The following is a 288,358-nucleotide window of genomic DNA, read 5'->3' on the forward strand; positions in this document are numbered from 1 at the left end:
GATCCCTCTGGAAACATTTGAGATTTTATTAATATGTTCATCAGAAATAAATAAATTAAAATATGAACGTCGAGTAACCCCTTTTGTTTAGAGTCTTATGCCACCTGAGTTTGTTGCTAAGTAGAAGTTAGTTTTCATTCATCCAGTTAATTTCAAATGAACAAATTTATAAGACATACATTTACGTAGGCATTCACAAATGGTTTTAAGTTTGATAAAACATGACGTATTTAAATGCCTATTCAGATCGCCATTTAAAAAAAACGTTTCTCTACTAAATGGTGGTCTTACACCAGGGCGATACTGAAAGTATCTATCACTCTGGAACGTGGCGCAAGTATGCTATACATTATTTTAAGATAATACGCTGTGAAATAACACAAATGAATAAAAAAAAAACATTTTTAATTTTTTTAAATGAACGGCTTTGATTTGAACCCGCGACTTTCGGCTAGCTAGTCGAGAGCCTTACCACTTGACCACGGAGGCCGTAAAATTTATCTGCATACAAAGGGACCAAACTATACTATCAGGTACATTGAAAAGCCACCTGCAGGGCCTAGCAGCAAAAAACCGTGGCAGCGGGTTTTTATCTGCTAATCATATAATTATCGTAATAATCCGCCGCTAAATTGGCGAACATTTCCTATAAAGCCTCATTCCTCGCTTATCCTTTTAACAGATAGTGTCAGAGATCGAAAAGTCTGCCAATCGAACCTTCTTCGTTCAATCATTCTGTGAATTGTGTATAAAGTTTTTGGTAAGACCAAACCAACCTATATTTAATATGGAGTCTATAATTCATTGAAATTAATACAATATTTTAATATTTTTCATTTAACAATAATTTATTTATTTATTGATAATATATGTATTACAAAACAGTAACAATACTATTTATAATATATCATTCCCAGTGAGTTTAAAAAAAAACTAATTTCGGGAAATTCAACATTCATTACCATTAATAAAGTAAAGAAACTTATTTTAACATGAGAATAATAAACAATGTCGTTCTAAAATCGATAATTCATATATTATCAGTTCATAATACGATAAATTCATGTGGCAGTTCTTAAAATACTTGGTGGTATAATAGTTAGCAAAGTTGCCTTACAACTAGTTGATCTGCGTTATATTTTTAGTCGCGGTATTTAAAAAAAATAATTATGTAATATTTAAGAAAAATCATTTAAAATTTTTCCCGTGATTATGATATGCTTTGTAAGTAGTACGTATATATTTTTTAATAATACTCACTTCCATGTTTTTTATGAAAATCGTATTTTGACGTCTAGGTAGGGGAATACTGTAATCTTAATAATATTCGGATGATTTGTATTTTTGTGTAACGCCGTTTAAATAAAAAAATGCCCTTTGTTAGGGTTGTTAGGTGTCAGGTTTTATCAGCGCCTTGGCAACATGGCGCCTGGAGCGAACTGCTCCAATTTCACCCACATAGGGCCAGCCCTTATTATACTATTATCGTTTGTCTAAAATCAATAAAAAAACTAAAAAATATTTATTAAATTTCAAGAATGCAATAAATAGCAATAGTATAAGAATTTTCTTACATACTGTGCACCATTTGGAAACTGGTATTTTTCTTTAATCTTTATTTACTTACACTTATGTTGAACTGTGAATCCAATTATATTTTACAAAATTTACAATTCATAACATAACATTAATCTTTTTAGACCTGAATTACATCTGGCAATGGTAGAAAATATGCTTGATAACAATTGGTAGAGTTATTTGAATATTTTTGATTTTTTTTTTCAATCATTCAAAGTAATTGGTAATTTCATTTGAAAGAAGATTACATCTCAGATGGCGTTTTTCACTTAAAATGAAAAATCGTATACTGTGTACTAAAAATGTAACATTTAATTCAATTTTAAAAGCAGAATATGGTCGGGTTTGGACATATAAATCACATTTAAAAATATAAACATTGCTACCGCCTAAACTAGTGGTTAAAATCCAATAAAAGAATTTTACCAGCAATTGTATTGCCAATTTTTATTCGCTCTAGATAGGGAGGAAAAAAATCGTATATATATATTTTTTCAAATATTAATACTATGCTAGGTTAATTACATCTTGTGTTAAAAAAAATTTCTACCTCAGAAGAAAGTGGTTTAAGAGTGTAGTCATTCCCAAAGATGATCATTTTTAGGTTATTCTTACCTCTTCTCTAATTTCTAAATAGTATAAAATAAATTTAAAAAGTCGCTGTTCGTGTCGGTCTGTTTGAGCGCTTAGTTCTTCTAAACTATGCAATGGATTTTGATATGATTATCACTATCATTTAGAGATTTTTTTCCGAAAGATTTATATGTATAATACATGCATATTGTATTTATAAAAAGTGGAGAAAAGTCGATGTTTTATGTAATCAAGTCGTAAAATATATTTTCGGGCGTTTACATTGCTTATGCTGGCTAAACCTTATGAGATACATCAAAATAATGTACTACGGAATTGTATATCTTTAAAAGGCCTACAGAAAAGTCATTCACGGTATACGTCTATCGCCTAAGGATAACCCCTAGCAACGCCGGGTGCACGTCAACTTGAGAAAAATAAAAAAATATCATGTTACCTTGCTTTGTTGAAGTTATTGGGGACATAAAGCGTAATACGTCCCGGAACATCAGAAAATCAAAATGTGCGATTATTGCAATAGCAACAATTATTATATAATACCGAATTCATCATGTGTTTCCTCAGCTTATATACTAAAGAACATTGTTCCTTTATTTCCGATGTGTATTAAAGAGTGTATTTTTTGTAAAATATAAATGTGTTGTGTATTACATATATGGAAATATATACCAATATTTTGATTAGAACACACAACGTAATGTTTTTACCGCTCTCATTTTGGACCGGAGTGGTTTCGTCCTAAATTATGTAATAAATACCATTACTCCTCATAATTTAAATATGTGTCAATCTGAAAATGTCCATAGCTCAAAACATAATTCGGTTATTCTTTTTGCAGCTGAAAAGCTTTTTATTTCTAAAATAGTTTCACTGAACTATAATATTTAAATTATTGAAGACAATATTAGTGATTACTAAACCAAAATTTGAAACAGAAAAAGATAATAAAGTCGCATCTAGGACTCGAACCCAGAACCCTTACCTTGCCGGGAAATAAAGCCTTAAAACCTTGCCTTAAAATTAAAATAAGATATATTTATCTAAAGACGCTTTCTAGATTGCATTCAGTTCTGGTTGAATCTTGCGATAATACATAAAAATGTGCGGTGAGAAAAAAATGAAGACATGTTGGTAGTTCTTTTTCGAAGTATGATACAGTTAAATATGACTGAAGGAAATAGGGTCCCATTTGGTAGAGCGGTGCCCAGGCAAGCCAAGGGTCCTGGGTTCGAGTCCTAGATGTAACCGTATCTTTTCTGATTTTTCTCTTTCAAATTTTCGTTTAGGAATCGCTAATTTTGCCTTCATTAATTAAATATTACAATTTGAGGTTTTACTCATTAAATATATATTCCAAAAAAATAAAATATAATATTTAAATTCTTGATCGCAGAAACAAAATTTTCGCCGTGCGCCAGCTGATTCTATTTTAGTAATAACTTAACTGTTTTTTTCCAAAATTATATTTTTGTAAATTGTACCGTCTTAGAAGATAATGTTTTTATATATTTATAAAAGTATATAATCTAACATAGTTAGACACACGTTTAACTTAGTAGTTTCTCCAGAAAATCTTTAGATATATATGATTTTTTTTAAATATCCTTGAGGATATGTTAGCAGATATGATATGTTAGGTCAAACAAAAAATATCTCTTTACTATAGAACCACTAAGATATAATAAAATCTCAGAGCTCTTTTCCGTTGGCACCGAAATATAAATATTTACGGACTTGCCGCAAAGGAAAAACTTAAAAGACACCACCAAAACCAATCCCAAATTTCTTTTTATGCAAGACAGTGGTTGCGCAAGAATACCTACCACGGTCAAGAGATGGAAGTGATCAATTTACACTCCCCCAATACATATTAAATTTAATATTTGATTGAATAATAACACCTACTTGCATGTTTTGCAGCTTGTTCTTATCTACATTTTGCAAGTCATTTCTTGTTGGTCGCAGCACGGAGTAGTCCAGTCAATCACCTATTTATCCATGGTTAGCAGTGTTTTTTATAAAAATAATTACAGTGCATTAATAATTCCATTATCACCGCATCGTTTTAAAATCGTAATTATTATGTCGTTCTGGAATAAAAAAAAAATGCTTGTCGATTTCTACATTTTACATTAATTTATTGATATCCGGTTCATCCAAACGTTTCACAGAGAATAAATAAATTTGTGATCGGCCTTCAAAGAAATTTAAAGGTTGTAAGAAAAAGTAATATATAAGTGTTATAAATTTCTAATAAATGCCCAACAACACTCAAGTATTTGCAATCAAAACCTCTAAATTAAAGTTAGTTATATTAACGTAAGTAAGTACCTTGAACTTTGAGGTCATGTAAATGTCACTTACCTCAGTTTTTAACTTTAATTATCTATCACATTCCCAATTCTCTACATATTAGCATTTCGTAAATATACAATGTTATTTTTGCAATAATAATAAAAAACTCGTTATTTTAAATTCTAGATCGACAATTATGTCAAGAACATAAATTTATTTGGCGATTGCATAGTTCCAAAAGAATCCAAATAAAAAGGCATTAAAATTGGGTTTATTTATTAAAATTATGATTTTAAAAATGTAAAATCTACTTGAAGGCTTAAGGCCCCGTAGTAAGCGTTCAAAGATGGTTTGAAAGGGAGATATTTAAATACGAGTGTTATGACGATAAGAATTACGGCGATGCACTACGTCGTGTAATATTTTTAACTGAGCCGCTATCAAAAACAACCCTTACGTAGATAGCGATAAGGTTTAAATTCCCGCTTAATACCATCCGCCTGTTTTGATTTATGCAAGAAAAAAACATGGCCAAAAAGTGCCTTTTATTTTATTTTGTGGATGTTCATGCATAAATATTTAATTTTTTTTAGATCATTTTATAAATAACTTAATTTGCCACATTATACAATAAAATCATAACCGAAAATGGGTTCGTAAATAGGAGATTTTAAACTTTAAAGCAGTTTTCATAGGCCTTATACATTATTTTTTTTCTGGGCTTATAAAAAGACTTATATAAAAAATACTCGATTATTTCAAAGTCCAAAATGTATTCTACTCGCAGTATTTAATTAAAGCATCTGAAACATTTCTAGGCGACTAAATTTTCAAACCAAAAACACATAATTTTGCATTACTACGTATGGCATCGCCTGGTACCAAGATTTTTTTAGTATATAAACTGCTGTAATTTTTTACAATGTCATCCCATATCATAAAAATTTGTGTGTGCGCGCATTTGTATTCGTATGCGTTAGTTTCTAAGTCCAAAATTCCATTTTAATATTTATTTAATTTATTAATTCTAATTTAACATTGCTAATATCTTTCTAAGAGTTCTTCCATCATTCACTACTGTATATCACAATGTTACTGTTAAAAATCTACATTACATCGACTTAATTCGACTCCGATTCTTATTACGGTACGGAGATATATTCCTCGGGCTTCCCCGATCTCTTCTACCATTGAAACATCTCTAAACACTCCTAGCACTAATAATAACAAACTTTGAATATTTTAGCGATATCTGTCAACTACTTTACGATATCGGTCAACTACTTTACGATATCGGTCAACTACTTTACGATATCGGTCAACTACTTTACGATATCGGTGAACTACTTTACGATATCGGTCAACTACTTTACGATATCAGTCAACTACTTTACGATATCGGCCAACTACTTTAAGATATCGGTCAACTACTTTACGATATCGGTCAACTACTTGACGATATCGGTCAACTACTTTACGATATCGTTCAACTACTTTACGACTTTTGCGAGCACAAATATAAGCAAGCTGAATTTTTGTATGTTAAGATTGGAAACCAGTGGGAATTTAACTCAACCATTTGGAATGCATTTGATAATATAAGACGTTGTCATACCACAGACCACCTTTTATGAAGGGAAGTTAAAATTTGTGTTCTTTGAATTTCTGGATGACATATTTCTGATCTCTACAACAGCGCCACCTATCGGGACCAAAACTATCCTATATTTTAAGCTGGAACCAACCATACAAGTTCACACAATTTCATTGAAATCGGTTATGTGGTTTCGGAGATTAGCGTGTACGTACAGTGTCACCTCATTTAATTATATTAAGAAGATATTTGACTAAACTTCAATCACTTTGCAAAGCAATTGGGCCCAACGCCTAAAAATAAACATTTATCGATTTTATGTCCGGCTTAAATCTTCCCCATAGGAAAAACTAATCCCTTCCACACACTTTTCCACAAATGATTATCTAGTAAATCAACATTATGCAAGTGCATTATATAAGCATAATAAATACAAAACAGTACTCCAGATATTTTCATATCAGAGGGTTCGGCTCGGTAGAACTCCTAACAGGGCCTATAAATCCTACTGATCCCTCAACATAAATATTTAAAAAATCTTTCGTTATCCTACATGTATTTAAAATGACTGATTTTTGCATTTTTATAAATACATTTTTTGATAGATCTAATACACCGAAATTTTTAATGAGAGATCTAGGTATAATGTAATATAAGTATTTATCATTTTTTTATTATTAAATTGTTAAATGTACTTTATGCAATTATAACATATGATAAATTAGTGTAATAAAAGAAAACATTGTCACAGAAGTAGCTGAAAATATCCCACCTAAACCGTAAAGTTGAACTATAGAAATCGCTAAAAACTAATTCGCCTAAAAAAAGAAAGGAGGAGAAAGAAAATGTAGTATATTTCTTATATCTTACGCATCTTAACATTATGTTTTCAGCAATTAATAAAAAAATAAACTTAACTAACTAACAAACTAACAGAGTAGCCAGAGAGGACGGACTGTCAAACATCTAGGTTTTGGCACACACTCCTTGCCTCATTCACATTCATACGTCGTCTCATACACACTCTTATTATTCTAACTCCTGACAAAGCCCGATTCAAGTATCTGATTCTCTTGACCGTGCCATATCTTCGTCGGGCGTTCCAGGATTCTTCTACCATTCACATTTACGTTATACATTCTGTCAATCCTTTTTTCGTTCATTCGCTCTACATGCCCAAACCATCTTAGTGTCCCTTTCTTTTTTTCTTTTTTTTGGTTTTAGGCATTTCACCCTGAAAAGAGTGCTTTGTGTGTCCCTTTCTTAATCTTGCTCATTACGCTTAGAGCCTTGCATTCTTTGCGGATGTCCACATTCCTCTCACCATCATACATGGCACACTTACGCCTCAGGGATCTCACTTATACAGCATTCAGTCAACTTTCATCCTACCTCTTCCATTGCTATGCGTCACTACAATACATCAGGGTAGGTACCAGTACTCAATTGTGGTCAGCTAGCTTCGCTTCCTTGGACAATTTTTTGCTAGCGCCAACATTTTTTGGTTTTTGCTATGCTGAAGTGATCTTAATAATTTATTTATTTTTTTATTTATTTATTTGAGGAACATAAACAGTCTTAGTAATACAATATGCATAAGAGGATAACAAAAAAACAGACCAATTATTAATGTTCACAGATAGATATTCAGAAACGTAAAACTAACCTGTAAACTAGAATATTTAATAAAAATAGAAAAAAAAAACAGAATAAAGCAGCAAATAAGAAAAATAATAATACGAATGTAAATTCAACAAACGATAAACCTATAATATGCCTACCATAAACAGCAATAAATAATAGTGATTATAACTGTACTTAAATACACTTGGGTTGGAACGGGAAAGGGGGGGAGAGGGATAAGGAAAAGTTGCCACGCAAGTAATATCGAAATATTAGGTACAATCAATTTAACAGTCGTGAATATGAGTTAGAATGTGATACAATGAAATTCTGTAGTGATAGTAACTAGCAGTGAATATGTCAGCACGGATATAGAATATTTGCAAATTTATTATTATAGTAGTTACATGTCCTTTGCATAAATTCATTTTGATTGGAATTGGTATTGCATCTATCAATGTAGAAAAGGGTATTTTGTCTGCGGTATCGAATTGGCGCATGGAAATTTATTTTGTTCAGCAACTCCGGGCAAATTTTATACAAGAGCATCTGATCAGCGACAATCCTCCTGTTGAGTAGTTTTGTGATTCGAAAATGTTTCTCGATTTCGTCGTAATAGTTGTATATGTTAAATGATTTAAAATTGAGGAATTTGAGAAATCGTTCCTGAACTCTTTCTAACCTGTTAACATAAACAATATAGCGCGGGTTCCAAACCGGTGAACAAGTACTCCAGGTGAGGACGAACATGTGAATTGTAGAGAGTCAGATATGTCGTAGTATTTTTGAAAAATTTGCATGTTCTCAGTACAAAACGTAGACTTTTTTATGCTTTGGTGACAATGTTATCAACGTTTTTATCAAAGGTAAGTTTAGAGTCCAAGAAAACCCCGAGATCACGTACATAGTCTTTATTTGTTAAAATCGATCCAGAAATGGTGTAATCATGCAGTATTTTCACACGGTTACGTGTAAATAATATATAACTATAAGCTTGATAATGTAAACCTTTGAAGTGTATTTTATACTACTATCACACGGACACCTATTAGCCAATATAAATATTTAAGACCAGAAAATTTTGCAAAGCATCGCTTACATTTACGGTATGAATAAAGTGTAGTGTGACCTATATTCAGCGTCTTGTTCAAACACTTTTGAAGTGTAAAAGGTATGAAAACACTTCAATCTTAAGTAGGCACTTCATATTGTACATACCTACTGATAAGTGATACACTTTAGAAAATTTCCTTTCGTTTATTGTAATGATTCAATCATAAACGTTTTCTTTAATAATTAACAAACTTATGCCGGCAATCAAACTTTCTATTGATTTTAAGATTGCCTTATCAATCTGAAAAACACTCGATTACGGTGTCACTGGTAAAATTCCAAAGCGTTTACATTACATGAGTACATAATACGTTTTGTAGGTTATTCGTTTTAAAATAATAATAATGCGTACGCGAAGGTTAGTTACGAGTATTATCAATAATTCTTAATCTTATGCACGTATGTCGACTTAATCGACTTAATCGACCCCGCATTCCGAATTTTCTATCGATTTATAAAATATTTCTCTTTAACAAATATGTGATGTTTTTGAAGATTAAAAAATTCCCTCAAGAAAAAGAATTGCGAAATAAACTCCGAAAATAAATATTTTGTTCTGTTATTCAATATGTAAGAACAATTCACAGTGTATCTTTAAATGCAACATAAGAATTTGTCAAGAGATTTTTGCTCTTTTTCAAACGAGACGTATTTTATAAAATATTTTTACCGTTTTCGCTTAAGGCGATGCCATACGTAGTAAGGCAAAATCATGTTTTTATGGTTTGAAAATTTGGTCGCCTAGAAATGTTTCAGATGCTTTAATTAAATACTGCGAGTAGAATACATCTCGGCCTTTGAAATAATCGAGTATTTTTTAGATAAGTCTTTTTATAAGACCAGAAAAAAATTATGTATAAGGCCTATGAAAACTGCTTTAAAGTTCAAAATCTCCTACTTACGAACCCATTTTCGGTTATAATTTTATTGTATAATGTGGAAAATTAATTTATTTGAAAAATGATCGAAAAAAAATTAAATATTTATGCATGAACATCCACAAAATAAAATAAAAGGCACTTTTTGGCGATGTTTTTTTCATGCATAAATCAAAACAGGCGGATGGTGTTAAGCGGGAATTTAAACCTTATCGTCATCTACGTAAGGGTTGTTATTAGCGCGGTTTACTCATTTTAGTCAATCGGTGGGGAGGAAGGTAAAACAAAAAAATAATAATTTAAAACATTATCAAAAATTCAAATCCCAGAATGTTCTTACAGATTGCTTTAAAATTTTGGAACAGCGTTGAATTTGAATACACGTGTATTTTTATATACCCTTATTACATAGATGTCACCTGTAACAGGTGAAAACATATTTTTTTAACAGCGCCATTTGTTGGACGTAAAAGCAACACGCGCTATTATTCATCTATCTGCACATAAAGACTGAGCCACTGCAAACGCATCGCAGGGTGCAGCTAGTCAATTAGTAAAAAAACTTATTAACTTATTATATAACTTATTTTTAACAATTTTTTTTTAAATTTCAGTTACCTGAGAATGCTGAAAAATAATGTCGTAGACTTCAAGATAGCACCGAGTGCTTGCCAGCTGACGTTCAACAACCACAAAGTCACCACTAGAAAAACTCTCTCCTCCGAAGAAGTCATCCAGAGGGAGGAAAAGTATGGGGCCCACAATTATGACCCTGTGCCAGTGGCCATCTGCAAGGGGAAAGGTAACCTACTTTTTATGTAAAACCGCATAAGAGTCCCAAACTGCTCCCAACCGTCAGGATCCAGTGAGACTATGGCATCCGCAACTGGATGAAAAGGAAAGAGATTTGGAAGAGGAAGGTGGGGAAATACCTGGCTATTCAGATCTGGTCATCAAACACGGTCAAAGCCATTTCAAGTAACGTTTCAATTCTGAATCGTGGTCTTACACCAGAGCGATACTGAGAGTATCTTCCACTCTAGAACGTGCAGCAAATAACTATACATTGTTTTAAATGTGTAATTGTGAAATAACACAAATTATTTTTACTTGCGCACGACCGGATTCGAACCCACGACCCACAGTGGGCTGAAAATCGCCTTTCACAGACATAGAGACTTGAATTTTCAAGGGTATTTTTTTGGCTAGAAAAATAAAATGTAAACTAGACAAAGCATACTCATATGTAAAGCATTTAAGCATTAAAATGAATCAGCAACATAAAATTTTTTTTTTTTTCAACTTTGAGGATTTAAAAAAAAATCGCATGTTGCGCCACAATAGGAATATGTCAAAAAATACAAATAAATAGTAGTATATCTGTGTGTAAGAATATAATGGCCAACCTTATGATTCCAGAGATAGCCTCATTTTTAATGTCAGTGCCATACAAATTTTTCTTTAAAAAAATGATAACTCCTTCATTTGTACACGCAATTGCTTCATACGAAATTTTATAAGCATAGCAATGATCAGCAGGATCCATTTCCAGCCAAAAAAATACCCTTGAAAATTCAAGTCTCTATGTCTATAAAAGGCGATTTTCAGCCCACTGCGCGACCTCCGGCTTGCTAGTCGAGATCCCGTCGATATAAATACTGCGCACCAACCATCTTCATTACTGAACGTTTTTGCTAATAATTATGCATGATCTAATATAAAAATAAATAAATACGACAATATCCTCGTACGTCTTGATTTTTTGGATATCATTTTTTTCCGAGAAACAAACAAAAGAACACCTCGATCTTACTTGAAAATAGAACATCCTGGATGACGTCATTATTATTACGGATGTGTTTTTTTTACTGCAACAGTGAATCCAGCGCAACTCCCGAGTAACTACTTGGGTAGGTACTCACTCACGACTTGAGTTTTTTAAACCAAACTGAACTTTTTTAAATGCTGCAACCCACAAACAGATGTTGTTTATCTAAGGAAGTGGATTCGTAATTCGTGAGCCGCGTGGGAATTGTAACTATTACACAGTTTTAAGTTGTTAAATGCACTGAACAATGTACATATTAACAAAGAGAGCTTTAAAAAAGTTTTTTTTAACGTAATTCCAGTATTATGTTTTCTTATAATGGCTGAAATTAGGTAAAAAAATATGTGATGTAGTATATTGAGTTTGAAATATAATAAAACACTAAGAAAATATCATACTTTTTTGGCTATTAATGGATTTTCATGAGCGTTTTTGGAAATGTAAAGATCGATATTTTTGGATGCATAGATATTTATGGATGAATAGATATTTATGGATGTTTATTAATGTATAGATATTTATGGATGTATAGATATTTATGGATGCATAGATATTTATGGATGTATAGATGTTTATGGATGTATAGATATTTATGGATGTATAGATATTTAAGGATGTTTATTAATGTATAGATATTTATGGATACATAGATATTTATGGATGTATAGATGTTTATGGATGTATAGATATTTATGGATGTATAGATATTTAAGGATGTTTATTAATGTATAGATATTTATGGATACATAGATATTTATTTATATAAATTATTGGATGTATGTATATGTGAGAAAATATTTTTTTATATTAACCCCACACAAGAAACTCTGAGAAAAATAATTTACTTAAGGGCCTGTGTCATCTTTGGGGATGCTGTGTGTAGGCTCTTTTTCAAGGAAAGGAAAGAGAGGAAGTTCTGGGAAAGAAAAAGATATAAGGGATGGGTGGAAATCTAGGAATTAATGGGTCAAGAGAGACCAGTTAGAGAGGTCAAAGGGTCTCCTCAAACCTGCCTCTACCGATCCGGCACGCCACACGGCTGGTGGAAAGACGCATCCTGAACACATCTCACCCGATGAACCCGGGCACCCCTACTAAATCACCAAACATAGCGAACCATTTAAGGGTGACCTAAGGCTGAGGTGTTGGTTATCCAATAAATCAGTTGCGCAAAAAGTGTAAGCATTAAAACATATATGATTTTGAAACACACTTAAAGCTAGGAATGCAAATATTTTAAGGGGAGAAACTGTGCCCGGATTCGGGATTGAAACCATGGAAGGAGTACAAGCAGGACAAGCAGGGCAAATCCTCCAGTCTGAAACGACGCCTGGCGCTAGTAAAAACCTCATGAGCTAGCTAATAAAGAGATTAGTACGTTAGGTTTGCTAGGTTAAAAAAAAACACTGTGTATTGTAACTTGGCGGAATATCCATTTTTTAAAGATTTAGTATAAAATTTTTGAAAAATATTTCGTTATTATCCGTAACAAAGTTGACAACATGAATAGAAAGTACATTTCGCGATCTTTTCAACAATCCCAAAGACCTGTAAATTTTCCAGTTATTGAAAAAATAATACTACTAAAGTGTGTACTTGTCTGGCTTCAAAATAACATGGTACATTTCTAGCGGAGAAGCTACAATTTCATGTTTTAATTATGTTTCGACTGAGGACAACGTGACATTGTTTTATATAAATTTTTTTATTTAACTGCCCAAATACCTTTTTTAAAACATTAATCTTAAAGATATTAATGCTTGCACTTAGGAAGCATCAGTAATCCGTATTTGAACTTACATACATACCATACTTGTATGTAACTGTACAATTTTTATATATTTTATCATACTTCTTCTTTCTAAAACATTATCAGGTGCCATTTTTTGTCAACTTAAAAACATCACTGAAAACGTTACATTTTACATATGTTATTAATTATATATTTGTTATCTTCAACGAAAATGTACTAAACACAGAATTATGCTTCATACTCGAACTATATAAATTTTATAATCTACCACAATACCCACGCACCAGCTTTGTCTTTGTGCGACGTACTACAATGCATTTTTATTTGTATGAGTATCCCAATGCTGAACAAAACTTTCAATAAAAAAAAATTAAAAAAGAAAATAGGTCATCCAGTCCGCTTCACAAAAATAAAGACAATATACCTACCTATACACAAAAAAAAATGATGACAGCATGCGAACTTACTGATAAAATTTTAGGCATTCAGAATATATCAAGAACACGTGTCCTTTTCATAATACATACCATGACGGAATGTGAGAATATCAGTAGGTCAATATCAATATCAGTATTTATATAAACACGTGTTATGCCGTCCTCATAAAACATTCATTCTTTATGGGCCTTTAGTCCCATTTTAACAGGAAATAATTTGAAGAGATTTTTAATTAATGAACATTATTTCATATCAGTAAGTTTTTTCCTTGTATATTATATCGAAGTGTGTATTATTTAATTTCCCCAGGAGTATATGTGTGGGATATGGAAGGGAAGCGCTACTTCGACTTCCTGGCCGGATATTCGGCCACCAACCAAGGTCACTGCCACCCGCGCCTTATCGAAGCGATGAAGGATCAGCTGGACGTGTTGTACCACACGTCAAGGGCTTTCCACACTGACCTGCTGGGGCAGTTCGCCGAGAAGATTTGCAAACTGCTCGGTTACGATAAGATGCTGCCGATGAATACGGGTAAATATATATTATACATCAATTTGTGGTTATCGTGGTGTATAAATGAAAGATCTCCCCAACTCAGGTATAGCGTTTATTGATAAGTTGAAAGCTGATTTTACAATCGCAATATTTCACGTTTATTATGCACAATACTATGGAATGCTCGCGAAACTGGGTCGTAGTACGGTAGGTAGTAGTAGCCGACGATAGTAAATACTGAATACTAATAATGCTGCTCGCTGCGTCGGTCTTATTTATACTGTTCGGCCGGTGGCAACAGCAGGTAGTGAATTGCAACTAAATTCGAGGCACTCGCTCAGTCTGAGCCTTTCGTGAAATTTCGGCGGCGCGGCAATTATGCCTAGGCGGTAGACTCGAACCTTCTGGCGAGTTCTCTTAATGTGAAAGACGGACTGCGACGTGTTGTCGCCGGTAGGCAAGTAGGTGCTTGTGGCAAGTAGGTTGTTTTGTTTTGATTTCGATCCCGGCTGCGTAGCTCGGGAGTAGGTACTAAGTAGGTCGAGCGGTTTATTATTAATTATTCAAACTGAATTCTTCTCGACGCTACAAATTGATGAAACTTAACACACTTCACCTTCAAAACAGGAGTAAGGTTATGAGGGTAGATTTTTAAATACTACCCACACTGGATTAAAATTGATAAAATTTTGTACACTCAACATTCAAAATAAGTGGAAAATTTCTGTCTACAACTTATTTATTAAAACTCTTTTTAAAGCCCGTGCAACTCCGGGAATCTCAGATAGTCCATTATAGTCCACACAATAACGTTTTCACAATAATATTCCCAAACAAATTTCGCGTTTAAAACTAATCAAAGAATTTTTTACCAATGTTAATTCTACCATTTAAGATTTCACAAATCAAAACTAGGTTAGAAAAAAGGTGAAAGAAACATTTTTATTATCTCCATAATCTATAGTTGCTTGTAAATAATTATGTTTTAGTTTCTTTTTACAAAGTTTATTTAATAAGAATTAAATACAAATAATAACATATTTTAAAAGTTCAAGGTTCGTGGTTTACTTTTTGATCAAGTGGTTCGCTACATTTGGCGACTTAGCAGGGGTGCCCGGGTTCATGGGGTGAGATTTTGAAGTTTTGGCAGCGCATTCGTCTGCCCAACAACTGCAGCGCAGTGGAAGGGGTGTCATCATATTTATGATCATCACACCTGGACACACTGACCCCCAGATACCTACCCACCCCTCGAACTTACCTTTTTCCTTCTCATCATCGCCTTCCTTTCCTTACAAATACACTCCACGCACCATCCCTAAAAATGATGTAGGCCCTGACTGATAATATTTTTTGCATGGAAATAATTTAAAGCAATACATTTTAATTTTTGCTCACCATTATTTGCAATATTTTCTATGTAAAATTATTAATTTCTGCAATGTGGAAAGTGTAATCAAAATTATTGTATCGTATATGTACCTACGTACTGTGATGTTTGGATACTCACATAAAATAAACGAGACAAACATACTCCAAAAAATTTTTTGTTTAGAATATGAGAAGATTTATTGACAGGCGGCCCTTGAAGAAACACATTCACACGGAACAGGGCGCAGGGACGGACAGTCGAGTTTGGAACTTGGGTGGATTGACAGCCCCGAGAAAGGGATACAAATCAGAAGTGTTGTTTGAAATTGCAGTTAATTATTGAATTCAAATGGTATTAGAGAATATTGCGGAATATTGAATTAAAGTGAAAGATTATTGATCCGGTGTTTGTGTGAAGTGAAAGTGATTCGACTCAGTGAGAAAACAATTAATAATAATGACAATAAGGAACAATCGGATAATTTGTAGAGCGCCGTTTTGTAAAAACCCACCTCAGGGGCGCCCGGTGTTGTGCAATCGCGATTGTGTTATAAAGTTGTGTTGATTTAAATGTGTAGTTCAAACTAAATTACTTGTCTTAAAAACATGAAAATAATAAAAATAATGATCGCGTTTTTAAAACAAAGTGAACATATAAAGGCAGGAAGTGTTTAATCGGGCTAAGTTATTGATTTGGCGAGATGGCATTCTATCCACGGAGACCGAAACCCAGAGAATCAAATAGATTATTAACTGTGGGTTCGAATCCTAACAGATTAGGGAGGTACAATTTTATTTACAGGAATATTTAATTACCCTTTTATAAGCGTAGGGAGGAGGTCGAAAATTAAAGTGATTTAGCTATATAGTGTAACCAGGTAAGCTTCACGCTGAGAATGAGAGGTGCCTAACTGGGTGAGTTTTTTATATTATTTATTAAATTCCAGAGGACCCCCTTTAAAAGACGGATACAACTAAGTTTACGACACCTGCCGTCCAAATAATGTTATCATTAAAAGGAATACCCTAGACGGATTGTCAATCAGCTGTGAGTGAGAGACAGGCCAATGACTTTTCATATATAGGCCGAGAGGCGCGGAGTACAGTCAGTCAAAGGGGAAGTTTTGCTAGCGTATGCCGTCCCAAATTGAAAGCGTTCGGATGCAACCAGACGGAACAAAATGAAAACTTTTCTTCTGTTATTTGACTTTTCTAATTTAATACTTTTCATCTATTGTTTGACTTTCTAAGTTACGAATTGGGATGCACGAAAACAAATCTAAAGTCGAAAGAGGGAGATGGTAATCTCCGAAATAAAACTACCAACCGAACAACTTTTCTCAACAGGTATCTTTCGAGAGGTAGGCAGCCTCTTTAAATTAAATGCAAAACATCAAACCAATTATCCGTTTATACCTTACCTGAGAGGATAGGTATTCAGTAGGAGTTACCCATACCTAATACACGAGGATGCTAGTAACCTCATAAAATAAATACTGGAACCAAATATTAAAATACAGACAGTCCTCATCCCAAATTTGGCATATCGAGTAGACCTTACATATATCTCACATGATAATTGGCTGAATGGGTAGGCACACAACCTATCGTTAATAAGCGGGCAAAATGTCGACAAGATCGTCGTGTGTTATATATGTATTGACCTAGAAAGGGATGTAAATCCCCGACGACGTGGGAGTTACAATGTTTTCTAGAGGTGGCTCGTAACTTAGGACCTTACGTGTCACACTTTCGCGACTAGATTCGTGACAAGGGATGTCATGGCTTTCCCCTTCTACACTCAGTAAAGTAGGTTATCCTGGAGGTGTTTGAGATTGGGGCAATTCTGAAATTGGTGATGAGACCTGGTTTTCTTTATTCTGGCGTGAAGGTTGCCGATTTGGAACAAGGGGAGACCCGGCCGGTTGTGATATCCAGACACGCAGATATCGATCGCCTTGCTCAAATTATCATCCATCAGTTTTGTTTGGTAAGAGGAGGAGTCAATCTTAGCTTGAAAAAAATTCATTTCCTTTCCTCTCCTTCCCCTCCCAAAAAATATACATGGATGGCGCCGACAACTAACACCATAAACTTATCGTATGTATATCACATATATAAAATCTAACACTTTATTATATTCACATTACCCTACGATAGGTAGAATCGAGTAGCTAGTGGGGGGAGAGCAGGCGACTTAGAAGATAAGGTTTATGAAATGGTTTTAAAACACAGCAGTAATGAATTCAACTCACTCTATCTCAAAAGAACCAAGGGATACCACACATATATAGATAACTAGGTTTCTAAACCGAGAAACAAAAACCCAACACAACGTTCGGTGAAGCCTTTGTATACTGAACCGTCACGTGAAATGAGTACGTTCAAGGTCGTACGTCGCGTAGACAAACTAGGATGTACACACTTGAAGGGGTGTGTAATAAAGAAAAGACGGCAGGGAGGACCTTCCTACCCCGGATATATATATAACCAAAGCCTTATGGAAAAGTTACCTACGGGACTTAAGGAAAATGTATCGTAGAAAGAAGAGAAGGAAAAGTTTGAAGTAGAAAGGGCAGATCATTACAGTACCCAGTCATTATAAATTCTGTTTACCATTCCGGAAAATATATTTTTGCTGTATCGTTCTGCGAATCTCGTGATGTTCTTAGCGCCTGTGTATAGGCAATTCGCATAGCATCTTGGAGATTTTAGCATTAATTTTATAAAAAATATTACGACCTTATAAAATGTTTATATCATAGTATACTCAAGGGTTATTGTACCTAGCTAGATTGAATATTCCTACAATCACAATATGACAAATCATTTTTGAAAAAATCCGACAGATTAAAATCGACGCCATCACGGAGAAAATGGATCAAATTGGATCCGTTCTAATAGGTGAAAAAAAAATTGTATAATGAATGTTGAAATACAACACACTATTGTAATATCAGAACACATTATAATCCTGAAATATTGATAATATCGACACGAACTGATTACTATTCTGAAGGAATCGTTTTATAGTGTTGGTTTATTCAAAGAGAAGAGAATGATTTTCGTAAATTAATCTATTAAAAATGCACCAGCATTCGCGTCGGTAATACAGTAAGTTACTAAGCCCTATAGTAGAAATCTGTATTTTGGTGAAACCGTTAAATGGTTTGAGACTTTGCTAATCATTATCTAAGACGCTATGCCTAAAATGATCAGTTCGGTCTATGACAATGATAAATATATAATTTAATATGCAAATTATTTGTCTAATAATATTTTGTGCAGGAACCGAGGGAGGAGACACTGCTTGCAAACTGGCCAGAAAGTGGGGTTATGACGTAAAAGGGATCCCCACCAACCAGGCCAAGATTATATTCGCAGAGGGCAATTACTGGGGCCGGTCCATCGCGGCCATCTCCACGTCCAACGATCTGGAGAGCGTAGAGGGGTATGGTCCCTTCATGCCGGGTTTCGAAACCATCCCCTATGACGATACTGCGGCTCTTGAGGTAATAAACTGTATTAATTTTAGTAATTATATTACGTGGTATTGTTTTCGCCATCATCTGTTGATATGATAAATTAAATATATAGTAGTTTTTCTTAGAAAAGTCTCAAATTTACGTAGTGGCGAAGCTATAACATTCACATGAGGGTTCGACCCTAAATTGAAAATTATAATTCTGAAGTCTTCCCTAAAATACAGTGATTTCGATTAATATTGGCTTACGTTGTGATAGAGCGATTTTTTATAATTCGTATAGAGAAGTATTATTATCAGGCCCGTAATATTCTGCTGGTTTTCATATTTATGAAAGCTTTTTCCTATTTTTTTATTGATAAATGTAACAACTATTTATTTTTTACGTTTAAAAATAAAACAAATAGGAAACAAAACTATATAGTTCTTCATTTTCTGCTCGGAAACCATTTAAAATAAGGCAAATAGAACGGGTTTTGCTGTTTTTTGAGTAATCGCTCGTAGGTGGTCGATGTTCCAAATCAATTTCCAATAGTTCATTCATTTTAATAAAAGCTTTGTATTGTTTGAATTTCATTCGTTTAACAGCTTTGTGTTGTTTGAATTTCATTCATTTTAATAACAGCTTTGTATTGTTTGAATTTCATTCGTTTTAATAGCAGCTTTGTATTGTTTGAATTTCATTCGTTTTAATAACAGCTTTGAATTGTTTGAATTTCATTCGTTTTAATAACAGCTTTGTATTTTTTAAATTTCATTCGTTTTAATAACAGTTTTGTACTGTTTGAACTTTTTGTTTCTTACTGTTTGGTATTGTTTAAACTTCATTCGTTTTAATAAAAGCTTTGCATGATTTGAACTATGTATTGTTTGAACTTATTTCGTTTTGATAATAGCTTTGTATTGTTTCAGGAAGCCCTTAAGGACCCCAACGTATGCGCCTTCATGGTGGAACCCATTCAGGGCGAGGCTGGCATCATAGTGCCGAGCGATGGCTACCTCACCAAGGTCAGGGAACTGTGCACTAAATACAATGTGCTCTGGATCGCTGATGAGGTAATTCTATAAGTCTATAGTATATGGATACTGAAGTCATTTAGATACTGGCTTGTACCTAATTGCACGCAATTGGCAATACTTTCGCAGAAATAATAGATGTGTTCAACAGCACGGAATATAGTTAGAAGAAGGCTATAATAAAATACCTCTTATAATTTTTTTTTTTTTTTAAAGAAAGACAAACATTCCCAGGTTACGAATAACCCAACAATGTTTGAAAATCTCCTACTACCACCACAGAAAGCCGAAAATGTTGCTTGTGTTGTGATGGAGGACTTAGCCAGCCGAGGAATCGAACACGCGACGCTCGGGTGAGACCCAAGCGCTATGCCCACTCAACCACTGACCGGTCAATGCTAATTATTCTTCTGTATCACTCATGGTTTTACATAATTACATTAGCTATTTTTACTCCATGATTACTACACTATTTTGAAAAATAATAAAAAAATTAATTGATTATGAAATTAATGATTGGATAAATTAATTAATTAATTAATTAAAGATGGAATAGATAAATTAATTGAATATTGAATAATTGAGTTAATGAGTGATTGAATAACTGATGAGTGAAAAATAAATTAATGACTTAATTAAAGAATAAATTAATTGTTTCATGAATGAGTGAATTAATAAATAAAACGAAATGCGTATAAATGCACCCATTACCACATTTTTGGGGTAGCTATCTGTAATCAATTGGGGCGAGAACTTTATTAGTAGATTGAAGTTGCTCCATTTTTACTGCATCTACGTAATAATAATATGTACATGTTAAGTTCTAAGGCTGGAAATAGTGCCAAGCGTACCGTCGGTCGGCTGACGACGTAGCGCTGACGATCTGGACCGATGGTCGTCGTAAGCAGTGCGTGGCACTACAGCTCTTCATTAATTCCCCTAAATACTGCCGTGAGCGACCGACTCACGGAGTTCTATTTCCAGGCTAGAAAAATAATACAATCAATACGCAACAAACGCGCTGCTATAGTCCAAAAATGATTTAACAATGAATTAATTCAGAAGTTATTTGGAAAATATTTATAAATGTGTATTATTTGATAGTTTATTTCATTTTTGAAAATCAGGTCCAGACCGGATTGGGCCGTACTGGGAAGTTGCTGTGCGTCCATCACGAGAATGCCCGCCCAGATATTGTGGTTCTCGGAAAAGCTATTTCCGGTGGACTGTATCCGGTGTCCTGCGTCCTGGCCGATGATCCCGTCATGCTTGTGATGAAACCAGGTAAAGCAATACTTTTATAACGTGCTGGTGATGAAACCAGGTAAAGCAATACTTTTATAACGTGCTGGTGATGAAACCAGGCAAAACAATACTTTTATAACGTGCTGGAGATGAAACCAGGTAAAAAAAACTTTTATAACGTGCTGGTGATGAAACCAGGTAAAACAATACTTGTATAACGTGCTGGTGATCAAACCAGGTATGAAGTTAGATGAATAACAGTGGGAAAATATTATCACAATTCAGATATGAAACTTTGTTTGAAATGGTTTGAAATCATAGGATCTGACGTCCTTTCTCAACTCTATTATTCTCTTATATACTTCCCGTACCCCATTTTCATTCGCCTCTCAATATTTCCAAACATGAGTTGTCATAGGCTCCAAGCTTCCTGATGGCAGTCCCCTTCTGTGATGTTATAAGGTTATATGTTTTAATGATGATTTACCAGAGTAGGTAGCTTTAAATTTAATAAACTACAACTAATAATAAAAATAACTCTTATTTTACAAATTCCTATTTTCTATTATAACACACGTTTTCTAACACCATAGTATTATAAACAACATGCAATCTGTTTCTGTTTCGTTAAAATGAATTTCGAACTATGGCGTATTCAAATTTGCACAGCTTAAGGGTAGAGTGGTTAATTAAGTGGCACAATTAATTAATTAAAAATAATATACCTGCAGTATACTTGCGGCATATATCTGATACAAGACCATCATTCAGAATCTAAATGTTGCATGATATGGCAATATCCGTGTTTGTTTACCAGATCTGAACAGCCAGGTGCATTTCCAGATTCATTCACCTCATCTCCTTCCCCTCCTCCTTCAGCCTCACAAAATATCCCAATCGGGGATGACATAGCCCCACTGGTTCCAGACAGTTGGGAATCTTGTGCGGTAGTCACAAAAAACTAAACTATATACTCATTGAAGTAATAAACTTAATCCCGTTAATCAGGCACCCACGGATCAACCTTCGGAGGAAACCCTCTGGGTTGTCGTGTCGCCATCGAAGCTTTGGATATAGTGCTGGACGAGAGGCTGTCAGAGAACGCTGCAAAACTGGGACTGGTCATGAGGAAGAGGCTTGATCGTCTCAACAAGAAGGTGGTCAAGGAGGTGCGGGGCAAGGGGCTGCTTCATGCCATTGAGATTAACACTGGTAAGATACAAAACAATCATAGGGCATTGATGTATTATATTTAGATGAGACATGAAGCGAAAAAAATGAGTTCCGCTTTTTTACCTCTAACTTGTCCTCCAACTCAATTCTTTAACTAAAATTACCGAATCCGGTCCACGCGTACTGCTTATCGTTTTCTAATAGGTGAATAAGTTTCGATGAGATATTAGGGCCGTAGAGACATGAGAAAAGAGCGAAAAAAACAAAAATATTTATCACTTTTTCGTTTTCTCGCTGTGCTCTCAAAATTCTCGTAACTTCACGGTATCTTGGTACCAAACATGGATAGGTGACCCCATATACTACCGACATCTGTCGGATAACTCTATAACCTCTATGATCTATCTACACTAGAGACAACTATGTCTCGTAGCTCGAACTATCACAAATATCATTACTATTAATAATTGATTTCAAAATCAGTGTACCTTTTACACTTTTGGGTGAACACTGACCCGTGCATAACTTTAATTTTGTGAAAAACAAACTTATATCGACACCAAAATTTCCTCTCTCCCCCTTTGGCTGCAGAACAAGATTACATAATATCAATTTTCTGCGAAATGACCAACCAAAAACTTGATCTAAAAACGAGATTTTTCTTCCTCATCCTCCTTTTAAGGTTATGGAACCATTTAAATAATAAGATACTTACCTCAATACATTGACCTAACTCGATTGCTTTTGCAGTCCTCATTTCTCCCTAATCACCCACGTAAGTACCTCTTTATTTGATTAACCTAAGAATATAATGTTGTACAAATAAATATTTCAGATTACATCAGTGCCTGGGACGTTTGCCTGAAGCTGATGGATGCTGGACTCCTGACTAAGATGACTCACGAGAAGAACCTTCGGCTGTCTCCAGCGCTGGTCATCACGGAGACTCAGCTCCATGAAGCCATGGATATTCTGGAGACCACGCTGAATAAACTGTGATAAATTCATAAATAACTACAGGAAAAATACGGTGGCGGGATTAGGGAATAGATAAACTGCTCCGGGAATATCTTCGTAATGGAAGCCAGCCTCAGTCCAGCATTCAGCATCCATAATCGACGCATACTGGACCCCCACAATCTAATTAATGCCACAGCTTCCTAAAAACTTTTCTTTGCAAATGTCAATTATTTATTACTTATTTCTACTTTTTCACATGTTTGTCTCCAAATATAATCCAATGTAAGTAGCTATTCTCGCTAACATTCCTACATACCGGAATAAATACTTATTATTATTATTTAAATAAGAATTTTTTGGAATTCTACCTTAGATAAATATTTTTAATGTACTGGTGTTTTTGGTTTGTAGTTTTTTTGTGTTAATGAATAGGAAGAGGAAGAGAAAGGGTAACGTATTTAATATGTACATATTATGCTTACATAAATTAAATATAATATTGTGCATATACATAAATCTACTTAGCAAGTAAATTATTCGTACTATATTTTACAAAAATAAACCAATTTAATTCATAATATTGTTTGTATTATTGATTATTTTTATTCCTACCACATGAACCTTCCCTTCATAAAAATAATGAATACTCTGCAAAATCAACGAAACGTACGAGTATAAAGACACTGTTGTTTTATAAGTTTTACGAAACATTATTACAAAATGTACACGAACTAAAGTTGATAGGCATGATTCTTGCAAATACCTACTACGAATAGTCCAAGCAATAGCCGCAGAATAACTTAACCAATAAGTTACCTCAACCAAATGAGGTCTGTACAGCAATTGAAATTAAAGGGGGTGACAGATTACGCCATAAGTTCAAAGCGTTTTATATAACTCTATATTGCTCACTATACATTCCCATACAGACCTGTCACACCTAAAAAGACGATGTGTTAAGTCCAGACTTCGTTTATTCCCAAAAGACTACAAAACTGCAGACGTTATCCTTATCCCAAAACCTGGTAAAGACCCCCTTCAGGCCATAAACCACCGTCCGATTAGCCTGCTTCCCAGTGCAGGTGAAATTCTTGAAAAGCTAATCCTCGCTAGACTAAAAAAAATAGTCGACGATTTAAAAATCATCCCCGACTTTCAACACGGCTTTCGATCGGGCCACTCAACTCTCCACCAACTTCTGCGGGTGGTCGAACAAATTACAAACGGATTCAACTCTCGCCAACACACTGTAGTCCTCTCCCTAGACGTCTGAAAAGCATTCGATAAAGTCTGGCACAGAGGTCTCATTTATAAAATGTACCTCCTCGGTATCCCCCTTTCAATGCTTCAACTCATAGCTAATTTTATTAAAGACCGTAAATTTAGAATCAAATTAGATGGAATTTTTTCCACAGTGAGATCGCTAAGAGCAGGTGTCCCTCAAGGCTCTATTCTCTCGCCAGCTCTTTTTAATATATACCTAAGCGATATCCCCCGCCCCAGCATCTATAACTTTCGCACCAAAAAAACCAAAATAGGCAAATTTGCAGACGACACTGAAGTCATGTCGACTTCAGTAAGCGAAATGACCGCTACACGACGCGTCCAAGACCACGCGTCGAAACTAGAATCATTTTTTAAACAATGGCGAATTAGCATCAATCCCTCTAAAAGCGCCGCTTGTGTTTTCTCCCGTAGACGCCCTAAACGACCCCCTAACATCCACTTGTTCGGCGAAAACGTACCTTGGAAAAAAAACATTAAATACCTCGGAATAACTCTAGACAGCAAATTAACTTGGAAAAAGCATATAACCGAAACTTTAAATTCAGCCAATAGAACTCTTGCAGCCCTTTATCCCATGATATCCAAAAATAACAAAAAAATATCTCCAAGGAATAAACTACTAATATATAAATCCACTATAAGACCTAAACTCACTTACGCTAGCCCTATCTGGGCCCACGCTTCAGAGCCTCAGTTAAAAAGACTACAAACATTTCAAAACAAAGCCATACGCATTGCCCTGGGAGCTCCTAGATGGATGAGGGTTGCTCAACTACACCGAGACTCTGAAGTTCCCCCTCCTTAAAGATCACATCTTAAGTCTCGCGGAATCTTTTTATGCGGGCCTCCCCACCCATGAAAACGCGTCCATCAACTGCCTCGCACAGTACGATGTAAATGAAATAACTACCTTTAAAAAACCCAAACAAATCCTCCGTAAACCTTAAATCCCCCATATTGCAGCCATGTTTCCTTGCAAAAATATTTTAAAAACACAACCAAAATTAAACTAAAATTTATCCTACAACCAATATTTAAAATCATGATGAAAGAGAAAGGGGGCTTTTTGGCCCGGAGCTCTGTATGCCAATATTTCATAAGTCATAAGTCATGTGTTAAGTCCGGGCATGTCGAAGAAATGCGCTGTGATCTGCTAGCCAGGCTACATTTGAAAATTATACGACCCCCTCTCCTACCTACGGCAGGAAAAAGGGTCATAACAATTTACGGAGCGCCGTAATTACGCGGCTGTCAAAGTGACAGATCCTATACAAATAAATGATATTCGGTGGCAGTTCCGCAATTGATCTGACCCTTTCTTCTGAGGAAGATTATAGCGTAGTGTATAACATATAATACGTATATGCCACGCCCAAATTATGCGCGACGCGTTCCGCCATAATTCTATTCAGGAGGAATTTTGGAAATGGACCATTTCCGGTGTCATTTTTGGGAACAAAATAACCAGTGCTGCACTAAACTAAAACAACAATAAAAGTTGACTATATGGTTAACATTAGTAGATCTAAAAGGTCACCTCCAGAGGCCATAAAATAACGCATCCATTACCCGAACTTCATATTTTGGGTAAAAAATCCCTGTTTATGAATAGGTACAGCGTTCTGCCAACCTAATATCGAGGAGAACCCTGTGACAGACGCGATTAATCGAGCAAAAAATGCCTTTCTTGTAGTGACACCTTTACCAGTTGAATAATAATATGAAAGTTGCGTTTTATTGTTATAATATTTAACAAAATATTACAAGTAGGTATATTGATTTTTGAGGACATGAAAACCAAATAAATTATATTTTAAACACCGCACCGATTGACATACCTAGCTACAAAATAATGATCACAAATACACCACTCACAACATGACTATCATAAATAAACCAATCACATGACTATGTTTTATATATCAGTATCTATATTACGAAGTACGAATAATATTGAATAAGGTGGCTATGATCGCACCTATTATTCTTGTTAATGCATTATATTTTATGTAAGATCGTCATCCCATGTTCCGGTAAGGAAGCGACATAAACATAATTGAGTGTTGTAGGACCCTATTGGGCAGAAAAGACTCAATGGTGTGGACTGCGCTGTGGACAGTCATCTTGCTTTAGCAAACTTTTCTGCGAAGGGTCTTAGGGTGCGTTGAAACCTGATATAAGAGCAGAGCCATGAATTGTTTGAATGTTTCGCGCTGTTTGCGATTGCTTCACTCGTTGTTTTATGTTGTTTCCTTACCGACGGCCTAAGTTATGATGTACAAAAAACTATTGATTACCTTATTAAGCTATTTTTATAATCTAACTGTTTTGAAACAAATTTTATTAAACTTGTCGAATTCCGCTGCAAGATTAATACGGAAAAATATAAACAGAAGATGATTTCAACCTAATTACCTACTACAAGAATAACTATTTATGTGGTAGGAGTAGGTAAAAAATGCATTAAAATTCGATTTTTTCTCGATGAAAATTAAGTTTGAAGGATAGGAAATATATAAAAATTATTAAAATAATCCAAACTAAACCATAAAAACCTATTTTGTGCATGTTTACTTAAACCCCCGACTTAATAGTTATGTCCAGTACTTAAATTGAAATCAATTGTTGTTTTTTTTTATGCAGCGGAATTCGACAAGTTAACCAAGTATTGCACACTTGATGTATTGTAGAGTTAATAAGGAGAGTTATGTTTAAAGTCAAAAGCTTTTAGTTTGGCTATTTTTCAATACATAAATCGGTAAACAATACATTCCCAATCCATAAATCTGTGCCATATCTGTGCACAATGAAAATTTCTTTGTTCCCAAACCTAAAAATTCGAAATCGGGAGATTTTTCACCAAAAGAAATCGGGAGATGACTAGAATTAATTTAATGAAAATCCTCGCCTTTTTAATAATCTGAATACCGTTTCTATTTCTAAAAAAACCATTGACAAAAAAAATAATAAATAGCACCGTTAAAACCATTATAATTATCGTTTTAACGGGCAACATCTACAATTATTGTAAATGTTGCCAGTGAAATAATGCGATTCAGTCACTTTGTAAGACTTCGTACGACTGAACGGCATACTGTTTTTATTATTTATTGAATTAATTAGCTCTAAAAAAGAATTCCTTCCGTAAAAGCAGCTAATTCACTTTAGGGTTCAGTAATAATTCTTCGATTATTTTTTTTTAACTTACACTTTCCATGAAAAGAACTGAGTCAATTTCAACATTATTTATTGTAAAGCAACGTATACACCGTTTTGTAAAAATTACTTCAGCAAATATTAATAAATTTGCAAAGACAATAAATTATTTGACTTATTGACACACTACGCACACCATCTCACATCCGATTTTCCTTTATTATTCGCTATTCAGGGTTTTTACGTGTGGGAAGGGATCGAAGCTTGTAAAAGGCTGTAAGATAGCCGAGCCTTTCAAAGCGGTGACTTCAAGATAATGGTAGTTCGAGAGATAAAGTGAAAAATCGGGATATCTCCCGAAAGATCGTGAGCTTCATGAACACTGGAAAAATCACATGCCATTAGTGTTGCCAGGTGCTTGGTTTTTACCATGTTTTCATATTAATATCATCATTTAATTTAACAGGGTTCTACGAATTAAACTTGATAAAAATAAAAGATAACATTTTTTTATTTGCGTGGTGTTTTTATTTAACAAAAACAACATTTTTCTATTATAATTAAATTATCGTTTGGTAAAACATTACAAGATAATTGAAAAATTAAGTACGGTTGTTTCATTATTTAAAATCTCAATAGACATAGGTGTAAAACTTGTTTTTTTACCCCTGAAACAGATTTTTCATTTTTGGGATATGGCATCACTGCACACAATAGCCGTCAGAAAAAAAATCTCAGCTGTTTACTGAAACGTCATAATAGTGTTGCGAATTGCTCGGATTCTCAAAATGAGTCCATAAAACAATGGTTAAAATGTTATACTGTTAGTAAATATATAAAATCGTTTAAATAACTATACAGTTTTTCATATTTAGGTAAGTTTTAAACTACATTTTCGTTGATCTTCGGTGCATTGGGATCATTGTGATAAACCTTGACAGTAGTAGGTGTAGGTACTGTTATTGAGATCAATTTTCCCCCGTTGAAACCGCAATAAAACCACACATTTTATGTTCATAAAAGATAACAGACAATAAAACAATGATTATTAAGTTTGCAACCATTTCTTCGAATAAAAATAATAATTTGTTTTCACCTAGATGCTTACGCGTTCGTTTATGTGTTAATTATTATTAGGGACAATCTGCGTCCCATGTGACATAAATGATGCTGGTACCGCGGCCCTCTTTGGTCGTTCTGGATAAAAACTGCTCAAATTGGTGGATTGATCATAATGTGGAAAACATAAACGTTTTAATTATTGCTTACCTACATAGACAATCAGATGAATTATTTCTCCTTAAATTGATTCTCAGGTCTGTGCTTACCTACATGTTTTTGGAAAATTTTTATTTGTGCATCTCAAAAACCTCTAATCTGAAAAATATGACCACGAGAAAATGAAATTAATACATAGCACTCTTTATGCGGGCTTTTTCCGCATTGACGGCAACATTTAGCAGGAACAAGGTGTGAAAAAAAGATTTTCCGCTATACCACTAGATGTCCAAAAATAATACATAAAATATTTGATTCAATGACATTACAATACATCTAGACCCGTTGTCAACTCACAAAATTAAACAAAATGTGGCAAGTAAGACACCCTTGTGTTTCCAGAAAATTCTGAATTCAACCATTGTTCGTGTATAGGTAGACATTCAAAGAATATGTGTGCATGAATGAAACAGATATAGATCGGGCAGCGTTTATGTACTTTGAAGTTGCAGCGAATACCATATTCTACATCACAGGTGTGACTGAGATGACAAGATACCTTTACTCACTTACACTAAGACAAATACGGAATGATGTATGAGATGACGTAATGCCAAGTAGGTTGACCTTCTTATATGTATGTGTTGCTACAATCACGATCTACAATCGACTATCTCACTTTCTCTAATGGCGCTTAAAGCCTTCAGGATAAAATCTAAATCATTGCATTATCTATAATAATAAATAATTTGCGTGAATTGAATAATAATTTATTATGAATAAAATGTTATTCCTCAGCTTTGATGCAATTTGGTTAGAAAAAGCACACAACCTTACACGACGTATGTCAGTTTAGTTCTAAAACCATTAAATCGAAAATACAACAATTACCGTGTCTTTCGCTTGTCACTTTTGAGATTTCTATAACGTGTCTATAGTTTATAATGTCATTGGTAATACAATACCACTATATATTTTTAAATAATGCATAATATTATATTATGAATGAAATTTTTACTTAGCTATCACCACAAAAAAAATATATATTATCTAAAATTAAAGCATACCAACTCTGTAGCACTTGCGGGTAAGCGCTAAGGAGCCTTGGAGCGACGTACTTCCTAAATTTCGGTCTATCTAAAAATATTTATTTTAGGTAATAATAATAATACCACCAAAAATCAAAGCAAATAACAGTAATAAATGTGCTTCTATAAAAGTATTAAGTTAAATTCAACCGGCTCGATTTTCATTCTTTGCATCATGTGTCATAACTCACGTGTTGTGAGCGAATTCCATATCGCTCATCGAGAAATGTCATTAGGCATCTATTATCTATACACGCAGAGCATGGATTCTTGACTATACTATTGAAATTTCTCCGAAACATGAATGGCGCTCACCCATGCATCAGAACTTTTCGACAAGGCAGATATAACCGAAGACACAATATAATTATTTGTCACGCCGAGATGGCGTCATTTCAGTTTGCAGTTTGCGTACCGATAATTCCAGCAGGTCCTGACCTTGCGTGGACGATAGACTGACAATATTTATATTTATTGAGTACAAGCCGCCACTGCTCTGTAGTACGATTCAATAAACTTAAGTAAGGTTTGGTTTTTTTATTAATATTATTTTTGTTTATCAGAAAGCGTGGAGTAGAATAAATATGTTCTTGTTTTCATCACCCTTAAAGAAAAGTATTGTGACCTGATGAGTTATCTGCCATTAATGAACCTCGATTAAAAATAGTTAATTATGCACATTTTATTTAATTTATATGAATAATTTATTGAAATAAATTACTAGTGTAGGGAAAACCTGATTTTATTAGTTTCATTGCAGAGTGATTTTCATTATTTATTTAGTAGTTAATTAATTGGACTAACGTTAGAGTATACTCTAGCATCTTCCAATATTGGTGCTTACTGAAACTGGTAATTTTAAAGAATTTAATATTTTCTTTCACGTTACGCATTTATATTATCTAAAATAATTTTACTACGCTGTTTCAATGATAGCCAATCTCTTTGTAAGGGTCCGAACTATATGTATTTAAAAAATGAGGAAAAAGTCTTCAACTTCTTGTCTTTTGTGTGGAAGAATATTTTATCAAAAATAAACTATATGAAACTTGAAGAACGGGTAATACATCCTTGCACTTATCGCACTGGGGATGCGGAAGTTTTAGTTTTTTTTTTCGTAATGATTAAAAAAATTATAAACATTTTTTTATAATGTTATAAAATATGTAAATTTTTTACACATAAAACATTGCTAAATGGCCCAACACTGACTTTAACTTCAGTTTATGGAGTCGTATTACAAAAGTAGGCTTTAATTTCAACAATCATTTTATAGTTGGGGTGTGGTGAACAGTGTAAAATTTTTTAATTATCCTGTTGTTTGCCTAAAGCTCATGTACACGCTCTAAATAGCCGTGCTCACAAGGCCGGCCATAAAAAATTTGTGTTCTATATGACGATTTATACAATACCCAAATACCTTTCGGCATAGAAAATGTATGCATTATTTTCAAAGATATAGCTGATTAAAATAAATTTGCAGTAGTATGGGTGAACAATGTTAGCGATACTTTTGTGCACACGGTTTGATAGTAAAAATGGTTCATGTCCCATCTTCCTTGTTTATATTATTTATAGGTCGGTAACCCTGCGGGAGTGTAACCAACTTAATCCATTTTCAATACAAGTTATACTTAGTGAAAACTCTAATGTACATCTTAGGGTTTGTAGTTTCTTCTAAGACCTACCGGTGACCGTAAATAGTACGAGTGCAGTTTTGCAGAATTGTTGCGAGCTGCATCCTGCGGGGTGAATGTTCCTCTGAGGAAATACAATTATACAGTAGAGCCTTGATAATCAGACCTAATAAAAAACGACACCTGTTCGGACTCGCAAAGCTTTCGGATTATAGGAAGTTACATAGAAAAATTAAATGACTAACAGCTGTTTGCTTAGGAAAATTATAATTAATGAACTTTTAAATCACATTACATTTACTTAGTGATAAAACTGATCTATTTTAGTCTGTCAGGTTATATTTAGTGATCAAGAAAAAGTTTCCATAATTGCAGACTTTTGCAATATGGTTAAAGTTTTATGTTTTCATTTTAGTGTAGGACCCATGTTTATAACCGCAGCACAGAGTATCGTGGACTCTGCTCTTAGTAACTTCTACTCTACTCAGCTCTTATGTAACTTAGAGAAAAACATAGTATTAGCGGTCGCGGTATGAGAAGAGATGGTTTGTTTAGATGTTTGGATTACAGCTGTACACAGTAGTACATAACTGCTAACCCTGTACAAATCGCAAGTGCGCCCCACTGTTGAATTTGCCAGCCACTTCTGGTCTGGAGCTCCAAAATAACTGAAAAAACCCTTTACTCTGTGCAGAAACGGTCTGTTTGACAGATTTCCCTATCTTAACAAACGGATTGCAATCTTTAGAGCCCATGCGTCATGTAGGTATGCTGTCCCTGTTCTACCGATATTTCAACGGAAGATGCTCCAAGGAACTAGCTTCATTGATACCTTCGGCACCGGTACATAGTCGGGAAACATGCCAAACGCGCGCCCAACATATGTATACGGTTGATCTACAATTCATTCTTGAGGTCAACAACTGGGCTGTGGAACGATTTTCTGGCTTCTGTGTTTCCTCCCTCCTTTCTACAACATGGGTATCTTCAAAACCCATGTTCACTCTTTCTTCTCCTCAAAAATACCCTCCACATAGGTACACACACCCTCACACAGGAAAATTATTTTCCTCTTTCAGAAAAGTACGGATTAGCCTGGGTACGAATTATCGAGGCTATACTGTTTATGCTCATATATTACGTATATAATATAAATAAGTATTTTATTTATTTCAGGAATAAGCTCCAACAAGCATCATGGCCTGGCCGCTGAGAGACCATGAGATAAACCGCATCACCTCCTTCTTCCACTTGGCCGTGTTCCTGCTGACCTGCACGGCCATGGCGCAGTCGGGCTGGTTCCGGATCCGCGGGCTCCAGTGCGCCCCCCACCTCGGCCTGACCCCCTTCTTCGGCTTCGGGGACTTCAGCGGCGCTCAGCCCAACTCCCCGCCACCCATCCACCAGAGGAACGGAGACATCGATGTGGAGATGCCAGCGCCCGTCACGCTGGCATATCTCTACCCTCAACATGAACGTAACCACTTTATATTACTATACAATATTTGACCATGTAACCCACATAACCGAATAGCCGCGAAAACTGTAAAATGGGGGCCCATCGACCAAGTATTTTCTAGACAGGGTATGTGAATTTACATGGATTTTAAGAACAGAATACACCTAGTGAGCTATCGAAAATTATACAAAAAAAATTACACAAAATTTAAAGCATTGTGGGACTACTTTATTTCCTCCCACATGTGGCAATACTAACGCGAATTAATCCGCCGCTAGACGCAAGCGAGCACGAGAAGAGAAATCTCCATTCCTGTTTCAACCTTCGATCCTACTGCCACTCTCTCTACTCTTTCTGCCACCGTCTCCGCGTTCTGTAAAATTGTAATATTCGTCCTCACGAATAAATTTAATTAATTGTGCAGACACTCATTTCAATCTCCCATCTCCTGAACACAATTTAAAGTTCGGGCAGCCGCCGTAAATTACAAATAAGTATAACTCTCATACACACATACACCCGCTGCCACAGCATGATATAACAGTAAACTGATAAACTGAATATAAAACAATATTAGTAAAACATGTAACAGTAACATAAAATAACATAGTAACTAATATAGAAAAGTAGCTGACGTGTACCCGGCGTTACTGGGGGTTATCCTTAGGAGATAGACATATATCACTGCAGACTTTTCTGTAGGCCGTTTTAAGACACACAATTCTGTAGTACATTATTTTGATATATCTCATGTGGTTTAGCCAGCATTAGCAATGTAGTAATGAAAATATATTTTTACGTCTTGATTATAAAACATTGATTTTTCTGTACTTTATATACATGCGTGTTTCATATATGTAAACCTTCCGGAAGAAATTCTCTAAGTCAGAGGTTCCCAAACTTTTTGATCCCATAGACCACTTGCCAAATTTTTTTTTTTTTCCGTAGACCCCTTTGCCTGCCGAATATTGAATTTTTCTAAAACTATTAACGTCCCATGTGATAATCATTTATTTTTTTAGCAAAAAGATTCCCTTCCCTTGCCTGCCCAACAACCGGGTGGCGGTATAGTTGCTCTGTCTTTACATTGTGCAGACAGGGGCACCCTTGTGAGGTATTACACTAAATGAAAATGAAGCAGGATAAGCAACGGGAATTTCTTTCTGTAGCTAGCCCTACAGAACTGCCCCTTAAGTTCTTTGTCAGTGCTTATTCCGGTCATTTCTTCTTGTCACATGTTTTCCGATTCTTCAACATTCCATTTCGATAGTCAAATTGTCCTTAAACTTAGCTTTGAAGTCTATGTAAAGAACGTCATTATTACCCTGGACGTTTTTCAAAAACATGTTGGGAACTAGGAAAATTGGCCGCTTCTAATGTGCAATGTTTTGCTTGAATATATTAATTCTGAGGAGAAAAGGAATGTAGACTCTATTTATATACCTCAATTAACAAGTTTACGAAATATAAAAATGCAAATATCAAATGGATAATTTCTCAGTCTATTATATTTGTGTTAGGTCCATTGTGTCATTTACGGAACTCCTAAATGTTGAGTTGAGGTAAATCGGGGTCCGCTCGTATGTACCCCCATTCGAATCTCGTGGACCCCCAAATTTTTTTCTCGCTGACATAGACCCCCAGCAAGCCGATATCGACCCTTGGGGGTCCATATAGACCACTTTGGGAACCTCTGCTCTAAATGATACTGAAAACCCTATCAAAATCCGTTGTGCAGTTTAGACGAACTAAGCGCACAAACAGACAGACGCGGATAGCGATTTTATTTTATACTATTTAGAGATATACAAAAAATTGCAAGGCTGCTGGGAAATTCTTCAATGGGATGATCTAGACTACAGTTATTTGTTGATTTTATTTGTGTACTCGGTGTAAAATTGACCTGTTTTTTTTCATCTACTAATCAACCCCTATCATAAGAAACCATTTCCATTGATGTACAAAAATTAAATATAGTAGTTTCATCTGTGTACTCGATGATGTAGGGTTTGTTGTATCGGGATCCTAGACTAGAAGTGATGTTATTTATTTGAACTGCTGAAAGCAAAAAAGGAAATAAAATTCAATAAAATAATAAGTTTTCTATTATACATTCGCCAAATGTTATTTTTTTTAAGTAGGTTTGTAGTGAGGTTCAGGTTAAACACATCAATGTTTGTGCATAATCTATTAAAGGTACTACAGCTTCTTCTTATAAAAGAGTCGTCGACTTGCAAAATCCGCTCACAAATTTTTCGGAAATCTGTACCTGTTATGATTTAAGATTTTCACGGAGTACATGTTATAAAAACTACTTGGAACACTTTGAGTATAAAAATTATTCACATTTTGTGCCAAATATCAACATAATTATGCATTATTATTTTGATAAATGTTAATTATTTATTTATTTTCTTTTTTTTTTAGCATTTTTGTGAATGTATCAAAAACCAGCATAAATTTCCAAAGTTGGGTTTGCAAGTTGACAACTCAAATACACTTTCAATAATTTTATCAATGCATAACCCCTGGGTATCATGTTGGGATAAATGTAATGATGTTGAAAAAATTATGCAAATGCCTACAACATTTCGATTCTGAATGCTGGTTTTTTGACCAGGGCGATACTGAGAGTATCAACTGCTCTCGAATGTGCCGCAAATAATGTGTACCAAGTGGGACTGCATAGTCTCAATAGGATAAATTTTTACGTTTACTTCTTCTTTACCTGAAAGTGTTACAAAATGTAACGAAACTAATCATTATTTGTATTTTTTAATAAGAACAGATTTATTTTAATGCAGGAACATTGTTTACAAAGAATATTATCAAAACCATAATTTTTATAGTGGTTAGTGTAAATGGTTAACCACAATGATCATATTTTTTGGGAATTCTTTATAAAATTATGTATCTTTATTATTTATTAACTGGCGAAAACAAGGGTCCCATTCGAGAAGTGGGTCAGTGGGAGCTAGTGGGACATAAATTATTTACATAAAATTATTGTTTGAAATTAAACCCAATTTTGTAATACTTTTGTAAACAACAAAACAAACGTTGTGGCAAATTCACAAATTTCTCATTCAACTCTCCACATATTTTTGACTCCCTGCCGGCATTTAAGAAAAATATTACTGGTAACTTAATCAATGCGCACACACACGCAGGTACATATACAAGTTCGTATACACACACACACATAATCATATTCACCACATATTTTTATCGTTAATCTACTAACTCCGTACTAATAAAATTACTCACCATAAAGATATGTCATTGGCACCTATCCTTGTAATCATTTCTAAAACATTGTAAACTGTTTACCACTGATTTTACCTACATATACAAGTTCTTATACACACACACACACACACACACATAATCATATTCACCACATTTTTTATCGTTAATCTACTAACTCCGTACTAATAAAATTACTCACCATAAAGATATGTCATTGGCACCTATCCTTGTAATCATTTCTAAAACATTGTAAACTGTTTACCACTGATTTTACCTATCTATATAATAAATAAATAAAAATTATCCCAAAATTGGTGAACCAATATGGAGAGAAAATGTTCCTTACTTGTTTAGGTACTTTATTTATTAAATCTTTTTTTATAGCACTGGCCTGTATTTCTCCAAGACTGGTCAACCTGATGAGGATAATCCTCCTACTCTGCTTCATGGTAGTCCTGTTCTCGTTGCTCGGCATATTCCTTAACGTGTCCAACTTGAAGAACGAGAATGTGCGCATAATCCAGAAGAACGGGGTCCTGAGCGTGTTCTGCGTGCTGTGGGTGATCGCCATCGTTGGCGTGTGTTACATTGTCACTCTCGTCATAGAGGAAGAAACCAGTTTGGGATCCTTCAAGACTGTTGGCGTCAACTTTGAATATGGGTTTTTCACCATTACGGCAGCTGGTAAGACACCATTAAGAAATTTATTTTAATTTACATAAAAATTCACAAATCAACATATGAAAAATTATCCAAGGTTCTAGGATCTTGGATGATTGCTTTGCATAATACACAAGTCGCACAATTATAGTTGAGGTAACCAATACGTATATGTATTGACCCAGCATTCCGAATTTATACTGAAATATAACATACTTTAAGTTGAACACTTTAAGTTTTAAAATCTCCTAGAAAAATCTGTTATTTTTTTAAATAATATCTATGCGTTTGTCGAGTTGAAAAAGTAATTACAGTGGAACCTCTATCTATCGTCTTTGAAAGGACCTATTGAAAAAAAACAATGAATGATGGAAAACAATTAAGAGAGACAGAGCGCGTATGCTAAATGGGTTAGAACCTATACTACAGTGGCTTTCTTTCAAAACAACATGGAAGGCACTTTTAGCTTGTTTTTATTAATTCCGTGTTATTTCTTATTATGCTTAATTACTTTTTGTATCTATTGTAATATGGCAGATTGGGAATTGCTCCATCCACCCAGTCCTGTTCGAATAAAAACAATACATAGACAACTATTTCCACAATTCAATTTCAGGCGTGATATCGATCTTGGGAGCCGCTACAAACTTGCTGAGCGCCACCGTGTCAGATCAGAGCATCCAGCGTCGCCACCTGATAGAGGACTGGGATGGCCTGGAGAGCTTCAATATCGGCCCGTCCCATCGCCGAATCATCCGCTCCAACTCGGAATCCGGCCCCTTCGTTCCGGCCCCACCCAGGAGAAGCAGGACAATCCAGAACATCTGCGACAACAGGATAGAACCCCCTAACGTTCTGGTGGACGGAGACCTGGCCATGTTGCCACCACCTCCCCCATACACGCCCTGAAACTCCATGTAATTTGAACTCACCAAGAATTCAAATTGCATTTGAAAAACGCACTTACCAAATTTAACAATCAATAAGTTAGTAGGGTACTGTTAGTGAATTCACTTATTGATTTTCAACCTTCAATACTGCTGTTACCATTACATATGGGATATAATTAATGAGATGATCCGATGCTCTGTAGGGAACCCGCTTGCACATCACGGGTGCAAACAGTGCGCCCTAAAGTTTATGTTTAGACTTACGAAATTCAATCGTTCATTTGTGTGAAAGCACTATGAAACAATACATATTATACCCATATAGATTATAATATAATATGATCTTAGCTGTTCGAATACAAACCTAAATTAAAGTTTAAAATGTAATGAACAAACTTAACCTAGCCTTTGATGGCTGAAAAAAAGTATGTACATATCTGTATATTTAACAAGTACCTACTGTTAGTTGTAGGGTAGTTTGTATATGTAATTGAGGTGGTTGATAATATGTATTTGTAATGTAACAGAATTTCAGTCTACCAAAAGTAGTATTGGATTGATTGCCTTAACAGGCAATAAAGTATGTATCTCTATTCTACAGTGTTTTGGATATTTTAGTATGACAGTTTAATGTTTTTATCGCATTAAACACGTGTAAGAGTTTCCGTGAAACTATTTGCACCAGACATATCTGCTCGATAGCTTTGCGTAAAATAATATGACTCTTGTTAAAAAAAAAATTATTCTTATCGCAAAAACTCTCTTCTTTGTAGGTGTGGATGAAAGCAGAATTTTTCTCACCAATCCTGGTGAAGTTTTGTATGTTTTTTGAAATGTTAAAATTTTGAACGCAAACATAAAAAATAAATTAAAATTACTCACTTTACGTTTTTTTTTAAACTAAAATTACTGATAATGAATTAAAAAAACACACTATTAGACAGATGAATTACAAACCTTATTGTTACCTAACTTTTTTTTGTTTCATGTAAAAATAATAAAATTCACAAACTTTTTTTTTTCAAATTGCGATCGGAACCTTTGGTTTCATAAACGTGCACATTTTAATTCTTCTGTGGTTAACTTCTAGATTTGAATATAAAGTGTGGTGTTTTCTCTTTCTAACCCTGATTAGATAATATTTATCACCATGGCGGTAAGGGAGACAACAATTTCAAAGAAACCATGTGAATAAATAAATTACCCTGAATGGAAGAGTTAAGAAATAATACTTATATCCTGCTTTGCTTACGCTTTTTGGTAAATAATTGTAGTACAATTTGATCCGCAGTTTTAGGAATTTATGTCTGCCTGAAGGTGTTATGCTGTTATAGTTTACCCAAAATTTAAATTTTTCTTGTCATTTTGGGATATATTTAAACATATTTGCCGTTTTATAGGGGTTTAAAATCACAACAGAAGTGAAGTCCTCTAACTTAGCATAGATCTGCTGGTCGGACAAGATAGGTTAGTTCTCTTTATGTTCAATATCAATAATATACTATAAAATTGCTCCGTTTCACTTGGAGATCTTCTAGTTAAGAACAAGGAAGATATCTCAGAAATTCTTATAAAAATAAAAATAAATATTCTAGACTGTAAAAAATATGCACAAAATAAGATCCAATATTGGAGAAAATCTTGAGATAATGCTATTGTAAGGAAATAATCTTTGTATGTATGTACATAATAATATATAAAATAAATTTGTACCATATCGTCCCCTCCTATTGTGTCTTCAAAATCCTGATTGTTGAGGAAAGCAGTTTAAAGTTTTTTTTTGGTCATACAGCACAAAGGAGTAACGACAAATGACAGTGTAAAAAAAACTGTTTACATATTTTTATAATTTTTTTTTTGTTAATTCCCACGAAAATTCTGTACACCATCCAAACTAGGTACATCAAAAACTCAAAATATCCATTTTGTAGGTAACGATAGTATAAATAGGAGGGGTCGATATGTAGTTATCTTAATGTGATAGGCATAGAGTCTCACAAGTACTTATTACAATTCAATATATTAATATAGAAGATTACTTCTTATTTTATTTATTAAAGTACAGAATATAATCATATTTTGGAAACAATTCCAGTTGGAAACCAAATATTTAGAGACTTTTAAGAAGTATTTTAATTGTAAACTGCATCGCGTAAAGTATATATTCTTTTAAAATTGAAATGAGTAAAGTGTATATTCCTTTAACATTGAAATGCGTAAAGTGTATATTCCTTTAACATTGAAATGAACAAAGTGTATATTCCTTTAACATTGAAAATCACTGTGAAAATCTAAACATTCCAGTACCGTTTAAAAAAAAAACTACAATTTGAAAGTCTACGTAAATTTTAAGCAATACTAGAAAATATTATATAACTTTGTAGACTTATATGCCATTTAAATGCAAAAATATAATAAAAGATGTTTGATATATGTATGAATTGTTTCACTGCTAATGTTTTCTGTGCTTATGTTGCCACTTTACAATGTTTCAAATTACGATAACCATTTGCCATTTTTTACAATAACAGCCATTACATTTTCCTAAACCTCTCAGTAATCTTTTTCCTATTTGATAGCAAAAATTGTTTTCTATTTCAAAATTGTTTCCAACATTTTTGCAATATCCCGGCTTTTGGGGCTGCGAATTAGTGACAGATATAATGAGTATATGTAATATATTATTTATATAATTATATACATATATCACAGGCGTAGCCAAGTTCTGGTTATGAGGACAGTTCAAGAAAATAAAACGAGGGGGGTTAAGCTGAATACAAGCTCGGTGATCTTTACGTTTTTATAATACATCGATATTTATCCATAAGAGAAGTGGTAATATTTACAAAATAAATGGTTTTGGATTCGGCACCACTCATTCAAAAAATCATACCTCCGAATATTAATATGGAAACATATAAACTTCTTACTGTGGTTTAAAGCCAATGAATCCACCTACATTTCAACGTTTATCTCATATTTGTAAGTTTTGTAATCGCGCTATTTGTGAAAATTTAAAAATAAATTCTAAAAAATCGTCCACCTAAATTTAGGCAGCCATCGCTTTATCATCTCATTGTTCTATCGCATCGGCCTAGAGCAATGAGACCTAAATGTGGGTAGTCATCATTCGACTGTTTATATTATTGACAATACATGATTTTTAGTTCATGTAAATCTGTGATGTAGTATGCTCATTAATTTGATATAATATTTTTTATTTTTCAATGTGGGTTTGAACCTCCAAACCCCACACCCTCCCTCGGCTATGCCTGTGATTATATCTATCTCTAACTGATAAAAAAATATATTCATGTGCTTACAAAAAATATATGTACATGTGTATAACCAATAGATACAGAATTGTTCTAACAAAACAAAATGGCGTCTCAGAATATAGATAAGAGATTATATTATTCCATATTGATGTTCTTGAAGTAATAGAGTTTAAGAAGATAAAATTTAATAATAATAAATTTATATCCATTGTATGTTTGTAGGAAAGTGCAATTTGCACATTTGGTGTAGTTTCAATAGAATCTATTTTTATAATAAAATAATATTTTATTACGATTTGTCGAATCGGAGCATTACGATTGTTATTACTTTATTTACTCTCTAAATTACTTAAGATTATTGCTGTATATCCTAGGACACATCTCCTGTTATAATAAATAAATAACACATTTACCTATATTTACCACTGCTTGCCGGCTGCTATTTTGTTGGCTCTCAATCTCAGGGTTCGCGAGTTCAGGCCGTCTTTTAAGGAATCGTCTCGATTGAAAACACTATTTACCGATCACTGCTTGCCGGCTGCTATTTTGTTGGCTCTCAATCTCAGGGTTCGCGAGTTCAGGCCGTCTTTTAAGGAATCGTCTCGATTGAAAACACTATTTACCGATATTTCTGATGTATTATTTATTGGCAACAAAGTTATGCATATTATTACGAAATTATCTTAAACCTATTGCATGGAATAATTGTACGCTGGAATTTACTGGCTCCGTATAATAATTTTTGTTAAAGGTACCATACATTTAAAGCGCTTACGGGGGTGAATCGATGTGGGACATTCTGGTTACTCGTCAGGTTTTCATAGCATGTTTCTATCTCTCCGGAGGTAACGTAAACCTGCATTTGGCCTCGCCGCTACGTATGGGTGATCAGCGGCTCGTCTCCCGACTCCACCCTCCTGTCTCTCGGGCTCTCCGAACTGAAGTGCAGTCCCGCCGCCCAGCGTCTTCCCGAATCCCCTCCTTTTTGTCTCCCCCCTCCTTTTTGTCTCCCCCCTCCTATTTCTCTCTCGACTGTAGTTTTTCATTCCTTTTATGGGCATGATTTTTGCGTGAACGCTTATCCCCTCTACATCGTCGTTCGCACCATTTAAGGTAATCTTTCTATTTGCACGTGACCAAGGCATGTTTTACACTATATTGCTACGCGATCGATGTGGTGGTGTGTCCTCTATGATTTGTGGTCATGGGGATGCTTGACTAACGGAGGATATGGGCAACTCATAACACTCCCTAAAATTTTCCCCAGATAAATTAAGCAAATACATTTTATATTACTATGTAAAAACAAAGATATACATTTATGTATTACAAGAAAGTAACTATGTATAACTTGACACTTATATTAAAAGTAGGTATAATGAATTACGTTTTTGGTTTGGTGCTAAGTAAAGGACTAAACATTTAATGCAACGCACTATGGTCCCCTTTGAGGAAACTAGCTAGACAAAAAGATTTCAACGATGTTTTTATTTATGTACAAAAATATTCTCACAACATTGAAAAATGTCAATAGTATTATGTTCACATCGATAAAAAAATTAAAACAATATGCGCGATACGTGGCAACGTTGTAAACACGACACTTCGGATGTGCCAATCGTTCGCCCAGCGGTCGGATGCTTTCGGGTGTGCACGCTGTTCGATAGGTAGTGTTGTTATTTGAAATCGGAGAGAAATTACGAAAATAAAAAAATTAAATTCTATGGTATATTCTTTCAAATTAATTTAATTATTTTATAATTTGCCTATTCAACATTACTACAATTATTAATTAAAAATCGTGAAAAAAGTATCAATATTTAAAATTATTTGCCAAAGTTTAATTAAACTTTCAAAATCGTGTACCGATTTGTACCACCAAACGAAACTAGTTTCATATAAAACCATTCTTTATGTATAATATCTTATAAAATTTGTTTGCTCAAACTTGCTCTTTTGTCTTTTACAGAGCCTCTACCTACAATCTATTGTTTGGATATTTTGGAGATTCTAGAAGTAAAGGGCACGTTAAAGTTGAATTGTGCTGCAATACGGCAGTGTGTTTATGAACATATAAAATATTTATTGAAGAAAAACAGTTTTAAAAGTCTCGAAGATAGTTTACATAGGAAAAAAATTGCTTCGTTTCTATTAATATTTCATAGAAAATGGTTTGTCGTTTAAGTCGGAAGAATTACGTTAAAATTTATGTTTAAGCACGTAAAATGGCTTAACACAGTTTTTATTCTTCCTATAGTGACGCGTGATAAAGGACTACATGGTAAACCAGAAAAAGAATTTGGTTTATGCTCGTCAAAAAGCAAAACAAGAAAAAATAAATTTCTTCCGAACTCTCGAAGTCCACAAGAACTATCTCATGCTACTCAAATCAGCTTGAAGTCACATGGAAAACGCGATGCTGCCAAAATATCAACAAAATATTCCGAATCGTTAATAAACTTCAGTTCCAGCGAAGAAAATACAGAAGTCTATTAACAAAGCCACTGTTGGAACATTAGCATTTAATGAGAGTGACGATAGCGACTCGGCCAGTACTTCATTAACAAAAAATGTCATTCGGTTTTATTCTTATATTATGTTAAAAAAATATTTTAACTAATAACTTTAAATAAGTACTTTGTTATGACTTAACTGAACCATTTTACTATACGCATTTTATTAGTAATTAATTTTGTATTAAAAATTCCGTAACAAAGGCTAAAATAAATGTATATTTTTTAAAGTATTTTTTTTATTACATTGTGACCCTTTTGCGTCAAATGCCATGAAAAAATATTTTTGTCTAGCTAGATCGGGATTTGGGACCACCGTGCAACGGCCTCGCCTGCACATCACCCCATTTCAAAACTCAAATAGGTACCTTCTATCTGTCACTGCAATATACAGGGTGTCCGTGGTAAAGCTATTTATCTTTTTTGCTTGTACAGTACTATCTCGGTGATCCGCAGCTGGATTATCGCTCGGTTGAAAGCACAAAATCAAGCTCTGTATTTCGCAAGTCAAATTCAGTAGACTGCTGCGTGCTTGCACTGACGCAATGAGTTAGGTTATCTTACTGTCACACAATCAGTTATTATACCTACCACATCGTCTAGCTTGCCCTCGCTGAACATTTTACCAGTCAATAATAAACCCTCATTATTGTTATTTTAAGCATTAATTTCGGTTAGTCCTCTGTATATTCTAGCGAATGACAAAGTTTTACCTTACAATAAAAGTTATATTATGTACTTAGTTTTATTTAAAACCTAGGCAAGGGCTGCCTGATGAGATCTAATGAAGCATGAAATTATAGCGTCCCTACTACTAGCGCCGCCTGACGGATGCATTTGGGACTGCCAGGTAACATTGGCGGGAGATTTAAACTAAGAATTACACACAAAATTGTTAAGAAACGTCGATTTGGCTGCAAAATGGTAATGTTTATCTCACTTTATAGGTTTTAAATAAATCTAAGTACATAATATAAGTTTTATTGTAAAGTAAAACTTTTTCATTATTGTTCTTTAGCATTAATTTCGGTTAGTCCTCTGTATATTCTAGCGACTGTCACAAGTGTTTCTGCCACTTTTTTGTTTCAATAAGTTTACAATTGTTTACAAAATGGAGTAAGAGTAAACAAAGTGCCACTGACTTAGTACCTTTTGGCTCTAGACCATTTTGCATGCGGTCTGTCTCACTTACACTTAGCTGAAATTGAATTTCGAATCATGGTGAAACACAGTTTTGTATGGAAATATAGGCTGAAATTGGGCTTATATTTGGATCATGAAACACACCCACAAAGTACTTCTTGTGTTATTCTTTATTCTATGATGACATCTTAACAACCTCTTGAATGCAAGCGTATCCTTAAGGATACTATTAAAAATCTTTTCTCTGAACATAAATAGCTACTCTGGGGAAACTACATATGTTAGAATATATGTACTATGTTTATAAACATATGAACACATTATCTGGTGAAAAGGTACAATTTACAAATACATCATTTTGCAATAAAGAAATTAATGCGAAAATAGAATCAGCTGGTGCGTGGTGAAAATTTAGCATGGTCCATTGAGAAGTTAAACCAAAATTTTAAACTTCACGAATGATCGATTTCGGCGTTTGTTTGTTTTTTCAAAATACATACTGTTTTAATTTTAAACATAAATATTTAGTTTGTACGCACTATAATCCGCCGCTTTCACTAATTGGACATTTGCCCGGTTCTCGGGGTGGCGTATTAGTGAGATAGTACTGTACTATCATGTAGAATCACCCCTGTTATTGCACTTTACCGTTGGACATCTTGCAGATAAAGATGTTCTTCAAGCACTTGAACCAGTTCTCTGCTGTATTGAACTTGAATCACATTGCTTCGAGGCACTTAGGACCGGTTGTTTCGGAGAATTTGAACAATTCATCAAATTTCAACGTTAATTTGCGAGTTCTGTGAAAGTCCTATTCAAGTTCTGATATTATATCATTATAGGCTAGTTGCTTGACAGAACTGAAATAATAACAGAAATAGAAAATATCTTTCACAGAACTCGCAAATTAACGTTGAAATTTGAAGAATTGTTCAAATTCTCCGAAACAACCCGTCCTAAGTCTTCTATGGACTTGAACTACATTATGTTGCAGAAAATTTATTTTATTGTCTTTTAAAAATGGAGATTTATTTGTAAAGATTTTATTAATTAAAAAATAAATGTGTAAAAACTGTTATTTTTGTACTATTTCTCAACCTTAAATAAATTTTCAACTAACCCATTGTATGCAGATCACACAGCAAGTTGGTTTGCGAGCGACCGTGCCCCATATGTAGGCATCACAAAACTTGAGTTGGAAAGTTTTGATGTTGATAAAGTTGGAACCCTGTTGTCTAAATTTGTAAAATCTTCATATTTTCATTATGCTAGTGACATCTACAAGATTTTAAAAATAATATTCTGTTTATGTTCTCAAATTGTAATTATCCCTGGATATTGATCCCTTTCTTGTAAACTTCCCGCCAATCTCCATGTGACTCGAGTGCCTCCTAAGTTGATCCACTAACTTCTTACACAGTGGTTAGAGTGTCGAATATGTGAATGTAGGTGAAATAATGGTTAATCGACGCAGAGTCCACACTCGCTCAAGGCAAAACGAGTCACCTGGCCTTTGGGATGATGGATGGTCGAAATGTAAAGAAATAAGAGAATTAGAACTCCATACAAATTTGATTGGAAACAAATGTTCCATTTAACATGCGCTCTGTCACACTTACATGACATCGTAGATCTCCATTTGAATTTCGTCTATCATTTTGTAACACAAGTGAAAAAATACCAATGAAAAAGTGGCGCTTGCAGGGGTACATAGCATTGAAATATCAATGCTAGGTACCCCTGCATATATAATAGCTTAAGAAGTTAAAGAAACTCACTCTCTTTAAACCCTAATAAAGGAAAAGGAAAAATTCAGGAATAAATGTAATAAGTAGTTTTTTTTTATTATGAGAATGCTGCAGGGCCGGCCTTGAGAAAGACGCCAGTAAAAACCTCAAGGGTGCTGTGATGTGTGTTAAGTATTATCAGCGCTTTGATCCTTGGCAAGTTGACACCCTGAGCGGACTGCTCTAATTGCGTCCGCATAGGACAGCCCTGGAATACTGCACGAGAGTGCTAACTATCCGTAACAAGTCAACATTGCATCCCAAATTGGGGTATGATTAAGGCGAAAGAGAGCGGGGAAAAGGAAGGTTGGGAAGTACCTGGCTATTCATGTCACCAAACAAGGCTAAAGCTAATTCAAGCAACGTTTCCATTCTGAATGGAATATTTTTCACCGGGGCGATACTGAGAGTATCTACAATACAGAATATTCGAGTTGTGTTTCAAAATAAAAAATTATGTAAAAATGTCCTATATAAAGTAATCTGAAATTTTGTATGTTGTGATCCTGATGAATTGATAACTGACCTGCAGGGGTCGGCAAGAATATTCAATAAATAAAACACATTTTTGCTAACGCCAACATGAAGACAATACCATACTTGATAAAGTGATAACGTAAGAGTTTTGAGCAATAATGCAAAATCATGTGTTTTTGGTTTGAAAATTTGGTCACCTAGAAATGTTTCAGATACTTTAATTAAATACTGCGAGTAGAATACATCTTGGCCTTTAAAATAATTGAGTATTTTTTAGATAAGTCTTTTTATAAGCCCAGAAAAAAATAATGTATAAGGCCTATGAAAACTGCTTTAAAGTTCAAAATCTCCTACTTACGAACCCATTTTCGTTTATGATTTTATTGTATAATGTGGCAAATTAAGTTATTTATAAAATGATCGGAAAAAATTTAAATATTTATGCCTGAACATCCACAAAATAAAATAAAAGGCACTTTTTGGCCATGTTTTTTCTTGCATAAATCAAAACAGGCGGATGGTGTTAAGCGGGAATTTAAACCTTATCGCCATCTACGTAAGGGGTGTTATTGATAGCGGCTTGATTTAAAATACTACACGACGTAGTGCATCGCCTTAACACTCCCAGTAGAATTAATATCCAAAGGCAAAATCAATGCATAAGGTCGACGCTGCAATTGCAGGCCTCCAGCTCCTAAAGGTTAAGAATATGTATAATTCATTTTACTACTGTAGTTGACAAATAGCCATGTTGAAATAATTAAACAATATTTTTAATCATTTGTATACTTTATTTTACAATTGTATTGAATAAAATTTCAAGAAAGCATATAAATAATAATTCAGTTAATAAAATGGTAAAGTAACATAAATAAATATTTTTTAATCCTACTAGAGTTGAATATTGTGAGGGTTTATAATAATTATATTATTTGAATGAACTTTACATTTGAAAAAAATATTATTTAATATGCATTTGTATAAATTATAATCTCACCATATGAGCACCTTCCTATAAGATGACTAAGAAAAGTACCTTCAAAAGGTATTGAATTTCATTGAAAGTTGTAACAATAACATGACGAAATTATTAGTGATTTATTTTTGTTGCGCTAACTCCTTATTTAGCCAACGTTTCAAACAGATTACAGTGTCCATCATCAGGGCAGATGTGTAAACGGAAGTTATGGTGTAGTGTGTGCTTATGTATGTAGACGCGATACCGTTACAGTTACAGAATAATTTAGGCCCTGCAGGTGGATTGTTGATGAGCTTCGTCCAATTAAATAGAGTTCCCTGATAATAGAGATTGGCCCTTTGCAAGCAGCAATTATAAGAAATTGTGAAAAAATTTACTTATCACATAGGTACCTCCTATTCATTTTTCTATCCAAATAAAAACCCTTTGTGTCCTATAACTTTGTTCATTTGAAATTAACTGGTTGAAAATTTCTAGTAAGTAAAAAACTCCCGATAGGCATTAAAATCGCTTGACAAACGGAGTCTAGTATTGTTCGATTTCAAGCAAAAAACTGGTTTTTGTTTTTTTTGTAAATAATTTTATAAGAAAGCAAAAAAGTTAACCAAGTGAAACTGTCACAGATAATCTTAGCTATAACACTGTATTTTTTTTAAGTTGTTTCCTTTATGCGTTCATACATTTCTATTGAAAAAAAAATTTTTTTAGTAGTTTGCATTTATATTTTTTATTGAGTAATTTATTTTTTTATTTTTATTCTACTCAAGCGAAGCGATAGGAAAACCTTCAATTTAAGTAAAGCATATTTTTTGGTATTCATAATGTACACCAATTCGTTATAAAGATTAATCAAAATAGTGATTTGGCATTAAGCTTCGCCTTAACTAAGAAATGAACTGTCAATCGAACTCAATAAATTAAAGAACGCGGCCGAGTAATTTAACATAAGATTCGAGTTCCTACCCCCTAACCTTTCCTATAGCAATTTTTAACCAAATCGGTTTCAGAGCTCTAAAATTTCGAGATTACCATTTACATATATAATATATCATTTTAGATAAATTTTTTCGTTCATAGGCACAGCCCAAATTTTCAAATTTTATAAAACCCTAAAGGAACGGATTCCGAATATAGCCAGTGTTCCTTGGAAAAATAATATCGGGCAGTAATAAAAATAAAGTCACCGGGACAAAATTCATATCGTTTTACACGAAGTTGGGTTCATAAGATTTTTTTTCTTTGGAAAACGTTATGTCTGGTTAGACGTTTACCTTTTTGATTTCGTTATTCGAAGGTTGGAAATTTTTGATCCTGGAAAACTTAATTTTTCTAAAAATAAAGTTTTATAATGTTTTAAGGAAAATAGGTTGAGAAATTTTTTTAACAACATTTATCTTTTTGATATTATGTAAAGTTTGGAAATATTGCATGTGGGGAGATTTTTATTTTTTTGATAAATATTCTTCAGGGAAAATCTTATTTTTTTGCTGGGAAATTTTTTTATAAATTTGTGTGAAAGGAATTTTTTTAAACAATTTTAAAGTCAAATCTAATTTAAACAAAGACAGAATTGAACAAGAGCTAAAAGGCTGCGATTTCTTGCCTTATGTTCATAATGAGATGGACAGAATAGCCAGAATACCACAACAAAAATACAAGACTTAACGAGGTCTGCAAAAACTAAGATTCCTCTAGAGAAAGGTGGATTTTATAAATCCATCTGTTCCGCATGTGACAAGGTTTATGTAGGCCAGACAGAGTGGAAGATCTCCAAAAAGCTATCAGAATACTTTCGAGCATGTAAACTCGGCCATCCTGACAAATCGGCATTTGCCGAGAATTTCATTGAAACCGGCCATTGTTCCTGACGTCCTGGGAAGACCCAAAATTCATAGACCATGCCTAATTACAGAGCAATTGCAATTTACAAAAATCCCATTAATATCAATAAAGACGACGGGGCTAAGCTCAATAATTCTTTGTATTCAGTAATTCACGGCTACACCAAAACTAAATGCAGAAAACCATTTTTAATTATTCTGTAATGCTAGCTCTTAGAGGATTGGCACTGACAACATGGTATCGCATGTACATACATAATCACACACTACACCACAATCTTCTGCCCTGATGATGCACACTGTAATGCTGTCTGAAAGGTTAGCTAAAGAAAAAGGAAGCTGAACTCGGTATAATACCCTTAAAATAAATCACTATAATACAATTAATAGTAGGTACATTTTTTTTGTGCAATGTTCTAGTTGTATTTAAACATTTATTTTTAAAGACTTTTCTGTCGGGTACATGTCAATAAAACTAAATTTAACCTAATTTTAATATGGGACAATTACATAAATATTCTCTATTTTTGAGATCATCAATGGAACTGAAAATATATCCAAGTAAAATAACGTAGGCACATCACAATTCTTTAAGATTTAAAATAAAGCACAATATTTTTAAATAATAATGGCTTATTTATAGCGCCAGTGAAATCTCGCCAAGAGGCAAAATTGGTGATACTTTTAATGCATTCACTAAATACTTCATATTATTATAGTTTCAACAAAATTAATTCAGTGTAAAGAATAACTAGATTTGAACAATGTGAAGTAATATTGTGACTAATTAATTGCACTTACTTATAAGATTATGAATAATAAAAATATGGGCGTGCTACACACATGCTAAATAATTAAACAAATATCATAAGCGCACATGTCGAGAATATGACTGTATAATTACTTCTATGTAAATGGATTGTAATAAATTTAGCCGTTGGCGTTTTATTTACAATGTTAAATCATAACTGTATTTGTGTGTATAAAATCAGAACAAGTCTTGTCTAAAGCAACTTAACGTATCGTCTAACATGACTGTCAAACATCGTACAACTTGCAACAAGGCAGCCACTAATAGTGACAATGAAAGACTAACTAGTTTATTATTTTGAGTGGCTATAATTCTATTTCGGTTACTGTTAACAGTATGAGGCTTCCTCACGTCGCTAGGAATAATTAAGTGTTCATTGTCTCGTGCACTGTTACTGAAAATGTCGCCATTGGATTTAGCGTGCAGGCTGGCCACAACACTATCTGTATTTTGCTTCCCAGTAGGGAAAAGATTATAATATTTATTACTTAAATTCTCATTCTGATTAGAATCTATCACAGATTCGTTACATTCATTAACAGATCCACAACTAGCGGTTGGATTCCATTGGTTCTCCGCTGTATCATCGCACACTTTGGAAATTGGTAATTGCTGATATTCTAAATCAGACGGGAACACACTCTTATCAATTTGACTAACATTGTTCGTATCACAATTGTTTGGAAAAGGATGTACATCAACCTTCACATCAAATTGATTCAAAGAATTTAAACTAGAAGAAAGTTTCTGCACATGTCCGTAGGATTTATTTATAAAATCTAAATCTTGCTCCAAAGTTCTCACATTGACTCTTTCGTTGAACGGGGAAGACGTTTGTTGAACGGGAAGCCAAGATTTAGTTTTAGCTTTGCTGTGACCTTGATCTTTGGATTGTACAACTTCTTCCGTAAGGTTTTTAAGTGAATCAGCACTCAGACATTTCTTTAGAGAAACTTTATAGTTTTTAACATTTGGATCGCAAGATATGACGGTTGTGTAGGCATCGTTATCATCAAAACTCCCGTAATTACGATTCATATTTATTCTCCTCTGCGAAGTCGGTATTTCATCATAGGCACTGGTATTAGGAACAGCATATTCAGCAGGCTTAATCTGCCGAAACTTCAGCAAATGTCTCAATATTCTGTGAGTTTTGGCGAGGGCATCTTGTAATCATATGGCAACTATCAAAACTTCTTCCGTGTTAATGGGGGCCTCTGTCTCGATGGGATCACTCTGTGGAACTATTTCAGAATCGGATAGAAGACACAGCTGAAAACAACATACAAAATCACATTAATGACATGTTAAGTTTATGAGTTCAAATCTACGTTTCTATTATTGCAACTTACAGTCGGATGATCGAGACTTAGATTCCTGAAGTCTTCAGCAAAGGAGAGGATGTAGAAACAGAAAGAAATGGCGACCACCCACTCAGAGGCTGTAGAAGCTACATGGTAGTGCCAGCCACCATCATTCGGGTTCCACTTTCTTGGATTGTCCCCTGAGAAAAAAAAATTGATTTACGAAACCGATATTTAATTTAACATGAGGGTTTTCGCTAGTAATGAACTCACCGTGAAAGTAGATATGGGAAAGAATTCCAGTTGTTAGGAGAATCACAAAAAATACTGTGCATAACACAGAGAGAGCGATCCTCAAATAAACTACTCGCATATTCTTTAGAACTGGAGACAGGGAATGCGATACGATAGCCTAGAATACAAAACATAAACCATTAAAAAATAGTATAAAGTGTCTGAATCATACCTCTTGATTGATTAAATAGAGATTTTTTTTAAATATGTGCTTATTAAAAAAATTTATGTAAATGTAAAAATTAGTGTTTATTTTAAAAAAATCTGTGTTTATTTTGTAGATTTTCATTAGAATCGTATGTATTTATTTATTAAAAAAATTGCTTAAAATACAGCTTTGATAAAGTTTTTCTTATTTGAAAACTTAGATTCGGTAACTGCATTTTTGTGCTTTCTCTAGGAAACCAACAGAATTTCAGTCTTTTATGTTGCCTGCACATCAGAGGTAAAATCCATTCTCAAGACCTACTTAGGCGAAAAGGAAAGGAAAGCAAGCATTGGTCTTTTTTCTCGGTAATTTATTTCATTGCTTGTAGACAATAATTCTTACCATAAGATATATTATGAAGCAAAGCTTAAACAAACCTGTATCCAAAAGTAAACTGTCCCAAATCCAAAGCACATAAAAGCTCCCGTGTAGTGCACATACTTCACATTGGTTTCCTGAAAATAGGAATGGGACATTTTATCTCTTCCTCTGATCTTAATGGAATTAATAAATCCAATGAGATACTCGACATCATTGAAATACTTGATGATGAGATTTTCCATTTCCAGAAATACTTTAAAATGAGAACCTCGATATCTTGAAAATGAGATTCTTGGTATTTTTGATTTGCTTGCATGGTGAAAGCACTGCTGCAGAATATGAAAATGTGTGCTGAAAGCTGATTCAAGTTGTTTCGGAAGCGTTTTCCAATTGTGAAAAAGCTGCAGAAATGCATCGATTAATCCATCTTTTAACTTGGAAGAAACTCTTTTAGCATACTTTAAAGATATTAATTTAGATAGAACTTTAACGTAATGCTAAACTGTGCATATGCAGCGTCAAAAACGTGCTACGAAGACAGTACAAATTATTTCCACGCAAGACTACTGTGCATTTTTCCATGGACCTAAATGGTTACCATCTGTACTTGGCTATGGACTAATACCGACTTCACAGTATGTTTTTGACATTGTGTGTATAACGGCCTTCAAGGAAACGTAAAAATCTCATTAAAATGATTTGTTTCCCTTATACAGTCTTACTTTGGAATTAGTAGACATGTTTGGGAAAGTTTTAGGAACAATTTCCTGGAACGAATTGAACAATACCAGAGGTGCAAAATTGTAACATTGCATAAGAACTGTTTAAAGTCTTGTATACATTTTTACCACTGTTTATGAAAGCAATACGTAGCATTGTTTGATAAATTTCTAAAGCCCTTTATATTGTATTGGAAAAGTATATACGAAGAAAAATTATTTTCCTAAAAAAATATTGATGATAGAGTTGGAACCAAGATTCCTTGCAGATTCTGTACAACCACGAACTGTCTAGTTACAAGAAGAAACCACGTGACACGAACACGGCTGCACGCTCGTGGGAATTTCCAACTAGTGAGCGGGGAAGTATCGTGGTCTTCACATTTGACAAGGTCTTAAGTTAATAGTTTAGAGATGTTACTAGACAAAGTTAATTTATTTTTAAGCTTGTGTATTGCGCCATCTATACAGAGGGAGTCGAGGTATCGTTGCTGATGGCGACGACGGTTCGGAATCATGAATCAAATAGATGCATATGGCGGCCTATGGGTTAAATAGCTCCTATGCAAGTTACTAATTTGCACAACTGATGTTCACTGAGGAGACAGTTGTTTTTTTGTGTTTGGAATAAACCTGAAGTTTGTCACCTTCGACAGACTTACCTGGAAGTTAGCCACCATACTCAGACCGAGGCAGGAGGCGGTGGCGAACCACACGGAGTGATCGTTCATTCTTTTCACCGACGAAGGGATCGGGTACACGCATCGCAATTCTAATATTTGCCGATGCCTTATATACATTGTGATCCCAACTAAAAAAATAACAATCTTTTAATAGTCTCTCTTGGTGACATCGTTTCCAGCAGAAGTTGTCTATGTTGAAGTCAAAGTATTCATTGTATTAAATTTTCTTCTAGTTTCCAGAAAAAAAACTCAGTACTTGAATTTTACGCAGAAGCGAAATACAAGTTAAAATTTAGTTTTTGCGTGGCTGTATCCACATGGTCACAATCGCATTGTGCGTGCTGCATGATCCTTTTAACAATCACAATAAATAGAGCCTGTGTAGGATTGACCAAATGAGATAATAATAAGGGTATTCACAATACGATTTTGAGCACAAAAATACAGCCATGTAAAAACAAGGAAGTTTTTTTTCCAATTGCATTTTGCACCTGTATAACAGTTAAGTACCAAATGATTTTTCACGTCGTCGAAAAGTGCAATAATTATTCTGCACCCAAACAAGTACTCTTGAATTTGAAATTATATTATTAGGATTATAAAATTTATAAATAAAAAAGATGCAAGTCAATATTAAATTAATGTATTGATATTTTTCATTACAGTATTCATAATAACTCAGACACACACTTAACAAATATTAATTAATTATAATAATTGAATAGAAAATAAGCAAAGAACAAATTGAAATGCAATAATCACAATTATTATATATTATTTATAAGAAACTAAAACAAAACAAAAAAACTGCATACTTGCGTCTTTATCCCAACTAATTTTTTGCACTAAATCATACAAAAAACTACTATTCTAAATTATTAGAAATAATTACCTACTTATTATTAAATAGAATAGAAATATAAACTGTAGGTATTTATTTCATAATTTCACCAACAAATGCGGTGAAACAGAACTCAACTCTGTTCGATAGAACAAGGATCAAAATAATGCAAATAAATTGAATTGATTTTCAAGCTTGTTACTTTCAGTTTGTACTAAGAGAAATATTTCATTTGAAAAAAAATAGTTAATACAGAAAATTATCTAAATATCCTTAATCTTTATAAATATATAAAGATGGATGTAAAGCACATTTTTAATTTAAGAATGTAAATTTGAACAACCAATTTCTTAATAAATTAATCCAGTAATACATAATTTATTAGTAAACATTTCGTAATATTTTTATGAGATTTTTCTTTATAATATTTCAAATAAAAATAAAACTCTCATGCATTAATAAATTACACTCTATCTTACAGGGATACTATTAATTATAATAGTTGTATGAAATTTTTTAAGTGTCGGAACTAAAAGCAATAGGGCACTTGTACAAAAATGGGGTTTCGCACACATTAAGGCAAAGATGTACGAAGAAATGCTTTTTTTAATTCAAAATTTGTTGGCATAGAAATATTTCAGATACTTTTATTAAATACTGAGAGGAACACATCGTAGCTTCTGAAATAAATGAGATTTTATAAGACCAGAAAAAATAAAATACCAGGTCTATAAAATCTAATTTAAAGTTCAAAGTCTCCTTCTTACAAACACTTTTTCGGTTATGCTTTTATTGAATAATGTGGCAAATTAAGTTCTTTAGAAAATGATCGTAAAACATTTAAATATTTGTGCCTGAATGTTTTTTTTTAGATCAAAACAGGCGACTGGTGTTAAGCAGGAATTTAAACCTTATCGCCATCTACATAAGGAGTGTTGTTGTCAGCGGCCTGATTGCAAATGTTAAACGGCGATGCACCACATTGCCTTAAATAAGAACTACATTTTGAAATTTAAAACAAAGATGATTTCTATCTCATGCCATGAACAACGCTTTAGTCAGATGCAGGGTTGACAAAACAAATGTTGTTTATTAAATAGAAAGTACAAATTAAAGCTCCTGTATTCCGTTGTTGCAACATTTGTACGTCGCTCTTTATAATTGAAAAGAGGTATAAAGTATCATTTTCTTACTCAACCAATTGTGATTTCAAGCTTTAAATGTCCTATTTTGCCTTCACAATAAAAAAATTAAAACAAAACAGCTTTCTGACTACAAACATCAAAGTGCACAAGTGCCCGTATGCTTCACATTGAAAATAACTCCTGTGAGATTTTTACATCTCAAGTTCTTTTGAAACTTTGTCAAGATTCATAAATATTTTTGTAGAAGACTAATTTTGAAGAAAATAAATAGCACTGCTATCCAACCGAGTTGGTATTGAAGTACATGACAGAATAGCATAGATGAAAATAACCTGAGCCTAGAAGCAGTCATGTCCAGGGCAGAATTTCAGACCATAAAAATAGGGAACAATAAAGAAGATAATATAAATGCATCTAAACGAAACAAGACAGAGAAAATAAAAAGAATGGTTGCAACTGGGGATCAAACCCAGGACGTTGGGACATTGTCCCGGGTAAGATACAGACCCTGGGTTCATTGGGACAGTGTCTTTCCATTGTACCAGTAAGACAGGTCTTGAGTTAATTAAGAAAGTGGACAGTGTCTTCCTGTTGTCCCACTAAGACAAAGGTCCTGGGTTTATCGGGTCAGGGTCTTCCCATTGTCCCAGTAAGACCCAGGTCATGGGTTCTTTGGGACAGTGTCTTCCCGTTGACACAGTAAGACCGAGGTCATGGGTTCATTGGGAAAGTGGACCGCTTCTTCTCGTTGAGCAAGTAAGACAGAGGTCCCCAGTTATGACCGATTCCGTTTCTACATCTTGTTCCGTTTAAATTTATTAATATTATCTATTTCAATGATTATGATGCATAACCTTCAAAAGTTATTCCAATAAATTGAATATAATCATAATACTTATTGGCCTGCAATGCTCTATGAATAAAGGTAGGCGAGGTGTAGTTTTTCAAGTTCGGGTTAGAATAGTGCATTTAATATTTGAAAAAGGCCATTATATTAACATCTTCCGTTGATTGTTGGGGCCAACTGAATAAATGAGCATACAAGTTCGTTAGGTATTTCTAAATAAAATGATTTTTTAATGTTATATTCTTTCTAGATTCGTTTTACTTAGGGTAAGCACAGCTTTTCAGCCTTTATGATCTGCGTATCACTGACAATATTATATACGGTATGAAGCACAGTATAAACAGATAAGATACCCTTGGTGGCCAATGACACGCTCTTGTGACCAACTGATTATTTGATATTATCATAGAACTATTTTAATAAGTTTATCCTTTTTCAACTGCATTGAAAAATAGCTTTGCACAAATGTACAGATTTCACAAATAATTTTTAGTCAATAATAATTCATTTAGTCATAGGTAGTTTACAAATCATTGGAAATAATGGAATTCTGTGACTTCACCTCTTTGATACTCTCAATTTGTTGGCGCAGGTACATTAACTTTTGATCTTGCAATGTCGCCTTAATTTCCATATGTCGCACAACGGCCCGAGCGCATTTCAGTTCGGTGCAAACCCTCATACATTGCAGGTCACCCAGGGTGTAGGCTTCATCGGAATACTTCTGAGCCTGACGCTCCAATACTTCAGCAGGCCAACCCGTCACATGCTTCACAAGCTCGTTAGAAACATACTTGGACAGAGAAGGAGACAACATGGGGCTCTCCGACTGGGTAAAGTTTCCGTAAGCACCGGTGTTCTGAATGCCTTCGATTTTAGACTTTGAGAGCAACACGGGCGTGTGTCGATTGAGGGGATCTGAGTGTATGGAAGGAGCGCAGTGGTTCATGGCCGAGGAGTAGGTCACCGAGGGTGTGGAGGGCACCTGCTGGTGGGAGAGATTCCTCGGCAAGGCACTGACCATAGGTACTGAGTTGTGTACGTCTTGTACGACGGGTTTCATCTTGTTGCCTGTGTCCAGGACGGGGGTGCTGCCGCCTGAAGAGGTGTCCGTGTCATGGAGGACCTGCACCTCTGTGTTGTGTGCGGTGTGGGAATAGTGAGGGTTTCGGGAGGAATCTCTGTTCCTGGAGTCATTGTGTTGGTCCCTGTAGCTGGATTCCTGGCTGGCGTGGTTGCTGCTGCTGCTGCTCTCTTTGTACCGCTTGGAGCTGCTGTGCTCTGCCATGTCTTCGTCTCGGCTGCTGGGGACATTCCTGCGGCTGGGAGGGTCTACCCAGTCCGATGGCTTATCCCACTGAGATATTCCCAGCAGGCTGTTGTAGTAATACTTCTTCCCCGAGGAGCTAACATGCTCCGTCCACACTTCGTTAGAGCTGTAGGAGCCTCTGCTGTTTTCTGAGCTCCCGTTTTCTCCCCGAGCGTGACTGCTATGTTCCCGCTTGCTGTTGCTTTTGTTCCTATCTCTTCTGGGTGACATGACTATACGCTTTTTAGTGAAATATCACTTCCAGTAATAAACATACACTTTAGTAATGAGATTCCTACAATGTTAATATAAGCTATGTACAAAACTCAATAAAATGGATAACTTTGATTTGATCAACATAGACAACTTGTTTAATTATATTGTGAAGAGGATTAGTTAGTTTGATAGAATGTCCCTGGATATCACAGCCGCAACGGCACTCGGAACAGAGACTATAAGTCTGTGAACTGCGATGAGAGGAATGTCTAAGTACTGCCTTCAATACGTACGTATCACACATCCAATATTTATCAACTGGGCGAACACACAACTTTCTGGAGAGTATGCAGCAGCATCACTGATGTATGGGAAATCTGGTTCAACGTGTTCGAGTAATACTGCCCAAATATACCTGCAAATATTTTTTGTATAAAACGAAAACTGTATAATGCTCATGCAACATGTGTAAGCAAGATATTTATGTACTTCAACAATATTGTTCATATCGCAATAAATCGACGGAGGAAGTTTGTTGATGTAAATAAATTGCTAAAATGTGTACTTACGTTAGCAAAAACGTCGCCGGGAAGAGTACGAAGCAAACCAAGGGTAAAAAGTGGAGAATTTCATAAGCCATAACGAGTTCCCATTTACGGCAAACTATGTACAAGACTTATTAAAACAATAATAATATTCAGGGCACACAATTGTGCCTGAAAAATAGAAGAAAACCGATTTTTTATTGGTAAAATTCTGACAATTTCCGATTCTGTAAAGTCGTTTAGGAACTGTCATGTCATTTTGTCTATGGTCAAAGCATTTTATTATTTCATCTTCTTCTTCTTTTAATTATTACCGCATCCACACTACAGAAAATAAAGGATGCTATTCACGGAGTTGCACTCTTACATTGAGCGGGGTAGAAAATTCTACTACCACAGTAAAATAATAACATAATGTCTAGGATTTAGATGCGTTTATATATAAACCCTTATCTTTAAACCCTTATTTTGTATCTAAACCATAACTTTATATGTATAATTAAGATTAAAATACTTTACAAAATATTGTTCACACAGGTATTTTTTTCTATCGAAATACAAATATTACTTTGTTTACCAAAATCACCTTTTATTAGGGCCGGCCCTATGTAAGCACAATTAGATCAGCAAAGGATCCAATAAGTCAAAGCGCGTTGTTAATATCTAACACAGCGCCCTTGTGGTTTTCACTAGCGCCAGGTGCCATTTGGTTCAGGGCCAGACCTCCCGCTTATTTTAAATCCTTTCGATTCCATGTTATACAATGTATTTCTATTATTTCGGCTTGATTGAGTTGTTGATTCGAATCGTGAGTCTCATATTTTTCTGTTTCTTTGACAGTTAAAATCAGAAATATAACGAAATACTTTGACGTAGAACATGTGCCAGGCCCACATGTTTTATTTGTATAAAAACTCTGGTATAAAAATATGTTTGGACACTCAATCATATAAATCTAAATTGGGTAGTGTAGAAATAATTTATTTTTGCAATTTAAATCAGATCAAACCATTTTTTAATGAAAGTCACTATCCGAATTCAATTTTTTTATTTTTTGATAAAATTACACAACTATTACAATAAAAAATTTAAATCATGTACACATGTACAAAATAACTAAGGCAAAATAAATATATGTTGGAAAATAAATAATACCTTAAGACTTTCCTTAAATAATTTTAAAAAAAATTGCTAGGATTTAAAATCTAAACATGGAAGATCAATAAATGGACTAGTTATTTATAAATTCATAAATAATGATCTTACATTTATTTCTAAGATACAAATATTATTTATTATTGACAAAGATGGCAGCAAAATTTTCCAAGTTTATTTCATTATGTAACACGAGGAAAAAATATTTCTTTAGAAAAAATATCAACTTTAATCTTGATTAATTGTAAAAAAATCGTAATTTTCGTTAAAAATAAACGTAAAAATGTTTAGTCTGAGTTTTTTCTGGCATTTTTTCACGATTACGAGCCACAGAGAAACGACCTGTAAATAAGTTAAATACAGGTCTGGCAGTAAGAAATGCGGTATTTCACATTATTTCCTTCTTTGGTTTATAAAATACTTATTAAAATTTTCTCTGAGATAACAGTTTAGGCAATAAATTACTTTAGAAAACCAGAGTAAGTTTTATCGTAAATAATTTTATGTGATCAACAGAAATTAAAATAACGTGAAATTGTATAAATAGTGCAATATTCTAGATTCTTATTTTTAAATGGTTGTATATTGAAATCACAGAGATTTTCTACATCTAGTATATAAATAAATCGTACGAAACTTATTAGCATTTTGAATAAATCTTGTCACATATTATATTGTGTTCTAAGCGAATTACGTTAAAGGCAAAATAGAATTGATAACAAAATAATATTAATTACTTGAATCACGCTTAACCTGCTACCTACAATTTATTCGAGATGTGTGAATGGTTAATCATAAGGGTACATAATATAAAAAATAGGTTGGTATTGTCAATTGAGATAAATTGATTTTTAAAAAACTGTTTTCTACGACAAAAATAAACCGTAATGTTACAAACAATAAGTTTATTCAAAGTAATACGAAGGTGAATTAACGAACTAAACATCTAGATCAAGCAAATAAACCAAAAACGTAGTAATAAAAACTTTTAAACGGCGTTTAATTTGAAATGGTAAAATCTTTTATTTTCATATTGTTTCCAAACAAATTCCGTAAAAAAGTTATAGATTAATAATATAACACATTACCTACTATGCGTACATATATAAAACGTTTATTGTATAAGTCGATTTTATAATAAACATTTGGCAGTATTTTACTATCGTAATCAATATGAAACACCTAATCATACTTTTAAATATAAAATTGTTTTTTTTTTAAGTTTTATTTTATTATTTAGGTAAATGGCAGTGACAAGTTTAGGCCTAGATTTATAAATTAATAGTGTGTATATTTGTACCCATTCTTTGTTACCAATAAAATATAATTATTTGATTTTTTTTTAAATGATCTCAAAAATAAAATCTAAAATATTGTATTGCAGAATAAGTCTCTGTTGTATAGCTTAAAAAATATTTTGTTGCGTAATCATTGTCAGTAAAAGTAAAAAAAAACATTATTTATTTATTTTGATGTGAATTAAATAAAATATACAATGTCAAACGTTGTTGCTTGGTAATATTTATTATATTTGTACTGCACAAAAACTTTTTTTCAAAAAAATTGAAACGTGCAACATAGGAACATTAATATTACATTGTATTGAATGAAAGTTGGTCAAACATATCGATTTTATCTGTAATGAAAGAGTTGAACTACTTTAGTGACATTCTTCGCAGTGTAGTGGTTCTTTAAGTTGGATTTAGGTCTGGAGGCTTATGGGTGTTTCCCGAAGACCAAAAATAAAATTTTGATAAGGTATTTGTTATGTCCAAGAAAGCATTGAGGAATTTTTTGTGTTCGGGTTATCGCTGTAGATTTTCGAGTTCCTGTAATATTCTAAATTAGTTGCAAAACTGCCTCTGAAAACATCAAATTATCAATTCCATGATAGCTATTCCGGAAGCTAAATTCAATTTTACTCTTGAAATTAAAAAAAGAGGGTTGTAAAATTAGATAAAAAATTGAAATTATTATTGTTAAATTATTACTTATATTTTAATTAGAATCATCACATCCGTCTTCTTCTACAAATTTAATCTATCCATTGATTGGATCTACTGAATCTATAAAAACCTCATAAATGAGTATTACTTAAAGTTGAATAACTATCGTAAATCTTGTCTGCACAGATTACCTATCAAATTCAACTTAACGACTACCTAAAACTATATTGTGAAACTTTAATGAAATATGATCAGAGAGGTATTCGTTACTTTTACGTGAACTCAGAAACTGTCAGATGTCGCCAAGTTAAGTTGCCCTGGTTTACAGATAGGTTTTTGTTATAACTAAATGTGATTATTTGCTGTAATTTATTAAGGACGTTCTAAATATCTTTATCACATTGGGTTAAAGTAATGGGCAAATATCTCTCATCATATTTCACAAATAAACAGTAGTTTTATGTTTCAACCACTATACAGAAGCTTCATCAATGACTGTAATGAGTCGGTTGTTTGCAGTGTGTGGTGGGGTTTGCTTCCATTTGGTCGGTCTTCCGTAGTTGTTCGCTGATGAAACTTGGCTAATTATGTTGTTTTCGTCAGGGTCTAAGGGCTGTTCAGAAGTAAGGGTCACACCCCCGATGCCAACGGTTCTGGTTGCTCCTTTGGCCAAGGACCACTTTCGACCCTTGCGATCGAGGATTACGGGCATCTCGGCAATGAGGTTGTTTTCGTATTCACTGAGCATGAGGTAGTTTTCAACCTAAAATAATAATAAAAAATATGTCAGTAACTTAATCCCGAAATAATTTATGATGCATGCATTTATATGCAATCATTTCATTCATCAGCAAACAAAAACCACTAAGCTTTCCACTAACTACAATTGTGTTGCAATAGTTTATGCCAAAATTCTTTTTGCTAGAATACTTGCTGCTTTTTATAAATTGGAATATCTGGATAAGTCATTGTCAATACTAGAATATAGTGAATCTGCAGAATCCTCCACCTTATTACAACTGGTGATACAGTCGCCAATATAGTCAAGGTCTTCGAGCAGGTTGTCAGGCAGGTCCATATCAGCCAGCCCTTCTTCAGAGATACAGGTTAGTTCTGCTTTCATCTCAGGAGCAGAGTGTGCCTCGCCTCCCGTTGGACTGCCCATTTCACCACCAAGCACTGTAATGAAAACAATGTTCGATTTTGTAGTAAAGAAAATTTCGAACATTTTTTTATAGTTAGAGTTAATTTAATGTCTGAACAGATAAAAAAGTTTTAAAACAACGTTAACCTAAGGCTGCTGCGGCTGCAGATCCAGGAAGAGATCCATCCCTCTCAGGTTCTTTGGAGAAGGAATTTCTTCTTTGTGGGCACCTCTTGGAGTCGCACAATGCCTGACTGCCATTGCTCCTGTAGGCAGAAATACCACAATCTCTGTAAATATGAACAAAATATTTTTAAACCGATAGTAAATGTCCGGAGGCGTACCTCATCGCAATACGAACAAATTGTTTGACAAAAACACTAAATTAGGTTCTTGGTTTGGGTTTTAATTACAAAAAGGGGAAAAAACTAACACAAGGACTCCCTTGACATATGTCACATCGATAAAAAATGCAGCAAATTGAACACGAAAAATTTGACCGATATTAAGAAATTAAAATTAATCATTATTTTGCTTCTATGTGGACTGAAAAAGCTGTTCAAATTGCCCATTGTGGTAAATAATAGAATAATAAAGTAATAAACTGATACGAAGTGTTTTTTTATTTTAAAATAATTTGTGGATATTAAGGATGAAGCGAGCCTTTGGAAATTTACCTAAACCTATATACTAGACCGAGTTTTTTAAAAATTTAATTGTGTTTTGAAATCAAAATTATGATTCAGGGTGAATCATTATAAAGTGCATTAACTCGGGAGGTGATTCTACGTGATAGTAAAAGTAAAACAACAAAAATGACTTTTTATCGAAATTCCAACTTTTACCGAGTGCGGCTGGCATTCTTATTTTGCGCTATTGTTAAATATACCGTCCCGCGCCAAAGCGCTGCCGTTCCATTAGTCTATATAATCTTTTTACTCCTATTATCATGTAGAATCACAAACGAAGTTAGTGTGCTTTACCCCAGGCACCCTGTATGTAATGAATATATTGTGTATTATCTTTTGAAATAAATTTCCTGCGTATGTAAATTACAAGTACTTGAAAACCAAACGATCATTAGTTTGATAAAATTTCTGTTTCTTTTTTTTTACACTTTTTTGATGAATACTTTTTACTCACCTGGTATGTTTATGTCGTGAAATGTTTCGTCTGTGAAGGTCAATGAAAAATAGAGCCAGACTTCCCACAATAACACAAGTGGAGCTAAAGTAATATCCAGATTTTCCTCCACAGCCAACATTTATGTAGCCTATAAAGAAACACAAAGAACAAAATCAATTATGAAAAACCTCAAAATAATTTACGGTACAATAGGTAATGCTGAATATAAAAAAAAAAACATCCATCGCTACGATTAATATTGGTCACCCAGACACGAAAATGGCCTGGACTGAATACAACATATCGCTCTATCAGCAGTTTTGGCATAATGAGACCGGAAAGGTCATTAAACGAAATATTGAAAAAAAATATTTGAAAAACTCAGTAAAATACGAGGTGACACAAAAATTAACGTGAATGGGAATATTTATATTTTAAATGTAGTCTATGGTATTTAATTTCGTATCTATAAAAATTATTTATCTGTGCACCGTTCTACAAATTCTATGGCGCAGTTAAAATGTCAAAGTCAAAGTGAAGTATCAAATCCATTCAGATCCCTGCGATGGTGATGATTTTCTTTCGCTCGAATAGTAAGGATCCGTTTCCGAAGAATCCCCAGGTAATTGCATTTAAGATTTTCAATTGTTAACTGAAAATCATCATTGAAAAATAATGAGAGTCATAGATCAGATAGTCACTATTTTTCAGTACTGAATGTGAGACTTTGTCATCGTAAAAGTATCTTAGTTATTAGTCAATTTAGAGCAAATGCTACTATGTTTTTGTATTTCTTACAAAGCTTCCGGTATTTTATAAAAATTTTCCGTTGTACTATTTTGTGCTGTATCTACTGTCTATCCTATTGCTCAAAACTATTATTCTAATGATCTTATTTCTGTATCTTTTTAGAAATGATTTATCTTTAAAAAATTTGGAGATAACGTAGCAGAATGAGTGCCGATATTGATGATGAACTGCTCTTCGAGGTGATGAACGATTTAGCTAGCAGTGAAGATTTATCCTCTCTGCCAGGTGACGATTACAGTAATTTTCCTTGCAAACCACCCGATGAAATCATTCCTGAAGCTATATCTGATGAAGCCATTTCTCAAGTTATTTCCGATGAAAAAATTATACCTGATCTTGCCCCCCCCAATAACACAAATGAAGATGTAAAGGCAAAGGCAAACCAAACAATAATTATAATTCCCACCATGTCTCTTACTGGCAATGTCAGTTATGTGCTCATCGTAAAGAAGGGCGGGGACTCAAACAACGCGGGAGAACTAATTGTCACGCGGACGGAAAGTATTCCGGCAGATTTGGGGGATCAGCTTTGTAGAAATATTGCCACTGAAGAAGTTCAAATAACTGATGAGAGCGAAGTGGTCAGTTTTGAGTATAGTCCAATACTTGGGGAAGGTGAGATAATGGAGGAGGGCGACATGCCAGATATCTGCCCAATAGTCACAAATGTTCCACCATTTGAGGAAACTTCAAATATCCAAGATAAAGCAATCTTTAATGAAAGTCCTGCAGTTGAATATAAGCCCACGATTATTACAGCAGATCAAATCGACCCAAATAACATTCATGTGAGTCATTTCCTTGACTTGGAAAAACCCCCGGAAAGAAAGGGCGTTTGGTACGCCTGCGATCAATGTGATTACACTTCAAAAAAGAAGAGTTTGACTGTTCGACACATTCGGACGCACTCAGGAAACGGAGCGCACATCTGCCACTTGTGTCAGAGGGCCTTCAAGACGGCCACCTCCCTGAGTGGACATCTCATTGTCCACTCGGGCACCAAGCCTAACACCTGCAAGTATTGCCCCAGCACCTTCATCACCTCCGGGGAGCTCACCAGACACATTCGATATAGACACAACGAGGATAAACTGCACAAGTGCGAGTATTGCGACTACGCTTCCCTGGAACTGTGCAAAGTGAAGCGCCACGCTGCCCAACACTCCACCGGGCTTACTTTCAAGTGCGGATATTGCTCGTACGCTGCACTCAATAAAAACAAACTCAAATATCACTTGCGAATACACACTACAAATAAACCTTTTAAGCTGTTTGAATGTCGTGTTTGCAATTTGGGCAGTTTGACTTGGCAAGAGCTTAACAAGCACAAAACAATGCACATTGCTAACTACTGTCCCAAATACCCCTGTAAAGTATGCGCCATCAGCTTCAGCTCTAGGGGAGATTTGAATGCCCATATACAGCAGATGCACTTCTCTCCGCAGCTGTTGAAGTGTACCCTGTGTGAGGAAACTTTCCCGGATCTTCACACTTATAAAGTGCACTTCAGCATTCATGGAAAAAATAATTCTTTGAAGTGTGATAAATGCCAATTCTCCACCAGTTCTCTTCGCTATCTACAGAACCACCAAATCTTGCACGATGATCAGGAACTTTACACCTGCGAAGAGTGTTCCCAGAGTTTCCCGGAGATGTTTTTGTTGAACAGGCACCGAAAAAGAAGTCATAAAAATAGTGATGCCCCTTCCAGTCTCGGGGCTAACCACAAATGCTCCAAATGCGGGAGACAGTTTCTTCAAATGGAGCACTACCTTAATCACATGACCATACATACATCTCTCGCAGAATCTCACCCTGAATTGTTTTTGTCAAAGAAGGCACATAAAAAAGAAGAAACAGTATCTCCCGTCTGGGAGATATAAATCATCCTTCATTGTCTTTTGAGACAGGTAAACAGTCAGGAAAGTCAAAAAGAGCTTAAAATTTTCGTATGAGATTTTCTCGGAGAATGAAATAAAACCAAAGATATCTAGTCATCTATCAAATGTCTTAGATAATAAGAATGTATAATATACATTATAAATTTAGTGAAAGATTGAAAAATATCATCAGAAACCCATAATTATTCAGAAAATATATCAAGAAAAATAAGTGTTAGTTGTAATATTAACATATTATATCATGTGGGGTTGTGCCAAATGAGGATAGGAGACTGCGCAAAGAGATATTAAGACTGGAGAGGAAGGATGGAAAGAGGGTGAAAGTGGGATGAAGATGGATGGTAAGGCTTTTCCCGTCCAGGACTGGGATTGCAATTCAATGAATGAAGTATTAAATACATTTTTATAAAGAATGCTATATCAATTTTATTCTACAGTATTTCATGAATGTATGTTATTATATAATAATAATTATTATAAATATATACTTGAAAATTATATGAGTGTTGTAATATAACATATTGTTTTTCTTTTAGAATAGTAAATGTTTAAGAATTGTCAGGGTTGATGCTAGAAGTGTCTATGCTAGTCCCAGCGAAAGATATATATACAGGGTGTATCGGCACGTACCCGACAAACTTTAACCAGCTATTCCTTAGCATATTTGGAGTAAAAAATCTTATGTGCACTTTGCTGTCCGGTAGGGTTTTTTTTTAATAAAAAATTTATTATTCATATTTTCACCACAAGTCACCACTGTTTTATCCTTTGTCAAAGTTTGAAAACCCATCTGGCAATATTTTATTCGAATTCCGTTGAATAATGTACGTGTGTACCTATATTGGCGCGCTTTTACAATCACAACGAAATGGCACTGCACCATTCGTCTCATTTTTAACTATTATTATTTAGTGTGTGCGAAAGAGCGAAGACGCTTTTCGACATACTTGCTTATAACAGCTGTTGAACACGAAAAGCAATGCCAATGACAGTGATGGAGTGTGGAAATTTTTAATTTTTTTGTTTTTATTTGAAAATAAAATGCTACCGGACAGCAAAGTGCCTATAGCATTTTTTACTCCAAATGTGCTAAGGAATAGCTGGTTAAAGTTTGTCGGGTTAGTGACGATACACCCTGTATATAGATATATATATATATATATATATATATTTTTTTTTAAACAAGACGCGTCAGAAGGAAGAGGACGAGCGTCGATGATGTCCATACGAGCTCTCGCTGGGAAAAATATTTATAAGATAAGGTCTAATTGTAAATGATTTCAGAAACCAATTTTTTTAGCAAAATGTCCTGATTTACAAAATTGAGATTGTAGTATTTTCTATCTTTTTTGTTTTCATACAAGACGTGTGAGAAGCAAGATTTTTATGAACGGCTTTTGGGATGATCGTCGATGACGTGTATATAATATCTGCCTGGGACTAGTATACTTTATTGAGATAAATTGAATCACCTGAAATAGGCACTCCGATGGCGATGGGGATGGCTTGAGAGCACTGAACGAAGCCCCACGTCCTGGCAAAGTTTCTGGATCTCACTCTCTCGTAGGTGTACATCTTCAGGGAATAGTGGTATCCTCCACAGAAGATACCTAGGGATAAACAAAATGGTTGATACAAATAAACAGTTTCAGATGTTTTAATATATACATAGAAGATACATGATGACTGCATAGTTTTCTAATTGGTAAACATAAAGTAGGGTTAACTTTTTATTGGCTTGGTAGTAAAGATTTCATTTAACCTCAAATCGGATTTGAATTTGAGTAGGTCTTTATGACTTATTTAAGTACCTACGTGTAATGATATTAACCTAATATTATTATGTACATGTGCATATTAATGTATTTTATGTCCCGCCTTAATGGGAAGAAGAGATAGTAGGGAAACCAGGTTGTGGAATCAAGAGACATTGCTAAACACCCAATGACAACTTTACTGAACTTCAAAATGGCATCGTTCTATTATTAAAGGAGTTTTTTTAATTGAATGCGAATACCGCAAATTGTAGTACAAGTGAGAAACTGATGAATCTACATCACATTTGAAGCCGATTTTGAGGTATAACTCAGAAAGTTTTTTTATAATCCTTTAATAGTTGTTGGAAAAAAAGTAAATATGTAAAAAAAAACCGAAATGTTCAGGACCAAAAAAAAATTTTTGGTTTCTCTGTGTTGATGAACAAGTTTCCCGCTTGTATTATGAGTTCTCGGACAGTGTATATTTATTTTTAATTAATTGATTATTATGAAACAAGACAAAGAAATGTCTTCAGACAGTGGGACTATTCCTTTTAGATTCATCAAAAGAATCACAATAATTAGCATGATGGGCCTGAATCAATAGCTACAGGTTCTTACAGAATCTATGAAGACTGTCTTCGTACCAATTATAATTATCTATAATCTCTAAATAGTACATATAACACAAAGTCGCTATCCGCATATGTCATTTATAGAATTTCTTCCAGAAGTATGATATATATAAATATGTGCTTATTATATTTATAGAAAGTCAATGTTTTGTAATTTGAGTGGTAAAAAATAAATTTTCGGGTGCTTACATTGCTAAAGCTGGCTAAACCTTATGAGATACATCAAAATAATCTACTACAGAATTGTATATTTTAAAAAGGCCTACAGAAAAGTCTACCACGGCACATGTCTATCTCCTAAGGATAACCCCCAGCAACGCCGGGTGAACGTTAGCTAGTAATGGTATATAATTTTCTGTTCAAACTTACCGTATATCCATGCAAACATCACATAACCATGGTAGTTGCCGTGCACAGCTGTGAAGGCGAGGATAGATAGTCCGCACATGAACACGGCAGCCTGGCAGAGGTATTGGCGACCGATCCGGCATTCTGGAGAAGACTTCACAACCAACAGACCAAAAGCGGCACAACCGGTTGTCCAGGCCAGACCCAGGTAGGCCTGCAGCAGTACTACGGCTTCTCCCAATCCTGAACAACAAAATATGTCAACATTAGACGGATATATTTGAAGGGTGCATGGCATTAACAGGCTCATTGCATTTATTTTTATTTTTGTGATTAAATTGCCTATTTGTTCTACAAAAAAAGTGCCATCTTGAGACTTTCCACGGAACCAAGGAGGAGTGGAGAGGAGAGATGAGACCCTCTTGCCTTATGGGGCCTTCGGGGAATCAACGGGGAGTGGAGAGGAGAGTTGAGACCTGGGAAGACACATTGTGGAACCAGAGAACATAGCGTAATGACAACCCCGATGAACTTTAATGAGGATGAGGATGAGAATGAGGTAAAATGGGAAATAGCACAATGGGCCTCTGGTCTAAGTGCTCACAGGAACTATATGTAAACTGTTTCTGGTCTATAAATAAATAATATTGTTAATAAGATATAATATTGGTAAAAAATAAACATAATACAATGGCATAGCAAAATAGTGTAATGTAGTATATTTAAGTGTTTCTATGCCTGGCTGAACAAACTGGCTTTTGAATTTAGTGTAGGAGTTTAAAAATAATATTATTTATGGAGTGTACAAATAATATATTTTCTTCAGTACTAGGATGTGGCAACATTAGAAATATAAATTGGTTTGAATTAATGAAGTATGATATACCTTCTCCTCTTTGTACCTACCTGACGGATAAGGTTGTGAAAAATCACCTCGAAGGAAGCTGTGATTGTAAATACATAAACATTCTTTGGTTTAAATGCTATTTTCTGTGTTGAAAAATAGTACATGTTCTTAGTGGGTTGAGTAATTACTGGATACAGAGATAAGTGGCTTACTGAAAGAGATTATAATGATATTGTTCCCCCAGAATATAGTAATTAGTCAATGCCCAGAACCTTTTATGTATTATGGTGTTGGAAGGTAAAAGCTCTAATCTTTGTAGAAAATGCAAAGATTATGTTGCCAATGTTAGCGATGGGCCATGACTCATTTTATTAAGAGTAGGAGTTACTGTACCAGCTCAACATTTTCGTAAAACTCAAAGAGCTGACTCAATTGAACGGGGGCTGCGAGCTCAGAGCGCATGAGCAATGAGCATACTGTGCTCGCCCGATACGATTCAGCATAAGCTTATTAATGTAATTACCCGTACCTGGTACCATGATAAAAATAAGATGCTAGGTAGTTACTAAGTGTATGTAAATATATCAAGGTCCAGATGTCGAACTGTCAGACATCTTCACATCTCTAATAAGAATTAATACTTGGATAATTTTGAAAAAAAAGATATACCATTCAATCGAGCCATGGTACGGTTTACCGTGAGTTGTACAAATACGGCTTATCAAAAAAAGCGCTAGCTGAATTGTGTGACTCGTTCATAAAGGACTCATCGCTGGCTGAAATGTTTCAGGGAACATGCTGTCTAACCGGGAGATCCATTAGACCATTAGACTTTATTATAAGAAAAGAACCGTTTATAGGTTAGGAGTAGGATCCAAGCCGGCCGTAGGAGTAGCAGCTTGCCACACCAATAGATGCAGGAAATGTGAAGAGGATGAAGAGACTCCAATTCACCTATGGTGCCAATGTCCTGCCCTGTTGGGAACTAGGCTCAGATACCTGGGGAGACATACAGTAGAACCAGAAGACATAGCCACATACCCAATGACAACCCTGGTGAACTTTATTAAAGGGACTGGGTTGTTGTTAAAGGATTGAGGTAAAATGGGAGATAGCACAATGGGCCTATGGCATTATGTGTAAACCGACTCCGCTTTAAAAAAAAAAAAATAGGTTAGGAGTAATAATATGGGAGATTGGGCCCAAGAGCTCACGGAGATCATCGCAAGAAACTTGGTGATTTAGCCATAATCTGCAAAGAAGTAACCATTCGGTTGATATGTAGAAAGATTTAAATTAAATTAATTAGCCAGTCTATTATCAGTAAGAGCCACTTAAACTCTTTCCTAACTTTTTTAGTGTTGTGACCCACAAAAGCGAAACATATAGTAAATAAACCTTACGACCCCCTCACTACAGATATATTTTTAAGTTTAACAAAGTTTTTTTTACAATACTGAGATTTTACTTGAGATTCACAATCACCTTACGACCTCTGTGGTCGAGGGGCAAGTCTCTCGACTAGGAATCCAAAGATCGCTGGTTCAAATCCCGGCGTGTGAAAGTAAATTTTATTTGATAAATTTGTGTTATTTCACAATTTATTCACTTAAAATAAAATATAGTATACTTGCAGCACGTTCCAGAGTGGAAGATACTATCAGTATCGCCCTGGTGTAAGACCACCACTCAGAATTGAAACGTTACTTGAAATGGCAATGGCCGTGAATAGCCAGGTTCCTCAGATTCCTCTTCCCCATCTCCTTCCTCTCCCCACTACCATCAGCCCCACAAATTACACCAATTGGGGATGTCATAGTCTCACAGTCGCCAGACGGTTGGAATAAATGAAAAAAAAACTGAACTGTCTCGTTAAGTAATGAATTAACTGGAACACTTCTTTAATTATTGGGAATGTAACACTCGATTATAATTTGAAATTCATTATTTAATAAAAGGATAATTTTTTTGTATATGTGACTTAGTGGGCGCCCGCGTTGTGTTTAAACGCAGCTGTTTTGGAACAGCTGAAAACGCCAAACTGTGTACAAACACGCACTGTGGCTGGCGTTTTTAAAACCACTGCATTCATTCGCAGTGCGTGTGCCCACTTTCACCAGATTAAGACCCCCCCCCTTAAAAAACGATGATCCAAACAACAACATTACAAGTGAAATCATGATGGATACCAACCTTCTTCCTCAGCCTGATGAGCCAGATAAAATATGGGAGTGTTAATTCCAAAAGCTGATATCCCAGTTGATAGCAGTAGGATCCTGACGGTCTTGGACTTGAGCGTGGAGAAGTCAAAGAAGGGGGGACTCTCATCGATCTTGGTCTTGTCTTTGATCTTCCTTTTGATCTTGTTCTGGTTCTTGAGGTGTAAGATGGCCCTCCGCTGGGGGTGGTAGAGCGAGGCGGAGCGGTAGAAGGTGCCGAGGATGAAGGTAAGGAAGACGACTCCTGTGACGGCTTGCAGGCCCAGTCTCCAGCCGATGGCACTGAAAACATGGTATTCATTTCTCAGACTTATATAGAGACAATATATTATTAAATTCAGATCAGTTGTTTGAACCGACTTCACATTTGACATAGACCCATTTAACATTGTCACATTTGACACTGTCTCATTTGACTTTGTCACATTTGACTTTGTCACATTTGAATTTGTCACATTTCAAATTTGTCACATTTGATTTTGTTACATTTGACATTGTCACATTTGACTTTGTCACACTTGACTTTGTCACATTTGACTTGTCACATTTGACTTTGTCACATTTGACTTTGTCACATTTGACTTTGTCACACTTGACTTTGTCACATTTGACTTGTCACATTTGACTTTGTCACATTTGACTTTGTCACATTTGACTTTGTCACACTTGACTTTGTCACATTTGACATTTTCATCTAACATTGGCTTATCTGACATTGTCACATTTGATAACAAACGATAATTTCAGTTCAGTTTCAGCATTTGATTAATATTTTGGCATAGCAGCATGCCTATTATACCTATCTTATACTGCGCAAAAACCGTTTCAGTCAGATTACTAATAATCTTCAAAACAGCCCGTGTGTAAAAATAATAATATACTTACGAAATAGCCCCCTTGATGAAGGCACTCATGACCGCAATGCCCAGCCCGCTGCCGGACACCACGAACACCTCCACCAGCTCCCGCTTGCGCTTGAAGTACTGCGCTACCATCAGCGTGGCGCAGTCCCGGGCCAGGCCTACGCCAACCCCGACCACGGCACCTAAACAACATAAACAAACATCACTTAATTGACTATAATGTGTATGGACTTAGTTAGACACTGAGAAAAAGTTTTTTGAAAATTAAACTACCCAAAATAAAAGACGAAGAGAAGTGAATATCAGTGTGTTAACGTGATAACGTTTTTATAAAGCCTCCCATTCTGAGGTCCCGCAAAAGTTAATGATGAAACACTTTTGCTGTCGCCAAATATTTCAATGTATCTTGTGGCCCAAGGGTTGTGACACCAAGTGGAGTTAATATTCTAAAATAGACTATTGTCCGTTGCTTCTTAGTGCGCTGACGTTATCGTGCGCTTACGTCATAGAGCGGGGATGGGGGTCAGATGATAGGATCCTTTAAATCTACTCCGCGCCAACAAAGAATCAGCCGTACCACCGCATAGGAAAGGATTACATGATGGTGCTGAACAGAAATACATTGATTTTCCTCATAAATTATACACATTGTCGAACTAAAGACGTTTTCACGCAAAAATGTAACGGAAATGCAGACATACTATCCACCCCAATTTAAAAAAAAAAAGAGAATTTATTTAAATAGGTAATTTATCATTTGTCAATGTATTTACACAAAAAAAATAATTGTATATCCTAAGTATGTTACCCTACATTTTAATGTTTCGACGCTTTCTACAAAATGTTCAAATGCCAAAGAGATTTAGTACTAATTCGTTCTATAGTGGGTTGGATGTCTTCTATTAAATGGTTGGGGAGGTATTTCGTGGATTCAACGCGTTCTATGAAATATGAAAACAATGTTGCGACTGCATACATTATACATTATTTATTAAGTTATTATTTTTTTGTTTATTTGTAGGAAAACTAGATTTTAGTAAATTGTGGGTAGGATGCTTTCTGCATAACTACGTCCATATTAGAGTATATACCTTTCTGTTATACGACCAACATTACGTCACCACTATAGATAATAAAGAAGGGAGATGGGCCATGAACCATTACCTGGGTAATTTACCCATTATACTACGGCAAATCGCTGTTGTTCCCACAAAACCATCAAATATATAACCTTAATTGATTCCGCCGTATTGCAGATTGGTTATAGCTCGGCGACAGTCGGCAGTCTTCCATGCCATATCTCGCTTCATTTCTATTATTTGGCCGCAATATACGAGTCGGGGTGACGACCTAAAGAGAACTGCGGCGAGTCACAAAAAATCGTCAAAACTGGATATATTAAGAGAGGATTACTAGTATGTTCCAATCTAGACGCTAGAGCTAAAAGGCACACGAGGAAGAAGAATAAACTAATCCCGAAACTAAATACAACTGCCCTGATGATGGACGCTGCAAGTCTGTCTGAAACGTTGGCTAAAGAAGGAGGAAGTGTAACTCGGCTTAGTAATTTTGGCAGTCAAAATCTCACATCATATATTATACAGACATGAGAGGTTAACAAATTGTTGATATGAATATTCAATATTACTGTATCTCCGGGCTATGGAATAGCATACTTCGGGGAGGCACAAACATTCTTTTAAAGTAAGTATTATGTATAATCGCAGCATAAAATGAGGTATCTTACCTAATTGCTTAAAAATGGGACTAGTAATTTCTATTCGTAAATCACGACCAAAAAACGAAATAAAAAATTTCGGACCTATTACCCTTCTTAATACTTTATCAAATATTCTGGAAAAAGCTATTAAAGAACAGCTTGATCATAACCTAGAAACAAATTATCTACTCCCGAAAAACCAGCACGGCTTTATCAAGAACAGAAACACACAAATCGCAATAAGAGACTGTATTAATACTAAGCTTGACTCTAAGAACAAATTAATTTCAATATACCTTGACTTATGTAAAGCTTTCGATACAATATCTCACGAGATTCTTTTTAAGAATCTTACTAAATTCGACATTACTGGAAACGAACATAACATAATGAAAAGTTTTATGACGAAGAGAACAAGTCAACAATCGAAAAGAGAACAATCAACGACGTAAAACGTGAACACTTCTCGATCAGTTACGGGGTAGCCCAGGGTAGTGTTCTAGGTCCCCTTTTGTTTCTTTTCTAAATCAATGATCTTTGCGAACTAATTACAGAAAATAATACTGTGACATTTGTTGATGATACCGTAATACTTTGTCAAGCTGGTACACGGCTCAAGACATTTATTAAAGCTGAAAAAGTCTTGCCATCAAACAACTTAACCAAAAATACTAACCATGAAAAAAAAAGATATTTATGACACACAGTACAATACATAGAAGTCCACCTCCTCGAATCTTTGTTCTGAAAATACATGACTGCTCATAACCTTTCTCAAGATGCCATTAAAAATGTTAAACAAACCAAATATCTTGGCGTCATATTTGATGAAAACCTCCGATGGACTGACCATATTAACTCATTAATACAAACTTAATTAAATTATGTACCTCTTAAAAAAAATGTTAATAAACTTCCCACGCACAATACTAAGGTCAAAGGTAAATTGAAGTAACTTTAAGACTGATACAATTTGTAAGTTGGTAACAATTAAATTAAAGTTTTACTATATTTTGTATTATGCGTGTATCTTTTTCCGCTTTTATTCTCAATTTTTTCTACTTCATATCACGAATCGCTCCTGAGACAGTCTTAAGAAAATTATTAATATTTGCTAGCATTTTAGTACCAATAAAATGCAAAACATCGATACGCTTACCCCATGGGAGACAGTAACGACAAAAAACAAGAAAAAATTCAATTTCCGATTTAAAATATGCAAATACTCTGGTAACTCTTTCCGTGGGAGAATCGTGGAACCGTCTCTTCGCTATCGCATGCAATGTCAGTGGTCAGTGTCTAATTTCCGTAAGAACGGGTTTCCAACAAAAACTTTAATATGTTTCTGAACTTCTGGGAAATACTGTAGTCACATATACCATTTTGCAATTATGCATCTAATGTAATGCTTCATAACTGGATAAAGGTTTTCCACAACCGGTAGTTCTCTGAAAATCCGCAGAGTGATAATACTGCACCTACATATTTATATAAGCCAACATTAACGCCTTTATGACTTTGAGTAGGTGTCTAATAATTACCACAAAGTTATTCCTTCAGGTAATAAACTTGGCGAGGAAAACAGAGTGCTTTTTTACATACTTGATGTCTGTGTCTTTGGTATTATTTGTTTCGACCGTAATAATAAAAACAGAATAAGGAGAACCTGTATTATTTCTATCTCCACGAATAGACAGCTCTGCAGCAGAATTCAACTTTGAGACGTGTGGCTTTATGCCGCATTTACAAAATAAGTAACAAATGTAAATAAAACTCTTCTAAAACAAAATAGTTGTTTTGTTATGTTAATTTGGGTTGGGTTAGGTTAGGTTAGATTAGTTTTCACTTTTATGTTTTGTCAAGAAACCGGAACAAACACATCCTATTGAAGAAGCATTCACTCACCATAGCTGAAGAACAGCTGATGAAACTGCGAGGCGAATGAGGTGAAGAGGCAGCCCAGTGCAGCCACGAGGCCGCCCATGACCGCCGTGACTCTGGTAGACTTGCGCAGGCAGCATGCCACCGTCACCGGGGAGATGAGTAGCGCCACAGCCGTTGAAAGTGCTCCCAACCACCCTGCAAATAAAGATGCTTGAATGTTCTGGCTTTGATACAAGATATTTTGTCGTCAACATAAAGCTGACAAAATTATGTAATGTGCTTTCGATGATAGTTTTAAGATTTGTTTTACCATCAGCATAAACATGATAATATTATTTAATATGCTTTTCGATGATAGTATTATAAATATTCCCTTGAATTCCCTGAATTAAGACTTATGAAAAGTAACAACAGAAGTGGACCCAACTGGGAGCCTTTAAGTAACCTGTTATTTTAATTAACATCAATTATGTTTAATAACATATAAAATATTTGTTGTTACATTGATAAAATTGGGATGGCTATTCCCACAATTTATTTAAGATTTTTTAAACCTTTCTCAACCAGTGTCGATCAGAATCGAACATTTTTTCGAAAATTAATAATTTTTTTTCTGTCAAAATAGTAAATTTACTATTTTATAAAATTGATGAAATCGATTTCTCTTTAATACACAATAAATGAAGAATACAAATTAGACACAAGGAGCTTACGCTAAACGCCGAAATGTAATTGTTTAAGTACATTCTAATATTTATTTATTAATTATTATTATGTGCATCTATATAAAAAGGTTTACATATATTTTTTGGTTTTGCTGTCTCACTAGGAAATCCTGTGTCGAGACAGACTAGTTAACAAATATTTTATAATATTAAAATAAAGTATATTATTCAATAAAGAAAAAATATTTGACATAAATTTTCAGATTGGTAGGTAGTGGTAACAATAATGAGATAGAGGATTATATTTGGGTGAGGTGACTAATTATTGCACGACCTTTTTCGATGATCCATTGCTTGATCAGTATTTTGTATTTGTTAATATTATTCGATTGTCTTGTTTTTTCAGGTAGGTTATTGTATATTAGACGCAATGTATTTGAAATTTCTCTGACCAAATGTTGTGTTTTTTTTAGGTGTTTATATATCGATGGATTTTTTGTTGTATTTTTTAAAAACAACATTAAAGTAACATAAAATTACACAGCAGTTTTTTTAAATGCACATTTTCATGGTAAAAATATTTTTGAAGATTTGCACACGTAAAAACCGCCAAGGGATTTTACCTCGGATGACGTCACACAGTTGTCAGTCTCGTCCGAGAGGAATATGGGATAGTAAACTACGAGTACTGCTACATTATTAGGAATCTCTTCAAATTATGTGTAATCCGGTTAAAAACAGGACTGTAGGCCCTTAACGAATGAAGTAGTAGGTTTCATAGTAAAATACGAATATATATTCACAATGTCGGAAACGTGTTACTAAAAATCCTAGGATTTTCGCATTTCGTCAATAGGTATAACAAGGCAAATGCCAACCAATAATTTGAAGAGATTCTTAATAAATTAGCAATTCTCATTTTTCTACGTGCAAATGTACACATAAAATATGTCGGTAGTAGCAGCTTATCTATTAGTAGGTACATTTTTTATAACTCCGTTATGAACTGAATCCGTTATAAAAAGATATATTCAAGCATCTAATTATTTGTTAATATCAAATCCTCTGACAGAATATTGAGACCCACCTGACGGTTTTTGATAATCATAAAAAATCGCATTGTGTTCTTTGTATAGGAGATGAATAGATTAATCGAGTCTTTCTACTATCAATAAGAATTTAAAGCGATAATGAAATACCGATCTAAAATCGCTTCCCGAAGAAATGCAATCATAATTTTAATTTAATCTTATACACTATGTATATATCATTCTATGAAATTGAGTCTAACAAAAAAATAGTATTTTTTTTATAACAAGGTGTCGGTCGTTTTAAGGTAGTGATGGACATAATGAGATTAAAATTGTAGATTTTCTAATAATGTCTATGTCTATACGAAGTTTTTCTTTTCTCAAAATAATCCATTGAAATTCCTTTTTATGATACATATTTTTTGCTTTTTAGGAAATTAGTAATTAAAATACTGTTTAAAAAGTGACAGCAGGCCATTTACTAATAAACTAATAGTCCTTTCATAATATATCGGAACTATTATACTGCTATTATATGATGACGAATTTTTTGGAACACGTGTTCTGAGATCGCTACCTCGATTTATGTCAGGTCTTATAAAAACCTAGTATTCATTCAACTATTATTACACTAGTAGATATTACTTTTAATTATGTATTGTCTCACTGCACTTCTATTAACAACTGTATCACTTGTAATAATATTTTTGTGAACGCATTACTTTCTAAAAGTAATAGTAAACTATATAATTGAATTTAAATTCAATATTTTCTGGCTTTCACCCTTCAATGGTGTTAGAACCATCATATCAAATTATGGAGAGAGGGATGGTGAATTTATGTATAAATTTTGTTAAAATTGACAAATGTCAAAATTATATGGAAGATTGGCGTCGAATTCAGACTTGGAAGAGACGATACGTTGAACGAAGGGGAGGCACTTTTAGATAAGGCTTGATGAACGAGAGGATATTTGCAAAAACATAATATTTCAGACGATCACCATAAACACGTTACAGCTTGAAACGTATAATTTTGCAGTCAATATTGGGGAAACCAGCTTAAAATAACATTAACCTAGGATTTTTTCAACAGTTAAATATTATATTACTCCAATATTGGGTTTTAAAAAAATGTAATACGTAAAAACATATACATTTACTTCACACATCAGTATAAATACAAACATTTTAAAATGATTATTTTTATTGATAACTTATGTTTAGTAGACAAGGTTTTTATGCGTATCACAAAGCCTAACCTGTTTTTTAATCAATAATTACTCGGGAATTAAACCCGCAACCTTCTGATTGCCAGTGAAAAACTTTAATAAGCAATAGTTGTTGAATGAAAAATACAAGTACATAGTAAATAATTTGACGGGTTTTGAATAAGCCGACGTAGCGCAACTGGCAGAGCATCTGACCGGTAATTAGCAGGCTGGGGGTTCAATTCCCGCCGGCGGCATGTATTTTTTCTCGGAAGATTTTTTAATTTTATATAGGTGTTTCAGGCTTATAATTATTGCTTAAAAATGTTAAAAAAAATTAAATATTTACAAGTTGCAAGATGATATTGTTAATTATGAATTTTAAATATGATATCGCCAAATATGACGTCTAATAAATAGGTCCCAATGGTCGAGTGGTTTAAGACGCCTGTTCCGGTAAGACAAGAGATACTGGGTTCGATTCCTGGTTGTCACCGTTATCTTTTTATTTTTCTCTGTCTTGTTCTGTTTCATGTTTCTTTTAGATTTATTAGTATTATCTTCTTGTTCAGTGATACACAATTGATAGGTATAATCTTTAAAAACAAAAATTTATTCAAAATTAAAAATAAAAATCTTTTCCCTTGTTCTTTATTTACCGCAAAGTTAGCAACACTGCTTCAATTGGCTGCATCTCGTCCTCAGAGCCGACTATAATACATCAATACCTGATGCCGGAATTATCGAGGCTATTTACAGAATTTCAAAGTTCATGATTGCCAAAACCTCGAGAATAATGCGTCGTGCATCACTTTTCATGGGTTTTCTATTAAAATATAGTGGAGAAGCAGTAGACTTAAAATTAGTTTGAAATCAAATTTGAAAATTAAAATTAAAAATAGTGGACAGGATAGACCGCTCTGGGAATTCTCGCATAGATTTTGCTCTGCAGGTGAAGTGATAATTAAATACAGTCATCTTTATTTATTAGTTTTGTTATATATTAAGTTATACTTTAGTTATTATGCTGATTGCCGTCCGCTGCCGAATTTGGAGATTAAGGAATCGCTGCCAAACTCAATGCGAGTGATATATTCGGTGAGTCTTCTGTTTTTATGTATTTGGTGGCTGGATTATAATTTCTTACGTTTCCTGCAGAGTGAATTTTATAATGAACCCTTTTTTCATAGGGAATTAATTATTCCCTGATGGTCTGTGTGGCTTACAAGCTAGATCATCACCATATAGCTTAGAAAAAAAGGAAGAAACCTAATAAATTGACTTTATTCCTCTTTTGGCCGCCTGCAGAGTTAACTATGTCAATCTCTTGGTACCTACCCAGCTAGCTGAGTATTTATTTTGCCTAATGATATTTAGGCAAGTACTTGATTTTAGGAGTAAGAAATCAGTTATTAATTTATATTGCCATTTGCAAAAATATCGCATTTATGATTTAGGTGTGACATTATGTATTAAGTTTATTATTTATGCGGTGCACACAAGCCGTAAATGGTCTACGATCATAAATTTTATGGCGTATATATTACAGTACATTCCTACGTGGTCAAATGGCAACAATCTTAAATACTTTTATAGGATAACAGAACTCGTATTCCGCATCGGACTTTAGATTAACGACTTTTTAGTATTGATTATTAATCTTCCGTTTGAATGATGTAATGTCAATGAGTATTTTTCATTCATTAGCGGCTATTATGCTGCGTATACATTAGCGAGCCGAAACTATGGGAACTTATGCTAACTAATCAACTACATAACTCGAATTATGGGAAATGAACGAAGCTACCTCAAACGGTGTTTCGCGTCTTTGGCTGTTGCTTCTTTTCTTTCCTATACTTCGAGGCTAGGCTCGCGTTTTGGCTCGTAAATGTATTACATTACACGTCGACTTCGGAGCGACGGTACCACGCGCCACTCGAAAGCAAAAAAGTTATTCAAATGAAACTGTCACAGATAACCTTAGCTATAATACTGTATTTTTTAAAAGTTGTTTCCTTTACGCTTTCATTACCTTTCATTGAAAAATTTTTTTTTTTAGTAGTTTACATTTATAGTTTTTATTGATTAATTTATTATTTTATTTGTATTCTACTCAAGCGAAACGATAGGAAAAAATTCAATTTATCTAAAGCATATTTTTTGGTATTCACAATGTAAACCGATTCGTTATAAAGATAAATCATAATAGTGAAATGGCATTAAACTTCGCCTGATCCGTTAAATGATTCTAATGTAAAATCTGAGCTTCAGCGTAAGTAAATATTGGATAAACGAACGAATGGACAAGAAAGGATATTTAATCTATGTAGTTTGTTTACAACGATAGATTTCCATATTCTATTATTGGGACATTCTGCTTGTTAACCAGATCAATATCCGATCACACAACAGCTGTATTATGGCCACAAACCAGGAATTCATTATACCCGAGCACGCAGCAGGCAGTACCTCTAACTATCCAGTTTCAATTGCACAAACTGCATTCTCCGTGACACTTAAATAAATGATTATATTATGCTCAAAACTGCACAAAGTTGCACAATTTAACATACATGTGACTCGGAATATTTATAACGACTGCATGTGCCGGCAATTATTTTATATTGATTTTAAATAATTACCTGGGATTAACGATTTGTAATTTTGTAAGGTGCTTTGAAAAGCGACACTTAAGAAAGACCCGTTAAATTGCAAAAATATATGATTATTATTTTTTTGGTAAACTAATGTTTAAGACAAGATTTTTTATGCATAGCACAAAGGGTAAAAATTATTTTATAAGCAATAATATTAGCATGAAACACTCATCCACATTGAAAAATCTCCTGATAAAAGATACAGTCCCGTTGGCGTCATGTATCTTTTATCAGCAGATTTTTCAATGTGGATGAGTGTTTCAGGCTAATAATTATTGCTTATGAAATAATTAAAAATATATGATCCTAATCCCAAATTAGCTAGTACAAATATTTTATATTTTTCAATTTATGATAATTATAAATTTTTTTTAAGGTTATTGAAATAGTAACAAAACATATTCACTGTTTCAGAAATTTCATTCGATAGCACTATTCCTCTTGTCATGCTATGTTTCCCTCAGGATAGCTGGCGCTCGAGACAAATAAGAAAGAGCTGGTTCATGTTAAAATTCACGATGGCGCTTGTAATATCCCAATGTTTTGTTTAAATATTTCAAATTAATAAAATTTTAAACAAAAATTTAATCTTGCCAGAGTTTAGCGTTGGTGAGGTTTTGCCCTTTGGGTCGCCAGCTATTAGAGTATAGCCTGAGACACGCTGAGGTCAATGTTTGAGTTCTGATCACTTTTTAGTTGTTTTCTAACAACGAAATTCTATGCCGTTCTAGAACATCCGGTCTGCCGTGTGGTATCTAGAACAAGTCGTCATGACGTCTACAACTGCAGTTTTCAGGCACGTATAATCCATAGCATTCCAGGAAGAATGGGCTATCAACAGAGTTGTGCACTATATTAAAATGAAGTATCGCAAGATTTGCATAACGTCTTGTTTCTGGGCTAAATGTATTCGTTGAGTTAAGTAAGTCCGTATGGTGCATGAACGTCCATGCGTTCGCATATAGATATACATGAGGATTTTTTTTCTGGATTTGTTCCTGTGTATATATGTACTTCTCTTCAGTAATTTTTTGCATGCATATGTAATTTCTTATTTGCATTTAATTTAAAATTTGTAATGTATACGAAATGTAATGAAGAAGAAGTAGCGTCGTCTTTGATGACACCGTGTACCTCCAACGGTTACGAGCCCTTAGGCCATACTGACTTAGATTCCACCGGCTCATCAAACAACCAAGAATAACAAGACGTATAAAAATACGTTTTAATAACATCAATCGCCAATAAATAACATTATAAAAGTATAAATTGGCCGGTCATGTCATTTGCCATGGCCCAAAGCGCAGTAAATAAATCACTAGTGGTTATTAACAAAGAATGAAAAGAAATTGCCGCATGAAAGAGCTCGCAGAATGCCACTATTTCTCATAATTCCTTATCAGGCGAGCAAATCTATAGGCAGTGGCAATCGACGGCCATAACTCAAATGCCGCACACAAGTCTTTTGAAATCGAAAACATTATCTTTGTAAAATTAATATAATTAAATAAAAGCACGAACACTAAATACAGGTATACGACCATCTAGTTCTAATATCGAAATATTAACATATTGATCTAACTTTATATTATATCGATGAGCTTGAACTTGACCTTGTTTATAAAAATACGGCTATTGGAAATCGAAGAGATTTCCAAATCTTTGATATGTATTATGTATTGTGTTATTTTGAATATTTTTGATTCCAAAAACAATTATTGGTGGTTGTACAATGAATCATTTTTATAAACAACCAAACCACCAATAATTGTTTTTCGAACCAAAACTATTCTGAATAACACAATACATTATTAAAGATTTGGAAAACACTTTCAATTTTTTACGATTTCCAATGGTCATATTTTCATAAACAAGGTTAAGTTTAGGCTTTTGTAGTTTCGTACGGATTACATAATTATTAAATATATCTTATTTCGGTTGTCGGTGCATGGGTGTTTGATTTTAAATTCTATTCCGCCGTAGTACGTAAAATTATTCATGTTCAATGATTTAAAACTGTAACTGATTAACTGATAGGTATAAATCATAAGTATTAACTGTTAAGTTGGTACCAAAATTATTTGAATAATTAATACTTAATTCTTTATTTGAAATGTGCTTTATTTTGTAAATGTTTGATATTTGCTTAGATGAATTCATAGGGTGAAGATACCTTACTGAGACAACGCGCGTGGTTTCTCTGAATTAGGTCCAGTGGACATACTTGAGCGGGCCGTTTATAGTTCATATAGCGGTGTATTTCATTAACTTGTACACACATATTCTTTGACTGGCTATCCTTTTCTTAAGCAGTGATACATTTTTTGTTCGATTATTATGAATATTACGTGTCTTGTGTTTTTATAATTTCATTGGATATATGCCGTAATTTTTAAAGATTATAAGGTAAATTTCTACTTTTGAAAGACAATGATGGGTACATATTATGTGAACCTTGTCACAGCGCGTAACTTACATATTAGTAAATATTCTATGTAAATATTAACATAGTTCAATCTGCATGAATGGCTTTAGTTCACAGGTTTTACCTATAAAAATGAGCAAAAATTTAATAGATTTCCGTGCTTCTCTCAAAGTACCCAAATTTTCAACTTTTAAGTTAAGGCGATGCACTACGTAGTAATTTAAAATCATGTGTTTTTGGTTTGAAAATTTAGTCGCCTAGAAATGTTTCAGATGCTTTAATTAAATACTGCGAGTAGAATACATTTTGGCCTTTGAAATAATCGAGTATTTTTTAGAAAAATCTTTTTATAAGCCCAGAAAAAAAAATATATATAAGGCCTATGAAAACTGTACAAATATAAAAAAGTTCAAAATCTCCTACTTACGAACCCATTTTCCTTTATGATTTTATTGTATAATGTGGAAAATTAAGTTATTTATAAAATTATTTGAAAAAAATTAAATATTTATGCCTGAACATCCACAAAATAAAATAAAATGCACTTTTAGGCCATGTTTTTTTCTTGCATAAATCAAAACAAGCGGATGGTGTTAAGCGGGAATTTAAACCTTATCGCCATATACGTGAGGGGTGTTATTGATAGCGGCTCGATTTAAAATATTACACTACGTAGTGCATCGCCTTAAGAAGAATAAGGCTGGTTCTTACTGCAATGATTTTTTTAATTTTAAAATTTCAAACTTTGAATCAATATGAGATTATAAAGCAGATTGCCTACTCGTACGAACCAACACTCAAGTTCAACGTTCACTCATATGTGGCACAATTAAAAACAGCAAAGATAATAAAAATGATAACTTATAATTTTAGGCGCGCGCTTGAGTGACTCGAATCAATTTGGGTGCGGAAAATTAAACAGAGATCATTTTAATTGCGTCCCTGACTTTGATAAACGCAATCAGCGATAAATTATAAAAACTACAGGTATTTCCTGGATAAATAAAATAATCAGTATTAATATAATCACTAAACTAGTCTACCCCTGATGACGATGCTGTGGGAGATTGATGGGACATGTTGATTATTTATACCCATATTTAAAAAGCTTCATTGATTAAAGATATTCGTTGTGTTCAGAGGTGTATTACGGATTTTGAATTTAAACTTACAGATTTGCGTTTCAACTTTAGATTTCCATTTAATACTGAGGAATTGTCGCTCTACCAAGGAGGTCATGATTGCTTTGACATATGAGAAATGCCTTCATTTTTGGCTTTTTCCTAATGTCTTCACCACACAATCATCATTTTGGAATGTCTTGAACTTACGTTAGACATTATACTATAATATCTTTGCTCTAACTTGCTCTGGTTTGCTTAAAGACTATTGTCTGATTTCGCGTTTAGTTCAGAAGGAGGCGGGGGAAATTTAGCTAAACAATCGAAAACCCTCTGGCCAAACAGTCGGAGGCTGTGATGATTTAATGCCTCCATATTGTTGTTGTATAGTGTTGATTTAGAGGAGAAGATGGCGCTATCAGTGTTCCTTTATCTCAGTTTGGGACTGAAGATGACTGAAGGAGATACGAGAAACAGGTCTCATATAATATCTATGCCTAAGACAGTATATCAGTCTAACAGTATAACATAGTAGAAGCCCCCCGAAATGTATAAATGTTTTCCGCAATGCATTGCAAAAATCATTTATCTCAATCTTGCGCTTGTTCCCCTAGAAGTAATGTCCAATAATGATAAATGGAAGATATTTTTCGCCGTTCTACTAGGCGTTATTTTAAGCATACTTGAAACTTCTTTACCAGTGTTTTTTAAGACAGAGATTTGTACATAGACATTCTATATTTGTCTTTTTCTAGGTGAGAAAATAACCCTTGGTAATCTTTACCATCGTCAGCCTAACTCATGCATTGTGCGATTTCTGTGTCTTAGTCCCAACCAAGGCATTAGACGATGCGTAAATTCCACTGGTCATATTTTGCGACACGTCCAGTATATTTTCATTAGAATTTAAAAATTGTGAAGTTGTTGCAAGAAGCAAGACAAGATGAAAAGACATTTCCGGACAAAAAGTACACTCATCAGTTTTCTTGTATCTTTACTATAAAGCTCATAAAATCTGTGTGCTGAAGCCGCAAAAAATCATCAAACGGGAAGCTCTGGCGTCAAGAAATTTGCACTGATTTTTCAGTGGAATTTATAGGTTAACACTACTATTTTCAGCTGGCAACGTCTAAATTAAGTCAATAATTTCGTAATGAAAAATAATATATATGTATTTAAAAAAATCTAAAATCATATTAACAGTAGGTACTGCCCACTAAGAAATTCTGTTCCAAGGTGAACTGTACATTGTAGTGTTGGTGTTAATTCATATTTTTTATGATTTCCTCATCTTCATGTTAGTAGACGTCATCTTCATGTTTGTTAAATTCCCCATCTTCATGTTTGGTTACTGTATGTTGTTTTGTTGGTGTTAATTCACATTTTTATGATTTTCTCATCATAATTTTTGTAGACCTTATTTTCGTGTTTGGTGACTACGTTGTTGTGTTTGTGGTAATTCATAAGTTTGTGGTAATTGGTAATTCATAATTTTTAAGATTTTCAAACCTCCATGTTAGTGGACTTCATATTCATGTTTGTTGATTTCCCCATCTTCATGTTTGTTGACTGTATGTTTTTTGTTGGTGTTAATTCACATTTTTATGATTTCCTCATCTTCATGTTTGTTGTTTTAAATTTATTCACTGAGAAAATACATCGTTGTCACTCGGGGAAAGCCGGGTATCTAATGCAATTCGAATAAATATAAATAAATACGCGTATTAATTTGATGAATAAAAAAATGACTTTGATTTGAATAAAAAAACATTATGTATTGGTTTGAACATACGCGAGTCAAACAATAATCGTGGATATTTGCACAAATTAAATTTCATCGTTTCTGTCAGGTTTGACAGATATTCGAGTTAAGGGTTGGGGTTGGTTGATGGCCCGAAATGAATATTCAAGTCTCATTCTACGAACATGTTGAAATGCCGTTTCAATTATTAGATAAACTATGTTATATGTCCGTTATATGAATTTATAATGGGATAGCCCACTGCCTACAATTGAAAGATCAACAAATCATTTAAAACGACTCGAGTACCATGTAAAATATAATTTGATTATGGTGAAAGCATCGGAATGAATATGAGACATTTCCAAAATAAACTCTATTGATAAAGTTGAGAATTCAATTTGTTACCATAAAAATTACTATCACTACCCCAATCTTATTGAAAAAGGCTTCGTATTTTAAAAACTTGATTTTACAACTTGCAAAAGTAGTCAAAAGATTTAATTAGTTAAAAGTATTTAATGTTGTATTTTTTTACAAAAAAATAATTCCACACAGGATATCATATTCAGGATTCTGTGTAGGCCTTTTATAATAAAAGTAAGGAGTGAACTTTAGTCTCAAGGAGACTAGAGTTAGTATGAACGACTTTATGATGGATGGATCGAGGTTTTATTTAGAATGAGTGTTGACTAATTCCATTTTTTTTCAAGATTCTTGATCCCCGACTGCACTTATTAAGAGATACCCATGTCATCTTTCTTATTCGGCAATAGATCCTTTCTACATTTTTTCTTCGCCCTCTTCGCGGACATTCAGTTATGTATATTATGTAGGTAGAGACTGCATACTGCAGGAATGAGATCCCTGAGACGTATACCCTTCAGTATTCAGAAATGCAGTGTCGTTACATTTACAAGGTCCAAAGATACATTCCTGTTCCCCTACCACATTAATAAACATGAATTAACACGTAAAAATGAGATTCGAGACCTTGGCGTAATTTTTGAAGCAAATCTCTCTTTCAAATCCCATATATCTGATATTGTCTCCCGTGCCAACAAAATGCTTGGATTTGTTCTTCGTAATTCAAGATCATTTACCAACGGAATCGCGATCCGAAGAACGTATGAAGCACTTGTTCGCAGTATCTTGGAATATAGCTCCATTATTTGGGCCCCTTCTGAGCAAAACCATATTCTCGAAATAGAAAAAGTACAAAAGAGATTCATGCGTTACCTATATATGAGGGAATATATGTACTACCCTTTCCTGTATCCATCCTTATTCTTAGCAGGAATGCTCGATCTTAATACATTAGAAGCCCGCCGAAAAATATTTTTAGGAAAACATTTTTTTAAGATAATCTCTGGAACTATACATAATCCACCTATTTTGAAAGAGATTAACTTATATGTCCCAGACAAGTATACTCGTGGAAGGTCCCATACCCTTTTTTATGCTCCAAAAGCGAGGACTTCTGCCTATCTGAAAGCCCCAGTCAACAGAGCGACTGAACTGCTCAACGAGTCTGCATTGACCATCGACATTTTTAACGTAACCTACAGGCAGTTTAACAATTATCTTTTGACGTATGTCACAAAGTAGTGAAACTGACCTTTTTATGTGTTTTGCTATACTTTTTGTCTAATTTGTAATCTTCTCCATAGTGTATTGGTGAATAACCGTTTTACGGAGAACATGAAAAATAAATAAATAAATAAGTATGTGTAGTAAAACCATGTATGATCATGTGAGAAATGTAGAGATCCGCAAAGAATGCAAGGAAGGCGGACGTAAGCGTAAAGTGTAAGATTAAGGTTTGTGCATGTAAAAGGAGTGAAAGAAGAAAGAAAAGTAAGGAGAATATTTGACGCAAATGTGAATGATAGAAGAAGTCGGTGACACCCGAGGAAGACATGGCACGATCAAGTGAATCAGATAGGCTAGCCCAAAGACACATTAACTATATTGGCCCAAAATTGTTTAATTCCTTGCCGAGTTCCATCAAAATGTGCCAAAACCTAAACTCGCATAAAAAAAAAATGTCAAAAGCTGGGTAAAAAAGTATCTGGAAGTGAGAGAATTTTTTCTATAAATTATACTACGAATATAATACCTATATATATGATAATATGTTACCATCTAAATTTAAAAAAGCAAAACAAAAAGTCTAACTTCTTTTCTAAGTCTTAACTGTTTTTTATTAAATGTGCAATAATAACTATATGTACCATATATATATTTTTCTTTATTCATATTTCTTTTTTCATTTTTTATTTTTTATATTTACTCCACACAGGAGGCCCTGAAGAAAATAATTTCCCTCAGGGCCTATGTCATCTTTGGGGATGCTGTGTGGAGGGTAAAAAATTTAAACCATAGATAATGTAACCACCACTGTTTTGAATACATACCTTATAATGCCCACGCACAGGCTCGCCTTTGTGTTACTGCCTTATATTTTGTATAATTTATATATGTACCAGTATGTTTAAAAAAAATTGCCAATAAAAAAAGATACTTGAGTCGGGTAATGTCAAGAGTCAGAATAATAGAAGAGTGTGTCTGAGGCAATGTATGAGTGTGATTGAGGCAAGGAGTGCGTGCTAAGATCGTTTTTTTTGGCGGTCTGTCCTCTTTGTCGACCCCTGTGGGGAAACGGCGTGATGGTTAGTTAGTTAGTTAGGTAGGTATGTCATATTTTTCCCAAGCCGATTATTATTTTTCTCCTGGTTTTCTCTCCTATCGGAGTTGGCTACCATCAGAGTAATCTCCACCCTGCTGCTGGATGCAACCCGAAAAAAATCAATTGAAATATAAAGTATCGCAAATTTTTAGATGTTTTAAGAAAAAGCACCAAGCCCACGCATAGATCCTTAACCCTTAAAATGCCGATAAGTACACCATTGATTTCTGACGTTTGTACCCGTAATGTACCGACGAATCCACCGTGGATTTGCTAGTAGTTCACCGCACTTTTTCCTGGTTTATTGTATTTACAAAATAATGGCGGCATACCTAAATGGCAAAGAAATTATTTATCATATTATTCTAGACTCCTGTTTCGTCAAGTGCAAATACATTAATTTTAACTTTGAAATTTTATATTTGTGAAAGTGAAAAATATTTCCGTGTTTCAAAGCCACTAGTACTGTATTTTCTAAGTAAATTTATTTGTAAATCCTATATATATGTTTACTGTAAAGATAACTTATTTTACTCTGTGGAAAATACAATAAAACCCAAGAATATTTTCATATTTCTTTACTATATTTTTTGAATAACATTTGGGAGAAAAAAAATATTTCTCTAACCTGGGCAAAATAAATAAGACAGATACATACATCCAAGTAGATATGTATTGAAAAAAATATCTGGTAAGACGGTACACTTTACAAAAATATAGTTTTGCAAAAAATAAGTGAGTTATTAAGAACATAGTGTCAGCCGGCGTACTGTGGGCGATTGGCATTTCAACCCTGTATATAGTCGCGGGAGGTCGGCATTTCAAGGGTTAACGCTTAACTACTGTCAAGTATTAACAGAGATATTGATTACCTGGCCTAAGCTATAAAAGCAACAGGTATAATAAATAATACCGACATCACATCATTATTTCTCAAAAAGCAGTTGAAGATTTATAACAAATCGATGTTTTATTAAATACAGTAATTAATACAGACGAATGTCTGCATGTAGGTTTAGTTACGGGCCAAGTGGCAATTAATTGCAGATAATATCATGTAATAATTGATGATGTACTAGTTATTGTAACCCCTTTAACGCTGTCTTTTATAATACAATTAATAAAAATAGTTTCGACGAGATATTAGTACGCAGTAGCGCCTCTAATTGTAGCTCTATGTTGATAACTCATTTCTCTTGGAATGCGATTGCATACCAAGATACCACACGGCAGATCAGATCTTCTAGCATAGCATTGCAATACAAGAGGAATGGTGCTATTGAATGAAATTTCTAAACCAGTAGAAATATATAATTACCTTTTAAAGAACATATTAACTTTTTTGTATATCAATCTTCCCAATTGTTAAAGATGTTAAATCAAGAAAAAAATCTTGTACCTACTATAAATAGATGATTAATTGTTGTACAATAATATATATAAATAGTTTTTAAAGCCAAAACTTGTATTTCAAACGGTTTGATTTTATTTATTTTATTTAATAAATTAGTGAGTAAAATATTTTGTTATTTGTTTTTGGGGTATTATGCCGTGTTGCGCTAACTCGTTCTTTAGCCAACACATCTGCCCTGATGATGGACACTGTAACGTTATCCGAAACGTTGGCTAAAGAAGAAGTTAGTGAAACACGGCATAACACCCCAAAAATAAATAACACAAATACTTTTTCCCGTGAAAATCTTTTGTAGTATAGTAAAGCAACCAAAAAAATGTGCTATGAGAAAATGAAGATAATGTTGGTAGTTTTTATTAGATGTATGATATAGTTAAATATGGCCGAAGGAGATAGGGTCACATTAGCTCAGTTGGTAAAGCAGTGCCCCGGCAAGTCGAGGGCCCTGGGTTCAAGTCCTAGATATGACCGTTATCTTTTTGCGATTTTTCTGTTTCAAATTTTGGTTTGATTTTATTTGAAAATTATTTAATCTAGAACAAGTTAGGAAAGCCAAAGGGTTAAACAATATTGATTATGTCATTAAAAAGTTGAGTTAATGAGCAGGTATGCGATGTATTATAAACATTAAGCAAACATGTAGCAATTATAATAATATGCCTGTAAACATGGTCACTCACTATTGACTATTGTTGCTAATTAATCATGTGTCACTGAAAATAGCAAACGACGCTTTTGACTTCACCGACGCAGTGAATGAAGCCGCAAAAGTAACGAAAAAACACTGTTTCTTATGTAAGCGACCATATATAAGATAAAAGTGGACCAGTTTTGGGCCCAAAAATGTCGTGTTCAGGGCAAATAGACTTTCGAGGAATCACAGATCGTTAAAGATAATATAGATTCATATTACATATAACAATATGATTATATTTTCAAAACCCATCTTTTGGGAATGTTGCTTATAGAATAGTCCTCAAAGTACAACATGGTAAAATAATTTTAATGATTAGGACATTTTTATTACTAAAAACAAAATTTATGTTTCCGATTTTTTATTTATTCCGAGAACACCTGTCAATAAAAAAATAAAAGCTCAACTTTCAAATCTCCCGTATTAGTAATATTATAAATAGAATTGTTTGATATTTTTTGATAGTTGTTAGATTTTGAATTTGTGAATATTCGTTTTTATCGTCTCTTGTAAAGTTTTCACTTTGTTGCTTAAAAGGTTTTATCAATCCATAGACTCTGAAAAAAACTGAATTAAAATGTAAAACCGATATAATATTACGAGAGATGGGAAGGCTGATAAAAGTTTATTGAAAGAAGGGTAAATGCAAATGGAGAACTGAACGCGGTTGGCGCCAGCAAAAAAAATGTCCAAAGAAGCGAAGCTCAATCCACAATGAAGTGCTGGTGTCTACCAGATTGATTGTTCGTTAGTTAGTTAGTTATAATATCTCGTGTGTAGCTATTATTTAATCGACAGACTGATCGTTGATTTTAACGATTAACGATTATAACAATTTTAGCTTTTCATTTGCAGCGTCGTTTATTACACCGGTTTTATAATGCAATTCATTTGGTGATCACACATTATTTTATATCTTAATGTGTTTACAACCGCCATGTTATGTAGTTGCAAGTTTTGGTAACCCAGGAATTAAAAATATAAATACAGTACCGTAAAATGGGATGTCTTCGAACAATTTTTAACATTGAAACTAAATAACTTCTAGACAAATTTTATGTCATACTCACAACGCATGTTTAAACTATCGAAATTTGTAATTTTTATTTTGTATTTATGTGTTTGTGGAGTAAAAAAAACATGACGATTAATGTCACCGTTCAGGGTAGGGCAACTTTGATGTATTTTGCAACGATAAGTCAATCCTAAAAAAAAATGTTAAAAATGCGGGTTCAAATATTCAAGTAATTACATGTATCGATTTAATAATATGCACTTTCATAATTTACAATATAAATGACGCAAAACTATTATAATCGTTGATAGATTTATAAAATATACTCACATTTCTCTTTCACTGAAATTTTTTTTTTTAAAAATCCAGCTTAATAATTCAAGTCAATATGCTTGAAATAACTACAAGCCAACTAATTTGACACTTATTGTACCGACGTTGAAAATCATTAAAAAGAACCGAGTAATTTCTAAGTGGTTGCAAGAATTACGGATGACATCCGCGATAGTCAAAGTCGCCCCCGAGTCAAAAGTAACCACATGTTACGGTACTTATCAACTGGGATCGTGATTTATTTAACAATTCACAAAGAGAAGACAAGCTATAACCTGATTACAACGAATCGAATTCCTCCAATATGATAACTTTAGCTTAGTGAAATTCTTGTATCGGGTGATTTAGATAGTTGCCGGTTGTGGATTGTTTTTCGATTAATAACTTTATTCTTTAAGTCATCCAATTAATGTATCGATATCACGAGCAGAGGAAGCTAAGAAGATAATTTAAGCTATAAAAGTTAATGAGCTTTATCCACTTATTGAACGCCCGTAGGGCTTTCACAAACATAATATAAGTAGAAATTTTGCATGATGAAGAAATATAATATATATCATGTAGGTACAAGAAGACTATAATATAATATCTTTTAAATCACAATTAATTTACTTAAGTCTACTTATGCTTGTATATTGTATTTTGTTTTGTTTTTATTTTATACTTCATTAATATTGAATGCCACAATTAATTGTTATTTAAAAAATTATTTATTGTATTTGCCTATACTTGCTTGTGATATGCAATTGTAGTTAAGGCTATGCCATACGTAGTAATGCAAAATCAAGTGTTTTTGGTTTGAAAATTTTTTCGCCTAGAAATGTTTCAGATGCTTTAATTAAATACTGCAAGTAGAATACATCTTGACCTTTGAAATAATCGAGTATTTTAGTACCGAAATTTTCATCTTTTAAGTTAAGGCGATGCACTACGTAGTAATTCAAAATCATGTGTTTTTGGTTTGAAAGTTTGTTCAGATACTGTTTCAGATACTTTAAATACTGCGAGTAGAATACATCTTGGCCCTTGAAATAATCGAGTATTTTTTACATAAGTCTTTTTATGAGCCCAGAAAAAAATAATGTATAGGCCTATGAAAACTGCTTTAAAGTTCATAATCTCCTACTTACGAACCCATTGTCGGTTATAATTTTATTGTATAATGTGGAAAATTAAGTTATTTATAAAATGATCGGAAAAAAATTAAATATTTATGCCTGAACATCCACAAAATAAAATAAAAGGCACTTTTTGGCCATGTTTTTTTCTTGCATAAATCAAAACAGACGGATAGTGTTAAGCGGGAATTTAAACCTTATCGCCATCTACTTAAGTTTTGTTATTGATAGCGGCTCAATTTAAAATATTACACGACGTAGTGCATCGCCTTAATGGTATATTTATATCATGGATATTAAATAAATGAATATAATTATGCATGAACGAGTAGATACAGCACCCAGTGAGGCCTACATTATCAAATAATATTTGTATTTATTAAATATCGTACCAAAAAAACAAAAAAAATTATCTTGTATAGAAACATGATATAGAAATATAACAGTAGTTACAATAAAGACTTATCTAAAAAAAATAATATAGAAAGCCAAATCAGTTTCTTTCACAACTAAATATTGAAGACAATATTAGTGATTCTTAAACGCAAATCTGAAACAGAAAAATCAGAAAAGGAAACGGTCACATCTGGGACTCGAACCCAGGACCCTTGTCTTTCCGGGACAATGCTCTACCAACTGCGCTAATGGGACCCTATCCTCATCGGTCACTTTTAACTGTATCATACTTCGAATCAGTGGCGGCTCGTGACTTTTGGGTTACTAGAGTGCTAATATTACAAAAAATGGCTTAATTGATGTTGTTGTAGCTGAAAATGATTTTTTTTTTTTTTTTTGAAAATTGATTTTTTGTATGAAGATTTTCAGGAATTCCGTGCGGCGCACGGCTATACTGAAATTTCCTGAAAATCTTCATACAAAAAATCGATTTTCGAAAAAAAAAAAAAAAATCATTTTCAGCTACAACAACATCAGAAATGCCATTTTTTATAATATTAGCACTCTAGTACACCCAAAAGTCACGAGCCGCCACTGCTTCGAATAAGAACTACCAACGTTGTCTTCATTTTTTCACCGCACATTTTTATTGGCAACTATCTTTATGTATGATCGCAAGATTCAACCCGAACTAAATGCAATCCTAGACAGCGTCTTGTAGATAAACCTATCTTATTGTTTTTATTTTTAATGTGCGACATCTATTGACTTTTTCTGCAAGTCTAGAAATGAATTATTATTTTTTCGGAATAACTTATTGAGTAAAACCTCAAATTATAATATTTAAATATTGAAGACAATATTAGTGATTCTTAAACGCAAATCTGAAACAGAAAAATCAGAAAAGGAAACGGTCACATCTGGGACTCGAACCCAGGACCCTTGTCTTTCCGGGACAATGCTCTACCAACTGCGCTAATGGGACCCTATCCTCATCGGTCACTTTTAACTGTATCATACTTCGAATAAGAACTACCAACGTTGTCTTCATTTTTTCACCGCACATTTTTGACCGTTTCCTTTTCTGATTTTTCTGTTTCAGATTTGCGTTTAAGAATCACTAATATTGTCTTCAATATTTAAATATTATAATTTGAGGTTTTACTCAATAAGTTATTCCGAAAAAATAATCTTTCACAACTAATTATTTATGCTTTGATACCTCAAATTACACTAAATAAACGTGTTGTAGTTATTTCGCCAGAGTACTTTTTCCACATTTTATATATTTTGAACAATTGAAAATGTGAAACGAGGAAAGTGCAATCTTGTGTGTTATTTTTAACAGTTATTTTATTATTTTGTTATTTTTAACAGCTGTTTCGGAAACAGCTGTGCAAATTTAATCAAGCAAAATATCGCGGTTAGTCGAAAGAAATCATAAATAATGCATCTTAATATTTGTTTCAGAATTTTCTCACATCAGACATAAAACTCTCTGTTTTAAAAAACATCACTGCATACGTAGGTAATTAGTATACAAATCTGTAAGATCAATAATAACTGATTTATTGATCCATTAGGAAAAAATCATTGTTTTTAGTTTACCTCATAGAGCTTCATTTTCCAGCTAAACCAGTAATAAATGAAGATATACTTTTAATGTTACATTCGATTATTAACATTTAGTTTATTTATTTATTATGTATTCTTTCGTATGCCCATGGGGCTTTTATAATGGATATATGAAATACTTATAAGTATTATTAATAAATAATGGTTGCAAAAATATTTCTTACATTACAGTGATTTAAAATTTGAAAAATTAAAAAATAACACTAAACTGAAATTATATGAAATAAATTTTTGACAGAAACGAATTATTGAAGTGTGTTTTAAACTTCGAATTTGTTGGAAATGCTACAAAATTTGTTTGCGAACACTTTGTGAAACAGGTTCATGTGCCTAGTGTGTCGTGTAGGTGCTCTTATATCGACTAGACTCAAGAGACAAGAGACAAGATCCATATTAACAAACTGAAAAAAGATGCACATGACGGTTTTTCTCATGTTCATTAAAACAGTATTTTATCCAATTGATAATTGAACAATAGATAATTGAACAATTGATAATTGAACAATTGATAATTGAACAATTGATAATTGAACAATTGATAATTGAACAATTGATAATTGAACAATTGATAATTGAACAATTGATAATTGAACAATTGATAATTGAACAATTGATAATTGAACAATTGATAATTGAACAATTGATAATTGAACAATTGATAATTGAACAATTGATAATTGAACAATTGATAATTGAACAATTGATAGTTGAACAATTGACAATTGAACAATTGATAATTGAACAATTGATAATTAAACAATTGATAATTGAAAAATTGATAATTAAACAATTGATAATTGAACAATTGATAGTTGAACAATTGATAAATGAACAATTTGAACAATTGATAATTGAACAATTTGAACAATTGATAATTGAACAATTTATAATTGAAAAATTGATAATTGAACAATTGCTAATTGAAAAATTGATAATGTAACAATTGATAATTGAACAATTGATAATTGAACAATTGATAATTGAACAATAGATAATTGAACAATAGATAATTAAACAATTGATAATTTAACAAATGATAATTGAACAATTGATAATTTAACAAATGATAATTGAACAATTGATAATTTAACAAATGATAATTGAACAATTGATAATTTAACAAATGATAATTGAACAATTGATAATTTAACAAATGATAATTGAACAATTGATAATATCATTAAACTGGAAAGTTTCATTCCCTGATGGCAAACGTAATCGTGAACGAGGCCTTGTTAAATTAGTGGAGCCTGTAAATTAAATTAAATTGCTTTTAGCGCTCCGGCGCTTTACAACTTCGGAACAGAACTACATACGAACAACTAGTAATTTTATTAATGGTCTGAATACAACCGGTAATAGTTTATGCGACATTATTATTTGTTATCGTATTCGAAACGTATTTAAAGTGATTTGTTATCAAGTAAATGCGTAAGAGATAAAGGTGAGATTTATCTTCGAAATCCAAAGACCGAACAGATTAATACGTTTAAACTCAACAAGGGTATCTGTTTTATTAGATGTCGAGATGATGAAAAATATATCGATATCTTTTATTTTAATATGTATATTTCTAAGACGAATATCAAGCCAAAGCCATGTCTATTCTTATTGTGTCTTATACACTACGAATGAAGGTAATAGGTACAAAAGTAGCTTGGCAAACGGAGTATCGAAATGGTAAATTTAAGCGCAAAAGCGGTTTTTATTAGTTTCTGAATAATTTTATAACATAGTAAAATTTATCAAGGGAAACTGTCACAAATTATCGTGGCCTTAAATAATGGATTTTTGAATGTTTTTTTTTTTTATGTGGATTGGATTAAAAATACATAATTTAATAGTTTACGTACATATACTATAAGTAATTAACAGTTTTATTTTAATTTTACTCAAACGAAACAGGTGACCGGATAACTTCAAACAACTTTAAAAAGTCATGAAAAGTGATGAAACAAAAACTGGGTACTTAATGGGTTTACTAAAGTTAAGTTTATGGGATAGTTTTTTCATCACTTTTAATTACTTTATATCACTTTTTAAAAGTGTATTGGGTTATCATGAAACAAGTGAAACGATATAATACGCTTCAGTTTGACGAAAGCAATTTTTAATGTAGGTATATAATGTAAACCGATTCGTAGTAAACAATAATCGATAATAAAAAGTCCACTGATAGCTTCGTCTTAAAATGAGTATATAACTATATGTACAAGTACACAAGTTCTGTAATACTTGAGCAATTTTAAAGTGAGCTAGTAAAACAGTGGTTTGAACAATTCCCCCATTTCTCCAAAAAATAAATTTCCTTACTTATTCGAATGAAGATTGGATATTCTTCCGTTCCTTCTCATCTTTTTAAAATTCACGTGCCTAACTCCACAGATTGTACATTCTGTGGTCTAGAAGTGGGAACTTTAATTCACATGTTTTTTGGTTGTCCCTCTCTAAACAAATATCCTCTCTTCTATCAAGCCTTATCTAAAATTGCCTCATCTCCATTTAACATCTCATCTCTTCTAAGGCTGAATTCGACTCCAATCTACCATATAATTTTGAAATTTGTCCATTTAAATAAAAATGATATATAAATTCACCTTTCCTCTCTTCATAATTTTAAACAATGGCCTAGAATACACTTGAAGGGTGAAATCCAGAAACAATTGAATGACAATTGTGCTTCAACGGAACCTTATTTCTCCAAGTGAGGCATGAGGGTTAACGATTAATAGTTTTTCCCATGAATGCTTTCGTTTTTTTTGTATGGTACAATCGCCCGTCTGTGAGCTTAGTGTTGATTGATGGAATTCGTTGAATAACGTAATATTTTCAACGAAGAGCGATTTATGAAGATCAAAACTAAACTTATTATTTTTCGGTTAGAATTAATTTAGTTATATGAAATAAAACCCAAAAAAACTCCAATGGTGAGCACTGGCGTCATGAAATTTGGATATGGAAACAATTACTAAATTTGAACATAAAATAAAGAAATGGATTAGTAAAATAGGACGTCACACTGTTACAGACCACGGTAAAACACAATATACTTAGATGCACTAAAATCATATTATTGGTAATCCGGTTAACGGGATAGCTGACCGCTTCCTGACAAACTTTAAGTAAATTCATAAAAATATCGGAACACGTGTTCATTCACCTGTATTCCCCTTGATAATATATATTGACAAAATATCGAAGAATTATGATTTTTATGAACACGTGTTCCGACGTTGTGATAACACATTCGAATTTTGTTTACTAGGAAATCTATCAATTCATTCGTTAAGGGCATGCAATCCAGTTTTCAAGCGGATTACGAATAATTTGAAGAGATTCTTAGTGAAAATAAATAAAAATCGGATTTGTTTATCCGAGACACTATCTAGGTTACAAACCAATTTCATTAGAAACTTTGTTTCAATTTAAAAAGGTAGATGCCAAAAATATGGGAAAAATTAGTTGCAAGACTACATTGTTAGTTCTGAATTTGAAAGATTATATCGACAAATATGACGCTGAATAAATAGGTCATAATGGTCGAGTAGTTTAAGGCGTCTGTCCCGATAAGACAGGCTTCAGATGGGTTCAATTCCCGTGTGACCGTTATCTTTTTATTTTTCTGTGTCTTGTTCTGTTTCATGTTTAATTTAGATTTATTAATATTATATTCTTCTTCAATGAAGTATTCTTAATAAAACGAACAGATTAACAAAGCGTTTGTACGAAGGTTCATAGAAAGTTTTAGGCTTCAATTCCTGCTGCAGACAAAAAATATACAAATATGAGCATGTCCTTTACAGAATTCCGTGGAATATTCTATTTGATTAATTCGGATTTATCTACCTTAACTTACCTACATAAGATTGAATTTCTAAAAGGACATGGTAGAGATCTATGTAAGAATATACTTAACGTAATCATTATTGATTCTTGAAAGAGAAAATACTACTTGATCAAAGCCATGTTCATATTATGTTCTTGTACAGTGTGACCATAAAAGCAGCTAATACAGAAACACCATAATAAAATGCTACCATAAATAATATTGTGTAAATATATTTACGTACATGCAGTGGGTTTATTGCATTTCACTTATATTATTGATATATAGTAGATAAATCGAACCAGTGTTGTCATAATATACAAAAACAATAAAAACATGTATCAGGGGTAAAAAACTACGTTTTATCATGTTTGGTAGTATGCTAAAACCATGTAAAAAAGAATGTTTTAAAATAAGAAAATAGCATTTTAAACATTTAAAAAAGATAAAAATGGCGTTTAAAGTCGAATATTAGGAAAAAATCATACAATTAAAATCGTAAAAAAATCTTTGTCAATAATATTAAACTATAAAAAATTTCAACATTTTTTTTCAGATCGATCAGAAGATTTCTCCCACAACTAATGATCTATTTATTATTGTAGAAAGCAATCACTTTGTGGTTTGACATATTTAATAAAATAAAATAAAATACTTTTTGTTTTATAACCACGAGTTTTTAATAATTTTTATTACCGACCGGTTTCGCTTTATTCAATCATCTTCAGGGTACAAATTATTACTAGACAAGAAGTACAAAGTGTGAGCTTATATATAAAAAAAATTTGAGAGAGACAACATGATATAAATATAAATATAACAAACACAGAGAAATCATACAATACATTTACACAAGTACAAAAGACATGGGAAAAACCGAAAGATAATTATGTAGACTTATGGATTATAATAGTATATATGGAGAAATAAAGCATCAACTGACATGGCGATAAGGAGAACTTGGACATTTTTAATGGTTTATTGGAAACAAACTTAATATTGGACTACTTGATATATCTAATTGATTATTAAGAATAGGACTTTTGGTTTTTACAGCTTTTATTTATTTCTAGTGCTTCAAGATTATTGAGTCTGTTACCATGCCCGTTTGTATGTAAAGTATTAGCGCCTGTGTTATGACAGAAAGAATGATTTTATTTTATTAGAATGAATTAGAATGATTTGAAGAATGATTTTATTTTATTTTATTAATAATCTATTTAATCTACGTTGTTTGTGCAGAGGGTTTGGACGGAATTGTCCGCCTGTACGGTTCGCTGTACTCTCTCCGTTGTTCAATATACGATTAACACATTTTTATTTGTTCGCAAATGGCTGTTCGCAGTTCGTGCCTAAATCGAACTAAAGTTATCGATGATATTTGCTTGTCATATCATGTTAAATGCCCATCAGAAATAAAAGGTTAGATATCAAATATCCAACCTTTATAAATATACTCGTATTGGAAATTGACAAATCTCTCTTATTAGCTCTACGAACATCACTCTTGTTATCAATTTCCTTTCCTAATTTCCTTACAAGGAAAGCGTTAGTAATATTTCTATTTCTTATATCTGGGTTTTATTTGGATTCATTATAACAATCGAGGATTAACTTTGACATTTTCATTCATTCACAACTTCCGAGTAGAACAAACTTTGAAATTTAAAGTTGTAAAAAATAAAGCAAAATAATTGAAAAATGTAATGTGGTTTTATTTATTTATCGTGATTAATTTTTGGGTAACTCTGTCGTGTTGCAATTTTTCCTGCTTTAGCCTACGTTTCGGACAGCGTTACAGTGTCCGTCATCAGGGCAGATGTGTAGATTATGGCGAAGTGTGTGTATACCTATAAGTGATACCGCTTTGTAAGCGTTTATCCCTTTAATATGGTTTTCTGTTACTAGTTAGTTTTGGTATTACCGTCTAATATCAGATACCAAGTACGATTGAGCTTATCCTTGTAGTCTCTGTTTCAATATTTATGTGGTTTTAATAATGGTGCCTAGTTACCTAAGCCATCGAAATTCACAGGTACGTTTACGTGAGGCCAAGAGTCCCACCCACAACCCACCCAGTCCCTCGTGGTGAGTATTTTTGGGTGGGAGGAAACAGCAAATCGGAAGGAGTGTAATTGAATGTTAGGTTAGGTTAGGTACCTGAGCGTAGGCCACTAAACATGACAGCCATTCGTATCTCTCACGGCGATACTGAAAGAATCTCCTTTTTCACAAGGAGTCAGTATAGTAATAACTTATAATAATTACAAAGCTAAAAATCTATCGTAAAATATGCAAGACTGGTAGAGCTACTAACGGGACACTATCTCAGGAGAAACATACAGTTTATAGGGACTGGAAAACACCAACAGATGCAGAAAATGTAAAGAGGATGAATATACTCCAATTGAACTTTGGTGCTAGTGTCCCGTTCTGTTGGGAACAAGGCTCAGATACCTGGGAAGACACATTGTAGAACCAGAAAACATAGCCACATGTCCAATGATAACCCCGGTGAACTTTTTATCAGGGACAGTGTTCCTGTTAAAGGAAATCAAAGTTAATCGTCTCCTCTTCAATGAAAAAACAATGCTTTACTTCAATTTTTTTAATTGACGTATTTTGATAAAGCCACCAATGGGACCAGAACAAAAACACTTACCTATCTGCCGTAAAATTCGATTGGGGTACGAAAATCAATATTTTGTGATTTAATATTCCCCCTTCTAGCAAAAGTTACTATCGTGTCGACGTTATATGAACATTTTCCTTTGTAAATTTAACAAAGCAATTCCCGGTGGTCACTTCAACAACTTAACCATAAAATTTGGCCGCTGCGTTTGCGAAATCCACAAAATCCACAAAAAAGCTGTAAAACCCAGTGGACTTAAAATTTCATCACGTCTGGACTTTAAACCAGCCAGGCGTTATCAGATTCTCGTACATTTACAGTCTGAATGCAACAGAAATATTGCAGTACTACAGGGATACAAGGTATTACATTGTTAAAATTGCACCACCAGTACAAATAGTGAGAGTGACTTTGTGGTCATCCTGTAGGTACTTGACCTTTTATTGTCCTGGCGTCTACTGAATGGGATTAAAAATACCTCAGACAGACGAAAAAAACTGTTATCGCTCTCACAATAATAGGTACAATTTCGACTCCCCCACTAAAATAATCTAAGCAATGAATGAATTTAAACGTGGAGAGATACGTTTTTGTTATTTGTTTTTGGGGTGTTATGCCGTGTTGCGCTAACTCCTTCTTTAGCCAACGTTTCGGACAGCATTGCAGTGTCCATCATCAGGGCAGATGTGTTATTTGGCATTACAACACGGCATAACACCCCAAAAACAAATAACAAAAATACTTTTGGCCGTGAAAATCTTAAATCATATTTGTGGAGAGATACGTTTCATTTATTAGGAAAAACTCACCGAATAATAATAATAATTTAATATTATTTAAAATATGAATACCATAATTAAAAGGTTTTTATAATAATATAAAAGAGCGAATTTCTTCAGACAGTAGAAATGTTTCTTTTAATACATTTAAAATAAAAAAAGGAAAGTATGTGGATAAATAATTTTAATATATAAAAATTTAGCCTGCGTATTTTGTGCTCGCTAAGTAGTAGACCGATTTCGCCGAAAATTTCAAAGATAGTTCTTATTAGTGCCAGGAGTGTTTAGAAGAGAGTGGTTTAAATAGTAGAAGTCGGGAACGCCCGAGCAATACTTAAGGCGAATCTTAATGCCAAATCACTATTTTGATTAATCTTTATAACGAATTGGTGTGCATTATGAATACAAAAAATATGGTTTAGATAAATTGAAGGTTTTCATATCGTTTCGCTTGAGTAGAATACAAATTAAAAAATAAATTATTCAATAAAAAATATTAATGTAAACTACAAAAAAATTTTTTTTCAATAGAAATGTATGAACGCATAAAGGAAACATCTGAAAAAAATACAGTATTATAGCTAAGATTATCTGTGACAATTTCACTTGATTAACTTTTTTGCTTTCTTATAAAATTATTTACAAAATAAATAAAAACCAGTTTTGTCCTTGAAATCGAAGGTTTCTAGACTCCGGTTGTCAAGCGATTTTAATACCTATTACCTACAATATAAGATATACACATTTTTGGCTTGTAGTTTCCTCTTAACGAAATATCTTTGCACCGGAATGAGATAAGGAGTTGAATTAAAGTGGATGTAATGTAGCTTTTTAACTGTAACATTATGGTATACAGTAATGAAACGGTTGAAGAATGGAAGACGCCCAAGAAAGATAACAAAAAGCAACAACGAAGCATTCCGAGTTCCACTAGTATTCAATAAAAATTTCTACAAAACAATTTCGCGGTGATATTTAATAAAAATTCCTACCAAGTACCCTTGAGGTAATATTTAATAAAAAAATCTACAAAATACCCTTGAGGTGATATTTAATAAAAAAATCTACAAAGTACCATTGAGGTGACATTTAATAAAAAATCCTACAAAGTACCTTTGCAATAATCTTAGATGGACACATCACATCAAACAAATCACAAATAGGCTCCTCAGAACAATACACATTTTCATAAATATAAGAAACATATATAAAATAAAACAATTGAAAACAATATATTTTGCACTATGCCAATCAATAATAGAATATGGAATAATTGCTTGGGGAGGAGCAACAAACGCAGCTATCACTCAAATAGAAATCGCACAGAAAACGATATAAAAGGTAATACTCAAAAAACATAAACTAACCGACACAGACCAAATATTTAAAAGCTGTGACGTACTTGATATACGCCAATTATATGTTAAAACACTACTAAACTACATTTTCGACCAAAAAAACAAACCCCAACAAACACAAAATATCACTAATAGACCGGTCAGACAAGCGTACAAAGAAAAAATAAAAAACTCCGACGGTAAACACTACCTTTGGACAAAGACACCATAAATACCACGCTATTAAAGCATTCAACAGTCTTCCACTTGAAACAAAAATTGAGGAAAATAAAAATAAATTCAAACACAAAATAAAAAAAAATGGATTAAAGAACAAAAAGACAATATTACCAAAATTCTATAACATAAAAGAATAAAACATATACACGCAACACAAAAAAATATATAAAACACGCAACACGCATAAACACATAAATCATTATAAATGCCGATTTACATTCTCTTTTAATATTTTTCTTTTAGTGTGATAATTATATTTTAATTTTTAATCTTTATTTTTAGTTTAAATTTATCTTTATTTTAATGTTGTTTTTCTTTTTTTTTTAAATGCATAAATGCTTATATTATAAAATGGGGGCCTCAGCACGGGTAAACAACCCAGTGAGGCCAACATTACTGAATTAAAATATGAAATATTGTAAAATAATGTAATAATAATCAACAATAAAAAAAATTTTAAAAATGAAATTTAATAAAAATTCCTACAAAGTCACTTTGCGGTGATATTTAATAAAAATTCCTACCAAGTACCCTTGAGGTGATATTTAATAAAAAAATTTCCAAGTACCCCTGAGGTGACATTTAATAAAAATTCCTATAAAGTACCGTTGAGGTGATATTTAACAAAAATGACGCCAAGCAAATTAATCAAGTAATACCATACAGTTTTTCCGGTGACCGGATAAATCATCACATCTTTAAAAAGCTATATAAAGTCATGGAAAGTGATGAAACAAAAACTTTATTGACTGGGATAAGTAGGTTAGGTTAGGTTAAAAGCTTTTTTTTTCATCGTTTCTAATGACTTTATATCTCTTTTTAAAAGCGTGTTGAATTATCACTGTGTTGAGGTATCATGGAACCAGTTTTTCCACAAAAACATAAAATTAAAATTATAATATAATCATTAAAAATGTTATTTCATTTGCCAAGTTTTTGGGTTCTTTGATTGGAAGTAAGATCTGGATTGTGGGTGGCCTGCGTGAAATGTGTGTGTTTAAAGAATTCAACCAATAACTTAATTAAAAGATGAATTGAAAATAAATGTTATTTAGTACATTGTCATAGATCAAAAAAAATTCAAAGCGTTACAATGTTTGTGAAAAAGTTCGTTTAAAATGCATTCTAAAACGAAATTTATAATAATTGATGTAATCTTAACCCTTAACTGGGCAAGGACAGAGATAAGTTTTTAGATTCTCACGGCCAAAAGCATTTTTGTTGTTTGTTTTTGGGGTGTTATGCCGTGTTGCGCTAACTCCTTCTTTAGCCGACGTTTCGGACAGCGTTGCAGTGATCAAGAGCAAGATCCGGATCTGCCCTGATGATGGACACTGCAACGCTGTCCGAAACGTCGGCTAAAGAAGGAGTTAGCGCAACACGGCATAACACCCCAAAAACAAACAACAAAAAAGGACAGAGATATTCAAAAACAATATTTGTTATGATAGGTTTTTTCCATTTGGCATTTTATTTGAAATTTATTTTAGAAAATATAATTGTAAGTAGCTTTTTCAGATTGTTTATTTACATTGCCAAATATTGTTACCCGATAAATAAATGTGTGAGAGAATATCAATTTGACCTAAGTTTAAATTATGTTATATAATAATGATTGAATTAGGACGGGTTGTTTCGGAGAATTTGAACAATTCATCAAATTTCAACGCTCATTTTCCAGTTATGCGAAAGATTTTTTCAAGTTTGGTTTTTTTTCAGTTCTGTCAAGCAAATAGCCTATAATGATATATTAACAGAACTTGAATAGGACTTTCATAGAACCCGGAAATGAACGTTGAAATTTGATGAATTGTTCAAATTCTCCGAAACAACCCGTCCTTAGAGTCAAGTTTGAAGGTAATTAAAACCATTTGTAACTATCCGATAGATGGCAATTATTAACAGTAGTTTAACACGATGGTAGAATAACATAAACAAATATAAAGAAAATAAGAAGGAAGGATTGACGAGCGCTTTTAGTAAATGTATAAAAGATAGCAAATGAAGTAAGGGTTTTAAAGGACACAGCTTATTCACCCTTAGTGGAAGGCATTTGAAAAGATAAAAAAAATATAACGTACTTAGGTAATTTTGCTATAGTCAGTCAAGTGAGGGTGACTTGGGCCCAGGGGAATAATTCCATTTAAATGGTCTGACTGCAGTATAAATTTTCTTAAAATCTTTTTGTTGCTTTTGCAAACTTTGACAATTTTCCTCACTTTTGACGAAAAGTGAATTATCGCAGCGAACAAAACGCTTTTGTTAGCAAATAATATATAATGTATGCTTATAAAAGACTAGCTGACGTGTACCCGGCGTGTCTAGGGGTTATGAACAGTTTGCAGTAAAATTTTGAGGTTGTGAATTCAAGTGTATCTGCAAACTGGGTTTATTTTTAAGGTGGAAATAATATTACTATAAATAATTAAAAAAGGTGATTTTTCATGTTTTTTGTCGGGCGTCCCCGACTTATACCATTCACGACAGTATACCACAATGTTACTATTAAAAAATTACTTTATATCTACTTTTATTCTACTCCGTATCTCATTTCAGTGTTCAATCTTCAATCAATCTTCCTCGGGTGTACCCAACTTTTTTTACCATTCAAACCACTCTAAACACTCCCGACACCAATAAGAACAAGGTTTAAATTTTTCAGCGAAACAACCCCTTAGTTTTTGAGTCTACAGGGGACAAACAAATTTACATTCATTTTTGTATAATAGAACAAGGTATAAAAATTCAATACTTTTCCGAAATGTACTTGCAGCTAAAAAATACCTACCGTTATATATTTTTTCATTAACAATCATTTAATATCGCTTCTCATTACTTCGTGGCCAGTTAATCGTTAACTCATCGCCACTAGATTATAATGATCCATTGAGCTAACGCGAAATAATAACGCAATAACTAATGACGATAATGTCTCGAACGCGTTGAACTCGTTAAAATAACGTTATATCCACATTAAATCCTTATTAATAACGCTTGAATAAGTACATAAATGCCATCGTAGGAGCGTTACACTTTGGGCGGGAAAGAAATCGAGCAATAAAAATTGAAAAGTGATTTTTAAAAAATTGGAGGGATTGTCATTTTTAATGGCTTCATGTCAAACCATAAATTTTGAAGACGTAAACGGTATTTTATTACCTTTATCTGACGTTTGTACAAAATTAAATCCTTTTTAAATTGATAGATTCAATTTACGAACACGACGATTCAGATGTTTTTCATGTACAGGGCGTTTCTTTTCCTAAATAAATGGACACGAAATGATTGAATATAAAACGTATTTTTGGTCTTCATTTCGATCTTTTTTCAAATTTTTTGATCAAAATTGATGTATATTTTGAATGAAAACATAATAAAAATAATTTTTCTCAAATATTCACTCAAAAAGATAAAGTTTTCTATCATTACAAAATGTGTTTATTTCAAACATGACTGACAGGAAATTTGAATAAAGAATGTAAAACAAGACGTGAAATGCAGATAAACAGGTTTAACGTTGATACATTTACAAAAGCTCTGATAATGAGAATGGCAAAAATATTGGCCGTAATTTGAACCACTGGACTCAGAAAAAGCCCCCGGCACTTTAGGATATTCGAATATCGTTACACCACCACTGAAATGACTTCAATTCGAGACTTCCCATTACGGATTACAGTATAAAAAATGTTTTTATTAGGATAGTGTTTTGTATAATCTCGTACCAGTTGCTAGGTAGCGTCAAATTGATGAGGCACAAAATAAAAATTAAAAATAAAGCTTCATTTATTTGTTCGACATAAAACCGTCGTGTAACGATGACGGATTGCTTTTGGAGATAGCTAGACCAAATTTGTACAATTGAAAACGATGAATATTAATTGAAGTTTGATGGACATGAGACGCCATTAGCGACAATAGGTGCTTCCTGACAAAGACCTGAATTATTATTGTTCACTTGGCACCATTTTACAGCCGAATGATCACCGCCTGTTTCGAGTCTAAAGTCGTGAGATGATCAGATGATAGGCAGCATCTGTTAATCGATTAGGCTTTTGATGCATTGAAAGCTTTCTTTGCACCACGCTTCGTGTTTGGTAACTTGTTACAAGTCAAACTGTCATTATTTTCAAGGATAATTACGGTATATGCTAAAACATTGTAAAATTTGTGTAGTTCATTCCGTGATACTGTGATAGAGTATTCTTCACAATACTAAGCCACCATACAAAGAACAAATGGTTGGGCAAATAGTAAATAAATTTCGAGACATCATGTTTTTATCGTACTAATTAAAACCAGTATCAGTTACAAGAGCAACACCAGTAGTCACCATTTAATGGAGAGTTTTGAATAAGATATGTCCTGGAATTGGAAGGTTGTTATATGGGAGTAACCAAGATTTACGTCCCATGACCAATGAACCTGACATAGCCAGCGTTGTGAAAGCCAATCGACTAGCAAGGAATGGACATGTATCCCGAACGAGTGGCGAAAAAGCCATGTAACTAAGCCATTATTTGGTACCAGGCTTTTAGGCAGACCAATTCAATGCTTTTTTTGCACATTTACACTTTGTCAACATCTTGTAAATTCGTCGGGGATGCCAGTCTCCCTCATCAAAAACCTTAAAACCTTAAACGTTTACTTGTGTCAGTCGTTTGTGACAATGCGTGTGCGTAGATCAATGCTAGGCACAAATTAGTCAACTTAGAATGACAGCTGTAATAACTGCTTGGTTATGGCATTTTAGTGTTGATGTTACGAGAATTCAGTAATGATTGGTGACGACGCGGATCTTATAATTAGTAGTAGCGACGTGTAAAAACTGTGAGTGACAAGTTGTTTGCGACGTAAGTACGCAACATTAGTATCAGATATTAGTATCGACACTTGTGGACGAAGGGCCTTACTAGTAGCAATTTATTAACCGAATGGAATAAAATGATCGAAGCGGATAAAGTACCACAATATCAATGTAGCAATAATTTATAGTCTGATTTGCTGAAAAGTGCTGTAAATGCTAATATGGTCCTTACACCCGGTAGTAAAGCTGATGTGAAAAACAACATCAATAGATTTATGAGTAAGAGATTACGTAGGTATGTTTATCTGGATTGAGGATTTAGAAAATCAATTTTACAACTCTAATGTTGCAAAAAAAATAAGCGTATTTTTAAAGCAAGTTAAGTAAATTAATATATTCAGTAATAAAAAAATCAAATCCAGATTTTAATGGTACTTAACCGAAAGTTACTTATAACTTATCAGTTTTGATCGGACAATATTTTCATACTTTTGTCCTTTGAATTCGTTATGAATTGTTATCGTTTATCGTACTAAAGTTTGTGGAAAACAGGTAGATAAAAACATTCTCAAAGGTTCGATAAATTAACAAAGGAAAACTGTACGCATAATTTTCGAAGGTAAATTACATTTTTTCAGTGAGATGATAAGAAAAGTAAGACGGAATTCGACTAAAATAAAAGTTTTCTTAGGCAGAAGAACGGAAAATTCATATCGGAAATAATAAAAAAAAAATCAGTCTTCGTAACTGTCATTTTCAGAAAAACTTTTAGAAGAATAATATTTTTTAAAAGTTAAAAGATAAAATATTATCAAGTATTCGCGATATTCAATTTAACTTTTACCCTCAAATGCTGGGTAAACTATTCAAGTTATCTCTTAAACCCAAAGTTTGAAAGGGGAGATTCACTATTATTTTAATCTAGCCAGTTTCAAAAGATATTACCTATCAACATTGCCCCCATATCCCCTTCAACATTGCTTCAACAAGATTTCGAAAGTCAACCGGCAAAATAGCTCTTAACGATTAGTTCAATTTCCTAGGGGAAAAGTGCGAAAAAGTAGGGAACTAGAACTAATCTAGAGAAGTTGTGGAAGTGTTAACTGAAATGGAACAAACGAGTGATAGTTGAGAGAGGATCGTATTAGATATCACAGAATTTTAAGCAGGTTGATACAAATGGTACAAGAAACATTAGTTTTTAAGAACGTAAAAATATATTGTTAAAATAATGAGTGTGTTATAATTATTAACCCTTCAAGCATCAAAAGGTTATTAATAGCCACAGACATCATATTCCATTAGAGGCTCCGAATGACGGATCTGACCGGGGCGTCCACACGTTATAAGAGTATTTTTTATATTTTTCTAGAATGCGCAGATACGTGGTTTGTTCGTCGTTGGAAAGACAAATAATTATTCTTTTCAGTTTGTTTCAAATATTTATATTTGATTCCATGGAAAAAATTCTAAATATTGTCAAAGTGCATTATTGTAAATTGGCGTGATTTTTTCAATGACAATGAAAGTCAAAATTATTTATAATTTTTTTATTGAATAAATGGCATAAAAAGTGATGTGACATTTTTCTCACAATTTTCCAAGGTTTTTAGAACTTAACATAAGTTATATAAATATTCAACGAACCTTAACTATTCCCTACGCAAAAAGAAAGTGTTTTCTAAATATGGAAGTCTTTCAAAATTATGGATGTTTCGAGGTAAAATATTCTGGTTAAGTTTTTTTGTTAACAAGTTTGTTATTCATAAATTATATATAATTTATAACTATCACATGAAAATATAAATGTTTGTTACAAATACAAACATCTAAAAGATAATTTAATCTACTTTCTAAAATGGTGATTCCATGAGAAATTTCACAGTCGTTGGAACTTATAAAATATTCGAAAGCCTGAAGGGTTAGGAAAGTACCTTTACCTCATTTCCTTGAATAATAAATTAATATTAAGATTTCAGACACTTAATGTGAACGTTGCAATTAGCATATTGAGCACATTAAAGCAGCTAGTATGGGATAAAGTTTTACGAATATTTAATGCTAAGTTTAACTAAATTTAATTTGCATGAACAAAGCAAAAAGTGTTTTACTAAACATAGAAAAATATATGCTATGAAAATTGTATAATTTTATTGCCAAATTAATTTATGTAAATTCACACAGTTATATCGGTGGAAATTAAATAAATATAAATCTATTAAAAAAAAATCTCTAAAATGTTTGCTTATTTGTCTAATATTTAATAATTTAATATAAATTATAATAAACGATATTCGTGGGACGTTAAACGAAACCCAAAGAATTGGTCTAAAGAAATTATAAGTTTATTGCTGTCTGCATTTATAAACTACTGCAAATTCAATTGAAATAAATAAAAAACTTTTGTGTTAAAAAATAATGGTTCACACCGACTCAAATCGCAAAAGGAAGGTATAAATAGATTATTTCTAAAGCTGTAAGTCGTAAAATGAACTAAAGCTTTTGAAATGGATAAAAACCAGATCAAAAACCGAAAAGGTTCGTTTTATGCGTTCTGTAACAAACGCGATTTCAATCGGGGAACATTGTTTTCTTTGTGTGCGGAAATTTACGATTAGTAAATTTCAAATATATTTATAACGAATTAAAAATAATTCGTTCAAACTAAATGAGACGTGAAAGAGGTTGAGGTGTGGATAACGATTATAAATCAACAGTGTATTGTTAAATGATGTGTTAAAGTTTCTTTCAATTTCGCGATTACCTTGAAGTACCTGTATTATTAATGTTTCTGAAAATAAAAAAAAACTCTTAAATTGTGTAATGAAGTGATAACTTCTATTTTATACGAGTGTTTCATTTTATCAGATCAAGTAGTAGATATCCGTTGTTTGTAAAAATGAAGAGCTCCTTATAAGAATGTTATTATTAAGTTCTGCTGGTTTGTGGAATGGTTTTCGGTGATCGAAGTAATTTTAAAATAGCAACCAGGTGACGGGTAGTCGACTAGTTTATCGAATTAACCAATTTTTCAACTACAATATTATTCGTCATGCGTAGATATTTATTAGTTTTAAGTAAAAAAAACGATTTATAGATGGTCAAACTAGCAAAAGTTGCAAACAAAAAGAGTTTGATTAAAAACAATTTTTATCGAAGAATAACATTACGCACATTCTGTCTAATGTTGATAAACTGCTTAATTGCAGTTTATCCACAGAAATATGAATATATAGACTAGAAATTAAAGATGAGGGGTAAAATCAACTGTTGAAGAACGAAGGGGGTAAAGCTGACTGTGATTCGTCAATAAATCAATCTGAAAGTATATAGGCATCTCGCATTATAATATCACCATTTAGTTCTTAAAAGTAAAATCTGCTTTTGAATGAATAGACATTTTTACATGGGAGCGCAAATTACTCGCCACGTTATGAACAAATTTGCGAAGTCCAAATTCGGCAAAATAAATTTCTTCTATTTTCAGAGTCGAATATTTCGTTTAAGTATTTAGTTAAGACACTTTTATAAATATTCATAATTTACTTCCCAGCAACCAACCAGCTTTGTGTTTCGCGTCCAGACGTATCTCGATGTGATAGCATATGTTTCTACAACTGATCCATATTATACGATGTGAATATGCTTAAAATAAAGTAAAATAATGCTTATATATGGAATGTAATACGACAATTGGGTTTATTCTCTTTTTCACATCTATTTTTACAAGTTTTCATACCACAAGCCACCATTGTGCCGTGTTATTTCGTAAAATGAACCGATGATGCCTCGACCATAGTTCGCACAAGAATGATGACGTCACGTTTTCTAAATTCACTTGAGGCCATACGCGAGCACAGCCGGCTCCAATGGAACCGGTATGGGGAGTGGGGAATAATACGCTTTTAATCACTTAGGGCAGGTCTACTAATATTCATATGTCTATTAGTTTATCAGAATAGTAATCTATTTAAATATAAATGTAACTGTCCATTTCTTTAAAATCTTTAATTTTGAAACAACGTTGCATTCGAATACGCGTGTCTTTTTAAGTACCTATGTAAAAAGTGTTTTTTTTAAGAGTGACATCTTTTGCATTCTATCTGCACAGACAGTCTAAGCCACAACTACGCGTGGCGGGGTATAGCTAGTAATTTAATAATTACATCAAATTAGACTTTTAAATAACAATGAATAAATGCGAAGAAATCATTAAAAATATACTGATTCAATAATCACTGTTAGTCGCAGAAAAGTATTTTTGGACATCATTTTATTTATTTATTTAAAAGTACCTTTAAATAGAGAATAAATTTATTTTTTTTCAAAAAAATGATAACAAACAATAAAATTATAAAGTACCATAGTACAATTATACCAAGGTTATAAGGAAATAATATGTTAAATACTTTATTGTAAGTTCTTTTGATGCTGTTCAAAATATCTGCTACTTCGGAATATTGGTTACCTAAGCAGTGAATGCATGGGATAAGGGAATTATTAATCGAATTAGTATTGATATTATTGTTGCTGTGAAATATAGTTTTAGTTCATGTGATTCTATTAGGAACATGAAATGAAGTCAATTACAAAAATGCAGGGCTGTCAATAAGGGAATTAATAATTTTAAAAATAAAAGAAAAAACTCTGATACCAATGTTCTGTAGGGCAGCTTAATTTATTTTAGATTTTTTATTAGACAGTTCTAGTTTATATTTTTAATAGGAGTATTAAATTTATAATACAAATGTCTTAATAATTATGAGACTGACTGGTTTCAATAGCGCCATTAATGGATCTTTGGCTTACCAACGTAAAGCCTCAAAACAAGATAAATACTTGTCTCTGGCTGGATTGTTTATGTCCCGCAAACTGTGGTGATACTGTCGATAAATTTCAGTATTATTTAATAGATGAAAATGGAAATTGGGGGAGATTTATACAGCAGAGTTTTAAGTCGGAGGCGTCAGTAATTTTTGATTTTTTTTTATGTGTCTACAAGAATATCAGTTTTTAGGCATTGTTTGTGTGGCAGAAATGTAATGGAGTATTAAAAGGAGACATTATTGCTTTTGGAAAAAAACAATTCATAAAAAGTTTTATGTCACTTGTGAGTAAGTATTTTTTAAAACAAAGTAAAAGATATTTATAGAAAACTTTTATCTATAAATAACGTAAATAAACAATTGAAAATATTATCGAAACTTACAAGTTACAAGATAATGCGAAATAATAATATAATTGAAAAGATATGCATTATAATTATAAATTGTATATAAATAATAATGATAAATTATGATCGGTAATACATCATATTATAAAAAAACGTAGTGAAAATGTGAAAACAAATTATTATAAGCAATAATAAGTCGCCTGAAATATCCATACAAATTGAAAATATATAATAAAATATATATAGATATCTCCGGAGTAAAAATAAATGCCGCCGACGAGAATTGAACCCGCACCTTCTGATGTCCGGTCAGGTGCTCTGGACCTCTGAGCTACGTCGGATTATTTCCAACATAATTTACAAATAATTCTTATAAACATTAGTTTATCATTAGAAAAAATAAAAATGTGATAATACATAATACAGGGTGTCTGGGGGTAAAGTGCACTAACTTCCGGAAGTGATTCAGTTTCTTTGAGACCAAATACTTTACGCTAAGGCCTAGAATGAATGTACTAATGTAACATGCACACATTTTATTTATCTATTTTCTGTACTTCATGGATTTTTTAGGCAAATTTGTTATAACCACAGACATAGGAATTAATAGACGAGAAGATAATGGCGAGGGGTAAAATCAACTGTTGAAGAACGAAGGGGGTTAATCTGACTGTGATTCGTCAATAAATCAATCTGACAGTAAATAGGCATCTCGCATTATAATATCACCATTTAGTTCTTAAAAGTAAAATCTGCTTTTGAATGAATAGACATTTTTACATGGGAGCGCAAATTACTCGCCACGTTATGAACAAATTTGCGAAGTCCAGATTCGGCAAAGTAAATTTCTTCTGTTTGCAGAGTCGTAGTTAGTTTCAGAGTATTTAGTTAAGACACTTTTACAAATGTTTCATAATTTACTTACCCCAGTAAACAACGATGAGCACACTTGAGAATCGCTACATTGTGATGTGATAGTATATGTTTCTAAAACTGATCCATATAACGGTGTGAATAAGCTTAAAATAAAGTAAAATAATGCTTAGTTATGGAATGTAATACGACAATTGGGTTTATTCTCTTTTTCACATCTATTTTTACAAGTTTTCATATCACAAGTCAACATTTTGCCGTGTTATTTCGTAAAATGAACCGATGATGCCTCGACCATAGTTCGCACAAGAATGATGACGTCACGTTTTCAAATTTCACTTGAGCCATACGCGAGCCCAGCCGGCTCCAATGGAACCGGTATGGGGAGTGGGGATAATACGCTTTTAATCACTTAGGGCAGGTCTACTAATATTCATATGTCTATGGTTATAACATATATGCTTTGTGTTAGTAAAAAAGCTTCAGTCACAGGCAAAAGCTGCATTTAAGAAACAATGAAGACAATGTACACAGGGCCAGAGAAAGCAACACTAAAGGCCTTACTAAGATCGTCTTTGCTTTATTTTCAAGTAACAAATGGCAGACTATAAACATACAAGAAGCACAAGGAGAAGAAGCAACCCATACCTGACTACATATTATATTACTACTGGTGAATGCTTGGTCGGTCTTAGCAGTCCAATTTATATTTGTCATCACGTAAGTCTTGATATATTTATTACATCGTAATATTTACACGGTCGTTCTCGGAGGTTATGATCAAATGTTGAACGTTGTGATTCTGCGTATCTTTACAAAAAATAAGATTATTAAGACGACACAATAAAAATAATGTCGAAATCTTAACGACGTAAGTGAAGAAGACGTGTATAAAAACATGCGACGCATAGCCACAGCGTATTGAACGGTCTTATGGTCGAATTTGCTCTGGAAGGCCTTGAAAATTTTCGCGGGGTTTATCTAAATTAATTCTGTTAAATGTTGTATTCAAATCTCCGGTGTTTCTAATTGATTCCTCCGGGAAGTAACTAATTCATATGTAAGATATTTTAATGGTAAGGTACTGTTTTTATTAATCTTTAATATAAATAGCTTACATTCGTGAAAAAAACGATATAATGGTTACGGATTCGTTTGAATTAATTAAAATACGTGCCTCGAGCAAAACCCTGTTACTAGAGTCTTCTTTCGCCTTTCACAGTACGAAAAATACTAGAATAATATGAAAGATACTAGATGAAGACAATATTTATTATTTAATAGTAAAATACAAAGCGTTATGGACGTTACATGGTAATATTTTGTTCGAAGACGGTTTATTGGTTTATTGGCATGAGCTATTGAGTATTGCTGATAATAATTGTTAGTGACGCAGGCGCATGAGGGTCGTCACGCGCAATGAATATTTCCGACGCGGAAATACGTCGATCATTGCAGCTAGTACCTACGACCTTCCACCATAATTCAATATTTTAGTAATTCATGAATAATTTTTATAAAACGTCAAAGTTCTGATAAGAAGAAAAAAACTTATTTTTCTGGAATAGAGCACCTGTGTTACTTCGCAGTATTCTATAGAAAACTTCTCTGTATGGAGATATAAAATATGATTTCTTTTGTTATCGGTTCCTTGAAACCTCATAAAAGTCGCAAGGCGATTCCCAAAATAATATTCACTTCCTTTGAAATACTCATACCTAGCAAAAATTCCCACGCTTCACCGAATGGTCTATTATGCAGGGACAGTTACTCTAAAATTAATTCCGTAGGGTAGACATTAGTCAACAAAACGGTATTGGAATCAACATATTCCTTATGACCGAAGTTTTATGGTTGATCCAGGAATAGGAAAATATTTTTCTGTTATCTTTGAGGGTGAGAGTAAGTTTTATTATGTTTAATATAGCTCCTACCTACAGTACCTATCTGGTACACTAATCTATTCTGACACACACGATCTACGTATTTTTGCAAAAATATTGATAAATCCAAGTTTTTGAGATATATAATTTTTTGTCATTGCTTTGAGTAATATAAATTTTTGTCATTGCTTTGAGTAGTATAAGTTTTTGTCATTGCTTTGAGTAATATAAGTTTTTGTCATTGCTTTGAGTAATATAAGTTTTTGTCATTGCTTTGAGTAATATAAGTTTTTGTCATTGCTTTGAGTAATATAAGTTTTTGTCATTGCTTTGAGTAATATAAGTTTTTTTCATTGCTTTGAGTAATATGAGTTTTTTTCATTGCTTTGAGTAATATAAGTTTTTGTCATTACTTCATTGACGTCTCGATAGCTTTTTACGGTCATATTTATTTCTTGGTACCAAATATAAAGTAGTAACTAGTAACTAATCTTGATTACTAAATTTATTCGCAAGAAGCACGCTATGAAAAGAATTTTAACGTGGAATAAATTTTTAATGATAATCTTGATATGAAACTTTTTTAAATGTACTCATATATGTAAGGGTGGAGTGAAAGATCGTTAATCTAAATGTAGGTAAATATAACATATATTTTTTTATGCGATTACCCCACAATAGACCCAACTGCCCACAACCATCTGGAGCGATTAAGAGTATGAAATCCCGAATTGGGGTATCTTGCAAAGCTGGAGATAGTGGAGAAGGGAAGGAGATAGGAAAGAGGAAGGTGGGGATGTACTTGGCTCTTCAGATCTGGTCACCAAACACGGTTAAAGCCATTTCAAGCAACGTTTCAATTTGAATCTTGGTTTTACACCAGGGTGATACTGAGAGTATCTTCTACTCCGGAACATTATACAATATAATATACATACTATTTATTACTTTAAAAATGAATGTATTGTGAAATAAAACAAATCAATCACATAAAATTTACTTGCGCACGGAGGGATTTAAACCCACGAACTCCAGATTGCTAGTCGAGAGCCTTAACCCTCAACTATGCAGGCCATGATATATTTTTTGTTTAATGTTATGGTTTTATTACTACCAAAGCGAACACAATTCAAAACATTGAAATATTGGTTATTTCAATGTTTTGAATTGTGTTCGCTTTAGATTTAGATTTTTTCCTTACACTTTGACCTAATCTCCGTTATATCTTTGTCATGGTTTAAAAGTGTAACTTAGCCATTCTACCAGATTTGGCGGTTTTCCAAAGTTGATGATTTATTTATTAGTAACATACGATTACTTATGCATATAAAATATATTGGATATGTAATAATAAAACGAAAGAGGTACAGAATACTTTGAAAAATTTACACCTCCGAATTACCCATAATTACGTAGACGACTTACACAGTATACACCCCAGATTGTATTTTATTAATACCTGCTCTTGCGATGTTCACTCCCGAAGCTTGTGGGTGTTTCCTGGCCACTTCAACGACCCATATCCCCACCGCAGTGTGCAGTCCGTGCGATAGTATCTGCGCCAGTATAGCGCACACCAGCACCGCATACCCCCACCCGCCCTCGGGGTAGTAGTGCACCTTGATTGTCGTGGAACAGTAGCCAGAGTGCGAGGAGGCGGCGCGAGATGGAGCCTGTGTCGTGATACCCAAATGTTAGGTTTGAAAATGGAACGGAACTTTATATTGAACAAACAGGTATTGTGAAGTTTAAAAATGGTAAGGATCTTTATATTGAACATAGAGGTATTGTTAGGTTTGGAAATGGTACGGAACTTTATATTGAACATACAGGTATTTTCAGGTTTAAAAATGGTAAGGATCTTTATATTGAACATAGAGGCATTGTTAGGTTTAGAAATGGTAAGAAACTTTATATTGAACATACAGGTATTGTCAGGTTTAAAAATGGAACTTTATATTGAATATACAGGTATTGTCAGGTTTAAAAATGGTAAGGTTCTTTATATTGAACATAGATGTATTGTTGGGTTTGGAAATGGTAAGGAACTTTATATTGAATATACAGGTATTATTAGCTTTGAAATTGGCACGAAATGTAAAGATATTGAACATAGATTTATTGTTAGGTTTGAAAGTGGAACAGAACTTTATATTGCACCCAGTGGTATTTATTAGATTTGAAAATGGAATGAACTTTATGCCGAACTTATTTTCAGGTTTGAAATTGGAATTGATAATTTATTTAACGGGAAGGCAGGTATTTGAAGAATAACGATCAAGTTATATTATGTTCTAAGGAAAGAGAATGCCAATTTGGTGATTCCACGACTAAAAGCGAGGCTAGCAGTTCAGGAGGACTGACACAGGAAGGTTTAAGTAAGCTGAAAGCTGAAGGACCGAAATTCTCTAGGGAATGGTTGGTGATACGAATTTCCAATTTGCTAGTGAGGCTTGATAAGATTTTTTTTACGTTAACCCCCCATAGAAGGACCCTAGGAAAATAATTTACAACAGGGCGTACGTCATCTTTGGGAATGTTGTGTGGAGGGTATTTTTAAGGATAGGAAGGAGAGAAAATTCTCGGAAAGAAATAGGTGTGAGGGGTGGGTACGAATATGAGGTTCAGTGAGTCCAGGAGTGATGAATGTATAAATCCATCCCTTCTGCTGCGGTGCTAGGAAATGGGTCGAGAGAGTCCAGCTGAAGAGGTCGAAGGGTCTCCCCAAACTGGCCTCTCCGATCTGGCCCGCCACGCAGCTGGTGGGCAGGCGCATCCGCCGATAAGACCTGGACATACCTCACCAAACGTAGTGAATCCTTTTTAGTAATCTATAGCAGAGGTGTTGGATATCCAATAAATGTAAGGTCAATATAAGTAGGAGACGTTTCTGAAAGACAACATTAGATGAAAAGTAGAAATTATGGGCAATAATGAATGAATAAAGAAACTTATATATGTAATGGGATAGAGAATTGATGGCTTTCCACGTTATGTAATTAGAAAGATAACAAAATAATTTATTCAAGATCCGTTATAAAATGAAATTCTCCGAGAACGTTTACCTATACAAATGCTTCGTATGTATAACTTCAAACACTTAATAATTTCTCCTCGAATAGTCAGTAGAGTAATTAGTCCATAATGGAAGCTGGACATTAATAAATTATTTAAACCCGTGTTTGCGGCTGCCGAACATAATTGACTTCTGGACTGTGTAAATTACTGCCTTCACTAACAAATCGACTGTTGGAAAATAATTCTCTGATGTTGCCAGGCAAAGGAGGAACAATTCCAATAGCAACAACAAACAAATTAAAATGTATAAAATATCATACAATATTATTAAAACACTCGTATGTTATGCCTTCAAAATAGAAACGGATGTTTCAGTAACATTTTAAAAATAATTTAAAATTTTTCGGTTTCTAAAAAGAAACGGTTACCCGAAACTGTTGAAACTGCTTCGGAACTGTTTCACGTTATTTTATCCGCCTCTATTCCACAATAGTTTTATTTCAACCCACATGTATACAATGCCTTTATCATAAAGTTGTATTAATTTGTTCTGCCAAGTGTGCCTGTGGAGGAGTTTATAACGTCTGGAAGAGTCTTTTTATGAGCTGGTCATTAATTTGCAATCGTAAAGTTGCCAAAGTTCGTCTTGTATCGCTAACGCCATCTGCTGGATTCTGAAGCTGGAAATCTGATTAAGGCGATGCACTACGTCATGCAATATTTCAAATTGAGTCGCTATCAATAACAACCCTTACGTAGATGGCGATAAGGTTTAAATTACCGCTTAACACCATCCACCTGTTTTGATTTATGCAAGAAAAAAACATGGCCAAAAAGTGTCTTTTATTTTATTTTGTGGATGTTCAGGCATAAATATTTCAATTTTTTTCGATGATTTTATAAAAAACTTAATTTGCCACATTATACAATTAAATCATAACCGAAAATGGGTTCGTCAATAGGAGATTTTGAACTTTAAAGCAGTTTTCATAGGCCTTATAAATTATTTTTTTCTGGGCTTATAAAAAGATTTATCTAAAAAACACTCGATTATTTCAAAGGCCAAGATGTATTTTACTCGCAGTATTTAATTAAAGCATCTGAAATATTTCTAGGCGACCAAATTTTCAAACCAAAAACACATGATTTTGAATTACTACGTATGGCACCGCCTTAAGCTCGGTACACCTGCGCAAAGCTATCCAGATACATTTGGTTATAAAGAACATCGTAAAATCAACCGTTATTTGAACAAGGGTAACATAATCTAACACAAATTAATCAAATTTACTTAAATTGAAAATGCTATCAAATATTAATATTATTAATTAATCTGGTCGGTAATTTATGGCCAGTGAAAAGATTCAATAATTTTACCTACCGGAATGCATAGTCTTTATGTCACAGAAATAATTTTGATGTCTTTCAATTTGAAAGGCCGGTATGTGCACCGCCGTCCCGGTAACCATTCATTGGATAAAAAACACCTCTGTCATAGGTCGCCCTGAGTGGTTCACTACGTTTGGTGACGTAGCAGGGGTGCGCGGGTTCATGGGGTGAGGTTTGTTCTGGTCTTGATGGATGCGTCCATCCATCAACCGAGTGGCGGGCCAGATCGAGTGAGACTAGTTGAGGGAAACCTTTTGAACTGTCCAGCCAGACTCTCTCGACCCATTGCCCTGACTGCCAGATTTCTACCTACCCCATACTTTTTTCCTTCCCAGAACTTTGTGGAGAATTTTTTTTAAATCATTCTTTCTTCCACAGAGAAACACAATGGGATGTCGATTTTGTACCTTGCAGAAAAAACGGCGCCACGGGACAATTTTCCAGAATTTTAGTTTTTTGATTATATACTCAACATGAAAACACCGCGTCGGAAAAGAAAATATTTTTTTCCACGTAAAAGAGCAGTATTTTTAAATCCTTTTCGCTAATATAAAAGATTGGGAGAATAGATTTTACGAACATCGAATTCTTGCTGTTTGTGGTAAATAAAAACAACAACAATGAGATCTAGATCGATGTTCAGAATTGTCATACGATGTGAAAAGTCGTGTTTTTTTCTTTGTCCATGATGCCATTTTGTAAGTTTTTAAAAGTAAATTAGACCATAACTGTCTGAGTTTTGTTTGATTTAAATTGATTCAACTTTTGAAAGCGATCGTCTAAAACACTACCGTGTCAAGTGTCAATGTTTTCCAATGCCTTTTTTAGAATCTGTATAGACACGAGTAATAAAATGAGGTAGATTACCCACCTTGTTTTTTGTTGAATGCTAAGTTGATTTTAAATATCTTCTGTATTTGGGTTCGTGTGTTTGTATTCATAATGGATAATTAATATTGTAAATAGAGTGTTGATGTTGATGGATGTAAAAACAGAGTTTTTGAGTGACGTTCGTATAATATAATACGCTGTAACGTGTTTGCCGATAATTAGTTATACAAAAGCGACACTAGTATGCAAAGCACGTATTCATCAAATCTTCGAGAGAGTTCATTTTGTGAGATGAATATTTGTATTTATTGTTCGCGTTGAAAAATTATAAATATTCAAACTTTTGAAATTCATTTTGTTACCAAATTAGATCTTTAAAAAAATCAACCTGTAAAAAAGTTATGAAATGTTGACTGAGGATTAAACCTTCCTCCCCAGAGACTTAAGTCGATCGCGCTAAAATCTGCGGTAAATCGCGATTTGGTAGGACCGACATTTATTTCGTTTATTAACTGCTGTAATTGATAGATGTGATTGATAGAAAGCATTGTCATTGATATCGAGTCTATCTGCTGAGTTTCAGCTTCATCGGATATTGGGAAGTGCAACAAAAGTGAAATTCAAATAGATAAATTAAAAATTATATGTGCAACAGAATTTGTAATATTAAAAAATCTGTTTCTGAAAAAAAAGAAGAAAATACACAGATTTAGGAAAAGAGATTAAAAGAATTTGGCATTCTCAGACTAAAAAAATATTACCATTTGTTATTTCGGCTAGTGGCATTATACCTGGCTTTCTCATTTAAAATTTAGGCGTATTAGATCTGTCAATGAATTTATACGTAAAAATGCAAAAATCAGTCATTTTAAATACATACAGGATTACGAAAGAATTTAAAAATATTTATATTGAGGGATCAGTAGGATTTATAGGTCCAATTAGAAGTTCTACCGGGCCAAAACCTCTGATATGAAAATATCTGGAGTCAGTGAATTATTTTCCCATTTGATCTCTGGTGATTTGACGTGTTGTTCTATTATTATTTTGTATTTATTACGCTTATAAATGCACTTGCATAATGTGGATTGACTAGATCTGTGGAAAAGTGTGTGGAAGGGTTTAGTTTTTCCTGTGGGGAAGATTTAACCCGGACATAAAGTCGGAAAAAAAAAAGGTGTTATTTTGCCTATACGAAAACTGTCGAACTTCATGAATTCCACTAGAAAATGTGTTAAATAAAGTATTACAAAATTTCAATCGACATTGTTTTTATGTAAAAACTTGAATAGATGCATGTTCGATCGGCTAAAATATACTAAAATTGCAAGAAATACCTTTTCTTATACACTACTAAGTAGGTACGTGTTCAATTTCATGAATTTATTTGTTAAAAGATGTGATCTAAGTACAAATTAAATAGTGAAAATTAAAGAAGGTTTTTTGTAAGAAAAATTAATCCTGTCGCAACATATGAAATAAATTTTCGGACAAATGCGAATCTTTTCTAGGAGAATTCTAAACTTAAGTAATAACCATTTGTCAAGAAAAGGAATGTTCATAAAATATTTAGTTTTTGTGTGAATTTACATAATCGTGAATTTTATATACGACAGTTACTTATAAATTCGCAAGTGTGAAGTTGAATTTTTGGTGAAATATTTACTGCAAACGTTTTTCAAGAAAGTTAACAAGATGATATCTCCTTAGAAATATTCGCGAATCGCCCCTTTTTATATTAAAAGTTCACAAGAAGTTTAACTCGGACTAAATAAAGGGGGAAATGCCTTGTTTTGCATAATAAGTGATTTTGTTTTTATGATTGTGAAAAACATGGCACTGAATAAAAATGAAAATTTAGTTTTGGTATGTACACGGTGTCCAGAAACTGGTGAATCTACATCACATGGATAACAAAAAAAAATCGATTCACCAGTTTCTCGATTGTATAACGAGTATCCGGACACCGTGTATTTAGTAAATAAATACAATGACATTGTTACCACAGCAAAAATTATGACTATTTAAGAGACGGACCAGATTTAGCTTCAACCTTATGCTTTAAACTTGTATCTTAAATGATAGCTGACAAGTTCAAATCATAACTGGTCGGTAACTAAAATAGTAATTTATACCAAAATTAGTAGAGTTAAAACTATGAATTCATGTAATTAATTTCATTAATACTGTCAGATAACTGAAATGAAATATTTTTTTTTATGTAAACATGTAATTAATTTTCGGAGAATGTTTAAAACACACACTTTAGATTTAAAATGAGAATCCCAAAAAGTGATTGCTTTCTATTAAATATTAGGGTTTTTTTGTATGATTATTTTTCAGAGAATGTTTAAACCACACACTTTAGATTTAAAACGTGAAAACCACAAAATGATTGTTTTCTATTAAATATTATGGTTTTTTTATGTATTCATACAATCATTTTTCAGAGAATGTTTAAACCATACACTACAGTTTTAGGATGAGAATAAACTGATAAATGTTTTCTTATGAAATTGAGAGCTGGTTTAGTAAATTAACAATAACAGGTACGCACTTACATGTTACATCAAAACAAATTATTTGTTCAATTTAATTAAGCCTTCATTTAAAAAGACGCCGTTAATTATCCAGCCAAGATACTTAAGAAACAAAATAACAATAAAGCCAACATCGACTTAACTAAATAAATGCCTTGTTTTTCGCTCTCGAGAAACTCGATATTATTTGTATCGAAACCATTGTCCCTATACTTTATCCGCATTGAAACAATCCAGTCTCGTCCTTTTTTCAATCCTCCACTCCCACTTAATGTTCATCTAAATCTGCTCCTTTCGGTACCTACCTATGTGGGAGTAATAGTGTAATAAAGATGCTACAGAGTTTTTTTCCACAAAATTACACAAAGAAAACTGAGAGATCCAATAACGTATTGTAACGAAACCGGGGTAGGTACTTCCTAAGTAAATTTATCTCAATATTTGAATGTGGGTATTCCATTTTTAAAGTGTACTAAACAAAAGCCGAGGCGATTATTTTGTTTGGAGAATCTCAGATTCGAAGTGAAAATCAGTTGGGAAATGGGTTTTGAATTGGTTAAGCTAAGTGAATTGTGATTCAACGGTAATTAAGGGGATATTATGAAATTTCGTTTGATATTTTTTTGTTGAAAGATTCTTGTACTATAATTACGAGAAATATGAAGAAATTAGTAGTAATATAAGTATTTCATGCCTCAACGTAACTGATTTGTTCTGTAAGATTCCATTGCAGAAATTTGTAAGCTACAATTAAAAATCATGTTAAACATTTTACTGAATACTGCAAAATTTTCAAAACAAAACGAGACAAATTGAATAAATTTTTTAATAATTTGCCGGTAAATCGTATGACATGTGATAGTTTACAGAATGTTGCCCAGAAAATGAAAAACTGTTGTTTTTTTGTACTGTAAGAATTTTTAAATATAACAAATTGTTTAGCCAACAAACAAAAAATATTTCTCTAGTTGAAACGGGTGAAAAGCTTTCGAACAAATACTAACTTCAATTAAACCAGAACGAAAAACCTCCCTAAGAATACTCCGGCATTCGAGTGCTAGTAATAATAATGAAAAAAAAAAGTTAATTCAGCGAGTAGAGCTAGTTCGCAACGATTAAAAATGAAAGAATTTTAATTTGTCGATGGTTTGAAAGGAAAAGTTAAAAATAATATGGTTAAAGTCTACTACCAAAAGATCTGAAAAAAACACCCTTTTCAAATACAAGGATATTACAATTTGTCGGAATTCTAATATCCTCCACTCCCTTTTGAAAGGCTTAAAAATATATACTATTTATAAGTTTTTTTGAATTTGATGCAACCCTGGGTGAAAAAGTAGAATCGAAGGTTTTAAGTAGGTACCTCGCTATTTACATCTTAAAACTAGTAGTATGTTTTTAGGAGTGTTTCGTTTTTGAAAAGTAGTCGCTCGATAGGTTGTAGGATAGGGAATGTGTAAATTAAGGGAATTTTCAAATTTAGAGAATCTTCATAGAGATCATTCAAATTTATAAAATCTTCAAATATAGAATCTGCAAATTTCGATAATCTTTAAATTAAGAGAATCTTCAAATTTAATGAATCCACAAATTTAGAGAATCTTTAAATTTAGAGAATCTTCATATTTAGAAAATCCACAAATTTAAAGAATCTTTGTATTTAGAGAAACCTCAAATTTAAAGAATCCACAAATATAGACAATCCTTCAAACAATTATAGAGATCCAAAAATTTAGAGAATCCATAAAATTAGAGAATTTTCAAATTCAGAGAATTAGAATCTTCAAATGTAGAGAATTTTCAAGTTTAAAGAACATTTAAAACTAAATAATTTTGTAATGAAGAGAATTTTTAAATCGAAGAAAATCTTCAAATTTATGACTAAAGGATTATGAACTCGGAACTGCTGGACATACAGCTTAAGTTCTACCGTCAATAATGGAACAAAATTCAATACTCAATGGCCTTTTTTCTCTATAAGGAAGGCATCTAAAATAATAGTTACTTGTTTCACTCGATTTTATTTGACAATTCACGTTGTTAAACAACCGTTACATCTTTTTTCTTTATGTCTCTCTTGGCAAAATAATTTAAAACTTAGAAAAACTAGTAAAAGCCCAGATAATCATATAAATAACTAGATCAAATTTTATTGCTTATCCTTGTTAACCTCCCACAATATCTTTCATGATAAAAACAACCATTTACCCCATAAAAACAAAGTCAACGTAATATTTTGTTATTACTTCCATTGCGAATGGATTGATGGTCTCGTTCGGAATGCCTACATTACTGTTATTGTTTTCAAGATTTGAAAGGTTTTGAAAGGACAACCACAAGCAAAACTTTTATTATGATTTCAAAGAGGTGCTTGCTTTGTAAATTTCTTTTATTTAGGCTCTCACAATAGTTTTTATGGCGACACAAATGTTTTTATTTTTTTCATTTTTAATTTTAAGATCGAATTTCAGATGTGGTACATCCAAGTTCTTTACATTCATAAATTACGTTAAAATGGAGCGAGGAGAAAATGTAAACTATAATAATAATAATAAGTGTTTTATTTTCTTCTTTTTTTGTAACAAATTGATATTTTAATTTAATTTTATAGTATAGAAACAAACAGTACATGATTTACAGAGATGAAACAATATACAGGAATAAGATACTTCATGTAGTTTACCTATGATATGTTTCCTTGTAATGTCTGTTAAGTGGTATGTTTATTCTTTAATTACCAGGTGACTTGTGTAGTTTATAGATATGTGTGTGTGACGTGTGTAATGTATGTGTGATTGTTTGTGTGTGTGTCTGAATGTATGCGCATTGAATAGTTTAAATTATTGACATGATGCCACGTTTGAATTTGGGCAGTTAATCCGAAAAAATGTCAATGTTAGAGTTAAGACAAATATTATTTAGAGTATGAAGAGTTCGGTTAATTGTCGAATTAGATGCTGCATTTGTTTTATAATTTAGCGTGTGGAATAGCACTGTATGTCGTGTACGTCTTATGTGATTCTCCCGTGATGCGGGTTTATTTTTTGTATTACTAAAATATATTAGTCTGGAAAATGGAAAGTACTTATATAAAAATATAAAGAGTGCTTTTTATGAAATAATTATAAATCTAAAATATGGTGTTTTTTTGTTCAGTGAGTTTCAGATTTAGTATATTATTTATTTCTGATCCCCCAATGTTTTTTATCCAGCTTTTGATTTAAGATTTAAATGTTAAAATGTTGTTGTGAGTTATGAACGAGTGTGGGATTTTGTTGTAGAATTTAGTGTCATAGCTAGCTTTGAGAGTTTAGTGTCATAGCTAGTATAGATAGCTTTGTTGCCCAAATTTTGTATTTGTAGTTGCTTGTTGAATATCTTTTTGACCCATGACTTGCTCTTATTAACTCTATAATGAAATATCCCTTTTTATTATCTTTTCAGTTTCTTTGGAATTCAAATTCATGAGCTTCCCGATCAGATAAGGATGTATTTGAGTTGATAAAATCAAAAGAACGAGGCTCTTAATTTTTGTGGGTACCGAACTCTCGACCTCTAAACCCGGAATCGAAGATCTGACCAGAGCTGCAAAGTTACATACTTTCGTGATATTATGAAAAAAATATTAAAATTGTAAAATATAATAGAAAAATAAATGCGCAATTTTATTCTTTGTCAACGTTGTTCAGTTATTTTGCGTTTCGCGAAATGCACACAGCGCTGAATTACTGCTAAGCGAAACGCCCGGGTTAAAATGTTAATTAAAAAAATCTCGAGGTACAACAAAAAAGGGGCTGAAAACGCCTAAAATGAAAATGAATCACACCCTCTCCTTCGTATCACCAGCGACTAGATGCAAGCATTATAACCACTGAAGAAATAAACTGATAGAAATGTAACGTCTAGTGCAAGGCTGCCCAACCCCAGGCCCGCGGGCCACAATGTGGCCCGCGAACGAATTATAAGTGGCCCGCGTGAAACATTTTCAAAAAACCCGCCAATCCGCCAATTTGAAAAAGTGTCGCGGGCCCGCGGTAAAACAAACAATGTAGCTTGCGCGCGGTTACCAGTGTTGCCAACGACGGCGATTTATCGCTATTTAGGCTACTCAGGACGAGAATGAATTATCTTTCATAGAAATTCTCTAACAACCCCCCCCCCATGGAAATAGGAACCGTGAGGTATTCAGTGGCCCGCCAGTGATTCAAAATCGTCAATTTTGCCCAACTGCTAATAAGGTTGGGCAGCCTTGGACTCTAGTGTGTTGGAATTGAGATTAAATTCCCTTGAATAAATTAAATAAAAAATTTTAAATATCAAAAAAACACCTCTGGAATAGGTAAAATTTCCCTCACTTCGGGTGAAAATTAATGTTTTTCAAATATCTTAATTCTCATATTCATTGGCAAACTAATTTCTAGAAGTCGAAATGCTTTGTGTATTGTAGTATTCGGGCAATTAGGAAGATGGCACTAGTCCGTTACGGAGATAGCCGAATGCTAATGAGTGCTTTCGGAACGCTGGGCGGGCGGCCACTTGACCGACCGCTCTTAAATAGCTGAACTCTCATGGTGTCCTAGACATTTCACTCTTGTACCATTACAGTAAATAATTTACAACTAAAGACGATCCCTTTAATACAATCAACAAAAGAAGAAAATTACATGTATTAAATATATCAGAGTTCTGTAATACTTCTAGGTATTATTTGTCCAGTGATTATTACTATGACTGCGCCGGTCCGACTTTAAAAATAGGTTTTTTAAGCCAATGCTTCCTCGTGGTTTTGCCAGTGGTTTGAACACAAAAGCTTTTTTGCTTTGTTACAAGTTAGATTACATGTCAATATAAATCATTTATGAAAACTATGTTTTTATAAAAAAATAGTATTATTTGTTCCGATAAGAGATAATTCCAAAAATGGCCGCCTATAAAAAAATATGGAAAATAATTTTGGATATTGTTAGAATTTTTTATTGAAATACGAGATCGATAAAAGCTACAGAATTTAATAATGTCTCGGTAGCTCATGTTGCTCTCGGTAAGAAAAGACCAGAAGATCTTGGTTCGAGTCCCAATCATTGCAACCGTTATTTTTTTTATTAACTGTGTCTTTTTTGCATTTTCATATTTTGATTGAGCGTTGTTACTAATATTTTCAACTAATATTACAAAAAATTATGAACTTCAATAAGTTAATTCTTAATTCGTAATTCATTTCTTTAAAACATCGACGTAAAATAAATAAAACACTGTGCAATTTTTCAGATGCATTGCACATTATCAACATGGAAAGCCATCAATTTGTTGATCAACACTTTTTTCTAATAAACGTGTTTGAAAATTTATACGAGTGATAAACGACCATTTACCATACACTAATGATTGTTTATCTGTTGTATAAAATTTAAAACACCTTAATTAAGAAAGGCCTTAAATGTTTGTTTTAATTTGATGAAAGTCATAATTTGAATCAAGAATGATGGATGAGGGATGCTAAGATGAAAAGGGAATAATACTTAGGTTGGAAATTTTATAAGGATATTAAAATGGATAATGTTGCAGATGACTCTATATACAAAATTAAATTTGATGAAATATGGTTTATAGTAAGAAATTATGCGTGACCTTTGGCTGCTGGTGAAAGAACTCGTTCCCCTTGATAGCTGGAGACTCCGTCTGGACAAATCCTGGAAAGTTGAGCTCCTGGTACTCCAAGTCCTGATAGTCCAGTTCACAAGAGTGAGCATCACCACTAGTGGCCAGACCCGAGTCCTCAGCCCGGCCTATCGAAGGTCTCTTGAAGGAGTGACGATCCATATGCAGAGACAACGGAGAATCCATGACCAATTGATCAATTTGGAACAAATTTTAAAAACCTTGCTCAATTAGCATTTTCGCTTCAAACATTTCAATTCTGACAAACCATTTGATTCTAACTTATGTGTTGAAGTATTGTATTTAAGTGGTTTACATAGCGTATTGAATTCGTCTCTAATGGAAGTATGAGTGTTTTTGCGTTAACTCGGAGTAATCATATATTTTGCAATTCATCTGAGTATTTGTTTTGACTTGTTGTACTCGTGTTTTTTTGCGCTTCTGTAACCACAGTACAGTTTATTACTCTGCCACTATCACTTCACTACAAAGTGGCTTCATCTTATCTTGAAAGTTCATCTCTTCTATTTTTCGTTTTCTTACTATGGACTTCGTGAGTCGTGAATCAAGTTGCATCTGGTTCCATGTTGCTTAGTTCCATGATCATGATTCTCCTGATTGGTGCACTCAAACGATTCAACTAATTTTATTGTTGTTCATTTCACAAGCACTATCGAAGTTCAGCATCGTAGTTTTCATTCACATGATTTATTTATTAAACGCCTTTGTAATTAGCTCTAAAGTAACTTTATTTAAAAAAAGAGTTAAAAATCATTAGTATAAAAATATGAATGTATACGTATTATTGTTGGTGTAATTTAAAATTTTTTTTTTATGTGAATACCGCACAAAAGTCCCAACTGCTCCTAACCGTTTGGAGCCAGTGAGACAGTATGTTGTAAGGCTAAAAGTAGTGGGAAGGGGAAGGAGATAGCTAAGAGAAATTTGGGGAGTACCTGGCTATTCAGATATGGTCTCCAAAAACGGCTATAGGCCATAAGCCATTTCAATTCTGAATTGTGGTATTACATCAGGGCGATACTGAGAGTATCTTTCACTCTGTAATATTCCGCAAGTATACTATGTAGTATTATTTTTTTAAAGGAATTGTAAAATAACACGAATTCAACGAAGAAAATTTACTTGCGCACGCCACCTTCTAATTGCTCGTCGAGAGCCTTTCCCCTTGACCACGGAGGCCGTCAGTTAATAGCTAAGCATTTTAAATTTTTTTAGGTAGAGTGCGTTTTTACATGGATTATATGCGCTCTAAAACGTTGTCTCTTTCCCGCAAAAGGAAGACATCACATGCACAATTGCGTTTATCGGTACACAATAACGTGTTACAATTAAAACATTGACGGTGGTCGTTTTCTCTCCCACAAACAAATAATGAATATGTAACAGAAAATATATTTAATTTTGAATTAAGATTTGAAATTGAATATTTAAAGGTTCGCATAAATCTTCAAGTAAAAAGTTCAACAAATACATTTTGAAATTAATTTGTGAAATCTGTTCTAAGTAAATTTATCGTTTGTTATCTGTTAAAAACAGATGGGAAAAGTTTTCTTAATGAATATAATTTCATTACATTTTTTGGAAGGAAATATGATTGCAAAAAACGCGTGAAAAAGGACGGAGAGTTTTAATGGCCGTAAAATTACTTTATTTCTTTTTTGATTAGAGCCATTCTCAATTTTTATAAATACAAGATATTGTAATAGTGTTTTATTAGAAGTTAACTCATTAAAAAAACCTCCATCAAAACCTTATAAAACTATAAAAAACTCAAAGTTTAATCGAAAATCAGAACTATAAATAGCAAAAAATTGGATTTACAGTTTTACCAAACTAACCCAAATGAATTATTCCGTCGATTTTCATGTTTTAAATTACACATAATAGGTACTTCAGAGATAGCTAGTAAAATTAAAAAAAAGTATATTTTTATATTATCAAAGAGATACTAATGAATCTAAACAAAAAATAAACACAACAAGTAAAATAAAAAAAAGGTAACAACTTTGAATCGAAACCAGGATCTCTGTCTTTCCGGGACAACGCCTCTAACACCTCGGCCATTGGAACACAATCATTTTATGCCATTTTATTCGATCTCATATTTCAAATTCAGCAACAACAATATTATCCTCAACTAATTTTTCACACATGAGACCGTTACCTTTTTATTTTTCTGTGTATTGTTCTGTTTCATGTTTCGTTTAAATTTATTAATATTATCTACTTCTTTAATGATATGTCACATTATTGGGTATAACCTTCACAAGTTAAAAGTTATTCCAGTAAAAATTGTTAGTTAATATTTAGCGAAAATAAGATTGAAAATTAAACATGGGTTTGATAGACAAATATTTTGTATTTTAAGATGGCGTAGCAATTTTACATTTATTTTGCAATTTATATCTTTAATATTCGCTTGAACCTTGGATTTCGTAACACTTTTTAAATATGTATACAAAACATATTTTTTTAATGATAAACAAATGTTATTAGAGGAAATTTGTATGCAGAGCAAAAAGGATAAAAACCTTGTCTTATAAAAATTTGTTCATCATTAAAATATAATAATAGTTGACAAGTCAAAATATTTCACTAACAAATGTAGATATAATATATCTCAACGCCATCTAGTGGGAAATTCAGCACTAACAAAGCCTATCCTACAAAAATAAATTTGGTCGTTTACAGGTGAAAAAATATAAGAAGCAGTAATTGTCAATTGAAGTACATGTATATATTGAATTATTTGGCGGGATGGGAATAAGCCGACGTAGCTCAGTGGTCCAGGGCACCTGACCGAACATCAGAAAATGCGGGTTCGATTCCCGTCGGCGGAATTTTTTTTTGGAGATATTTTCAATTTGTACGGATATTTCAGGCTAGTAATTAATGCTTATAATAATTTGTTATACTTTTTAAATAATTTGGTTGCTAGTGTGGAAGGTCAATCAAAATCTAAAAATGTGGAATGGATAAAAGGTAGTTTGTTTAAGTAATCGACCAACTATAATCAAGTAAATGTTTTACAATCTTCCATTTTTTAGAGATAATTAAATCCTTACTGGGATCTCCCGTGCTGAGGATTTCATTAACACATTAAAATTTAATTATATTTAGATTATAATTTTTGAAAAAATAATTATTAATTTATTTTGTTCTGTTTTTAGTTCGGTTAATTGGTTTCTGCTTCAGTCTGTATTTGGTGTCAGTATGTTTTCTATTTCTGATCTCCGAATCTGAAATGAAGAGGTTTAGGGTTTCCATGTTTGTCCCCCCGACTGTCAAGGATTACAACGTCTAGAAATGTTTTTCGCTTTGATAAAGCGCACACAGAAGCGAATGCTGTCTGTCCGAATGTTTTTGTCGTATACTACAACTCAAGTGTGCTTACACGGGCTGATTCTGATCGACAGAAAAACAACAAAAACATAATGGAAAAACTTCGAACAAACACATCATTATTTAATGTCATTATCTCTGTTGAAGAAGTACAATTATCTAGTTTTGATTGAAAACTATTAAAATAAAACCAATTTTTACAGCTCTGCGCATATTACGAAGCTAAAAATTCCACGATGAATATGAAGTTATTAATTAATAATTAAAAATTTTTACGCTGACATACAAATTGCGGTCAGAAAATGAAGTGTAAATTTCATAATTCCAGGGCTCGCTGTTAGAGAGTTTTAGCTACTTCATGCATTTACTCATCGTTGTGCTCGTAAAAATTTTATTGGTTCAATTTGCAAAACACAGTAAGATTAATTCAATACGGTTTTAATTGCAAAATATTGATTCTTGTTTTGATAGTTTTATCGACAAAATGATTCGGTTGCAGGTATTAAATCCTGACGTATGCAAGTAAATTTTATTCGATTAATTTGTCTAATTTCGCAATTAATTTATTTAAAATAATATATAGTATAATTGCGGCACCTTCCAGAGTGGAAGATACTCTCAGTACCACCCTGGTGTAAGACCACCGTTCAGTATTGAAACGTTGCTTGAAATGGTTTTAGCCGTGTTTGGTGACCAAATCTGAATAACCAGGTACTGCTCCATCTTCCTCTTTCCCATCTTCTTCCTCTCTCCCTACCTTCGTCCACTCAACATAGCACAATCGGGGATGCCATAGTCTCACTAAGTACAGACTGTTGGGAGCAGTTGGGACTCTTACGCGGTATTAACATGACAAAGCGAGGAACACGGTGTAAATGGATTCTATTCACAGGTTCGAGTACCGAACACTAAACTTGAATTTTATAAATAAATAAATCGTTACCGTAAATCGAAAATGAAAATAATACGTTTTCCAATATCGACAGTAGGTACTTATCAAGATGGTGGTGAAATACCCGTTTAATGTTACTTTGTATATGCTTTCCGTTTATAATTAGTAAAACAGTAAAGAGGAACGTATGTAATATCTTGTTTTATGACCTAATTTATAATGATCCTCCAAACCAGATTACAGAAGAAGCCAGAGTCATTTTGTTATATCATGAATGTTTTTTAAAGCATTCTTTAATAGTTTTGTACAAGGCTGAAATTGACGCTGAACGTTTTTAGATGAGCAAATATTTAATAAGTTCATTAACTTGTCAGGAGTTTTATCACAAAATGGTTGTCAGTTTTGAGCTACCAGATTTTTCGTTAGCTCTATTAAGAATGTAGATTAATATTTAATATTCCGTACGTATTGATTAATAGTTATAATGCACGTTTTTAGTCGAGTAAATATTAAATAAGTTTTTCCATTAACTTGACAGGAGTTTTATCACAAAATGGTTGTCATCTTTGACCTACTAGATTTTTCTTTAGCTCCATTAAGAATGTAGATAAATATTTAATATTCCGTACGTATTGATTATTAGTTATAATGAACGTTTTTAGTTGAACAAATATTTAATAAGTTTTTTGATTAACTTTGTCAGGAGTTTTATCACAAAATAGTTGTCAGCTTTGAGCTACCAGATTTTTCGTTAGCTCTATTAAGAATGTAGATTAATATTTAATATTCCGTACGTATTGATTAATAGTTATAATGCACGTTTTTAGTCGAGTAAATATTAAATAAGTTTTTCCATTAACTTGACAGGAGTTTTATCACAAAATGGTTGTCATCTTTGACCTACTAGATTTTTCTTTAGCTCCATTAAGAATGTAGATAAATATTTAATATTCCGTACGTATTGATTATTAGTTATAATGAACGTTTTTAGTTGAGCAAATATTTAATAAGTTTTTTGATTAACTTTGTCAGGAGTTTTATCACAAAATGGTTGTCAGCTTTGAGCTACCAGATTTTTCGTTAGCTCCATTAAGAATGTATATTAATATTTAATATTCCGTACGTATTGATTAATAGTTATAATGCACGTTTTTAGTCGAGTAAATATTAAATAAGTTTTTCCATTAACTTGACAGGAGTTTTATCACAAAATGGTTGTCATCTTTGACCTACTAGATTTTTCTTTAGCTCCATTAAGAATGTAGATAAATATTTAATATTCCGTACGTATTGATTATTAGTTATAATGAACGTTTTTAGTTGAACAAATATTTAATAAGTTTTTTGATTAACTTTGTCAGGAGTTTTATCACAAAATAGTTGTCAGCTTTGAGCTACCAGATTTTTCGTTAGCTCTATTAAGAATGTAGATTAATATTTAATATTCCGTACGTATTGATTAATAGTTATAATGCACGTTTTTAGTCGAGTAAATATTAAATAAGTTTTTCCATTAACTTGACAGGAGTTTTATCACAAAATAGTTGTCAGCTTTGAGCTACCAGATTTTTCGTTAGCTCTATTAAGAATGTAGATTAATATTTAATATTCCGTACGTATTGATTAATAGTTATAATGCACGTTTTTAGTCGAGTAAATATTAAATAAGTTTTTCCATTAACTTGACAGGAGTTTTATCACAAAATGGTTGTCATCTTTGACCTACTAGATTTTTCTTTAGCTCCATTAAGAATGTAGATAAATATTTAATATTACGTACGTATTGATTATTAGTCATAGTAAGTTTTTAGTTGAGCAAATATTTAATAAGTTTTTCCATTAACTTGTCAGGAGATTTATCACAAAATGGTTGTCAGTTTTGAGCTACCAAATTTTTCGTTAGCTCTATTAAGAATGTAGATAAATATTTAATATTACGTACGTATTGATTATTAGTTATAATGCACGTTTTTAGTTGAGTAAATATTTAATAAATTTTTCCATTAACTTGTTAGGAGTTTTATCACAAAATGGTTGTCAGTTTTGAGCTACCAGATTTTTCGTTGGATCTATTAAGAATGTAGATTAATATTTAATTATCTGTACGTATTGATTATTAGTTATACGGTGACCATTAGACATTTGGAAACATAAGTAATACACAGGCTCTGCCTTTGTGGGATTTTTTATTGCATACTGCACCGTATTTTTATTTTTATAAATGTTCATATGAAATTGGAGTATGTGGAAAAGCTATTTGGATTAAGTCATTATAATATTATTATGGATATATTAACTGATGCATTATGCAAAAATGAAATATGTGGATATGTTAAATGTATAGTATGTTTGAAATGTAAAAGTCAACAACATTTACATCACTTTCAAAGTTACAGAAAATGGTTTAAAGAAAATATTTTTTAAACCATCGTATTCTAAAAACTTGGTGTGTGACATCATATCATCATTTGAATTTAATATATTATAGACACCCGACCGGGTTTCATTTAACTATAGCTTCCTATTCTTCTTACCCCCTCTAATATTTTGTCTACCTATGTTCTACGCGTATCTCTCCGTCCATATATATTTTAATATAAGACTTGACAAATCTTGAGCTAAGCAAAACCTGCTCGTATTACAAAGTGTGATTATCATTATTAATTTGAACTACCCGAATTGTCACAGCGAAGAAAAATGTGTAATGTTATATAAGTATTTCATGTCATTAAATACCCAATAAATACAAACTAGTCTCCATGCTCCGTTTAATGTGGTTGCTTCTAGCACTAATTCATGTACAATTCTTGTGTTGGCAATGAAACTTGCTTTGTCGACATATTTAACTATAAGAACATTGCTTCTTTTAAATATACGCAGATATGCAATAAACCTTCTGTATCAATTTGTTATTATGTAATTGTTATGCATAAAAAAGATTTGAAGAGTTTTTCCATGTATGTAAAAGCCCAATGGCCATTTAAATAAATAAATATTCCAAAAGGATTAAAATAATGAACAAAATCGAATGAGAAGTTGCCTATTTATTATTGTTAGAGATATTTAGGGTTTATTATAAAACACGTAAATAGAATACAGATCATGTAAGTACTACCAGTTCATAAATCTTAAGCCTTCTTATTTTTTTGGTGTCTCAATAACCACAATGAAGACCAGAAATCTACTTTCGTACAATCTTTTTTAATATTAAAAGCTAAAGTAAATGCGAATCGGAGGAAAATCAGAATCACACAATATCCTTTCCCACTTTCAAAAACGCAAAATTAAAAAATGCCATTATCTTGATGAGCACATACTGTCAAATGTTGACGTAAACATGGGAATTAATTAATGTTTTTTTGCTGCAGTACTTAGTAAAGTCTCCCAGCCTTTCCTCCATACGATACAAAATTCAATTGCTAACCAAAAAAATGGTCACCATCATATTCTTGTTATAATATCGCTTGTCACGGTAAAAACAAATACGTCATGCATCTAAATCTGTATTAGCAAGCAGGCAGTGCGATTGAAGGCGGGAGCAGTAAGAATTAATAGGTAGCGACCACAACTTACTTGCTTACTAGACTTCATTCGTCGCCGTATATGTAATGGGCGCCGAGCCACATATTCGGCTAAAAGCTAAGGCGACATGAGACTGTAATAACGGAGGTTTGCTCGACGCTAAAATGTTGATTTTTTTCGATAAACATATTTCTAAAATCTCAAATGTTTCTAGATGGATCAATAAAAAATCGACCTTACAATTAAAATACAGAGTTTTCCAATAAGAGTTGTTATTTTGAATAGCCCGCTATTTCGGTAGATATTACGTTTGAAGGTGTAATTTTTAGACATTTGACAAGTAGAAACTACGCCATTAATAAAAATGGAACGATACACGCTTTAACAATGCATTGAAGTGATTAAAATTCACTTGAGTGAATCAAATGCAAATCATCTTGAGTGATGAGGCCCATTTCCACCTCGGTGGCTTCGTCAACAAGCAAAATTGTCGCATCTGGGGCTCGAAAAACCCAAGAGTTATTGTTGAAAAGCCTCTCTATTCTTAACGTGTGACTGTTTGGTGCGGTTTATGGTCCGGCGGAGTCATTGGACCTTACTTTTTCGAAAATGAGGCTGGAGCAACAGTTACGGTGTATGAATTGCGCTATCGAGAGGTAATTAATGTTTTTTATGGCCGGAATTGGATGGTATTGATCTGGATAACGTTTACTTTCAACAAGACGGCGCTACATAATATCAAAATAACACCTCTTATTGGAAAACCCTGTATTTTATGTAAACTGGTTTTAAAATTTCAGAAAACGTTTTTCAACTATAAAATTAGAGGTAAGCATCTTATTTTATTTTTTTAGACGATGAATTAATAATTTCCCGAGGGATCCTTCTAGAAACATGTGAGATTTTATTAATATCTACGTTTATCAGAAATAATTCAAATAAATCTCGCAGAAAGATTGAATTTCTAGGTCTGCTAGTTCAAATGCCGTTTTTACACGACTTCATCACTTATGTCGTTAAGATTAACATTTAATTTTAGAGATTTGACAAGGCAAATTCAACCGCAGGTCTGCCCAATACACAAGGACCGTGCGTCGCATATTTTCGTGCACGACTGCCTTACTTACGTCGTTAAGATTCTGGCTTTATTTTAGGGTATTGTCTCGTCTTAAGGCGTCACAAAAGCATTTTTAAACCATCTAAGATGCAGGCAAAGGAGGCCTAGCTCTTTTTCAGTGTGCTATCCTTGCCATCTGTTCCATACAATTCAGTGGTCAAGAGATATTAATAAGCAATAAAAAGATAACACCACAAAGTAACTCTGTTCAAAGTTTCACTGTTCTGTCTTTAAAAACAAAATAAATATAAAAAATAAAACGTCACATTTTTGCCACAAACAAAATCTTTATCCGCTGTTTTCTCTGCTTTATGATTCTCCCTTGATATCTACAGCGATGATTAAGAACTTGTACACGTCTAGAGACAGTAGGAACGCACGTGTATGATTCATATTTGGTTCAAGGTTCTACTCTTTTCGGCCCTTAAATGGAGCTATTCGACGATTCGACTGAAGAGTACCCGACCAAAAGCATTACATCGAAATAACGTTGAATATCACAGTAATTTTGGTATATTTTTCTAGTTTTTATGAAGAAAATAAAATAGTACAAAAGATTCTATTCATCCAATCCAAACGATGAGATAAGGAAAATATGACATTTTCTTTTCTAAATAAATGATCTGTTTTCAAATACGGTGTGCAAGCTATACGGCATTTCAAATTTCATGGTGCTCAGGTAGAAAACGCACACTTCCGAGGTAAATACATTTTCTTCGGGGCAAGATGGAGCATTGAAATCATTTTTCCAGACGACAGCTCCGAAAGAAGATTGGTTCTTCATCTTGGATGAATGTATTCATATACCTTATGATTAAAGTATAGTTCTTAGAAAGTTAATATTATGATTTCTCGGTTTAAGAATTAATTTATAAAATTTAATACGACCTGATCGAACTTTCATTTAATTTATAGACGGTTTTTAATTAAAATTAAATCTGATGGATGGAGAAACGTAAAATGCGTAACTTGCAAGAATAAGGAGAAGTCGGGTACGTCCCTGCAAGACATGACACATAAGAGTATGTCTTAGTGAGGATAAAGACGGTTTTCGTGTTTGAGAGGTAAGTCTCTCTTTTGATCTCTAGAGATCAAAAGTTGCGGGTTCAAATCCCGGCGTGCGCAAGAAAATTTTATTTTATTGATTTTTGTTATTTTACAATCTAATCATTTCAATTATATAAGGCACATTCCAGAGTGGAAGATACTCTCAGTATCGTTCTTGAGGAAGACAATTATTCAGAATCGAAAGGTTGCTTGAAATGGCTTTAGCTGTGTTTGGTAACCAGATCTGATTAACCAGTTACTCCCCCATCTTCCTTTCTCCCTCCTCACTATCTTCGGCCTCACAATATACCCCAATGGAGATGCCATAGTCTCACTGGCTTCAGATGTTTGAGACCAGTTGGGAGTCTTAGGTGGTATTTACATACAAAAGGAGTGTATACTGAGAGCTCTATGGAAAAGGAAATGGTGTGATGTTCATTGTCATTACGTTGAAAGGGAGCCATAATTTAATTGATTTACAAATAAATTAAAGTGACATCTCGCGGGAGGTCTCAATAAATAAAATTATTTCACAGATCGTTTGTCATCCATTATAAAAAAGCTAACAATGCGCTGTTTAAAATGATCGATCAGATATCCGCTGGGTGACAGTATCTATAATTCGAACATACAATTCTACGATATAAATTTTATAAATGTTGTGTACAAAGATGAAATAAAAACTTTACAATAAGATGAGCGGTGAAGCTTCGTAGTTGTGAATAATTCGTTTCCATTTTCGGATTTCGTACGAATATTCCTGGATTGGATGAGATTATTGGTAGATTGGGTAAGAAATATTGATAAATTGGGTAGGAATATTGGTAGATTGGATAGGAATATTGGTAGATTGGGTATCAACATTGGTAGATTGGGTGGGAATATTGGTAGATTGGGTAGGAATATTGGTAGATTGGGTAGGAATATTGGTAGATTGGGTAGGAATATTGGTAGATTGGGTAGGAATATTGGTAGATTGGGTAAGAATATTGCAGATGGAATGCGCAGATTATTTAGAAGTTAATCTTAAAATCTCCTTCATTTAAAAATGTTCGTAATCTATAAAAAAATTAATGTACTCGTTAAATCTCCTTGAAGATAATAAATATTGTGATGAGAAATTTATTTTTTTTCAAAAGAAAGACAAATAAATCCAGGTAACGAATAACCTGACAATATTTGAAAATCTCCTACTACCATCAGAGTATGCGGAAAAGGTTGCTTGTGTTGTAATGGACGACTTATTCAGCCGAGTAATTGAACACACTGTGCCTGGGTGGGACCTAGACGCGATGCCAATCAGCCACTGACAAAATTTTAAAATCTCCGATAGCAAGACAATTTCGATTACTATCTCCATTTCTTCTTCTTCTTTATGTGCCGTATCAGGTCCCCCCGACGTTGGCGATCACTCTAGAAAATGTCTCTTTGTCTTGCGCTGCCCGGAATAGCTCATCCACACTTCTAATGCCGGTCCACTCTCGTATATATCGCAGCCAAGACATTTGTCTCCTACAATATATATTTATCTCCATTTCAAAAAAATTAATTAACCTCCCCAAAATTCCGATGTCGATGTTGTCAACTTTTTTGAGAAATCAAATATAGTTTTCCAATTATATTTTTGTAGTATAAAAAGGGGAAAAATGCAGTGTGATTTATTTATCTATCTATCTTTCATATAAATAAAAATGTTCGTTTGTTCAAAATCTTAAATTTCCGAAAGTTCTTCGCCGATTGCTTTGCAATTTTGACACAACTTTGCATTCGAATATGCGTGTGTTTTTATATATTAGACATCTATATTATATATAATTGTAAAAACATGCTTTTACCAACGTAAAGGCAAAACGCGTTATCGTATTTCTATCTACACCGACAGACCAGTAATCAATTACTTGAATTGATTGATTGAAACAATAACATTAGAAAATAATGCTGCTATAAAAGGAAAAGTTCAACGTTGGTGTTAGTCAGTAAAAAGCTAATAAACATAATAAACAAAAGAAGAAAACCTTTTATATAATATGATTATTTAGCGTATAAAAAAATGTTTTGACCTTAGAATTCCACAAATCCACATGGAAGTGAAGCCATCATTCCCAATGGTCAATATTAAACCACATTATTTAAGTGATAAAATAATATACTTTTACGTCAAAGAATTTTGAATTGTTAATTTTTTTCGTAATTTTAGAAATGGGATTACCTTTATGCATATACTTAAAACGTGTGTGTGCAGGTTTCTAACAGAGAAATATAAATGCAATGTTGTTTGTTATTTCGCTGTAAAGTTATTTTCGGTTTCATATCTTCGGTTCATTGTTGCTGTTTTTGTGATTTGTACATTTGAAGTGACCGCATTTGTGAAAACACCATCGAAAGTAGTCCACGAAAAATTATTGTTAAGGTGGAAAACAACAAAAGGGGTGGACAGCACCATGCATCAAAGCAAAGTAGTAGTTGGTACTGGTTTGATGTTAATGTAAATGATAATCTACAAAAATAACATAAAAGAAAACACACACGATCAATGAAAACAATGTAAAACTAATTCATACCAAAATTCTTGTCTTAAGAGACTGTATTCGACATATAATAAAATTCTCTCTGATGTAGACGTCTATTAAAAATGTATTCACTTCACACCAACTAAAACAAACTGTATGAAATGTAATGACATATATTGTGAAGTATCTCTAGTTATAATTATAACATGATTTTTTTTTTTTAAAGAAAGACAAACATTCCCGGGTCACGAATAACATGACAATATTTGAAAATCTCCTGCTACCACCACAGTAAGCTGAAGATGTTGCTTGTGTTGTGATGGATGACTTGACCAGCCGAGGAATTAAACACACTACGCCTGGGTGGGACCCAAACGCGATGTTAACTCGGCCACCGACCGGATAATTCTATCTTGTATAGTGTGGAAATCTAAATTTGGTTTCTCAGTTAAGTAAATAGCACATGTATAAACCAATCATATTGTATTGTTGATTTACCCAAAATAAAATAAATAAATAGAAAGAATATATTTGAATGCATCTAAATACTATACGACATATTTTTCTCTTTTAATAATTATCTAGTGAGGTCAAAAAATACAAAAGATATATAAAAAATCATAGATTTAATTCATAAAAAAATACATTTACGTCAGAGAAAGGGAAGGAATCAATAATACCGAAGGCAAATATTATTAGGTATAGTGGTATAATAACTAGCTGAAGTCCCCGGCGTTGCCCGGGCTTTACACAGAGTTTTCAAAATCAGTCATGTCATCAATCTCGGCATAAAACTGTAGACTTGTTTAAAAGTCAATTGAGCGCCAACCGCCACAAACAACAAAAAAATACATATAATTTTTATTTGGGCATTTTTTAAGTTGGCGTGCTTTCAGTTTACCAAAAAATTAAATCACATTATCATCATTTTTTGTTGCGATTTTATGAAAAATCGGTAGAATTTTACAACTCTGCACATTTATTTATTTGTATCAATAACGTCGTTCGCCTTTTACATAACATAACTTATGTTATAGGACATAAACTAAATAAAATATAAACATAATAAACCATAAACTCCTTTATACCAAGCCCATATCGAAAGAATAGAAAGAATTAAAAAAAAATTCTAAACACATAAATTATAAACTAAACTTACACTTACCGAATCCATTAATTTTCATAATTTTAACTCCCTCCAAACACGACGTCTAATTTTTGATCGAATCTTATTATTTAAAATCCTAAATAATGTTCTGGACTCACCAGAACTTACCAATTTAATAAATCTTCATATTCCGTCTAGATCAACCCGACAATCTGATTTATTTTATCTACCCTCGTGTAGAACAAATATTCGAAAAAAATCCCCAATTCCTCGTTTATGTGCACAATATAATAAAAAAATTTACAGTATTGACATTTTTGGTAATAACCTAAAGAAATATCGATATGAAGTAATGCGTACGATCGATTATCAATATGAGAGTGTGGAATGTATCGGCAGCATCTCCTATCCTCTTCCTATTTTCCTCTTCCTCTCCCTTTCCTTTAACATCAAATTAATTTTAAGATACTAAAACTTCATTTCTAATGAACTTTAACATAAGAAACTTCTGTGGCTTGACTTCAGTTAACTTGTATATTTATATCTATCATAGTATATTATATAAAAGCTGTTTGTTTCTTACAAAATAAATAAATAAATATGTGATATTTTAATTGCGTAAGTAATAAAGAACCTCTAAGGGCAACTCTAAAACAGCAAAGGATTGTAAACAGAAGGAACATAATAATAAGCAGTAATTGTCGATGGAAGTACTTGTACATGTTGAATTATTTGGCGGGTTGGGAATAAGTGACGTCTTCAGTGGTCCAGAGGAACTGACCGGACGTCAGAAGGTGCGGGTTCAATTCCCGTCGTTTATTTTTACTCGGGAGATATTTTCAATTTGTGTGGATATTTCAGGCGAGTAATTAATGCTTACAATAATTTGTCATCCTTTGTGTTATGCATAAAAATCTTGTCTTATAAACATTAGTTTATCATTAAAGAAAATTAAATTATAATAACATTGCAATTATAATGCGCAGTTCTGTGTTATTTCATGTGTAAATAACAAAGTAACATGAGACCTGGTTCAAGTATAACAATATCAGAATATCAAAAAAATATGTATACTTATATGCATATATAAATATTATAAATACGAGATAAACTTAAATGCTTATAGGGGTAAGCAATAAGGTAAGGTAAGGTTATTTCATGTATAAATAACAAAGTAACATGAGACCTGGTTCAAGTAAAACAATATCGGAATGCCAAAAAAATAAGTATATTTATACATATATATATATAAATATATGTTAATTATATAAATATTATAAATACGAGATAAACTTAAATGCTTATATGGGTAAGCTGAACTTTATAATAAAAGTAAGGGGTAAATGCTTCAGCATATGATAAGTTAAGTATATTTCAAGTTGAAAAGATGTCTAAATGAGAATTGTGGAAGAGATAAACGACCCTTATGAGCGTGTATAGCAAAAAATAACACAAAATAGAAGAAATAGAAGTTTTAAATTGTAATGAAACCATCCCACCTTTCAAATATTACAATTTTACTTCGAGATTTTTATACCCAGTAATAGTAATTAACATCTTATTTAATTAACAAACATATTTTATTGATTCGAACTCCGAAAAAATATCACGAAAAAGTTCTACAAACTGTACTCAAAGACTATTCATAAAAAAATAAAAGTATTTGTTATGATAATGAGATTCGTAACTTCACAAAGGTATGTGGTTACTTAGATAAAGACCACTTAATAGAGCTGGTACGGTAGGATCTGGTATTCAAATATCACTGAATAACTTATCATCCGAGTTGACACAATCAGGTGTTGATCGATCGATTAATAAAAATATTATTGGACGATCCAAATACTTTTTATTATGACAGACTATGACAATCACCGAGCGAATTAAAATACGTACTCATTAAATATCATAACGCAGTTTAAGAAGACGTGGGTGCTAATACCGGAGGATTTTTTTGCTGATTTTTTGCTGTACAATCATTGATTTAGCCAATGTGTACAATAGATTGGGATGTCATCATTTCATATGGAAAAAACGTACTTATAGTTGTTAGCAGTTGAAGTGGGCAGATTATTTTATAGAGGAATTCGTATCTAACTGTTAACGAGGAATACGCTTACACAAAATGAAAAACTCCAATGATGAGCTCTGGCCTCATGAAATTTGGATATGAAACCAATTACTATATTTATATATGAAATAAATAAGTGAATTGTTAAAATAAGTCGTCACACTGTTGCAGACCACTGTAAAACATGTAGATTCACGGAGAAAAATGAGTTTTCACGATTAATTAATAATCTCTTCAAATTATTCGTAATTCGGTTAAAAATGGGATTGCAGGCCATCTTATGATAAACTTTTAGTACATTCCTAATAAAACGGAACACGTGTTCATGCACCTGCACTTGCACTTGGTAATATATAATGACAAAATGCGAAAATATTCTGATTTCGTGTATTGAGTCGTGTTCCGACACAAGTTCCTCATTTTACTGAAATATAATAGGAAATTAACAATTCATTTGTAAAGGGCCTACAATCCCGTTTTTAACAGGATTTCAACTAATTTGAACAGATTCTTACTAAATTAGCAATATTAAATATCAGTATGTTCGCTCCGTGTGTGAACATTGGTTCATTTTCAACCATTTAACTTTAGCATTGTATTATTTACAAATGTATTTTTGCATGCATTTATGAGCCTTCTACATCTATTTCGACGCGGATATTTTCTAGTGAAATAAAAATCGTAAAAAACACTTGCAATCATACTCTATACAGATAAATAAATTAAAAAAATATATCGATCTTCAATTTTTTTTTCAATTAAAGTATGTTTAAACTCAGTTGAACTGGGAAATAAATTACTAGTTTCAATAAAGCGGAATGTTCTGTATGACGCAATCCAAACTTTCGAGCATTGGCAGCATTAAATTTGCAGAAAATTCTTGTTAAGAATTTTTAAGCCAGCGCAATTACTATCGCAATATCCATCCAAAACTTTGTAGCTTTGAGATATATTACCATAAAAAAACAATCACTTACTTTATTCCCTTAGTGAATGTGCCTGTTTTCTATTTTGATTCTATTTTTTATTACATTCTCATATGTGTTTTATTTAAAAAAAAAACAACAAACTACAATGAGACCCATTCTCAAGCAAAGATAGTAAAAACAGGGCTATAAAAAAATCGTTTTATCTTAAGCATACCCCGCATACCCAATTTATACCGATTTATGACAAGTTTTTTGTTAACTCTTAAGTTCAAAAAAAAAAATATTTTTGAAGAAAATATCTATACATTCGTATGGTGAAACTTTAATTATATGAAATTCCATCGATAGAAAAAAATCGCAAAGAAAGCTCAAAAAATGATTAAAAACAAGTTTTGCTTTGTTATTTAATATGTTATAGGCATGAAAAAAATCACAGTGTATCTTTAAATGCCACTAAAACATCTCTCGAGAGATTTTTGCTCTATTTCAAACGAGTCCTGTTTTATTAAATATTTTCACCATTTTCGCTTAATTATTATCGTTTTTTCAATATTAGCGCGCTCTCTCTAACATTCGTATTTACATATCTCCCTTTCAAACCATCTTTAACGCTTACTACGGGGCCTTAAGTTAACCTTTTTTGTGGTACAGATTTAATTTGAAGATTGTTAATGACTTATTCTTTGGAATATAGATTTTCGGTACGTTTTCCAAAATATTTTACTTAATGTCTGGCTGTTTTAAGTGATCTATGATTTTTTCTACTTTTTGTTATATAGTGAAATCCACAAACATTATTTCAACACTTTTTTTTGAACAGCAATAGATCTAAAATGTTCTTGACTATCTATATAAATAACTATCCTGTGCTGTAACCACAACCCAAAAATTTTACCAATATATTGGAGTGAAATTGTTTAACTGTTAACATAAGATTGGAAAGAAATTATACGAAAATTTCAAATATACAATAAAAATTTCTCAATAATAATACTAGATATCTTTTTTTAGCTCTTTTTCTTTTTTCATTCGCCTTTCGTATCTATTATTTACATATATAATAATTGTGATATTTCATTTTTTGATCAAAAGAACACAAAAAAGAGCGAAAGCTCTTTCTGAAAAGTTTTTGAAGAATTTATGTTAAATGTTATTTACCAACGTAGGTTTCTCCATCTTTGAACACGAGTGTCTGCTCTAATTATTCTAACTATTATTACATAATAAAACTTATATTTTATTTGTATCATTAAGATTGATAAAAAAAAATAATAAGATCATCGAAAAACACTTTTTGGAAAATTTCAAATATAAAATTAAAGTCAGTGAAATTTTACAGTCCAGTCTGATGTTTGTAAGTATATGTATAGAGGAGACGGATAGCAATTCACGTCTTACGTTGGATATTGCAAAGTGAATCCATAATATCTAGAAGCAGACGCAATACAGAGTAATTGCATTCTCTCTAATAACACGTACTCGTAGGAAGCGATCCACAAAAACAGACGAGAGAATTTAGTGGACAGAAAAACACTTCTCATAAGCCACACTGTTTTATTTCAAGTACCTGCTTATTACAATTAAATTAAAAGAGTGAATAATACTTAACTTGTGCTGGAAATAATCGATAAAAATTGAAGTTCAAAAAAAATAAATATATTATATAATTTAATCAATTTAAACTTAAATTTACCCTGAAATAAAAATATTTGTAAATAGGCACTTTAATACCTGTCTACTTAATTATAAATCATTAATTTATTTTATGTAAAATATCTCATTTCAAATAAGTAGTTAAATAATCTGTCCAAACACATCACTATATCAATGAAAATTCTTTTTTAAACTTTCTAAGCCAGTAGGCACCATAATATAGATTATTCCGATTTGACAGCTTTTAGAAAGATCCAAGTTCATGCGAACTCTTGCGGGATAAAAAAGAAGTATCGAACACGGCCACCATCTTGAACCGGAAACAGAATGTACAAACAAATTTACAAACCGAAGAAATGTCAAACGCTCCATTTAAAATAAGACTTACACTTAGAACGATGTGATGTGCCATTAACCTTTACACTAGCTGGCAATTTTTATATAACATAGGTACCTAAAGTATAATCTATATTTTTCTTTCAATCACTTCTCTGTGGATGACTTAACTAAAGTTAACTGAATATATAACATTATATGTCAATTTAATACTTCATTTGAGTCCCACGGGTATAAAATACGATGTCACGAAACGTCTGTTGTTCAACATTTGTCTCGTATTAAAAAGTGAAAAAAATAAAGCAAATTTTATACGCTGATGACACGAAGCAATACTGCATCGACTAGAGATTCGTTAGGCTTGGAAAAAATACAATCATAAATATATTCGTCTTTATAACATGTAACGCGTGACGTTTACGTAATAAATCAATGACATATTTAACATATGTTATTAGTTAGACAACTTTTCTTTTTGAACTGTAGGAAATGACCGGGTTGAAGCACATACCAGCTTTCTGGAAATTTCTTTATATAAGCGTCCTGTTGATAGTTACGTTATGACTTCTCTTTCTGTTACATGCGTCGTTTATGAGAAAGAGGTATAAGTTACAATGGAGCTCTCAGCAGTAGAATATATCATGTCTATTACCCAGTGTTAAAACTATATGTTTTCTTGGTGTTGGTTTGAGAATGTTAATTAATTTGGCCCGGTTCCAAAAGCGGACAGCGCATTTGAAGATGTGAAAAGTCTATGAAGCTGAGAAAATGTTTCCATTACTAGAACGTGGTGAGGTTTTTATTCATTAGAAGGATTGTTCTTCTAGGTAAAGCTTAAAATTAAAGACAGCAAAGATATGTCGTATATATTGGCGTATCATCAATGATGGAAGTCCATACAAAGAGGGCCGTCGATCTTGTCTAAACATAACATATTACAAGGTGGATTTAAAAAAATAGATTTACTAAGGTTCTAATGTCATAACAAGACATGACATAGCAGTGGCGAAATAAGAAAATTAACTAGATTTTCATTTTATAAACCAACTTATTAAAAAAACAACGATAGATCGATTAAAAAAATAGTTTTATCTTAAGGCGATGCACTACGTAGTGTGATATTTTAAATTGAGCCGCTATGAATATTAACCCTTACGTAGATGGCGATAAGGTTTAAATTCCCGCTTAACAACATCCGCTTGTTTTGATTTATGCAAGAAAAAAACATGGCCAAAAAGTGCCTTTTATTTTATATTGTGGATGTTCAGGCATAAATATTTAATTTTTTTCTGATCATTTTATAAATAAATTAATTAATTAATAAAATAAATCAATGATTTATAATTAAGTAGACAGGTATTAAAGTGCCTATTTACAAAATTTTTTATTTCAGGGTAAATTTAAGTTTAAATCGATTAATTTATAGAATATTTCCACATTATACAATAAAATCATAACCGAAAATGGGTTCGTAAGTAGGAGATTTTGAACTTTAAAGCAGTTTTCATAGGCCTTATACATTATTTTTTTCTGAGCTTATAAAAAGACTTATCTAAAAAAATACTCGATTATTTCAAAGGCCAAGATGTATTCTACTCGCAGTATTTAATTAAAGCATCTGAAACATTTCTAGGCGACCAAATTTTCAAACCAAAACCACATGATTTTGCATTACGACGTATGGCATCGCCTTAATAAGAAATAATTCAAAAATAGATCGAATTTTGAACATCACGAAATGTTATTATTGTTCAGTAATCTACTAATTAAAATGAAAAAAAAAACACATTTAAATTTACAAAAAGTTAGATTTTTCTTTATTTTCGTTATTCTCATATCTTCTAGGGAGCATTGTAGTTCTAGTAGTTGTAAGTGAAAACTTATTCCACGAACAACAGCCTTATCCCCTAAAGTTCGCTGCCCTTGACTATTACAGATAAATCTTAATGTGTTTCTTTATCGTGTGAGGGCAACACATATATTTATTCCATAGAAAAAAACGTGTTCAAAAAGGCGCGAAAGGAAAAAGAAAATGGCGGCGCAAAATCACATATTTTCCCGCTTGAGACAATATTCAAATTTTTTTCTATACAATACCATGTTGTTATGGCCGTATATTTATGTGAAATCGCAGAATATTAACCATTCCTTATTTCTAGGCGTAACGGAAACACATTTCATACGAATTCCACACAAAGGTTGAGACATATCTTTACACATGAAGTTCATTATACATAAATCAAATTCTTTGAACACGGATATATTTATAAACTTCATATGTTGTTTTGATGCTTAAACATCTCGCTTTGATGTTGATTTTTTTTTGTGTAAAGGCTAACATTTGTCATACGACTGTATATTGATAGCACTCCATCGCTTGTTAAAAATAAATTACGCATAATAAATATTATTTTATGGATCAAACAATTGAGTATATGTCCAAGGAAAGAAAATAAAAAACATTTTTTTTAATTAATAATTTTTTTTTGATTTTCGAAAATATTTGCCAAATGGAAAAAAAAAGTATTGCAAAATTATTAAAAATCTCTTTTTTTTTATTTTATTTTTTATTTATTTTTATTTTTTTAAATCCGCTTAAAAACGGGATTGCAGGCCGTTTACTGATAAACTTTTAGTAAATTTATAATATTTCGGAAAATGTGTTCATGCATCTGTATTTGCCTTGATAACATGAATATTATGTTGAAATGCGAAAATGCAAAAACACGTATTCCGACATAGTGAAAATATATTCGTAGTTTAGTAAAAGTTTATCGGGAAACTTATTAATTCATTCGTTAAGGGCCTGCAATCCCGCTTTTAACCGGATTACCCATGATTTAAATATTTTGAATAAATTAGGAATTCTCATTTTTCTCCGTGTAGTTGGAGAGGCGCAGCGTATTGTGCGGACGTCGCGTGGACGGAACCATTCAGGAAAAATGTCTTGAATCAATTATTGCTCTAATTTTAACTCGTTTTTTTAATGCAAGTGTATATAATAGATTAAGGCGATGCACTACATCGTGTAATATTTCAGATTGAGCCGCTATCAATAACAACCCTTACGTAGATGGCGATAACGTTTAAATTCCCGCTTAACACCTTTCGCCTATTTTGATTTATGGAAGAAAAAAACATGGCCAAAAAGTGCATTTTATTTTATTTTGTGGAGGCATAAATATTCATTTTTTTTTCGATAATTTTATAAATAACTTAATTTGTCACATTATACAATAAAAATCATAACCGAAAATGGGTTCGTAAGTAGGAGATTTTGAACGTTAAAGCAGTTTTCATAGGCCTATACATTATTTTTTATTGGGCTTATAAAAAGACTTATATAAAAAATACTCGATTATTTCAAAGGCCAAAATGTATTTTACTCGCAGTATTTAATTGAAGCATCTGAAACATTTTTAGGTGACCAAATTTTCAAACCAAAAACACATGATTTTGCATTACTACGTATGGCATCGCCTTAAGAAAAAATATAATTTATATTTGTCAGATGGGTTACTATTATAAAAATCCGCACCAAAGAGCTTTTCGGTGCATTTATCGGATTTAGAAAACTTGTCCTTTTTGGTGTGCTTTAGGGCTTTATTTGTTTGTGCTGTAAAATTTTATTCGAAATAAATCGAAAAAACATGATAATTTGATTGTTATTTTGTTTGGTTGGTCTATACCAGGAGGGGATAATTCCAACGAACGCGCAAACTATATCCTTGTTTGTTGAACTTTAGCAGAGATAAGTTAGCAATGGAATGTTTTTTTCATTGCAAATGACATCGGTCGGAAGCACTTTGAAAGTTTTAGGAGGGAATCGTCGATGAGAATGGATGCAGTAAAAGCTTCCAGAGATTTTCGTGTTATTTTGCGGCCATAAAGTGTGATGCAGTAGCGTGCAATAAATTTATTTTGAATTCACTAAAAATAAGTGTGTAAAACGTAAGAAAAATCATTGAAAATCATTTAGAGGTATCATTATTTATTCGTATTTTATGTCCTGAATATGGCTGATTATTGTGAATCCACTAAAACCATTTTCCATAAAATAAAAATTAAAGGAGAATTTGCAGCTAATAATAAATAATTGTTTTTAATAATCGTTAGTTTTATTTTAATTATTTCATTTTCATTATTAATCAAAAATGTTGTGTTATTTAATAATTAAGCTCGTGTTCAGCATAACTTTATTCCAAACAAAGGTTATCGGTTAACTCGTCAAAATGACACAATTAAAAACACCCTTAAAATATATAGTCATGAAAAGTGATGAAAATAAACTAGGTTAAATAAGTCATGTAAGTCAAGTTTTTATTTTAATTTTTTTCATCGATTTTAATTTCTTTATATCACTTATTAAAGGTGTGTGGAAATGTCATTATGTTGAGTTATCATGAAATTATTTGTATCAGTGGTAATAAATCCAATTGAATATCCAAGAATAGTATGTTTTTTATAAAGAGAATAATGTAGTACAAAATAATAACAACTATATTTTAAATACTTTATTCCCAGTGAGTTTAATAAAACACATCCCGGGAAAGACAATGTTACACAGTTAAAAGGAAATTATTTTTACATAAAAATACGAATTTTAAAGGGAGTTCAATAAACAGTGTACATAGATTTTAAATGAAACTTAACACAGTTGATTGAAAAATATTTCATAAATAAATCAAGAAAGATATGCAAAAGTTAGAAAGCTCCAAAAAAAGATTGTGTCACTGATTAAAAAAGCTGCCAAGAAAATATCGTTTAACAGCTTTTGCTAATGTTTTTTGATTTGCTACTAAAAATTTAAGGTTACCACGTAATGCGTTTAGTTTTTTTTTGGTGTCAAATTCTTACGTTTCAAATTTAATTAATGCGTTTTTTAAATAAAATAAAAATATGTTTTTTTATACTACAGTATCGCTAGATTCTATATATATACTAGCTAGATACTACTAGTATCGCCCTGGTGTAAGACCACCATTCAGAAATGAAACGTTGCTCCAAATGGCTTTAGCCGTGTTTAGTGACTAGATCTGAATAGCCAGGTACTTCCCCACCTTCCTCTTTCCCTTCCCCACTTACCTTCAGCCTCACAACATCCCCCAATTGGGGATGCCATAGTCTTACTGGCTCCAGACGGGAGCAGTTAGGACTCTTGTGAGGTATTCACTATTAAAAAAAAAAAATACTTACATAAATTTAATACTCATAACTCAAACTGATACTCTTACTCAATAACACCAGGCCATTTTTGAAGTAAATCAAAAATGAACTATAAAGTGTTTCAAACGCAAGCGATTCTGTCAAAATTTTGTATGCACTTTTTCATGGCGTACAGGTTTAAATCGCACATCAAAAAATTCCAGCTAAGGCGAAATTACAATGCCAGCAGCGCATGAACGGTTCGTCGGTGGAAAAAATTCTTGTCACTGGTGCACGAATGGTTTTCTAGAAGTTAACCGCCTTCGTGATGGTCAATTTTAAACATTTGTCGGTGAAAAACTTTTATGATGATCAATTAGAGTTTTTCAAAGCACGCCACTGATGTCACGCACCTTTATACATCTGAGTTTCATATGATAGAAGAATCGTATCTTTCATGTATTTTTTGTGCCGTATCATGTATTATTTGTCCCCCGTTATTATATAATAAATGGACCATAAAAGCCCAGTCGACATTTTGGTTGTTCTGTTATCTGGATCTCAGATAATCTGGCGAATTATTATTTATGATAAAGATGTTATCGACAATGCTTTCACAGACATTAAAGGATAGAGACTACAACACTAAAAAAATATGATTTATTTCAAATACTTTATACTGTAAATGGAATTAAACTAACTTGACAAATTAAAAAAAGTGACGTGGGTATATTATTAATGAATAAGTACATATTAGGTAAGTTTGAAATAAAATGTGGAAAATAGGTATCTACAATACACATATTTGACAATACAATACACGTATGTTCGTATTTAGTAAACTGAACATTGACTAAACGTATTTTTAAATTGTATGAAAATCTAACGTACGTATCAGAATCTATACGTTATACGTTTTCCAATAAGAGGTGTTATTTTGATATTCAATCGTAAAAGATCAATGGTTTCGTTGCTTGAGTGGCATGTAGCGCCGTCTTGTTGAAAGTAAACGTTGTCTAAATCAATACCATCTAATTCCGGCCATAAAAAATCATTAATCATCTCTCGATAACGCAATCCTTTCACTGTAACTGTTGCTCCAGCCTCATTTTCAAAAAAAGTAAGGTCCAATGACTCCGCCGAACCATAAACCGAATCAAACAGTCACACGTTAAGGAAAGAGAGGTTTTTCAACAATAACTCTTGGGTTTTTCGAACCCACATGCAACAATTTTGCTTGTTGACGAAGCCACCGAGGTGGAAATGGGCCTCATCACTCAAGATGATTTGCATTCGATTCACTCAAGTGAATTTTAATAATTTCAATGCGTTGTAAAAGCGTATATCGTTCCATTTTAATTTATGGCGTAGTTCCTACTTGTCAAATGTCAAAAAATGACAGCTTCAAAGTAACATCTACCGAAATAGTGGGCTATTCAAAATAACACTTCTTATTGGAAAACCCTGTATAACAACGTATTAATGCATTTTTAATGGGTTTTTACTGAGTTATCTCTTGCGTGAGAAAAATCCAGTTTTATACACTCTGATATTATATAATTAGGTACATTAAATTACAAAATTTCCCCAGTCAAAAGATAACAATATCTACAAAAAAATTAAAATAAAATTACAAATTACATACAAAACTCACTCAAATGACAAATAATAGAGAGAGAGGCAAGATACACAAAGAGAGACAGGATTGATACATAATATAATTAGTTCAACAGCTGTTACGTATTTTTGAGCGAAGTAAACGTTTATTTTTCAATGTATTCAGGTGAAACGTGCTATGGATTCTTAAAAAAAAAGAAATTGGGAACATTTATTTCAATATTGCTAAGACATAGCAAGATGGCCGTGAAATATTTTATGTAAACATATTAGATCAAGCGATTGCATCCTAATTTTAAGTGTATTAATGTTGAAGTGTTCAAGACGTAAGTCGTACGACCAAAGATGGTCATATAGTATTAGCATTTTTTTAATAGATTCTACGATGTTTTTCTATTTGCAGCAGGTAATGTCAATTTCAAATAATTCCATATAATCACAGTCCTGAGAATCTTGGATGTCTAAGCATATAATCAATGATTTCATATATAAAATACGAAAAAAGGAAGATAGAGTCAAAAAGTTCTTAAGGATATAAAAAAATCTCGGTAATTCCTAAAAACGAAACGAGACACTAAACGAAGTTTGCTAGAAGTAGAGTGATAGTGGCAACAAATAATATGATAATTAATATTTTAAAACATTTGCCGTAATGAACGATGCAGTACAAAAAATAAAATTTATCCGGGACAGAATTTTACATTTGAATGATAATGAATATGAGAAACTTTCACAAAAAATCGTATTTTACAAACGAAATTAAATAATATGATTCGTAAATGTTCCTTATTACTTGCTTCGTAGTTCGATTTTCCCATTTCCATGCAGAACGTTTTCGGTATTAGGTAGGCTCTATATTTTGTGATAGAGTTTTTTTATATGAAATTAAATATAGTTGTGTTAAATAAGTAATTATTAACAATGGAAAATCAATAACATGATATTGATTTATAAAATAAATAAAGTTACAAAACATTCAAGTTATATTAAAATAGAAAATAAAACATTTTTTAACTTATTTCCACTTGTTTATTTTACCAGTACCGGTTTCGTCCTATTATGGACATAAAAAACGAAAAGGACGTAAAGAACATAAAGGACGAAACCGGTACTGGTAAAATAAACAAGTGGAAATAAGTTAAAAAATGTTTTATTTTCTATTTTAATACTATATAATTCCACCACGTATAACAGTGTAATAAATAAACTCATTCAAGTTATATGTTGAGTTAGGTGAAATTTTTTATTTTTGTGAATTTCAGGGATGTAAACACCATGATTAATAATTTTATTTAACAGAAGAGGGTCAGAAATAGTCCGCCTATCTGCCAGCGAAATCGAAATTGAGTTGTTTTATCAGAAGGATTGTAGTTGGGACGAGTTGTTTCAGTGTATTTGAACAATTCTTCAAATTTCAGAGTGAATTTTTAAGTACTGTGAAAGTTCTGTTAGTATTACAGTTCTGTCAAGTAACTGGTCTATAATGATATCATAACAAAACTTAAAAAAAAAATGAAACCCGCCCTTAATGTTTTGAATTGGAATAATTTCGACTTAAAGTTTATTCTAGGAAATTTGTGCTGTAACTTTTCTATATTGATGGAATGAGATGAAATTTTTTTCGTCCAGTTGTTTCAAATAAATGCTATATTACTGTAATTTAGTGTGACATTTAGTCTGACTCACTGTGTGCCAAATACGGTGGCAATTGTTTTCAACATGACACTTTCGGTGTTCCGTACATTTCGACAATTTTTACAATAAGAAAGTAACTGACTCACTGATGTATTAGGTAATTTATTTGAAAAGCATATTTCAGCATACATATGATGTTCGAACAGTAGAATGTTACATACTTAACAAGGTTCTTTGCCTGATAATAAATTGTTCAACAACTGAATGATTATTTTTCCAAGCTATAAATAGTTTTTGGTTTTATTAATTACTTAAAAATAAGTCAATTTTGAACTAAAAATGAGTTTCAATTTGTAAAAATTATTTTGATTGTAAATATTTTTGGCACTCATTTGTTTATTGATTGCCTTTAAAAAACTTTGATTCGTTTAAAACACCATTCAAAGTTTATAAATATGCATTACCAAAGCGAAAAAATTAAGGGGAAAGTTGGGAACCTTTTCATATCAATATTTTTTACGTAATAACTGAAATTGATCACAGTTTAGCATTGCTGAATACCTAATGAGTAACTTACAAAGAATTATGAACAGAAACATCACTGAATTGTCTAACATTTTCTAATGATAATATATAAGATCACATCAAGATAGAGAAAAGTGCCAATTACCTTTCAATCTATCCATCTTTATATAAATAAAAATGTAAATGTTGGTTTGTTCAAAATCGTAAATATCCGAAAGTTATTCAAAGATTGCTTTGAAATTTTGCCACAACGTTGCATTCGAAAGCGCGTGTGTTTTTACCTAAATTATATAGATTTCACTTATTGTTGCCATCGTCGGACGTAAAAGCAACACTCGCTATTGTTTCTCTATCTGCACAGACAGACTGAGCCATAGAAACGCGTGGCGGGGTACAGCTAGTTACAGATAAAGTTAATGCATACGAAACTTTTAATTATTGTCATATATGAATTCAGCACAAGAATCCCAACTGCTTCTAACCGTTTGTAGCCAGTAAGACAATGGCATAAAAAATTGGGGTATAGGTGAGGTTGAAAGTAGCGAAGAGGGAAAAGAGATGGGAATAATGAAGGACTAAAATTCCTGGTTATACTGATCTGCTCACCAAGCACTCCTAAATATATTTAAAGCAATATTTCAATTCATTCGATGGTATTTCACCACGGCTGTTGTAATGTATGAAATTCTACGGCCAACGTAGAATTTAATACATTACAACGGTCGTTAACATTCTTAAACGGTAGTAGAGCCAAACAAGGTAGGATCTGTACTTGTATACCTGTCCATAAAATCAACAATATATATATATACTTCAATGTCAAAAATCACATGTTTCTTTTAACAAACCTGCCCTACTAATACAATGATACTGGGTTGAGGACTGCACCCCTGAAAGACCGAGCATAGCCGCGGAGCAATTGAGTCATCCGATTCAGAGGTAAGCCAGTAAGGTTTGAAGAGGTGAGAATATAACTTACAAAACGTTACACTGTACTAAGAGTATATTCTACTTCCGGAACGTGCTGTAAATATATTATTTTTAATGTAAGAATTATAAGGCAACACCAATTAAAATTACTCAACATTTATTTAAGGATTTTAACCCGCGACCTGCGGATTCGTAGTTAAGAGCCTTACCTCTCGACAACGGAGGTTGTCTTACCCGTGCAAGGCCGGGACTAGCCAACGATCTGGTACCAGGCAAATTTAGATAACGCTTATGAATAACGTGCAGATCGACGAGAGGCTAGGAGAAAAATATTTTTCGAAGCAAAAAGTAATGGATCATCATGAAGGAGGTTTAAACTAAACTTTGTAGCCATTGAAAACCTATACAAGAACAAGAAAAATAATTTTCAGTTAAAGTGATTATATTGACCTTTAATCTTGATATCAATCCTTACAAAAGTGAAAAAGTATCAATTTGAATTTTTGTTCACACAGGACAGGTTGTTTCATATAATTTGAACAACTCATCAAACTTCAAAGTTGATTTTCAAGTTCTGTGAAGGTTCTTTCATTATTTCAGTTTTGTGAAATAAATGGCCAATGATAATATAATAACAGAACTTGAATAGAATCTTCACAGAATTTGAAAATCATCAATGAAATTTGATAATTTGTTCAAATCCTGTAAAACAACCCGTCCTCAGACTTTATACGTTCAATCGTTGGAATCTGTCGTTAAAAATCTGGGAAAATACAACTTCTTATTACTAGATTTCTTCATTTCCAACATTTCGAAAACTCAGTAATTTATGCCTATCAGTTGGCAACAATCAAATTGGCAAAACTGTTGACGTAATGTAATCTCTTAACTTGCTTCGACTTCCGTCAAATAGTAGTAAAGTTTCATAATTACCGGAACTAGCAGATTTTTTGTTTCCTTAAGCCTTAAATTTACTCATTCGAACTTTTCTAATTTCTCTGCATGTTTTTTCTAAAATTTTACAACGATGTTATTTAATAGAAAAAATCAAATAAGAAATTACTGTCACTTATTAAATATATATTATTTTATCAATATATTTGAAGAAATGTATCTTTTTTGTCACTTCGATACAGTTATTTCAAATACTTTCGCAGTTTATATAGAAAAGGGTAGTTCTTTAAAGAAACGTTTGCCTCACAAACGGCAAGTGTTATATCACGTAAAGCATTAGCGTAAAAGGACTTTATCAATACTTGAGTCGACGACGCTTTTTGAATTTTCAAGAAGCTTTTACTATTATTTCTAAGGATATTTTCAATAAAACCTCCATCACGTGCGGGGCTATGTTTTTTTAATGATCTTTTTTACAAGCGTATTGCGGAAAAGAATTTATAATTTAAATATTACCGCATTAATCAAATAAGAATCCAAAACTCATATTTTTCGTTCCATCAGAGTTATTATAGGTATCATTTTCATGCGTAGGTATTTTATCATCAACATTATACATACTGTTTACCATTGTACCATGTTATTGCAAAAATGTTGTCATTATGTACCTGCTGACAAACTACATAAGTAGTTTAGCAGGTTTGAATGTTAATTAATAAATAAAAAAATATCCAGAGTTGAGTCAGAAACTGATGATGGTTTGCATACATAATGTTTCAAACTTATAATTTGAAACATGATGTATGCAAGCCATCATCAGTTTGGTTTGCATACATCATGTTTCAAACTTATAATTTGAAACATGATGTATGCAAGCCATCATCAGTTTCTGACTCAACTCTGGTTATGATACAAATAAGAATCCAAAACTCACATTTTTCGTTCTATTAGAGTTATTATAGGTATCATAACAAGAGTTGAGTCAGAAACTGATGATGGCTTGCATACATAATGTTTCAAACTTATAATTTGAAACATGATGTATGCAAGCCATCATCAGTTTCTGACTCAACTATGGTAATGATACAAATAAGAATCCAAAACTCACATTTTTCGTTCCATTAGAGTTAATATAGGTATCATAACATACAAATAAGAATCCAAAACTCATGTGTAACAACTAATACATCATGTTTCAAACTTATAATTTTTTTAAATTGACTTCACAAAAGAAAACTACGATAAAAATTTAAAAGTTAATTTTTTAAAATAAATAGCTGACGTGTACCCGGCGTTGCCCATCGTTATTAATGGTTTGATGCAAAGTTTTGAGGTTATGATTTCTAGTATAGCTGAAAGCTGGATGCATTTTTAAGGTGGTAATAATATAAATGTGTTGCAATTCTTCGGGCAAATTCTCACTACACCCCTTTTCTCGTTCATCTACTAAATCTTTTTTTACCAAGCATAATTATTTGATTCATGTCTTTCTCGGACGTCATGAAATCTACATTGTTACCAGTAAAAAACTACATTTCGACTTCAATTCAATAACGTATCTCATTTCAGTACAGAAATAGTGCATTAAGTCTCCCTCAGGCGTCCCCAACTTTTTCCACCATTCAACACATTATCTAAACACTCCTAGCACCTATTAGAATAAACTCGTCGCAATCGGATAAATGACAAATAAAGAAACTGTAAGAACTGTTTCTCTGTAACGCTTCGCAATTGTATCACTGCCGAAAGCGTTTACAGATACACCAATACACACAACCATAAGCAGGTATGTGTTGTTTGACTCAACTCTAATTGCGCTACCTATAATACCCAACGCATAATAATTTGGGTTCAAAGTTTCAATTTGGGAATGAGTTCATCTCTTACAAGGCCGCTTCCAGTCACAAATGTTGTAAAGTTGATTGTCAAGTCTGCGGTCCTCATAAAATGGTTTTACAGCAGTCGTAAGGAACAATGATATAAACACACATTTTCTTCTTCGCGACAGCTCGTCGCTTTTACGTATAAGTCACGTATTTACGTATTAAGGCACAGCAGGCTGACACCACCGTGACAGCATTGAACATGTACGTGAGTTCATGATGTTCATGTAGTTATTATCACAGAGAATTTGTTTTGTTGGAGAATATTTGACAGTCAGAAGTCACAAGAAGAGCTTCACTAGCGCGGAAAGGTGTAAATAGTACAAAATAATACATGTGGACACCTACATTTATTATGAAAGAGCGTGAATTTGAAATAAGATTCTCAAATAGTCGAAGCAAGTGGATCCATGGCATCTCCATTTTAAGATGCTGAAATAAGTCAGTAAGGAGAAATAGAAAGGAGAATAATGTTACCAAAAAAAATTGGATACACAAACAAAACAATTTATAATTACATAGCTAAAGCCATTCCAAGCAATCTGAATGGTAGTCTCACCCAGGTATTTCAATGGAAGCTTCCAGGCAGGATTTTATTCATGTTCGATGTGAAAAAGGGTAATTATTTTTTTCCTATCCCATATTTTAAACCGGCGAACATTGTACTCAGAGATTATCAATCTTACTCATAATAGATACGGAGGGATAGTAACAGGTTAGTAGGAAACATTACACATAATCATAGTATTAGTGGCTGACAGATTTTTAAACTGCCCGACCCCCAGGATTAGGGACGTATTACTATAGTAGTACTAAGACGGAGATCGCGGATTTTGTCAAAAATCTTGTTGATTTGACAAATATCGATCAGTCGCGCAATCAAAATGTAAAAAAGCAGTAATACTCATTGGCAGCACTAAAAAAAGGAATATTTTAAATCGAAATATCGATTTACCAAAGCAAATCCGGAACGCATAATCAAAATTGCCAAATTTGGAATCAATTCAAAGCAGACCGGGTCAACGACATCGAAAATGTCATCTGAAGAAACGTGAAGTTCGCAACTAAACGCGAAGTGCAAAAATGACAAGTGTTTTTGAGGATTGGAACAAAGTGGTGTCAGTCTAAAAAAATCTTGCATGATTATTATTATGAGTAAATATTTTTACACAAGCAGTATACGGCCGTTATGCCCGTATAGCTCTGCCAGCAACGCAGCGGCGTATCGGCGTATTAGGGAATCTTTATAAGTAAGATTTAGCTGAGGACAGAAGATTAATCTAAATGGTAGTGGTACTTCCACACCTTCCTCCTCCCATCTCCTTCCCCCAAACCCTTTAGCCTCACAACATACCTTAATTATTAGGTATGCCATAGTCTCACTGGCGCCAGTTGGGAACTCTTTTGCGGTATTCACGTAAAAAAAATTATTGCAGAATATGTACACTGCCTGCCCCCTATCATCTTACTTTTAATGCGGTGTAAATATTAAGCGGCGCGTAAGGTCGGAACAGTGAAAAATTCGACATATAACTACGGCGTGGTTATAGGTATAGTATTCACTGCCCAAATTCAAACGTGGCATCATGTCAATAATTTAAACTATTCAATGCGCATACATACAGACACACACACACAAAAACTCACACATACATTACACACGTCACACACACACCTGGTAATTAAGGAATAAACATACCACTTAGCAGACATTACAAGGAAACATATCATAGGTACACAACATGAAGTATCTTATTCCTGTATATTGTTTCAACTCTATAAATCATGTACTGTATGTTTCTATAATATAAAAAAAAAAAAAAAATAACCATAACCAGTAGGGTAAGTGGTTGAATTTCATTTGTGTAAAAAAAAAAGTTCATCAGTAAGGGAGTAAATGTATAACTATACCATCGTTGAACCGGCGTGTTAATTCTTCTAAGTAAGATGGCTAGATTATAGGGATTTCTGGACCGTGAGATAGAAGCAGGATGTATCATGTGAATTATTCATCGCTTAAGAGCTTAATCTTAAGTGTCTCCACTGCGCGTGTGCGTATAATTACATAACTTTATCCTTCTTCTCAATTGTTATAATGAAGCATTTAAAGCACTGTGTTACATAGAATATTGTAATTTTATTATGCAAAGAGGGTTATTCATAAGTTCTACAACCGTCTTTATAGGTTAATATTAAGGCTAATCGTGCTTCGAAATAATTATTCTAGGCCTAATTGCCGCCTTACTTCGTACGAGCATTTCTGGGATGGCTGAAGAGCAATTGACATTATATAATAATCTTGTGTAATATTGTAACACATATGGATTAACACTTTATTAATAATGTCTAGAGCTTTAGCGAACGTTATGTTACATAAATCAGTGATCAGAATTAAAATCAAATTTACAGAACCGCAATTGAGCCCCACCGTTGAATTTTGTAACCACTTCTGGTCTGTAGCCCAAAGATACTTGAAAAAACATCTTTGTAGAGTTACTTGAAAAAACGGGCGGTCCTTTTGGTAGAATCTCTTATCATAAGAGAAGGAATTCAATATTTAGAGCACAGGCGTTAGGGAGAATGCTATCATTGTTCTACAAGTATTTTAATGGAAGATACTCCGAGGAACTACCGCCATTGAACACGCCAAACAACCTTTGTACACGGTTGATGTTTGTTACTTGAGAACGGGTCATTTCTACGATTCAACATCTCGTCTGTAGAACGATTTGTCGGCCTCATTTTTCATCCTTCCCAGAACATGTTCACTCCTTCCTCTCCTCAAAAAAACCCTCCTCACAGCATCAACAAAGATGACATAGGCTCTGAGGGAAATTATTTTACTTAAGGTCTCCTGTATAGAGTATATGTAAAATTTTCATGGAAAAATGTTTTTCAGTGACGGGTGCCTCAAGTTACAAATTTTGATGTTTGTCACATTTATCAGTAAAACTTCTTCGTCGAAAGCTACTAAAATAGGCAGTTGTATAAAATTAAATATAATTTATTTTTAATATCGTTGTAATATTATGAAGAGTGAAAAAATATAAGATCACCCGTATTTTAATTGATGGATGATCTAGTAAGAGAGTACGCCGCAACTCAAGGCTTCAAAACACACGTGACTGGTTCGAGTGCAGTTCAGAAGGGCGAAGATTGAAGATGAGCGCATCAGCGGTAGAATGAAACATTAACACGTCTAATTCATTGAAGTTACTTATTAAACGTTAAAGTTTACCAAATTATTATAAGCAATAATTAGTCACCTGAAATATCCATACGAACCCGCACCTTCTGACGTCCGGTCAGGTGCTCTAGACCCTGAGCTACATCGGTTTATTCCCAACCTGCTAAATAATTCAATATGTACTAGTACTTCAATCAACAATTACTGATAATTATATTTTTTCACCTGTAAACAACCAACTTTATTTAATTATTGAATTATTGCTTATAATAATAATGTGTTATCCTTTATGCTATGCATTAAAAACCTTGTCTTATAAACATTAGTTTATCGTTGAAAAATAGTAGTTAATGTTTACACTCAACCATTGTCCAAACGAAAGCTACATTTATTCGCCAAATACAAAAAAAAGAGTTTATAATGTACGCTTTAAAATCTTTAATATCCCAGATTTCTTTTATACGCCTTTAGAAATACCATTAAAAAGTCCAATGAAACGGTCATTAAATAGGGTTTGCAAATTGACTTCAAACTGCCGAATTGTAAGTGCAGAATGGGCCTAAAAGCAAGTCAACTGCCTCAAGCCATAAACCAAATTACGCTAGAAAAATCAGGATATCTACATTTAAGCTTTTAAGCCATTAATCGCTACGCGGAGCTTTTTTGTGAGCTTCCTTCTGCGGACAAGTGCCTCAATCAATCAAAGCCTTAATAGGGACTAACGGGGTGTCAATTTAGAGTACGTCAATCCTAAAAATATATAGCGTCAATTTATAAAACGACAAACAACGATCCCATCTCCAGCGAAGTGTTAGAACATGACAGGACTTCTGAATAATCTCAAAGGGTTTCAGGAAATAGCCACGGATATGACAAGTTGGAGAGCAAATGGAGAAATTGGATCAAACAGGGTTCAGATCACATCTATTTGAGTTATGATTTTATTTTATTTGGTCGGAAGAGAATTAAAAGCAATTGAAATGAATAAATCAAATAAATTGTTCTCAAGCGTATTAGGACTGAATTTATTAATACTGGATAGAAAATAACCGTTGCAAAAACTATTTTTGGTAATACAGCTGAAAAAATAAGTATTTTAAAAAGCTGCTGACGATTTGTTTTTGCTCTGAAAGCTTTTCATATAAGTAGAGGTAAAAATTACCATTTTTGTAATTTCTAGAATGAATATAAATGCTGTGATACACAGCATTAAATATTTTAAATTTAACAAAATGTTATTCATATTTAAATTTCGATTTTATAAATGTTACGTTTCTATAGAAATTATGAATATAACGGATAAACATTACATCCCTTTCTTCCTTTCACAGAAACAATTAACTTTCTCGAAATTTGCTCTACGTTTGCTCTTGTGTAGTTCTGGAATTTAAAGTTTAATGCAACTGTAGACAAAGTTAGAAATCCAAGAAAAAAAATGAAATGCTTAATTACCCGTATTAAGTCCACGCATACTATATTTATACCGATTTATAACAAGTTTCTCGTTAACTCAAGTCTAAGTTTTTAAGTTGCAAAAAAAATTTAGTTTTGAAGATAATATCTATAAATTTGTTTTTGCCGAAACGTTAAATGAATGAAATTCCCTCGTTAGAAAAAAAATGCAAAGTAAGCTCCGAAAATAATTACAAATAAGTTTTTTTCTGTTATTTAATATGTCATAGGCATGAAAAAATCACACTAGGTATAAATATATGCAACTAAATCATTTGTTGAGAGATTTTTGCTTTATTTCAAACGAGTCGTTTTTAATTAAATATTTTCAGCACTTTCGCCGTTTTTTTAAATACTAGCGCGCTTGCTCTAACATACGCTTACTACGGGTCCTTATCTAAATAGTTATTTTAAAATATTAACTCCATAATAAATTTTGACCTGTGTTTCAAATCACTTAAACTTACAAATATATTTTTATTAAATATATTAAATGGTCAGATTTAAGATGTGTTAAAGCCATGCAATAACTATTCCGATGTATTTTATACTGACCACTTTCAACTTCAGACCAAAAATTAAGCCTTTCCTTTAAGAAGCTTAGTAAAGATAAACTTTTCGAGTAAAAAAACACATCGAACAAATATATTGCCGATTCAAGCAGGTACCGAAGAATTATTCCGAAATTGTATTAATTCCAAGCTTAAAACTTTAATTTAATTGAACAGGTTTCTTAACGTTTTACTATCCCATTAAACTTTGTAATTGCCTCTTCTTCACCCTAAGGGATTTCCGGTCGAAAATTAAAGCGAGGGTCAAGAATATTTCACACGATCCAAATCTCGCAGGGGATGGTCACATAAGAAGGAGGTTTCAATTGAGGTTTTTGTTTCGAGATACATTTTAAAATCGATGTGTTTGTGTAATTAATTTACATTCCTTAATACGAAATGAAAGTAATCATTTCAGAAAACTAAGAATATGTACCTACTTACCTAAAAATTCATTTAAATTGCACTGTTTAACCGTAACACACTGAAAACAATGAGAATTGCTAATTTAATAAGAATCTCTTCAAATTATTGGTAATTTTGTTTAAAAAAGGATTTGCAGGCCCTTAACGAATGTATTATTAGGTATCCTAATAAACTTTTGGTTTATTAAGATGAATATATTATCACGATGTCTGAACACGTGTTTATAAAAATACTCATATTTTCGCATTTCGTCACTACATATTATCAAGGCAAATGCAGGTGCATGAACACGTGTTTCGATATATAAGGAATTTACTAAAAGTTTATTAGGAAATGGCCTGCAATCCCGTTTTTAACCAGATTACCATTAATTTGAAGAGATTATTAATAAATTAGCAGTATTCATTTTTATACGTCCATTTATCAAACTGTTTAGCTTAAGTGCATTACATATAAAAAGAAAAAATCATGGGATGTCAAGAATCTTGAAATAATTTTACGATATAACAAACGATTACTTAAATATGTTAACCTTACAGAGATTATTTTTAACTTAATTTTTATAAAAAAATCTACGTTTTACATGCAAATATAAAATATGCATATTAAGTCGTAGAGTTATGACTGGATCAAACACACAAGCGCCTACGTTGATTTGATATGAATCTAATGGAGTTCTTTAAAATTATTTTGATATAGAACGTAAAACATTTTTGAAAGGTTCAACAAACTAAAAACAAGGAAAACACATACATACATCGCTTTATTTTGACGCTATGACAGGACATGAACGAATCAAAACAGTCAAACTCAATAATTTATAAATAATGTGAGTTTAAGATTGCATTGTGTATGATGCAATCTTAAATAATGTGAGAAAATTACAGAAACTCACATTATTAAGTCACTTTATTGAGAACTTACTTTTTGAGTAAAGACGTTGCGGCTTCATTTTCTGTCATAACCCAAAAATATATTATCGTCATATGTACAGAGTTTCTGTAATTTTCTCTATTTTAGCGCTGTTTTATCTGAATTTGAGTTCTGTTCGTGATTTTTAACGTTCAGCCAACACTACAACAGAGGCTCTGAAGTTGTCATAACGATGATGATAAATAAATTAATAGATTATACAAACATTTTAGGCATTCATAAAAATATTATTCTTTTAAACTAGTTTTAGTATTTTAATTTTTCTTTCTTAAATCATCTACCAGCAGTTACCGAAAATAACTATTATCTCATTAATAATTTGATTTGGAAAAAACTAACTGAAAAAGTACGTAACTTGTCACACGTTTTTCATATAATCGATTGTCAGTTAACAAATAACATCAAAACATATTTTCACCAAAAAGACGTCACTCGATTGCGAACTTATCAGTAGGTTCAATTGGCCGAACTTCCGAAAGTTAAGTCCCGTCCCTTGCGATGGGAAAACCACATTGTTCGAGAAACTCGAAGGCTGTACGGCGGAGGCGGGGCGACTAGCGCGCGACACGACCTCCTCAGATGGAGACCTAAATCGGTTTAGTCAGATAGTCGGGTTAGTTCTAGGACACCCAGTACCGGGCGGGCAGTTTCACAAGCGGTGCGTACACACGAGTTAGGCGGATGAAAATAATGTTTTTTAAACAATTATTATAATATTTTATGTTTTTAAAATTGCAATTAAAATTTAGCATCAAACAAATAAAATACTTAAATTTAAATCAGCACTAAAAACATTTCTTTTAAACAAATGTCACTACACCTTAAATGAATACCTTACATAAATTAAATACCTATGTTTTTTATTTTTCATTTACATACATTGGTTAACATGTAATTGTTGGGTTATGTAATATAATGTGTATTTGTTTGTATTTGTTGGTTAGCTGGAAGAACTAGGATGTAACCTATAAGCTACACCCTTTGTACTCAGTATTTTTGTGCAATAAATATATTTTTTAATTTGAATATGTCGTAAGTCGCAGATTTAGATTTTATTTTTTATTTTTTTTATTTATTTTTATTTTATTTATTTTTATTTTATTTATTTTTTTTAATGAAAGACAAACATTCCCGGATTACGAATAACCTGACAATATTTGAAAATCTCCTACTATCACCACAGTTAGCTGAAAATGTTGCTTGTGTTGTGATGGAGGACTTAGCCAGCCGAGGAATTGAACACACTACGCCCGAGTGGGACCCAAGCGCGATGTCAACTCGGCCACCGACCGGTCAAATGTTTTTTGTTTGTCAGATGTTTTTTAAGCATAATTATTATTTTTAATGAGCTATTTATGTCTAGAGATAGATTAAACGTGCATTCATATTGAAACATAAATAGCGATGGATGCATTTTCATATTTACACGAATAAACATAAGTTTTATATTGATTAAGTACTATTTTAGTCATCATCGAATGTTATAAAATCTAAAATTGTTAAAATAAGTAGGCATATCATAGGTACTAGTTCTTTTTTGCCGCGATAAATCATCATATTGCATACACAAATCTAAAATATTTAGTTGTATACCCACTACGATAAATTGACATATTGCGCTCACAAACCTACAATATTTTGTTATATACCTGTCAGGATAAATCGACATATTGCAAACAAAAATCTAAAATATTTAGTTATATACCTACCACAATAAATCGACATATTGCGCTCATAAACTTACAATATTTTTTTAATACCTGTCAGGGTAAATCGACATTCTGCAAAAATATATATTCAGCCAACAAAATACAATTCTTATTAATCCACAATATAAGTAATAATGTTTATTATTTGAAATGGATTTTTTTGTCAGATAAGAGAGATTTTGTCAGACGTTTTTTGCAGCAAACCGACGACATATTCTTATGGCTGGCATGATTTAAAAATTAATTAGACATTTATAACCAGAACATGAATTTAGGAATACGTGTCAGAGACCCCATAGCCATAATATATAATATGAGCTAAGGAAGCTCACTTCTGCCACTAAAAAACGAGCGTGCTATCATTACAGATCAGAAAAGCGGAGATCGCACTAATAACAATTTGTTATCTAATACATATTTTACATATACGCCTAGTGTAGAGCATTGATTGCTAACATTTCAAAGGATCAAGCCAAAAATTTCAAAATTAACTATTTGCCGAAATGATTATGGATATCACGTTTCTTAGCTTTTATGTTAATTCTTCCTCTGTCATACGTGCTTTTCTTCATACAAGCTTATAGCTTGAGTTGTCTTAATTTTTTGTATATAAATTGTTACGTGTGTTCGCAAATTGTTTGCGAGTCAGTTTGTGGTGAGCTGTAATCAATAATTTAACATTTAGAATTGATTTTGGGATAGCTGGTTAACTGTTATTAGAATTGGGAAAGGAGTCTGACTTTCCCCTTGATCTTCTGAATTACTTGCGAATCGATATTCTAGCCTTGGGGAACACCGCGGTAATTAACTACACAAGGTTTCCGTAATAGATTCGATATTATACACGCTGAGAGCACATTTTAACTGTCCTCGTTTCCCTAGCAGACTACTGAGTTTTCAATAACATGTTGTAATTGCCACTCATATAGGTATTCCAAACTGTCAGACAGGGACAGGTAATATGGTAACAGGTTGGGTGAGGGAATGCAGGAACATGTGTTAGTGGGAGATGCATTCAGTTGCGTCACGATGACGTATATCTAAGATCTTTATTTTATCTTACATTTGAGCTGGTTTTTTTTTTTGTATTACAGACTGTGTGTCCATTTACAATACACATGTAACATTAACTACATATAGATGATACGAAACAATGAAAGAAAAAAGAATAGAAATAACAAGTTATAAATAGTGATTTTTGGCATTGACATGCCTCTTGAATTCTTCAAGACTACTATAAAAATATCGATAGTCTTGGAGGCGTTGTTTAACAGCGCCATACCTCGTGTCATGCTATGCCGAGCCAGTACGTCCGTTCTGCCACGTGGGATACATAGCAGATCATGGTGCCGTCCCAGGCTGTAGTTGTTCAGTACGAACAACTTATAGCATTCCAGAAGGTATGGGCTATCTATTAAATTATTAAGAATTTTGTACGCCCTTACTGCAAGGGCCCCACTCCTCCTCGAGTGGAGACTTTGGTAGCGCGTTTCGGCAAGCAAATCTTCGTGATGCATGAATCGCGGGTACTCTCCGTGCATTCGTCCGAACTTTTATTCAAACAATTTAATATCAGAAAATTAAGTGCATTATACTTCTACCATGCAACATTACAAATTTATAAAAACAATATTCAAAATAAAATTGCACCCTTTAAAAATAACAGAAATCTTAGACAAACGTCCACACTTCCTACTCCTAAATGTAAAAAAAACAATAGGACAGTTCAACCATGAATATCTCGGAGTTAATTTTTTTAACTCATTACCAGAAAAAATTAGAAACATGAATACAAATATAAACGAATTCAAAAGCCACCTAAAAAAGTATTCCGAACAGTTGAACTGAATCATAACAAATATAAACCAATATAACAACACCCCCATACACACAAGCCCTGCTTATTTATGTGGGTACATCAAATACATATATTATGTAATTAATAACTGTACTATATTCAATATTGTGTAATGTAAATCATGTATCTTTTTTTTTACTAGTAAAAAAAAAAAAATTCTCAAATACATGTATCTCAAAAACTTTTTTTGAATCTGTTCTAATTTTTCAATGTATTTTTGTTGGTATGGGGCCCATACAGCAGAGGCGTATTCAATTTTAGACCTTATAATGCAGCTGTACAAAGTCATCATTGCCTCGGGAATTGGAAAATTGTTTGCAGAGTCTTATGACAAATCCGAGAAGCTTGTAGCATGATGTCGTTAACTGCAATATATGGTCCGAAAACGTAAGTTTGGGATCAAAGACTACCCCAAGGTCCTTGATGGATTTTACTTTTGACAATATATCATTTTTGATGCAATAACAAAAATAAAAAATAAATTTTAAAAATTATTATAAAATAAAATAAATTTTATCTCATCTACCTAATATAACTATATGCTCGGCAGATTTGTAAAAGATATCTTGTGATATTTATATGCATAAGCATATAAATATTGTTTATAAACATTTATTTTAGCATTTACTTACTTTTGTATTTTTTTGATATTGTTATTTATGTCTCTGAATACTTGTTCTTCGTTCATTTAAACATTATAATTTTAATTTTGTTTATTTTGAACCAATGATTGATTTGTAATCGATATCTCTTTCTCTACACCATACAATCTTAAACCAAAGCAAAACAAAACTAAGCCATTTAAAAACGACTTTTAAAACGGCGGTCAAATACATAACCGTCTCTTTTCCAATTTTCTTGTGGTTCAAAAGCGCCACTCTCAAAATTTACCAATCACGATCCAGAAAACATGCAAGTACTTCGCAAATCCAATATGGCCGCGTTCTGGTTGATGTACAAAATCGCCATTTTAATAAATGTTCACTAAGCTGAGATGAACTGAAAAACCTTAATTATTCAAAAATTTACGGGAAACATGGAAATCAATTTTTCGCAAAACATGCAATTTGTCTGTCCTGGAACGGGGAACTTTCCCAGTTGGACAGGCAAAGCATCCTTAAATAAATGTTGTACTTTCTTTTGTACCTATCTATAAATACATAAATAAAAATAAACGTTAAACAATAACCTACAAATATTTTTTTTCTTCTTCTTGTATTAACGAGCTTTCAAATCCCAAAACACAAGCACCAACTTACATTAGGAACGATTATAATGCATGAAATTGTACACTGCAAATCATGTTAACTATATAAAAAATAATACTATCCAATAAAGAAACCAAAAAAATCTGTCTTAGTAGTTTGACAGTAAAGGAGGTTCGATATATAAAGTACGCCAATAGTTCATCCATCACTCGGTTCAAACGCGTTTACACAACTCGAGTGTATTCTATGTTTTGCTTTGTAGAAGTTAACGTAACTCGGTCAACGTTTTCCAAGTAAGGATTATTTAAACCAGTAAGTTATTCTGAAGCTTCTTTGCACGAATGTTTTTTTATAAAAATATGCTGGAAAAATAGAAGTAATTTTCAATAGCAGAGAAATGTTTTTTCCTCTATTACCATATTATTTAAAAAAAAATTCGGATGAACTCGAACTTTCAATTAGATTTATCGGAATTTCACAAACTTCAAGGATTTTTTTATGTATTTTCTACATCTCTTTATAAATTATCTACTATTGGACTTTATGAATACAGATTGTCATGCTTAACTTTGCAGCCGGGGGCGTCGCCAGTGTAAATTTTGGGGACACCTACAAATTTTTTGATAGATCCTATTTGGACACAAAGTAAAGTTCTTGGGTACTGTATTCTTAAAAGGTACTCGATGGACTCGACTTTTATTGGGGTTAAATAATAAGTGCGTTACTAATAAATTTTACACAACTGATAGACAACCATTAATTTAGGGTAAACGGTTATTTATGTCAAATTAAAACACGTTTATTAGTAAAGATGTTAATGTAATTGCATAATTTAAATTAAATTAAAAAGCTTTTTTACTTGTACCTTCAAAAACCTGACCAAACGCCGATCGGTTAGAATCGATAATTGTTTCGTATATTAACTGTTCATTAATGCCATCATAATTTAGAGAAATGATCATATGTCTGCGTGTGTGTTAGTGACTGTCACTAATGATAGAATGCATTGTAACCGACAACAAGTCTACCTGTAGAGTTTAAGCTTGATCGGATATCGGGAGGTTGGTTAATTTCCGCTTCCAAGATGTGCATTTATTCACTACCGAAAACAAAAGTAAAATTCAAATAGATGCATTTAAAAACCTCACTAACGAAAGAAAATTGATAAATGTACGTTATAAAGTTTAAAACTTTCTTGTATTATTATTGTTTAGAAACATAACACTCTCTTGAGGAAGCTACAAGCCAAAAATGTGTATACTCTTGGTATACCTAATATCGTAGGTAATAGGCATTAAAATCGCTTGACAAACGGAATCTAGAAACGTTCGATTTCTAGCAAAAAACTGGTTTTTACTTAATTTGTAAATACTTTTATAAGAAAGCAAAAAAGTTAATCAAGTGAAACTGTCACAGATAATCTTAGCTATAAAACTGTATTTTTTAAAAGTTGTTTTTCCTTTACGCGTTCATACATTTCTATTGAGAAACTATTTTTTGTAGTAGTTCGCATTTATATTTTTTATTGAGTAATAATTTTTTTATTTGTATTCTACTCAAGCAAAGCGATAGGAAAACCTTCAATTTAACTAAAGCATATTTTTTGGTTATCATAATGTACACCAATTCGTTTTAAAGATTAATCAAAATAGTGATTTAGCACTAAGTTTCGTCTTAACAAATTTAATAACTTCTGTTTTTTCGCTTTTTATTTTCATAATTTTGATTTGAAAACCTTACGACTTACAAGGTATATGCCCGTATTATGTCAATACTAACTTATGTCAAATAAATTGCAACTACCAACCCATCAATCAACAATAGAAAAAGAGACATTCAATGGATTTGATTAATGGGTGTGAAAATATTTGCAATATGACACATTACACTATTCATGATATTACATACTTATGTTAATATGCAACATAGCAAACCAGCAATAATTCATCTTAGCGAGTTGGAATACCTCAATTTATTCATATACAGGGTTTTCCAATAAGAGGTGTTATTTTGGTAGATATTACTTTTGAAGCTGTCATTTCTTGACAGGTAGAAACTACGCCATTAATAAAAATGGAACGATACACGCTTTAACAACGCATTGAAATTATTAAAATTCACTTGAGTGAATCGAATGCAAATCATCTTGAGTGATGAGGCCCATTTCCACCTCGGTGGCTTCGTCAACAAGCAAAATCGTCGCATCTGGGGCTCGGAAAACACAAGAGTTATTGTTGAAAAGCTTCTCTATCCTCAACGTGTGACTGTTTGGTGCGGTTTATGGTCCGGCGGAGTCATTGGACCTTACTTTTTCGAAAATGAGGCTGGAGCAACAGTTACGGTGAATGGATTGCGATATCGAGAGATGATTAATGATTTTTTATGGCCGGAATTGGATGGTATTGATCTGGACAACGTTTATTTCAACAAGACGGCGCTACGTGCCACACAAGCAACGAAACCATTGATCTTTTACGATTGAATATCAAAATAACACCTCTTATTGGAAAACCCTGTAAATAAATAGCTGACGTGTTATATTATGACGGCGTTGCTCGGGGTTATGAATGGCTTGGAGTAAAGTTTGAGTTAATTCTAGGGTATCTGAACACTTTTTTAAATAATTTAATTTAAAAAATAACATCGACTGTACCGAACTTCTTTCCCTTATTTTTTTTAGACTTCCACGACACACAGTGCTATTCCATACGCTAAATTATAAAACAAATGCAACATCTAATTCGTTAATTAACCAAGCTCTTCATACTCTAAATGATATTTGTCTTAACTCAAACATTGACATTTTTTCGGATTCAGTGCCCAAATTCAAACGTTGCATCATGTCAATAATATAAACTGTTCTATTAGAATACATATACACACAAATACACACACACACACTCACCCTCATTAGACACACACCTATATACTAAACACGTCACCTGATAATTAAGGAATAAACATACTACCTACTAGACATATCATATCATATCATATCAAATACAAACAGAATATGGAAGCATTCATAGGTACCCAACATGAAATATCTAATTCCTGTATATTGTTCACCACTGTAAATCATAAACTGTTTGTTTCTATAATATAAAATAATAAAATATATATCGAGAAGACCCTTTCTCCTCCCAAGACTTTGTCTTCTCTGAAGACTCAACGGCTTGCACCGCAGTGGGAGAGTTTTCCTTCTCATAACATCCTCTCCTCATTTTACTTTAAAGAACCTACGTACAGAATCCCCAATGAGACGGGTAATGCCTCTTTGCTTTGCCTTAAAATGTTGCATTTTTCGAAATATCGAAAATAACAAAAAAAAGGTTTAAAACGGGCGACATTTTGTTGTGAGACGTAAAGGAGAAGTACCGTAATAACCTTGATATTAGTATATGAGCCCATCCATAGATGGAACTAGGTAAATTAGATTACCTATATATGGCGTTATCTGTTGATAACAAATAATTTAGATGTCTGCTAATTAAGATGTCAGATCCATTGTCAATCTATCACAATAAAAGTCCAAGTGTTTTATCGAAGCCGGAGTTTCATTGGAGATACGACAAGTACGAAATATTAACAAAGCATTTTTTAAAGCTTTATGTCTTGATAAATAATAAAACTATCAATATTTCAATAAGCAAGCATTAAAACGTCCTTCACTGAGACTGTTGGACAGTAATAATTAATTCAAATTACTGGGCGTATATAGATCATCCACCCATTACGTATTAGAATATTACATCTCCAGTGTCATAAATTCAAGTGCTGCTGATCTTAAATTACATAATAAATTCTGATTCTCCGCTTTGCTTCTTGTAGGTGTAAATAAAAATTAAATGGGAGCCTTGAATTGATTCACTCATCTCTGTAAGATAATGATTGACAGTTTTACATATAAGGTGCATTGAACATGTAAATAAATGCTAATGTGAGACAAATTTTCTATATAATTAGCATTGAAGGTGTGAATGATCGTCAGCAAAGTTAAACGTACCGCGATAACTATACTTATAATTATTAAAGATCTATCCAAACATTGAATGTTGCTTGTTTGTACCTACCGTTGAATATCACACGATGAATTTTTCGAATAATTTTTTTTTTCTCAGAGGAACAATATTTTTATTATTTAGAGGACATAAAAAATTTATAATATTTCCTTTTTATTAAGCATTTAACCTGTAGGAAGCAGAACTGCATAAGCAGTGTTAAAGAATCGTGCCCGCGGTAAGAAGCCCTGCAATTGTAGGGTTGGCGTGTACGTACTTTTTGTCATCAAATATGATTTCTACTAGTTACTAAGGATGAGATGTTTTCATGGGCTTTTTGTGAAGGTTTTATTCAAGTTCTGTGGTGATTTCAGTTTTGTGAAGCAAATAATAATATTAATTTAAACCTTTTTTTTGTAAGACGTTGATAAACTAAATACATATATATATAAATGTGCCATACGCATAAAGTCGTATACGCCACTAACCCTGAAAAGCGTTTCTACGTATTTTATAATGTCTTGATAAGTTCAAACACTAAGCACGGGTTGTTTCATAGAATTTGAATAATTCATCAAATTTGAAAGTAAAATTTGGATAGTAACAGAAATTCAATAGGACTTTCACAGAACTTGAATATTTAATTTGAAGTGTGATTAATTGTTCAAATCCTGTGAAAAAACCCGTCCTCAGCCTTTGTATATATTGAACTTATATAAAATTTTATCGAAGATTAGGAGCCATTGTTGCAAATTTTCGGCCCATTTCAGAGTTTGACCAAATGTAGATGAAGCGGCCGTTTAACTGGAAGAAAGATAAAATGGCCCCAATCGTTGATTTGAGACCCTTATTTTTAATTTTTATAAAGTTCATTAATTCCTTCCGATCAAATTTTAGGCGTTGACAAAAAACTGTTTTCGTCATCGATGAAATATAACGGGGGTTCTAATAACGCGTTTTTTGTGGCATATTTTATCAATGATGCATATTTTACATTCCTATAATTTTTTTTCTGTGATCGGTACTTACGTATTTTAAAACTTTAAAAAAATGTAAGAATTTATCCCAACAAAGAAAAGTCAACATTTTGTTTTGAGTTGCATGGTATGCTTTCTTCCATAATTTATGCAGATTTATTTACATTAAGCAGGCGATAAATTTTCTCCTGTCAGAGTTGTTCATCTCTTCACCCTCCTATTCGCCCTTTTCAATTACTTTTTTCCCAGAAAAGAAAACATATTTCTTTCAGACGAAATAAGACGTTTGGAATTCGATGCACTCTAGTAGATTATTAAAAAGACCATAATAATAAGAAGAAAATTATCATTCTTGTTCAGATTTTACATATACACCATTTACCAACTGATAAACAACCATTAATGATTAATCAATTGTGTAAAATTATCAAAATGATTATCAGTTGTGTAAAATTTAAAGCACACTTATTAGTAATGCCCTTAATAATAACAATATTTGGATGATTTGTAAAGCAAAGTTTTTGTGCAAGATCACCCTAAAAGGTGCTCTACAAATATATAATAAGCTTTTACAATGATCCATGTTAACTCTAACTATATATGGAGATAATATACAGTATCGTACTTACGTGGTAGTTCACTTGAATCAATATGCGTTTTAAAGATTGACGGCCGGCATAGTCCAGTGGTAACGCATTGGACTGCCATTCCGAAGGTCGCGGGTTCGAACCCGGCGTGCGCAAATAAATTTTATTTGATTGATTTGTGTTATTTTCACAATTAATTAATTAAAATAATATATAGTATATTTGCGGCACGTTCCAGAGTGGAAGATACTACCAGTATCGCCCTGGTGTAAGACCACCATTCAGAATTGAAACGTTGCTCCAAATGGCTTTAGCCGTGTTTAGTGACTAGATCTGAATAGCCAGGTACTTCCCCACCTTCCTCTTTCCCTTCCCCACTTACCTTCAGCCTCACAACATCCCCCAATTGGGGATGCCATAGTCTCACTGGCTCCAGACGGGAGCAGTTGGGACTCTTGTGAGGTATTCACTATAAAAAAATAATAAAAAAAACGTAATTTTTCACAGTTCAATCAACGACGCCATAGTTTTAACTCAAAATCAGTGAAATGGTGACAGTCTTACGATCTCCGAGTTATATGGTTTAAAATGGGCTAGAATTCTTTTATACTGCTCTTAATCAGTAATTTCAAAATAGGTATAGCTATGCTGTATCCGTTTAATATTAATTAGTTTGTTAACCATCACCTTGCACTGCAGTGGGATGGATGAATTCATACGTCCATCACTCCTGGTCACACTGACCTCCATATTCCTACCCACACCTCATACCTTTTACCTGCCTAGAGCTTTCTCCCCCTCATTTTATTAAAAAGACAAACAAACACCACAAAGATAACATAGGTCCTAAGGGAGGTTATCTTTCTCAGGGCCTCCTGTGTGTAATTAATAAAAAAAACATGAAGAAGTTGACTACAAATTTAAAAAAGTTATATCAATGCAGGCGAGATACATTAACTAAAGGAAATATAATAAATAATAAACGATTTGGCAGGCACGTTTAAAGCATTTATAGATCATAAAAAACTTATACTTGGCTTGGTAAAGTGTTAAAAATATATTATTTTGAACATTATAACACTTTCCAGGCCATGCCCGGACCCTGTTCGGTATGTATTTTTCTTCCAGTTGGCCGGCACTTTACTTACTTTCTATCCTCATTCGGCAGAGTACGAACTCCATTCGTGAAGATAATGTCAGTTAATCACTCCGATTAGTTACAAGATACTTCGGTCAATCGAAGTGCAATTTATTCGTATCTAAACTACTTGTCTTGTTCGTGAGGTGACACGCGTAGCACTCGTCCTAAGCAGTGGCTTGAAAAGTGTCAATGTCCCATTTGAAATAGTGGAACAATGGAGGTGTGAGAATATATGATGTATATTATCTATCCAGAGAAGAATCGAAATTCAATGCGCTTCCTTCAACCAATACCTAATATCCTTGCCTCTTTTGGCATTCCAAAACACCGCCATTTATAAATAATTAACAGTAGCCAGTTAGAGTTAATTTCACATAAATAATCACGATTTCTACATGAATTAGTAACATTGTATTGTGCAGGGTTACCAGAAGTAGGTAATAAATATTTTAAAAAATAGCTAAATATGGGCGTAAATAAATAAATATAAATAAAAGAAAAATGTTCATTGTGAATAATCTGAAAATGAATCAAATGCTAATGTAATAAGGGTAAAAGATAGTAATTCGGAAATTGTTTATACAAGTGTACAAGATAGGAATTTGGGAATTGATTATAAAATTGTAAAAGATGGGACTTTAGGAATGATTATAAAAGTGTGAAAGATAGGACATTGGGAATTTTTTATAAATGTGTAAAAGATATGACTTTGGGAATTGATTATAAAAGTGTGAAAGATAGGACTTTGGGAATTGATTATAAAAGTGTGAAAGATAGAACATTGGGAATTGTTTATAAAAGTGTAAAAGATATGACTTTGGGAATTGATTATAAAAGTGTGAAAGATAGGACTTTGGGAATTGATTATAAAAGTGTGAAAAATAGGACATTGGGAATTGTTTATAAAAGTGTAAAATATAGGACTTTGGGAATTGATTATAAAATTGTAAAAGATAGGAATTTGGGAATTGATTATAAAATTGTAAAAGATAGTACTTTGGGAATTGATTATAAAAGTTTTTTTAGGACATTGGGAATTGTTTATAAAAGTGTAAAAGATAGGACTTTAGGAATGATTATAAAAGTGTAAAATAAAGGACTTTTTAGAATGATTGAATTGGTTATAAAAGTGTAAAATATGGGAATCGATAATTACTATGTTTTTGAGATATTAAACGCATTAATCACTAAATATATACATATTTATAAGTAGAATTTATTTCAAACTTATTTAAACAAACTGCCTAGCTCTGCTACGACTTATTTAAATTATTTATTTGTGTAACTGATACCTGTCTGATATGTACACACTCTAACGTGATAAAACGACAAAATTGAGATCTACGCGGATTTGATTTTACTTTTGATTTTTTTTTTATATTTGAAAAAATAGCAAAGCATTTCTATCGGTTCATCTCTTGGTGTTTTCAGTAGTGCTTCAGAATCAAGCATAACGTATAAATAACATTTTTATTCCTTATCTACTGTTTTTTCAACTTGCGAGTAGTTTGTTTTAATGGTGTTGTACACACGCAGAGAAAAATGAGTAAAGCAGATTTATTAAAATCCTGTTAAAAACCTGATGGCAAGCCATTTCCTAATAAAATAGTAGTCCATTAAGAATGTATCGAAACAAGTGTTCATGCAGGTGGGCTTTTCCTGATAAATATAATAACGAAATGCGACAATATTAGAATTATTATTAACACGTGTTTCGATGTCTTCGTAACACATCCGTGTTTTACTGATAATTTGTTAAGGAATCTGTCAATTTATTCGTTAAAGGCCTGCAGTCCGTTTTTAACCAGAATACGATTAATTTGAACGGATTTTGAATAAATTGGCAATATTTTATATCAGTAAGTTTTCTCCGTGCATTTAGATATTTTTTACTTTGACGAAACACAAACCTTAACAGAAAAGACTTTTCTGTTTAATTTTTTTCGTTAATATTGTCTTCTATGATTAAATATTACAAATAGAAGTTATTTAAAAAATAATGAAAAAAAAATCATTGTAGACTCGTAGGAAAGTCAATAGATGTCGCAATTAAAATAAAAAAAGATAAATTTATCCAAGACACTAGCTAGATTGCATTTAGATCCACTAGAATCTTGCAATCATAGAATGCGTTAGGAACACAAAGATAATGTTGGTAGCTCTCAGCAAAATTTGATACAATTAAACATGACGTAAGTTGATATGGTCGAATAAATTATTAGCTCAGAGGTCAGTGCACTTCCCCGGCTAGGAAGAGGTCCTAGGTTCAATTCCTAGATGCGAATGAATCTTTTTCTTTGTTTTATATTTCACATTTTTTTTGTTTGAGAGTCGTTAATATTGTCTTCAATGATAAAATATTACAATTTGAGGTTTTACTCATTAAGTTATTCCAAAAATACTAATTATTCAGATAAATTATTTTATTGGGTTTTTATTTCGTTTTTTACCAAGTGTAGATATTTAACCAATCTCTAGCATTAGTAGTAGCGGTAGGTAGCAAGAACACGCCTAGAAAATAAGCCGATCATTAGATAAATGTTATTTATTTAGTTTAATGTTAAAATCAGCCAAGGATCAATGTGCAATGTTTTCAGAATGAATGAAAAATGACAAGAAATAACAATTTTTTGTAAGAAAAAATAAACCAAGTCCTTTCATCAATTCCAAAAAAAGAATAAAAACAAAATTGTGCTCTATAAAGAAATTATCTGAAAATATAATTTATATATAGGTAGTGGAAAGAACACAAGTTATTTTTTTCACATTTAGCAAAGACTTACTAATAAAAATCACATCACAACCGTTAAACGGTATTTTGCTACACTTTATACAAAGACTGTATAATTTCTCTGTCGAATTATTACTAATAGAAAATGTCTCTAACTGCACTGAGAAAGAACTGACAATATTGCACTTTAGCAGACTTAAGCGACTTAGACTTGTGCTACTTTTACGCGTGCGCCATGCACGTCACTGTCTCCGCGAAATGAGAGTTTTGATTTGTTAATTTTGAAATGTTTTTCATGTAATGTTTTTGTTCATACATTCTATTCTAAAGATAAACTATCTATGTTATAATAACTCTATAGTAAATTTTAAATGTTTTTATATAACCCTGATGAAGGTTCAGGTTGAACCGAAACCGGTTGGTTTTACATATAAAAAGATATATACAATAAAGTGTACATATATCTTTAATACTAAGTTGTTTTATTCTAATTATTACGAGTTATTTTGCTTCAAGCGATAATCCAAAATCACCCGTGATATTTATTCGACCATTATTTAAATTAGCACGATGACCGCAGATAGTAAAAATATATCGCTTTTTCTATTTTTAATAGGCTAAGAAGTTATGAAATGTGTTCGATCACCATCTTCTGACTATTATATAAACTGTATCGTGATGTCAACATTTTATGTCGGTCTGTAAAGTGATTTTTATCGTTAAATTAATGGTTCAGAATACAAGTTTATCAATCGGGAAAGTAAAGTGTTTGTCTAACTAATCTTCCGTTATGCCATTAAATAACAAAGTTTTGACCCAGGGGCTTAGAGTCGATTATCACATTATAGAAATGGGTTGTATACTACGTACTTAAGGTAGTGTTAATAGGTAAGTACGAGTAGTGGATAAAACGTCTAAATATTTAAACATTTCACTTACAGAGTACAATGTATAATTGTAACAGTGGCGTAGCCAATGATTCGCAAGGCCCGGGCGCTCGTGTTAAAACCCGGCATTCCGAATTTTTATGCATATAAATCATACTTCCGTTGAACACTTTAAGTTTTTAATCTACTGTATATATTTATAAAAAATAATCTCTTTATATTTTCCGAGATGAAGAAGTCATAAAAAGACAAAAATCACATGAAATTCCCTCGATGGAGAAAAAATCGCAAGTTTGCTCCCATAATTAATTATTACGCACACAAGGTTCTGTTATTTCACGTGTTATAGGTATGAAACAATTCACAGCGTTTCTATAAATGCTACTTATGACATTTTTGTTCTATTTAAATAAGTCACGCTTTAATAAATATTTTCACTTACGTCATACGTCAAATCATTTTTATTCTTCTACTTTTTCAAAGCTGACGAAGAAATCCTTTTGTAAAACGTTTAATTACCTGCTGAAAATAAATTAAATTGTAATCACCAAAAAAAAAATAATCGAATAATCAGAAAATAATAACGTAAATTTCTAGAAAAAATATTAATTAATTAAAAAAATTATTACTAGAAAACATACACAATTTCTCTTAACGTTCAAACGTATCAAAATGCCATTCCCGACTTAACTGTTCATGCCAATTAAAAATATATTCTGTCAAATTAACGAATAAAAACGCCATTTTTACAACTGTTTTAGGAACAAATATTCTATATCTTTAAGTTTTTTTTTAAAAACATGCCCATTTTGTATACTAAAAGTCTGTTAATAGCGTTCAAACAAGCCATTTTTAAAGATTTTTCGAGTGTTCTATCTCCTGTAAAAAGTAATTTATAAAAAACGCAAATGGTTGTTTGCATGGACAGAACGCTGCCCGGGTTTCCTCTTAATAATGATATCGATGAACACGCCTACCAAAATAACACAACGGATAAAGTGGTTATTTATGTAGGGATTTTGCCTGTATTTTGATGAATTAAAAAAAGAGTTCTCCCCAGGGAGAGTGCCTAGAGTGCCCAGGTCGAATGAGCAATCGTCACGCCACTGGCAAAACTATCAACTTCATCACATTTACTTATTGACCTCATTTACTTCTGTTTAATTTCTTCATCTTTTATTTTGTTTCGCTTTCGACAACATCCATTATTTAAGTTGTAATCTTTGAAGGGAAATATTATACCCAAAAGATATAAATAAATGGTTTAATTATACGAGTTAGTATCAGATACAGATTAAACCGATTAGCCATTTGTTCGGCAGTCGGATTCCACTGAGGATAAACGGGTTAAGATAAATCTAACAACAACTAGAATAACCAGCGTAAAACGGAGTGAATAGAAACAGTTTCATTATTCTCAAACAACATGGTATTAATTAAATATACGATTTTTGTATGTTTTAAAAATGCCCCCTTCCCAAAGGAGAATTGGAATTTTATTTTTACGTTAATCCCACAAAGAAATCAAATGTAATCTTTGTCGATGCTGTGTGGTGGATCTTTTTTAGGGAAAGGAAAAAGAGGACGTTCTGGGAAGGTAAAAAGGTATGAGGGTTGGGTTGGAATCTAGGGATCAATGTGTCCAGGTGTGACGGACGTATGAATATATCCCGCACACTGCGGTGAAAGGCAATAGGTCGAAAGACCAGTTGGAGAGGTCTGAGGGTCTCCCCAAGCCAGCCTCTCCCGATCTGGAACGCTACGCAGCTAGTGGGCAGGCGCATCTTGAATACACCTCCCCCGATGAACCCGGATATCCCTGCTAAATCACCAAACGTAGGGAACCACTTGGGGTGACCTATTGTAGAGATGTTGGTTATCCAATGGCATCTCAACCCGCTTCCCAAATTGAGAATAAACAAAATAATTTTTTGTTTTAGTTTTATTTTTATTGTATTTATTTGTGATGGGTTTGTTAAGTGAGGTGGAATTAAACATTTTTATTTATTTATCATTTAAATCGTACATTTAAATCTTTCAAAGTTCAAATATTTCAGTAAAAGTAAATAATTCATACGAAATCTGTTCGTCGGTCCAGCTCGTCAGTGGCACGTCGTCGGTCGATACGCTTGGCCCTACTTCCAGCCTTATAGTATGGATGATTGATGAAAAGTAAAATGTGCTTTAATATCAAAGATTACCTATTTCATTAACCTCACGCGCCAATTAACCCCGCTTTCATCTAAATATAACATAATATCAGGTTATTCAGCGGATATATTAAATTACAGCAAGTAGTGCATCCAATACCTTCTCAGACATTCATCTTGTAAGATAATAATATAACACTTCCGTTTCTAGAGCTTTTGGGCCGTAAAGAGAGATTAACTACCGAAAAATAAATTAGTATTTTATAATTAATTTGTTCTCTTCGCGGGCAGATGAAAACGTTTATCGGCACCAAGCTAATTGCATATGTACGTGTACAATATATTTTTTGATCTACGACTTTGATATGCTGATTGAAGGGCAAAGATATAAAAAAATAATAATTTAGAACTTTTTAACATTGTCATGAAATTGTTTTCACTTATGTAGGTGTTTGATGGCATTAATTGATGAAATTCCAAAGATATAGACTTACTTACGTTTATTTACCGTGTAATGTCGGTGTCAAGTACCTATATTTTAACTAATGTGAAACAGTATTTAAAAAAAAGAACAAACAAGTTTTTCGGCAGATTCAAATAAAACGTAGTAGTTATTGATCACATATTTTTTCATTCTCATTAATGAGTTGTACAACATTGCGTGTTAAAAAAATCTCTTTTAAAAAAAATGATAAACTTGTCGAATTTCACTATATGCTTAATATCAGAGATGTGCTTTATTTCAAATAAATCCATTTCAAATGGAAATGCAAAATGCAAAATAGGTATTTTCCATTTTGCATTTTTAATGCTTTTCTAAAAACAATTTTGCATTTTGCATTTTAAATGCTTTTTTCAGTGCATTTTACATTTTAAATGCTTTTTTGCAACATTCTTCCTACTTCTCCGCTCATATTTTTTTCATAAGCCCCAAATATCAGTCGGTCCTCAACCTCGCTATGAGAGATAATTTCCATTTGTCAAGTTGCTCCCTGGTAGGAGCCCTGGCAATTGAGTGATACCATAACAAAAAATACTGAACATGGGGCCATGACGTTGTAATATTAAATGTTAGATAGCAGTTTCTATGTTTTTACGTTGGCAACATTAGTCCCGCGCAAATTTTTTGTGGTTTCATATCTGTAGTCGTGGTGTTTTTGGATTTACCATCATGTAATATGTTTGTTCTACATTGATGTCCATTATTAAATGACAAAATGGTTTAAAAATTCTATAATTATTTTAATTGTTTGACCTGAGAAACCATTTTGCATTTTCAATGCATTTTGAAAAAAAGGTATTTTGCATTTTGCATTTGAAATGCTTTTCTAAAAACCATGTGGCATTTTCAGATGGAAAAGTTTTGACCTATTTCCATTTTGTATTTCAAATGGTTTTGGGTACCCATTTTGCACATCTCTGCTTAATATATAGCACTACATTTCAACTTCATTACCTACTGCAAGAAATAACTTTTCACGTCGTGGGATATGGTAAAAGATGCATTAAAGTTCCATTTTTTCTCACTCAAAGTTATGTTTGAAGGCTGGGGAAAGGTTGGGGTTGGGGAAATACGAATAAATTATTGAAATAATTGACACACTATAAACATATTTTATGCATGTTTACTTAAACTCCCGACATAAATAATTGTCGCCATTAAATAATATATATATATATATATATAAAAAAAAGAAAGACAAACACTCCCGGGTTACCAATAACCTGATAATATTTGAAAATCTCCTACTACCACCACAGTTAGCGGAAAATATTGCTTGCGTTTTGATGGAGGAACACCCAACGCCTGGGTGGGACCCAAACGCGATGTCAACTCAGCAACCGACCGATTAAAATTTAAGTTGAAATCGAGTGTTGTTTTTATAAAGAGCTTTCGCGTGCAGCCAGGTTCGGCTCTGAGCTAAACGGCGCCTGGCACTAGTAACATCCTCAAGGGCGCTATATTAGGTGTTAGGTTAGTCATTGCCTTGGCTCTTTGGCTCCTTGGCGCCTTGGCAAGTCGAGCCAAGCCAAGCGGACTGCTCCTATTGCGTCCGCACAGGACCGGCCCTGCAGGCAGCGGAATTCGACAAGTTTACCAAATGTATTTTATTTTATATATATTCATTTTAAAGTATTTAATATATTAATTTAAATAAAACATCGTAATTATTGATCACATATGTTTTTATTCTCTTTATAGAGTTGTACAAACGATATAACGTATTAAAAACGCTACTCTTTTAAAAAAGAATCCACCGCGAAGTTATGACAACCTGTACTAATTGTCTTAATATTAATAGGAACTCTTTGCTTACCAGATCTTTTACATTTTTTCCCCAGCAGATCCGTTGAAGTCTTCAAATTTGACAAAATAGTGTGTCCTTACCTGGAAAATAGAAAATCACAAATTAAAATATATTTATTCAAATAGAAATAAGTTTAAAAAAAAACTAACAGGCTAACATTTTCTACTAGAACATCGAAGTTGTAAAATATTAGTAAAGTCTGCTTTGCAACATTTTCCATTAGAAAGTTAGGCAGTGTTTCCATCTAGCGGCAAGTAATCAAACCAACAACTCGTAAGGCTTCTGTGGTTTGAATCAAAAAGCTTTCGTTTTCCACCGTCAGATGCTCCGGCAGTAATAACTGTTCATCTTTCTTTCAAACCAATTTCATGGTAGCTTTTATCAAAGTTTCACACGAGAAAAAGGTTTAATAGAACAATTTTTATGGGATTTGATAGTACATTAAAAATTTTCTTTTAAAAGTTTTTAAATTACAGAGATAAAAATCTTTTACAGAACATTTTTAAACTATCAGTCTTATATAATCCAAATAAGAGTAGCTATCTACATAGAAAATATCCAATGTCGATTCAGTTCAGCGATATAATTAGAATATCTAAGATTTATAAAGGATGTCAAAACTATTATAATTAAAAAAAATACATTTTTATTGATTAACATTAAAATGTGTTGTGCTAGCTTCTTCTTTAGCCAATGTTTTGGACAGCGCCACAATGTCCCTAATCACGGCGGATGTGTATACTGTGGTGTGGTGTGTGTTTGTGTATTCAGAAGTGATATAGTTTTATTCCTAATGGTACGTATACATTTGCGAACCGAGCCACAAATTACGGGAAAGGAACGAAGCAACTGCAAGCGGTGTTTCTTTATATAATAATAGTATAAGAATCCGTCATCCGTCCCAACTTCCCTGATGACGGACACTGTAACGCTATCCGAAACTTTAGCTAAATAATGAAAGCGCAACACGGTATAATACCCCAAAATAAATCACAATAATTCCTTTGGCGGTGCAAATCTCAAAGCATATACAGTGGTGCCTCACACAACGAACTTAATTCGTTCCAGGAGCAAGTTCGTTATGCGAAAAGTTCGTTATGTGAAACGCGTTTTCCCATAACAATACATGTTAAAAAAAATAATTCGTTCTGTAGCATAAAATATGGTAAGATGACATAAAAAAAGATAAATTTTTTGTTATTATTTTTATTTAGATACATCTAAAAACATAATGAAAAAAACACACATTTTTTTAATTTTAAGAAATAATCGAATCTTGCACATCTTCATCCATTTTCCGCCGATGGTGCAGTGAAAAACCTGTCCAAAGTCGTTTGTTTCTCTCTTTTCTTCAACATCTGCCGGAAATAACGGACAAGAGTATCGGAGTACAGGTCGTTGATCCTGTTTGCTTCAGCGGAATCCGGATAGTGGGCATTGGTAAACTCCTGAACTGCTTTCCATTTGACCAGGATGTTCTTGATCCTTGTTTTTCAAAATAGTGAAAATGGTGGTCTTGTTGAGGCCAAACTCTTTGACGAGGTCACACTGTTTTACCCCACATTCACTCCTTCTAATTATTTCCTGTTTCATTTCAAGAGAAATCACCTTCCTGCTTTTTTTAGAACCCATCATATAAAAAAAATGTTGAGTTTATCTTAAAAGGACGACTGCCGTGATACGTGTGCGATTTAATTCGTAATGAAGAACGATTGCTGCGATACGTGCGTAAGTTAAGCGTACTACGCAGTGACTAACGAGTCTAACGACTGCCTGCGCGGGAGGATGCAATTAATCGGCAGTGATCGTAGAAGATCGGGCGACTTCGTTGTGTGAAGCGAAGTTCGTTGTATGAATCGTGAAATGAACGAAAAGGAAGTTCGTTGTGTGCAGCATTCGCTGTGCGAGGCGTTCGTTGTGTGAGGCACCACTGTACAATAATAATATTTAATCAAATTATACTTTTACAGTTGGTAATCATACGATGTAAAAAGTAACGTTATCTTCATACTAAAGCTTAATGAAATATGTAGAAAAATTACAAATAGTAAAAAATAAGAGTAGGTAAAAAATCTACAATTATAGAAGGTTGAAGGGGGTGACAGATTAAGCTATAAGTTCAAAGCCTTTTATATAACTCCATATTGCTCGCCATACAATCCCATACAGACCTGTCACATCTACAAAGATTATGTGTTATTTTTTTTTATATTAACTCCACACAGGAGGCCTTGAAGAAAAAAATTTCCCTCAGGGCCTATGTCATCTTTGGGGGTGCTGTATGGAGGGTCTTTTTGTGGAGAGGAAGGAGTGAACATGGGTCTTGAAGAGTTCCATGTTGTAGGAGGGAGGAAACACAGAGGCCGACAGTTCGTTCCACAGCCGAGCCGTTGAACTTAAGAACGAATCGTAGAAGCGACCCGTTCTCATGTGACAAATGTCAACCGTGTACAAATATTGGACGCGCGTTTGGCGTGTATCCCGACTACGCACCGGTGCCGAAGGGATCAATGACGCTAGTTCCTCAGAGCATCTTCCATTGTAATACCGATAGAACAAGGACAGCATACCTACCTGACGCCTGTGCTCTAAAGATTGCAGTCCGTCTGTTAAGATTGGGGAATCTATCTAACGGACCGCCCGTTTCTGCACAAAGTCAAAGGGTTTTTTCAGGTATTTTGGGGCTCCGGACCAGAGATGGCTGCCAAATTCGACAGTAGGGCGCACTTGCGATTTGTACAGGGTCAGCAGTTGTGTACTATTAAATTATCTGCGGGCCCTGTACAGTACGCCCAGCTTCTGAGAGGCCAACTTTACTCTGGCTTCGATGGAGCCCCCGTACCTGAGCTGGTCACTTATAGTTAAACCAAGCATATCAATGGAAGGCCTGTTCGGAAGATTGCTTCCGTTGAAGGAGACTAGATTATCAAATAATTGTGATTAGTGATTAGTTATAAGTGTGGGCGTGACGACGATATGCGCTGTGATCTGCTAGCCAGGCTATATTTGAAAATTATGCGACACCCTTTCCTACCTACGCAAGGAGAAGGGTTCAGATAAATTTTCGGAGCGCTTTAATTACGCGGCTGTCATCGGTCAAAGTGACAGATACCATACAAATAAATGATATTCCGCGGCAGTCCCCGAATTGATCTGACCCCTTCTCCTGAGGAGGATAATAGCGTAGTGCGTCAGCCCAACGTATAATACGTGCATGCCACGCCCAACTTATGCGTGCATAGTAAAGCGTAATGTGTCTAAGGCTTTAACACTTTATAATTATATGTCGCGCACTGCGATACAAAAATATTCTCGCATTGCGCGACAAAGCGTTTCAATATTTTCACATTCGAGACATTCGACATTTATAAAAATGTTTTGCGTTACTTGACAGTCTGTGTTTATAAATGGACGCACTGTGTTATTGACCTAATTAAAATATAACGATAAAATAAATAACTTTGCTTAAAAGTAGTGAGTACAAAGGAACTATTTGAAAAGCACTAACAAATTTATTTTCCTTCTGTATTAATTGATTAGATCGAAGTGATAAATTAGAATTTTTTTGGTGTTGGTTGAACGCTCGAACTAGTATTTATGTATTTCGTACAGTAAAAAACAAACGAAAAATTAATATCAGTATTGACTTCGTGAAATATTTTCCAAGCCTCTTAATTAGACAAACGAAAATAAAGATAGCACGCTAAATTAATACTAGAAACAAAAGACATTATATTTTGTGGCGACCGGTTAAGATTGAAGCCATTTATACGATTTTTAGATTAAAATTGACTTTGATTAAATGGTTGGCTTGCCGATGATTTTGCGGTTGTACATTCTTTAAGTCTATAGATCAATTATTGGCCGGTTGTTTTGATTACATAGTTTTGCAATAAACAGATTAAGGGAATAGATTGATGTGAGAGGTGAGACATTTATTTGATTATGAAATTATGTTCCCGAATTCCCAATTTCGAAAAGTTTCTCTTTAACTCTTTAAGTTTTTAAGTTCCAAAAAGAATATTTTGAAGATAATATCTATACATTTGTTATGCTGAAACGTTAATTATATGAAATTCCCTCCATAGAAAAAGATCGCAATGTAAGCTCCGAAAATTATTAAAAACACATTCTGTTATTTAATATGTTTTATCCACGACTATGAACATGTTATATTTAAATGCAACTCAACCATTTGTCAAGAAATTTTTGCTCTTTTTCAAACGAGTCATGTTTTAATAAATATTTTCACCATTTACGCTTAATTATTTTAGTTTATTTTTAATATTAGCGCGCTCCCTCTAACATTTGTAGTTACATATCTCCCTTTCAAACCATCTTTGAACGTTTACTAAGTGGCCTTAAGGCGATGCACTACGTCGTGTAATATTTTAAATTGCGCCGCTATCAATAACAACCCTTTCTGAGATGGCAATAAGGTTTAAATTTCCGCTTAACACCATCCGCCTGTTTTGATTTATGCAAGAAAAAAACATGGCCAAAAAGTGCCTTTTATTTTATTTTGTGGATGTTCAGGCATAAATATTTAATTTTTTTTCCATCATTTTATAGATAACTTGATTTTCCACATTATACGATAAAATCATAACCGAAAATGGGTTCGTAAGTAGGAGATTTTGAACTTTAAAGCAGTTTTCATAGGCCTTTACATTATTTTTTTCTGGGCTTATAAAAAGACTTATCTAAAAAATACTCGATTATTTCAAAGGCCAAGATGTATTCTACTCGCAGTATTTAATTAAAGCATCTGAAACATTTCTAGGCGACCAAATTTTCAAACCAAAAACACATGATTTTGCATTACTACGTATGGCATCGCCTTAAAGCAGTTGTTTTTAATGACTACTCAGAGTTAATACAATGTTATACCAGATTCTCGATTCTCAATGAAGTCATTCCCTTTGAACAACGAGTAGTTCGACCCACTCGTTGTTCGAGTGGAATGACTTTTGACGTTTGGCGCATGTAATTATGTATCTTCGACGAGACTCAAGAATAAGAATGTCGACCAATATATGTACTAACGAGGGCGATTGCGAGCGGCCTGGATTTGAGAATCGATACCCTGGAGATAAAGCAATTCATTTCATATACGATTTTGAATTAAGCATTTTTAAATTTGTGGCTAGTAATAATTTACACATAAATACACAAATCAAAATAGGAGTTATTAACAAAAATATTGATTGTAAAATATTCAATTCTATAAAAAAAAATCTATTGTATGTAGTGTTATTTTGTCTATTTTTTATTACTTTCATATATGGAATATATTGAACCGCAGAACCCCTGCATACATTAATGTAGTTTTAATGAATTGGCTTATATGTAGTATTGTTATAGTTTTTGTATTTTTTATGTTACTGTTACATGTTTTACTAATATTGTTTCATATTCACTTTATCAGTTTAAAATTATTTCATGCTTTAAAAACCGTATGTACAGTATTCAATAGCTCACTAGGTATATTTTGTTCTTAAAATCCATGTAAAAGCCCGGCTGGGCGTAAAACAAAATAAAATAAAATACCTTATAGAACAAAATATTAAAATTTACTACAGTGCTTTTTGAATCTTTGTCAGTACAAAAAAATTAGATACACAAATATTATCACATATATATATATATATTTTTTATTTTATTTTTTTTTTTTTTTAAAAGAAAGACAAACATTCCCAGGTTACGAATAACCCAACAATGTTTGAAAATCTCCTACTACCACCACAGAAAGCCGAAAATGTTGCTTGTGTTGTGATGGAGGACTTAGCCAGCCGAGGAATCGAACACGCGACGCTCGGGTGAGACCCAAGCGCTATGCCCACTCAACCACTGACCGGTCATCTATATATATATAGACAATATTGTGAGTATTATAAATATAAATCCCGCTACAGATTTGGCATCCTTTTGACTACCACTTCTTAAGGTAAGAAATAAAAACTCTGTGAATGTCTACGTACTTTAAATTGTAGAATTAAGTGATAGTAAAAGAATAAGCCAAAAATCGTGTTTTAAAAACATACAAATTTTTCTTTTGGAGTTTTCGGACTCCATTTCACATTGCCGTCTTTTTTGAAACCTCGTATATCACAGTTCATTCCATTTTCAATACAGCGTCCGTAAATTATTAACATTTAACAAACTCCGCGTATTTACGCAACCCAATACGTTTATGTTACGATGCTTTTAGATTTGTTTTGATTTTACAATGATGTACATCGTACGTATATAACGATATATATTACTCATAATATTAAATATATGTATATCTAAATAATAAATAATTTAAAAACAAGGTGTGACAGCACTTACTAGAAGGATTTCAACCAGCGATAATTCCTGAGCATATTTGGAGTGAAAAATATAACATCATTTTGCTGTCCGATGTTTTTTTTTTAAATTAAAAATAAATAATATAATGTGTTTCCATTACTCGTCGCCACTGATTACACTGTTACGCATCGCGAAGGGATCACGCGATATGCGTTCTATCTCCTCTGTTACCGTGCTGCTGGAACGAGACGGAGTGCGTATCACGTGACCCGCTAGGCTGACCTAAACTGCTCAGTTGCGACGTGTGATGAAGTTTAATATTTTTTTACTGAAAAACATGTCATTTGACAGCAAAATTACATTTTATACTCCAAAAGTATTACGGAATCGCTTGTTGAAATCAATCAAACTCATCTGTAAACGCAACTCAACGGATGGCCCTTGACCGTGAAAACGTTCCCCACCCCTGCTCTAGGCCAATAAAATTCCATTAAGTTTATGTTGATTTAATATTTGTACCTACACCATATTTTACAAATCGTCACTTCATTTGGACATCTTTTTCAAAAAATACCTTTGAATTTTAAACAATTTCTTTTGCAAATTTCTATAAGCAAAATAACTTTCAGAGCCATAGGTGTACGGGACGGCACTGTAGTCGCCGGCCGCACAGACGATATAGCGGGAGTGGCCGGCTGGCCGCTTCGACGCCTTGGAAGGGAAGGTCGGGAAAAAGTAGGGAGAATGTTGAAAAAATGGAAAAAATGGGGAAAAATATGGGGAAAAGGAAAAATGGGGAAAAATGTGGTAAAAATGGGGAAAATTAGGATAGGGAAAATTGGGGAAAAAATGTGGGAAAAGTGGGGATAAATATAGGGAAAAGGGAGAAATGGGGAAAATGTGGGAGAAAGGTATAAGGCAGGGGGAAGGAAGGTAGGGGGGAACCTGCGCCCTGACTAGGGACGCTTCGACTATTGTGAAAATGTTTTCTTCTTGATGAGCACCAGGGAGCCGGGAGAAAGAAGAAGGCCAGGTTGCAGTGAAGGTCCAGGGCAGGAGAGGCTTGAAGAAGGCAGTCAGGGCAGTCCAGGAGAGATGTTGATGGTCCGATCGTTGCTGGCTCTCTGCCGAATTGCACAAGTTTTCCGCCTTTTAAAGGACCAACGGGCCTAGCTCTCCCTTTGTTAGCGACAAATTCCGAGAATTATTTTTGGGTTCCCGGAATTTGTCACAGGAGAGAGCGCCGCTGTTGCGTAACTTGGAAGGGGACGATTTTGACTAGGTCCTGACTGTTCTTCAAACCACTTTGCCCGGATCATTTTTATTCAATTACATTTTGTGAGTTTGCACATATTACAGAGAGAAAATATATTTTACAAGGCAGCTTTGCACAATATTTAATTTTGTGCAAACGGCAAGTTTTGTAAAGGAAACTGCGTTTGCACAATTTCAAACTTTCATGCAAAATTAAAGGGAGTTGGTATTTAAAAGGGGAAGATTTGCACAATATTCAATTTTGTGCAAACGGCAAGTTTTGTAAAGGAAACCGCGTCTGCACAATTTCAAATTTCATGCAAATCTTCCATGTTTTGTACAGATTTAATATAAGAAGGTATTTGGGGGGTCAAGCCTTTGTTTTTTGTCTATAATGATGACTGCTTGACCCCGTGGTTTTATTTATTGATCAGTTTTTCATATAAGATTTACAGTTTTACACAAGTGCAGATAAGATTACAGATTTTTATAGAGAGAATTTTGTTGCCTAAATTCGAATATGCGCAGAGGTGAGTTTGTAAAGGAACTGCCTCTGCGTAAATTCAGATTTATTAAAATTAATTTAATTCGGTGGAGGTACGTCCGGTACAATAGGTTTTGTATTTCCGTATATAATTGTATGAAGAAGTTCTATCATAAAGTTATTAAGGCTTCCGTTTATTTCACATGGTTCTAACATCCCTGTGAACCTTTTGCATTTGTCATTTTGTCCGACACTAAATTGTTTTGACAAGGCGCAGTATAGTTTGTCACATTAGTTGGACAGTGTTCCAACATCGCCTATCCGTCCTCTGTGGTGTCAATGTTTGCAAAGACGACGTTTAATGTTATATTTAACATTTTATGAATTTATTTATGGTCAAGCATGGAAAAAATAGCAGTAATACTAAAAAAAAAAAAGTTAAATTCCACCTAGACGAATTTCGGTAATTGGTGCGAGCTGTTTCGTGTTTCGTCAAAAGAATATGATTCTGCAAATGCAAAGAATTATTATGAAATGTTGATATTGAAAGATGTGAGCAAAGCAACAGAACAAACACAGGTGATGCTGAGCTCAAAAGATCAGCAAAAACAATTAAAACAATATTTGATGTTTTCATTTCACTTTCAATACAAACGTATATGTTGTTTATCATGGACTCATAAAAACCTAACGAACGATTTCCGTAACGTTATAGTTCAACACTTACGTAACTTCAGGTACAAAAATACTGTTGAGTATTTTCCAAAAAAAGCTTATTTATTAAACATTTATTTCCACAATGCTTTTATTACATCTGAAGAGAATAATACCTTGTTGTTTTCATAAAAAAAACAGGTAAATGGCAAATAAATTTGTTTTCATTGTTAAGTTCACGACTCTCAACAATTTCAACACTTGTACATCCGAAGATAAATCTTTTTTTAGCTAACAATTCAGGAGAAAGCTATAAAAATATGAATAAATAAACCAAGTTAAAAGAATCTTGCGTAGTCTCTTTACTCCGAAGACCATAAAATCTTAAATAAAAAGTACGGAAATAGAGCATTAACCCTTTCAGTACCGCATTTTTATTTCCACATAGACCATATTTTATGCTTGATAACACATTAAATAATGATTTGGAAATTTATGGTACATATAAATATATTTTTTAAATTTTGGCCTCAAAGGGTTATTTGATTGAAATTTTTGATTAAAACAATTGTTTATTTTTTTTATTAAATATTGATTTTCTGTGTAATATTCATAAATATAAAGATATCTTAAAACTAAAAATGCATTCCAGTTCATGTAAAAAAATCAACGCAGGATCTGTCATTACATTTCCAAGAATTGCGACCTATCAGAAAAAAAGACGATATATACGAAGCTATTCGTTTTATACAAAATCAACAGATATTAATTTTTTTCTTCGTGTTCCTCAGGAAGAACTCTGGAATCCAAATGGTTAACACTTTAGTGTTATTATTTGTCTACGATATTTGATCAGAGCTTTCATCTTTCACAGTGCTTTGTTTAGTCAATGTAACATTAGCGAATGATGGATTTCAGATGTTGAGGAATTTTGAACTGAACCATACTGCTAAGTGCTTCGGAATGGGATTTAGGATTATAACTGACACTTGATCAGACCATCTATCATACTGTTGATTTATAATAATTGTTAATGGCTAGCATCTGGAGTTTTTGATTTCAATTTGAAGTATATAATATATGTTGGTACTTGCGTGCCGAGCCAAAAATAAGTTTATTAAACAAGAAGGATTGGCATTCGGTAAATACCCACGTATAGAATACCAGTATCTATTGCTTTTTTTAGCAACAGAGATGAGCTAACATCTTTGCCCCAGTGTCTTGGAAGCTGTAGTAATGTCACCACTCAACAAACGGATGTTTTTAACCGATACACGGTCGGGCTGCCTTGAGCAAAACGAAGGGCTTGCAATTTTGAAGCTTATGTGAAATTAAAGTGGTGCCATCTCGGCGCGACAGCCAAATATATTGTGTATTCGGGTATTTACGTCTCCACGAAGAGTTCCGAGGCATTGAAGAGCCCTGCTCATGTTTCGGAGAAATTTCAATACAATAGTCAACATTCACGCTCTGCGCGTACAGATAATTGATGTTCCATGCAACATTTCTCGGCAAGCGACATGGAATCCGCTCGCACCACAAAGAACCGAAAATACAGTAGGTAGAATTTAACTTAATGTTTTTATAGTACCACTTATTGGATGATAATAATTATTTTTAGATTAGTTGATTGATAAATGCTCCTTAGCGTAAGCCGCTACTGTATCTAAACCGCGACCTCTGGTTCCAGATACAAGAAGCTCAAACCTCGGGACGAAGGTCGTCTAACCAATAAACTCAAAAGCACAAGCCATTAAACATGTTTTTGTTTACCTACCTAACTTAGACAATAAAGCATTTGAACATATATAAACATAAAGCTGTTACGCGGTAAACTGTAAATCGTTCTTTTTCTTTTTTGGTGTTCTTTCTTTAAATAATGTTGACTACAGTTCCGCCAAACTTTTCCCCGTACTTATCCAACAGGAAATCTTCCACACCTTGAACAACGGTTCATTGCCGGATGTTCTTCAAAGACCAAAATGGGATAATAGCACCCCATTCCCTTACAACGACAATGAATGTGAACACGAGTAATGTCAACAAAATTGACAAGAATTTTTTTTTCTAATATATTTGGCATTAAACCTTCAAATTATGGAGAGAGGTAAGGTGAATTCTTATATCAATATAATTTGATTTAACAAAATTTATACTAATATAGGATTGGAGTCTAGTTCAGACTTAGATGAGTTGAGATGTTGAACGGAGGGCAGACAATTTTAGAAGCTTGGAAGAGAGAATATTTGTTATTTGTTAAAAGAGGGACCAAAAAATATGTGTTCTAAAGTTCCCAATTCTAAGCCATATAAAGTACAATCTAGGGCGTCAAATAAATAATTCAAAAAAGTTTCTGAAACACTTAGGACGGGTTGTTTCGTTTCAAAGAATTTGAATATTTCATCAAATTCATCAGTGTACTGTGAAATAACAGGTCCGATGAAATATTAAAAGAACTTCAATTTTTCTTGATTATTAACTTTGATATGTTCCTTTTTAGATTTAAAGTCCTTCAAAACAACCAAAAGATTCATAGCATTCCAAAAATTAATCAACACAAGAAGATAGAATAAATATTTTTTTAAACTTCCGATTTAGTTGTCCGGGTTAAGTCTTCCCCAAAGGAAAAACTTAACCCTTCCACTCACTTTTCCACAAATGATCAGCTAGTCAATCAACACTATGTAAGTGCATTATATAAGTAAAATAAATACAAAACAATACAAGAACAACAACACGTCAAATCACCAGATATCAAATAGGAAAAAAAATTCACCGTCTCCAGATATTTTCATATCAGAGGGTTCGGCTCGGTAGAACTTCTAACAGGGCCTATAAATCCTACTGATCCCTCAACATAAATATTTAAAAAATCTTTTGTTATCCTACATGTATTCAAAATGACCGACTTTTGCATCTTTATATATAATTTTTTTGATAGATCTAATACGCCTAAATTTTTAATTAGAGAGCTAGGTATAATGCCAGTAGCCGAAATAACGAATGGTAATATTTTTATAGTCTGAGAATGCCAAATTCTTTTTATTTCATTTCCTAAATCTGTGTATTTTCTTATTTTTTCACTAACAGATTTTTGAATATTACAGGAATTTGGAATAGCAACATCAATGATATAAGTTATTTTTTTAATTTTGTCATGTAAAACTATATCGGGTCTATTATGACTAATCGCTCGGTCTGTTAGTATAGTTTTATCATAATATATTTTATAAAATTCGTTTTCTAAAAATGAATTTGGTTCGTATTCATAATATGGTACTACATTACGGCAGTCAATCAAGTTATGTTTAATTACCAAATTTTGGTGAATTATTTTTAAAACTTGATTGTGCCTAAATGTATACTCGGACGGTGCTAATATAGAACATGCCGATATAATATGTTCTATAGTTTCCGGAAAAGCCAAACATTTTGTACACAAATCATCAATTTGATTTGTATCTTTGATTATATGCTTTCTATAATTTTTAGTATTAATGACTCTATCCTGAATTGCAAGCATAAATCCTTCTATTTCTGCGCTCAACTCTCCAATACTCAACCATTTGTTTGACTTAATTTTGTCAACATACGTTTGGTTGAGATAATTGAAGTGTTTTGCGTGTAAAATTTTATTTGACCAGGAATCTAATAATTCCTGGTTGGGATTTATAAAAATGTTGGCATTCTCATCGTATAAATTTAAAGGTGTAATATTTCTATCTGCCTTGCAAATTATTTTGTGCATTTCTGAGCTATGAGCTTTCCTATGGAAAAAAGTTCTTAGCATTTCTACCTGATTATGTTTCAAAGAAGTTATTTTGACTATACCTCTACCTCCTAAATTTCTAGGTAAATTAACTCGTTCTATAGCTGAATTTGGATGATGGCAATTAAACTTTGTTAGCGTAGTTCTAATTAATCTTTCTAAGTTATCTAAATCTGTATTAGACCATTTAATTATGCCAAATGAGTACGTTAATAGAGGTATTGCCCAAGTATTTATTGCTTTTACTAAATTTTTAGCAGATAGATTGCATTTTAAAATTTTCCTTATCCTAGTTTGAAATTTAATCCTAATATCATTTTTAATACTACTATGGTCTAATCTATTTGATTGTGGGTATCCTAAATACTTATAAACCTCATCCCTTTTCATACTAGTAATTTGGAAATTTCTAAATATACTCTCGTCCCCATCTACAATTTTGCCTTTCTCTATATGGATCGTTCTACATTTATCTAAACCAAATGTCATTTTGATATCATCTGAAAAGTTTTTAACTACCTCGATCATTTTCTCTAAATTTTGTTCAGAATTCGAAAATAATTTTATATCATCCATAAATAATAAATGCGAAATTGTACTACTCTCCCTTGTATTACCCTTAACTTTTATTCCAAACTTGCTTTTAATTAACATTTTAGATAGAGGATTCAATGCTAAGCAAAACCAAAGAGGACTCAATGAGTCTCCTTGAAAAATCCCTCTTTTAATTGAAATGCCCGGTATTACTATTTTCTTACCTTTTAAATTGATAAGTAAATTGGTATTCCAAAAGGACATAATATTTTCCAAAAAGCTAATAATAATGGGGTTAATTTTATATATTTTTAATACTTTGATCAGCCACGAGTGCGGGACACTATCGAAAGCCTTTTGGTAGTCTATATAGCAATTAAATATTATAATTTTGGTGGATTGTGACTGCTTTGTCACTTGTTTGGTAAAATTTATATTTATCAGTTCCGATTTTGAAGTTTAAAAGTTCATTGAACTTGAATAATTTTACGCATTACTCAGGAATAAGATTTCGATACGACAACCGAAATTAGTGTGTTTTATTACATACTTGCTCAAGGCACTCTGTTAGTAATGCATAGAGCAAAAAAAATTACGCGGGGTTCTACTGTAAATAAATCGACAGGATTTCAGCTACACTGATTTCGAAAATAGAATACATAATACCTACTGCAAAACAAAGCATCTCAGAACTTGCAATTTTGGTTTTAATTATTTTTGAAATTTTCGAGAATTTCATTTAAACAGAATTTATTAAGTAACACATTTGTACGTTAATTTAACATCTCGACGTGAATCGTTTTATTACCAATTTGGGCTGTTACCAGGGGCGGATCTACGGTCAGCATTTGAGCAAATGCTGAATCCCCCTGTTAAGCCCCACTGCAGTTCCATCTTAACCCGATGGGCATGCGGGGCAGGGGCTAAGAGCCTCCAGCCCGAGGGTGCCCTGGAACTCAATCCCATGGACAGGACCGCCGATTGATATAAAAATTACCCGTTCAGGGAAATATAAAAAATCAGGCCCGGGGAAATTTAATGTAAGTTACAAAATGAACGAACGAACACAAAACAAATGCAAACACACTGTAGTTGGATTGGACTTCGTACTTTCAATCTTTTACCGAAAAATATTCAAGTGATTACTAAACTTCCTCAATATTTAAAAGAGTTAAAATTATGGCTTTTCGATACAGCAGTTGAAATTTTTTTAATTTAATTTGTATCAATTTATGTTTCTCATAAAATATTCACCATATATTACACTAAACAATTATAACTTCACTATACACTATTGTAAACACTTTTATACAAACCGTTGAGACAAAATGTAATCTTGTTTTTGTTTTATATGCTTACAGTTTGTTTATTTCTAGGTACAATAATATAATAACTATATATTACCCACGCACAGGCTGCGCCTTAGTGGGTTCCCATTATTCGTATTGATTTACATAATATTGTATGTAATTAATGTAAAAATTGGGAAAAATAAAGGTATAAAAAAAAGTAAAGCCTGATACGAAATAAGTTCCTTAAGGAATAATATGTCAGCTTTTGGGATAATTGGTACACATCGAGGAAACAGGACTCGGAAATTAGTAAATGAATTTTCCATAGGGCCCCAAACTTGGTTCCACAACAATATAAATTAAGGACTCTAAAATATTTCAAATTTTCATTTAATTTCGAAATGTTGCTGTTGAGTTGAGATGAATTGAGTTAATCTTGCAATTATTGAGGACTTAGCTAACATCAGATTGAACTCGCAACGTCTGGGTGGGAATCCGAAGCACTTATCCACTGGGCTACTAGCCGGTTAAGCTGATATGTTTTAAAGCCTTTTGTTTTAAACCATACTAAAAGATTACCAATTTAAGAAAATACCTAAAGAATTTCACCCGCCTAGGGCCGCTTGATTACACTTGCTTACTGACTTTTATCCGCCCCTGGCAAAGATATTTCGTTACCACTTATAATCATTTCAAACATACTTCAATGTGATGCCGAGATGATAATTATGGCTTAATTTTTTTAAAATTAAGTCCTCATCAGTGTGGGACCGAATTCTTGGAACACATTTGAGTAGGTTCATAGTCTTAATTCACGACGCATTTACCAGGACAATAGTACACTTATTTTTAGATACATTGTTCAGGCCATTTTAATAAAGAAATTATAATTGATGCTTCTTAATAATATCTAATAGAGTTTAGTAATAAATTAAGAGAAACGTTTACCAGAAACATTCTATAAATATAAAAATACAGATAATTCTTTGAACCGTTTTGCAAATGAAAGCATTTTTATTGCGATAAATTATAAAAGATTCCGATAAATTTTTAGATTTATTTTTTAATGAAATACTTTGGTTCAATTAGTATTCGAAATGTTTATTATTTTCATCAAAGAAAAACTTACCGAATACTGAATTCAAAGTGTTATTATAATGAAGGCATTTTCTAAAGATTAAGCCAGTGAGACTATGGCATCTCCAATTAGGGTAAATTGTGAGGATGAAAGCAGTGAGGAGGGGAAGATGATGGGTAAAAGAAGGTGTGGGAATACTAGGCTCTTCAAATCTGGTCACCAAACACGGCTAAATCCATTTCAAGCAACGTTTCAATTCTGAATGGTGGTCTTACACCAGGGAGATACTGGGGTATCTTACATTCTGGAATGTGCCGCAAATATACAATATATTATTTAAACCCGAAAATTGTAAAATAACAAAAATTAATCCAATGAAATTTACTTGAGAAAGTCGGGATTTCAACCCGCGACCTCCGGATTGCTTGTCGAGAGCCTTAACCCTCGACCACGGAGACAATTTTAACCATTATGAAAATTACAAAAGTTAAACATATTAAAATTACATTCAACGACTAATCCACCGGCATCGATGCGGAAGAAATAATGCGGGGATTTGGCTTTGTGTAATTTCCATGTTATTGTCGTTGTCGTGTTGTCGATTCAAAATTTGTTATTTGTTATCAAAAAAATTAATACACAAGAGCTCCAACTGCTCCCCAACTGACCGTTCCAGTGAGACAACGGTGTCCCCATTTGGGGTGTGTTATGAGGCTGAAGGTTGTGGGAGGGGAATGAGACGAGGAGGATGAAGATTTGATGAACCTGCTTATTATGGTTACCAAATGCTTAAAAGTCATTCATCAGGGCGATATTGAGAGGATATAACAACTACGACAATTGACACATGTCTAATGTTTTTTTATTTATTTTTATTATTACTGCAAATTCATATCAAGAATCAGTCTTCCTCATACACACATATTTATTAAGTAATATGATAAATTATATTAAAATATATTATGTAGATTGGTATGCCAAGAATTATTGTGAAATCTCTATATATGGAGTACGATTTATGTTATTATCGATGTGTTATAAGTACAAAAATTAGATTTATGGGATATTATTGAAAGTTTAATGAATACGTATTTGGAGTGGACAACATTAACATACTTAAAACTTCTTGATTAAATCAGAAGGCATAAACTGATAAAGCAATCGCTTGACTGCGTTTTTAATGAGCTAAATTATTGGACTTCAATTTGTTTTGTTGAAGTAGGCAGAGTTTTTTTTGTTTATTCTGTCAATGAAAAAAATAAAATTTGTTCCTCAGATCTTTACATGGACTTTCGTAATGGTGATAAATTAACCAACACCTCTGACTAAGTCACCCTAAGTGGTTTGTTACGTTCGGTGATTTAGCAGGGGTTCCCGGGTTCATGGGTGAGTATTCTTTAGGGCTTAGCGTCTGTCTATCTAGTGTGTGGCAGGATGGATTTGGAGAGAGACCTTCTTACCTCTCTAGAAGGATTCTCTCGACGTGGGAGGGGTGGATTTATTCTTTCGTCATTCTTGGACACATTGACTACCCACCCCTCATACCCTTTTCCTTCCTACATCTTTCTCTCCTTCCTTTCCTGCAACAGCCCCAAAGATGACATCGGCCCTGAGAGAAATCATTTTTCTTATGTCCTCTTGCGTGAAGCTAATGTAAAAAATAAATAAAATGAAAACTGTTGTTGCCAATTTACACGAAAAATTTCAACTTCTTGGCCCCACACAGGTAAATTAAATTGATTATATGCTCAAGAAAGAATTAAGATATTTGTTAAGATTTGTTTGGGCTTGATGAAGTCTTCAAAACAGACGCATGGCTTTTTTTTTGTTTTTACTGAACAAAACTGCATTTTTACTTTATTTAATGTTACAAAGAGTTAAATTATTCCCGACCCGGGCAAAACACTTTTACTAATGGTTTGCAGACCATAATGACTGCTTGTTACTATTTTATAGGAGAGAAGAAGAAAAAATTCAGTCGGCGAGGCTTTTTATAATATAACTTAATCTAACACATTGACAAGCTAATTGTAAACACACACTGTCAAAGAAAGCCAATTGATAAGGCAAAACATCTGTTTTATCTGTTAGCCCTAGTTTTACCTCTGACCGCTAGGTGCTAGGCAGGAGCCTGTAAAGTAACTGGTGGTGAACTTTGCTAGTGGTTCGTACATTTTTAACAATATTTGAAAATGTTTTATCAATTTCCCCCCTAAAGTAAGATCCTACCAGCTGCGCCAGTTTGTTGTGTATGGTTTCTGGAAATCATGACGCCTTCTTCATAATGAAACACAGTTTTTTAAAAATTAAGAGTAACAACTCTTATGATCAGAAACGAGTGAGGATGGCCTGGAGAGCAACGCCCTCTTTACTATGCTCTCAAAATCTCTCTGTTCTAGAAAACGTTTACTACACTACCGACATCTGTCGGATAACTCTTTAACTCTATGATCTATCTAAACTAGAGCAATCTCTGTCTCATAGTTCGAACTACCATAAAATAGACCTTACTTAGGGCACACACACAAACCCAACATTTTAATCGGTTTACCTCAGTGAAATTACTAATACTGTAAGTTTTAAAGCATTGTGTTTCTGTAGCGGACTCAAAACACATTAAATGACAGACCAAAAATATTGTTCCAAAGTTAAAGGAAAATTGAAAATTAAAATTAATATATTATTTTGCCAAGTTCAGCCACAAATATATTTTTTTTATATATTTTTAATTATTTATTTATTTTTTTAATATATTTTTCTGTCATTTTACAAAGAATTCAATTTTCTAAAATAAATAACAATACCAAAAAGTGGTTCGTAAGTAGGAGATTTTGAACATTAAATCAGATTTTATAGGCCTGATACTTTATTTCCGGGCTTAAAGACTTCTGATTAAAGAGAAAAATGATTATAAATAAGCAATAATTACTAGCCTGAAGCACAAATATAAATTAAAATCTTCCGAAAAAAAAATGCCGCCGACGGGAATTAAAATCGCACCTTCTGATTGCCGGTCAGGTGCACGGAACCACTGTGCTACGTCGGCTTATTTTTAACCTGTTATCCATCGTAATTTGCATAAAAACTTTGTCTTGAAAACTTATGTTTACGGTTGATAAAAAAGAAAAATGATTCATTCAAAGGCCAATATGTACTTGAAGTATTTAATTAAAGCATATAAAACATTCTTTAGGAAATCAGTAAATGTTATGAAAAAATGCTTGGAATACTTCGAATATAAAAAAAATCGTAACCGGATAAATCATCACAATGATAATTCATCACATCTTTAAAATATAAAGTCATGGAAAGTGATGAAACAAAAAATTTATTAACTGGGTTATGTAGGTTAGGTTAGATTCAAAAAAAAATTTTCATCGTTTCTAATGACTTAATATCACTTTTTAAAAGTGTGTTGAATTGTCACTGTGTTGAGTTATCATTGAACAAATATAACAATAAAATATACATTTTATGCTAAATTTCATCATAATTATTCTTTTTCATATTTAGCGAAAAATGTTATTTTTTTCAATTTAGTCGACGAATCAATTGTAAAGCTGCACATCTCGACACAGTAATTCCCCATTGAGATTTATTATTTTTTTTTTTAAACAAAGACAAACATTCCCGGGTTACGAATAACCTGACAATATTTGAAAATCTCCTACTACCACCACAGTAAGCTGAAAATGTTGCTTGAGTTGTGATGGAGGACTTAGCCAGCCGAGGAATTGAACACACTACGCCTAGGTGGGACCCAAGCGTGATGTCAACTCGGCCACCGACCGAGTAAAATAAAAAAAGCTAAAATAAAATCATAAGATGTACGTCTTATGATTTTATTTTAGCATTCTACTTTTTGAATAAATAAATAAATATACTACTAAGATCACCCTAAAAAGTTTTCAATGTCTCTAAAAGGTTTCGGACGAATCAAATTTTTTTCCCTCAATAAATTGGCCGATAATTGGCTTTTTAACTTGTTTGTCGGGACAATGGAACATCCCGCTTTCCATTACGGCTTTGTGTAATTTCCCATTATTTATGTGGCTCGGAGAATTTTCGCTTACGGCTGCGGGATTGCTGTTTTCCAGTGTCTTCGATTATCCGCATGTCCGAATCGAAGACAAACGGAAAACCGTTTTTTTTCGGAATACAACTCGTTTGTGAGTTAATGAACGGGGTTTTCAAATTTTTATTTCTACATAATTAAGTTACAAAATAAATTCAGTGTAGATTAAAAAAAAATAGTGTTTTGACTGCAAAGAAAAACATCTGCTTAGGTATCCCACTTAAAACTGTTTGTGTTATGATATTTTTTGCCATGAACTGACAGATTTTTCCGTTTTCTGTTCTGTCATCGCAACTATCTTCATTGTACTCGAAGAGCATTTTTTCATATGAGATATGAAGCTCTAAAATATCCATTTAACGAAGTCGCCATGTCATTGATATTTTTCGTTTGTTCAATTTCTAAGGAATCTTACTGATATTAAAAAAAATATTGCTAATTTATTGAAAATCTCTTCAAATTATTCGTTTTCCTGTTGGAAACGGAATTAAAGGCCTTTGACGAATGAATTGACGGTTTCCTTGTAAAATATCAAAAAAAAATTGGGGACGTCGGAACACCTGTTCTTAAAAAAACTAATATTTTCGCATTTCGTCATTACATAATAACAAGATAAGCGTAGCTGTATGAACACGTGTTCCAATATCTTATGAAAGTACTGATAGTTTATTGGGAAATGGCATGCTGTCAATTTTTAGGATTTTAACAAATCAGCGGTACTTTATTAACTAACTAACTAACTAACTAACCATCACGCCGTTTCCCCGCAGGGGTAGGCAGAGAGGACGGACCGCCAAACAACTCGGTCTTGGCACACACTCCTTGCCTCATTCACATTCATACATCGTCTCATACATACTCTTCTATTATTCTGACTCTTGACATGGCCCGACTCGAGTATCTGATTCACTTGATCGTGCCATGTCTTCCTCGGGCGTCCCCGACTTCTGCTACCATTCACATTTGCATCATATATCCTCCTTACACTCCTATCTTCGCTCATTCGCTCTACATGCCCAAACCATCTAAGCATCCCTTTCTTAATCTTACTCATTACGCTTACATCAGCCTTGCACTCTTTGCGGATCTCCACATTCCTCACACGATCAAACATGGTTTTACCACACATACGCCTCAGGGATCTCATTTCAACAGCATTTAATCTACTTTCATCCTTTCTTTGCCAGTTCCATGCCTCACTTCCATACATCAAGGTAGGTACCAGCACTCCGTTGTGGACTGCTAACTTCGCTTCTTTGGACAATTTTTTGTTAGCGCCTACGGCGTTTATTTCTCCGTGTTAAAAAAATAATAGTTATAACTACTATCTGAAATAAAAGATTAAAATAACAGGGTGTTAAGGACTTATATAACTTACTTTAACCAGTGATTTCTGAGATTATTGTAGTAAAAAAATATGGAAGTTTTGGTCTTTGGTGACATTTTTGTACTAAAGACTAAAAACATGAAAAAAATCAGTAGGTATTAAATAGTTAGGTCGGTCTGGGGGGGTCGAGCTGGTAGTCGTGAGTGACTGAGTAACCAGTTACAACATGTGAAAGAAAATAAAATTTCGTTGGTGTATGAAAAAAAAGCAAACAAAAATGTCACCGGAGACTTAAATTGCGCTTACATTTTTTACTCCCAACGATGTAATGAATCACTGGTTAAAAGTAAGTCAGGTACATACGTCCCTTAACAATTTATACATTTTATTTTATAAAATGGTGTGAAAGGTTTTTAAACGCATACATTAGTTGATTTAAATGTGCTAAGGGTAACTTCTAACTATTCTAATCATAGTAGTAAGTATCTTCCCACGCAAATCTGATTGGTGTCATAAAGTACTCCGTAATCAGACGTCAAAATTCTACTACCTCGCACAGAGGAACCCAGTGATATACTACAAATCCACTGGTATTTTCATGGGTGTAATATAACACGGTCGGTGGCTGAGTTGACATTGCGTTTGGGTCCCACCCAAGCGTAGTGTGTTCACTTCCTCGGCTGGCTAAGTCCTCCATCACAACACAAGCAATATTTTCCGCTTACTGTGTAGGTAATAGGAGGTTTTCAAATATTATCAGGAATTCGTAACCCGCGAATGTTTGTCTTTCTTAATAGGTACATTTTACATTTTTTAAAACTATGTTTAACCTTGGTAGATTTGAATTTCACTAGGAACTAAGCTGGACATTTAGGATGCTTTTATACAGTAAACAATTCTGTGTTTTGATTTGTTCAATCTTTTTAGTTTATTTATTTTTCTTTCTATCCTGTACGGTGTGTGCGAAAGTTTCTATTGTAATGTATCTAAATAAGTTGGTAGTAACTTGTTAGAGCTTTGTAGATACACATTGAAACTTTATAGATAATTCTTTGTTTAGCACAAAAACGTGGTGCAAATATTACGCGGCGTGCAAAGTCAGAGCAGTGAAATTTTTTACTCATTACCATAGAGTTTCTTTGGTTAAAACGTTATTAAACCAGGCTCCACGTCGGCTTTATGATACGAACGTTGAACGAGCGTGTAAGAATCTAATTAGTTAGACGGATTATATCTAATTCCTTAAGCATTTTCCTTATGGATTTATATTTATTACACTTCAAAATTTGTTGCTTCATTGCTCTATTCTGGATTATTTGGAGTTATTTTTAGCTACCTAAATTATTACCAAGATGTATTAAACATGTTGTGGGAGTGATTGGTAGTTTTGCGACTTCATCAAATTAATTAATCTTGTCTTAATTTGCACATCCGGACCAAAAATGTAACCCTTTCTTGGAATTTAATTTATCTAGCTTGAATTACTTAACCCAAGAGCCGACACTAAACATTTTGTTGTTTATTGATTACTAGCTGTACCATGCCACGCATTGCTGTAGTTCAGTCTGTCTGTGCAGATAAAAAACAATAGCATGTGTTGCTTTTATGTCCGATGGCGCTGTTTTTGTTTTTTTAATAAACATTTTTACCTGTCACAGGTAACATCTATAAAATATAGGAATATAAAAACAAACTCGTATTCGAATGCAACGTCAAAATTTAAAACTGTGAAGAACTTTCCGAGATTTGAAATTTTGAACAAACGAACATTTAAATTTTATTTATATAGATTAATTTATTCCGATTGATTGTGGAGAGCAAGTTTAACGTAGCGTGTATTGAGTTGAAAGAAATGGTATGGAAAAGGGAAGATAAATGAAACAAATTTGGATCTTTTTTACATTAACTCCACACACGAGGCTTTGAGGAAAATAATTTAGCTCCTGGACTAATTCATCTTTGGGGATGCTGTGTCTAGGGTGCTGTACTGGTAAGACTGTCTCCGTATCAGTTATAATTATTTAATTATTGAAGACAATATTAGCGATTTCTAAACGAAAATCTGAAACAGAATAATCAGAAAAGGAGACCGTAATATCTAGGACACGAACCCAGGACCCTTGTCTTTCCGGGACACCTTCCTTTCCGTGTCCCGGAAAGACAAGGGTCCAGGGTTCGTGTCCTAGATGTGACCGTATCCTTTTCTGATTTTTCTGTTTCAGATTTTCGTTTAGAAATCGCTTATATTGTCTTCAATAATTAAATAATTATAATTGATACGGAGACAGTCTTCATAGATCCTGTAAGAACCTGTAGCTATTGATTTAGGCCCACCATACTAATTATTGTGATTCTTTTTATGAATCGTTTGATTTTTTATGATAGATTGATAACTGACGTCGTTCTATTTTTGCGCATTGAGTTTATGTAACAAATTAAAAAATGAACAAATTACGTATTCTGTATATATTTTAAGTGTGATAAAGAATTCGGAAGGCGAAAAATCTGTCACGCGTAGTAATTAATAATACATAGAAGAACTTGTTTATAAAAAAAATGTATTTAATAAATTAAAAAATAATATTACTGAATGTATAAATGGAAAACTTAATATTAAAATTGAGTTCTATAAATTAAACTTGATAAGAATAAAGAACTACATGTTTGAATTATTTTAAATACTATTTTAGTAAATAAGGAATTTTTCACGATGATGAATTTTTATTTCATTGATTTGAATTTTGTTCAGAGATGCGCACAACTCTAATTAAGTTTGTTCTGTTTACAAGAGTTTCGAAGGAAGAGAAAATACTTTAACGGTACAAACGTGTCACACAGTACGAATTTCCTTTCCTCACATTAAACTCATTTGCTGTTATAGGAATATTCTGAATAATGGAATCACTGATTTTAACCAGGTGGACTCAGTTTAATAACATCAGAAAAAACAGTCATTATTCCATAGACATACATAGATCAGTCACTCTGCATTCTAAATAATTAAACCGCGCGTGTCTTCAAAAGCACAGCGGTACTCGACGGGTAAAACAGGTTTAATATCGTACTGCCCATGACTTCATCTTACATTATATAACATATATAACACTATGAGACTGACAGGTCTGTTACGAGAAAAGGCAGTATAATATGGAACACGTTACTATTAACACACTAAGTTCCGCCTGTTCGTACAATTGACCTCTATTCAACTCTTTAATCAAGTTTCAAACTCGGTTTAGCAAACTATTTGCACAACAATGACAAGTAATTTAGGATATATTACTATGGTAATAATATACATAATAACTTGTAAATAATGATGTAGTTAGAATGTGTTGAATGGATAAATTTAATAATTGGAAGCAGTGAATGTTTGCAATGGTTGTTAAAACCATGCTTAAAAAGGCATTGTAAATTTAAGATTGCATCTTATAGAGTAGTAAGAAAAACAAATCTAAAAATATATCATTATAAATCAATGAGTCATTCATATTAATTGATAACATAATAAACGGCGGACTAAGCAGGAAATTAGATTTCGGAACTCATTATTTTATTTGAAAGCGAAAATTTTTATCATCAATTTATATGAATAACAAATTTATTGCTACACATAATTTAGTTTACTATCAGTAGGTGACAAATACGTACGTATCGATGATTTATTGGTCTTTATAAGTGATTGCTCACATTACTAAATAACATCAAAAATATATACAGGGTTTTCTAATAAGAGGTGTTATTTTGATATTCAAATAAAAATGTCATTTTTTAATATAAATGATCGAATGTTTATTTCATTATAAATAGAAAGGTATGTCGTTTATACAGTTTATAACATCAGTCAAATGACCACCACGACCACGCCTACAGGATAATATTCTTTTCATGAAATTTTCCATAACCAAATCGCAAAGTGGCTGCCTTATGTCCTCGATAGCCTCACGAATTCCATCTTTGAGGTCTTGAATTGACGCTGGGCTCTTGGCGTAGACCTTCTCTTTCACGTGGTCTCAAAGGAAGAAGTCGCAAGGTGTTAAATCACAAGATCTCGGTGGCCAATTGTGATCACCTCTTCGAGAGATAACACGGTCCGGAAACTTTTCCCGTAAAAGATCAATGGTTTCGTTAGTTGTGTGGCACGTAGCGCCGTCTTGTTGAAAGTAAAAGTTATCCAGATCAATACTATCCAATTCCGGCCATAAAAAATCATTAATTCCTTAACAAATATTCAAAATAACACCTCTTATTGGAAATCCCTATATTTGTAACGAATCAAAAAAATGTTTTATTTCATGTATAAATTAAGACGATAAAATGATTGTTTTCACAGAACAGTGTATTCTGAGTACAATGAAACTATTTTTTAAAGATAAATTTGAATTTTACTTTTGTTTTCTTCAATGAATATTTAAATGGAATGAAATCTTGGAAGTCCCAAAATCCGATTGAATTGAAATTCGGTAAATAGACTCGTTGTCGATGACCGTTCATGCTGTCAATGTCGATGACATCATTTTGGTATCAATCACGCATATATTACAGCAGTTAATATACTAAATAAATGTCGGTCCTAACGGATTGGGATTTGACTCAGTTGTTAGTGCGGCTGGCTTCAGTCCCTGGGGAGGAAGGTTCAATCCTCTGGCAAACAAAATGTTTTTTTTAAAAAGTTTTAAATACATTTTAAAAGCTCACAGCAGTTAAGAACCAGTCACTGGTGAGGAATGTTCAATAAAATAAAATATGTTTTATTTATTTAAAAAAAAAAACTGTAAAAAACGAATTCGTTCTTTACCGGTGGATTTTATTCAATTATACCAAATTTGAAACTCGGCTAAAGGTCGAAATAAATTTTTTTGTAAACTGGTAAACGAATAATATTACGCGTAATTACATCCTAATTTCAAAATCGTTTCTTTTCAAGAATGTTCGCTAAAACATTTTAATGGGCCGTAAATTATTACCACGGACTCTGTTTAAAATTGAGATATGATGAACGGTTTGGAAGGAATTTATAATTACCAAAACGTTGAATTTAGGATTCGGAAGCATCAGAGGTATTTTAGAAAAAGCGGGAAAAGGAATTGAAAAAGGTGCAAAAATATTAATAAATCAAGTAAAATCAAACACAAGAGTAAAATCAAGAGTCCCAAATGTTCCCAACTATTCCCAAGTGTTTTCAACTGTTCCAAACTGTTCCCAACTCTTCTCAACTGTTATCAACTGTTCCCAACTATTTCCAAACTATTCCCAACTATTCACAACTATTCCCCACTGTTCCTTACAGTCACTGATCCCCAAACGGGGTATGGTGAGAGGCTAAAGGGAGTGGGAAAGATAAGGAGATGGAGATAAGAAAGGTGGTGATGTACCTGGTTATTTTGAGCTGGTCACCAAACATGGCTAAAGCCACTTTAATCTGAATCTGAATGGTGGTCTTTCACGAAGGTGATACTGAGAGTAACTACAACCTTGGAACGTGCAACAAATATACTGTACCTATACTATCACTCCTAAAATATACAATGCTTTAAACACCGATATAAAGTCAATTAATTCTAAATCCCTTTTTACTGTACGTGTTCAACATTGGCTATTTGAATCATTTATTTAATTTTATCTTAATTTATATTTCTAATATGGTTTGTATAATCATAGTTCTTATAATTCTTGTTTTCAATTCATTTATTATTATATATCCACACACTTCCTTCCTTTTATTACAATCTCAGGCGAAATTACGTAATGATACTTTATGGACATACGTAATAGGTACTACAACTATGTAATAACTAAAAATATCTAACTGTATCTTATTGTACTGTGTATGTCTTAACAAATAAATAAATAAATAAATAAATAAATATGCATTTCTTAATTTTTTAATTATTGTTATTCTGATATAAATCACGTACGACTACCATAATACCGGCATGAGCCTTGTATGGTAGTTGAGAAAGTCACCAAAATTGTAATTTTTGAATATTTATAAAATAAAAATAAACTATATTGTATTAACCTTTTGAGCGACGCCTTCCCGCGACTCAATACCTACGAAAAGTGCCGAGGGTTAGAATTCTACGTATTACAGTATGGATACGCCGGCGCTCAAGGGATACGAATGTTTCGTATCCAATGGGTACACGGAGAGAAACCAGCTTTTGGCCTCTCGATAAATTAAAAGGTCGTGTTATTAAAATATCAATGTAAGAGGGTTAAATTTCGAGTTTTAATCGATTTTTTAAGAATTTTAAAATTTTCATTGTAATGAAAATATATTTTTGAATTTTCGTGAGCATGTGTTCAGACACCATGATAATATATTCGTAAATTACTAAAAGTTTATCAGGAAACCTGTTATTTCATTCGTAAGGTCTGCAATTTCGTTTTTAACTGGAACCACCAATAATTCATAGGGATTCGTTATAAGTTAGCAATAGTCATTTTTCTCCATGTACTTTTGGACCTTGAGAAGTTATTCCTAATACATCCGTAGTATGTCGAGGGAAAAAACATGTATTTCCAAATGGATACGCCGGAGCTCAACGGTTATTATTTTATCGTAACCAATGGGTACTTTGGCGCTTGAGAAGTTTTTCCTAATACCTCCGATGTGTGCCGAGGGTAAAAATCATACGTGTTATATTATGGATACGCCGGCGCTTAACGGATAAAATCTTTTCGTATCCAATGGGTACTTTTGGCGCTTGAGAAGTTAATTTATTGTGAATTAACCAACTTTCTTCAAAAATAATGCACACCGGAATACGAACTAATAATGCGTTCGTCGAATCGTTCCCGAGAATCTAAATTCTAAACGGTCGATCACGAGGTTCGCTGGAATTTGGATATATAATGGTGAAATAAACGCACGAGCCAGATTGAGACAGCACAAACAAACCACTTTCACATTGCACACTTGGTTATTTATTTATTTATCCCGCCAACCGTCAAATATATTACAATTCATTTACTTAAGAGAAATAAATACATGGTGGTGGTTATTTATAGAAGCATTGGTATTAATGATTTAAAGTCAAAACAAATTAAACGTTTTAGCGGGAAGAAACCTCTCGCACATGCTTGGTAATATTTTCAGCTTCATGTAAGCTCGATTTAAAATAGATTAGTAAGAGAAATCAACCTTCACCTGGAAAAGCGCATCAATATTTTTGGGAACGTCAGAATGAATTAATTGTTTTAAATTAACTTTAAACCATGTAATAAATCATCAATACGATAAAAAATGTACTAGACGCCTACAAGATTCTAATTTAGAAATAAACTATCGCAGACCCGAGAAAAATCACAGAATAGCTAGAATTCTCGACAAATCAGTTACAGTTTTGGAAATGATAAATATAATAAATTTTTGACATAAATATTTATTTATATTACTGACATATATTATTATACTAACAATCAGTTCCAATTCTAAAAGTGACACAAAATTTGAGTCATTTGAACCAAAGTTACAAGGACAGATACAGATGACGAAAAAAAATTTGATATCTTATAGACAGTGGAAGTAAATATTGTAGTCTCTACAAGTCCGTACAAGACTCCCCACTGCTCCTATCCACCTGGAGCCTGCGCGACTATGGCATCCGCACTTGGGGAATGTTGCGAGGCTCAAGGTAGTGGGGAGAAGAAAAAGGTGGGGTGGAAGGCGGGAAGTACCTGGCTATTCAGATCTGGTCACCAAGCACGGTCAAAGCCATTTAAAACAACGTTTTAATTATGTATTGTTGTCGCACACTAGGGCGATACTGAGAGCATCGTCTTACGGATTGCTAGTCGAAAGCTTTATTCCTCTACCACGGAGGCAGTCATTTACATTTACGTCAGTACAAATATTTTTTTACAATGGCACACCAGCTTTCGAATTATAAAAAAAGTTAAAGCGAAATACGACAGAGGTAATGTGTAAAAAAATAGTCTAAGTGTAATGTGAATAATTTTTTTTTCCAAATACAATTCTCACCTGCCTCCATTTCGTGCATCCGACCGAATCTCCTGAGCGCGTGTTCCACCAGCACTCCGGCTGCTATTTGCGCGCCGTGCGCTATCACGTGCACGATCACCGCCACGGCAAGCACGATCCACCCCCACCCTCCCTCCGTGTAGTACCGCCTCCTCAGGGTCACCAGAGGTCTTATCTCCCCGATAGCCGCGCACGCCAAGATGGCAGCTGGTCGACGATGATTATCGTGCAAGTGCACGTGAAGGTCATTGAAGTCTGGAAAATCATTCAGGGTTTCTCTAGGTTCAGATCCAGAAAAAGAGTCAGCTCTCAAATGTGGTACACTCTTTGATCTTTGCAGCATTTTTTTATGCAGAACCGAAGCACTTATCTCTAGTCTCTCCTCGGAAGAAGATTCATCATGGTGCATCGTGTTGAGTTCCGTTCTGAAGGTCAGGTTATTTGGATCGGTGTGGGAATTTTTATCCGACCACGTCGGTTCTGAAGTTTTTGATCCCCCGTAGCACTGCGATTTTCTTACTTTTAAAGGAGTGTGAATATGACACATTTTTGAAGCACATTTTAATTTATTTCTCACAAGGAAAACACTTTTTAATTCATGTTAATATCTAACTGGAAATAGCAAATTAAGGACACGATATTAATTGACTGAGCGCAGCGAAGTCCTGTTTTAATTCGACCATTTGAAATTACTTCATCTATCTGTAAATATATTTTTTACGTCCGGTTCCGGTACAAGATGGTGGCCTTGTTCGATACTATATTTTTATCCTGCCAGAACTGCGTGATTATGATTGATACTATAAGCTGTCAAATTGGATTAATCGATATTATGGTACCTATTAGCCAGAAAAAAAATTGGAAAAAGAATTGTCTTCGATATGTTATTCAAAAAGTGTTATTTAGATACCACATACAACTAAAAAGTTTATTTAGGTACCTTATACAGTGAAAATAGGTTATTTAAGTACCACCCACAATAATACAAGCTTTTTTTAGGTACCTTCTACAATGAAAATGGGTTATTTAGGTACCACCCACAATAATAAAAGTTTATTTAGGTACCACCCATAATAATAAAAGTTTATTAACGTACCACCTACAATGAAAACAGATTATTTAGGTACCACCTTCAATAATAAAAGTTTGTTTAGGTACCACCTACAATGAAAAAAGTTTATTAAAGTTCAACCTAAAAAATGAAAAAAAAAATTAAGTCTTTAGTGCAGAGGTCGGCAAACTTATTTGCCAAAGAGCCAAATATGTACATTACAACGATTTATAAAAAAAAATAAGAGCCAATTATAAAAGCATTATAATAATCAGTTAAGTATTTTAATATTAAGTACTACACTATTACGTAATTATGATGTATTACCTATTCAAATATTAAGTTGAGATATAATTATTTTATTTCAAACAAATAAACAGGCAAAATGAGAAATTTCTTACAATCAAACTGATTGATCAGTTTTGTAAGATTTAAGTATCGTAAAATATTGTACAAAGAAAAATTTTAAAAACAGATTAAAAATAATATATATAAAACCATGACAATGACAATCATAATAAGTACTTAATGCGAACGATGCCCCATGCATCTCCTTCGAAAGTTTGGGTAAGTCAGGTTTCTATGTTGTTGTTCTTAATTTTAGGCACGATTCCAGGTTGTCATCAATAAGACGACTTCTCAGTTTACTCTTGATAAAGTTCATGCTTGAAAAGATTGTTCGCATGAATATGTAGAACCGAAGAGGAATAGTACAGAAAAAGCGAGTTTTTTCAACTGGTCATAAGAGTTGGGAATACTATTCCAAGCGTTGAATATGATCATGTCTTCCTTCTCTAGGTCTTTCAAGGTAGACCACTTGTGTTGTGGACTAAGCTCAGATTTTTCTTCTCCAGTATTTATAAATCAACACAAAGACGTTCAAATTTAGAGCTCCATATTTAGTAGTGCTTGTCAATGAAAGAATTATTTTCTTGGCGATGCTTCAGCAGACTCGGAAAGTGAAACAATGTTTCCCTTGCAAAATCTTCAGCAAAGAGGGATAATTTGTTTTCAAATGAAACGAATTCTTCTAACATCGAAAAAATTGTATTTCCTTTCCCTTGTAGTTTATGATTAAGTTTATTTAGATGAGACGTAAACGTCTACCATGAAATAAAAGTTTTGAATCCACTTATCGTCTGTTAGTTCTGAATAGTTAACACCCTTCTCAAGGATAAATGCTTTGATTTCTGTAAACAGCAATTCGAAACGCTTTAAAACGTTCCCTCTTGATAACCAACGTACCTTGTTATGAATCAAAAGATCACCGTACTCACTCTCCATTTCAACTAAAAATTCTTTGAATTGGCTATGATTAAGAGCTTTAGCTAAAATGGAGTTAACAATCGTAATCACCAATTCCATAACTTTACAAATTTCTTTTGGAAATGTCTTATTATTTTTTTCTTTCAAAAGAACAACAAACCCCTTTCTGTGGTCGGTCTTACTTTTGGCACCGTCTGTTGAAATCGACACAATTTTTTCGAGAGAAATTTGATGTTTATCCACACATCCAATTACAGCGTTTGCGATATCCTCTCCACGCGTCTGACCTTTGAGTGGCAATAATCCTAAAAGTTCTTCTTTAGGACCTGTATGAGAAATAAATCTTACAAAAAGCGAATCTTGCGCTGTATCATTTATGTTACAAGACTCGTCAACTACTATTGATAAAGTAACTATTGATAAAGCCTAAACCAATTTTAGATCTTCGATTTGCTGGATGGTTATATTCGAAGACATTTTAAGTGTTCTATATTTCACTATTTTGGCAGACAACGGAACTCTTTAATTTTTTTTTTAATTTCTGCCTTGTTCTTAAAATCCCGAAATAGTTCTTCGGATGCCTTTACAAAACAACTTTTAATGTATTCGCCGTCTGTGTACGGTTTCCCTCTCTTAGCAATCTCTCGACTAACAACAAAACTTGCCATATTAACATTACTGAAAGATTGCATCCAGTTGTTGAATACAGAAGTTAATGTCTCTTGAGTCTTCTGGAGTTCCTCAACTGCTTTCTTCCTTGCATTACCGACAGGATATTTATTGCTAAATGAAGTGTGTTTATTTTTAAATGTTTCTCCAAATTTTACTTCTTGTTATGCGCCAATTTTTCCTTACAAATAAGACATGTCGGAAGGCCATCTAAGTTTTGAATAAACGCGAAAGTCTCGGTCCACTCTACTCTAAATTCACGGTTTTCATCTTCCGTTTTTCTTTGCTTCTTTTTGGTAGCCATGTGAAATAGGGGACCTATAAAAAAATCCCAAAAATATTTTTTTCCGTCACCAATACTAAATAACTATCATATTATAATATAATTTTTTTTATGGAGACCAACACTAAATAAATAACATTATAATTAAATGATTATCATATACATATATCAAATAAATATTAAATTAATTATCTAAATACCCTAAGAATGTGCAGCAGGATGGAAAAAAACCCTTGTAACACGTGCACGACAAACGCGACTGGCGAGGTGACTGCCATGTGACTGCTATCCAACGCCAACCAGACTTATTGAAACGCGAGAAGAGTCTCCCTCGCACCGCGCACCCCACAGGCGTCACCCGCCGATACCATCGGCGCGACTTGCGCGCCTTTCCGTGAATTTTTGCGCGGGAGTCGCACTTAAGAGGCTAAAGAGCCGCATGTGGCTCCGGAGCCGCACTTTGCCGACCTCTGCTTTAGTGGATTGGAAAGAGACGGAAAAAAGGAAGTATGTTTTTAAACTAAACTAAGATTTCAGTAATAAACTGTTTTGACTCGTGGGTTACACTCTTTAAAAAAAGATTTCTACCTATCACAGGCAAATTATGCATATGGCTACTGGTATGATCATTTTCAGAATAATTAACAAGAAATTAAAAAACTCAAATTCTTTTTCAATAATTGGAAATTCACTTCCTGGTGTCATTTTAATTTAAATAACTTTGTAAACACCAGCATTTAATCAAAAAGGATCGAAATTTGGAAAAAAAAAACATTATCTGATGAAGAAACCATTGGTTTTGAAACATATGTATCTTTTTCTATTAAATAGTGGTGCTTAAAAAGTTCCTTACGTTTTTTTAATTCTCCCTTACTTCCATCTTTATAAGCGGAAAATGTCGCTCATGCAAATAAATATGCAATATCTGAAGACTTAGAAAGCATAGAATTGAACTCGCGACTCCTGGGTAGGAACCTGACGCATCTGTCCAATTAGCTACTAATCGTTGAAATTAAAATTAAAATTTTCGATGAAAAAAACATTGAAACACGTTTTAAAATTAATTCGGTTATTTTTAATAATCCCAACTAATATTATAAATGCGAAAACGTGTTTGTTTTGTCCTGCTTTCACATCGCAACGGAGAAACCGATCTACGTTGTTTTTTGCAAAAAAATATTTGGAGAAGTGGGAAGTGACATAGGCTACTTTTCACTCCCGTGGGATAATTCATTGTACAGTAATATCTAAAAGCTAGTAATCTAATAAAGTAACAATAACTTTTACAAGAATTTGCTTTTAGTAAAACCAATGAAATGCTTTCGTTACGTACCGATTACTAAATTATTTGATTTCAAATCAATTTCACATATAAAAAATTGTAATATTTTTATTTCATTCCGGAAGATAACATGATCTGAATGTTGAATAATTATAGCTTAAATACTCCATCAATCGTCGCATAATTACTGAGTGTTTGACTTAACCCCCATTTAGCATGTAGTTTTTAAGTTCAACTGATGCTGTAGCCAGATTGAAAGGAACCGTAGAAACGTTTCAAAACACGTTATCGAATTTACGTCTATCGGGCGGTTCTATTGGCATATTTTTTCAATAAAGGTGGTGTCGATCTACACTGTTTGGCAATACTAAATATAAAAAATTGATCGTATTTAATTTAAATTTATCTTCCAGCAACATTTGTGCGTATCTTGTTATGAACATAGTTGCTATTATGGAGAATTATTTATTCCGGAATGTGGCGAGGTTGTTTGTTTGTATCCTATACATTCCAAAACTACTGGACAGATTCCGCTGAAAATTTCAAAGTTTGTTGTTAGTAGTGCCAGGAGTATTATAGAGTAGTTTGGATGGTAGAAAAAGTTGGGGACGACCGAAAAAGACTTTACACATTATCTCTGCAATGAGATACGGAATTTTTCTGGAATGAGACACGGAGTCAAAAAAAAGTAGTGTTTTAATAGTGACAATGTGGTATACATAAGTGAATGGTTGACAAAGTTGGGAACACCCGAGGAAGACATGGCACGATCAAATTAATCAATTACTTAAGTGTGGTAAAATGTGGAATATGCGATGAAGATAGAAAGGGGAAATAATGTATGACGTGAAAGTGAAAGATAGAAGAAGTTAGTACGCCTAAGGCAGAAATGGTAAGATTAAGTAAATGAAATACTTAATACTCAAAAAGTATGTTTTTTCAATTGTTACAATAGTAGTGTTGCCACATTAAAAATTCCCCCAGTTTTCAGGTACTCTAGAATTCACAACCTCAAAACTTTACTCCAAAACATTAATATCCCCGAGCAACGATGGGTGCACGTCAACTAGTTAGATAAATAATAATAATAGTAGTACTTCATAAAAGTTGCGCATTAAATAGATGCAAAAAACTTTACATTATCTCCACACAGGAAATAAATTTTCTCAGAACCAATGTTATCTTTGGGGATGCTGTGTGGAGGGTTTTCAAAAGAGAGTCCGGCTGGAGAGGTCAAGAGGTCTCCTTCAACCAGTCTCCCTCCATCCCACCCGCCACGCAGTATGTGGGCAAACGCATCCGCCGACAAGACCTAGACTAACTTCAATCCATGAACTCGGTTTCACCTGCTAAGACACAAAACGTATCGAACCACTTGGGGTGACATATGGCAGGGATGTTGGTTAGATTAGTTATTTATAAATGGTTGCCCGGGCGACGGTACCCATACCCGCCTCCCAAATTCCCAAATTGTAAATAATCACAATGAATTACAAAATTACGCGGTACTAAGTAGGTAACTTGAGCCCCATTAGGTTATTTTTTTGTAAATGCGACTAAATATTTAAATAATTGTTTTGTTAATATTATTCTTACCGACCGAAAAAGACCTGCAAAAATAATTTTGTTGAAGTTGTACCTTATTTATTTGTTTTTTTTATAAAGTTTGTGTAAACAAACAGAATATTTTTTCAATGTGATAGATTCTAAATAATTTAATGTTGGACACCCTGTACTAAGATTACCGCCTTTTGTAAGTTTGAGAATAAACGGATGTTAGATTCGCTATCATCTTGGTGTGATCTCTACTTTTTGTGCGCATTCATGTTTTTGTCGATCAAAAAGCAATCAATTTAGAAGTTACATGTACGCTAGCAATGTTTGAGCCCACTAAAGTGGAATTTAAGCCTTATCTGTAGCGAAGTGGTAAAAAGGAAAAGTGTGCCCTGCACTAGGAGTCAGCGAGTTCTAATCCCGACATCGGGAAAAAAAGGAAAAGTAAGTAGGTACCTAATTATAGTTTATGTCACATAATATGTAAATATTATGAAAGATTTATGTATATTTTGATAGATGCACATTAACTTATTCCGGAGTGATAGTCTTCAATTGACTCTCAATTGACCTCTATTTAGAATCGGAAAGTTTGGAAACTAGTTTTTTACATTTTTTATCGAGGTATTTATTTAGGTTCTTACCAACTCCCTTCATTTCATTCTACTTCCATGATTTATATTATTGACAAGCGCAGACCGGTGAAAAATTACGTGGTGGTCTTTAAATGAATTCTTTGAGTAAATTCTCAGCAAATTAGTTCCAATTTTGAAAAAGATAGTTAAAATAATTTTCTGTAAAAATATTATATTTTAGGTAGGTACTTTATCATTTCTCTGAATTCTTCACACAATCAGATCCAATTTGAAAACTACATTTAAATTCAAATCAAAACCGAGTTTATTGAAACACGGATAGACACATAACCGAAATTAGCATTTTTGATGATAAGAAAGATTCTCTGCAGTCCCCATGTTAATCTTAATAAGGATACGGTCTGCAGAGCTCCCATAAGCTCTGAGACCATAAGCACAATGTACCTACTATCTCTCAAGCTTAATGAGGAGACGGTCTTTAGTGCTTCCATAGTCCCAATGTACCTACTTTCTCCCATGCTTAATAAGGAGATGGTCTGCAGAGCTCCCATAAGCTCCGAGACCATATGTCCAATGTACCGAATATCTCCCATGCTTAATAAGGAGATGGTCTGCAGAGCTCCCATAAGCACTAAGACCATAGGCCCAATGTACCGACTATCTCCCATGCTTAGTAAGGAAACGGTCTGCAGAGTTCCTATAAGCATTGATACCAAAGATATTAGAAGAACGAGATATGCTATGTTGGCCGCCGGACCGTAGCCGGAGTACTACCTAATTAGGGTACTTTGAACGGTATCGGGACGTGTACGCACAGAAATCTGTTCTATGTATTAGTGCGGATACTTTAGCGCTAGCGAAGGTGTGCAGTAGTATTGGTGAACAAAACCGGCGACACTCGGCAAAACAATTCCACTCAGTACGAACTGCGCATAGCACATCTCGTTCTTCTAATATCTTTGATTGATACCATAGGCCCAGTGTACCTACTATATCCCATGCTCAATGTAGTATAATACTCCACATAGCAGCTCAGTCCATTTAGTAAAATTCGATGCAATTGGGTAAATGTCTACACAGATTTCAAAACTTGTCTTTTCGGATATCTTAGCAATCATTCCAAAATGATGGGACTTTGGCACCATGAGCCAAATTAAGTTTTTTCATTTTCTTCAGATTTTATGCAGTTGTTTTTGTTTTTAACTCCTAGTGGCTATACTCCTAAAATCATTAACTACTTTATCATTAGAGATACAAAATATGACAAAAATAAAGACATAGATAGTAAAAAAGTAATAGATTCGAACCCAGATTGTCTAGTTTTACCAAGTCCACCAATAAAATTAAAGATCTGTTGCCACCTAATTAAATCATATAATAATGCTCAGGTGAAATAGATTTTCAAAAGTAACTAAAATGATAAGCTCTATAAATATACAACAGGCGTAAAATAACAGACTTATTGTGCTTATTATGGAACTAAATTGGCTAACAGTGAAACAGAGCTTGATTACGATGATATTTATAAATAAAATAATAAACAACCTATTAGCAAAATACTTTTAAAAGAACATTATATACGACAAGGAGATTCACGGACAACAACACAAGAACGAATCAAAAAGGACTAAGCCAACACACAAAATAGTTTGTATGCAAAGCAATGCAATATTATGATACGCTGCGGAAACCATATATCTGACCCAATTGATAGATTCAAGCTGAATTGCAGGAGCTATTTTAATCAAAAGAAAATGTATAATGTATACATGTAATTCATTATAAATTGGACATTTGTAAACTTGGATGCGCAAATGGTGAAATTAAACTAATAAATATAATGATATTTTTAAATTACCAAAATTATCTTCAGATGGTGTCTAGGATAAACTTATCTAATTTTATTTATGAGCATGTGACACAATTTTTACTTTATTGAATAAAAATTCTATTACCGCTACCTTTTTTATTTTCTGTGTCTTTCGTATTTTTATTGAAAGTTGTTGATATTACTTCTTCAATGATTTTTTTTATTTTTTTTTTTTATATTTACTCCACACAGGAGGCCCTGAAGAAAATAATTTCCCTCGGGGCCTATGTCATCTTTGGGGATGCTGTGTGGAGGGAATGATTAAATTACAATGAGGTTTATACGTTAACGTATTGAATTGGTTATTCCTTCGTTCTACCGTCCACTGGCAGTTGTGACTTTAAAGCAATAACACCGACTAATGTATCAAGGGGTATCGTAAATAAGAGCAAACTTTAAAAGAAGTACCTATTAGATAATTTTATCAGCACTTAAATTTGCATTTCACAAGTATTTACACAATTATATGCATCTCTCTCTAACATATGTTCCTGCATTCTCCCACCCAACCTGTTACCCAATAACCTGTCCTTGTCTGACAGTTTGGAGTACCTTTATCAATAACATTTGCAACAATTTATATAAACATGACGATTATGCTAAGAAAACCGGTACAGTGAACATGTCCTTTGAGAGCGTTTAATACGAGTCTATTACGGAAGCTTGCGCAATGATGACCCCGCAGTGTCCCTCAAGCCCATAATATCGATCGAAAAGACAAAGGGTAAGTCAGAATTCTTCCCAATTCTAACTGTTAACCACAGCTACCCCAAATAGTTGTGTCAAATATTGATTATAGTCCACAAAAAAACCACAAACTGATTCCCGTACAATATTGTGACTCTAATAAGAATTAAATTCAAATTTTCCTGCTTAGAGTTTATACTGCCGCTATGCCATGATTCAATATAAATACATAATCATCAAATAATCTTTTGAAACAGTTAGGTAATGGTCACGCATACTATTTTCCTTTTACAGAAGAGCCAATGACCCAAAGCTGTATGATGGCCTCAGTAATGCGGGTTTTATGAACCACCGATCACGATAACGTCATCGGCTTAGAATTGAATCTAATGAACGTGTTTCAATTTTAATCTTTCAATTAATCTGCACCTTTGGTTTGTATTTCAAATAAATGACCGATAAAATGACCGTGCAAAAAACGGGAAGCTAAAGAAATCGTAAATGCTAAATTTTAACCATTTCACCGCACGCGAACTTGACAAAAAATTTGAGAGAGTTTCCTCGGGAACCATTCACTGGATAATCAACACCTCTGCCATAAGTCATTCCAAATGGTTCGCTACCTCCGGTGACTTCGCAACAGTTCTCGGATTCAAGAGGTGAGTTTTGTTGCCGGATTAGAATGACTCTTTGACCTCTCCAGTCTGACTCTCGATCTTGACGCCTTGCATCGCAATGAGAGGGATGGATTCGTACATCGCACCTGAGTACACGGACCTCCAGATTTATACCCACTCCTCATACTTTTTTCCTTCCCAAAACTTTCTTTCCTTAAAACTGCACAACATCATCAAAGATGACGTGCCTCCGGCTAGTGAGGGCCTCCTGTGTGGAGTCAATGTAAAAAAAGCTTTGCTAAAGTCTTGTAGATAAATTCATCTACAAAAATTTAATAAATTATAAAAAATGCAGGTATGAAATATCATCGTTCAGTTTATTTCCAATTGTCTTGAAGAAGGTTGAGTGCAACCGAAATCCATCGAACTATATAATTCGCCTGTAATATCAATACAAAGGTGGAAAAAATAGAATAAGCAGTAATTGTTGATTGAAGTACTAGTACATATTGAATTATTTGCTTTGTCAGAAATAAGCCAACGTGGCTCAGTGGTTCAGAGCGTCTGACCGGACATCAGAAGGCGCGGTTTCAATTCCCGTCGGCGGAATTTATTTTTACTCAGGAGATATTTTCAATTTGTGTTGATATTACAGGCGACTAATTTTTGCTTATAATAAATTATTATCCTTTGTGCTATGTATAAAAACCTTGTCCTATAAACATTAGTTTACCATTAAAAAAATAATCATATATAGTTGTTCAAAAAAAAGTAAAGCATTTATATAATATCAAGCCACAAAATGTTTGTTTTCTTCGATAATTAAATAACATTGCATTTACTGTGAAACTAAATTTTATTTTACGCCCTGAAAATAAAAACTAATATTCTTTTCTTTTTTTTTTACACAGCCAAAATTTTTTATTGAAGCCGACCCGAATAAACTATTCTGTTGATACTCTGACAGTTCAACGCTTAATGAATGTATTACCATGTAAATTGATGGCCCAACTTTGTATGCCACGCTGGTTGGGTGAAAATTATACTGAAGGTGTAGTGGATTCACCGATATTGTGATTTGGTGTAAGTTTTAATGTAATTAGCCATTGAAAGCAGTCAATTGTATAACTTTAAAACTAATGTCACAATATTTTCATAGAAATGCTATTAAAGTTAGGCTCAGATTTTGATAATAATCTTTAATTTATGAAGTATGGGTACCCCCGCCTCAGGAACCTTTAACTGTATAACCAACACCCCTGCCATTGGTCACCGAGAGTAGTTGCTACGTTTAGTGACTCAGCAGGGGTGAAAGGGGGCGATGTTCCCACCGCAGTGGGAGGGATGAGTGCATACGTCCGCAACTCCATCACAACATTAACCCCCAGATTCTTACCCACCTCTCATACCTTTTCCTTCCAAGAATTTTTTAATTTTTTTATTTGGTACAATATTTTTTACATTTCAAAATTTTCCAGTAATGTTGGCCTCACTGGGTGGCTTGCCCGTGCTGAGGCCTTTATTTTATAATATCAAAATATAATCTACATAATACATTTAGAGAGAAAATAATACCTTTAAAATATAATCTTGTGTGTTTGTGAGTGATGTGTGTTTATATTGGTTTTGTGTGTTAAGTGTAGGTTTAATTTTTATTTTATGCTATGACATTTGGGTAATAGTGTCTTTTTTTTTTCTTTAATACATTTTGTAATATTGTGTGTGAATTTATTTTTATTTTCCTCAATTTTAATTTCAAGTTCTACACTGTTGAATGCTTTTATAGCATGGTATTGATAGTGTCTTTGTCCAAAGCTTGAATTTACTGTCGGAGTTACTTTCCTTCCTTCCTTTTCCTAAAAAGACCCTCCACTGCAGAGGAGCTTTAGTTAGAAGCAATTTAAAGATGTAAACAAAGATATGTGTTTTTTTTAATACAGAACCTTTGCTATATTTTCGAATGAATCAGGGTATTGGTCTATTGAAAAGAAAATTTTTCCATTTGTATGTTTTGGAAAAAACTACAAAAGGGATAAATTACAATTGAAAAAGGAGAACACGGAAGAAAGAAAATCTGGAGAAAAACTAAGTTTTAGAAAGTTTTTCGACTTTCCCTACATTCACTTTCCGGCCAAAGAATGTGGTGACGAATGCATAAATAAATACAAAAAGTCAAGAAATCACACAAAGCGATTTCCGCTGTGGATGTTCTAGTTTATTTGTGGTCGCAAGTCTGAAAATAAAAGAAACTTATGCAGGAATTGAATAAAACATTTCATTATTGAATTTATGCACGACTTATCCCTCGCTGAAAAGAAAAAAAGTTCTGAATGTTGATATTATTTTCAGGCTGCAAGTATGATTTAGCTTCGAGGGCATTTGTACAAAAGTTTTTATATCAATACTACGGATAACGAGAGTAATGACCTAGTATGGAGTTTAGTGCTACATATTTTAACTGAATTAATAAAAGTCCCAACTGCTTTCAACCGCCTGGAGCCAGTGAGACTATGGCATCTAAAATTGGGGTATGTTGTTAGGGGAAGAGAAAGAATAGCCAAATCTGAATAGCCAGGTACAGTAACCAAACATTTCAAGCAACTGTAGGGTAAATTATAGGGAGTTTGCATCTCCTGAAAATAACTACAACATTATTTTTACCTACATTCTTGTGAGGCTGATATCATTGTAAACCTGCGCGCCGTACCTCGCGCGGCAAATAATATTATTCTCTCTCCAGCAGTCTAGCCGTCGGGTTAGCTCTAAATCTCCTCTAGCGCACGCGATATATTTGTTCATAAAATTATTATAAGTGACTTTTGTTAAAATAAAAAACTAAATTGGATTTTTTCAAATTCTCATTATTTCACACTGAGAGTAATCACGTAACTTTGGATTCTGCGGATTGTAGAACAGCAGAACCATTTACCCAACAATCCATTTAAACTGGCGATGATAACAAATCCTCCAAACAACGTTTCAATTCTGAATGGTGATCTGACTCCAGGGCGATACTGAAAGTATCTTTCACTCTCAAACGTGCCGTAAGTACACTACATATTTTAAATGAGTACATTGTGAAATAAAACAAATTCATCAACTAAATTTTACTTGCGCACGCCGAAATTTCAACCCACGACCTACGGATTGCTATTTGCGAGGTTAACCCCTCAACCACGGAGACCGACAAAGCCAGTGTCACTGTGTTATAATTTCATTAGAGCATGGACGCATAAGATTTTCCTTCAAGCAAAATAAATAACATCTCCTTAATGAAAAAAAAACACCTATTGTGCAGCTTCTTGAAAATATGATAGAAAATAACTTGTCAATATTATTTACCTACATTAAAATTTTTCACCGCTTTTATCACGTGTTCTAAAAGCATGTTGGATACAAAATAAATAAAATTTAAGCAACAATTTTAGGTACAATTCCTGTAAGCGTGTTGGAATGCTACTTTCAAATATTAAATATTTTGTAGACAGAATTAATTTAAGGAATAAGCTCTGTTTGTTGGAAAACTTTCACGGGCAGGTGCTAGACAAAGGCTGCGTGGACTGACTTTTATCAAAACTGTCTAGAAGGTATAAAAATTGATGAAATATTTATCGAACTTTGCAGTGCTGCAAGCAATATAATTCGAACCGTGCTTTGAAAATAGAGCTATTGGATTGGAAGTTCGACCATTTTTTTTGAACTGTGAATCAAAATTAATGTTTTTAATGTAATTGGTATTTTACATAGAAGAAAATTTTGTCGGGAAATATAATAAAATAAACATAAATATAGCATGGCTCGCTTCTACTATAGTTATCGTTAAATGCTCTTAGTATCGCCCTGGTGTAGGACCAACATTCAGCATTGAAACGTTACTTGAAATGCCTTCGGCCGTGTTTGGTGACCAGATCTGAATAGCTAGGTACTTCTCCACTTTCCTATTCACGATCTCCTTCCCCTACCCACTACCTTCAGCCTCATAACATACCTACCCCAATTGGGGATGCCATAGTTTCACTGGCTCCAGATGGTCTGAGACAGTTGGGACTTTTATGCGATTTATAATAAATATAAATGTTTGAAAGCCGCTTCTGGTGATGTGTTGTTTTTCACTGAAAGCAAATTTGAATCCTGAAAATATTTGCAATTCTCAATAAACTGTAAAAATAACTTCTTTCCTCGACAGGTAGTGTTTTTCCAATTATTTCACTTGTATTCAAATGTGTGTAATATTTTGAACTTTTTAAAAAAAAAACTACATCAAAAAACAATCACGGAAGTGTTTGTTAATGTAATTTTTTTTAATGAATAAATATATGTACATAAATAAAATAGGTACTTGAATAAATATTGGAAAGCAACTTCAATCTCTAATATGTTTTGTGAAGAGCATTTCAAACATCTCCGGGCAATCTCTAGGCTTTATTGCCTATTTTCACATTTGCCGGGGAAAACGGACATTGACTTTTTTGCCTTGGGTCGTTCGACGTTTTCTGGGTACTAGACAGAGGCTTTACGATAAACTTTCGGACTCCAAGCAAATGACAAAGCAATATATTGTTCATACATACGTAAAGACTTTTGGCGTGGTTTTAACCAGATTATTTTTACACCGCAGATGAAAATTTAAAAAGCCTAAAATTAGTTTCATAAATTTCTAACACGACATCAAACAATGATGTTTTAAAATTTATATAAAAAAAAAATAGGTATCTTTTTTGCTATATAAACTAAGATACTTTTAATATAAGATACTAGTTTCACTTCTTAACATCACCGTATTTTTGGTTATTATATTAATATATTCAGTTCACAATAATCTCTTATATATCATTGAAAAATGCAGATCAAAAAATAATGGGAAATCGCAAGGAAAAAAGGTATAATGGTCTAAAAACTTTTCTCGATGGAAGATTTTTTGAATGTGAATATCGCATAAGAGTTTCAACTTTTCCCAATCGCCCAAAGCGATTTACAGAGATGAAACAATATACAGGAATAAGATATTTTATGTTGGGTACCTATGATATGTTTATTTGTAATGTCTGCTAAGTGGTATGTTTATTCCTTAATTACCAGGTGACGTGTGTAGTTTATAGGTATTTGTGTGTGTGTGTCTGTATGTATGTGCATTGAATAGTTTAAATTGTTGACATGATGCCACGTTTGAATTTGGGCAGTGAATCAGAAAAAATGTCAATGTTAGAGTTAAGACAAATATTATTTAGAGTATGGAGAGCTAGGTTAATTGGCGAATTAGATGCTGCATTTGTTTTATAATTAAGCTTGTGGAATAGCACTGTATTTCGTGTACGTATCGAAGATGTGTTAAAGTTAATAAGGGACAGAAGTTCGGTACAGTCAATGTCATTGTTTAAAATTCTGTGTATAGATATAATATTAATTCATTTAATATGTTTTAAAAAACCTTTTAAAATTTTTAAAAATCATCAACCCAAATTGATGTAGCCATCTCTCGAGTTGTTACATAAATAGTTAATATGGTTTGAATACCCGTATATAAATAATAGAAAAATTACAGATTAAAGGAAATCACATTCTATCAGGCGACTGCCCAATTTGCCCGAGAATCACTACGACACTGTTATTAATTCCCCTTCTCGCCAGGAATATATTACGCATAAATAACGGCCCCTTCCGATGACAAACAATAATTTATACATTTAAAAGGTTATGTGTAAACATTATCTTTACTGGCGATATTTACTACCCCAAGACGCACTTACAGATTTATAAATAAAACAGGTAAATAGTTAATAGTACACAAATAAATAAATATAAAAATCATTGGCTTAGTAATAAAAGTTCACAAATATTTTTTTCTGAATTGAAGATTTATGCATTATGTATTTAAAAATAATTATACTCCAAACATAACATACATACTAGACGAAAAAGCTAATTTATACTCCAAACATAACATACGTACTAGACGAAAACGCTAGTTTATATAAACGAGGGTGGCTGAACCCACAAGGTGCCTAAACAGTGTAGGTTTTTCAGAATTTGAAAAAAAAAATTATCGAAAAAGAAGATGCGTTGCATAGAAATAGGATAGGAATATGCCTTAAAAATAAATAAAATATATTTATTAAATAAATCATTATATTTATCAAATAACCCAATTTTAAACATGTTCCCCTTCCCTACTTATAACCAATCTTTATTAACCACCTCCCCCTCACCCCCCTGCCAACAAACTCGATGTTCTTTCTCCCTCTTCCATGTTACCTCTGTACTGTAACTCTTTATTAATTAATTCAGTATGTTTTCTAAAACCCTGATAAAGGTTCAGGCCGAATCGAAACCGGTTGGTTTATATATTTAACTCAAATAAAATGGTTTCTAACTAAATTATTATTACGTTTACCCACGAAGTGATTGCAACAAGAGAAAAATTAATTATTTATTTTGTATTATGGACACATGTACCATTTACATACAGGATGGTTTTTGTCAGTCGTAGTACAAATAATATAAAAAAAGAAAGAAAGGAAATTTTATGAGATCAATTATATAAGTAAACAAAACAAAAATAATGTACCTTAGTACAAAATTAATTAAATCAAATTAAGAAGAAAAAAAACAATTCGCTCGTTAAAATGTGCACTGCTTAAGTGTTTAATAAGTTCGCTGATTACTTCAACAGAGTCAGGTATATTCAAAACATTACCTGTATTAGCAAAAAAGTTACCAACGGTGTGTAATCTATGTGTTATTGAACAAATAAAATATTTTTAAAAAACATTGCTTCTACGCGCCGCGATCCAGAGAGTTATCTTCCAATCCTAAGTTCAATGCGTTTTATATAACTCCATATTGCTTGCCATACAATCGCATACTGACGTGTCGGATCTAAAGCGATGATGTGCTTTAAGTGAGGGCGTTGCGACGATATGTGCTGTGATCTGCTAGCCAGGCTATATGCCCCTCTCCTACCTACGGCAGGAGAAGGAGTCAGAACAATTCACGGAGCGCCGTAATTATGCGGCTTTCATCTGTCAAGGTGACATATCCCATACAAAGAAATGATATTCCGCGGCAGTTCCCCAATTGATCTGAGCCCCCTCTATTGGGGAAGATTATAGCCTAGTTTGTCAGCCTAACGTATAATACGTACATGCCACGCCCAATTGTTGCCCGCATAATATAGCGTAACGTGTCTAAGGCTTTATTCAGAATATAAATGTTGCTTGACAACGTATAAGTAGTCTGTGGCGCATTTTGAATTGCTTAGTACCCTTTACCTTTCCCCACGTTTAAGAGAGTTTTTCTTCAATGTCACAACACATCCCAAGTTAATTAATACTGCCTTAAACCACCTACTTTTGAAACTGTAAATTGTGACGGTAGAAGACAGATAAATAATGTATTATCCCATCAGTGAAATGATACTCGAATACTTGAAATAAATACTGCACCGAAACTTGTCGGTAATAAGTTCAAACGTAAAAATCACGCTGATTACAAATCAAATTTAAAATGTGTAAAAACATTCGAAATATAATGTTAAATGCAAGCAAATAAAACACACGACTTATTATTTTATTAAATTATTTGTTATATACGTGACATCTTACGCAGAACGTGCGTAGCTTAATAAAAACATGTTTTCGTAACATGCAAAAAGTTTTTTATTTTGTATTTTTATAAATAGAGTGTGCCAAAAATATAAATCTACTGTAGATATTAATTTCTTTAATGAAAATCGTGATGTAGTTTCAGACCAGTTTTCCATAAACGGTTTATTTAGATCACTATACAATTATCATTAATCATATTAGGATTTTCGACAGCATTTTATACGTATGGAATTATGGCAAATTTTATTTGCCAAAAAAAAAATCAATCCGAAGATTTGAATTGATCGTTGTATGTTTTGTCGCTAGGCTCTGAGGAATTCGAAGACATCAATCATAAAAAAGCAATTTAAACCCGTACGTAAGATACCAAGAAATATTACAATTATGTATTTTCATAGATCTATCAATTAATTCATTCATTGTAAATTCCTTTTAAATTGGTTATTTACATATTGTAGTATTTATTAACGATTGAAAATTACAAAAAAAATGTACAAGATTAAGGGCAAGTCCATTTAGAAAATGAAAAATGTATTTAAATGTATCTAAAGTTGTTTCTTCTTTTAGTGAGATTACAAAAAGATTATTTTCACAGATACAAATAATCACATATTTACTATACCCCTTTGCACAATAAAGTGACCAGTCTATATTTTTAATGATTTAGTGGTCTCAAAATGAATTAAGTTTCAAACATAAGAAGATTAAATAATTAATTACACAAAAGAAGCCAGTCCCAATAAATTTGCCAAAGATTCATGTTTGTAGGATGTTATAATGTAAATTTGTTTGTAGGATGTTAGACTGTATATATGTTTGTAAAATGGTAGACTGTATATATGAGCCAGACAAATAGTTTCTTCATATTCAGAAGAAGAAATTACCCGAAAAGGCGTTAGAAGAAGAAGAATACTGATATAAATCACCTGAACAATCATGAAGGACGTATGCTGACGATTGAAAGACTTGTGAGTTTTATACTACTGTACATGGAGAGAATGCGTAACCATGATATCGCCAAATGCACTAACTTGTAAGCAAAACAAAATGTCACACAAGCCATTATTCAGTGAAACTGAAGAAACACTGTTTTCCGTGACAATGCAACTTGAGACAGTACTGGTAACATTTTTACGTACAACGCCGACAAAGTATAAAAGCCACAGAAGAATTTTTATTTGTAATTAACCGCGTTTCTGAAGCACTGATCGAAGAAAAGCTTGAATTAATTTGATGGGGAAGAATTAACGCATTGGGGAAAAGGACAAATGTACAAAATCAATAGTCTTTTTCTTGATTTATTTACGGTACGTGATGAGTACAGTTCAAAAATTATATTTTTAACAATGCAAAAGGAATAAAGAAGATGCTGTGAAATTAAATTAATATGGTTAAAATATCATTGAAAATAAATTATATTTACCCCAGACAAATTATTTGAATCAGAAAAGATTAAATTTTGAATTAAATCTGGAGTACCAAAGATTTCCGGAAAAAATACGATAACAACAGTATATTTATTTTATTTTTATGTTGACGAACATATTTTATATTACCATTTAAAAAGTGTCATTTTCGATTTGCCGCCATTTGGCGGCCTTGACGTCACTCCGAGCTAGGTTGGTAATAGCCTTCAAACCGGACATTGGCGTTTTGATGTCATAATGACGTTGTAGCCAGTTGGAACCATTTCAGAACGTGCGGTTTTTGAAATAAAAAATGTAAATATTTAAATACGTATTTTTAGTACGGTAATCATAATCAGAAAAATAAACTTTAAATCTACCACACAATTTTTAACGGTATTCGTAGTTTGTGAAAATGGGATTTAAATAAAAAATATCCAAAGAAATAATGTTAAATAATTTAAGGAAGATGTACCGCCATAATAAAACTAGCTTTGTGTATATGATGTGTCATTAAGCTCGTTATTTTTTATGTATGTGCCAAAATATTTAGTTTATATTTTCAGTGTGTTTTTTAAAGTGCATTTTAAAATCTGTGTTACTATTTATATTTCAGATTCTTTCTGGTAATGAATTAAAAAAAATACTCCAAGATATTAATGGTAGAATTGCCCGATTGTTTTGGGATTGTTTTCATTGTGTAAATAAGTCTTTGATACATACCCATTTACTTCTGATAGATATTTGTTTGATTGTGCTCAATCCCAAAGAAACTTTTTATCGGAAAACTTTTCATAGTTTTTCAATGCGTAATGTCTCTATTAAAGATGATGTCTCGATTTTTGATTCAGTCTAATTAACTCTTAATATTGACGATAATGTCAAAGTTTTATAGCTTGAGAAACTTTAATGATCCAATTGCGTGTGGGACCAATGAAAGATTCTGCGGTATTTGTAAAAGAGCAATTATCTTCTACAATAGGGTCTTTTCACAGTTTTTTTTTATTGTCTAAAAAAAATAAGTAAAAAATTACGATAGTAATGGAATTTTTATTTTATTTTTACGACGATGAATAAATTTTTTATAACACTTTAAAATGTGCTATTTTTAAAATGCCGCCGAAACGATCATTTCGCGCCGAATAGCTCTGTGACGTCAGCGCCGTCGATTCTGGTCATAAGTGATAGGTTTTAGTTAGTAAATGGTCCGTAAGTTACAATAGGGTCTTTTTACAGTTTTTTTTATTGTCTAAAAAAATTAAGTAAAAAATTACGAAAGTAATGTAATTTTTATTTTATTTTTACGACGATGAATAAAATTTTTATAACACTTTAAAATGTGCTATTTTTAAAAAGCCGCCAAAGCGACGTTTTCGCTCCGAATAGCTCTATAAGGTCAGCTTCGTCGATTCCCGCCAGTGTTACCATGTGCATGGTTTTTACCATGTTTTCATGGTATTTTGGGTCATTTCTAACTCCATGGTTCTTTCAATAAAACAATGTCGAACAAGACACCAAAAACCTGTACTTTCGAATGAGATACGAATTTTCAGCATGGGTCGCGTGGGGAAAATCCCAAACTTTAGGAATGTAGTTCAAACTTCAGTAGGTACCTATGGGTTCACATGATAACAATGTATATTTATCTAATTATTGTCTTTGTCAATAAATAATATGAATACATATTAAAAGAAATATTATATATCATGACTTTATGTAGGTACCAAAACTAACTGGCAGTGGAGTGCAGTGAATTTTCAGTGAGCAGATTGCTAAGATTGAAAAATACGACATTAATGATGTTATTATAGCTGAAATTTTTTTTTGTATGACGATTTTTTAACAAAGGTAGGCAATTTTTAATTATACTACCATGGCTAAAAAATCTTCACACAATAAATTGACATTTCGAAAACAAAAAAATCATTTTCAGCTACAACAACATCATTAATGTCGTATTTTTCAATCTTAGCACTCTAGCTCACAAAAAAATCACTGCACGCCACTGCTAACTAGGTACTGTAAAATGTAGGAAAAAAATTATTGGAGTTCTGGGAGAATTTTTTCTCCCTCGTCTCATGGACCTGAAAAAGTTATTTAATTTTCATTATTATTTAATAAAGTTCTACAAATTTTTCTTGACAACAGCAAAAAATTAAATATAAACTTTTGTTATTGTCCTATTATTGAAAATCCGTTACTGTTGTTTTCGTATTTAAATTCTCAATAAAAAAAACTTTAAAAAAGACATGTTTTTTTTTTCTTCAAAATTTGGTAAAACATGGTTTTTTGTTTTTGGGACATGGTAACACTGATTCCCGCCATAGGTGATATCTGTCAGTTTGTAAATGATTCGTAAGTCACAGTTGGTGTTGTTTGTTGTCTTCCAGTTTGTTTGATTTATATCGTTATATTTTTTCCGATGTCTTCTCACTTGCGATACAAGTATTGTTTGGTTCCTATGTGTGGAAATACTACAGTAAAAACGCCAAATAAGGTGTTTTTAAGCTTTCCCAAGAACGAGAAAATGAGGAAAAAATGGTGTAATGCAATGAAACGGGATCAAAGAAGAAATCCAAGCATTTCTTTGAAAAGTCATCTTCATTGTTGCGAAGACCATTTTAATGTAAGTTCCTATGGGTTGAAAATATTCTATATTTATTTATCATAATTTAAGATAAATTCAGTATAACAACGATATTCTAATTTTGCGAGCATAAGCATGTTTTTTTTTCAAATCTTACGATTGTTTTGCAAACTACTGAACATCTCTGCTGTAGTCATTGAGGTTTATATAGGTACTTAATGGCATTTATAATGTACATACATACATTTAATGTTAATTTATTTATATTTTAGCTTGAAGAAGACATTGAAAATTATATGAGATGCAGATTAATGGGTGGTATCATGCACTTGAAAAAGAATGTTATTCCACATGAATTCGAGTGCCAAAAAAAAAAATAGCCACTTCTCGGCAGACGGGATTGAAGCGTTTGCACATGGAAGTTATCAAAAGCGCTCTACAAGCAACCAACAACCAACCAGAAGAGCCAGAGCCACAGCCTTCCACCTCGGCACTGCCAGAAGAGCAAGCTGTAGCTGAAGCAGGACCTCTTCATGTTGCTACCCAAACTTGGTCACTTGCAACACAGGACAAGGCTGTTCAAGCTAACGTCAAATGTCATGTTCGTAGTAAAGCAACATCCACATCAAGGCGACAAACCGATATAGCTTGCTCACCAATGAAGTTTGATGTCAGTTTGACGGCGGAGAGGATACGACCTACACGAGCTGGTGCGACACATGTTGAACTCATAAATAAACCACTGGAACCTCAGGAAACAGGTTCATCGGATTCAGATATCACACTGGAGGATATTACGTATCGTCCAACTTCACCAGACTTTGCAGGTGACGACTTTGAGAGTCAAATTTTCTATGCTCAGATGCGCAAGTCAAGCCTGATGGCCCTTGAACGGAGTCCTAGGTTATGCCTAGGAATCCCAAAAAACATGTACCATCTGATATCCATTTTGGCAAACAAAATACCCACACCGGTAACAAATATTTTAGTAAGTTTAAAGAAAATCCGCTTGGATGACTCATTTGCCATACTGTCTCTGCAGTTTGGAATTTCTATACCATCTGTAAGCCGGATTTTTATGAAAACGGTCTTGTTAATGGACAGATTTTTAAAAAGCCTTATTATATGGCCATCTGCAAGCAAAATAAGGTATAATTTACCCATAAGTTTTAGATCAAGATATTCCAAGGTACAATCTATTATTGACTGTTTGGAAATTCAAATTAACAAACCCAATAATCCAATACACCAATCACTAACCTGGTCAGAATACAAGAGTTGTAACACGCTTAAGTACCTCGTGTCTTGTACTCCGGACGGATTGGTGAATTACATTTCTTGTGGTTATGGTGGACGCGCTTCAGACGCTACCATAGTCGAGGATTGCGGATACCTGGATGCTCTGCGGCCGGGCATGTCCATAATGGCTGACAGGGGATTTAAGAATATAAGTAATCTTCTTCAAATTCGACAGTGCGAGCTAATACGTCCCCCTAGCGTATTTACTAATGTGCTCTGTACTGCGGAAGAAGTAAAGCAAGCAAAGAGGATAGCTGCATTAAGAATCCACGTAGAACGTGTCATCAGCAGGATACGGGAATTCGATATGTGCAAAATGCACGCTTCTACACACCACAATCATATCCCCATCATGGATCAGATCGTAAGAATAGTTTGCGCTCTAATCAATCTACAAGATGTGTTAATTAAAGTGTAGAAAGTATGTGTATTATAAATGTTGACCAGATAACTCAGACAAGTGGCATTTTAGACTCCCTTTTAAAAGTTATTAAAAATTAAAAGTGATGAAAAAAAACTAGCTTATATAGGTTAAGTTAGATTATGGTTTATTTATTTTTATTTTTCATCACTTTTAAAGACTTCAAAGGTTTCTGAAATCTCACTTTTCCATGTTGCCATGGAACCATTATAATTATATTTGTGTCATAGTATGATAGGAATAAATGATGATTGTGGTGTTTGAACGCATAATATGTATATACATTATATTTTTTAGTAAAAAATTACTTTTAATTTATTATGTATCAACATTGTGTAATAAATAATACAACCTACGTTACTGTATTAAGTATTAAAATAATGTTTTCTACTGAAATATAGTTTTTCTTTTACTCACCTAAATAAAAGTACTTAGATTATTACTATACATATAGTATATCCACATACTATACGTTGAAAAATGTTCCACTATATTCAATTGAAAGGTTATATCAGTAATGAGAAGGAATCCAAGGAAGGTAATAAAAACACTTTATATGTACATGTCACACATCTACCCATTTATATTTAAGTTTTTTAAATATAGCATTGGACCAAAATTGGGTACATTTAATAATAAGTTCTTTGCATAATGCTTCATCATACATCACATTACACTGTATGACTTTCTTAGAAGTCTCAAAGTCATAGTTAGCAACACAATAAAGTGCAGCTGGCTTCCGGGCAAAATGCATTTGTAGTTGCATCTGTGCCATGACTTTGGGAGTAGGTTCCATGGAATCGGTTAGGTAGTTTTTCATTGTCGACTCCTTCGCTGGGCATTTCACTTCAACAATGAAATCTTCTCCCAAAGCATCTGGAGAAGCACCAAAAATTGGATACTCCTTACTCAAAATGAGACCACACTTTTTTAATTTAATTTTATTAGTAGCCTCAATTACTTTTAAGACTTGTTCTTCGAGGATTCTACCACGCTGAATAGCTTTAGTCTCAAAGACTTTAGCACCGAGAATACTTTCAACTAGTGACCCGTCTAGTGTGCAGCAGTGAGCCGCTTCATAAAACTTTGATGCCGTCACCCTACCGTAACGTAAGTTATGCCATAGTATATTGTCAGACTAGCCGATGGTTTTATAGGCTGCCTTCTGACAGGCCTCAACAGTCATTGCCTGTTTACAATATTCAATAATGTCCCCGGGTGTGGAGCCCATATTATTTCCAAAAAAATTACATTCCATGATGTGGATTGACAGATTTTCAAGAGGTGTTGGGTTTGCATAAAACATAGTTAACTGTGTATTTATGTGAATGCTAGCATCTATCAGCTCTCTTGCGAAACTCCCATCATCCTCTGGCAAATCCATATGTCCCATGGTCCCCATGTCTTTTGCTTTTATAAACTTCAGGCTTGTACCTATTCCCGCCATCTTGGAGCGTTTCCAATAACATTGGATTGAAGTTTTTGGAGGTTCCTCACTGCGTCTGTGGAGCCATGATAAGAAGGCAAGTGCGTGCTTACAGCCACCTGGAACAATGAGAAGATGCAAAAATTAAGTTACTTTTATTTTGAATGTATGCTTATTTGGCGCCATTGCAGATTGAGGATCAGACATTTTTAAACATTAACTGCATACTTGGATCCATGTTGTCGGAGGGAAGAAACATAGAAACCGGCAAATCATTCTTCAGCCGAGCTGTTGAACTTAAGAATGAGTTTTAGAAACGACCCCTTCTCTTGTGACAAATGTTAACCGTGTAAAAATGTGGGGCGCCTGTTTGGCATGTTTCTCGACTATGAACCAATGCCGAAGGGATCAGTAACACTAGGTCCATCGGACTATCTTTCATTAAAATAACAGTAGAACAAGGATAGCATTCCCACCTAACACATGTGCTCTAAAGATTGCAATATAACAGGGTCAGCAGTTGTGTACTATCTGCAGTATCTATGGGTCCTGTACCGTACGCACAGCTTCTGAGAGGCTAACTTGACTCTGTCTTCGATGGCGCCCCAGTACCTGGGCTGGTCACACCGAGTTACACCGAGCATATCAATGGAAATAATATCGGGAAGATTGCTTCCATTGAAGGAGACTAGTAGATATAAAAATGAGAGTAGAATAGAATACACAAATTAGGAACTAACCTTGGGATGCAGGACAATCTTCACACTTGCATGAATCTACAACCTCCAGTACTTCATTGCAAATCAGTGTTACTGTGTAAGCCTTTGTTCTGATTTTGTGCTCCGGAGTGACTCGAGCTTTCACAGTGCAAATATTGTCAATTCGTTTCACTTGGACATATCCCACTGCACTGTCTCCATAATTTTCCCGTGCTGATCTGTAATATACATAATATTGTTTATCAAAACATTAATCTACCAAACCATAGCATTATCAGCAGGCAGGAGGGAATGTTTTTTTGCAGATTTGACATTTAACATTACAATGAGAACAAATTTATTAATCTACAACCTTTGTATGCGGTTGTAATGTTCAATGTTCTACAGAGCATCTTCTGTCACGGAGGTTAGGAGGCTTGCTGTCTTGTTCCAATTTCATGAAAAGGGGCCAAAATAAACACTATTTGTTAGCATGTTTTTGAAATATTGAAATACATATAGGATTAGTGTGTATACAATATGTTATTCTTACCTTGTCGCTTTAAAACCTCTGAATTCAGCACTTAAAAAATCACTATTCCCAGCTATAAAAGATGCCATCATTATAGCGTCTATTTTAGGCAAATTGTCCGACTGAGCACGTAAAAAACCGCTGTCAGTCATTATAACTACACAATATTATTAAATTACTATAAGAAAATAACACAAGCGTCTTGAATAAATCAATATATCCGGTAAAAACTACAAAATGTTTTGCCTTCTGACAGCGACTCGGCGTTCATAGAAATGAATGATGTTGACAGTCGGCGGGCGTGACGTCATGATTCGGTCAACCAATCATGGTCCGTTCGGATTTGCCCAATTTTAGGCTGCTTTTAAAATCATTAATTATGAATGAAAATATTAAAATTGGACGTTTTTAGTGCGATAATCATAATCAGAAAATTAAACTTTAAATCTTCCACATATTTTTAACGGTATCCCTAGTTTGTGAAAATACCCTATTCCTTTACTATCTTATGTAAGTAATACCTATGGCAAAGCTATACCGTTGCCATTGGTAGATAACATTTCAAGAATAGAATTTTTTAAATGGGTGATTTTTCCAGTGAAAATTTATGTTTGTGAAGAGATTGTGAAAGGAAAATAGAGAAGAGTTTAATAAGAGTTTAAACTATATCTTTGTAATCACTGAAGACAATATTAACGACTCTCAAACGAGAGATGTAAAACAAAAAATTAAAAAAAGATTTGGTCAAATCTAGGAAATGAACCCAGAACCTCAGCTTTGATGGGCTTTGTTTTTAATGCTAGATTGTTGATATTGGTTCCTGGAAGAAAAATATATATCTTCAATGATTAAGGAGGGTTGTTTCGCAGAACTTAAACGATTCCTCGAATTTCAAAGTTTATATCCAAGTTTTGTAAAAGTTTTATTATTATCCAAACATTATAAAATAGCCATCCTATGGTGAAATAATAAATGAAAATGAATAGAATTGTACAATTTCTGTGAAACAAACCGTCCTAAATGTTACAATTTAAGTTATTCTAAAAATATATATTTTTCGATAGGTGGTGACTGCGAAAAAGAAATGGAATTAAGGACCACGTCAGGCTGAAAATTGGAACTAAAAATTATTTAAAAAGTATGACGTAACTTTATAACTCGAACACAAATAATGAAACTAGTTCACCGATGGGTTAATTGAGGATTTAAGAAACAATTTCCAATTTAAAATGTGGTTAGATCTTGCAAAAATCTTAACTTATTTTAGAAGGAATTAAAAACCGCAAAAATAGTAATGCAACACCATGTGTACAATACACTTGAATATACCAACAAATGAAAATAATACCACTGAAATAAATAAATGAGAAAAACTTAGTTTTCTCTTCATAATTATGATAATGTAATATACACTGTTGCATGCTTACCGAATTCGGTTTTTATGATTGCAACATTAAAAGCACATACTTGCTTAATTTCCTGTTTATTAACAGCAAGTTCTTTTACTTATTACATCACTTCCACAAGAGATCACTCTTCAATCTATCTCTTTCTACAACCATCTGATTTCACCGTCGGATTTTTCTGCTAGCTTCTGTTTTCTCTTCAATAATCCATATATCAAAAAAGTTGATTTAGGATTGTTTAGGTTCAACCATAAAGTGTAAAAACAGTATTTTATGTATCAACAAAATCTCGGGGAGCAAAACAAACGATGAGTTTTTGCTTAGGTAATTGAGTTTACAGATTTTATATTAGATTTTTAAGGTAAACTGAATTAGATCACTATTTTCATTTCACCTGCTCGAATATTTTTTAGGTAAACTGACTTAGATGACTATTTTCATTTCATCTGCTCGATTATTTAGTACTTAGCAAAAGCGAGGGGATTTTATAACGTAAGTAATGTAATTTAACAGTCTTGTTATTTTGCAGCAAAAAATGCAGCAAAAACCTAATACCATTTACAAAATACAAAAAAAAAGAATGACAGTAGTACGCACTGATTCCGACCTGAAGTTAGCTGGATGTATTTTATGATAATTAAAGCTTGTCAAAACCATAGACAAAGAAATATTTAGAATGTACAATATTACTTTCATATTTTAAAATACCTGAAAATCGCGTGAAAAAATTGTGCTATTTGCCCACAAATTGGAAATTCCGCACTATTCTCGTGAAATTGACTAAATTTGAAATCACAATCATATTAATCATCAACGCATTGATGTGCTTTTAAATATTTTTACAGTTTACATGATTTAGTTCATGCAAAGAACATAAGGTTAAGTTAATTAAAATGAACATAATACTGGGTAGTTATCAATTTAAGTATATAATATACAATATTAGAAATAGAAAGAAAAAAAATATTTGAACAATTGATTGCATGGAAAATAATATTATATTTTTATTTTTTGAATAAATTAATGAGTAAAACCTCAAAATATAATATTTAATTTATGGAGGAAATTTTAGTGATTTTTCAAAGAAAATTTGAAACAAAAAAATCAGAAAAAAATACGGTCGCCTCGAGGTCCGAATCTTTTCTGATTTTTTCGTTTCAAATTTGCTTTTAAAAATCACTAACATTGTCTTCAATAAATATATAATGTTTTTAGTTCAAAATATATAATTTCCTAGCGCGTAAAATATTTTCTCAAAAACTCTCTTAATCAATAAAACTCCGGCATTAACAAAACACTTGGACTTTTATCGTGATAGGTTGTCAATGGCCCTGATATCTCAATTAGTACCCGGTTGGAATATTCTGGACCCTGACCTTGGGTTCTCACCTTTTTTTATTATCCTATTATTCTCGACAGCAAATGCCAAATATGGGTACCCTAATAGACTAATCTAGTGCCATCTATGGGTGAGCTCATACACTCATATCAAGGATATTACAATACAGTGGAGAATGTATAAATGTAATATGCAATAGCTCCTCTGCGAATCTCCCAAATAATAATAATATAATGTTATGAAAAAATATCACTCAGGTAACTTTAACACAGGTAAACTAATATTAGAGTTGAATTTGATTCCAAATATGAAGGCGTGAAAAAGGTGCATGCATGTGGTAGTTGGTCCTGGAATGATTTAAAAAATATTATATATTTTGACTAATGTATCTATTTGTTACTCCAAAGTCGATGAGGCGCATGAGTTCACATTTGATTATTAGTTAGAAACACATTTCATGTTAGAGTCTAATTCCAAAATTTATGTTACGCAATTAAAATGGTCTTATTAATGCCATATGGCAACAATTTATCAAGTTGTAGAAAAGTCGGTACGTACAATTGTATACAGAACTCATTATTATGTCTTGTACTAGTAATCTTATAGTACACGTAATATGTCTGAGAGTACAATAGATTGCTAGCTGTACGCATTGTTTTTAACCCTTAAATGCATGACTTTTTTAATTTAAAAAATATATATATTTTTACAATCTTTTTATAAATTAAAAATAGGGAAAAATAATAAAAAAAATATTTTTCCATAAATTCTGTTTATTTTGAGAAAAACGTTATTATATCATATGTGAAACACTATGCATCCATGCCTTAAAAATGTTCTTACCTAATGTTACAACAATAATTATCAGTGAATAAAGCAAACTAATTTATGACTTATACGTAAAAATTAAGACAAATAAAAACAGGGGAAAGTATTAATTTAAATGAAATACCGTAAAACAGTTTTTGTTCTTATTAAAACATAGAGGGACTTTGCATTTTTGGCAGTGGCAGTACGTCAGACCATTGCAGGTAGGAAGTCGACACCTCTGCCTCTTTTCGTGCCATGTTGGCCAATGAGATACCTCATCTCTCCTTATGTCTTTTGGTGGGACATTTACTTTTGGGCCTTTTTTCTTCTTTTGTAAAACGGGCTATAAACTTCCACTTGGCCGACCGGTTCGTTTGTTGGTACACTTAGAGTCAACGGTACATAAAGATCGAGCAATTAGGGTTTTAAATTGGGCAAGGCGCATAGTATTTTTTGTATTGGCATTTTTTTGATCTTGTACTATATAGAAACCAATAATTTACTATAGTCATATCAACTAAGTGGTATAGCACCCTCATATACCATCTATTGCTTCTCACCGCAATTTTATATCTTCCCATGACACTGTCTAGTAAGTCAACTCCTCCCATATGTCTGTTGTACTCTGTTATAGCAAATGGGCAGTTAACTGTGACCTTAGTTTTCTTTTTTTGTCATAACGTTCAACAGTTTTCATTGGAAGTTCCCCTGCAAAAGACAATATTAATGTGACCACCTTGTTATTCTTCCAAACAACATTAGACATTTCAACGCCTTGATAATTCCATTAAATTCCGAGCTTGTTCCTCGTGGAGCATTTTTCATTATTTTTTCATCTGGTAGCTTACATCCAGGAATTCTATTCCTCCCATTTGTCCCAAAACATTGAATGCCTGAGCAAGCCAAATAGGAATCATCTGAATCGTAATTTGATGGCGCAATAATTTTCATCATCCGTAAAATCCATTCCATCGTCACTGTTAGATGAGGGATTAATTATTTCGTCCAACTCCTTTTCGGATAAACCCCTCTTTGCCATTCTCAAACAACATTATGCTATAATTAGTAATGACTAAATACAAATGTCAAAATATGGTCTCAGTGCATAGTGTTACATATATGATATAATAACGTTTTGTCAAATTTAGAATGTCAAAATACATAATACACATTAAATTTATATTTAAAACACATAAACCTACCTTATTATTTGTGAAATAATATAATTACGATCCAACACGTAGAAAAAACACTATATTTTGATATAATACTGGACATCAAGCACACAATCTGTAACCTCCAACTGTCAAGTTTAAAATCAAAATTTCAAATTGTTCTGTTTCATCTATTCTAATTTTTCGACAACATTATTATGCAGAAATAATGTAAAAACAATACTGTAATACCAAAACCCACCAACAGATGTCAAAATGAATATGAAATAAAAAAAAGCAAATTATATCAGATGTGTTACACTATGCAGTTAAGGGTTAAATCACAGATCACGGTAGGTAAGTACCCAGCATTACAATCATCAAACGAAATCTATTACTCAATAATGAAACACAATGATATTTATGAAATTATATGTACCGCATCAAATCATACGTATTGAAAAACAAGATTGCCTTTCTACTAAACTACATGTTTAAAATTCACAAGTTTAGTTCATTAATAATTTCTGTAAGTTAAAAAACTAAGATTTTAACAGAAAAAAATTGAAACAAATTTTTTTAGATGGCTAGATTTTTATTAATTAATTAACTTCGTTAAAAATAAACTTTTCAGCAAAAAAAATCTAAGTTAAATCAGGAAAATAGCTGAGATTGAAACAAAAATCAACAAAATCGAAAAAAGGTTATTTTTTAATTACAATACCTCTATTTTCAATTTTCAACCTGATTGCGCCATCTCTTGGGCCGGCTAGTAGCCAATTTCAAAGATTTTTTGTTTGATTTTGACTAAGGATTGAACCTTCATCACCTAAACCGAATTATACTTGGATGGTAAAAAGATTTATTTCATTTATTAAACCGCTGTTTATTTATAAAATATCATCCAATTTCAGAGAAATGCGTGTATGCACGCGTGTGTGCGCATGAGTGCCACCAAAAGTAAAAAGAATGCATTGTCATCGACAATGGTTCTGTTTGCCAAGTTTCAGCTCGAACAGATGTAGGGGAAGTGGATTAATTTCCACTTCAAAGATTCCGTTTCAGTAATTTATTAATTTATTTAATCAGTCATTCAAGAAAATAAATTCGAATTTCAAATAGACTTATTTAAAATACCCATTTTGGTGCAATGGTTACATGTAAAATACGCATTTTGGTGCAATGATTACATGTAAAATACTCATTTTGGTGCAATGGTTACATGTAAAATACTCATTTTGGTGCAATGGTTACATTTAAAATGCCGGTCGTAATACTTTAAGGGTTGAAGTAAGAAAATAATATTAAATATTATGATGTTATTTAAATAGCAGTGAAGAATGTAAATTTAAAATTGTTTGCTAATTTCCTTTTGATAATCTAGTAAGACTTTTTACATGTTATTTTGGACAAGAGTACCAACCTATAATATTTTTTGATCAACGATATGAAAAATAATGTGACCCGTGAGAAAGAAAAAAACCTGTTTCGGTATGCATTATACGAAGCAGGTTAAATATATGTTTATGGGCAACGGACGTGTGAGGAATACGAAATTTTAAATGATGATCGGAGATGTGCGAACCAGATGAAGAAGTAGGAATGCTAAAAACGTCATTATAATTTTATCTGATTTCGCCCCGACGAACTACGGAATTGAATCCAAAGAATTGTATTCCTGGAACTAAAGAGACATTATTTTTATATCTTATATATTTTATTGTACAAAATTAAAATAACATTGTAATATATTTTTTGTTAATGTTGTAACATTACTTTTTTTACTAAACACATATATATCAAATAAAATAATTTTAAGATTCAAGGAAATCATTCAAACAGACTAAGGCACTAAGTAGTAATGTAAAATCATGTGTTTTTGGTTTGAAAATTTGGTCGCCTAGAAATGTTTCAGATTCTTTAATTAAATACTGCGAGTAGAATACATCTTGGTTTTTGAAATAATCGAGTATATTTTAGATAAGTCTTTTTATAAGCCCAGAAAAAAATAATGCATAAGGCCCATGAAAAATGCTTTAAAGTTCAAAATCTCCTACTTAAGAACCCATTTTCGGTTATGATTTTATTGTATTTTATAGTAAATTAAGTTATTTATAAACTTATCGGAAAAAAATAAATATTTATGCCTGAACATCCACAAAATAAAATAAAAGGCACTTTTTGGCCATGTTTTTTTCTTGCATAAATCAAAACAGGCGGATGGTGTTAAGCGGGAATTTAAACCTTTTCGCCATCTACGTAAGGGGTGTTATTGATAGCGGCTCGATTTAAAATATTACACAATGTAGTGCATCGCCTTAAATAATATTACTAAAAAGATCATGATTTTTCATCGACGAATGACTAACCAACTAATTTCTCTCAGGACGGGTTGAATAGGTAGATACATACATGTATATTATTATTGTTATTATTTTTTTAATGATAAATTAACGTTTATAAGACAAGGTTTTATGCATAGCATAAAGGATAACAAATAATTATAAGCAATAATTAGTCATCCGAAATACTAATACAAATTGAAAATATCTCCCGAGTAAAAATAAATGCCGCCAACGGGAATTGAACCCGTGCCTTCTGATGTCCGGTCAGGTGCTCTGTATCCACTGAGCTATGTCGGCTTATTTCCAACCCGCCAAATGATTCAATATGTACTAGTACCTCAATCAACAATTACTGCTTATTATATTTTTTCACCTGTAAACAACCAACTTTATTTTTGTAGGAAAGGCTTTGTTAGTGCTGAATTTCTCACGAGATGGCGTCGAGACATATGATATCTTCATTTATTGGTGAAATATTTTTGACTCGTCAAATATTATTAATTTTTTAATGAAACGTATAACTAGAATTCGTGGATTCGATATTATTGCACCAATATGAAATCTAAAATTAAATAAAAAAAATCAAGACTTTACAATAACAGAAAAATGAATCAAGCGTCAAGACAGTGTTATGTGGTAGCCTATCATCTCTGCTTACCTGCTACCCAGAGAAACAGCGTGGTAAATTAGTTTATTTGGTTAATTATGACTAAAGTTCTTATTCGTTACGATTAAAACCAAGCGTATTATTATATTTTATTTCAAAGCTATTTATTCTTTCTTATTAAACTGTAATAAAAACTTTGCAATTGTTATATATATAAAATAATGACTAAGATATTTATGTAGCTCCTATATTCACTGATAGTTTTTTTAGTGGCCAGCGATATGATAATATTTATATTTCCTACGATTCTATGTACACACATTTGTAATTGACGTATGGTTCACAAAATGTATCTAACACAGCCGGCGCGTTGATTCATAGTTGAAATGAATAACGAATAAATTACCGGACTCGAGTTGTTTTTTTACACAATATACATTGCTTTCTAACGTATAAGGATGCTGGACACGTGTTCTTTGCGAATCTTTATAATAACAGTTACAGCCAAAATGTTAGAATTCATATATACTTTATTAGGTGGATGAGACAATATACCTACATAGAATTTTGAGATTTAAAACATTTTTCGGTGTAACCACTTGCTTGAAAAGAACCTTGTTTTGATATTAATAAATACACATGAAAAACGATTTTAAATTATATATTTTTCAATACAATGTTATATATTGCGTGAAAACACAAACTGATTTTTTTTTAAAGTTAGCGATTTTTTTTATCTGACATTCCGATTATTAAAAATTATTTTCATCCATTAAAAATCACCAATTAATTCTTGTAAAACACTTTATCATGCAATATCATTATCATGCACCTTGTTTTAGTTTCAATAATTTCATCCCTGACGGCCGGCGTGGTCTAGTGGTATACGCTTTTGACTACAGATCCGAAGATCGCGGGTTCGAACCCGGCGTGCGCAAATAAATTTTATTTGATTAATTTGTGTTATTTCACAATTAATTAATTAAAAATAATATATAGTATATTTGCGGCACGTTCCAGAGTGGAAGATACTCTCAGTATCGCCCTGGTGTAAGACCACCATTCAGAATTGAAACGTTGCTTGAAATGGCTTTAGCCGTGTTTGGTGACCAGATCTGAATAGCCAGGTACTTCCCACCTTCCTCTTCCCCATCTCCCTCCCCTCCCCAATACCCTCAGCCTCACAACATACCCCAATTGGGGATGCCATAGTCTCACTGGCTCCAGACGGGAGCAGTTGGGACTCTTGTGCGGTAATACTGTAAAAAAAAAAAAAATCCCTAGAGCTCAAAGGCATCCAAAATAACCTGATTCTAAATTTTTCAAGTTGTTAAGGCTGACTTTCCTGACAATATAAAAAACTATATTATTTCAGTTTAGGCAATAAATATATATAAATGTTATTTTTGTAGGTTTTCCGAAGCCTAATTATTGATATACATTGTTTTCAAATTTTCAAACAAATTTTTTATTTAATAGCAAATAATAATCGTGTTTTGGAAGACCTGTGTATTTTTATAAACGGGAAATGTATTTTTTCACAAATTTTAACAAAATTCTCCTTTATTCAATAAAGTTTAACGATGGAAACTTCTGCAATCATTCCATAGTTTCATATCAAAAGCTGCACGAAGAAAATCACGAAAACAAATCTTGGTATTGGATGGCAAAAATACGTAGTTTTTTTAAATAGTCTTTTCTTCTTAGAAGAGAAAAATATAATTCACTTTTACGGGGCCAAATGTCGTAACTTTTACTTCCCTCTGCAGATAAGAATCTCAAGAATATGATAACTTTGGCCATTCAATATATTTTTAAATGGTGTTTAGTTTTCATGACAAAACTGTATACGTTTGATGATGGTACGCTTGCAAGGCAGTTATTACCGTAGAGATTTGTTGATTTAGTCTGAGGTGGCCTAGAAAAATATGCAAACTATTATCACTACGGATATTTATAGACAACTATTTCTCCAGTTACTTATAATGTATATTTCCTTGCCAATTAGTGAAAAGCGGGCATTTGAACTCCGATATTTTTCAATATAAAATTAACATGTTTGCAAACATGTTTATTTTAACGTATTAAACGATGTTTGAAAAGCAACTTTCAGATATTAATTTACCTAAAAATGTTACATTTAAAAACATTTCCTAGGATGGAGAGCAAAATTATAAAGACACCAAGTTATAAAGTTTTTACATGATATGTAAATAACTGGTAGTTCTGTGAACAGTAACTAACTAACTAACCATCACGCCGTTTCCTCGCAGGGATAGGCAGAGAGGACGGACCGCCAAACAAGTCGGTCTTGGTACACACTCCTTGCCTCATTCACATTCATACATACTCTCAGTAAACAGTATATAAATTTAAATCTAAAATTCCTCTGAACTCATGAGATTTGGAAGTGGACACTTTAAAACCAACCTTCTTTAATATAAACCATAGGTTTTATATAACATAATTTTTTAAATTTTAAATAAGGATTTATACAATTTGTCCAAAAGAAACGTTATTAACTCAATGACATTTATTTTTTAAAACTTTCTACAGATAGGTAGCATAATATTGAAAAGATGGGAATATGAAAGTTCCAATAAACAAAGATTTCACATTGTAAAAAAAACCTTACTGAACCATAGTCAAACTTATCCATCTAATCGAAGTTAGCCATCTAGTCAAAGAAAGGCTTGCTTGAATAGTTAAACAGGTGCAGAAGATTTTTGAAAACGGAAACGGAACGCACAAACAAATTTACAGATTGACGAAACGCAAAACGGTCCAGTCAAAACAGAACTTTGCTTCGCTCAGTCATAAAGATTTTATGATGAATGCAAACAAAAGTGTGTTTTTAAATACTTAAAAATTAAATTGAACACAACAATTCTGACTGCAATCCACTATCCTATCGTCCCTGCGCTATATTTTTTCTTCTTTTCCCCCCTTATTTCTATCAAGTTCATAACATTTCCCATTTGTAAGTGCCGCAGCACCACCGGCTCCGTATAATGAATGATATTTACGTTTAAAAATGTCCTAGTGTCACTTATCAATAATTTGAAATGTTGTTATAGTTATGAAAACTAACATTTTGACAGTTCATGGTTGCACCAAACAAAATGCACGTTTAATTTTTACATAACAATATACCTCACGCCATCGAGGAAAAAATAACCAGATTAGTTGTTACATTATAAAGTAGCTTATCGGTACATTGTATTACCATTACCAATACTTCTTAAATATTTGGCATCAACTAATAATAACACGAAACTTTCACTTTAACGAGTTCTAAACATTAAATATTCGCGTGTTAAATCCACTTCTCAATAATAATTGCACAAGAAACTGCCGACCGTGGAAAGGGGTTTAACTCCGAACAAATTCAAACTAATCTCATTTCTTTACTAGCGGATTAAGACTTCGTAAAAGTTCGGCAAACCTCGGGATTTGTCTGCGTCGATGCGTGTGTTCGGCTTCATATTTGGGCTGAGACTGTTTGCTACGGATTTGGTGTTGAGAGCTAAGAACATTCGCTTCGGAGGCTGAGTGTGGACTATCAGACTATATGACGTGATCTAATTTGCAACGAATATGCCTGACTTTGATTTCATGCAAGGAACTTACGCAATTTAAGTAGATACGTTATGTAAACTACGCATACCTTAATTGATTTATACCTTTTTGGGCTTCGTGAGAATGGAGTGATTTAATTTGAAATTGACCCTGAGTTCTTTGAGAATTTTACTTACGTAGACACTTAATGCACTAATCCAACATCGATAGGTAACACAGATCGTGCAGGTGGCAGGCGATTGCAAATTCATGGGCTTAGCGGATTTGCTCTAAAAACTGACATTATTAATAGCCAAATACTTTTATTTAAGTACATAAAATAGTTATGATGCCCAAAAATGTACATACATGGATGTTTTAATATTAATAATTGGATTACTTTTATAGAGAAGTTTTCATGAAAAATCACCTCAAAGGCGCTCTACAAGTTATTACGCAATCCTAGTCTCTATCTAATTTTATTATTTACAAACAGATTCAGAAAAACATACTTCATTTTTACAAACAGATACAGAAAAACATACTTATCAGGCAGGTTACTTCAGATAAACACACTTTTAATACAAATTTTATAATATTGCACAACATTGATTTCAAATTTTCTTTTTTACCTTCAATTATTATTGATATTTCATTTATTAGAAGATTAGTGCCAAGAGTAGAGTTGATATTTCTTTCAAAAGACTGGAGAATTTAGGACTCTTTAGGACTGGAGAATTTTAATGAAACGGCCTTAAAAAGCTTGCAAAGCCAAGAAAAATATTAAAATTTTTCATTCATTTAGTTATTTACAATGTAACGACTGTACCCGTGTACACGGACTGTGAAGGGAAAATAAATAGTAATAACTAAAATGACAATATCAAAAAAAAAATTGGCTAAATATGCTAAAGTAAATGATACACCTTTTGTAATTTTTATTTTACAATAAATAATTTTTGATTTGATTATGGAAAAAGGTAGAATACAAGTATGTCCTCAAACAATTTATCATTATAACCTGTACTGATGAGATACTGATTTAGTAGGTACAGTGTGTTACCCGTCTTTAAATAAAGGGCTTTATTACAATATCAGCTTGATATGATTAATGGTAAAACTTTTTTTAAAAGTGTTTTAATTAGTCATTAAAATTTCTTAATGTTCGCATTACAGTGGAGAAATATCTCGTGTGCGGTAAGCTTTAATATTGAAAATGTTTTTCGACTTCCTTGATGGTATGTTGATGTTAATTTGGGATAAAATGTTTGGTGTATCAACTGATGGATGTATAATTTTATGTAGAAACAACAAATCAGAATATTTTCGTGTGGCTGTCAAAGTTCGGTCACTATAGTACGTTCCAATACATTTTTTTTTCAAATTTTAATCTTTGTACGAATTGAGTTGTCTGCCGATTACGCAGGATGCTATTTCCGTGAAAAGTTTAAAATTGAAAACATAGGTAGATATCATATTTTTACCCCGGCGAAAAACTCGAGAAAACTTGTGGGGGGTTAGGATTGTATTATAAATGGTCAAATTATTTTTTCTACCTGAAGTTTGCATTCAATGATGAAATTTGCGCTCTGAATACTGTCGATTGTAATAGTAATCGGTTATCTTTTAATACAAATTAGAAAAAAAATTACGGTTTTCCCCTGTCTTTGTTCTTGTCTTCTTATAACTTGTATCTTTATGTGGATAAAAAGCTGTGAAAATGTTAAACTTATCGTTAAATTGAAGGCTAAATAAGATTTTTTCTGATTATAAAATTAAGTTCTTTGTAATATAAAATGAAAGCCTTCGAGATGTATAACCAGCCCAACAAAATTTAGATCCAAATTAAAAACTGTCTTTTTTCAGACACTCATTTCCATAAATCCGTCATTCTATCCAAATATTGCATTTTATTCCTTTTGTTATATCGTAATTGATGATTCACACACGTACATTCTCTGGCGATTGCGTTTAACTACTTATGATAAAGTCAAAATGCTATTGGATTGCCTACCAATAGACAATGGACAATATCAGCGGGAACATTACACGTCAATCGGTTTAATTGTTGGCAGATGAATCATTTAAATGCGTTAAGATCGACTATTAATTTCATTAATAAACTTCATTCATTTAAGACATATTTCCAGCTAATAATAAAAACACCCTAATATAATAGAACTTCCCCCTTCTTCTGGCGCTTGTAAAATTAGATTGTTAATGTTAATTTAAGTTATAAGTTTCTAGATATGTAAATATATATTTTATCAAGACAGTAGTTATAGGCCTTAGTCGTAAGTCACTAGATATAAGTCTCAGACGTAAGTCACTAGTTTTAAGAAATAATGTGTGTAATATATTTGTAAATTAGCCAAGTATTATTATTATTATTAGCATAGGGATCACAACCCTTGTTTTTGACTTGTAACACAACATATACAATATTTTCTGTACCTATACAAAATATTAAGTATAAAAATCACATTTAACCCTCTCAAAAACAGCACCCAATATCATGAGCTGATTCGTAAAAGAAAATTTGACGCGTCAAATTTTTAGTTTTAGAGACAAAGAGTTTGATCTCTGACCCCGTTTACAAAGTGGGGGAAACAATGATTGCTGTCGTTTTAGTGGCGTATTAAGCACCGAGGCAGATTGGGTTGTTACATAGGGGGTTAAGAAATAGTGCTGCCCCGGGCCACAAAGGATACAAAATTATTAAAATCAATAATCATTAGCGTTAAAAATTCTTCCAAGAAAACATAAATACCGCCTATCGTAATTGAACCCGCGAAAAAAATCAATAGGCAATATTTTTTTAATGAAATACGAGTATTTGTACATAAACAATTATACAAATAAATATATATAAAAAAACAAGCGTATTCGAATGCAACGTTGTGTCAAAATTTCAAAGCAATCGGTGAAGAACTATTGGAGTTTTTTTTTTTTTTTTTTTTTTTAAATAAAAAAAAAATTGGAGTCATTAAATTATTGGAATTATTAAACTATTGGAGATTTGAGATTTTGAAAAAAAGGAACATTTACATTTTTATTTATATTTATAGTGCAAGTACCTAATACAGAATAGTAAAAAAAAACAAAGAAAGGATTACAAAACAATTGTAGAGTGTTAACATATTTAAAGTATTATTAACTTATAACTAAAATTTACAATCATTGTTATAGAACACACAATGTTAACCATTAACTATTTTGAAAAAACACGTGAAATCCTTTTTTTGTAAGTTCTTTCGGTGATATTAAAAATATTTGCTGCATTTTGGCTACCCAAATCTGTGTATGCGTTGTCTAAGGGAGTTTTACATGAATTGGTGTTGACAGAAAAATATCATCAAATACCATTTATAATACTTATAATGTAATTCTTAAAGAGAAGTAAAAACAATTGGACTACGAATTCGTACATGAATTGTTAGTTAGAGCATTAAACCTGTTATAACTCGACCAATCACAAGAGCTTTATGGAAATTGTTTATTATTACATATAATATCTACCCATACATAATGCACTGCAAGTATATAATTCGGCAATGGTATTTTTTTATTTTAATTTTATTAATACAAGACTTAGAGGATACATATGGTTTTTGTGATATTTCACCCTCCATGCTAGGGATGACCCTGTGTTATGGAGGGTGAATTTTACAGTAGTTCTTGAGAGAATAACATTAATTAAACAAGTAAGTATACATAGAAGATCTATAATCGTAATGGTTATTAAATGCAATGAAAGTATGAGATTTATTTGTTTGATTATAACAATGTAGATAATTATAATGGTGGAATGGATTACATGTATAATCAGAGTTACGCAAGTAAGTGAAGTAAGTGGTGTACATATGACTTGTTGTGGTTATGAGCACTGATGTGTGAGGGGTTAGTTTCACTTGAGGTTATAGCTATGATGTTTTTGTATTTATGGATGAACCTGGTAAAATGATATGAATTATTTGAGTAAGTGGTGCCATAGGTGTTTAAAGATGATAATGGTAGTGAGAAATTTTTACAGTATCCATACATAGTTCTGTCATAATAGAGTTCAATGACATTTTTATTGGTGTAGGTGGTGACTTTCTGGTACTTAGGGTCAAATTCAATTGTACATAAATAATATTTTGGTATTGCAGGGTTATAAGCAATGTTTACATAAAGACTGTTGTAATAGAAAGATATAATCGTTAAGTAATATTTATACGTTTAGGCCAGAGGTCGGCAAACTTATTTGCCAAAGAGCCAAATATATACATTACAACGATTTAAAAAAAATAAGAGCCAATTCTGTTTTTTTGATTTAGCAAACATTTATTATAATTTCAGCACTTTATTAAATTACGGGTACCTACACTGAATAAAACTTAATATCATATTTAATAAACATTTTATTCGTTGATAAAAAAATAATATATAATTAAGGAATCCATAATGAGGCATCTCATTCAAAAATCAAAACAAAAGTTAGGTCATTCTACCTCCGTGGAACATGAAAACAAATATCTAGAACAATAACAAATACCTAGATCTGTGGAAAACAAATAATATCCAAAACCAATAATATTATGGACAAACACCTAGATCTGTTAACCATTGTTAAAAATAAAATAATTACTATCGTACATTATGAATATTATGATCAAAAGCATTATAAGAATTAGTTAAATATTTAAATATTTAGTATTACACTATTACGTAATTATGATGTATTACCTATTAAAATATTAAGTTGAGATATAATTATATTATTACAAACAAATAAACAGGAAAAATGAGAAATTTCTTACAATCAAACTGATTGATCAGTTTTGTAAGGTTTTAGTTACGTAAAATATTGCACAAAGAAAAATAAAAATAAAAAACAGATTAAAAATAATATATATTAAACCATGACAATGACAATCATAATAAGTACTTAATGCGAACCATGCCCTTGCATCTCCTTAGAAAGTTTGAGTAAGTCAGGTTTCTATGTTGTTGTTCTTAATTTTAGGCACGATTCCAGGTTGTCATCAATAAGACGACTTCTCAGTTTACTTTTGATAAAGTTCATACTTGAAAACGATTGTTCGCATGAATATGTAGAACCAAAAAGGGATAGTACAGAAAAGGCGAGTTTTTTAAGCTGGTCATAACAGTTGGGAATACTATTCCAAGCGTTGAATATGATCATGTCTTCCTTCTCTATGTCTTTCAAGGTAGACCACTTGTGCTGTGAACTAAGCTCACATTTTTTCTTCTCCAGTATTTCTAAATCAACACAAAGACGTTCAAATTTAGAGCTCCATAATTCCTTGTTTTTTAAATCCAACAATTGTATTTCAAAGTTACCAACGTCAATACCAAAAGGAGAAAAATTCAAATCTGTTATCGAAGCATTAAGAGGATGTTTGACGAATGCTAAGGTCGCTCTGCTGTTTTTAAATTCCTGAAACCTGCTGAGAAATGCTTCCCTCATATTTAAGATGGTTGTTTTGAAGTAGTGCTTGTCAATGAAAGAATTATTTTCTTGGCGATGCTTCAGCAGACTCGGAAAGTGAAACAATGTTTCCCTTGCAAAATCTTCAGCAAAGAGGGATAATTTGTTTTCAAATGAAACGACTTCTTCTAACATCGAAAAAATTGTATTTCCTTTCCCTTGTAGTTTATGATTAAGTTGATTTAGATGAGACGTAATGTCTATCATGAAATAAAAGTTTTGAATCCACTTATCGTCTGTTAGTTCTGGATAGTTAACACCCTTCTCGAGGAGAAATGCTTTGATTTCTGGAAACAGCGATTCGAAACGCTTTAAAACGTTCCCTCTTGATAACCAACGTACCTTGTTATGAAGCAGAAGATCACCGTACTCACTCTCCATTTCAATTAAAAATTCTTTGAATTGGCGATGATTAAGAGCTTTAGCTAAAATGGAGTTAACAATCGTAATCACCAATTCCATAACTTTACAAATTTCTTTTGGAAATGTCTGCGCACAAAGCGCTTCTTGATGAATGATGCAATGGTAAGCAAGTATCTCATGATTATTTTTTTCTTTCAAAAGAGCAACAAATCCCTTTCTGTGGCCGGTCATACTTTTGGCCCCGTCTGTGGAAATCGACACAATTTTTTCGAGAGAAATTTGATGTTTATCCATACATCCAACTACAGCGTTTGCGATATCCTCTCCACGCGTCTGACCTTTGAGTGGCAATAATCCTAAAAGTTCTTCTTTAGGACCTGTATGAGAAATAAATCTTACGAAAAGCGAAATTTGCGCTGCATCATTTATGTCACAAGACTCGTCAACTGCTATTGATAAAGCCGAAACCAATTTTAGATCTTCGATTTGCTGGATGGTTATATTCGAAGACATTTTAAGTGTGCTATCTTTCATTGTTTTGGCAGACAACGGTAACTCTTTAATTTTTTTTTAAATTTCTGCCTTGTTCTTAAAATCCCGAAATAGTTCATCGGATGCCTTTACAAAACAACTTTTAATGTATTCGCCGTCTGTGTACGGTTTCCTTCTCTTAGCAATCTCTCGACTAACAACAAAACTTGCCATATTAACATTACTGAAAGATAGCATGCAACTCGACAAGCGCCGACCACCGTGCCGTAGCAACGCGACTGGCGAGATGACTGCTATCCAACGCCAACCAGACTTATTGAAACGCGAGAAGAGTCTCCCTCGCACCGCGCACCCCGCAGTCGTCACCCACCAATACCATCGGCGCGTCTTGCGCGCCTGTCCGTGAACTTTTGCGCGGGAGCCGCACTTAAGAGGCTAAAGAGCCGCATGCGGCTCCGGAGCCGCACTTTGCCGACCTCTGGTTTAGGCAATTCCTGACCACAATCTTCGAGGTGAGAACGCTGCGTAATAATTTGTCAGTTCGTTATACATTCTAGGGTACAAAGCCTGCCTTTGTTGAGGCTGTTTACACACTCCAACAATTGGGTGTAGAGCAAGATTTAAAAATGGTTGTGATTAAAATAATGTGCTCTAATAAAATAAAACTATTTCGGAACGTGAAATGACGTACATATTTTCAGAAATGAATATTGACAGTTACAGAACACACCCCGACCAATTTAGAAGTGCCCGGGTTCGGGCATTTATCGTAACGCCATAGACCTTTTATTAGATCATTTCTATCTGTCTATTATTTTTCTCGCTATGTCAGTTGCTTCGCTTTATATTTTTTTGATACTTTGAGAATTGAAGCACAATAATTTATGATTGTTTTTTGCCAAACAAGGAAATGTCACTCAGTTTTATGAAATCGATACACTGGTCCTAGTTCCGACAGTTTTTAACGGAGATGACTCGGTATTTTGTTTCATGAGAACCGGGACTAGATATGAATGATAGGAATAGATTGAGTGGTGATTTTGTCTGGTGGAGCGCTTCTCAAACGAGGGGCCGAGGTCACTTCTAAAAGGGTTCTAAAACTTAATTTATCTGCCTATACATTTAATTTTTTTTTTTAAAAACCTGTTTACGGACAAATATTTAGAAAACTCAGCACTTAATAATCTAATAACTCCCTAATAATCTAATAGTATAGAAAAAAAAAAAACAAATAATTTGTAAGAACTCTATTTTGAAATTATTTTTTTGTATATTTAAACAGATAATTTATGAATAATGCATTATATTTGGCCTTCGAAGTTATAGTTTTATATTTATATATATATACAGGGTGTATCGGCACTAACCCGACAAACTTTAACCAGCTATTCCTTAGCACATTTGGAGTAAAAAATGTTATGGGCACTTTGCTGTCCGGTAGCATTTTTTTTTCAATTAAAAACAAAAAAAAATAAAATTTCCACACTACATCACTGTCATTGGCATTGCGTTTCGTGTTCAACAGCTGTTATAAGCAAGTATGTCAAAAAGCGTCTTTGCTCTTTCGCACACACTAAATAATAATAGTTAAAAATGAGACGAATGGTGCCGTGCCATTTCGTTGTGATTGTATAAGTGCGCCAATATAGGCACAAACGTGCATTATTCAACGGAATTCGAATAAAATATTTGCCAGATGGGTTTTCACACTTTGACAAAGGATAAAACAGTGGTGACATGTGGTGAAAATATGAATAATAATTTTTTTATTAAAAAAAAACGTTACCGGACAGCAAAGTGCACATAAGATTTTTTACTCCAAATATGCTATGGAATACCTGGTCAAAGTTTGTCGGGTACGTGCCGATACACCCTGTATATATATATATATATATGTAACTACACATATTTCAAAAAATAATTACGTGAATTCCGTAGTGGGGAGGGGAATAAGATGGGGTAGAGGAAGGTGGGGGAGTACCTGGCTATTCAGATCTCAAGCAACATTTCAAGTAATGTTTCAATTCTGAATGGTGGTCATATACCAGAGCGATACTGAAAGTATCTTCCTCTATGGAACTTGCCGCAAGCTAACAACTATATTATTACTTGCCCACGCCGGGATAAAAAAACAGGAATATTAAAATAAATGATTTGGTGCTTCCGGGCTTTATTTTGTTTATTTAGGAAAACAAACAGATTTTTTACATCCTTAAATTATCAACTTATAAAAAATACAAATAATATCTAATGATAGGTTTTCACTTAAAAAAATAATTATAACAACAAACTAAGGGTCCAGTACCCGTGGGCAAAAAATATTTACAGAAAATACAAAATAAAACAAAGGCTTAAAACGATAGTCTTTTCCTTGTAGGATGGATGCTATACCATTTCAGCAATCAAAACAATATTTAGACCTACCTTATATCACACTTAATAGATATTATGGAATTTGAAAATTTTGTCATTATTTCAAAGTAGGTAGATACTTTGGTTCCGGAATCCACCTTTGTTTCCAGTTTGGACCACCCAACTTTATCACCATACGATAAAATGAGAATTGTGTTTTTTTCTAACAAATTCCCCATTTTAAAACTCATTTTGTTACGTTTATTATTTCAATAAATTTGTGTATGTAATGTAATTAAAATGGCGCTTTCATAAAGTGTGGTTTAATCAAAATTGGATTCTATTGTTCAAAACGTATAGAAAGGGTGCGCGAAATGTTCCACTTTGGTTAATGACAAAATTTTAATTACGATTCTGAGAAAGATTTTTAATACAAGTGCCTTAAAATAGTAAAAACAGATTTAATTGATTGTCTTGTTTATGTAGGTATCGAAGACAATACTTCCACATATGCATTTCTTGCAAACAGCAAGTTTTAATCATGGTATTATATACGAGATAAGAAAAGTCCAGTAAAATTGATCAAATTGACAATTTAAACATACGAAAAAATAATCTTAAAATTAATGATTTCTCTTTAAAAAAATATTAGATTAAAAGGTAAGCTAATATTCCAATGCGCTCATTAAGTATACCTAAACACCTATACATGTATTTGTTCGATTAAAAAAAAAAACAAAAAATATATGGTAGCTAGAAAAAAAATCATTTAGTGACGCTTGGCAAGGGCATCGATGTCAATATGATATGATATGATAGTATATTCTTAAATGCACCAAAAAACACAATACGAATTTTATGTTGTTTGGGTTCACTCAAATTGCGCGAGCTAAATATTGAAATGTGTTGCGATGTTAATTTTAAAGATGAACGAATTTATAACTGCCTTAGAATGCTAATAAACATAAATAAAACAACAGTCAATTGTACCTACATATACCTATTATTTCATTATTATTTTAATACAAGGCTTTAAGATAGGCTAATAAGGCTTTAAAGATTCTTGGCTTCCTTTGTAGAACCCTAACTGATTTTAAGTCATTGGATTGCATGAAAACACTCTACATTTCACTAGTTAGAAGCCAAGTGGAATATAATTCACCTATTTGGTCTCCTTTCTATAAAGTACACTCTAACAAATTAGAACGGGTTCAACACAAATTTCTTAGGTACTTAAATTTCAAGCTTAAAATTCCAATAGAAAACATTAATTATGTAAATTTGATGAATGGACTTAATTTAATTACGCTGTCTGACAGAAGAACCATTTCAGACCTAATTTTATTATACAGAGTCATGAACAACCTTATTGACAGCCCTGCCATCGTTGCTGCTATTAAACTCTATGTACCGACAAGAAATACTAGACAAAATACAACATTCTTTTGCGACACATATAAAACCAACTATCAGTCAAACTCACTTACCAATAGGATGCATGATTTGGGCAACAAGTTTGGTGGTATTATAGATATATTCCATGATTCCCTTTATAATCTTAAATTCAAATTAAACCAACACTTTGTGGAATCATACAAATTATTGTAATAGATTTAACGATTAGATATGTTATTGTAATGTTTTATATTATATTTTGTTCTTTGTTATTGTTAAATATTATGTTGTTTAAAATGTTTCTTTACGCCATATTCTTCAAAAACTACTTGTATATTTTTTTAAAATTCTTCACTTTTATAACTCTTAGTATAAATTCTAACTCGATAACTTATGTAAAACTTATTTATAATCTATGTAAAAGCCCCTATGGGCGTATAACAACAACAATAAACAATAAACAATACTATACTTATCAAACAACTTATCAAAATGTTAATACTCATCCTAATTTGACTGTCCTAAAACGGGAATCCTCCTAGTTGGACAGTCAAAACATTACTTAAATAATGTATATAAATGTATAATCTTTTATAAATTAAAAAAATATATATTAAAATAATTGACTCATTAATGTAATTACTTTACACATCTACATAGTTTTGAACACCCTTGCCCTAGGTATGGGTAAATATTATTCGCATATACGAAAAGCCTTCACGAGTGGAATCATAAACCCCTAGGACTTGTTAACAAAACCAGGAGTAAATAAAATCTTACCAATTTAAAAGTAAAGCCGAAGTAAATTTCCCCTTTCCAAAAGGCTTAGGAAAATGCGGAAAGTAATTTTTCAAGAAAATCGTCAAATTCAATGGTTTTCGGAATACATGCAAGAACTTTGGAAAGAGAATGGACGCCATCAACGAAATATTAATTTGCCATTTTATCTGACATATAAATTATAGACAAAATAGAGATACGCTTAGTACGTACATCTGATAAAAAAACACTCTTCATCAGTTAGATAAAAGTAAGAAGTATGTGTTTCAGTTTTTGGAAATGAAAAATAATACATTTAATTATTTTACAATAAAGTGTTGTATCTTGTACATTTTCTGCATCGTGTCTGTGATGTTAAATATTGCGAGGGAAAGCATCGCTCTTACATAACCTCGTAAATGTAACATAATATATAATTTTCTTCCGCTAAGTAACATATACATCATTTTTCCACGAACTCTTAATGATTTTTTTTAAAATTAAAATTGTTTTTGCGGGTATATTTCTGTACCTCAGAAGTCAAAAGTCGGTTGTCAAATTTTTGAAATTGTTCAGGAGAGAGGAAATGGATTTTTTTCCTTTGAACATTGTGAGAATACCATACCTTTTATGCTGACCTAACTTAATTTCACATTTTCGTAGGATAACCGTCTTTGTACCTCTGTGTAGATACTGAAAAAACTAAAAAGGTCTTTAAAAAAAGCACAACACAATTTTAGTCGGTATTTCCGAATGTGTTAAGATGTCTTCAATAATTCACATTTAAATTCTGTTGTGTCCCCTCAAACAGTTCTCCAACTCATCGTGGAAGCAGATTTAAAATAATAGGTTCCTTGTGTTAAATCAGGGATTTATTAATACTTCGCGTTTTACAATGGTGACTCGATAGTCGACCAAACTAGGAGCTGGCTAAATGAGATCTGAAAACACCAAGTTTGTCTGGGAGCATTCTCACTCGTCCTGGCGACTACTGGCTACTAGCTGCCATCTTGCGGACTTCCAAGCAAGCTCTATGCACGGCTCTCTATGAGTGCATCTGTAAAGCTCTTACTTCCCAACAAATACAAATCGTGTGCTTAGTACATTTCGTATCCTGGTAATGGAATCATAGGTTCTGAAACATTTAAGATAATCTTTGATTAAATTGAATTATTTTCATTTAAAAATCATTAATTCTGAGATTAAAGTAACTTATTAAGTGACGTAAAATAGCGGATTCCACGATTCAATTCCTCTTTTAAGTAAGATTCTCAAATAAGTGTAGACATATGAATTTAAATGGAAGAAAGGCGGATGATAAATGGTATGAAAATTATGACTCCACGTTTCATTTGAGACATTAAGTGGATGAAAATTCTGGCATATTTTCCGTCAGTTTATCATCCTGGTCGTAAGGACCAATGTCAACATATTTTATTCAGTTCTGGGACCTACTTACATGGCTGATTTTATTACGTGTAAGTGCTTAATATTGAAGTATTTATTGCTAAGTGCTTGAAATGAGTCAAGCTAGTGATCATAATATTATTTTTGAGTTGATTGATTTTATTACCAGAATTATATCAAAATGCCATAAAATGGTAAGAGGAGAGTGGGGATAGTTGGTAATTATTGCTTAAGTATTAATAAAACAATGATCATTGATTGCTACAAAGTATGTATTTCTATCACTGAAGAGATTAACTACTAGAAGTGTGTCGTAAATGTCCCCGTATGCTCGAAGTTTGGTCAATTTTTCCAAACTTCTGGTGAAATTGAGCAATAATTTTCAAGTTCCGAAAATCTTTCTTGATCATGTAATCAATTTCATTGATCAGTTTGGGGCCTAGGAGCTGAAAGGTCTTAAGTAATTAAGCGACAATATCAATTAAATAAAAGTCAAATGTACGGGCTCACATATCCATCGGCTTTAATGAAGTTTAAAAAAAAAAAATCGGATCGTTTCTGATTTTATTAACCTTTACGTATTGATGTGGAGTCTCACAGTCTCAGCAACATTTTCGGTTTCTTAGTTTTACAGATTCCCTCGCTCCCAGAGCGTCTCAGGAGCATCTATTAGCGAAACGACCAGAAAGGGAGGATGTTGCGTCGCTCGATGCATGACATGTGAATAATACTGGCAGGAGTCTATCAGACCACACGTCCATTCTAAGTTTTAAAAAAAAAATTCTCGCCATAAGTAGTTATTATGTTTTTTTGCTCATCGTGTATAAGAATTTAAGGTTAAAAGTTTATCTTGTTCAACATAGATTATTTTAAATGATAAAATATATATATAGTCGATATGGCATGAAAAGTGTCCATAATTGATGATTTTTCATATTTCTATACTTGAGCCTTTGAGGTGATTTTTCAAAAGTAACGGTGCCATGAAAATCATTCAAATATTATTATTATCATATAAAGTCGACTTTATGTACACTTCTTTGTATTATTTGAAACCTATAATGTTATAAATATATACATATATAGTTTGGAAGCGATTCGAAATCATTTTCTTGAAAAAAGTTGCATGTGAATATAGGAGCCTGTGAGACACCACAAAGGTTAATACTACACTGTTGATAAACCATCTATGAAAATAGATCTTCGAAATTGAAGTTTCAGTTGCTGTGCAGAAAACTTCAATGATAAGATTTACAGCCTTGATATTTATTTAAACTTTTTTACCGTTGATTAACTTGCTGTATCCATATGAAAAAAAACATCTATGTTTTATATCAGCAGCTTTTTGTACAAAAACCAGAAACATTCAACTAAATTTAGCCAATCAACAACTGCCAGTCACTTGTGATTGACACACATTCCTCCAGCCGAATAGCAAGATTATTATCCTTTCAAAAATCCAGATGCAGATCAATTAGATAAAATTGGCGCGATGGCATCTGCGTTTAAAAATATAACCATCTGAAGTCAGATAAATAAAGCTCCGGTTTTATTTTGCTGAAAAAATGGCCCAAGAACATTGAGCACACGATAAAATTTTATGTCAACAACACGGTGCATCTCAATTGGACAAGCGTTTGAATTCGTTCTTGAGTTATTTTTGAAATGATCCAATCTTAAAAGCGTTGAGTTAAGTGATTTTGTAGCATTTTTAAATGTAAGATACATGAGTCTTTGGTCATTTAAATGGAATTATTTATGAACCAACATTAGTACTTAAGCATTAAATTTTATTTGACTGAACGATTTCAACCTTTTTACCTCATTATTAAAGAATGCGGTTTTCAAACCTTATCGCGTAAAGCCTTTGGAATATGTTGTACTTAGATAATCATTAGATATTTAATTTTAAATAAAAACCTTCCATTATTATTTGCAATTGAAAAATAATTTTGATTATTTCTGGATTAACACCATAATGTATGTTTTTAAATGTGAAACTGTACAACAGTCCCAACTGCTCCCAACTGTCTAGAACCAGTGAGACTATGGCATCCCCAATTGGGGTATGTTGTCAGGCTGAAGGTAGTAGGGAGAGGAAGTAGATGAGGAACAGGAAGGTTGAAGAATACTTGGCTATTCAGATCTGGTCATCAAACACGGCCATAGCCATTTCAAGCAACTTTTCGATTCTGAATGGTGTACTTAAACCAGGGCGATACTGAGAGTATCTTTACTCAGAATAATAATAATAAGAAATCATATAAAGATATTCTTTACGATTCAGTGGTGTATTATTTAAATTTAAGTGGAGTGCTGTACTTTTACCAATAGTTTAAATTATGATTAGTTTTGTCGATTGCCAATTTACCAAAATGAACTATAGTACTGTATTAAAGTTCATAATGAAATGGAAATATTTTTAAAATTTGTTTGTAATTTTACACAAATTATTCATTTAAAAAAATAATAAAATATTTGCGGCACGTTTCGGAGTGGAAGATTGCCCTGGTGAAGGACAACTATTCACAATCTAAACTTTGCTTTATATGGCTTTGGCCGTGTTTGGTGACGAGATCTGAATAGTCACGTACTTTTCCACCTTCTTCTTACCCATATCCTTCCCCTCCCCACTACTTTCAGTCTCACAACATACCTCAATTGGGGATGCAATAGTCTCACTGGCTTCAAACGATTGGGAGAAATTAAGACTCTTATGCGGTGATGGCACAAGTAAAAAGACACAATTTTGCAACTAAAATCTTTGATCATCATAAATTGGCACCACCTAACGTTTATTCTTCCTTTCCTCACGCCTTAGAGTTATGGTGACTGGTGATTTTGTTATACTTTACGGCTAAGAGCTAAGACTGAAATATAGTACTTATCTCACTCAGCACTCCAAATACTGACATAATCTCCTGAGAAAAAGTCACCGTGCTCGGTAATTCCAGTGTACTATTCCGGTAGAACTTATTATACAGGGTGTCTCCAAACTCACACTTATCCCGTGGTGGGCTGATAGGCCAACTTATGAAGAACCAGAAAATCATAATATGACTTTTTAAAAAGCTTTTAGTTTACGAGATATCAGCACTTTTATCAATTTCGAGAAAATCGAACAGTTTAACGAGTGCCACAATTAAGAAATTCCATACTCTCACATTAAAAATAAAGATAAATATAGCAGCTGATCCGGCTAGGCTGAGTGCCTTGGTTCATTTCCTAGATGCAACTGAAGTATTATCTATTCGATGGAAAAAATGCACTTCGTTTATGACCACCATTGAGATTCGAAACGTTGTTTGAAATGGCTTTAGCCGTGTTGAATGACAATATATAACTTCCATTCCAACATACTTCCCTCACTCATTCCATTCTCCCCACCCCTCATTCAACGTTATAGCTTATTCTGGTTGCATTGGATCTGGGCGGTAGGGATCGAATATGCGATATTAAAATAAAATACGGTGATTTGCTTTTCAACCAACTCACAAATATGTTAAAAAATAAGCAATTGACAATAATTACTACCCTCCCGACTGAAGCTCAGCTCAGCTCAGCAATAGTTGACCATTTTTTTTTTTAAATTTAAAAAAAAGACAAACATTCCCGAGTTACGAATAACTGAACAATATTTGAAAATTTTCTACTACCACCACAGTAAGCGGAAAATGTTGACCATTACTCTTGATACGAGTAGGAAAGCTTCATGAATAATAATTAAAAGCTTTACTATAACTAGCAAGCCTTTGAAGAATATATTACGAAGATATTCTTGCGCGTAATTATAGAATGCTTCTAGAAAGCGTAATGACACTGCGAGCATAAAATTTATTAAATTTATTTATGTACCTATATAAAGCACAACATGCCATTATGTGCCACTATCATTTCAAGTATTACTTGTAGTGAAAGTGTAAACATTAAATTAAACATGAAATTAAAAGTAAAATGTAAAAAAATATTATTAAAAGTAAAAAGTAAAAAGTAAAAAGTAAAAAGTAAAAAGTAAAAAGTAAAAAGTAAAAAGTAAAAGGTAAAAACCAAAAAGCAAAAAAAAAAAGTAAAAAGTAAATAAAAAGTAAAAAGTAAAAAGGAAAAAAGTAAAAAGTAAAAGGTATGAAAGTAAAAAGTAAAGTAAAAAGTACAAAGTAAAACGTAAAGAGCAAGAAAAAAAAGTTTAAAAAAAATCTAAAAATAAAAGTTAAAAGTAAAATTAAAAAGTAAGAAGTGAAAGTAAAGAAGTCAAAAATAATAAGTTTTAATTTAAATTTATAATGAAATAGCCAATAATAAAAGTAAATTGTATATTTTGAGTGGCGATTTGGCACCAATTAAATATATTTTTTTGTATTTTTAAAGGTACGTTCTATTAAATTAATAATGACCAGCAGTTAAAAACCCGCTCCGCGGGTTTTTGCTGCTAGGCCCTGCGGGCGGCACTTGGTTGGGCTGCGCCCAGTTTAAGTGATATTAACAACAGTTACATTTAATAGATAGATATTAGGTCATTCACAGAGAGAGGGTGAGTATATATTGTTAAAACACGGAACAGGAAGGAGTTAATGAATAATAACATGCTCAATTTAGGCATAATAAGAATGACAGTTGTTTGAATAAATGAAATTTTACGTATTTGTGATGGATTATTTCAAATGAAACACTATTATTGACTACATGTCTACAACTGATATTAACTGTTATGGTACCTAATATAATTTGCTCATAGGAGACTTGCAGTGCTTAAATATGTGTTACAACCGTCAATGTCTATAAGTTGAATCAATATCGTATAGTTTGTCACAACAATTAAAGATAGTTACAACAAAGTTGACTGAAATAATACATTATTACATATTGATTAATTGTACCCGTGTTTATGGATAAAAGGAGGGTAATTGTGCAATGTGATTAGCAGTCGGTTTAATTAAAAGGTGTGAATTTTACTCCAACTGGTGGTAATTCTTTTCCTAAAACTGTTACTGTATCTAATAAAGTTTAAAGTTAGATTATATATACACCTTCATCAGGAGAGTAAAAATCTATATATAAAGGTAGATTATTACAATATAGCACCCCTGAGGTGATATCTCACAAAAGCGGCGCCATGCAAATTGTCCAATTAATAAATAAATATAATGTTTACATTTTATTATGTACGTATGCATTGATATACAATGGAAATAGATAAAATAATGTTATCCGATTAAACTTTATTTTATTAAAAAACAAATAACTTTTTTAACTTCACTTTATTATATACAACCAATACATGTTTCATGAACGAAGTATACACCGAAGTCAAAAATTAAATATAGATTACAATTGGAAAAAAGAAGTGGAAGGAGGGGGGAGGGGTAAGAGTAGGCTGGGTTTATAAGAATTAGGAATTACAGTATGAAAGACCAGTTAAGTGGGAAAATATTTAAAAGAGAGTTTATAAAAAAAAATTCTTGTTAATTACATCTACTTTTATAAACATGTTCTCTTATTTCTAAAATTTCGAAATTATTTATTTGTGATGCTTTATATCCTGTGTGAAGTATTTTAAGACCTGAAAATTTTTTTTGCATATAACCATAAAACAATATATTCATAAGACAAATAACATTTAATAACGGTTATTCTAATAAATTGATAGTTGAAATACTAAATAAAATAATTAAACATATTATCTTCAAACGGTATTTTTACCCTAGTTCTTAAGATATAAATAAACAATGGCGTAGAATTCTGTTTGTGGATAACGACACTTCTAAAATTATATATGTATATAAACATTCCTGGTACTATTCAACCGGCGTTTTACACTAATAACAGAATGAATAAATATATTCTTAATAATATAGATTGCGAAAATCAAACAAAAAAATCAGGAGTTTATAAACTCAATTGGGCTGGATTGTAATTTATTTTACAAAGGTAGAACCAATAGAAACTTTGAAGTCAGAACTAAAAAACATCTCAGGGTTCTAAATGGAAATAGTGAATATGAGTTTGCAAATCATCTTTTGAATCACACTTTCGATAAAAATTCAGGTCTTAAAATACTTCACTCAGGATTAAAGCATCGCAAATAAATAATTTAGAAATTTTAGAAATTAGAAAACATGTCAATATAAAATCAGATGTAATTAATAAGCAAAAAAAATTATAAATAATAATGAAAAATGCCATTGCAAAGTAGAACTAAACTTCCAGAAGAAATCTTATTATTAAAGGCTTGATGTTCAAGTAATTTTGCATATTTAAATATACGCGCCAGTCATTTGATTCGTTTCTTCACCGCCAGAGGGGCGCTCTGTCGGCCACCTAGCCGCGATGCGTATCGGGTATCGGCCATATTGAATTAACGCTTGCTTTTTTCGTCAAACGTCAAACGTAATCACGTAATTGTGGATAATTTTCACTGTAATGTAATTAATCCAATGGATTATAAACTTTCTAAGACATATTTTCTTCGATATTATCCAAAAATTGTATGAGCAGAAACGATATTTTTTAAGAAATATCGTATTACATGTGGCGATTCTATTTCAGTATGAAATCGTGTCTTAATCTTTAAAGTCTTATTTAAACACAATTTGAATTTGACCAATCACAGGGCCTACACCGTCCAGACGCTGGAGTAATAATATTATCAGATGTATTTTTTTCTGAACAGCGTACGATTTGTCATTTTAAGTGAAACACGTCCCTAGATATCCAATGTTCTTTGAAATGAATGTAGCAATAACTACGCAATTAAAAAAAAGAAACAAATAAATTTCACAAATAATTCAACGAGTTGCGTTGCGCGAACAACAGGGAATAAAATACCTCCACAGTTTAACAACAAAAATCCTGTAAAATCTAAAGAATAACATTTAAACCAACATATTAAACAAAAGATAGAATCAGTGGAGTGAATCGGTGAATTCCTAAAATAAATAATAGTCACTTTAACAGCATAAAAACCTGGTACAATAATACTTAACCTAAAAGTTGAGCGGTCAACTGTAAGTCAACGACTATACCTTAAAAATAAAAGTGAAACCAGCGAATATAATATCACATGAATATAGTGTTAATTAGACATTAATCAAGTGATATGTATGCGGAAAAAATATCACTTTAAACCGAATCTAATACTTTAAAATAACCTACAACAATTTAAAGTTAAAAAGTGTCACAGCAATATAGTATCTATAAGACTTTAATAAAGTAATCTGCATGCGGAGAAAAAGCATTTTAAAACCCAAATTTATCTAGTGTAAGTGCTAATACCAAAAACTAGTAAAAAAATCCGTTGAAAAAAAAACAATATTTTATCATAAAAAAGTGCACATTGGAACTCTATACACGCAAAAAATCTCGTTACCCGATATCCGGTACATAGCCAAGTGGTTAGCGTAGTTCATTTGAAATAACAAAATCTCGAGAAGCAGTGTTCGATCCTCAGTCACACCAAAATTATATTTTATTTTACTTCCCATATTTATTTAATATAATTAAGTATAACGCCATCTCGTGCCGACAACTAAAACTGATAGTGTTAAATTTTAAATAATTTTAAGGTATTAATTACAAACCTGAACTAAAGTGACATCTCTGGAACTATTAAATTAACGATAAAAATAAATAATCAAAATCTCTGGTATAAAATTGAAGTAAATTAACACAAAAAAATATAATCAAATTTAACATCACCCAACACATCAAGCATGGCAACTACAAGAGGAAAAGGTGCACTGGAATTCGACGATAAAAATATGGAAAAAATTATCCTTCACATTGATAAAAAAATGGAAAACATTAAAAAAGAAATAATCACTAAAATGGAAAAGATCACTGCAGAAACTCAGAAAAGCATTGAATTCATAAGTAACCAATATGACGAACTACTGAAAAAAATAGATCAAACTTTCTTACAAAATAAAAAAATTGAAACTGAAATGGAAATAATCAAAAAGGAACATCAAGATAAAAATGCAATAGTAAAACACCTCGAAATCAAACTGTCTGAACTTGAATTCAAATCCCGATTGAACTATCTAGAGATAGCCGGGATAAAACAATTAAATGGAGAACAGGCGACAGAAATAGTCATAAATGTGGCAGCAGCGGCTGGATTGGAGATAACAAAAAACGACTTAACAGATGTAAAAAGAATACCTGACAGACGTACCGATGCCCCCCCTAAACTGCTCGTACATTTCAGAAACAAAAGCTTGAGGGACAACCCCATTGCGGTAAGAAAAAACATTAACTACGCGTCCCTAAATCATCTTTCACAAGCGACGATATATATTGGAGAAGAACTCACCCATTACCATAAAGAACTGTTATGGCAAACCAAAAAATGCGCCAAAGAAAAAAACTATACCTACGTCTGGTATAAGGAGGGTAGAATAATGGTAAGGCGTAACACCAACGAAAAAATAATATATATTAGACACGTAGATGATTTAAAAAAACTTACTTAAAAAGGTGTAAACTATTCTCACAAAATTAATCACAATCTTATTGTTATGGAAAAATTTTACTATTTAATTACTTATTCTTATTGTAATCATGATAATTGTTTTATACATTTTAATAATCCTTCTATTTCAATTTTTTGTACCATTTTAATATTTTTTATGGCTTTTCTAATCCTTATTTCCTTATTCCAGTCAACGCTCCTAATCTTTTTACATTTTTTAGTAACGCACGATTATTCATCCAAGTACAGTACTTTTTTAATGATTTTAACATTCTCAATTTTGATGAATCTCATTCAAATTAATCAAGCAATAGAATTATTTAATTATATATCTCTTATAACTCATGTATTAATTCTTATTATTCTAACTGTGCTCTTTATTTCACCTCGTCAAATTATTACAAATCATGTAATTTCTCCAATCAGCGTATTAATTTTATTCATTACAATAATTTTAGTGATTTTAATTAGCACAGCTTATTCAATTTACATACCAAATTTTATCAAAATTTCTAATCGCACTGATCTCTTACTGATATTCTCTAAACGTATATATATTCATTTACTTAACTTAATTTTTATTTTATTAATACTTTTAATATTGCAATTATGTAATTCCATCAAAATCCTCATTTCTTTAATTATTTTTAAATATCTTATTTACGCTATCAGTTCTAAATGTTTTTGCTATCCAAATTATTTTAATTATGTTTACATTCTTTATATAAATTTTCTAATCCATTCAATACCTTCATTTATATTAATCCATTTAATTCTTAAAATTTTAGTGTCTTATTATAATTCTTCAAATATTTATAATTTTACAATTATGTTAAAATTTCTATTTATTCTTACATTTTATATGATTATTTTACTATTTCAAAAATATATTATCTGTCTGTTCATCTTTTTTAACTATATTGATTACACTATTGGTTCGAGAGGTTTTTATTATCCAAATTACTTTAATTATGTGTACATTCTTTGTGTATCCTTTCTAATCCTTGAAATACCTTCATTTATGTTAATCCATTTCATTCTTAAAATTTTAATGTTTTATTATATTTCTTCAATTCACTATACATATGCAATTCTTTTAAAATTTCCAAATTCTACATTTTTATTTATTCTTATATTTTATATGATTATTTTACTTGTTATAACTCATAATATAATCTATCTGTTCATATTTTTTAACTATTTTTTTTACACCATTGATTCTAAAGGTTACTATCCAAATTACTTTAATTATGATTACATTCTTCATGTACCTTTTCTAATCCATTCAATACCTTCATTTAAGTTAATCCATTTCATTCTTAAAATTTTAATGTATTATTATAATTCTTCAAATCACTATAATAATGCAATTTTTCTTAAATTTCCAATCCCTACATTTCTATTTATTCTTATATTTTATATCATTATTTTACTGGTTACAAAACCTATAATCTGTCTGTTCATGTTTTTTAATTATTTTATGTACACTACTTGTTTTAAATGTTTTTACTATCCAAATGATTTTAATTCTGTTTACATTCTTTCTCTACCTCTTCTAATATATTCAATTCCTTCATTTATATTAATCCATTTCATTATTAAAATTTCCATGTCTTATTATAATTACTCAAATCACTATAATTATGCAATCCGGTTAAAGTTTCCAATTTCTACATTTCTATTTATTCTTATACTTTATATGACTTTCTTGATTGTCATAAAACATACATTCTGTCTGTCTATATTGGATATTTTTGTGCATTTTATTAACTTATTTGTCGCAAATTATTATTTATTTTTTATTCTTCTTATTCCCCTGATTGGTTTTGCTATTGATATTTTATTATTCTTAATTCTCTTATTTATTGATTTTATATTAGATGGTATAATAGTGATATCTCTTGATTTTATTCAAGATTCTCGTACAATCATAGATGCATACACAAATAACGCTTACTTTATGAAAAATATTTCAATATACAAAACTATTGCTGAAACAATTGCTATATCCTTAAGAGCAAAAAGGTTAATATAAGTGCCGTATAAAAATGGATTCTGTAACTACTAAAATGACAACTAACAATTCGAACCTATCAATATACCATCAAAACATTAGATCAATAAACAAAAACTTTGACCAATTTCTCATCCAACTCGAACTTACTAAAATCAAATATGATATAATTATCCTGACAGAATGTTGGCTAACACCTTCTTATACTCCCAAAATTATTCTTGATTACACTCACCACCAAACCATAAATCACTACAAACAAAACGACGGTATAGTAGTATACACACTAAACAATACTCATAACGCGTGTAACGTCAAAGAAATTACCATTACAAATTCAAACTGTCTCCAAATAACATACAACGTCAACACATGTATCATCGCACTTTACCGCTCTCCTTCTAAACCAAATATATCTCCATTTTTGTTTGACTTAAATAACTGTCTTACTGAGCTAAACAAAATAAAGAACTTAGTTTTAATTGGAGACCTAAACATCAACATTCTAACAAACAATGAACATCCTCAGTGTCAAGACTATTTAAATACAGTAATGTTTCATGGAATGGTAAGCACTATAAATTCACCAACTCGATGTACGCAATACTCCTCTTCCTGCATCGACCATATTATGGTAAAATTATCCAATCTATACACCTCTGAAATTCATACGTCATCAATTACAGATCACTATGCCACCTCCTTCACAATGGGTTCCAAACACAATGTACACAATAAAGCTTCAACTACAACAACTAAGAAAACAATTGACTATGACAATCTCAACAAAATGATTAAATCCAAATCCTGGGACATACTACATAATATAACAAACACAGAGGATGCCTGGAATTACTTCTCTAACTACCTACAAGACACCTTTAACCAAAACACCAAAATCACCACCAAAAACATTCCTAAAACTATCAAACCCCTTAAACCATGGATAAACCATACAATCATTAACTGCATTAGGAAACGCAACTCCTTACATAAAAAGTGTGCCACGAATCCTTACGATATCACACTCCATAATTTCTACAAAAGATACAGAAATATTTGCACACAAGTAATTAGGAAAGCCAAAAATTTATACTATAGTAAGAAAATTTCCGAATGCAACAATGACCCTAAAAAAATATGGAGAATCCTCAAGGAAGCAACCAATTCACACAAAGCTACCGACGTCTTAAACTCTCTCAACATCAATGATAACACGGTACACGTTACATCGAACCCTAACACAATTCTCAATCATGTAAACCATTATTTTGCAAATATAGGGTCAGATTTAGCAAAAAAAATCACAACAGATAACAATACACCTAACACTAGAGACCCCTCTACCAATGATGAAGTCCCAACACGTTTTGTTCTTAAAACGGTTACAGAGAAAGATGTTTCTGTAGCAATAAACTCTCTCAAAAACACTTCATCTGCCGGCATAGATGAAATACCAAACACTGTACTTAAAAAAATTGCCCCTGGTATAATTCAACCAATAACTCATCTTCTTAATATTAGTTTCCGCCAAGGCCTTTTTCCCACTATTCTAAAACAAGGTCTTATTATCCCAATTTTTAAAACAGGTTCTAAACTTGACATCAGCAATTACCGTCCAATTACGTTGCTCAATTCCATTTCAAAAGTATTTGAAAAGATCGTGAATAATAGTCTGATGGAATACCTAGAAGCCAACAACCTTCTATCGCCTCGTCAATTTGGCTTCAGAAGACATAAAAGCACTAACGATGCCATAGCCACAGTAACTGACCATATTTCTGGCCAACTAGATAAGGGCTCGAAATGTCTATCGGTATTTCTCGACCTCTGTAAAGCGTTTGATACAATCTCACATAACAAATTGGAACGCAAAATGTTCAATGTGGGTATTAGAAATAAAGAACTAGACCTTCTCTCCAGCTTCTTATCTGGCAGATCCCAATGCATTAAACTCGGAACAACAAAAAGTCAATTTTTGCCAATTAGTTATGGTGTCCCACAAGGCAGTGTTATAGGTCCAACGCTCTTCCTAATATATATAAATGAGTTGTGTAACCTAGATATCGATGCCACTATTGTCAGTTTCGCCGATGACACAGTCCTTCTATTTCAATCAAAAGACTGGCCTACCGTATACGCCAAAGCGGAAGAAGGAATTCAAAAGGTAAAACATTGGCTCGACTCTAATTCACTAACTCTCAATATACCTAAAACAAAATACACACTATTCAGTCTCATAAATATCCCAAAGTCAAACCTAAGTCTAACTTTGAAAATACACAGATGCAAAAATTCATCTCTTAACCGGAATTGTGACTGCCCATGCTTAGAACAAGTAAACAATATTAAATATTTAGGTATAACTTTTGACAAAAATCTTAATTGGAAACAACATATTCATAACACCACGAATAAAATCCGTAAATCTATATACTTTTTCAAACAAACACGCAATTTTATTGACCTTAAACTTTTAAAATCAGTCTATTACTCACTATGCCAATCACACATAGAATACGGAATTCTAGCTTGGGGTAATGCTTCTTCTAGTGCCCTTGACCCCATTATAAAAGCACAAAAATTAATCATTAAAATAATCCTTAAGGTTCCTCTTTGTACCAGCACTGATACGATCTTCAATACTATCAATGTTATGGACATAAAACAGCTGTATGCAAGATCCATCTTGGTCAACTTACACCAGAACAATAAATCACTATACAAACCAACACAAACTATTCACAATACCCGAGCCAAAAACAAAGAACTTCTTCAAACTCCTTTTGCTAAAACCTCATTCGGACAAAGACATTTTAAAAACATAGCTTGCAAACTATACAATACACTACCAACTACGATCAGACAATTAGAAACAATGACAAAATTTAAACACGAAATAAAGAAATGGATTGCAATCACAGGGCGTCCCACTATTGCAAGCATATGTAAACCAAATTGCACATAGACAACAAGTACTATTTACACACGACCAAATTCAAACTTAATTAAAATGATCTATTTATATTTTCCCACATACTAATAATGAACACAATCTTAACAGGATTAACCCAATCGTTCTTTTGATTGTATTGAAATTATTTTGTATTATTTTTATATTTTGTATTTACCCTTATTGATATTCACTTAACTATATGTATACATATCGATGTACTCTATGTCTGTCTCGACACAGGTTTACCCTAGTGAGACAGGCATCGAAAAACCACTTATAAAAAACTTTATATAGATAAATAAATTAAAAAAAAAAAAAAAAATTCTTTGTCAAATATTTGTTTTGTCTTTGCCTGTTTTAGTGCATTGCTGAAAAGGTTAACTACTACTTCCAACCTAGTCTCAACAACGAACATCAACATTATATTTCGTACAAAAAAATAAATACTGATCAAACATTCCGAAAATATCTATATTTCAGAGATACCACAATTATTTTATTCGTGGAGCCATTAGCTGAACCAAATGTTAAGTTAGCCGTATTAAAAATAAGCTCTCAAATTATTGAGAGCGGATGCGATGCGCGGAATATTAAGCCAACAAGAGATAAAGTGATCATCTCTCAAACAAAGTTAGACGCAGCCGATGTGCATGGTCGGTTGTTCCTGATATAATAACGATTCGGCAGCTAACAACTTTGTTTTGTAAATAAACACAAAAAGATTTGGCTGGCGATAACTCTAATAGTAATAGCTACGTTGTATGGAATACTAAATTTACTACTCAGCTTTGCTCGTGTTTCAACCTCAAATATTTTTTCTAATTACTATATTCAGCACATTTGTACAATTTCTTTTAGCAAGCCAACATATTTAGCACACTTGTACAATTCCTCTAAGCAAGCTAACATATTAGGCACACTTGTACAATTTCTTTCAGCAAGCGAACTATTCAGCATATTTGTACAATTTCTTTCATCAAGCTAACATATTAAGCACATTTGTACAATTTCTCTAAGCAGGTTTACATATTCATCATATTTGTACATTTTTTTTTAAATTTCTGCAATTAACATACGAGTATTCAAGAAACTAGATATCATAGTCTAGTTTTCATTCTCCGTTCTATGTATATAGCTTATGTATAGTGTATACACCGTGTTTCCCGCAAGGAGATGGGGGAGAGAAAGTACCTGGGTATGCATATCTGGTAACCAAACACGGTGAAAACCATTTCAAGCAACGTTGAAATTCTGAATGGTTATCTTAACACCAGGGCGATACTGAGAGTACCTTCCGCCATTCAGAATTTAAGTTGATTGAAATGGGTTAAGCCCTATTTGGTGACCAGCTCTGAATAGCCAGGTACTCCCCCATCTTCCTCTACCCCATCTTTCCCCTCCCCGCTACTTGCAGCTTCAATACAACATAATCCAAATTGGGATGCCATAGTCTCTCTGGTTCCAGACGGCAGGTAGCAGTTGGGATTCTCGTGCGGTTTTCACATAAAAATATCCTTTTCCGAGTTTAAAAAGGTAATTTCTAACTTCTCATAAAATTTTAAAAAATTGCTGACTTAATAATAATTATAGAGTACAATGTTTTTTATACATTGTCCCATGACCAATTTACAAAAATATTGTTTAGATTTTTAATAAGTTTACTGTAAGTATAATAATTTTATTTTATTTGTATTATTAGTGTTAGAATAATAATTGCACTTTTCCAACAGCATATTATTTTCCATCAACGCTCTGCAGCTTGGATTCAAAACGCACAAGATTAAGTGCAGATGTTGGGATTTAATGCAATCAACAAATGCACTTTTCTCCCTAAGAAAAATGCATCAACTCTGCCAGATCGCGGTCATCCGGTGACAGAATGACGTTGAAGTGTTTGCATTTGAACATGACCATATTATTATATCGGTGGGAGTTGTGACTTGATGGTTTCATCATGTGCATAAATTAAAAATAATGTATTAAAAAACAACTGTATCTGTGATATATTATGTTCAATTCAGTGAAATAAATACACGTTTTAGTTTGGAGTTTGAAAACTTGGAACCGCGGTTTGAAAACTTCAGCACTTCTTTTTGAAAATAACAGAGGGCGCCACTTCTGTTAATAACAATTATAAACTGTACATTGATTATGATAATAATAATATCAGATAATGTTTTAATTTATTCATTTTTTTGCAACAAATAGGGAGAACGATATCTTCACTAGGATTTCCTGTTCTGATTTCATTTACATATTGTGAAAAATAGTAGTATGAATAATATGAATTAATTATAAATATAGTGTTTTTTTTTCTGAAATAACTATAAATATATTGGTGCAGTTGAGTGGTATCGTTTTCAGTCTGTATTTGTTGTCCATATATTTTCTATTTTTGATCTCCCTATTTTTTTTGTAATCAGCGTTTTATTTGATATTGTTGTAATTTTTGAATGAGAGTTGGACTTTGTTCTTTAGTACCAAAGTAAAGAAAGCTTTTTTCGTAGTTACCAGCATGTATGTTGATATGAATTATTAAAACTTACCTTTCGCCAGCAGAAAAGTTTCGATTTAGTCACATTTTCCTTCAATGTTAAAGTGAGTCTGAACAAACCTGTAACAAAAGAAATATATAATATTAGTAAACATGAACATGTCATTCACATTCAGAGTGGAAGATACTCTCAGTAACGCCCTGGTGTAAGATAAACATTCGGAATTGAAACGTTGCTTGATACGGAACAAATTGTAAATATTTAACAATTAATAATTTTTTTAGACAACTAATATTTAATAGTTAACGGTTTTATATATTTGCACGCTAAAAACTACAATATTAAAAAAAATTAAGGTTAAAAAGTTTAAGAAATACAAATTGCTATCAGTTTGTATTCCTGAATACTAAACAGAAACATTCTGTTTAATTATAAATTGTAGTACGATAATAAAATTTGTTTTTATTAACAATTGTTTTGTATCGTTTATGGATATGTACATTGAATAAATCAAATGTATTTATTTCTACGGAGGGAGAATCACTGACCTTTGTTTACATTCCGAAATAGATGTATCTTTTTATGTGTTCAGGTAATGCGATAAAGTGAATCATACAAAGACATGACACCTAAGCTTTTTCAGAAAGCTGCGAATGCAAAAAGCTTTCAGGCATTGATTTTGCCTCCGAAGGTAATTCGGTGCAATAAATACGATTTAGATGTTATTCATACCGTCTAGGTCTAGGCGTCTAGGGTGCGATGCACTTTATACGATTAGTATCTTCCAAAATCTCTGTTAGGTAAAATTAGGCACTTCTGCACGAAATGTTACAATTGTGGGTTGAAAAAAGATTTTATAATTTTTTTGAAGTATTGTGAGGTTGAAGAAAGTAAGAGAGGGAATGGAGAAGGACAAAGGGAAAGTACCTCCAAAAATAGAGATCAAAAAAATAAAATTCCTATCTTTATCCAACTTTGGCTCATGAAACTTTTTAGCTTAACCTAGTGTGTATTATGTATCTTTGTATTATACAACCGGTTTGTTTCTTCCAAATAAAGAAAATATAATTTTTTTCATTTATTTATGGTTTTTTGGGACAAACAGTGATTTCTGGATGTACAAAAGTGCTAATATTAAATAAAATGGCATTATCGATTGTTGTAGCCTGAAACGTTTGTAGCGTCGAGAAAAATCTAAATTAAATAATTAATAATAAACCGCTCGACCTACTTAGTACCTACTCCCGAATTATGTACCTGCAGTCCAAACCGCAACGTAAACAGAACAACCTATGTACTTCAAACACCTACTTGTCTACCAGGTGACAATACGTCACGAGCCGTCTTACACATACGAGAACTCGCCAGAAGGAACGAGTCTGCCGCCTATGCATAATTGCCGCGCTATCGAAGGTTCCTGAAACATACAGTCTGTGCGAGTGCCTAGGATTTAGTTGCCATCCACCTACCTACTGCCGCCGTCGGCCGTGTAGTATAAATATGCCCGACGCAGCGAGTCAGTCAGTCATCATTCCGCCGTCAGTCTACAAGGATCAACGAGTGTTAACCCGCGCTACTCTTCCTAGCGCAAGGGACATATACCCAGCTTCGTCCGTACCACCATGGACTCTATCGGGACATCATCTTAGCGCCTTGTCCAGATCGCCGTTCCTGGCAAGCGCTGCTCGGACTACAAGCGCCCTGGTTCCAGTGTCTCTGACCAGCGCTTCTTCCACGCTACCATGACCACCACGAGGACACGCTGCATCCTCACTGGTCACGCCGTTCCCGTTCAACCGCCTACAAGGTCCGCCGCACCTTCGGCCGTCTCGTCAGCACCGGAGTGCCCGAAGACCGACGTTCTTCGCCAGTGCCTGACCTTCATCGAGTCCCGGTGACCAGCGCCCGGCGTCGACTCACAGACCCGCGCTTGACCTGCTATCACAGCCAGAAACCGGATATTCTACATCTGTCCTACATCATCTCCTCGTCACGGCTACACTGACTCATCAATAAACACATATGACCTTCACAACTTTCTTTCATTTCGTGCCTCACCTGAAAATTGTTTTTTTTGTGTAAAGATTTTTAGGAAATTTTTGGTCACTGCACCGATTTCCTAAAAATTTTCACAAAAAACCACCCCAAAGTTTCAAAAAAAAAAACCTTTTCGGCTACAATGACATCAATAATGCCATTTTTTAAATATTAAAAATCAAAACACACACAGAAGTCACTAGCCGCCACTGCCTACGAGTACAGTAATCTATTATTTATTTAAACGCCATGAAATTGGTTTTAAAATAGAATGATACATCGGATTATAAGCATACAGTGGTATGCAGGAGAATATTAGTAATAAATTACAGAACAGAATTAAGTGCAGTGAGACAATACATAATTAAAATAAATATCTACTAGTGTAATAATAATTGAATGAATACTAGGTTTATATATGACCTGACATAAATCAAGGTATGAAGTGCTTATGATAATAGATAGTAATTAATATAAAATAAATGTATAGAATGTTTTAGTAACAGAGAATATTTTATTTGAACCCAATATTAGTATGTATAATAAAAAGTGACTTGTTAACATGTATAATCTAGCAACATATTATAATAGAGTAATTAATAGTGGGTTTATTGTTACCTTCAAAATTAATTCTACTTGGAATATCTGGGCAAGTATCGCAATTTGGCTTTAATAGTTCAGATAAGAAATAATGGTATTTAATAAAATAATACATATGATAGCTAACACTATAAGATATCTGGAGTAAATAGTTAATATGTAGTAAAATGTGATATAAGACCCACGCAGTAGAATATTATCATGCTTAAAATTGATTATTGTGATTGAAGTATGTAATTATAGCCTTCTTATAACTACGTTCCGTGCAGTTGAATACATCTACGACTTCTGAGAAAACATTGCCAACTGCATGCAATTTAGGTATAAGAGAGTATCTAAATGACTCAGTCCTGATATTGTTGTTGAACTTAAAAATAATTTTGGATCGACTAGTTCTTGTAGGTATATGGAAGGTAATTAGACTTAATAAATCAGGGCTGTCGACTTCAACTTTACGCTGATGATACTGTGATTTACTATCATTGAACAAATCTGAAGGAACTTGAAGCTCTAATGAATAAAGATCTCGCATAGCTGGCTAAATGGCTGCGATTAAACAAATTATGCCTCAATATTAAAAAAACCCATTACCTTACTTTCGGGAAAAAAGATAACATAAGTTTGAATTTCATTCTTGGAAATGAAAAGCTACAACATGTTCAAGTAACGAAATATTTGGGGTTACTCATAGACTCTAACCTCTCGTGGAACTCCCATGTTGAGAATGTAAAATCCAAAATTTTCCCGATAACCGGTGTACTTTATTTACTCCAAGGTGTGCTCCCCACATCTCTACTGCTTGCCAAATATTATGCTATGATCCACTCTCACCTGAGTTATCTAGTTAGTATCTGGGGCATTTTTACAAGGAGAAAACAATTTATTCATATTCATATTGAGTATGTACGGGCGCAAACCTTACTACCACATCCCCCACCCCAACAAAATGAAACACGGTTTCGGATCTAATCCATATGGGTTAATTCGTCTATTATATATCTATAAATATGTCGTAAGGATCGTGATGGTTTGAAACCCGTTTCATTTGAATAATTACCCCGTTAAAACTATGGCAGCTCCACAATGGGCTCATCCTTTCCAAACGTTTTTTCTCTTCTCACAAAACGCCAGATCTTTCGTTCGTGGTAATAATATATGCAATCATCCATCAAACCCAGCATACTGTCAGAACCACGTACCAACCATCCCAACTCCCACTTCTTCCTTCCTACTTCTTCCCACATCCTGCCAATACACCATCCTCTGAGTGATGGTCATATTACCCCCTAATAAATATTCAACAGACCCTTAGAACTTGTTAAGGGAAAAAATAAGGTTTACTTAATGCAAATGACATCGACCTTCGAGTTTTAAAAAATTATATCAATTTTTTTTTGTTAATACCTTAAAACATTCCCATACGTTCGGAGCCAGTGAGATTATGGTTTCTCTAATTGAAAATTCCATATATCTTTAAAGAGTGATGTAAAGTCATGAAAATTAACTAGGTTAAATTTTTAGGTTAGTTTTAAATGACTTTATATCACTTGTCAAAGGTTTGTTGAATTGTCATAGTGTTATCACGGAACCGTTGTGG

General features: G+C 32.8%; 8 protein-coding genes across 11 annotated transcripts; 4 read left to right on the plus strand and 4 right to left on the minus strand.

The window, feature by feature from the left end:
- Window positions 1-672: 672 nt before the first annotated feature.
- LOC149419738 (ornithine aminotransferase, mitochondrial-like) lies at window positions 673-23,989 on the plus strand. 2 transcript variants are annotated; one of them, XM_089637007.1, is made up of 8 exons: window positions 673-760; window positions 10,290-10,477; window positions 14,004-14,228; window positions 18,852-19,075; window positions 19,960-20,103; window positions 21,192-21,348; window positions 22,318-22,521; window positions 23,318-23,989. In XM_089637007.1, exons 2-8 carry the CDS (start codon window positions 10,300-10,302, stop codon window positions 23,479-23,481), a joined length of 1,296 nt encoding a protein of 431 aa, XP_089493133.1. In that variant the 5' UTR covers window positions 673-760; window positions 10,290-10,299; the 3' UTR covers window positions 23,482-23,989. The 2 variants fall into 2 exon arrangements, with proteins under 2 accessions (XP_089493133.1, XP_089493132.1); XM_089637006.1 differs by lacking the exon at window positions 673-760 and adding an exon at window positions 4,101-4,173.
- Window positions 23,990-28,621: 4,632 nt separating this feature from the next.
- LOC149419739 (transmembrane protein 127-like) lies at window positions 28,622-41,640 on the plus strand. The gene is made up of 4 exons (XM_089637240.1): window positions 28,622-28,760; window positions 33,005-33,305; window positions 36,921-37,220; window positions 37,813-41,640. Exons 2-4 carry the CDS (start codon window positions 33,026-33,028, stop codon window positions 38,103-38,105), a joined length of 873 nt encoding a protein of 290 aa, XP_089493366.1. The 5' UTR covers window positions 28,622-28,760; window positions 33,005-33,025; the 3' UTR covers window positions 38,106-41,640.
- Window positions 41,641-48,073: 6,433 nt separating this feature from the next.
- Window positions 48,074-59,215, minus strand: LOC149419740 (DNA damage-regulated autophagy modulator protein 2). Its single transcript, XM_089637253.1, has 5 exons — window positions 59,096-59,215; window positions 53,099-53,176; window positions 52,493-52,631; window positions 52,268-52,419; window positions 48,074-52,187 (listed from the first exon to the last, which is right to left on the minus strand). The coding sequence occupies exons 2-5, from the start codon at window positions 53,135-53,137 to the stop codon at window positions 52,089-52,091; spliced, it is 429 nt and encodes a 142-aa protein (XP_089493379.1). The 5' UTR covers window positions 53,138-53,176; window positions 59,096-59,215; the 3' UTR covers window positions 48,074-52,088.
- Window positions 55,588-59,397, minus strand: wcy (WW domain-containing adapter protein with coiled-coil wacky). Its single transcript, XM_089637252.1, has 2 exons — window positions 59,372-59,397; window positions 55,588-59,217 (listed from the first exon to the last, which is right to left on the minus strand). Exon 2 carries the CDS (start codon window positions 58,815-58,817, stop codon window positions 57,801-57,803), a length of 1,017 nt encoding a protein of 338 aa, XP_089493378.1. The 5' UTR covers window positions 58,818-59,217; window positions 59,372-59,397; the 3' UTR covers window positions 55,588-57,800.
- Window positions 59,398-62,001: 2,604 nt separating this feature from the next.
- LOC149419742 (monocarboxylate transporter 12-like) lies at window positions 62,002-171,137 on the minus strand. Of its 3 annotated transcripts, none has more exons than XM_089637247.1 (12): window positions 170,990-171,137; window positions 132,802-133,577; window positions 120,855-121,068; window positions 77,723-77,896; window positions 74,120-74,279; window positions 73,209-73,516; window positions 70,190-70,411; window positions 68,901-69,038; window positions 64,736-64,865; window positions 63,740-63,858; window positions 63,458-63,627; window positions 62,002-63,211 (listed from the first exon to the last, which is right to left on the minus strand). In XM_089637247.1, the coding sequence occupies exons 2-12, from the start codon at window positions 133,015-133,017 to the stop codon at window positions 62,921-62,923; spliced, it is 2,142 nt and encodes a 713-aa protein (XP_089493373.1). In that variant the 5' UTR covers window positions 133,018-133,577; window positions 170,990-171,137; the 3' UTR covers window positions 62,002-62,920. The 3 variants fall into 3 exon arrangements, with proteins under 3 accessions (XP_089493373.1, XP_089493371.1, XP_089493372.1); XM_089637245.1 differs by having other exon boundaries at window positions 170,976-171,137; XM_089637246.1 differs by having other exon boundaries at window positions 170,763-171,137.
- On the plus strand, window positions 65,246-67,874 carry LOC149419743 (uncharacterized). Its single transcript, XM_089637008.1, has 2 exons — window positions 65,246-65,339; window positions 65,630-67,874. Exon 2 carries the CDS (start codon window positions 65,671-65,673, stop codon window positions 67,408-67,410), a length of 1,740 nt encoding a protein of 579 aa, XP_089493134.1. The 5' UTR covers window positions 65,246-65,339; window positions 65,630-65,670; the 3' UTR covers window positions 67,411-67,874.
- Window positions 171,138-240,718: 69,581 nt separating the features above from the next.
- LOC149419744 (uncharacterized) lies at window positions 240,719-242,052 on the plus strand. Its single transcript, XM_089637535.1, has 2 exons — window positions 240,719-241,162; window positions 241,198-242,052. The coding sequence occupies exon 2, from the start codon at window positions 241,198-241,200 to the stop codon at window positions 242,050-242,052; it is 855 nt and encodes a 284-aa protein (XP_089493661.1). The 5' UTR covers window positions 240,719-241,162.
- Window positions 242,053-242,620: 568 nt separating this feature from the next.
- Window positions 242,621-244,921, minus strand: LOC149419745 (uncharacterized). The gene is made up of 4 exons (XM_089637536.1): window positions 244,733-244,921; window positions 244,222-244,418; window positions 243,369-243,600; window positions 242,621-243,155 (listed from the first exon to the last, which is right to left on the minus strand). Exons 1-4 carry the CDS (start codon window positions 244,861-244,863, stop codon window positions 242,621-242,623), a joined length of 1,095 nt encoding a protein of 364 aa, XP_089493662.1. The 5' UTR covers window positions 244,864-244,921.
- Window positions 244,922-288,358: the final 43,437 nt, after the last annotated feature.

This window comes from Hesperophylax consimilis, chromosome 11 (assembly GCF_061612785.1).
Source record: "Hesperophylax consimilis isolate HC1 chromosome 11, BYU_Hcon_1.0, whole genome shotgun sequence".
In the NCBI taxonomy this organism is placed as follows: Eukaryota; Metazoa; Arthropoda; class Insecta; order Trichoptera; family Limnephilidae; genus Hesperophylax; species Hesperophylax consimilis.

What these genes read in the sequence shown, in the direction of transcription:
- LOC149419738 (XM_089637007.1), top strand. Translation starts at nt 10,300, where the DNA reads ATGCTGAAAAATAATGTCGTAGACTTCAAGATAGCACCGAGTGCTTGC. An exon ending in GGCCATCTGCAAGGGGAAAG is followed by an intron (nt 10,478 to 14,003) that starts GTAACCTACTTT and finishes TAATTTCCCCAG; the next exon opens with GAGTATATGTGTGGGATATG. An exon ending in GATGCTGCCGATGAATACGG is followed by an intron (nt 14,229 to 18,851) that starts GTAAATATATAT and finishes TATTTTGTGCAG; the next exon opens with GAACCGAGGGAGGAGACACT.
- LOC149419739 (XM_089637240.1), top strand. Translation starts at nt 33,026, where the DNA reads ATGGCCTGGCCGCTGAGAGACCATGAGATAAACCGCATCACCTCCTTC. An exon ending in TCTCTACCCTCAACATGAAC is followed by an intron (nt 33,306 to 36,920) that starts GTAACCACTTTA and finishes CTTTTTTTATAG; the next exon opens with CACTGGCCTGTATTTCTCCA. An exon ending in TTTCACCATTACGGCAGCTG is followed by an intron (nt 37,221 to 37,812) that starts GTAAGACACCAT and finishes ATTCAATTTCAG; the next exon opens with GCGTGATATCGATCTTGGGA.
- LOC149419740 (XM_089637253.1), bottom strand. Translation starts at nt 53,137, where the DNA reads ATGTGCTTTGGATTTGGGACAGTTTACTTTTGGATACAG. An exon ending in TTCCCATATCTACTTTCACG is followed by an intron (nt 52,420 to 52,492) that starts GTGAGTTCATTA and finishes TTTTTTTCTCAG; the next exon opens with GGGACAATCCAAGAAAGTGG. An exon ending in TAAGTCTCGATCATCCGACT is followed by an intron (nt 52,188 to 52,267) that starts GTAAGTTGCAAT and finishes TGTTGTTTTCAG; the next exon opens with CTGTGTCTTCTATCCGATTC.
- wcy (XM_089637252.1), bottom strand. Translation starts at nt 58,817, where the DNA reads ATGTCACCCAGAAGAGATAGGAACAAAAGCAACAGCAAGCGGGAACAT.
- LOC149419743 (XM_089637008.1), top strand. Translation starts at nt 65,671, where the DNA reads ATGAGTGCCGATATTGATGATGAACTGCTCTTCGAGGTGATGAACGAT.
- LOC149419742 (XM_089637247.1), bottom strand. Translation starts at nt 133,017, where the DNA reads ATGGATTCTCCGTTGTCTCTGCATATGGATCGTCACTCCTTCAAGAGA. An exon ending in TCATCAGGCTGAGGAAGAAG is followed by an intron (nt 70,412 to 73,208) that starts GTTGGTATCCAT and finishes TTTGTTGTTCAG; the next exon opens with GATTGGGAGAAGCCGTAGTA. An exon ending in GATGTTTGCATGGATATACG is followed by an intron (nt 69,039 to 70,189) that starts GTAAGTTTGAAC and finishes GTTTATCCCTAG; the next exon opens with GTATCTTCTGTGGAGGATAC.
- LOC149419744 (XM_089637535.1), top strand. Translation starts at nt 241,198, where the DNA reads ATGCGCAAGTCAAGCCTGATGGCCCTTGAACGGAGTCCTAGGTTATGC.
- LOC149419745 (XM_089637536.1), bottom strand. Translation starts at nt 244,863, where the DNA reads ATGACTGACAGCGGTTTTTTACGTGCTCAGTCGGACAATTTGCCTAAA. An exon ending in AGATTGTCCTGCATCCCAAG is followed by an intron (nt 243,601 to 244,221) that starts GTTAGTTCCTAA and finishes TCATTGTTCCAG; the next exon opens with GTGGCTGTAAGCACGCACTT. An exon ending in AGCATTCACATAAATACACA is followed by an intron (nt 243,156 to 243,368) that starts GTTAACTATGTT and finishes ACGTTACGGTAG; the next exon opens with GGTGACGGCATCAAAGTTTT.